Below are 245,055 nucleotides of genomic sequence, written 5' to 3' on the forward strand. Positions count from 1 at the left end.
TAGCTCCAAAACCCCGGGGGGGTGGGCAGGAAGGGCGTCAGGAGCTTCTTCCATGGCTACCCAGTTATATTTTCTTGACTTGGCACCTTCTCATCAAACGCAGCCCTTCACCTCTCCCCTGCAGCTCAGAGGGAACATACATCTTTAAATTTCCTGCTGCCTTTGTTCGGGGTGGTTTAGTACAGTGTATGTACTGAGAGCCAGGTCTAGGAATCCAAAGCAGCTAATCAAAAGTAGTGATCAGCAATCAGCCCACAGACACACCCCTTCCCACTCTGGATCTTGGGGGAAGTGGGTTTTTATGGACATTTCTGGTACCTGAAAGCTATGCCAACAGCCAGACACCACTGCTGCCTGCCACAAGAGTGAGAGATGGGAACCAGTAAAGCTGTGTGAAGAAAGCAAATTGCAGGTCTTTACGGTAATTTACCAGCCTCCTCTTCCCACTCTTCCCCAGACACTGTACAGTATTCTGCTGAGTTTTGAAATAGTTGCTTGAGACAGTTCCTGCATTTTTAATACTTGTTCTGGTGGAGGGACTGATTCCTGGAGATTCCTACCCCACCATCTTCAAGTAATTTGCTCAATATTAAGGTTTATTGGAAAAAGTACACAAAACTCACCTCTGTATACAACCACAGGTAAATATAACAAGAAAATCTCCTTGCACCTTCTTTTGTAATACAAATACTGACTTTGGAGAAATTCCTTGTCCACTCCAACAGTATTATTTTCCAGTTAACTTGGTTCCTTTTCCTCCAGGCTCAAAATAAAATCAAACTCTTCTACAAAAAAGGGGGAAAAGGACGGGAAGCATTAGGTGTTGTGTCTTCTCTAGGCAGGGAAGTTTATGGCAGGCACTGGTAAGTATTTATAAGGTCACTCTCATAGTAACTCAGGCAGGCAGTCATTCATTCCAAAAACATTTTACAGAGTACCTTACAATGTGCCAAACCCTGCTGGGTACTGGAAATGTAGTAATAGGTAACTCAGGATACATTCCTTCCCTCGTGGATATTACAGGTAAGGACTCCCCGAGAGATTAAACACCCTGCCCCAGTTTAATCAGCTAGCAAATGGACAATTTTGGGGGTGTGTGCACGATAAGGGAGAGGGCCTCCTCTTACCTTGGGTCAGGAGCTGAATTGAGAGTCTCTGGCGAGTGAAGAGAGCCATATTTTTTAAGGGGCCACCAGTGGCTTTGTGTGCTTGGTAATGGGTTTTGAGCTCCGCCAGGGGAATGAAACGCTTCATCATTCGAATGAACTGCACATCCACCTATGAGGCAGAAGTGCATGGAACAGAAAGATGTGTTTAGCCAAATTCTGCCATTTGTGGAACGTGCAGGAGGCCCCTGCAGACAGAACTGCTGGCGTTCTGCACTTGCCTTGCCTCCACAGTCAGCATCTCCTCATCAGAGTAAGGCTGGACTGTGTCCCAGGATCTAAAGCCACCCCCAGGCCACTCATGAAGCAGGAAGACTAGTTTTTACCATGGACCATTTGGGGTTGTCCTTTTTGCTGGATGGGTCATAATGGGGGTTGTTTTTCTCAAACTGTGTGTGGTCCGGGTAGGCTTCCTTCACAATCTGAAACCAAACCAAAGTCCCCAGTTATCTGCCTGTACAGTCAGCTCTTGGTAACTCTATGGAGATTACTGTTGGCCAACTTCTACTCCAACCTGGAGAAGATACCATCAGGCCTGTTTTTCAGAGATGCTAAAGCTTAGAGATGGAGAAATCTGTGCTAGTGGGACCTGAAAGGCAGGCCTGTGCTGTTTTGGTCCTTATCACATAGAAAGGGCCAGGGATGCTTCCATATTCCTGTAACGGGAAGGATGGGGGAAGGATACTTCTTTTTGGTGATATCTTGAAGGTTTATGTCTTTATAACTAATTGTGTAACTCTCCCTGGAGGAAGGGATTCATACCAAAACTGTCCCACTCACCTTCATAATTCCTGCAATGCCTGGCTCTTTGCAGTTGCTGTGATAGAAGAAGGCTTCTTCCTCTAACTTCATGGCTCTTAGGAAGTTCCGAGCCTGTCCCAGGGGAGAAGAAATAAGAACTGTCCTCCCCACCCGCTGAAAAACACTAGCTTTTAACAGAAATCAAGTGTGTTTTTATTAGAGGAGTTTTTCTCTTCTGAAACTTCCCCCAGTTCAGTCTCCTTTCAAAAAGACACCCAGACTTGTGGCTGGAACACAGGCCATTTGCAAATTACATGCTGTGGTCAGAGTAAGTAAGGTATTTTTTAATGCATTTCAGCTTGGAGTTCTGGGCAAAAGTGACCTCAACCAAGAGGTTCTGCTACTGAGTAAGTCCTGAGGATGAGGCCAGCATTTAACACGCCCTGGGTCTCAGGTGTCCTGCTCATTACTCCCTTACCTGGTAGTTGCGGACACCATCCCAGCATGCTGTCTGCTTGGGTTGTGCTTTGAGATCCTCAATGCCGAACTAACCAACAGGAGATAAAAGTCATTCACTAGATAATCCTAAGTCAACTGGTAAGACTGTATGAAAGCAGATCATTCCCTCCCCTAAACTGAGAGGTGCTATTGGCTACAGTGGAAGTTCGTCATTTACTGGCAAGTAGCTCCACACAGCTGCTTATATACAAATATAATAAAGTCCTATTTACTGGCATACATTAATTCCCTGATTGTATATGAAATGTGGGCAGGGAGACACCTGAGGGCATTGCAGGTGGCAAGAGAAAGGCCGAAATGTTCGTTCCCTAGATCAGAGTTGGGCAAACTACAGCTTCAGGCCAAATCCAGAGCAGTGCCTGAGCAAATGGTTTTACTGAAACACAGCTGTGCCCATTTCTTTATGCACTGTCTGTGGCCACTTTCTTGCTACAATGGCAGAGGTGAGTAGTTGCAACAGAGACTGTTAAGACATACAAGCTTAAAATATTTACACTCTGGCCCTTCACAGACAAAATTCTGACAAATCCTGCCCTAGACAGAGGATTCACAAAACAGACAGCTGATGGTAATGGATTCTGCTTTTACTCATTCTTATTCCCTCATCCCCTTCAAAGATAAGAGGCTGGTATTCTATACCTGTGGTCTTCCATATTCACTTCTCATTTAGAAAAATAACTTGAAGAGATTAGACGCAAGCACAGGCTCACCTTCACATCTACACCTTTCTCCAGTCGGCTTTCCGGTTCAGACTTCATCAGCCAGTGGTTGCTTGGAGTCTCCCCACAGTTGTTAGAGGCTGCAGTCTTCTGAGAGCCAGAGAGCTCCACTGTAGCTGAGAGCTCACCGGGGTTCTCAGATTTGGGACGTTTTCCTGATGGGCCCTTCTTGTCTGCAACAGGAGAAATGAAAAGACCTGTCAGGCATGCAGAGATGTGATGCTCCACTGTGGAAAAAGCATAAGCTTTGGAGTCAGACCTGGACTCAAATCCAGAATCTGTTAATTACTAACTGTAGCACTTTAATCACCAAACTTCATTTCTTACCTATAAAAATGGGATAAGAATACCCACCTTATAGGGTGGGTATTAAGGATTAAATAAAGATCCTAGCAGAGTACCTAACATATATTAAGTAGCTGGAAAAAAACATCATTCGGGACCTTGTCAAGCTGGTAAAAACTGGATTTTATCCTAGGAATTATAAAAAACATGCTTGAAACATGGTAGGCATTCAATAGCTAACATCTGCTTTTTTTGTTTTTTAGCATTTATTTTTTATTGTATTTTTTTGAAGATACATAGATCACAAAAAAATGTTACATTAAAAAATAAGAGGTTGCCACATACTCCGCACCCCACCCACCCCCACCCCGACTTCTCCCACATCAACAACCTCTTTCAACATTCAGGCACATTCACTGCATTTGGTGAATATATTTTGGAGCAATTCTGTACCGTTTGGATTATGGTTCACATTGTAGTTTACACTCTCCCCTAGTCCATTCAGTGGGTTATGGTGGGATATATAATGTCCAGCATCTGTCCCTGCAATTTCATTTAGGGCAATTCCAAGTCCCAAAAATGCCCCCACATCACATCTCTTCTTCCCTCTCCCTGCCCTCAGCAACTACTGTGGCCATTTTCTCCACATCAATGCTACTGTTTCTTCCATTGCTAGTTACAATAGTTCTATAGTAAAATAGCAGTAAGTCCACTCTAATCCATATTTGATTCCTCCCTCCTGTGGACCCTGGAATGCTGATGTCCACTCCACCTCTAAATCGAGAGGGGGCTTAGATTCCACATGGTTGATGGATACGATTCTCCTGCTTGCAGTTGTAGGCACTCTCAGTTTCCAGGTGTGGTGGTTGACCATCTTCACCTCCCTGTTAGCTGACCTGGTAAGTCCAACGAACCAGAGGGTAGGAGTTTCAACTCTGCTGAGGCTCAGGGCCCAGCTGGCTCATGGACAGTTCAGAGATTCAAGTCTCCTGGGTATACACCAACCCCAGCGCCAAACACAGATTCAGTAAAAGTGACAAGAGGCATGTGTAGCAAGGTCACATCTGAGTTCAACCCCATCACACTCAGGAACACAAATTCCAAAGTAGGGCCCAATGACAATGCACTGAACTCCACAGCCATCTGCCATGACCAGAGAACCTGCACATCTCCATAGCCCTGAGGAGCACGAGTACCTGGGGTTGTATCTACTTTGGCTGTCTCTGGGATCCTGCTGAGGCATGCGTTAAATGCAACCCCTCTGATGGCCTCCTCATTTCTGAAGACTCTTAGCCATATAAACTCATTTGTCTTTACAATTTCCCCCTTTTATTCAAGGTCTCTTTCTAGTTGCACCACCAGTTAGCAATTGGTAGTAAGCCCTCGGTGCCAGGGAGGCTAATCCATGGGAGTCATGGGGGGAAGGTAATGCATTTACATGCTGAGTTTGGCTTAGAGTGGCCACATTTGAGCAACATGGAAGTTCTCAGGAGGTAACTTGGGCACCCTACAGCTCTAGGTCTAGTTGAAATTTCAGGCACAGAGGCTCATAAGCATAATCAGTATCAAGGGCTGATCATTGGACCATCCTTCTTCACTGGTCTTTGCCCTTGCATTTGGGGGATTTTTGCTGTTCCATTGGGAATTGTGAGAGCTCCCCTGGCTAGGAACTCAGCACTCCCTCAGTTTTCATTTGTAACTGTAACTACTATGAAAATACCCAACGAATATCTGAACATTTTTATACACCCTAAATACATGTCCTGGAGAAATCTTCCCACCTGTGCACTCCCCATCAATGACACCCCACACCAGTGCTCCTCCCCTGCCACAGTTGAAACCCTCTGTGGTCCAAAACTTCTTAAAAAACGAAGCCTATTATATTGCCAAATTCAATTAATAGGAAAATGATAGGTTTAAAAATTAGAGTACATACTAATTTATAAAAACTAAAAGTAAAAATAAATGGGGTATTAAAAAATGACATTTTGTTTTTGGCATTTTGCCTTTCATCACTATAATAGGTGTTGCCCTGTATATGTACAGTGGCAAGGCAATTTCTTTCATTTCTTCCTCAGTGACTACATCCCTTTTTTTTCTTCTAATTTTTAATTTTGTCTTCAAAAAAGTTTTAGATCACAGTAAAGTCACATATACAATACAGGGGACTCCCATATATCCAACATCAAACACTTTTCTGCTTTCCCCAGCAATGATCTTTTTACATGTTTGTTATATTTGTCACAGCTGATGTACAGATATTGAAACATAGCTACCAAGCATGGTTCCATTTTGGTTTACATTATGGTTTATATTTTAAACTGTACAATTTTCTAAATTTTCACCTACATTATTGTTTACATTTTAGCCTATACACATTTACACATTTTTGGTGAAATTTAACATGTCCTATATCTGTCACTGCACCATCTTGTGGACCGCTTCCATTGCTTCCATTGCTTCCATTGCTCCCAGTTACCCGTCCTTCCATCTATTCTATTCCTCTCTCCCCCTCCCCTCAAGGCCCACAGTGACAACCAAGCTATACTGCCTGAAGGACCAGATTCACAGATAGTTGCAACAATGCTGAGGGCTTGAACATACTAGACTGTCCTCCCCCATTGGGAGCCACCAATTCTTTTGAGACACAATTCCCTCTGTTTGAGAACATCAGGCCCCCCCAGGATGTGGGTGCACCTTCCCACTCATTGTATGGGTCTCCACCCAGTGACATAACACACTATGAAAAGATGAGCACTCACACACTCCTTGGAAGCCTGCCCTGTGTCAGATGCCCATCCTTAAGCACCTTGAACAGGTAATCCTTCCTTATTTTGTTTTCTAAAGAATTTTCTTAACATTATAGTTTTAACCACAAACCTGACAATTCCCCATGTTCAACTGTTCCCCCTAATTTCTTGCACCTGAGGATCTGACCCATCCTTCCAACCCTAGCCCCTCTCAAGACTGCAAAGCCACAACCAATAGAATACCTATTCCATCTTATTCCTTTCCTGTACAAATACTTAACTCCACTTTATCATAGATTTCACCCATTATGTGTCAGCTCAAAACCTTCTTTCCCCACCCCCCATTTTCCTGTAAGCCTATCATCCAGTCTCAGCTCTCTGAGACACCTTGATTTGCTTATTTCATATCAGAGAAGTCATGTAGTATTTGTCCTTCAATGCCTGGCTTGCTTCACTCAACATAAGGTCCTCAAGATTCATCCATGTTATCCCATGTTAGTACTGTATTTCTTCTTATAGCTGAGTAGTATTCCACTGTATACCACATTTTGTTCATCCATTCATCTGTTGATGGGCATTTGGGTTAATTCCAACTTCTGGCAATAGTGAATAATGTTACTATGAACACTGGTGTGCATATATTGGTTTGTGTTGTTTTCAGTTCTTCTAGGTATACACCCAGAAGTGGAATTGCTGAGTCATATGGCAAATCTATAGCTAGTTTTTTGAGAAACTGCCAAACTGTCCTCCAGAATGGCTGCATCCCTCTGCATTTCCACCAGCAGTGGATGAGCATTCCCATTCCTCCACATCCTCTCCAACACTTGTAGTTTTGTTTTTTTGATAGCTGCCAGTCTTTTGGGAGTAAGATGGTAAGCTAGTGATTTCAAGCATCTTTTCATATGCTTTTTAGCCATCTGTATTCCTTCTTTGCAAAAGCATCTGTTTTGTCTTTTTCTTTCCCGAGATATAGGAATTCTTTATATATGCAGGATATTAGTCTCCTATCAGATATATGGTTACCAAATATTTTCTCCCCTTGGGTAGGCTCTCTTTTCACTTTCTTGACAAATTCCTTTGAGGTGAAAAAGGCTTTAATTATGAGGAGGTCCCATTTACTATTTGTTCTTTTGCTGCTTGTGCTTTGGGTGTGAAGTTCATGAAGCCATTTCTTATTACAAGGTCCTGTAGATGTTTCCCTACATTGTTTTCCAAGGCCTTTATGGTCATGGCTCTTATATTTAGGTCTTTGATCCATCTTAAGTTGATTTTGTATAAGGTTTGAGATGGTAATCCTCTTTCATTCTTTTGCATATGGATATCCAGCCCTCTATCATTTGTTGAAGAGTCCATTCTCTCCCAGTTGAGTGGGCTTGGTGGCCTTGTCAAATATCAGATGACTGTATATAAGACAATCTATATCAGAACTCTCAATTCAGTTCCATTGGTCAGTATGTCTACCCTTGTGCCAATGCCATGGCATTTTCACAACTGTAGCTTTGCAGTATGTTTTGAAGTCAGGTAGTGTGATTCCTCCAATTTCATTTTTCTTTTTCAATATGTCCTTGGCTATTCAGGGCCTCTTTCCTTTCCAAATAAATTTCATAGTTTTTCCAGTTCATTAAAAAAGCTGTGTTGATTTTTATTGGGGTTGCATTGAATCTGTAGATCAGTTTGGGTAGCATAGATATCTTAATGCTATTTAATCTTCCTACCCATGAACAGGGAATATTCTTCCATTTATTTAGGTCTTCTTTGATTTCCTCGAACAGTGTTGTGTAGTTTTCGGTGTGTAAGTATTTGCATTTAAAAAAATTTATTCCTAGGTTTTTTTTATTTACAATTGTAAATGGTATTTCTTTCTTGATTTCCTCCTCAGATTGTTCATTTTTGGTGTACATAATGCTGATGTTTTGTGCATTGATCTTATAACCTGTGACTTTACTGAACTCATAAGTTCTAGAAGCTTTGTGGTAGACTTCCCAGAGCTTCCTATGCATAGGGTCATGTTGTCTGCAGATAGTGAAATTTTGACTTCTTCCTTTCCAATCTTGGTCCTTTTTATATCTGGTTCTTGTCTCAGTGCTCGAGCAAGTACTTCTAACACAATGTTAAATAGGAGGGGTAATAGTGGGCATCCTGCCTTGCTCCTGATCTTAGAGGGCAAGATTTTAGAATTTTTTAGCTGTGGGTTTTTCATATACATCCTTTATCATGCTCAAAAAGTTCCCTTCTATTCCTAACTTCTGCAGTGTTTTTATCAAGAAAGGATATTGTAATTCGTCAAATGCTTTTTCTGCATCTATCGATATGATCATGTAATTTTTTCCTTCTGTTTATGTGGTGTGGTACATTATTTTCTTATGTTGAACTATCCCTGCATACCAGGAACGAAACCCACTTGGTCATAGTATATAATTCATTTAACGTGTTGTTGAATATGATTAGCAAGTATTTTGTTGAGGATTTTTGCATCTAGGTTCATTAGAGAGATGGGTCTGTAATTTTCCTTTCTTGTGGTGTCTTTGTTTGACTTTGGTATTAGGGTAATGTTGGCATCATAGAATGAGTCTGGCAATGTTCCTTTTATTTCGATTTTTTAGAAGAGTTTAAGCAAGACTGGTGTTAGTTCTTTCTAGAATGTTCCATAGAATTCACCTATAAAGCTGTCAGACCCAGGGCTCTTCTTGTTGGCATTTAGTTTTTCAAAGTATCCTCTCATGATAGTTCTTTATTTCTGTGGGGCCAGTGGTGATATTCCCTTTCTCATTTTTTGTGTATTTGCATCTTCTCTCTCTTTTTCTTTGTTAGTCTAGTGAAGGCTTTGTTAATTTTATTGATCTTTTCTAAGAACCAGCTTTTTGTTTTGTTAATTTTTTCATGTGCTTTCTTATTTTCTATTTCATTTAGTTCTGCTCTGATCTTTCTTATTTCTTTCTTCCTGTTAGTTTTTTTTTTTCTTTTACTAATTCCTCCAAAGTGTTCATCCCATAAGTTTTGATGTTATCATTTTCATTATTTTCAAGGTAGTTACTGATTTTTTTTTTTTTGAGATTTCCTCCTTGACCCACTGTTTGTCCTACTGTCCTCCTCCCTTAGATGTGCTAAAGAGAACTAGTTAATTTTCTGACTCCACCTTCTCTCAGACCAAGTTTCCCTATCCAGGGCTTTTAGGTAAATCCAGCTCTTTCACCTCTCCTCTCTTCCCAGGCCCTTCTCAAGCCAGCCGGTATACTCCTCCAAGCTCAAAAAAAAATGGGGGGGGGGGGGGGGGACCAGAAAATTGAACCTCCAGTCCTCAGTCCTCTGCTCAGGATTCACCGCTCCAGCCTGAGTCCACACTTAATGACTGCTGTACTACACTGCCTTTGAATCCCTCCATGTTCCTACATCATTCGTCATTAAATATCATTCATGGATGTCTAATGCTCTGAACCCAGCACACCTTTCTAGCCTTATTTCCTTGTGGTCCCTTAGGAGTTAATAGGCACATTGTAAACACCACAAGTGTTAATATCCACAATCAGTTGCAATCTGCAACCCTAGCCTTCCCCAAAGAGGTGGTTTTTTCTGTCTTCATGAATATATAACTGGCATCCATTTTCTGAATACCCAAACTTGGCCCGTGTAAAGCCTTCCCATTCTTTACAGCTGAACTCATAATTTCTTTTCATGTTCCCAACACTCCAATTTCCTGGCCCCTTTCCTTACATGTTTGTGTCTGAGTTGGCACTGTATATTCTTTACCCCAGTACATACCACCCTCCATTGCGTCCTTTTCAGTGCTCAACAAGTGCTGCTGCAAGAATGAACAAAGGAGCAAAAGGGGCGGGGATGGGGAGTGGGGGTGGGTAGAGGCTTGCTTGGAGGAGAAAAGGAGAAAACGGAGGGCGATTAGGGAGGACGGAATGAAAGATAATGCAGACAGTTCTCCCTACAAACAGGGAGAAGGTGTACAACAGTCAGCGGGCCCTAGGGAAACGTTCTTTATTACGCTCACCTGGCCCAGCAGGCCCAGCCAGCCTCTTCCGGGGCCTCGGCATGATCTCCCTGCAGGGGGCTGAAGGACGGGGGAGTCTGGAATCCACCGAGTGGTAGAAGAGACTATTCCACTGCTCCAGAAACCTGCGCAGGGCAAAATAAAGACAACGAGGGCAAGTCTCTAGGGTGGATCTTCTGCGAAGAACAGGGACAAGTGGTGCTCGGACCCCTCAATCCCGCCCCGGGCCCATGTCCATCTCGCATCACCTGCCCCTAAACGCTCCTCAGTTCTTTCCCTGGCCCTTTTTCCTTCTTTCACCGTCCTGCCACAGCACGACCCACCGCTTCGCAGGAACGCCTGTGCTCGGCACCCGCGCGCCGCACACGGCCGGCGCCGTCACCGCGTCGCTCCGCGGTCGCGTCACCCCGGGGCGGCGCGGGGGATGCCGGGAGTTGTAGTCCCGGCTCCTCCAGGGCGGCGCCCGAGGCCAGTGCGCGGGCGAGGCGGGACTACACCTCCCAGCGCGTAGCGGGGCCGGCCCGAGGTCTAGGGCGCTGTCTGCTCGCAGGGCTGCGTCGCCGCCATGCTGAGGAGCGCTTGCCGGGGCCTTGGGGCCCCGCTGGCCCGCCTGCGCGCGGCCCTGCGCGCTCCGGTCGAGAAGGGCCGCCGGGGCCTGAGCTCCTGCATCGACCGTAAGGCTCGCTCGGGCAGTGTGGGGCTGTGGGTCTGGCGTCCGCGGGGCCGCAGCCTCCACCCCCGTCCCTCGCCAGGGCGCTCGCCGTTCGCTCCCCGGCCAGGGTCCGCCGCCCGCGGAGCGCGCCCTTGGCGCCCTGGGTCCCCCGCCCGCGGAGCGCGCCCTTGGCGCCCTGGGTCCCCCGCCCGCCGAGCGCGCCCTTGGCGCCCTGGGTCCCCCGCCCGCCGAGCGCGCCCTTGGCGCCTACTGCGTCTTGCTGAGCGTTACCCGGCCTGTTCTCCTGCCCGCAGAGCGCTCCCTTTACGCCCTCTGCGTCTCCCCAGATGGTCACCCGGCCCAGCCCCGTGCCATGCCCCCGGAGCACCCCCTTGCTGGCCGCCGGCCCTCGCCCCTGCTCGTTCCGAGCGTCGGGTCTCTCTGCGCTCCTCTCCCATCCCACCCCACTAACAGCTTGGGGAAGGCGTCTTCTGAAAAGTGTATCTGAACCCCCGCATTCATCGGAGCCCCGCAGTCCCACTGCGCCCTTCCAAAGGAACCTGCGCGTTGCTCTTGGGAAACGACCACCTGCCCGCCTTGAAGGGGCCTTCTGAGGATGGAAAGATGCAACACTACCTTGATGCCGTAGAGATCCATACTTGTTCCTGATGCTGTTCCTTAATTGCTTAACTCTTCCTTAAATTTAGTTTACCTTATGAACCTCTTGGAACACCATGCTTCATAAGTTTACTTAAGAGTAAAATAACTGCTTTCCATTTCACCTTCTAATCTATGTTACGATTCCCATGTTTCAGGTAAGGAAATGGATGCTTGGGGAAGTGAAGGAGCTTGTAGCTTTGGCTTTTTAAAATCACAATAGGTCATAAAAGTAATCTGTAATTTTTGTATATGGTGGTGATAAATGAGCAAAAGCTAGAGATAAAAGATTTGTTCACAAATATAGATTTTATAACTTTACAACTGTAGCTATAAAACAGCTTCACTGTTGGAATTCCTCAAGGAAAAATAACTGTTATTGCAAATGGAAAACTACCAGACATTACAGGAAAGTATCTTAAGGGTCCTGGGCAGATTGGAAAATAGCCCACCAGCCAGTTTTTGACTTCTCTGTCAAGTACCTAGCCACTTCAGTTTTTCTCAGTTTTTAACTTATTTTAGATAAATGACAATTCTTTTTAAAGCAGAATAGTCTATGAATACCTCCATTTGACAATCACCTCTATAAACTACCCTAAGGAATAGGATAGTGTTTTCAAGTCCCAAAACTCCTTCAACAGGCCTTGTCCTGTTCTAACGTTTACAGTTGGCACAGCAAGGTCACTCTGGTCCAAACAAAGCAGCCAAGGAATTGTTCTAGCAACAGCTAAGTTAAATATGAGTATTTCTGGTAGCTAGAGGTGTAACTTCAGCCATAGAGACCATCTTTCACCTTTTAAAGAGAACATCTCTTTTATTTAATCAAATGAAAAGAAATTGTCTAAATGGATATTATTGTATCAAATCAACAGATATGGACAACAAATATTTCTCATTGTTTCACTGCATTTAATTATAGTTTAATATAGAGACTAACAACAAGATAAGTATGGAAATAAGATTTGTTAATATTCCTGTCTTGGTAACTTTTTTCTTTGATTGAAAACATTAACAGTCTATAAATTGTTCGGGGTTTTTTTGGTCACATTTTGTTTTGGTCAATCTTTCCCTAAGTTTTTAAAGAACTTTTTGAGATTTTTATAGAGATATTATTGGGATCAATAACTTTATAGCAGCACTATCCAACAGAAATGAAATGTAAACCACATATATAATTTTAATTTGGTAACCATATTTTTTTTTTAATTTTTATTTTTTTATTGACTTTGTAATAATACTACATTAAAAATATATATGTGAGGTCCCATTCAACCCCACCCCCCCCACCCCCCCTTTCCCCCTCTCAACAACACTCGTTCCCATCATCATGACACATCCATTGGATTTGGTAAGTACATCTTTGGGCACCTCTGCACCTCATAGACAATGGTTCACATCATGGCCCATACTCTCCTCCATTCCATCCAGTGGGCCCTGTGAGGATTTACAATGTCCGGTAATTACCTCTGAAGCACCATCCAGGGCAGCTCCATGTCCCAAAGACGCCTCCACCTCTCATCTCTTCCTGCTTTTCCCCATACCCATCGTCCACCATGTCCACTTTTCCCAATCCAATGCCACCTCTTCTATGTGGACATTGGATTGGTTGTGTCCATTGCACCTCTATGTCAAGAGGAGGCTCAGATTCCACATGGATGCTGGATGCAATCCTCCCATTTTCAGTTGTAATCACTCTAGGCTCCATGGTGTGGTGGTTGTCCTTCTTCAACTCCATCTTAGCTGAGTGTGGTAAGTCCAATAGATCAGATTGTAGGTGCTGGAGTCTGTTGAGGCTCAGGACCTGGCTATCACATTGTCAGTCCAGAGATTCAAATCCCCTAAATATATCTTAAACCCCAACATTAACTGCACCTCCAGCACATTAGCATGAAAGTCTTATGAAGGGAGATCCCATCTGAGTCCAGATTCATCACACATAAACACCATTTCCAAAGAGGGGCCATCTGCCCTGGTAGTTAACCTCATCGGCCATGACCATAACTCCCATGGGTCTCTTTAGCCCTCAAAGGAACCAATATCTGGGGGTTGTATCTGCTTTATCTGTCTCTCTGACTCTGCTCAGTTGTGAATGAGGGCAATCCTTCTGCCAGCCTCCAGACTCTTTTTTAGAAACTCGTAGCCATATAAACTCATTTCTCCTTTCCATTTCCCCCTTACTTTAGGTCAAACAGCATTTTAAAGTCATGGTATTTTATGTAGACATGGATATTCTGCTGATCCGCATTGAACCTTCCGTATAAGGTCATTTTCCAGTTGCATCATCAGTTGGTAGTTGATAGTGGTCCCTCGTTGCCAGGGAGGCTCATCCCCGGGTGTCATGTCCCCCGCTGGGGGGAAGGCATTGCATTTACATGCTGAGTTTGGCTTCGAGACTGGCCACATTTGAGTAACATGAAGGCTGACAGGAGGAAATTCCCAGGCACAATGTTGCTCTAGGCCTTGTTCTTATTTTAGGTTTATCAGCTCACAAGCATAGTCATTAGCATCAGGGGCTCACTGTTGAACCCTCACTCCCTCCCGGTCCCCGCCACTGTACCTGGGAGACTGTCGCTGCTCCCCTAGGGACCACGACAGAGCACCACTGGCCAGGAACCCAGTACCCCCCCCTACTGTGGTTTTTAATTGTTGCCACTATAAGTATATCCAAACATTACCATGCACCCTGGACATATGTTCTGTACAGCTCCCTGTCAGCCATATATCACCTGTCATTGGTATCCCATACCAGTATCCCTCCATTGCCATTGTTGAAACACTCTGTGATCCAGAACTCCCCGAAATTTGAAGCCCAATATAATGTCATGGTCCCTTACTAGGGAATGGCATATAGCGATGGGTTTAAAGGATAGATAAAGAACTTAGATAAAGAATGTTGACTTGAAAAAATTCCACATCCTATCTTTTTCTTTTTTCTTTCCCCCCCCCCCCCCAATTATTCAGCTTTTCTTCACAGGAGTCCTAGACCACAGCAATGTATATATATAATATACAGCACTCCCACACATCCACCAGAAAACCTTTTCCCTTCCACAGTGATACTCTTACGCCCTATTCATATCATATTTACTTAAAGTGATGTACAGAGTCTGAGACATTAGCTTTCTAACAAGGTGACATCTGTGCTTACATTATGGTGCATACTTTAGGATACACAGTTCTTTACATTTTTAGTTACCCTATGTTTTACATTATGGTTTACATTATCAGTCTGTCATCTCCTATATGTTATGGTGTAATATTACATGTTTTATATCCATCCTTGTGTACTCTCAAGAAACTCCTCTCTTACCCCCCATTTACTTTGGTTCCACACATTTAACGTCCATTTTCCCTTCCACCTTGGTGCCCACAGTGACAGCCAACCTCCGTTTCCTGAGGAGCCACTTCCAGAGATAGATGGAATAGTGTTCAGGGCCTAACTTGCTCAACTGCCCCAATGCCCTGGGAGCCACCCTTTCTCTCGAGGGATACAGTTCCCTCTATTTGATGGCATTAGTCCTCCCCAGGATGTGGGTCCACCCCCACTCTCACTACTTGGGTTTCTACCCCATGGTGTCACCCACTCTGGCAGAATGAGCATTTAGACATTCCCCAGGAGCCCGTCCTGCATCAGACCCTCCCCTCTGAGCATTCTAAACAGGTAACCCTCTTTATTATATTTTGATATGATTTTCTCGGCATTTTACTCTCCACCAACACCTGACCCTCTCCTGTGTTCGTATGCTACCCCTCCCTCCCCCCACTTTTGGGCAACGTTACCCATCCGTCCCTCCCCAGCCACCCTCAAACCCGCAAAGCCCCAACCAAAGGCAACCCCTTGCCCCCCTTTTATCTCTTCTTTGTGTTCATACTTACCACCATCTCGTCTTAAATTCCACCCCTGCAGACATCGGCTCATATCCTTCCTCCACCCTCCGATTTCCTGTAAGCCTATCATTCAGTCACTTGCTATCTAGGGCAGCTTGTTTATTTCATATCATTGAGGTCATGTTGTATTTGTCCTTCAATGTCTGGGTTGCTTCACTCAACATAAGGTTCTCAAGATTCATCCATGTTATCACATGTGCTTGTAGTGTGTTTGTTCTTACAGCGAGTAGTATTCCATTGTGTGTATATACCACATTTTATTGATCCACTCATCTGTTGATGGGCATTTGGGTTGATTCCAACTTTTGGCAATAGTGAACAATGCTGCTATGAACATTGGTGTACATATATCGGTTTGTGTCCTTGTTTTCAGTTCTGCTGGGTATATACCCAGCAGTGGTATTGCTGGGTCATATGGCAAATCTATGGCTAGTTTTTTGAGAAACCGCCATACTGTCCTCCAGAATGGTTGGATCCTTCTGCATTCCCACCAGCAGTGGATGAGTGTTCCCCTTCCTTCACATCCTCTCCAGCACTTGTATTCTTCTGTTTTTTTCATAGCTGCCAATCTTATGGGTGTAAGATGGTATCTCATTGTAGTTTTTGATTTGCATTTCCCTGATAGCTAGAGATTTGGAACATTTTTTCATGTGCTTTCTTGCCATTTGTATTTCTTCTTCGGAGAAGTGTCTGTTTAAGTCTTTTTCCCAATTTTTAAATGGGTTGTTTATCTTTTTATTTTCAAGATATAGGAGTTCTTTATATATGCAAGTTATAAGTTTCTTATCAGATATATGATTGCCAAATATTTTCTCCCACTGTGTGGGCTCCCTTTTTACTTTCTTGACAAACTCCTTTGAGGTGCAGAAGGCTTTAATTTTGAGGAAGTCCCATTTATCTATTAGTTCTTTTGCTGCTCGTGCTTTTGGTGAGATATTCATAAATCCATTTCCTATTACAAGGTCCTGTAGATGTTTCCCTACACTGCTTTCTAAGGTTTTTATGGTCTTGGCTCTTATATTTAGGTCTTTGATCCATCTTGAGTTGATCTTTGTATAAGGTGTGAGATGGTAATCCTCTTTCATTCTTCTACATATGGCTATCCAGTTCTCCAGGCACCATTTGTTGAATAGGCCACTCTCTCCCAGTTGAGAGGGTTTGGTGGCTTTATCGAATATTATGTGGTTGTATATGTGAGGTTCTATATCAGAGCTTTCAATTCGATTCCATTGGTGTATGTGTCTCTCCTTATGCCAATACCATGCTGTTTTCACCACCGTAGCTTTATAGTATGTTTTGAAGTCAGGTAGTGTGATTCCTCCATTTTCGTTTTTCTTTTTCAGTATGTCTTTGGCTATTCGGGGTCTCTTTCCTTTCCAAATAAATTTCATAGTTAGTTTTTCTAGTTCCTTAAAGAAGGCTGCATTGATTTTTATTGGGATTGCATTGAATGTGTAGATCAGTTTTGGTAGGATAGACATCTTAATAATGTTCAGTCTTCCTATCCATGAACAAGGAATAGTCTTCCATTTATTTAGGTCTTCTTTGATTTCCTTGAACAATCTTGTATAGTTCTCGGTGTATAAGTTCTTTACCTCTTTAGTTAAATTTATTCCTAAGTATTTGATTTTTTTGTTTACTATTGTGAATGGTATTTGTTTCTTGATTTCCTCCTGATCTTGCTTATTATTGGTGTACAGAAATGCTACTGATTTTTGCGCATTGATCTTATAACCTGCGACTTTACTAAACTCATTTATGAGTTCTAGAATCTTCGTTGTAGATCTCTCAGGGTTTTCTATGTATAGGATCATGTCATCTGCAAATAATGAAATTTTGACTTCTTCCTTTCCAATTTGAATGCCTTTTATTTCTGGTTCTTGCCTCAGTGCTCAAGCAAGTACTTCTAAGACAATGTTAAATAGGAGCGGAGACAGTGGGCATCCTTGTCTTGTTCCTGAGTTTAGAGGGAAGGAGTCTAGGATTTCTCCATTGTAAACAATATTGGCTTTAGGTTTTTCATATATACTCTTTATCATGTTCAAAAAATTCCCTTGTATTCCAATCTTTTGGAGTGTTTTTATCAAGAAAGGGTGCTGTATTTTGTCAAATGCTTTTTCTGCATCAATAGATATAATCATGTGATTTTTTTCCTTCAATCTGTTTATATGGTGTATTACGTTGATTGATTTTCTTATGTTGAACCATCCTTGCATACCTGGGATGAATCCCACTTGGTCGTGGTGTATAATACGTTTAATGTGTTGTTGAATACGATTAGCAAGTATTTTGTTAAGTATTTTTGCGTCTAGGTTCATTAGAGAAATTGGTCTGTAATTTTCCTTTCTTGTGATGTCTTTGTTTGGCTTTGGTACTAGGGTAATGTTGGCATCATAGAAGGAGTTGGGTAATGTTCTTTCTGTTTCGATGTTTTGGAATAGTTTCAGCAGGATTGGTGTCAGTTCTTTCCGGAATGTTTTGTAGAATTCACCTGTGAAGCCATCTGGCCCTGGGCTCTTCTTAGTTGGGAGATTTTTAATAACTGATTCTATCTCTCTGCTTGTGATTGGTTTGTTAAGATCATCAATTTCTTCTTTTGTCAATATGGGCTGCTTATGTGTTTCTAGGAATTTGTCCATTTCCTCTAGATTGTCATTTTTGTTGGAATATAGTTTTTCAAAATATCCTTTTATGATAGTCTTTATTTCTGTGGGGTCAGTGGTGATATCGCCTTTCTCATTTCTTATTTTGTGTATTTGCATCTTCTCTCTTTTTTTCTTTGTTAGTGTTGCTAAAGGTTTGTCAATTTTGTTAATCTTCTCAAAAAACCAGCTCTTGGTCTTGTTTATCTGTTCAAGTGCTTTCTTATTTTCTATTTCATTTAGTTCTGCTCTTATCTTTGTTATTTCCTTCCTTCTTCTTCCTGTTGGGTTACTTTGTTGTTGTTTTTCTAATTCCTTCAAATGTGCAGTTAGTTCTTCAATTTTTGCTCTTTCTTCTTTTTTGATATATGAATTTATGGCTATAAACTTCCCTCTCAGTACTGCTCTTGCTGCATCCCATAAATTTTGGTATGTTGTGTTATCATTATCATTTGTTTCAAGATAGTCATTGATTTCTTTTGAGATTTCCTCTTTGACCCACTGTTTTTCTAAGAGTGTGCTGTTTAATTTCCAAATCGTGGTGTGAAATCTGGGCTTCTGTCCCTTGCAAATCTCCAGCTTGACTCCACTGTGGTCAGAGGTAATGTTTTGTATGATTTCAATCTTTCTGAATTCGTTCAGCCTTTCTTTGTGGCCTAGCATATGATCTATCTTGGAGAATGATCCTTGTGCGCTTGAGAAAAATGTATATCCTGCTGTGTTTGGGTGTAGCGATCTATATATGTCTATTAGATCAAGCTCCTCTAATATACTATTCAGATGTTTTGTTTCTTTGGTGATTCTCTTTTGAGATGTTCTGTCCAGAGTTGATAGTGGTGTATTAAAATCCCCCACTATAACTGTAGATGTATCTATTCTTTCACTTAGTTTTTCCAGCGTTTGCCTGATGTATTTAGAGGCACCCTTGTTAGGGGCATAGATATTTATGATTGTTCGATCTTCTTGAGAGATTTTCCCTTTGACTAAAATGTAGTATCCTTCTTTGTCTCTCACAATTGTTTCACATTTAAAGTCTATTTTGTCTGATATTAATATAGCTACTCCTGCCTTTTTTTGGTTATTGTTAGCTTGTATGATTGTTTTCCAGCCATTCACTTTCAATCTCCATGCGTCTCTGGGTCTAAGATGTGTCTCTTGTAGACAGCATATGGATGGGTCATATTTCCTTATCCAATGTCCCAGTCTGAATCTTTTGATAGGTGAGTTTAATCCGTTGACATTCAGTGTTATTACTATCAAGGAATTATTTGTGTTAGCCATATTTTGATTGGATTTGTGTTTGTCATATTTTGTATATATTTTTTTTGTCTTTTTTGTTGTTGTTGTTGGTCTTATACTCTCCTCCAACTTTGCCTTTCCTGTTTTTTCCTTTCTTCCTGCAGAACTCCCTTTAGAATTTCTTGAAGGGGAGGTTTCTTGTTGGTATACTCTTTCAGTTTCTGTTTGTCTGCGAATATTTTAAACTCTCCATCATGTTTGAATGCTAGTTTAGCTGGATAGAGTATTCTTGGTTGGAAAATTTTTTTCCTTTAGTACCTTGACTATATCATACCACTGTCTTCTTGCCTCCATGGTTTCAGAAGAGAAATCAGCACTTAATCTAATTGAGCTTCCCTTGTATGTGATGGTTTTCTTTTCTCTTGCTGCTTTTAGAATTTTCTCTTTGTCTTGAGCATTGGATAATTTGACAAGTATATGTCTTGGGGTGGGCCTGTTGGGGTTTATGACTTGTGGAGTGCGCTGTGCTTCTTGGATATGTACATCTGTCTCTTTCAGTAGATTTGGGAAGTTTTCAGCCATTATTTCCTGCAACACTCCTTCTGACCCCTTTCCCTTCTCTTCACCTTCTGGAATGCCTATAATACGTATGTTTGAGCGTTTTGCATTGTCATTCAGGTCCCTAAATCCTAATTGGATTTTTTCTATCTTCTTATTGACCCCTTCTACTATCTGTTTGATTTCTGATGTACTGTCTTCCACATCACTAATTCTCTGCTCTGTCTCTTCTAGTCTGCTGATATTTGCTGCAAGTGTATTTTTGATTTCTTGAACTGTGGTGTTCATTCCCATCATATCTGTTATGTTTTTGCGTATGTCTGCAATTTCCCCTCCAAGTGATGTCTTCATGTTGTTAACCTCTTTCATTACTGCATCAAATTTGTCGGTGATAAATGTTCTGAGATCTTTCATTGCTTGTGCCAAGTTTTGCTCCCCTTCGTGATTATTGGTTTGTTGATTGGATTCAGCCATGTTTTCCTGATTATTGGTTTGGTTTGTAGATTTTTGTTGCTTTCTGGTCATCTCTTTATTTTGACGAATTTAATCAGTTCCTTAGCTTCTTTGTCTGCTCTTGGAGGTTAATTAGTTGTTATTTTTGCATAGGTGTGATATCTTCTCTTTGTCACTTTTTTCTTCTTATTCTAGTTACTTGTTGGTTAAGTTCACTTTAGAGGAAAGTATTAGTGTTGGGGAAAGGCAATTGTGTAAGCAAGGGAAAAGTGTAAAGTAGAATTGGTGATGTATGTTAACAAAGCAAGAATATGAGATCTGGGAGGATGGAGGTTAGATTCATGTAGATTGTATAGAGTTATAGCTGTAGGTAGAGTACCTTTTATGAAGTAGATGACTGAATATGGGAGGAATATGATATGAGCTACAAAGCTATTGTTTTCATGAGAGAGGGAAAAAGAAAAGAAAGGTAATAGTTTCAAGAGTGGATAACAGAAAACAGAACAAAGGTATTAGAAATTAAGAGTTAGACACTTTGTGGATCAAAGAACGGGAGGTGGGGGGTGGAATATAGGAGAGACAGTAGATGATAGTGGATATCAAGATGCAGGGGAAGGGGGATAGTGTAGGTAGCCTAAATCAGTTCACACAGAAATGAGGCAGTGGAGGATGGGAAAACCCAGCAAATGTGAGGTGTTCCCTGTAGCACCTATTATATACTTGAATTAAAATAAAATAAGTGGAAGATGAGGGACAAGAGGGAAAGAGAAAACCGAAAAAAAAAAACCTAATTATAATAAAAAAAGAAAGACAAGAGGAAAGGAAGAAAGAAAAAGAGGATGGGCAAACGGTGGGGAACGGATAGGGGGAAGAGAGATACAGGTATACACGTGTCACAATTGCAACACTATCTAAAACAACAACTTCCCCCCGCTTTGCCCTAAAACCCCCTGTCTGTCTGCCCAAATGGGTCTGCAAGCACCTCCCTTCCCACAAACCCCCAATAGGCCGCCCAGGGCCCACAAACTCCCCAGTACTGCAGATGCTCCAAAAAAAAAAAAAATTAAGTAAAATAAATTAAAAGAAAAACAAAAAAAACAAAGAACAGAAACCCCTCCGCAGGCCCGGCTCTGCCCGCTGCTGCCCGCCACGGAGGCCTGGACCGGCTCTGCCCGGCTCCTTACGCCGCCGCGGCCTGGCCTGGCTCTGCCCGGCTCCGCTCGCTACAGCGGCCCAGCCGGCTCCCGCGTCCACCTCCCGCCGCCGCGGCCTGGACCGGCCCCGCCCGGCTCCGTACGCCGCCGCAGCCCGGCCCGGCTACGCCCGGCTACGCTTGCTACAGCGGCCCAGGCCCGGCTCCGGCGTCCGCCGCCCGCCGCCGCGGCCTGACGGCCTGAACCGGCCCCGCCCGGCTCCGCACGCCGCCGCGGCCCGGCTCGGCCCAGCTCGGCCCCGCCCGGCCCCGCTCGCCGCCGGCGCAGCCCGGCCCGGCTCCGGCGTCCGCCGCTGTGGCCCGGCCTGGCTCAGCCCCACCGAGCGGGGCTAGATGCCTCGTCTCCGCCTACCCAAGGAGGGAATCCTCTACAGGTAGGTGGGATCTCCGTGTATATTTCACAGACGGATCCTCTCTGTTACCTTCCCTCCAAATCGATGTCCAGACACCTCCGGACCAGCAAAAATCCCGAAACAATCCGGTCCCAAAGAGTCTCCAACGCTGCCCAGCCGATTCCCTGCAGAAGACCCTAACAGGGATGTTCACTCAGCCGCCATCTTGCCCCCTCCCCTGGTAACCATATTTTTAACCATGGAAAACTCTAGTGCATAGCGCAGCTTTATGGTTGCTGTGTTGATTAGATCTGTAATATCCTGGTTGTCCACTGCTCTTTGCCTTAATGTTTTTCACCTTCAGAATTTACCTGAATTATTTCTGTGATGTCATCTTTAAATAAGAGGAATGAAAAATTCATTGAACACCCCAAACTCCTTTTCATAGTACTTTCTACATGGAAGGCAGCTTACAGGTCTTTTAATCTAATTTCCTCATTTTATAGATGAGGAAATTTGCTCAATATCTGATGCAGCCCCCTTTTTTAGAGTTGACTTACTGAAAGTCATACAGGTAATCATTTCAGAACCAGAGCTCAAAAGCCAGTTTGCTCATCTGTTGCTCTTTTACAACAATTTGCTGTTGCTCCTCAAGCATTCCTTTAACACTAAAATTCTCATATGAACAGTTGATTCTAGGTCTACCTTGGATGCATTTAAAGAACCTTACATTGTACAGAGTTATTTTTTTTCCCCCTAAGTTGCTCTGTCATGAAGACACCTAATCTCACTAACCTCATTTGGGCCCCTTTTCTATTTATCTTTACCTTTTTAGTGTGTGCCTTGGCTTCTTATATTCTGCCAGTAATTATGGCAAAGTTCACAAGACCTGGTTTTTGTTTGTTTTGTATTTATAGTACATTGTTTCTGAGAATTTAGGTATTTTTATTTAGTCATTATGCTTTCTTGTATATGATTTACCTTTAACTTTGTCTTTTCCAGTTTTTTTTCTCCAGGTAATAACCTTGGGTGTTGTTTTTTTAATTCCCTTTTCTAAAAGTGATAACGGTGTTATTATCACACACAAAAAGTAATTGAATCATGTGCTTATGCGTGACTTGTCTAAAACGCTTCTCTGTTGTTTACTTAGAATGGAATTCAAATCTATTTCTTAAATTGGTTCCTTAAGCTACTTGCTATTAGGAAATAGCCATGATCATTTATTCTGTCAAATAATAATAATTGTTACTATTTATTGAGCTCTTGCTAGGACTGAAATTTTGTAGCATTTTTTTTTCCTGTAATATAGCAGTATTACCTCTCATGTCATCCTTTTGTGAATGGATCTTATTCTCTTTTGTGACCCCAGCCCTGGGACATAGTAGAACCTGAATAAATACTCTTTTTTGCTGTCATCTGCAGCAGTACTTGTGCACGATTGTTTGAATAAGTGGCCTAATTCCTGGTCAGGGAGCTGCAAATTGTTTGTCCCTCACCATATTCCTGAGAGTCATACATAGGTATCTGCTGTGGGATTCTCAAGGTAGCCTACTCTTTAATGTTCACAAGTCTTTATTTCTGTGAGTTCCCATTTTTAGGAGTCCCAGTCACAGAGGGAATTACCTTCTTGACTCACACAACCAGCAGTTGCTGATGCCCGAACTGTGCATGGCTGTTATACTAAGCGTGGAAGCAAATGATGGCTCCACAGGCTTCCTTTTCCAGTTGCTCATGCTGCCCCACAGTGATCAGTTTCAGCACTGAAGGATGATGCTTTGGGGGTGATACGGGGCACCTGCATTTCATTGCTTCCCCTGAACATTTTCACATCCACCACTGTCACCTCGGGGTTTCACTGTTCCTCCAAGGATAGGTAAACTCTCCCAAGACAGAAAAAGATGAGTGTCTTTACCCTCCGGGTTCCACTGTGTGCTCTTTGATCCTTTCTGCGTCCCACTTCTGCTTCATTTCTTGCTACTGAGGCCTCTACCTGTCTGGGGCTACAACTTTTTAATTAAGTAGCTGGGATGAAATGTGTGGAAAGATCACATGCTGGTCTCTGTGGATGTGGATGTGTTGCTACAGTTGTCACCTCTCCATCAGAGAAACTGGTGCTGGGTAATGCCATTCTCTGACTGGGAAAAGCTTCCCTGTTCATTTGGGGTGGGGGGGTGGTGCTACAATAGGTCTGTCCCAGCCCCATGGAGCTTCTTGTCAGTGCTCTTCTTCCTTGGTCAGTGCCCTGGAACTGAGTGTGTGCAATCCTACCCACAGCTTCCATAGGACTAAATGAAGAGCAGAAGGAATTTCAGAAAGTGGCCTTTGACTTTGCTGCCCGAGAGATGGCTCCACACATGGCCGAATGGGACCACGAGGTAGGAGCAGTGCTTTTGGCAAGATGTTCCACCAAGTGCCTTTCCTTTGTCTTTACCTAATTTGTTCAGTGTCTGTTCTCTGTATATCAGCTCTTCCTGCAAGTGAAATGCTGGGTCTGGGGTTACTCTAATACAAAGCTCCCTTATCATCTCATAGATATCTTTTTTTTTTTGTCTTTATTCATTGTTTTAATATTACATTCAAAAAATATGAGGTCCCCATATACCCCCCACCACCCTCACCCCAGTCCTTCCCCATAGCAACATTCTCCTCCATCATCATGAGATATTCATTGCACTTGGTGAATACATCTCTGAGCATCGTTGCACCTCATGGTCAATGGTCCACATCATAGCCCACACTCTCCCACGTTCCACCCAGTGGGTCATGGGAGGACATACAATGTCCGGTAATTGTCCCTGCAGCACCACCCAGAACAGCTCCAAGCCCTGAAACTGCCTCCACATCTCATCTCTTCCTCCCATTCCCACACCCAGCAGACACCATGGCCACTTTCTCCACACCAATGCCACATTTTCTTCGATTACTAATCACAATAGTTCATGAATGGAATATCAGTAAGTCCACTCTAATCCTTACTGTATTCCTCCATCCTGTGGACCTTGGATTGGTTGTGTCCACTCCACATCTATATCAAGAGGGGGCTTAGATTCCACATGGATGCTGGATGCAATTCTCTTGCTTTCAGTTGTAGGCACTCTTGGCTCCATGGTGTGGTGGTTGACCTTCTTCAACTCCATGTTAGCTGAGTGGGGTAAGTTCAGTAAACCAGACTGTAGGAGTTGAAGTCTGTTAAGGCTCAGGGCCTGGCTATCATATGGTCAGTCCAGAGATTCAGATCCCCTAGGTATATATTAAACCCCAGCACCAACTACAATTCTGGTGAAGTAACAAGAAAGGCTTGTGAAAAAAGATCACATCTGAGCCCAGCTCCATCACGCAGAAACACCAACTCCAAAGAAGGGCCAACTGACATGGCACTGAACTCCATCTGCCATGATCATAAAACCTGTGGGTCTCTGTAGCCCTCAGAAGAACCAATACCTGGGGTTGTATCTACTTTATCTGTCTCTGGGAGTCTGCTGAGGTGTTAGATATCTTTTTTAATTGAGCAAAGATTTGGACATACTTAAAAATCAAAGGCAGCTCTATACTTAATAATAATAAAAAAGAAGCTAATCCAAAAAACCAGTCCTGCAGCACACATTTTTAAAATTAATTTTTTAATTTACGAACATTCTATACCCATCAAACAAAAAAACTCCCCCCATCTTTGACCCATCCCGTGATAACCTCTAATCTCCTTTTGTCTCTGAATTTGATATTTCTAGATATCTCATATAAATGACATCATACAATATTTCATCATGTGTGCCTTACTTACTTCACCCAGCATCGTGTGTGCAAAATTCATCCCTGTTGCAGCATGTCTCGTAGCTTCATTCCCTCTTGTGGCTGAATACTACTCCAGTGTATGGTTATAACACATTTTGGTTATCGTTCTTCTGCTGGTGAACACTGATGTTGTTGCCACCTTTTGGCTATTGTGAATAATGTTACCAACATTGGAGAACAAGTATCAGTTTGAGACCATTTTCGCTTTCTTTGGGTATATACCTAGGAGTGGAATTGCCAGGTCATAGGGTAGTTCTTTATTTAACTTTTGAGAAATCTCCATATAGCTTTCCACAGTGCCTGCCCCATTTCACATTCCCATCAAAAATGCACCGGAGTTCCAGTTCTTCTGGATCGTCTCCAAACACTTATTATTTTCCATTAAAAAATAATAATAATAACCTTGTGGGTGTGAAGTGGTTATCTCATTATAGTTTTGATTTATGTTTTCGCAATGACTAATGATGAGCATCTTTTCATATGCGTATTGGCCTTTTGTATATTCTTTTTGGAAAAATGTTCAAGTCCTTTGCCCATTTTTAAATTGGGTTGTCTTTTTGTTGTTGCATCATAAAGGTCCTTATACATTCTGGTTATTAAGCCCTTATCAGATATATGGTTTGCAACTGTTTTCTTCCATTTTGTCCATTTTCTTAGATTGCTTTTTTTTTTTTATTTGAAAAGTTGTGAGCTAACAAAACAATCATGTGAACTTCTTAGATTGCATTTTAACTGACATCACTGTAGGATGACAAATTGGCCTATTGAGAGAATCCCTACACTCTGCCAAATATAAACCTCCATTTCCTGTCCTGGTACTCCCTCTAGAGAGGCTCGTCTGTGTGTCAGTAACTGACGACCCCGCTCTCCTTTGTGCGCAGGAGCTCTTCCCTGTAGATGTGATGCGGAAGGCAGCCCAGCTTGGCTTTGGAGGAGTCTACATACGGACAGATGTGGGTGGGGCCGGGCTGTCCCGGCTTGACTCTTCCATCATCTTTGAAGCCTTGGCGACAGGCTGCACCAGCACCACAGCCTATATAAGCATCCACAAGTGAGTCTTCTGGCTTGGAAAGCACAATGAAGCACTCGTGAGTTTTTTGGGAAGTTCCAGATATGTAGGGGAAAGATTTCTCCCCAACTTGCTGCCCTTGAAGAAGTAGACTGTTAAAAGTCCACACGAGGTCTGTTGCTGCCTGTTGGACTTGAGAACGTCTTCCTATATGTTGCCTAGAGAATCAGGTCTGCCAGCTTTCTCCCAAATCCTAAATCAAGCTGGTATTGTAAGACTTCTCCAGTAGAATGCTTGTGGCCCAACCCAAAGACGAAACCACCAGTAATCTTGGGAAATAATAAAAAGTACACATAATTCTCTGGTTTTTAGGTAGCTCCTTTAACTAAAAGCATCAACATCCAGATGAGAAATTCCTTGGCCCCAGTTATCTCTGGATGGTACATGTTCCAGGAATATTTAAAGTCTAACCATCTTATCTGTGGCTGTTTCCCTTCCCACTCTATTCTGCTTTACTCTCTTTGGCCTTTATTTCTGGTAAACTTTCATCTGAACGCTTTGCCTACAAGCATGTGTGCCTGGATGATTGACACCTTCGGAAATGAGGAGCAGAGGCACAAATTTTGCCCACCTCTCTGTACCATGGAGAAGTTTGCTTCCTACTGCCTCACTGAGCCAGGTGGGTTGCCTTCTGGCATGCGTGCTGCAGCAGGTGTGACTCGTGAGGTCACCAGGAACTCCTCCTCAGCACGTTGGTCGCTGCTGCCCGGGAAGCCCCCCCAGCCTGATGTGAGGGGCCTTGGGGCCTGTAGGTCCAGGTCCCCCCAAGCTGAAGAACAGACTCTCCTGGCAGCAAGCTCACCCCTAGCTAGTATGTTGGGAAATGGAAAAGGGTCTAACTGGCATTAGCGGTTTTCACCAAGTACAGTGTGGATTTTAAAGTCTCAGACTCGGAACCGTCTTTCTGTTGGGAAGGTTTCCTAGGAAATGGGGCTCCCCTGCCCTCATTGACTTCTCTCCCCCTGCCCTCTCTGCCCTCTTTGTTTTGCCCTCAGGAAGCGGAAGCGATGCTGCCTCCCTGTTGACGTCAGCTAAACGACAAGGAGACCGGTACATCCTTAACGGCTCTAAGGTGCTAGTGCACGCCCCTCCCGTCTTCCCTGTAATATCCCTGTCCCTTAGCCTCTGTGAGTCAACACTCTGGAGAATTTTTACAGGCCTCCAAATAAAGACCAACCTTATTCACCTTTACTTTTTCTGTCTCTTGTGATCTGATTCTAGGTCATTTCTTTCGTTTCTTTGTATCCTTTTTATATGCTCAACTAAATCTCTAATTCCCCAGCGTTGGTGCAGCTATTCTTTTTATCCCTCCTTACTGTCTGTGCCATTAGATACCTTAAGTGTCCAATGGTTGGAACAATCCCCTGGTTTTCCCAGACTTTATGCTCCTAGAACTCTGGTGATCCCTGATGCCTGTGCACCCCACCTCTACCCTGCACCCCAGGCCTTCATCAGCGGAGGGGGCGAATCAGACATCTATGTGGTCATGTGCCGAACTGGGGAAGCAGGCCCAAAAGGCATCTCTTGCATAGTTGTGGAGAAGGGGACACCAGGCCTCAGCTTTGGCAAGAAGGAGAAAAAGGTGAGTGGCTTTGGACAGGAAGCAAGTCGAGCTGTGAGACTCAGCCACCCTCCAGATCCACCCCTGCCTTTTCCAGGAGGCCGGTTTGCACAGATCCCAGGGCTTCCCTATTTCCCTGTATCATCCTTCCCCGTCCTTTGTAACTGCCAAGGAGTTTTGAGGCTTGTGCCCCCTTCTCATTTTAGCACAGCAGCTATTTACTGTGGATCTACTTTGGGCCAGGCCTTATGCTTGCTCTTGGGCATCAAAAACCATCAGAATCACACCTGGCCTTGTTGGGGATTACAGAACATAGGTCGTCTCGTGGAGTGTGTGTAGGGTTATAAGGCAGGTAACTGGGTGACATCGTCTGGCTCATAATTTTTTCAAATTTAATCTTGAAATAACTTCAAACTTACAAGACACTTGCAAAAATAATGTAAAACCCATAGAGAAAGCTCCAACATCCAGATACCCACATCCACCAATTTTAACATTTATCATGTATTCCACATTTATTTTGATAATAATCCTTCTATTTGTCCACCTGTCTCTTTTGTAAACATTTGAGTGTAGGTTATATACGTTGTGCATCTTGAATACATGAAACTTCCATACACATTTCCTAGTTACGAACATTTACTTACGTAACCACCTTGAGTTCATTTATCGAGTACAAGAACTTTAAAGTTGATATAAAGCTTATAGTCTCTTAATTTTTTCATCTCCTTCAATAACATCCTTTTGGGCCTTTTCTCATCCAGGGTCATGTATTAACGTTTAAGTGTCATTGTCTCTTTAGTAGCTCTATTTTTTTTTTTAATTATGGAAACATATACAACATAAGCTTTCCCATCTCAACCACTCCCAAGTACAATGTTGTGCTAACCTCGCAACCATCCCTTACCAGAATCCATCTAATTCTTACATTGTCTGTCTTTTTATAAAAGAGGATACTTACAGTGGCTCCAAAAATGAGGCCAGCCCCACCCTGATCCTAGGAAATTGTGAGGTCTGTTTTGGGGAATGGTTACCCCACACAGTTGACATTGAAAGCATATTCTCTTAATACGTTAAAAAAATTTTTTTTTAGCTGAAAGAAAAATCTTGGTGAGCATTGACAAGTCTTCAAATATGATCTTTGTTTTTCCTCATTTTAAGTTCTCTTGGGTCTAAGTCTCAGGGTAACAGAAACTGCACTTCACAAGCTTTCTGCATCGGAGAGCGCTGTCCTGTGAGATGGGTTGTCGGGCAGCCACACAGTCCCCGAATTTTGCCAGGTGGGATGGAACTCCCAGCCAACCCGAGCAGTGATCTTTGAGGACTGCGTCGTCCCTGTCACCAACAGGATTGGAGACGAGGGGCAGGGCTTCCTGATCGCCATGAACGGACTCAACGGAGGGCGGATCAACGTCGGTGAGAAGGCCAGGGGCTGGCGTGGTAAGGGTCCAGCCAGCGGCACTTGCCTGATTCCGGCCCTCTTCTTTCACAGCTTCCTGCTCTCTGGGGGCTGCCCATGCTTCAGTGGTCCTCGCCCGAGACCACCTTAACATGCGGAAGCAGTTTGGAAAGCCTCTGGCCAGTAACCAGGTGCCTCCCCAGGGGCCCCTGCCTTTGCTTTCCGGCACCGCAGCCCCCCAGGCCTCCGGGAGAGTGAGGCCATGAAGTCTGCAGTGCAGTCCTCCCAGTTTAGCCAGACCTGTGCTTCTGTCTATTGGTGATCTTTTTAAAGAGAGAACGTTGAAGCCCAGGGTGAGCAGAATGGCCATAGAATTTATAAAGCAGTGGCCTCTCTCCTCTCTGTAGACTGAGGCTTTGCACTGCTTGGAAAAGACCCTTTATTCGAGATTATGCAGGCCCCGGACCAGATGCTGGCTGGACCGAGCCCCCTCTCCTGCCTGACCTTTCTCTCCTCTTGCTGCAGTACCTGCAGTTCAAGCTGGCTGACATGGCGACCAGGCTGGTGGCCTCCCGGCTGATGGTCCGCAGTGCCGCGGTGGCCCTGCAGAAGCAGCGGGGCGATGCCGTGGCCCTGTGCTCCATGGCCAAGCTCTTCGCCACAGACGAATGCTTCGCTGTGAGTGGCAATGCCCTCAGGATCTCCTGGGCTGGCTAGGGAGCAGCTGCTAGGTCTGGGGTGGCTGAGAGGTGCCAGGCAGCTTGGGAACCCAGTCCTAGGTATGCTGCAGGAAGCACCTTGGGGCAAAAGGATAGAAAGGAGCTCACGACAGGTCTGCTGCTCCATGCGTGAGACCCTACCTCTGGGAGGCTCAGCTTGGCCCCTTGCTCAAAATCACCACCGTGCCACGTTACAAATGGCAGGGAGAGAGCCGTTTCCACCCCAGGCTGCTTGGCCACCAGGTGGCAGCCGAGCAGCACGTCCTGGCAGGGTGGTGTGGGCCACAGGGAGGGAAGCCCTTGACCCATCATACCCTGGTCCCTGCCTCCCTGCAGATCTGCAACCAGGCCTTGCAGATGCATGGAGGCTATGGCTACCTCAAAGATTACGCCGTCCAGCAGTATGTGCGGGACTCCAGGGTGCACCAGATTCTGGAAGGTAAAATGGCCAGAGACCACGCTCCTGCTTTCGCGGTGCTTCTGGTCCGCACCTTCTCCAGCCTCTGTCTCCTGCTGTCTGGGGCTTAGGGTTCCTCCAGGCCCCGTCCGGCTTCCTGCTTCCGCTCCTCTCTTTCCCTGTCCTACGCTGGAAGCAGGCATAGAACGAGCACGGGCGTCGGGAGGCCTGGGCTGGAACCTGGGCTCTGCTCTGCCACCCTGGGGAATCGCTCACTGTATCTGCTTCTCCTTCCTTATAAATATGAAAGAAGGATCAAATTGGGATGACACATGAGAAGCATTCTGAAAACTACTGGAATGACTGTCTCTTACTGTAACAATGTGCCCAGTCCTCAGGGAGCCCAGAACGCCCACCCCGTCCCTTACAGGGCAAGTGTGAGCCAGCGTCATCGCCGGCAGCTCGGCAAGTCGCCTATCTGCCACGTGGTTAAAAAGGTGATGGTATCGCTGCCGGTGGGCTTTTCAGTAGAATAAATCATCCATATGCAGGCGTCTCGGCAGCCAGGGACGTCCGGCCTGGGAAGCGTGAGCCGTGGAAGTCCAGCGCGGAGCGAGGCCTCCCCCTCCTCTAGAGCCTTGTTCTGGGCAGTGGGAAAGGCAGCTGGGCAGAGCTGCTCTCAGTGATTTTCAGTGCGGTAGGGCTGCTTTCAGGGGTATACAGAGGAAGGAGAAGCCTGTTCGCACCAGCCTCCCCATTCCTGCTCGTGCTTTAACCTGCCTCAGAATCTCTTGGAGGGCCTGTCAAAATACTGACTGTTGTGCCCACTACCCACTCTGGGGTAGGGGCTTGAGAATTTGCATGTCAAGCAAGTTTTCAAGTGAGGCTTCTTCTCTGCGCATCACTCTGAGCCCCGCTCCTCTTGTGTCCTGCCCTGGCCATGGGCCGCAGAAGTTTAGCCTGCTGGTATCTGCCACAGATCTCATCCCCAGAGTACGTTGATGAGCTCAGTCCCTTGTGCTCCAATTAAATTCCCCTTCATCTTTTTCTTCTTTTGCTCCTAGTATTACTTTCTCACCCACACTTTGTGAGTGTAGGAATCTAACTCTGTCTTTTAGCCCTGCTATAACATTTGGGAAAAGCTAAATATGTTTTGCTTCAGGCCATACCATTATTTACGTTGAAAAATTTGAGCATTGGCCACTTTACATTTTGTCTCATCTTGGACTTTGCTGTTGGACATATCTGCAATTTTAGAATGTGATTTTATTTGAGAGTCCATGATTACTCATTTTGCTAGGGGGTTCATATTTCTCTTTCCATTAAAGGCCACTATTAAAAAGAAAACAGTTGAGCCCCTCCTTTTAAGGAAATGCTTCTGTTTGTTATTTAAAATTATATTACCCAAGAACTCTCTGTTTATTATAAAAAACATAAAATATAGGAAAAATAGAAAAACAATCATTCATGCTTCCATCATCCAGAACTAATATTTTAATCTATATCCTTTTTGACTTTGTGTGTTTTTTTTCGTTAGGGAATTTTTTTTTTTTTAATTAAAATCATGCCATGTACACAGTTTAGTTGCCTGCCTTTTTTTACTTATGATATCATAAACCTTTTTCCCCTATCAGGAAAGGTTTTTTTTTTTAAAGTAAATATGAGTCCTTCTTGACATTGTACTTTGGAGAGAAATCTATGATAATCCCATTCATTGCAATGATTAAAACAACAGTTCTGGTTTAAACCCATGACTAGACTCAGCTTGGAGCACCTGGCCAGAGCTTTGGAGGGCCCTCAGATTTTCCTTTCTCCCTTTTGCAGGTAGCAATGAAGTGATGAGGATGCTTATCTCTCGAAACCTGCTCCAAGAGTAGCACGTGGAGTCGGTACACTGGCCTGATGCTAAGTGTGCAGTCTGATTCAGTATGGATTGGCTGCATTTGGGCTGTTCTGTGATGAATGGATCCTGAAGGGAAGCTGGGCAACTCTGAACGAGACCTTGACCTTGGTGTGTAGACAGCAGCTTCAGCTCTAGGATCAGCGCAGAGTTGACAGGGACCAGCAGAACCGAAGGAGCAGCCCTGATCAGAAACCTCACAGTCAAGAAGACCTAGGGCATTGTTATCCTCATGCCTTCAGCGTGCATCCTGTGAAGTGCACATCAGGCCAAAGGCATGTCTTGGAAGCCATTGTCTTGATTGGTCTACGTTTCACTGGGAACCTGGGTACCTCTATTGAGGGCTTTTGTGGGAAGAAGATATCCTCCTCTCCTTTTTGGTCTCTGTACCTCAGCTGCAGATGTAGGTTTCCATGGGCAACACGTCCTTGGTAGCTCTCCTCTGAGTGGAAATCATGCATGATACAGTGAGTATTTGGGACATTCTACCCTGTGATTGGGTGTGTCTCTACTTCTGAACTACCAGAGTATCAAGGAGCTGAGATTATTTGGAACTTTGAATGGCAGTATTTTTGTTTGTTTTTTTCTCTTTTTAAAAGCACGTGGTGTAGGAATGGTATTCAGGGCTTCTATAACTTCCTGTTAAGTACTTTGAATATATATTTTCCTATCTGAGTTTTCTCTTTTTTTGCATTTGCTCCTCTTTTTGAATACTTGTAACTATTACATTAATAAATAAAATCTACCTGTCTGTAGTCTCTCTGATTCTTCTAAAGTTGACTTTTATTTTAGCCTTTTAAGTAAGCCTTTGCAACTGTACATTTTATTGCTGTATTCAGTTAAATACTTGACTAGATTTTAGATTGATAGTAAACCTCTCCTTGACCAATTTGTCTTGTAAAAATTAGGCGCCTTAAATTAGTAATAGCTGTGCAAACTTATTCATCATTTATGAAAGTAGATTTAAAGTAATATCTAAAGATGGGGTCTTTTTGAAGAACACTGTTATAGATGATCTTTATATTATACCATCCCCTCATTTGTATAGAGAAAATATGCAAGATTTTCTGTTAACCAAGTCAATATTTCTTGAGACCAAAATTAGGCTTGTCTAGCTACAACAAAGATTTTCTTTTTGAAATGCATGCTCTAGCAATTGTTTTGGGCACTGCAGGGGGACAGGGCATGCATGTTCTATAAACTCAAATACATTTCTGCTATCAAAGAGTTTTTTCTAATAGGGAATTAAGACATAGCTACAGTGCAAGGTTCCCACATGCCTGCATAAGAGACTGAGAAAGCTGGCGGGAGGGCTGAGGTAGGAAGGGATTCATGTGGAAGGTCGAAATTTAAGCATCTATGCATCTACCAAAATGTATAATGTCTAAAGGGAATCAGAAGTCAGGAAAGAGGAGCAGGCAAAGCTCAGGAGTTGTGGGAGATGTTTGTACTTCTATTGTAATTTGGAATTGGGGTGGGATAGAAAGAAAATATAAGTTGAGTCTGGATGGAGCATTACGAAGGCCAAGGTGGGTTTGTTTGGTAAGGAGAGGAGGTTTTTTTTTATTTAATGAGACTAATGCTTTCATAAGGACATTCTGGAATACATATATGGGGTGACTGTGAGTGGGGAGAAATAAAAGGTAAGGCATACTCGGCAGGTTCTTGAGTAGCCAAGATGAGAGCTTCGAGCCTGAGCTTGGAAGGTAAAGTCGATTTGAGCACACTGTGTGCTTGCGTGTTCACCGAGGGACATGAAGATCTTAGTAATCAGCTTGCTTCCTGGCACTCCAGGAAGCAAAAGAATGGAGTACAGAAATAGCCTGTGGACTTCAAACAGGGCCAGTGTCAATAGTACTGTTTGTCCTTGCCAGATTTTGATGAAATGATAGCAAAAATGTATTTCTCATTGTTACCACCAGTTATTCAGAGTTGAGAGTTTGCTTTAGTAACCTGGCAAGGGATTTGACATCTGAAGCAAAAACTGGCTTCAAGATAGACGACCAAACACAACTTGACGAAGCCTGTGGGCTGGGAGGGCTGATATTCTGTTGCAGCAAGAAAGGTGTGGGCACATGTAGGCACAAGACGTCTTGGGTTCATCAGAGGATGACCTGGTAAGAAGTAGATTTACAAGTTGTCTTAACAAGTCAGTACATCTTCAAGCTACTTCCCATTGTAGTACTATTATAAATGAGTGAGAGGAAATCAAACTGCTTTAATTGCATATATATATTTTAAACAGGAGAATGTATAAGCTACCTGGGATGTTAAGCTCATGTGTCAACTTGGCCAGGTGATGGTATCCAGTTGTTTGGTCAAGCATACACTGGTGTGATTGTTACCATGAGGTTATTTTATGGACCTAAATCTCAGTATGTTGATTGTACCTACGTCTGGTTACAGGAGATTGCCTTCAGCAAGGAGAGACATCTCGTCCAATTGATTGAAGGCCTTAAAGGGAGCAGTGATGATTTCAGTGGTTTGAAGGAAGGCTGTCTGTCTCTTCAGCCTTCAGGCCTCACCTGGGGTATTCACTGAAAACCTTTGTTGGATTTCCCGGCTTGCAGCCTGGCCTGTGGAAACTGGGCTTGCCCGTCCCCACAGTTGCATGTTTCTCTAGAGAACCTTAAAATTTTCTCTTATAGATTTGATAAGTTAGAAATACTTTATTACTACTTACCTAGGTATACTTTTCTTTAAAAACACTATAGAGTTTCTCCAAAGCACTTCGCTGTAAATTACTTCACATTTTCCTTTCGATTTTCACAAGCAGCCTTCACACAGAGCAGGCACTGGAGATCCTTGTCAAGCTGTGTTGAACTGAATTGAATTGCAACCCTTTTCCAAATAGCAATGCCCGACCTGCTGTTCTGTGAAGAGATTTGGCTTAGGATTCAGATTCCTTTATCTGGACCTGATGGCCCACTCTGCTCTTTGCCTAGTTGTGTGACTTTAAACAAAACTCCCTTTGCTTGTTTCCTCCTCTGTAAACTGGATATAATAGAAGTTCTGATGTCATAGGAATAACTGGTGAATTGAGAGAAAGAATCCAGACGAAGGGCTAAGAAAAGAGTATATCAAGCACTCCCAATAAATAGTAGTCGCTCTTACCAGCTTCATTTTATGGAGGAACAAGGTGAAGTGAGGGTGACCAGCTCAAGCTAACGCGGTTGGCAGGCTGAGGTTGTAGAGCACCGCTCTTCTGAGAGCCTGTAAAATATCCAAGATTGTGACTGTGAGAGTCAATCTACTGAAAACCAAATATTTCTAGTTTGCCTCTCTTTGGGTAAGTGGCAGGATTGCATTTCCCTGTTGCTAGTTTCACACAAGCAGGACACATGGACCCATGAGTAAAGTTTCTCCTGGAGTGGCAGAAAGAGGCCCACACAAGTCAGGCCCAGAGACTGAGCTGCTGTCCCTTCACTGCAGAGCTCCCTTTGTCCACAGTCTTCGCTTTGACATTTACAGATACATTCTTGTCTCACAAAATCTGTTTTCTCTGGGCATCCAGAAAGGCTGATTGGTCCTAGTTTGGGATCCACTGTGTGAGTGGGCACTCTCCTGGGCCTGTGTGTGGGGCTGGAGCTGCCTGGCCACAGCAGCAAGGTAACAAAGAGATTTTGGAACAGAATAGGTCACTTGTTCCAAGAGTTCTGGATCAGTGCCGGTTCTTCCTGCCGGTACGGGAAGAGAGGATCGAGGGGGCCAGAGAGTAGGAGACCCAGTGAACCAGGCTTTCCAACAGAAAATCAGGTCCTAAATGCTTGGCAACCTGTAGCAGGTCATGGATGAGAAGGAACAAAAGGACAAGCCAGGATGGACAAGATGTTCTTTCATCACTTAGAACAGTGTAAAGTCATCGTGACTACCCAGCCGTGGAAAGGGAGGGGGCCCCCGGCACTCGTCCCTGCTCTAGCTGAGGGCGTTCCTGCCGCCCCCCCACCACTTGCAAGTGGGTGCGGGCTGTGCTGCCGTGCACCTGGGTCCTGCACCGTCCACCCGGCTTCTTGTCCCTCCCACCGGTCTCTGGACCCACGGCCCAGCTCATGCAGAACGCTCTCCTCCTGCCACCAGCAGGAAGGGATGGCACTGCGCATGTCAGGACCCCCACGGAACATTCCTCTCTTCACCCCAGCATAGGCGCAGGGGTCCTGCAATTTACTTCTGGCTCTTTCTCCACCTTTACAGTCTCCTCAATTTTTTAATAAAGAGCTCTATAGGGAATACTCCAAGCAGCCCTCAGCCAGGGAAGGCCCTGAGCCCCTCACCTTCAGCACTTCTACAAGTGCCAGGAGTTGGCATTTTGTCTGCAAACAGTCTAGACTGACTTCGAGGCGGTCAGAATCTGAGACCATCTCTGGTTCATCCTTCGTGCTTTCCTGGCACATAGGGAACGACTCGACCTTTATTAAGCAAATAGAGAAAGACTGGAAAAGACCATCAGCACCAATGAATGCTAATTGCAGCTGCTGGCACACCCCATATAGAAGTCTGCAAGACATATCATCAAATGTCAACTAACTGGACATACAACTTGGCTGGAACCTGAGGGTGTTAGGCTAGATGAAAAAAAAGGCAAACTCGAAAGGTTATGTACCAGAGAATCCCATTTATATGACACTTCAGATAGCATAAGTATAGAGATGGAGAACAGATGAGGGGTTGCAGTGGTTGGGGGTCCTGTGGTGACAGCACAAATGCTTCCTGGACTGTGATGGTGGTTACACAAAGCTGCACGCATGATAGACTTGCACACACACAAGTGTGTGTATAACTGGTGAGATCAGAATAAGGGCAACGTCAGTGTCGTGGTACTGGTATTACACTCCATTTATGCAAAGATGCTATTGCTGGGGAGGAGGGCACAGGTGGTGTGGGACTTCCCTGTACTTTTTGTGTACAACTTCCTATAATTATTTCAAAAGAGAGAGTTGGGAACAGATGTGGCCCAAGCCGTTGAGCACTCACCTTCCACATGGGAGGTCCCTTGGGTTCCTGGTGCCTCCTAAAGAAAAAAAAAAACAAAAACTAAAAAGAAGGTCATCTGGGCAAGGAGACCCTCCCCAGACCTCACCTTCCCGTGGCCCCGCTATGCTCTGACAACCCTTTGCTGCAGTTTTCCGAGCTTAGCCTAGATGAGAATACAGCTGGCTTAGGGTCTGGGCCACAGAACAATGGAGGACTGGGGGCAGGTCAGTGGTCCAGCAGGCGGTTTGGGCCAGACTTCAATTTTCAAACCTCCTGTGGGATCTAGGAAATAAAGGAATTTGGTGCAGCTGCCTTGCCATTTGCTGTTCTTTGAAAGCGAGGCCGACAGCAGGCCCAGGTGAGTACCTGTAGTAGGAGTTGTGGTGGTGAAGGGAGAATGCCACGCTGGAGGCATTGGCCCAGGGAGGACAGTGGGTGGCTTTCCTTTCTACAAGATCCGCTCTCCCCCCTTCTCCGTGAACTGCATCATTCAGCTTCTTTGCCAGCTGTTTCCTGGTTGGGTCTAAGGGTCCCTAATAATTGAGCCTGGTATTTAATTAAAGAACTACCTGTAAGCCACTGATGGTCCCTGGCTTTAAGTGTGTGCTTTACCTGGTGTGGGGTGTAGGCTGTGAGAGGTTGCCCCCAGGTTAATTTGGGGGTTTGTTCAATTACAGGGCAGTTGCCCCGCTGCTCTCAGGCCAGGTGGCCAGCCTTGCACTGTGTTATCCAGGGGTTTGGAGAAACAAGCTACTGGTGGAGGAATCTCACCCAGTTTCTAGACTAACACTCCTGGAGCCACTCCCTACTTCTCAGTTACATACAGAAAGAAAGGTTTGTGAGGTTAGGAAATCCTAGGGCTGGGGCTAACTAAGCCCTGTGTTAAGGCATGGGAGGCAGTTTCTTGGCCCGTTCCCAATTCTAAGGGTTGGTTACTAGCCCCTGCAATCGCATTGTAATGTGGCCGGGCTATTTCTCCAAGCCTGGGTATCCATGGTCTACAGTCTACCAGAGAGGGGTTTAGCAAACAGCCTAGACCTTGATTTTCCTTCAGTTCCCACTACAGGGCAAGGCTGAGATGAAAGAAGTCCAGAGTGGGAGGTCAGGACTGGGCAGGTGGCTCCCATATCAATTAAGAAATTAGTAATCTTACCTGCCATATCAAGGGTCACCCGAGGCTCCTCCTGGCTGATGGTTCAGTGTTGTCCAGGGAGCCAGTCCTCCTCGGTTATGGTAAGCAGGGCTCCTTGGGGAGCCCCAGTCCTTCTGTGGGGAGCAGTGCACTCCTGGGCCCAGTGCCCATCCTTTCTGCACCTGGGGCAAGGCCCTGGTGGGTGCCAGGGGTGAGGTGGCTTGAGGCAGCCACATTTCCAGGGCCAGCCTTTCCACCCCGAGCAGGTTCCTGCTGACGTGCAGCCTGAACTTGGGTGGCCCTGAGATGACAAGGTGCCTTTAACAGTGACTGCTACAAGGTGAGCCTGTCTCCAACCCCCTGCCTGCTGCTCCTTACCTTCTCCCTCTTGGCGGTGTTTGCTGAGGGCTGGGAAGGTTGTTTCTAAAAGAGCGTTCATGGAAGTCTGGGGGCCCATGGAAAGCTTTTGCATCTTCTTATGAATATCTGGGGCAGACTAGCTGATGAAGTAAGTCGCTCTGAGGGTCTGTCCCTCCTTAGAGTTAGGATCTACTGGAGTCTATTTCTTTATTACCTCCACCAGCCTTCCTTGAAATAAGGCTGGGTTTTCCTCTTGCTCCTGAGCAATTTCCCTGAACTTACTGTAATTGGCCAGTTTGGTAACGTACTTCCTCGTCCCTTCAAGGAGGCACACGGCCATGTGATCCCCAGCCTTCAGAACTGCCTGTCCCCTTTGATAGTTCCACCCAGGGTCTGTGTTAGGAGCTGCTGCTGCACCCACCACATACCGATTAGGCTCTTGGGGGGGTCAAGTCTATCAGTGTGCCCTCGTGCCTCAGTCCTGGTGCTGTGCTTTTCCTCTAGGGTGCAGCAAGTTGAAAGAAGAATGTGCATGTCTCCCACGTTAGTTGAAAGATCATTGTGAGGTGCTGGAACCCCTCAGGAAATTTGGTGGGGTCCTCGGAAAACCAACCTAACTTCTCTTTGCATTGTGCCAGCTCAGCCATAGAGCAGGGGCCATGCACTGTAATGGCTCCTGCGTCCCCATTAGCCACTTCTCTTATAGGGTAGAGACCCTCGGACTTCCTACCTGGGTGGAGTGAGGCTCCACTCCTGTACATGTGCCAGACTAGACCCAAGGCACATGGGGCGGTGCTGAAGCCCCTGCTGGAGATGAACTTAAAGGGGCTTCTGGGACTGGAGCTGGGTCATAAAGAGGTGGGCTACGAAGAAGGGGGTCATCCTTCTCAAGATGGGGCTTACTCTGCGTTCCAGGGTTTCCATCTGCATAGCATTCTGACAAGAACCCCTTGAGCTCTTATTCTGATACAAAGCTATAAAAAGCTAGACACAGAGGAATTCTACCCATTTTCGCTCCCTTCTACACAGCAGGGCTAGCTGGAGTATAGGGTTGAAATTGAGGGTCCCATTTAGCAACCACTCTTGGTCATCCTCTAACTTGTGCTGCAGCCACGTGGTATTGCAGAGAGAGATTAGCTGCTTTTTAGATCATCAGTGGGCAGGTTGTTCCAGTTTCTGAGAAGGCACCCCAATGGGGAGTCTGCTGGAATGCTGGAAGAGACGCATTCTCCCAGGATACATGCATTCATCAGTCTTGGAGTCCCACTGCTAGATCTGCCTGAAGAGACTGCCAGCTGCCCCAGAATCCTGGAGGTCGGGAGCTGTATGAGAGCTCCTTTTATGGCCACTGCCAGGGACCAAGATCTGCATGGTAATGTTTGGATATACTCATAGTGGAAACAATTAAAAACAACAGCTGGGGGGGTACTGGGTTCCTGGCCGGGGGATGCTCTGTCGTGGTCCCTAGGGGAGCAGCAGCAGTCCCCCAGGTGCAACGGTAAGGACCAGGAAGGAATGAGGGTCCAACAGTGAGCCCCTGATACTAATGACTATGCTTGTGAGCCTATATGCCTGAAATAAGAACAAGGCCTAGAGCAGCACTGTGCCTGGGAGTTTCCTCCTGACAGCCTTCATGTTACTCAAATGTGGCCAGTCTCCGAAGCCAAACTCAGCATGTAAATGCAATACATTCCCCCCCAGCGTGGGACATGACACCCGGGGATGAGCCTCCCTGGCACCAAGGAATCACTATCAAATACCAGCTGATGATGAAACTAGAAAATGACCTTGAATTAAAGGTTCAATGCAGACCAGCAGAATATCCCTGTCTACATATAATAACAGGAGTTTAAAATGCTGTTTGACCTAATGTAAGGGGGAAATGGAAAGGAGAAATGAGTTTATATGGCTATGAGTCTCTAAAAAAGGGTCTGGAGGTTGTCAGAAGGATTGCCCCTATGCACACCTGAGCAGAGTCTCAGAGACAGATAAAGTAGATACAACCCCAGGTATTGGTTCTTTTGAGGGCTAAAGACACCCAGGGGTTCTATGGTCATGGCAGATGGGGTTCACTGCCATGTAAGTTGGCCCTTCTTTGGAGCTGGTGTTTCTGCGTGATGGAACTGGACTCAGATGGGATCTCTTTTCACAAGACTTTCATGCTACTTTACTGGAATTGTAGTTGGTTGCTGGGGTTTAAGATATATCTAGGGGATTTGAATCTCTGGACTGACAATATGATAGCCAGGCCCTGAGCCTCAACAGACTTCAACTCCTACACTCTGATTTATTGGACTTACCCCACTCAGCTAACATGGAGCTGAAGAAGGTCAACCACCACACCATGGAGCCTAGAGTGCCTACAACTGAAAGCAGGAGGATTGCATCCAGTATCCATGTGGAATCTAAGCCCCCACTTGACGTAGATGTGCAATGGACACAACCAATCCAAGGTCCACAGAGAAAATGTGGCATTGGTGTGGGAAAAGTGGCCATGGTGGCTGCTGGGTGTGGGGAATGGGAGGAAGAGATGAGATGTGGAGGTGTTTTCGGGACTTGGAGTTGTCCTGGGTGGTGCTTCACGGACAATTACGGGACATTGTAGATCCCCCCAGGGCCCACTGGATGGAACGTGGGAGAGTATGGGCTATGATGTGGACCATTGACCATGATGTGCAGTGATGCCCAGAGATGTACTTACCAAATGCAATGGATGTGTCATGATGATGGGAGAGAGTGTTGCTGTGGGGGGAGTGGGGAGTGGGGGTGGTGGGGTTGAATGGGACCTCATATTTTTTTAATGTAATATTTTTTAAAAAATGAATTAAAAAAAAAAAAAGAATGTCAACCACCACACCATGGAGCCAAGAGTGCCTACAACTGAAAGCAGAAGGATTGCATCCAGCATCCATGTGGAATCTAAGCCCCCTCTTGACATAGACGTGGAATGGACACAACCAATCCAAGATCCACAGGACGGAGGAATACAGTAAGGATTAGAGTGGACTTACTGATATTCTATTCATGAACTATTGTGGTTAGTAATCGAAGAAAATTTGGCATTGGTGTGGAAAAAGTGGTCATGGTGGCTGCTGGGTGCAGGGAATGGGAGGAAGAGATGAGATGTGGAGGCATTTTCGGGACTTGGAGTTGTCCTGGATGGTGCTGTAGGGACATTTACCGGGCATTGTATGTCCTCCCATGGCCCACTGGCTGGAGCGTGGGAGAGTGTGGGCTGTGATGTGGATCATTGACCATGAGGTGCAGTGATGCCCAGAGATGTATTCACCAAATGCAATGGATGTGTCATGATGATGAGGGAGAGTGTTGCTGTGGGGGGAGTGGTGGGTGAACTATCAAAATGATTGTTAGATTTCAGAGTTAGACAATTGGGTATTGGAGAACAGCAATTGCAGGCAAGGATTTATTGAGAAAATCCAACAGGAAGAGGTCTAAAGATAGAAACTTCAGCCTGCCACTGGCAGAGGCAGTCATGAATTTATATAGTACATCTATAGGCGGGAACACACTTAGTTAGTGCGAGCAGGTTGGGGCTTGGGTAAGAACCGAGGGTCTATAGGGATGGCTGGGGGTGGTGGGCTGCAGCAGTGAATTCTAGAGGTATGGGATGGGTTGGTGGGGTCGTGTGGGATCTTTGTTATTCTTGTGAGGAAATGAACTGTATCTGGACCAGTAGGCTCTGGATGGGGGGCTTTTCTATGTCAGGGGATGTGGCTCCTTCTGAGTATATGGTTGGTTGCACATTCACAATGGGGCAGGTTAATAATAAACTTGCAACTTGTGCAAGTTGTGGCTATTGTTTGGGTCAGGGACTAAGGATATGGCCTAGTCCTATCAATGATCAATGCAATACCAATCAAAATCTCAGAAGATGTGATAGTGTGAAGCTATATGGACTCCAGAAAAAATATGTTCTTAAAGTTAATCCATTCCTGTGGGTATAAACCTATTGTAAGCTGTCCTTTCGATTAGGTTACTTCAGATAAGGCATGGCCCAGGGTGGGTCTTAATCCTCTTACTGGAGTACTTTATAAGCAAGATGAATACAGGGTGGGGGGAAGAGAGAGCAAGAGAAGCAAGAAACTGAGAGAAAGTCATGGGAACCAGAAGCTGAAAGCAACAAGACCATGAAGAGAAGAGAGAGACCAGTAGATGCCGTTACGTATCTTGCCATGTGACAGACAAACCAAGGATTACTGGCAGCTGGTTTTCAGGGAGAAGCATTGCCTGAAGATGTCTTGATTTGACATTTTTCTAGCCTTAGAAACTATAAGTTTATAGGCTAATAAATCCCGATCGTAAAAGCCAACCCATTTCTGCTATATTGCTTTCATTAGCCTAGCAGACTAAAATAGAAGACTTCTTTTTTTTTGGTGGAGTTTGACAAGTTGATTCTCAAGAGTGTATGGAGCAGGGACAGTTACAGAAATTGTATGTCCTCCCATGGCCCGCTGGGTGGAATATGGGAGAGTGTGGGCTATGATGTGGACCATTGACCATGAGGTGCAGCGGTGTTCACCAAATGCAATGAATGTCTCATGATGATGGAGGAGATTGTTGTTAAGGGGGGAGGAGTTTAAAGAGGGAGGTGGGGGGTATTTGGGGACCTCATATCTTTTTAATGTAATATTAAAAAAATAAAGACAAAAAAAAGAACAAAGTTGAAGACAAACAAACAAAAAAACAAACAAACAAAAAGTGTATGGAAATACAAATCAACTAGGATGGTTGACATAAAAAAGCCTGCCAATACCAAACAGTGGCAAGGATATGAAACAACTAGAATTGTCATATATTGATGGTAGGAGGACAAAGTAGTATAATCACTTTGGAAAACTGGGTCTTTTGTTGTTGTTATTGTTGTCTCAAAAATAAGTATTTCTAAGATCTGTTCACTTAAAAGGCTTAATAGCAATAAAAACCCAATAGCAACGAGAATAACTACGACACAGATTTTGTTCTCTAAATGCTAAAAGGAACCAGGGTTCCTTGGAGGAATGACTGAGTCTAACTCTGGGACAGGAAATACAGATGAGCTGGAGAATTTTGTGTGTGTCAGAAAGCAAGGTAGGCGGTGGACTTGGCCCAGTGGTTAGGGTGTCTGTCTACCACATGGGAGGTCTGCGGTTCAAACCCTGGGCCTCCTTGACCTGTGTGGGGCTGGCCCACGTGCAGTGTTGATGTGCTCAAGGAGAGAAATAATAAATAAATCTTTAAAAAAAAAAAAAGAAAGCAAGGTAGCTATCAATAGGACACACAATTGTGATGTATATATCTTCAAAAAATACAATTTATAAAAGTGATGTGGTAGGGAATGGGGAGTGGGTTATATGGGAACCTCTTATGTTTTTTGTTTTTTATGTTTTTTAATGTAACATTCCTTGTGATCTATTAATTTAAAATTAAAAAAAAAAAAACAGAAAAGGGACACACAAGCCAGTGAGAGGAGCTTTTATTGGCCAAAGAAGGAACTTCAAACATGCTGAATATATAAGAGTCCACTAGTCTATAAAGACACTAAAAAGCAAAGAAAATATATACAAAAGTGAGCAAATAGATAAAAACAAGGCAAAACAAAAATATGAACAACTCATTGAGCCCCAATGGCCATCAACACTTTACTCAGAAACTTGGCAGTTTCAGAACTGAACCAGAATGAATCCTTCCCTTTCTTGAACAAATTGTATTTCAGTGTAATCAGTTAATATTCATAATACAATGATGATTCAAATTTCATTTTGGACTTTTAGAAAATCCAGTAAGAAATAGTTTAAGTAAGATGCCATCAATTATAAGATACACTATAATTTTATAACTATAAACTTATAATTTTATAATTTTATAAAAAAGACAGAAAATGCTGATAATTAAACCATGACTCCAACCTAAGATGTCATCAACTCTAAGAGGCAGTCCAATATCAGGGATATTAAAATATGAAAAACATTTTAGTTTTAGAATTGAGAAAATAATATATCTAGTTAATGCTCACAAAGGTAAAATATTTTTCTCTATATAGTTTGTGTTGAAATCTAAGCCTTTAAATAAATACAGCTTTTTCATACCTTTGTATGTATTAGTCTAATCTTGCTAATGTTTCCAATATTTCCAAATGTAAATATTGGAAATATTGTAATGTTGTTAATGTTTCCAATGTTTCCAAATGTAGTAATGTTAATATAATAATAATAACATGAACTTACTGATATTTATTAGAGAAACACTCTATCTTTAAATTTCACTCAAAATATTAAAGTAGAACAATCTTATAGGTCTATGTAATTTTACAGTATTGCCTAGGGTTTTCTAAGAACGAATTTATAAAGACATAAAAGCATGTCTATTTCCATGTCTCCATTAGAATTAACTGCTTTTAAGTACCTATTCATATAATGATCATTTATATTTTATATTAAGCAAACTCAAAAAAATGTAATAACATTAGCTTTAGTATAGGGTCTAACTTTGTTTTGCTCAGATAAAAAGATGTCATTCCTGTATTTTCATTTTTATAACATATATCGAGCTCATTATTATCACAGAAATAGTCGTTTTAAAATGATTAATGGATTTTAAAAGCTGATTTACTGAGAGACATTTCTGTTTAATTTAATTAGCAGCATTAGGCAATGAGTTTTTTAAACTGCTTTATTGAACTGTAATTCACAAACCATAAAATCCACCCATCTGAAGTATACAATTCAATGGCTTTAGTTGATTCATAGAGGTTATGCAATCATCACCACAGTCATTTAGTCATCACCATCAGTCTCTCTTTCCACCCCTCTCCCACCCAAGTGCCAGCACTAGCCAAACCCTAATTTATTTTGTGACACTATAGATTTGCCTATTCTGGGATTTTCATCTAAATGGAATCATACGGTGTGATTTATGTCTGGCTTCTTTCATTTAGCACAATGTTTTCAAGGTGCATCCATGTTATATAGTACGTTGTTCGTTTATGGATGAATAATAATCCACTTCATTATTGTATTATTATTGTACAGTTATAATTGTATTGGACTTCTAAATCATCAGTATTTCCATAGCAAAACCTTATCACTGTGGCTTTCACTACCCTTTTCCAACCTGATCTGAATTTCTAGTCCTTCTCTAAATTCAAAGTATCTGTCCCAAGCTAAGATAATGCCTCATCTTCATCACAGATTCCCTCAGCCTCCTTTGTTGTTGACCTGGAAATTTCTTAACTGAGCCCAATGTAATTTCCATTATGATCTGGCTAAAGCATACCTGTGTCTTCAGCCTAAGGGAAGATGAATCATCTCACAGAGATCAAACTGTATTTTTCTGAGTAATTGCTCTTTTTGAACCATCAAAGGGAGTCTGTAGCTGTTACGCTTACTGATCTCTGCACGGTGTGTCCTCTTTCTCCAATATTCCTGAAGATTTCCTTATCTTGATCACTAACCATGTTGTTTCTCTTGTTTTAGGGGACTCTACGTTCATTAAATGGCTTCCTAAATTATATATCCACTCAACAAATACTTATTAAGAGTTTTTAATTGGCTAGGTGCTATACTAGCTGACCGTCTCTGCTGTTATGAGACGGATATAAAAAAGAGTGAATAAGACAGTTATTTACATTTTGATGAGTACTCTGAAGGAAATAAAACAAGGAATGGGAACAAGAAAGTGTGTGTGTGGAAAGCTAGTCAAGAAAGGAATAGTTCAGGATTGAGACAGGGCTGGTGCTTGATATGGGAAGGAGCCATCCATCTAACAGGAGTGAGGAAGGACATTCCATATGGCGTGGACAGCATCTATAAAGCCTCTGAGTCAGAAAAGAGACTCATGGGTGTGAAGAAGGGAAAACAGACTTGAAGCGCAGGAAGGGAGAGATTGGCAAGGGTTGAGAACCAACAGAGAGCAACGTCTATACACATTATTGGGGTCTAGTTGTCCAGATGGCAGCCGAAGCTCAACTATGCTAACTATCAAAATGAATCAGTCAGATTAAAAAAAAACAAAACAAAACCTGGGTCCATATCTATTCTTGGTGTTCCTAGAATTGGCAGAGCTCTGAAAATTTTGGGCAAAGTAAGGAGTTTAGATTTTATTCTCAGGGCTCTAAGAAATTGTCAAATGAGTTTAAGGAGAGGAAGGAGTGAGATGATTTGGTCAATGTTTTAAGATCATTCTTGCTGTTCCATAAAGAATGGGCTGGAGGACGGCGGGAGTAGAGGTAAAGAAGAATAAAAGTCGTCTAAATTGCTCTCTGTTTTGGTATTTCACTTCTTGAAGGAAATTTGCTTCTCCCACTTTGTGTTTTAGATAAGAAGAAGAGGGAGAAACAGAGAAAATGTCCTCCCTTTTCTCCCTCCCTCCCTCCCTTCCTTCCATTACCTCCTTTATTTAGGAGGAGCTACAGAGCACATTTCTCATGTTTCCCCACTTCCTACGAAGCATTCCACTGAATATTAAACCTAAGTAAATATTTAGGAAACTTTCTTCCTAAATTGTGCTTAGGCTGTGAATTATCCAGATATTTAGAAGGTGAGATTTTGTTTGCACATTGAGTAAGTTATATTAGTATTTTTTTTTTATGGAGGCATGAGGCCAGGAAGCATTGAGGGACCCAGGTTCTAAGCCCTTCCCAAGGATATTTCCAGAATTCCATTCCTTATCTAAGGTGTTTTTTTAGTTTTTTATTATTTTCAGATAAATATAAGTACTATATCATTGAATAAAGTTTACTTTGGATGCTAACCTGGTTCCACAAGTTGGATTTTATTTTATTATTTTATTTTATTTTATTAATTTTTTTGGGTATTGGGGCTAGGGATTGAACCTGGGACCTTGTATGTGGGAAGCCAGCCCTCAACCACTGAGCCACATCAGCTCCCCTGGTTGTTTTTTTCATTTGTTTGCTTGTTGCTTGTTTGTATTTTTAGGAGGCACCGGGGACAGAACCTGGGACCTCTCATGTAGGAAGCAGGTGCTCAATGGCTTGAGCTACATCCACTCCCAGTTGGTATTTAACTTTCAAAAAAACTTAATTTTTGTTTATGTGTGTTTATTTTTCCATTAGATTCGACTAGGCATTTGGCTAATCCTGGAAACACCATTTTAAAGAAATCTTCCTCTAAGAAATGAGGCTCTAAATAAAGGCCTCTTCCTTATTAAGAATTTGGCAAATTCAGTAACTTAGGAAATCAATTTACAGTGTTTTTGAAAAGCAAGCATTTTTATAGAGATCCCCTATGACCCAAGTTATTACACTCGCACATATCTTCCCGGTGTGCAGGGAGAACTCAATATTTTCTATTACATACAAACTGGTACTGAGAGACTAACACTTAACCTTTTCAATTGCAACTAATACTTGTTTATTTGTTGAATGCCTGCTGTGTAGGAAGAGAAATGTTTAAAATATGCTTCCTGCTGTCGAAGAACTTATCACACCTACTGCCCAAGGTTAAGGTTATCTTCTCTGGCTTGGGTCAGGGTCCTAGGGTTGCAGAATCGGCCTCTCTCGGGATCAGCCTCCCTCTCCAGTAGAGGGAAAGTGCTGCACCAGCCCGCGGCCACGACAGGTGCCAGCACCTCCTGCCCACAGAGGCGGCTCTGGGGGCTCAAGCTGGAAACCTTCCCACGGCTGCACAACTCCAGTTCTCTTCCTCCCTCTCTAACCTGTCCTGGGGTCCTGCCCTTCTCTGAATTGCAGCTAACTGTCTCAAGCAGATCCGCCCCATCCTCACCCCCGCTACACACATCGCTACTCAGAATCTTTTTCTCTGCTGTTGAACAAGATTTCTGTCTCCTCCAATGAGGACAGGTCATTATCTCAACCGTGAAGACAGCTGGGGCTTTTCCCCCATAATAACTGATGCAAGTTGTTTGTAATTCATCTATGGAAATGCCAAGCCCTCACATAGCCATTTCTTTTCCAATGCCATCAACTTTTTGATGGATTCCTTAGCACTGCATCTAAACTTGTCTTAAACCCCATTTGTGGAGACAGCTTTAGGTATCAGGTTCTGTAATTGCTGGGATGCAGGGTCCAATAAGCCTGATCTTCAGAAGACACCAGAAAAAGGCTGCTCTATCCTTCCACAGAGCCCCAGTCCACCACACCTTTCAGGGCCCCTGGCTGAGACAATGGGAGCATGCAGTGTTCTTTCGTCGGGTAGCTACCTTTGTTTCCCCTTAGGGAAAAATGGAGGAGGAGTTGTTCTTAATATCAGTGTTCCAATGAAGCAAGATGATACGACATGGTTTAGAACTGCCTTTGGCAATTTGTTTTCTATTTTTTAATAGTTTTAATTATGTAAATAATTTTAAAAGTCAAGTAGTTTCATAAAGATTTTAATGAAAAACAATAGCTCTCATTTCCATCTTTATTTATTGTAGGTAAAATTATTTGTATCTTGATATAGAAGATGAGAATTTATGGCTCCTACACCCCTTCCACACACCCACATAGTCTTTCTCTCTACTTTTCCTACCAGTATAGTTACATCAAGAATTTTGGTTAACTCAATATTTATATTTAGTGTTTACATTAATATGTATTGTTTATAGCTGGGCCACATAGTGTTTTATGATGTTCTTTCTTGTATGTCTTATTTTTGGAAATTTTGAATCTTTTACCATTAGACAATCAAGATATCAGTTGTCATAATTAATACTTTTCTATAGTCTAGATTTCGAAAATAATATATTTTCATCCCACAATGCACTCATAATGTTAATATAAAAATAATACTGGGAAGCGGATGTGGCTCAACTGATAGAGCGTCCACTTATGGGAGGTTCAGGGTTCTAACCCAGGGCCTCCTGGCCTGTGTGGTGAGCTGGCCTACATGCAGTGCTGCCACAGGCAAGGAGTGCCGTGCCACGAAGGGATGTCCCCCATGTAGGGGTGCCCCATGCGAAGAAGTGTGCTTCTCAAGGAGAGCCGCCCCACACGATAAAAGCACAGCCCACCCAGGAATGGTGCCACACACATGGAGAGCTGATGCAGCAAGATGATGCAACAAAAATAGACACAGATTCCTGGTGCCGCCGAGAATGCAAGGACACAGAAGAATACATAGCGAATGAACACAGAGTGCAGACAACGGGGGGGGGGGGGAAGGAGAGAGAAATAAAATAAATCTTAAAAAAAAAATACTGACATAAATATGTATAAATAATAATATTATATTATTACTAATATAATAATTAGTAATAATGCTAATTGTTATTAAGACTACTAATATAAAAATAAATACTAGGAGAGAGGCATTGCAAAATGCAAACCCTAGAATATCTAGTGTTTATCTAGATATCTCTTCTAGATATCTAGAATATCTAGCTGGGTTTCTATCCTGGGGAGAAACAGTCAAAGTAAGGTTGACTGGTTACTTTCAATTTGCAGAAAGTGGAGAAAGAAAAGGATGAATGCTGGGCTTCAAATTCCCAGCTCTAGTGCCACATAAATGATCTCAAATTTTTGTGTGCCTTAAATACACCATTATCTCCTATAATCACAGAATTTAGATTTCTGAAAACTGAACCCAGAGTTTGATCCTGCAATTGCAAGTACAAGGGAAACTGAATCTCCAGTTTTGCAGGGTATCTGCTCTTATCAATTAGAAGGAATAGTACTCTGAAAATTGGAATTGGTACATACTGGCAGATCTTGAAGAAGATGAGTCATTGAGTATCTAAATTTTCCTGGGTCTTCTTTGTCAACAGAAGCAGACTTCCAATCCATCTGAGGAGGTTAATCCTGCTTTGTTTATGGGCCTGTAATGGCTTGAGGTAGCTGACTTCAAGACACTGCTGATTTTTCTCAGGACCCACCTTACCACCCTTCTTTGCTTCTGGACCTGTAACCAGTCTGAAGTTCCAGAAAGCTCTGAAAAGTGAGATAAAAAGTGTGATATATGAGGATGAGAACAGCGTGAGTTCTCCAAGTTATATGGAGAGAAATCTGGGGAATATGTGTGAGAATGATTATTAAGGGTGTGGGATAATGGTGGAAGGAACATAAAGTTGGACCAAGCTGAAATTTTGATAGGGGCACATTTAACAAAGATTCTGGATTCAAAGTTTTAGTTCAGAACTTTACAAGAGCCCCAACAGTTTGACTGACTGAAACATAGATCAAAAGTTAGCTGTTTTACTTTCCTAGCTGCTATGACAAATACCACGTAATGGATTGCCTTAATAACAGGAATTTATTGGCTGACGTTTTCAGAGGCCAGAGAGCTGATCCTCCTGGGGTTGGCAGTGTTGTGGCTGGAGCAATCCTTGGCAAATGGCAAGGTCCTCTCCTTTCTCTTCCAGTTTTGTTGATGCCCAGCTTCTGCTCCTCCAAGCGGTGGCTTTCTCTTAATAAAGCCTGCAGTAATAGGACTAAGGCCTCACTTGGTCGACACACCTTAACTAAAAATAGCATCTTCAAGAGACCTCTTGAAGGTCTATTTCTAAATAGACCTTCTAAATAAAGATTTCTGAATCTATTTACAGTGGATTTAGACCCACAGGAATGGATTAAGATTCCACATGGATGATGGATACATTTCTCCTGATTGCAGTTGTAGGCACTCTTGGCTCCCTGTTGTGGTGGTTGATCTTCTTCACCTCCCTGTTAGCTGGCCGGGGTAAGTCCAATAAACCAGAGGGTAGGAATTGCAACTCGGTTGAGGCTCAGAACCTTTCTATCACATGGACAGTCCAGAGATTCAGGTCTCCTCAGTGCACGCAAACCCCAGCACCAACCACAGGTCTGGTAAAAGTAACAGAAGAGGCATGTGTAGAAAGATCGCATCTGAATCCAACTCCATCACACTCAGGAACATAAACTCCAAAGTAGGGCCAATTGACATGGCAATGAACTCCAGAGCCATTTGCCATGACCATAGAACTTGTGGGTCTCTGTAGTCCTCAGAAGAACCAATACCTGGGCTTGTATCTACTTTGGCAATTTCTGGGACCCTGGTGAGGTGTGCATAGCACGACTCCTCTGATGACCTCCAGACTCTTTTCTAGGGACTCATAGCCATATAATCTCATTTGTCCTTTTCATTTCTCCCTTTTATTCAAGGTCAAAAAGCAGTTTTTAACACCTGCTGTTACATGAAGGCTGAGATATTCTGCTGGTCTGAGTTGACCCTTTTATTCAAGGTCTTTTTCTAATTACACCATCAGCTGGTGCTTGGTAGTTTGATACCTTTTAGAAAGACCCTCAGAAGCAGTTTGCTTTCAACTGGCAGGTCCAGCAATACACCTTCACAGTCCTAGTTCAGGGGTATATCAACTCCCTATCCCTGTGTCAAACTGAACCTTGAACACCTTTCTCTTCCACAAGACATGACACTGATCAATCATATTGATGGCATTATGCTGGTTAGACCTACTGAGCAGGAAGTAACTACTCTCGTTGTTACTTGGTAAACTCTTATCGGTAAGGCATTTGTGTGTCAGGGAATGGGAAATAAATCTAACAAAAATTCAGAGGCATTCAATCTCAGTGAAATTTCTAGACTTCTGTGGTGAGGCATTTCAAGATATCTCTTCTACAGTGAAAGATAAATTGTTGCTTCTGGCCCCTCTGACAACCAAAAAGGAGGTATAATGCTTCATTGGCTTCTTTGGATTTTAGAGGCAACATATTCCTCATTTGGGTGTGCTACTCTGTCCTATTTCCTGAGTCACCCAAAAAGCTGCTAGTTATGAGTAGGGTCTAGAACATGGGAAGGTTCCACGACAGGTCCAGGCTATTGTGCAAGCTGCTCTCGCTCTGCTACTGGGGCCGTATGATCCAGCAGAAGTTTCAGTGGCAAACAGAGATGCTGTCTGAACCTTTGGAAGGCCCTTATAGGAGAATTATAACACAGACCCTGAAGATTTTGGAGCAAAGCCCTGCCATCCTCTGTGGTAACTATTATCCTTTTGAGAAAGAGCTTTTGCCTTGCTAGTGGACCTTAGTAGAGACTGAGGTAGAGAAAAACTACATAAATTCTATAAGAAATCTTTGGCTTTATGTAGTACAGATTTACTGACAATTATTACAGGATTACTGACTAATAAAGGGCTTAGATCTTAAAAAGCAATAAGATGGAATACTATGTACAATTAATATCATTTGTATAAATAATTAATATAGCCATACAAACAGCAACATGTTTTGCAGGAATGAATATGAATCAATGGAATGATTGACTAAGGAAATTGTAGGAAAATGGAAGTGTGGAGGGGAGATAATGAAAATCACCTATTAAAATTAAAAGGAAAAGCAAATTACAAATAGTAAGTATTAAAATCATTCCAAAAACCACTGATATTTTAGTTAATTTTGAAATATTGACTTAAATTTTGGTAAATATTTTTTAATACACTTAATTTTTAAAAAAGATACTGAGATTACATAAATGTTACATAAAAAATATAGGAGATTCCCATATGCCCTACCTCAACCCCTCCCATATTTTCCCACATTAACAACATCCTTCATTAGTGTGGTACACTTATTACAGTTGATGAATACATTTTGGAGCACTGCCACTAAGCACGGATTATAGTTTACATGGTCATTTACATTCTCTCTGCACAATTTTGTAAGTTATGACAAGGTATATAATGGCTTGTATCTGTCATTGCAATGTCATTCAGGACAATTCCGAAGTCCAGAAAATGCCCCCATGTTACACCTGTTTTCCCCTCTCCCTGCCCTCAGAACCTCCAGTGGCCACTGTCTCCACATCACAGATAGAAGTTCTTTCATTGCTAGAATCGCAATTCCAGGAAGTCCACTCTAGTCCATCGTTCATGCTCCAGTCCTGAGGATTCTGGAATGGTGATGCCCACTCCGCCTCTAATTGAGAGAGAGATTTCTTAAAATGCAATGGTTATTGTGGCATTCAGTGTCTACACAGAGGAGAGTTTAATTTCCCTTGGATTGCATGGCTCCAGCTGTGGGAATTTTAAGTGGAGCTCTCCCACCCCAGCAGGCTGTAAGAAGGACCATCCCAACTGCAAGGGTGCAGTTAGCCTTGGATTCACCCAGCTCTTCCCTCCCCTAACCTGTAAGGCCCTGCTGCAGAGAATGCACAAGGAAAGCTCCCCGACAGGTAGCTGGCTAACTTTAGTGTGCAGAACCTTCCGGAGGGTTTGTAACACCCTGGAGTGACACTGAGAAAGCTGCCTTCTGGGTAAGCCCCTCAGCTGCCTTCTGGCGGGCCTGCCTCAGTGAAGCAGGACGGGGCAGTCAGGCCCCTGTTAGCTTCCCACTGGGCGCTCGCGTCTCCAGGGCAAGGGGTTACTCCTTATCTTATTAATCTGCATCTCAGCACCTAGCACAGGCGAACGCTGGACTGTGAACAACTGGTGAACCTTTCCTCCCGACTCTAGCCCGGACTTCCAGGAGGCGCACTCTCCTAGGGTCAGCGGTTGTGCGGGAAGTCTTTCCGAGTAGGGCTCAAAGCGCGCTGGTAATTAGCACACGGCCTTCCATAGGCCGCCTTTCCCGGACAGACCCCAGGCACCCCGGGCTCTCTGGACACCCAGGGCTCTGCGAGTCCTAGTTACGACACTGCGTAACTGGCAAAGGTCAGAGCCTGCCTCGGGGACCCGTGGGCGGTGAAGCCGCCCCACCCTGCAAGCCGCTGGAACACTCAGCGTTGGTGTCGGCGCGGTGGCTCCTACTGCTGATCTCGGGCCGCGGGGGCGGGTCCCAGGAGAATGGGTCTGCCGGGGAGGGGAGGTTGTGCCTGAGAGGGAGGTGGGTTCTGCCTTGTAAGGGGTGTGCGTCCCGGAGGTGCGTCTGTCAGGATGGGGGGCGGTCTGCACGGCGGGGGGGGGCTGCCGGAAAGCGGGAGTTTGGATGGGAGGGGAGGGCGAGGGGAGGGCAAGGGGCGGGCGCGCGGAGGGACGGGACAGATGCGGCAGGTGCCATGCCCACCCCCAACTCCGCAGACGCGCGCGCGAGCCGGAGCGCGGGGACCCTGCGCAGGTCCGGGCGGCGGCTGCAGAGAGCCGAGCGGAGGCGTCTGGCTGCCAGATCGGCCCGGGCTGAGTAAGGGGACCCTGTGCCACCTGGACATCCCCACACGAGGGCCCTGGGACGCCCCAAGGCTCCCCCCGCCCTTGGGCCTGCGCCGGCCAGGCCCCTCGGTTGCCAGGGCGCTCCTCCTGCGCTCTCTCGTGCAGGGTCCCCGGACCCCGGGCTCGATGCCTGCTGGTTTCTCCCCAGGGGGTCCCCGCTCCGGCGGCCTCGCGCTCATTCTGCTTCGCTCTGCTCTCCTCAGAAGCCGAGGCCGCGGTGAGGAGCGGGGGGCGCCTGGGCACCCGCGCCCGCAGTCCTGCCCCGACGGCGGCTCCGCGCCGACCCAGCCTTCCTCCCCGCATTGCCCGGACTCCCGCTGGACGCTTGGCCCCGAGGCGCCGTCTTCATGCCAGGGAGCGGCGAGACCGCGTGGCAGCTCCTCTGGAGTTCCGCCTCACGCGTGGGGACCGCCTCCGCCCTCTCGGGCCCCCCGCGCCGTGTCCTCCGGCCCCCGCGCGCCCTCCCCTCCTTCCCAGTTCTCCCTGACTCTCCTGTATCCGTGTGTTTAGCATGGGGGCGTTCCAGGCGAGACTGGCGTGCGTTCTGTGTCTGTCTTCAGCCTCGTGGATGGCGGCCGCGCTCCCAGGACGCAACCCGTTCAGGTGTGTGGGCACAGGCACGGGTGGAGAGGCGCCTCGTTCTGCGGGAAGTGTGTCTGGCCCGAAGAAAGGCCTTTCCCATCCGCTCATGTTGCATAACTCTTTTCTTTTTTTTTTTGTCTTAAAAAATTTTTTTTAATGTTACATTAAAAAAAATGTGAGGTCCCCATGTACCCCCCACCCCACTCTTGGGCAGTCCTCTAGCACTTCGTGCCCTTCCTTCGTCCTTGCAGGATCGATCAAAGTCACCTGACCCCGTCCCACCGGCAGACGCGCGGGATGGGGCTGAAGGTCACCGGCTCCAACTTCACCCTGGACGGGTTCCGGTTCCTGATCGTCGCGGGCACGATGCACTACTTCCGGGTGCCGCGCGAGTACTGGCTGGACCGCCTGCGGAAGATGAGGGCCTGCGGCTTCAACACCGTGGTCACGTGAGTGCGGCCCCGCGGCGCCTGCGCCGGCGCGGCGCCTGCGCTGACCCGCCCACGAAGCCCTCGCCCCAGACCCCAGGAGACCAGGGGCAGGGGTGGCGGCCTGTCTCCTGGGGGTTCGCAGGCTGCCTGGATCGCCGGGGTTGATACCCAGGTGGTGCAGCCTGGCCCAGCCCCTCCAAAAGTCTTCTTCTGGGGGCAGGACTGTGACTTGCATGGGCAGTGACCCAGGTGGTGGCTAAGGCTGAAGAGTTCTGGGCCTCTTCCCGGAGTGCCCCCCTTGGAGAGACAGCGAGTCCTCGCAGTGACGACTCCCAGGATACAACACTGATCCAGGAAATCTTGTCTTTTGGAGATGGTTTTCATTGGGAGACAGGCCTGGCAGATAATATAACCACCTTCATTCCAGAAGCTGAAACTTTAAAAAATACACAATTCCTTTCTTTTCTTCAAAGCTTAGCAAGTGCTTACCTACTGTTTTCACAGTCAGTTTTAACTGTTTTATCTTTTCCAATGATTTGATTTTTTAAAACATAGGTTTAGAAGAAACCTGTCTGGAATATAATTTGGTGAATGATAGTGAGGTGTTGTTTTAAAGAATCTCCCCCCCCCCAATTGTCTTAATACTCTTTAAAGTTGCATATTCTAGTTATTTTATATAAATCTAATTATACAATTCCTGTCCTTTTTATCTGACTTTTTTCACTCAAGATGATGTCTTCATGGTTCATCTATGTTGCAGCACTTGTCAGAACTTCATTCACTTTTATGGCCAAATAATATTCCATTGTATATATGTACCATATTTTGTTTATACATTCATCATCTATTGATGGACATTTGGGTTGCTTCCACCTTTTGGCCATTGTGAATAATGCTGCTATGAGCACTGGTGTGCAATTATCTACCTGCCTCTCTGCTTTCAATTCTTTGAATATATATGTGAAGTGCAATTGCTAGGTCACATGGTAATTCTATGTTTAACTTTTTGAGGACCTGCCATGTCCATAATGGCTCATGATATTCAGTACCTATTCATGTGCTTAGTGGCCATTTGTATACCTTCTCTAGAGAAATTCCTGTTCAAGTCCGTTGCCCATTTTAAAATTGGGTTGTTGGCCTTTTTGTTGTTGAGTTTCTGGAGTTCTTTGTATTTTCTGGATATTAAATCCTGTCATATATATGATTACCTATATTTTTTCCCATTCTGTTGGTTGTCTTTTCATCTTCTTGATAATGCCCTTTGATACGTAAATGTTTTAAATTTTGTACACTCCAGTTTACCTTAGTCTTTAGGTGTAAAGTCTAAGAATCTATTGCCTAGTAACAAGATTCTGAAGATATTTCCCTATGCCTTCTTCTAAGATTCTATGATTTTATTAATTAGATCATTTATCCAGGTTGAGTTAATTTTTGTCTGTGTTGTGAGATAACATAGTATAAAAGAATGTTTTCATTCTTTTTCATGTGGATACCCAGTTTTCCCAGCACCATTTATTAAAGAGACTATTCTTTCCCCATTGAGTGGTCTTGGCAGCCTTGTCAGAAATTGATTACCCATAGATGTGTGTGCTGATTTCTGAACTTTCAGTTCTATTCCATTGATTCATATGTCTGTCATTGTTTACTGTAATAGTCTGAGGCTTTTATGGACCTCAGGAAATCATGTCTTTAGAGCTAATCCATTACTGTGGTTATAAACATTGTAGGTGGGACATTTTGATTAATTTACTTCAGTAGGACATGACCCAGGGTGGTTCTTAATCCTCTTATTGGAGTCCTTCATAAATGCGATGAATACCGAGAGAATCCCACAGAAGATAGAGGAAAAAGCCACAAGAGCAAGGAGCCTAAATCAATGTACTGTTAGAAAGGAAACCAGAAGCTGATGCAACAAAACCCCCAGAAGAGGCCACCATGTGCCAGTCTTCTGGTAGAAAGCATTGCCTGATGATGCCTTGATTTGGAAATTTTCAGGGTCTCAGAACCTGCAGACCTAATAAATCATCATTGCAAAAGCCAGCCCATTTCTGGTATATTAACTTTGGCAGCTTTTAGCAATCTAAAACATTTATTGTCTTGATTACTGTAGCTTTGTAATAAGTTTTTTTTTTTTTTTTTAATTTTTTTATTTTTTATTGACTTTGTAATAATATTACATTAAAAATATATATGTGAGGTCCCATTCAACCCCACCCCCCCACCCCCCCTCTCCCCCCCCCAACAACACTCGTTCCCATCATCATGACACATCCATTGGATTTGGTAAGTACATCTTTGGGCACCTCTGCACCTCATATACATTGGTTCACATCATGGCCCATACTCTCCTCTATTCCATCAAGTGGGCCCTGTGAGGATTTACAATGTCCGGTGATTACCTCTGAAGCACCATCCAGGGCAGCTCCATGTCCCGAAGACGCCTCCACCTCTCATCTCTTCCTGCCTTTCCCCATACCCTTTGTCCATTATGTCCACTTTTCCCAATCCAATGCCATCTCTTCTATGTGGACATTGGATTGGTTGTGTCCATTGCACCTCTATGTCAAGAGGAGGGTCAGATTCCACCTGGATGCTGGATGCAATCCTCCCATTTTCAGTTGTAATCACTCTAGGCTCCATGGTGTAGTGGTTGTCCTTCTTCAACTCCATCTTAGCTGAGTGTGGTAAGTCCAATAAATCAGATGTAATAAGTTTTGAAATTGAGAAGTGTGAGTCTTCCCACTTTGTTCTTTTTCAAGATGTTTTTGGCTATTCAGGTTATGATTAGTTTTTCCATTTTTGAAAAGAAGGCTGTTGGAATTTTGATTAAGAATGTGTTGAATCTGTAAATCTCTTTGGATAGCATTGACATCTTAATCATATTAAGTTTTCCAATCTGTGAACATGGGATAGCTTTCCATTTACTTAGGTCATTAATTCTTTCAGTAATGATTTGTAGTCTTCCATGTACAAATCTTTTACATCATTGATTTAATTTATTCTTGGGTGTTTTATTCTTTTAGTTGCTATTGTAAATGGAATTTTCTTGATTTCCTTTTTGGATTTTTCATTGCTGGTGTATACAAGTTCATTGACTTTTTTAAAAAAGATTTAATTAATTAATTAATTAATTTCTCTCCCCTCCCTCCACCCCAGTTGTCTGTTCTCTGTGTCTATTTGCTGCATATTCTTTGTCTGCTTCTGTTGTTGTCAGTGGCACAGGAATCTGTGTTTCTTTTTGTTCTATCACCTTGCTGTGTTAGTTCTCTGTGTGCAGTGCCATTCCTGGGCAGGCTGAACTTTCTTTCGTGCTGGGCTCTCCTTACAGGGTGCACTCCTTATGTGTGGGGTACACCCCTGCGTGGCAGGGCACTCCTTGCGTTCATCAGCATTGCGCATGGGCCAGCTCCACACAGGTCAAGGAGGCCCGGGGTTTGAACCGCAGACCTCCCATGTGGTAGACAGATGCCCTAACCACTGGGCCAAGTCTGCTTCCCTCATTGACTTTTATGTGTTGTCCTTGTACCCTGTCACTTTTAGAATTTCTTTATAAGCTTTAATAGCTTTCTTGTAAATTCTTCATGCTTTTCTATATATAGAATCATGTCATCTGCAAATAAGGATAGTTTTACTTCTTCCTTTCACTGTTGAGTATGTTAGCTGTGGGGTTTTTCTTATGTGCCCTTTATCATGTTAACATTTTAATAGTTCATGAAATCTCAATGTCTGAATCACTGTTATATGAAAGAAACAAAATAATGAGAAAAAGGATGAAAATAATCTGTAAAAATAGATATCCTAATTTTCTTTGTGATTTCCTCTTTGACCCATTGGCTGTTTGATTTCCACATGTTTTTGAATTTTCTAGTTCTTCCTCTGTTATTGATTTCTAGCTTTATTGCATTGTAGTCAGAGAGAATACTTGGCATGATTGCAGTCTTTTAAAATTAATTGAAACTTGCTTTGTGACCTAGCATATGGTCTACTCTAGAGAATGATCCATGTGCACTTGAGAAAAATGTACACTGTTGTTAGATGATGTGGTCTATTTATTTCTGTTACGTCTATTTGATTTATAATATTGTTCAAGTTCTCTGTTTCCTTATTGATCTTATGTCTGAATATTCTATCCATTATTGAAAGTGAATACTAATGTCTAGTACTATTGATATAGAACGATCTACTTCTCCTGTAAAATATGTCAGTATTTGCTTCATAGATTTTAGGGCTCTGTTGTTAGGTACACATATGTTTGAAACCATTATATCTTTTTGATGATTTGATGTTTTTATAAATGTATAGTGCCCTTCCTTGTACTTTTTTTTTCTTTTCTATCTGGTTGGGTTATTACCTTTTCGGTGCATCGCTTCACCATACAGGGGCACACAGGGTGCACATGGGGGGAGGCTTGTGCCTCCCCATGCTGGGCGGGGCCCTTGTGCCTCTGTGCAGGTCTGGGACACCTCTTTTCTCTTCTTTTTCTTTTTCTTTTCTTCTTCTTCTTTTTTTTAATCAGGAGGTCCCAGGGATTGAACCCAGGTCCTCCATATGGTAAATGGTAGCTCAATTGCTTGAGCCACAGCCACTTCCCCTTGTACTTTTTTTAAAATTAATAGTTTTTGGCTTAAAGTCCATTTTGTTTGATATTTCTATAGCTATACCCACGCTCTTTTGAGTGCTATTTGTATGGAATATTTTTTCCAACCTTTCACTTTTAACCTACTTGTGTCTTTGAATTTAATACGAGTCTCTTGTAAATAGCATATATTTGGGTCATTTCAAAATCCATTCTGACAATCTCTTAGTTTTGATTGGAGAGTTTACATTTGAAGTAACTACTAACAATTAGGACTTTCTTTTACCATTTTACTGTTGGGTTTTTGAAAGTCTTATTCTTGAAGAACTCCCTTTAGCATTTCTTGTAGGGCCAATCTAGCAGTGATGAACTCCCTCTATTTTTGTTTATCTGGAATAGCTCAGTCTCTCCCACATTTCTAAAAGACAGTTTTGCCAGATGTAGGATTCTTGCTTGGCTTTTTTTTCCCGTTTGTTTCCAGCACTTTAAATATTTCATCACACTGTTTTCTTGTGTCCATAGTTTACAATGAGAAATTAGCACTTAATATTATTGAGGTTTCCTTGTACATGGCACATTGCTTCTCTGTGACTTTCAGGATTATCTCATCTTTGGCATTTGATAGTGTGATTACTTTATGTCTCGGTGAGTGTCTGTTTAGGTTTATTCTATTTGGACTTTGTTGAGCTTCTTGATGTTTATATTTATGACTTACATTAAATTTGGATAGTTTTTAGCAATTATTTATTTGAATATTCTTTCTGCCCCTTTCTTTATTCTCCTTCTGGGACTGTCACAATGTGTATATTAGTATACTTAATGGTGTCCCACAGATATCTCAGGCTCTTTTCTCCATCATTTTTCTCTTTCTCAGACTGAGTAATTTCAATTATCTTATCAGATTCACTATTTCTTCTATCAGCTTGAATCTGCTATTGAACCTTGCTGGGGAATTTTTTAAATTTTCTGTTACTGTGGTCTTCAGCTCTGTTTGGCTTCCTTTTATGATTTCTACCCCTTTATTTGTAACTCTTTTTGCTTCCCTATCATTTTTTAATTACCTTTAGTTCTTTATCCATGTTTTCTTTTAGCTTTCTGAGCATATTTAGGAAAAGTTTTTAAAGTCTTTGTCTGGTACATCCCAGGCCTGGCTTGTTGATGGATTCTAATGCTTTATCTTGCTCCTTTATATGGGGTTTCAGTCCCTGTTTCTTTGTACCCCTTGAAATCTTTTGCTGAACACTTGGCATTTTGTTCTTTTAATGTATTATCTCTAGATTAGTCACTAAGGCATCTGTTCCTTAAGCTTGTATCCAGCTAGTGTTATGACAGATTTCCTTGAATGTCAGGAACTAACAACAAAAAAAAAGAGAGAGGAAAAAGAAAGAAAGAAAATACCTTTCCAGTCTTTGCATAATGACCTATGCAAATGCTCTTCAGAGCTTGGCTTGCTAACAGGGAGTTTAAATAACAGCCTGAGTCAAAGTCATTAGGGCCCTTCCCAGTCTTATATGAGAATGCATCTTTTCTTAATTTGCCAGGGCTGCTATGACAAATACCACATGATGGGTGGCTTAACAACAATAATTTATTGGTTCAGAGTTTGAGAGACTAGAAGTAAAAAATGCTTTCTTCCTGAAGTCTGTAGCATTTTGATGCTGAACGGCCACAATCTGCGGTATTCCATGGCTTGCCTCTCTACCTTCCATTACATGGTGATCTCTCTCTCCTTATAGCTGATCTCGTTTCTACTGACTTCTGACTTCCCCTTGTGGCTTTCTCTGACTTCTGGCTTTGCCATCTCCTGACTTACTTTTATAAGGCTTCCAGTAATATGAATTAAGGCCCACCCTGATTCAGTTGACCACAGCTAAATAGAATCTTCAAAGGTCCTTTTCACTAATAAACCTACACCCTGACTTACTGTAACATAGTCAAGCATACTATTTACAAACGATACAAATGGGCTCACACCTATAGCAATCGGGACTAAGTCTTGAATTCATCTTTTATAGGGTACGTGATTCAATCCCCAGCCTATGCTGTTCTGGGCATGCATGCAAGGCCCCAAGAATTCTTCCATTTACGTGGATCTGAATGTCTCTTTTCTCCTAGGAAATACTATTTCCTCCTGGTCTAGTTATTGCACTGTATGTCCTATAGTTGGCAATCCTTTACCCCAGGCAGCTGTGATTTGAATAGTCTCTTACAGTTTTCTAGATGCCCTGTGAGCCACTTCCATGCACTGTGCATGTTCTGGGATAACAGGCCTGTGATGAGTGTCCTGGTTCAGTTCTTCAGGCATCCATCACACAGCCTGGCACAGATATACACGCACCCTGGTGTGTGCACAAGGGCTACTCTGCTCCCTCTAGACCAGGGGTGAGGGACCCGCGCCAGGAGCACAGATAGACCACCTCCACACTAAGCCAGGAGGCAGTGGGAGAAGGGCCCTAATGTGTACCATGAGGTTTGCCTACCATTTTTAAATTGCCTTTTTCTTGATTTGGCACTCACCCTGTTACTGAAACCCTTTAACTGTTTTCCAAAGCTCTGAGAAAGATGGTTCTGCCAGTTTGGGGTTATTGCTTAAAGCTTCTGTGGAGGGAAAGAATTCTGGAGCATCTCACTCTAACATTACTTCTCTGGACAGGTTTTTTTGCCTTTTTTTCTGGACAAGTTTTTTTTTGTTATTTTTTGGGACAAGTTTTTTATTGCCTTTTTTTTTTTTTTTTGAGATATATCGATCACAAAAAATGTTACGTTAAAAAATATGAGAGGGAAACGGACTTGGCCCAGTGGTTAGGGCATCCGTCTACCACATGGGAGGTCCGCGGTTCAAACCCCGGGCCTCCTTGACCTGTGTGGAGCTGGCCCATGCGCAGTGCTGATGCGCACAGGGAGTGCCGTGCCACGCAGGGGTGTCCCCCGCGTAGGGGAGCCCCACGAGCAAGGAGCGTGCCCCATGGTGAGAGCCACCCAGCGCGAAAGAAAGTGCAGCCTGCCCAGGAATGGCGCCACCCACACTTCCTGTGCCGCTGACGACAACAGAAGCGGACAAAGAAACAAGACGCAGCAAATAGACACAGAGAACAGACAACCGGGGGAGGGGGGGAATTAAATAAATAAATAAAATAAATCTTTAAAAAAAAAATATGAGAGGTTCCCATATACCCCCCACTCCTCCCACATCAACAACCTCTTTCAACATTGTGGCACATTCATGCCTTTGATGAACACATTTTGGAGCACTGCTGCACCACATGGATTATAGTTTACATTGTAGTTTACACTCTCCCCCAATCCATTCAGTGGGTTATGGCAGAATATATAATATTCCAGCATCTGTCCCTGCAATATCATTTAGGACAACTTCAAGTCCTGAAAATGCCCCCACATCACATCTCTTCTTCCCTCTCTCTGCCCTCAGCAACTACTGTGACCACGGTCTCCACATCAATGATACACTTTCTTCCAATGCTACAGTCACAATAGTTCTATAGTAGAATACCAGTAAGTCCACTCTAATCTATATTTTATTCCTCCATCCTGTAGGCCTTGGGATGGTGATGTCCACTCCATCTCTAAATCGAGAGGGGGACTTAGATCTCACATGGCTGATGGATGCAATTCTCCTGCTTGCAGTTGTAGGCACTCTCAGTTCCCTGGTGTAGTGGTTAACCATCCTCACCTCCTTGTTAGCTGACCTGGATAAGTCTAACGAATGGGAGAGTAGGTGTTGCAACTCTGCTGAGGCTCAGGGCCCAGCTCACACATGGCCAGTCCAGAGATTCAAGCCTCCTGAGTATACACCAACTGCAGCACCAACCACAGGTTTAGTAAAAGTGACAGAAGAGACATGTGTAGAAAGATCGCATCTGAATCCAACTCCATCACACTCAGGAGCACAAATTCCAAAGGAGGACCCGCTGACAAGGCACTGAACTCCAGAGCCATCTGCTGTGACCATAGAACCTGGGTGTCTCTGTAGCCCTCAGGAGCACCACTACCTGGGGTTGTAGCTACTCTGGCTGTCTCTGGGATCCTGCTGAGACGTGCGTAAGTGCGACCCCTCTGATGACCGTCAAACTTATTTTGAAGTCTCTTAGCCATATAAACTCATTTGTTTGGAACAAGTTTTTAATCATTAAAAGTTTTCAGGAGCCGATGTGGCTCAGTGGTTGAGCAGCTGATTCCCACATACGAAGTCCCAGGTTCATCCCTGGCCCTGGTACCTCAAAAAAAAAATCTTTTTTTCAGTATCAATTCATAAAAACTTCGCTTCAGAGACAGTAGGTCTTGACTACACTTTGTGAACACATGATGGGGTTTGTTTCTAGGCCATTATAAAGTGCTTATTTTATCTATTCACCCTTGTGACATCACTTCACTTTTAATTATTCTATCTGTATGTTTTATTTATGTTTGTTATACCTTTTGCCAAATAGGATTCTTACTTTCTGGTTTTATACTGTTTAAATATCTGATAGACAAGTCTCCTTTCCCAATCTTTTATTGCCTTATTTTTTTTCTTTGCTATTTTAAAAAATACTGCCTTCTTTTAAATGGTGGAGTGTGTTTTATCATTCAATTACCTTTCCTCTATTAGCTTGAGAGGCATGTACTTTTTAAATTAGACCCAAAAGTTTGCTTAGAAAAATAAAATAACCCATCATATTATGAATTAAGACATTCTAATGCCCAAAAAAGAGCATCATCTCAAAATAAACCAACATACATCCTTGACTTATCAACAACGAATGACCCCTTTTCTTTTATCCACCTTCAGATAATGCAGACTTTAGAACACTTTATCTCTATTACTTCCATCCTGACATATATATGCTATTGTTGTGTATGTTCATTCTGCCTGAAAAACTTTCCTTTAGTATAAATTTGCTTGTGATGAAATTCTAAGTTTTTTTTTTGTCTGAAAATTACTTCATTTCCTGTTCATTTCTCAGGGATGTTTTCAGTTGGTGTAGGTTGCCAGCCATTTTCTTTCAGCACTTTGAAAATATGCCACTGCCTTCTGGCTTTTATTGTTTCTGATGCGAATTTGGCTGTTGATCTCTTTTATACTCCTTTTTAAAATAATTTTTTATTTTTATTTTTAAAGAAGCTTTAGATTGCATAAATGTTACATAAAAAATATAAGGGATTCCAATATACCCCACTCCCTCCCCCTCCCATACTTTCTCACATTCACAACATCCTTCATTAGTGTGGTACATTGGTTACAATTGATGAACACATATTAAAGCATTGCTACTAACCTTGCACTACAGTTTACATTATAGTTTACACTTTTTCCTGCAAAATTTTGTAAGTTGTGGCAAAATATACAATGGCCTGTATATGTCACTGCAATCCTGTGAGCTTAACTTTCTCTCTAGTTGCTTTGAAGACATGAACAATTTCTTTTGGTGTTTGATTTTCAGCAGTTTTCTTATGCTGTGCTGGGTTATGTTTTTCTTTTTCTTTTATTTTGTTTTGGATTCACAGGGCTTCTTGGATTTATGGCTTGAAAAATTATTAGTTTTTGAAAAATATTCATCTTTTCTCTCTTTAAGTATTGTTCCTGACCTATTCTTTCTTCTTCTGGAGTTCCCCATGTCTCTTACCCTCTCTTCTGCCTTTTTCATCTTTTTTTCCCTATATATATTTTCAATATTCTATATTTCCAGTCCATTAGTTTTTTAACTGTGTACATTCTGCTGCTAAACACATCCAGTGAGTTAATAAATTTCACTTAATGAATTTTTTTTCAGAATTAAAAAAAATTTTTAAATAGTTTTAAGATCTTTGAAAGAATAATCAGTCTTTATCTCTTTGAAAATATAAAAAGAATTGTATTTTAAAGTTTGCATCTGATAACTATATTATCTGGAACACTTTCAGTCGTTTCAATTATTTGTTGCTTCATTCATGTTGTCATTTCTCCTTGTGTGACTTTATTTTTTAATTCCCCGCCCTTGCGGCTTTTGCATGCTGTCTGTTCTCTGTGTCCATTCGCTGTGCGTTCTTCTGTGTGTCGGTATTTTATTTTTATTCATTTCCCTTCCTCCTTGCAGCTTGCTTGTTGTTTTTTGCTCTATTTGCTGCGTGCTCTTGTGTTTTTTACTTGTCTCCCTTTTGTTGCGCCACCTTGCTGAGTGGGCTCTCTGCGGTGCTCGCGGGCTGGTGGCTCTCCACGGCGTGTGGGTGAGCCTGCTTTCATAAGGAGGCCCTGGGACGCGAACTCACGGCCTCCCATATGGTAGATGGGAGCCCAACTGATTGAGCCACAGCCGCTTCCCTCCTTTTTAAAAAACTGGGCGGTAGAACTTGTATTTAAAAACTTGTCAAGGGAATTGGATTTGGCTCACCTGTTAGAGTGTCCGCCTACCACATGGGAGGTACAGGGTTCAAATCCAGGGCCTCTTGGCCCATGTGACCCATACAGTGCTGACGCGCAAGGAGTGCCATGCCACGCAGCGGTGTCCCCTGTGTAGGGGAGCTCCATGCACAAGGAATGTGCCCCACAAGGAGAGTCGCCCAGTGTGAAAAAAGTGCAGCCTGTCCAGGAGTGGCACCGCACACATGGAGAGCTCACACAGCAAGATGATGCAACAAAAAAAAGAGACACAGATTCCAGGTGCCGCTGACACAGAATACAAGTGGACACAGAACACACAGCAAATGGACACAGAGCACCGACAGTGGGGGCGGGGGGCAGGGAAAGGGAGAGAAATAAATAAAATAATTCTTTAAAAAACTTGTCAAAATAACTTGAGGCTAGGATAATTTTATTTTCATTCAAAGAATATTAAGGTTCCCTTCTGGCTGACAGTGAGTGGTATTAAGACATCAGTATTACCTTAATTTGATTCAGGGACTATTATTATTTGAAGCTGGAGTTCAGCTCTATCAAAGGTTAGTTGTTTCTTGTTTGCCCTTCTAGAGAATTGTCCTTCAGGGTTTCAATCCAGAGTGCATTTGTGTGTGGTGTGGGGGCGGGGGGGGGGGGGGGAGGTTATCAGGCATAGTTTCCTTTTGCAGCCCTAGATTTAATTTTGCTCTCCTAGCCCCAGGAGGCTCACAAAAATTCTCCTGACCCTCTCAGCTATCTCTTCCAGAACTAGAAAAAAGTAGCCCCAGTTGGAATCATTTTCTGGGTGTCTGTCTTCTTTCTGATCTTGGTTCCATAACTCTTCATTGCCTTTTTAAGCTTTCTGATGCCTTTTAAAATATATATATGTATTATTCATTAGAGAAGTTGTGAGCTTAAAAAATCATGCAGAATTCCCATACATAACCCCTCCACTAACACCTTACATTGCTGTGGAACATTTGTTACAGATTATAAAGGAACTATTACCGCTAACTGTGGTCCGTAGCTTTCATCTGGAAAAATTTCCACACACCTCCCTAATTACTGACACTATGTATTAGTATTGTAAATTTGTTCTAGTTTCATGAGAGAAAATGCTCATATTTGTGCTGTTAACCACAGTTCATCATCCACATGGTTCACTGTGTTATCCATTCCCACGTCCTGTACAATCTGTCCAAAGAGTACTCAGTGGCTCTCACACTAATCACAGAGTTGTGCAGTCATCGCCTCAGGCAATTTTAGAATGTTTTCATTATTTCAAAAGGCAAAATCCTATACCCCCTTTTACCTCCCATTGTTGATCCTTAGAACTGAAATTTCTTCTTTGCATTGCTGCAAAATATTAAAATATTACTGTTAACTGTTGTCCATAAATTACATTAGTTGTAATTTTTCCCTTGTTTCACCATATTCTTAACACTTTGTAAAAGAAGAGCATTCCTATATTTATACTATTAACCACGATCCTTGCCCTCCACTGAAATCACATGCTATGCATTCCCTAGATTATCCTCTAATTTCCTTTCCATGGAAATTTATGCCCACAGACTACCCCTTTCAGCCACAATCACATTTATACACCAGCAGTGTTAAGTTATAGTCACTATAATGTGCTACTATCAATGCTATTCATTTTTTCTGATGCCTTTTTGCAGTTAAGAAATTATTTGTTCATTTTTTCTAGTTTTCCTCATTAAGAAGTTTGGTCCAAAATTACATAGTACCCTCTTGTTGGAATGGAAGTTCTCAGTTATTTCCCCCCATTATTCTTTGTTTTCATTTTATTTTAAAAATAATAATTTATTGAAATTCATGAGCATACTTCTGTAGCCAGAACCTAGGCCAAGAGCTTGTAATATACCAGCATCTCAGGACCTCTCTTGTGTCCCCTTCCAGTCATGACCCCTCTGAGAGGAAGCTACTGTACATTCTTCTAATGCGTAAATTACTTTTACTTGTTTCTGAACTTTATGAAAATGGAATCATATGATATATATAAACTTTTTTGTATCTGAATCTTTTGCTCAAGACTATTTTAGTGAGATTCATTCATGTTGTCTCATTATATTTGTTCATTCTCATAACTGTATTGAATTCATTGATAGTTTTACCAATATTTACTATTATGAATTAATATTTGGATTATTTCAGTTTTTAGCTATTATAAGTGCTGCCCCGAATGATCTTGTATTTGTCTCCTGATGAGTATATATAAGCATTTCTGTCGGATATATACCTAGGACTGTTTATTAGTGACGGGGTATGTGCAGGTTCAGCTTTAGTAAATAATGCCGAGCAATTTTCCAAAGTTGTTTTAATAATTTACAATTCTACCAGCAGTATGACTTCCATAGCTTAATCAGTGCTTTATATTGACTAATTATTTTTGCCATTGTGGGGGTTTATGGTGATATCTCCCTGTGGTTTTAATTTGCATTTTTAGGTGACTAATAATGTTAAGTACCTTTGCATATGTTCATTGGCTATTTTGATATCTTCTGATTTGAAGTACCTGTTTAAGACTTCTTCCTATTTTTCTTTTTCTTTTCTTTTCTTTTTTAATTTCTTTAAAAATTTTTTTATTTAATTGCCTTTTAAAAAAAGATATATAGATCACAAAAAATATTACATTAAAAAAATATAAGAGGTTTCCTTATACCCCACACCCCACCCGACCCCACTCCTCCCACATCAACCTCTTTCATCATTGTGGCACATTCATTGCGTTTGGCGAATACATTTTCGAGCACTGCTGCACTGCATGGATCATGGTTTACATTGTAGTTTACACTCTCCCCCAGTACATTCAGTGGGTCATCGCAGGATACATAATGTCCAGCGTCTGTCCCTGCAAAATCATTTAGGACAGCTCCAAGTCCCCAAAATGCCACCACATCACATCTCTTCTTCCCTCTCCCTACCCATAGCAACTACCATCGCCACTGTCTCCACATCAATGATACACTTTCTTCCATTGCTAGAGTCACAATAGTTTCATAATAGAATACCAGTAAGTCCACTCTAATCCAAATTTTATTCCTCCATCCTGTGGAGCCTGTGATGGTGATGTTCACTCCACCTCTAAATCGAGAAGGGACTTAGATCCCACATGGTGATGGATGTGATTCTCCTGCTTGCAGGTTGTAGGTACTCTTGTTTCCCTGGTTTTCTGTTGAGTTGTTTACCCCTACCCCTCACTTGATTTGTTGGAGTTCCTCATATGCTTCTTTGTTATTCATACTTCTTTAATTTACATACTTCGTTAGAAATAGTTTTACAAATATCATTCCCCACTTTATGGACTTTAATTTTCAATGTCTTAATGTTGCCTTTTGATAAAAGGAAGCTTTTGTCTTGAAAAAATTGTCCTTTAATTTTCAGATAATTGAAAATGATTGATTAATTTTTCCCTAATGGGAGCTGTAGTCTAACTTTCCGTTTTATTACTTCAGTCCACAAATATTTATTGAGCACTGAGATAAAATGGTGGACAAGATAAAATTGATTACTGCCTTCATGGAGATTATAGTATGGTAGGTAAATATTGACGCAAATAATAATTTATATATACTGCTTCAATGTTTATTATTTTATTCCTACTTTATGTCTTATTGCAGAGTACTCTAATAATTTTAATTATTTCATTTCATTTTAACTAAAATATCTTCATTGTGGTATTAGCTATCGCTTTTTAATAGCTACTATTTTTTATTTAAAGAAAAATAATCTCATTTCCTGTGTAAGATTTTATCTAGCAAGGGTTATATGTTAAGTTTTAACAATATTTTGCCATTTATTGGAATGCTCATGTAGTTTTATGGAGTATTTGACTAACATATTTCTCAAAGTTGAATTATCTTTACATTATTTTTGACTGATTTGGTTGTTGAATAGTCTTTTTTAATTTATTCACTATATATTCTTTAAAATTTATATATCTATATTTTGTTTCCTGTTTCCTTTTCCCTGTTGACAGAATGTAAGCTTCTGAATGCAGAAGATTTTTATTTTTTGGTCTTTGCTGTTTATGGTAATATCCCTGGTGATTAGAACAGTATCTGGCATACAGTAAATGCTCAAAAATATTTCTGAATAAAATCTCGTCTATTCTTTCCAGTTTTATATTAATTGTATTAAATGAATTTATTTTAATTTGTTATGTGTTGCATAGCATGGGACCTTGGAATTTTTCCCTTTTATTAGTTGTTTTTTAGAAAAGTTGTATGTTTACAGAAAAAGCATTCAGAAAAAACAATGTTCCCATAAACTCCCCCTATTATAAAACCTTGCATTAATGTGGCACATTCATTAGCATAAGTGAGACCTTGGAATTTGATTCCTACTATTAAAAAAAATTTATTAGTAAAATTAATGGAGTTGGTACGCAGGGTTTTATGTGTAGGATAATTGTAATTTTCTTCCACACTTTCTCATTTAATCAGATCTTTTGTTTCTAAAAAAAATAAGTAATTTCTATTTTTTAAAAAGAAACAATCTTCCATTTACTAGAGATGTCCCAACTCCTTTGTACACAATTTTGCATAATATTCTGAGTTTCTTTAATATCTTTACCATCTTTTTTATTTCCAATTTCTCATGTCTTTTTCCTCAGTTTACATAGATATTTATTGTTTTTAAGTTTTCAGGATTTTTATCCAAAGCGCTTATGTAAAGTTATATAAATTTTTTAAAAAAATTTCCCCTTCCCGCTCCTTCCCCAGTTGTATGCTCTCTGTGCCCATTCGCTGTGTGTTCTTCTGTGACCGCCCCCATCCTTATCAGCGGCACCGGGAATCTGTGTCTCTTTTTGTTGCATCATCCTGCTGAGTCAGCTCTCCGTGTGGGTGGCGCCATTCCTGGGCAGGCTGCACTTTTTTCGTGCTGGGCGGCTCTCCTTACGGGGCGCACTCCTTGCGCGTGGGCTCCCCTACACGGGGGACACCTCTGTGTGGCAGGGCACTCCTTGCGTGCATCAGCACTGCGCACGGGCCAGCTCCACACGGGTCAAGGAGGCCCAGGGTTTGAACCGCGGACCTCCCATGTGGTAGACGGACGCCCTAACCACTGGGCCAAGTCCACTTCCCTCTATAAATTCTTAATTCATTCTTTTTAAATAACAGTGTAACTATCACTATAGAACCTCACAACAGTATACTTTCATTTCACTTCTCCCATCCTTTGTTCTATGCTGTATCATACGCTTTAATTCCATAAGCTACAAAACTCATAATACAGTGTTATTATTTTTAAAAAATATTCAATTATTATTATTATTACTTTCTGAGGTACCTGGGGCTGGGGATTGAACCCAGGACCTCATATGTGGGAAGCCAGCACTCAATCACTGAGCCACATTGGCTCCCCTGAGTTGTTTTTTTTTTTTGCTTGTTGTTCATTGTTTTTTTTTCTAGGAGGCACCAGGAACCAAATCTGGGACTTCCCATGTGGGAAGCAGGCACACAACTGCTTTAGCCACATCCACTTCCCTCAATTATGTTTTAAAGAAATTTGAAAGTGAGAAGAATATCTTTTTTTTTTTTTTAAAGATTTATTTATTTTATTTAATTCCCCCCGCCTCCCCCAGTTGTCTATTCTTGGTGTCTATTTGCTGCGTCTTGTTTCTTTGTCTGCTTCTGTTGTCATCAGTGGCACGGGACGTGTGGGCGGCGCCATTCCTGGGCAGGCTGCACTTTCTTTCGCGCTGGGCGGCTCGCCTTAGGGGGCGCACTCCTTGTGCGTGGGGCTCCCCTACGCGGGGGACACCCCTGCGTGGCAGGGCACTCCTTGCGCGCATCAGCACTGCGCATGGGCCAGCTCCACACGGGTCAAGGGGACGCCCTAACCACTGGGCCAAGTCCGTTTCCCAAGAATATCTTTTTTTAAATCCATATATTTAATATTTGTGGTGCTCTTCTTCCTTTCAGTTTTCCATCTAGAATCACTTAACTCCTGCCTGAAGAATCTGCTTTAACATTTTTCATAATGAAAATCTGCAGTTAAGAATTCTCTTTAGTTTTTGTTTGTTTCAAAAATCTTTCTTTCATCTTCAATATTCGGTATTTTCTTCTTTTTTTTTTTTAAATCTGGTGTGTCATATTGTCACCTTTATGTAGGTCTGGGATGCCTTTTTTCTTTTTCTATCAAGAAGTCCTAGGGATTAAACCTGGGTCCTCTATATGGTAAACAGGAGCTGAATTGCTTGAGCCACAGCTGCTTCCCGATATTCAGTATTTTCAATGAGTAAAGAATCTAGGTGGACAGGTTTTTTGTTTTTTTCTTCAAATTTTGGTATTTTAAAGATATCTCCCTATTGTCTTCTATCTTGCAGATCTGACAGGAAATCTCCTGCACATATTTTTGTTTTTCTATAAATGATTTGTAAACTGTTTCCTTTGGCTTCTTTTAAGATGCTTCTCTTTTTCATTGATCTTCAATAATTTGATATGATGTACTATGATGTAGTTTTTCTTCTTGTCTATTTTATTTGAGGTTCATTGAAATTCTTGGCTATATAGGTTTATAGTTTTCATAAAATTTGGAAAAAATTTGACACATTTCTTCAAATATTTTTGCTCTCTCCCCCTTTTTCTGAGACTCCAGAAAAGATCTCATGTCACAGATGCTCTGCTAATTTTTTTTTCTGTTTTCCATTTTTGGGTAGTTTCTTTAGCTATATCTTAAAGTTCACTGGCCTTTCCTTCTGCCATCTATTCTGCTTTTAATTCCACTCCATGTATTCCTCATTTCTTAATGTTACTAGAATTCAGAATATTTTTCATTTTAGATATTGCATTCTCACATATAGAAGTTCCAGTTGGGTCCTTCTGTATCTTCTATTTTTTCCCTCATTATGATAATTTTTTTCTCTAATTAATAAAGATATAAAGTGTATTTGTGATAGACTTTTTAAAAGATTTTATTTATTTATTTATTTCCCCCCCTTGTTGTTTGAGCTCACTATCTGCTCTGTCTATTCGTTGTGTACTTTTTTTTTTTTAGGAGGCACTGAGAACTGAACCTGGGACCTCCCATGTGGGAGGGAGGTGCCCAATGGCTTGAGCCATCTCTGCTCCCTAGATTTTTAGTGTTTTCTGCTAGTTTCATCATCATCGTATGTGTTATTTCTGGGTTTGTTTCTATTGATTGTTTTCCCTGGTTATGGGTCATAATTTCCTGCTTCTTGTTATGCATATTAATTTTCTAATGGGTACTGGGCATTATGAATCTACTGTGTTAGCTGCTGGGTTTTATTTTATTCATTTAACGAATGTATAAACTGGCTTTATAAACTTTTGGTTTCTGCTTTGTGATATTTTTCTGTTGTTGCCATTCTGGGTATGGAGCTAAATATTTTATATGTTTTCATGGACATTTAAAAAGAGAAATGTGTGGTTGTGTGACTTAGGACAATTATGCATACATGTATCTATCTAACCTGATTCTCAAGTCCAGAATCATGGAAAAGTATTGTCTACTTGGATCTTTTCTGGGCATTAAAAGGGAAAAATTTCAAGGTAATACACAGTGTACACATAGGGGTTTGGCTATTGGAATCTTTGACCTTCTTCATAGTAGAGGTAACCTAGATCCTAAATTAAAATTGGAGGATCCAATATGTAATCAGATGGAGCCAAGTGAAAGATTCTTAATTTCTCTTATTTTTCATTGCAGGCATATTCCCTGGAACCTCCATGAGCCAAAGAGAGGTCAATTTATTTTCACTGGAAACCTGGATGTGATGTATGTGTAATGATTAAATTGCCCAAGTCTGTGGCTCCTCAGGGGCTTGACTCTGTGGAGATCAGGTGAAGGAGAAGGACACCTTACTTTCTGCTTTTGCAGCCCTCAGAAAGCTCTGCAGTTTTGTTACCAGGCCTACTTACATGGAGCCTAGCCTTTCATGTTTGTGAGGCATTACTACTTACTGTGTGGCTTGGAAATTGTGCTTCTAGAGTTCTACATTTTTTATCCATCATGAGAAACCTACTCTTTCAGCTAAAATAGAAAATTTCTGTGCAAAAGCTTACAGGGTCTCTAAGGCATGACAGAAGTAGAGTAACTGTTTATTAAAAATATATATGCTAAGCATCATCAACTATAGCTCAAACATTGTCTTTGGTACTGGAGATGGAAGGACAATATGCTTTAGGTTTTCAAGAATAAGGAGTCTTTGTAGAGAAGGAGGCAAATAGCAACATATTTGGGTAGTCCAAATTAGGGGAAGGAATCAGGGAAAATAACAGTGAAGTTACAGCTGAGGTTAATTTGAACATTGAACAGACATTAACTAGAAGGGATTGAATGATATTTTAGGCAAAAGATCTAGCAAGGGTTAAGTATGGGATGTGATGTTAGCTGCTGTAACATATAGCCCCCAAAGTCTTCATTGTTTAACACAATACAGATTTATTTTCATTCAAGTAAAATCTAAAACAGGTATTCCTGGTGAGCTTGTTTCTCTTCCAAGCAGTAATAGAGGGACTCAAGCTCTTTTTAACTTATGGCACTACCGTTGTCAGCACATAGCTTCCAAACCACCATGCTTGACTGTATCAAGCTAGCAAATGGATGACAGAACATTGAGAATCTTCTATGGGAGTTGGGACACATTGATTCTGTTCATATTCTCTTGGCTAGAAGCCTGACACATGGACAAATCTAAATGTATGGGAGGCTGGAAAATGTAGATGAGCTTCATGCCTAGGAAGAAAAGGGAATGCGTTTGATAATTAACTTTCTGCCATACCTTGTGTTGTCTGGAACTGCAAGTAATGCTCTCTGGCTCCAGTATAAGAATTAAATGGAGGAACAGTCAAGAAATAAATCTAAGTAGATAGACAGGGGCAGATCCTGGCCTTATATACCATCTTACGGAATTTATAATCTATTCTGAAGCAATGGAGAATCAATTGAAGAATTTTAATTTGGGAAGTTCACATTTGCAATTTATAAAGATAATTCTGGCAGTATTTTAAAGAGGCAGAATACCATAGCGATGAAGATTGCATTTTTGGAAGCTCTCTGCCTGAATTCTAATTTTATTTAATTTTTAAAATTTTATTTATTTTTTATCTTATTTAAAAAAATTTTTGGAGGTACTGGTAATTGAACCCGGGACCTTGTACATGGGAAGCAGGCACTCAGCCACTGAGCTACACCTGCTTACTATGAGTTCTTATTTTAGCTCTTCCATTCATTAAAAATGTGACCTTGAGAAAGCTCTGACCCCTTTCAGCCTCCATTTTTATCTGTAAAAAGAGAAGATGTTGATAACTGTCTCCTAGAATTGTCAAATGAAATGATGCATTTGAAAATTTTAGATATAGTGCCTGATATAAATTCTTAATTTTAGCTCTTATTGGTGTTATTGCTATTATTAGCAGTAATTGGAGAAGCCTTGGAAGAAGGTAAAAATGAAGAAAATAAATCAGTCAGAAGATCATTCTAATAACTCAGAGGAGTTCTAGAGTCAGCATGGTAGCAGCAGGAGTGCAGAGGAATTCCACACTTGAAAACATTAAGTAGGAGAAGTAACATGGTCTGGTGCTTGCCAGAAAGCTGGGGTTGAGGAAACAAGAGGAGCCAAGAGTGATGGTGAGGTCCTGCCTTGGAGCTTCTGGACGGTGGCTTTCCACAGAGACAGGAGACGGGGAGGGTAGATATGGAAGAGAGGGTTGGAGGCTGGTTTTGGATTTCTGGGCCTTCACTTTAATGTCCTTCTTTCTAATGCCTCAACTGAACCCATTTCTTACTGGGCATGGGGTCCCCTGTCCTCTGGAGGTTGGTCATGGCTCCTACTGGGACTTTAGGCTGGGCTGGGAGTCCTACCTATCAGCCTCAGAAGAAAGCAAGAGCAGAAATAGAGCAGTGATTCCAGCCCTCCAATTCTGATGTGAAATTATCATTATTGTTTTGCTTCTTAGGGCTTTTCTGTTCTTGGCTTCAGAGGTGGGACTGTGGGCCATTTTGTGTCCAGGTCCCTACATTGGAAGTGACCTAGATCTTGGAGGCTTGCCCAGGTAAGTAGTTCTCCAAGGGTCACTGGCCAGTCTCTTAGGGGATAAATCACATTCAAACGCAAGTTAGAGCTGAGTTTTGCTTTGTTTTCCATGTACATTTTCTATCTGTATTATTTTTTTTCCATTTTATGACATATAAAATGAATTTTACAATATTGGGGATTATGTAGTATTTATTTCTTATAAACCTTCATCTCTGCATTGCGAATGACGTAGAGTACATCTTGATCATTTAAATAAAAACTAATGGTTACCACTTACACCAATAACTTGAGTGTAATAAGTTTTTATGGTGGCAGTTCAAATAGCAAGAAATTGGATCAATAACATTCTTTTGAAAAGTGTTTCCGCCCCCCTGCAACCTCAATAGTTCTAGGCAAGAGGCCAGCAAACTTTTTTTTTTTTTAATAAAGGTCCAGATAATAAATATTTTAGGCTTTGCAGGCCACACAGTCTCCCTTGCAACTCCTCAACCCTGCTGCTTTAGCACAAAAGCAGCCATTACAATGCGTAAACAGATGGGCATGACTTTGTTCTGGTCACACTTTATTTACAAAAGTAGGCAGTAGGTTTGTTTGGCCCATGGGCTGCTGTTTGATCACCCTGCTCTAGATCAGTTCAGCATTATTCATCCCCCTTTCCACTGTGCTGAAAGAAGTGAGGTAGAAGTGCTGAACTATTTGTGGCTGGGACACAGACTACTTTTACTCAACGTTGGATGGAAACCTCCACCGTCAAATTTGAGCTGTCTGTACCCTTCCAGCCTCACAGGCTTGACCATTTCTTATTGCTGTTTTCCATCCCAAGTCTGAGCCTTGCCTTCTTTAATCCTAGCTGGTTACTCCAGGATTCGAAAATGAAGCTGAGAACGACATACAGGGGCTTCACTAAAGCAGTGGATCATTATTTTGATGAGCTGATTTCCAGGATAGCACCACTCCAGGTAAAACCTAATTCTCCATCTATTTGCTCCAGTGAGGTAATTGCCTAAATTGATTTCCTAGATAGGCCTAGCATTCCTCCTATAAAATAAGAAGGAAGCATAGCAACAATTAATTACAGCTTCTTACCTAAAGCACACCAGGATTTAGTTGTCCTGCTTTTGTGCCTTTTTATTCCATCTATGGGCCCTGGACAAAACTCATGTGCTCTGATCTGCCTTTTTTCCCTGACAGTACAACTTGGAGCTACACTCTGCACCGTTTTGTTTTGCTTTGGCCTTTATTTATTTGCTCTATATAGCACCATTAATGGTATATTAATGGCTATCATCAAAATGACTTAATTTGGCTGCTAATGATAGTTATAGGTCTGTTCTTCATAAGTAATAGCTAATATAGATGACCTTAGGTCAATGATTTTGTAGAAGTTGCAGTTTACTTGATTTTTAATATACCGCTTTTGCAATAAAACCTGGTGTTGAATATACTTGTTTAAGTAGAAATAGTCTGCCATTACTTATCTAAAATGGTTGGAAAATTTAAAAAGTCTATATAGTAGGTAGAAAATGAGCAGCGGGCTGGTGTCTAGTCTAGAAAACATGTAGACAAACATCTACTAGGTGACAAGTTTTGTGCAGCTAACATTTCCCTAGCATATTTCATTCTCACTAACAATTTGAAATAGAAATTACCATGGATTGAATGGAGGTGATGACAATATGGCTAGGTTAAGGTTGACAAGGTATAACTTTACTGGGGAGAGGTTTTTCCTAACATTATGTGTATCCCAGGATTAATCAGATTTAGGGAAACAATTAAAACTTCTAAGTGACTGAAGTGTTTGAGTCAATTGGAGAATCACAGAGAGTTCTTCTCAGTGACTGGATTGGTGCTTTCCAATATGTAGCTGTTGCCAAATGTGGCTGATTGAATTAAAATTATTTAGAATTAAAGAAAATTAGACATGCAGTCCTCAGTCGCACCATCCGCATTACGGGTGCTCAGTAGCCACGTGTTAGTAATTGGTACCATGTTGGGAAACACAGATAAAGAACATTTTCATTGCTGAGGAAAATCCTACTGGGCAGTGCTGCAACAGAGTGTTCACACCACCCAAAATTCATAACTTTTCAGTCTTGAATCTCCTGGAAAGCTAAATTAGTAGACAGAAGTTTGCTTAGTGAGCTTGGAAACAGGGCCCCCAAAAAGGTTGAGAGGTCTTGAAAGCTATTTAATCAAGGCCTCCTGAATAAGCACTTCCTTTCAACTGAGTACCCTTCTTTTAGGACTTCCAATTGTATTTATCAGATCCAGGACCTCTTGCTTTGTAGAATTCCAGGTATTGTGATCTTTTCTTCTTCTTTTTCTATTATCATCTCATGGATGGGAAGGGGGAAGGGGAGAAACATGTTCTGACATTTATTTTCAGTGTTTGTCAGGAGGGGATATGAGTTTTAAGGTTTTGAGAAACAGTGCTTTAGGCTTTGTGTTCTCCTTTTCTTTTCTATCAGCCTACAGTACAGTGAACTCTATTCCTTGCTTGCTAAATATTCTCCTGTATTAGTCAGGGAAACAGAATCAACAGGAGACATCTGTCAATAGTATGCGATTTTATAAGAGTCTCTCACGTGACCGTGGAGATGCGCAAGTCCAGGTTCCACAGGCAGGCTGCAAGCGGGGGCTCCGATCAAAGTCCAGTGAAAGTCCACAGTGAGTTTCTGGGAGACGTTGGCTGTCCAGACTGAGCTGGGACATTCTCTCTGAATGCTGAAATCACTTCCCCTTTTAAGGCATTCTGCTGATTGGGTAAATCCTCACTCATTGCCGACGGCAATCTCTCTGATCGATGTAGATATGATCAGCTATCTATGCAGTAAAGTCACTGGTGACTAAAGTCCATAAATACCCTTGTATTACAATTAGCCCAGTGCTTACTCGACCAAACAACTGGGCACAACTACCTGACCAAGTTGACACATTAGCCTGACCACCACACCTCCCATTTTAACTTTTTCAACTCTAAGTCACCATGATCACAGTTTTTGGTGAATAAATGATTCAGTCACTCTTATACAATGATTCTTCTTAGGTTGCTACTTACATTATTAGGATGGAGTCTAAGTTTTAGAAGTCAACAGTATTTCTCTTATTTCTATATGCTTAGAGATATACCTCATGGTTACTCCAGGTATCACTAAGAGCAAACTGAAGATTACAAAAATGCACACAGTGAAATCTGGCTAGAATGTGTGTGTATGGGGGGTGGGCAAAATATGGAGAGAAAATATACTAGCTGGACAGGGACCATGGATTGGGAGAGAGCTTTGAAGTTAGGAGATCCTCCATGAGCAAGATTTCATATTGACAGAAAGGAACAATTTAATAGGGAGGATTTGAAGATATTTACAAAAGGACACAATTAAAAGAGGAACTCCCACAAGAGGACAAAAGGAGATGGCATCCGGCACAGAGTTGGGATAATAGAGAACCATGAGAGATATCAACATTTAAGGGATGGATAGAGCAAGAGGAACTCACCAAAAGAGGCTGAGAAGGAGTAACCAGAGAGGCAGGTCAAATACGAGGGGAGAACATTACAAAAAATATAGATAGAGGAAAGGATATCAGGAAGGAGAGACTGACCACAAGTGTCAGATGCTGCTGAGGAAATGATTACAACATTACATCTGTGTTGTTTGAATTAAGGAAAAAGGAGTCCAAAGTTGTTAATTTACTGGAAATGAAAAGGATGGAAGTAAGGCTAAGAGAGTAAAGGAATGAATGAGAGGAGAAGTAAAGAGTGAGTGTAGACAATGTTCCATAAAGCTTGGCCATGAAGGTGAAGAGGGCGAGAGGATGGTCACTGGTGGGGAAAATGGTCCAGGAAAGTTAATCTTCACATCGTGCCTTTAATCAAGTCAATTTAAATGATTATGGGAAGGGGTCTCTAAAGAGGAAGATGGAGATAGTGAAGAGAGAGGGGATATTCCAAGAGAAAAGTTTCTGAGAAGTGTTCACACTTCTGCTAGAGGATGAGCTCTAGCACGTAGGAAGAGAGATGGCCCTTATGTGGGATGGGGATCACCGTATTCACTGAGGAGGAAATGAAGGATGTGGATGTTTGTGGCTTTCTGCTTCATGTATTGAATGAATGAAAAAATAATGAGTTAATTATCTAGGGAGTACTTGGAAAGGCAGGATTCCAGGAGCATTTGACTTCCCAGAGGGACTGCTGACTGTGAGGTGAGAGAAGTCGCCAGAAATGTAGTGTAATTTGGGGTTGGGATTAGCGTTGTTATTTTTTATGAAGCTCCAAATGTGTGTATGGCAGTAAATTTTAGAAACGATAGCATTTTCCCACTATCTCACTCTCCAATTCTATCTCTTTAACTCTTAGTACCAGTATGAAGGCCCCGTCATTGCTGTGCAGATGGAAAATGAATATGGTTCATATCACCTGGATAAAAATTACATGTCATTTGTTAAAAGGGTAAGTGTTTATTTAATTTTCTCCATATTGACATACTTCTTTTCTTACTCTTTTTATAGAGTAAATATCTCCTAAGTGCCTGGGACACTGGGAACTACTTGCAGAACTCAATTTGAGTCAAAGAGTGATGATAAAATCTTGTCCTTTCTATGAATATCACAGTTCTCTTCTTGTTGGGGGTTGCATGACACATATTTTTCCATCCTTTTACTTTCAACCTTTCTGTATACATATATTTAAGGTATATCTTGTAAGCAGCATATAATTGGAATTTGTTTTTTGTTAATCAATGTGAGAATTAATTGAAATGTTTGGTTTGCTTACTTTTAATGTAATTACTGATACAATTGCATTTTAATCAATTTTATTAAAGCATTCATAAATCACACAATCCATTTAATGCATACAATCAATGGCATTTGGTATAATCATAGAATTGTGCATTCATCACTGTGATCAATTTTAGAACATTTTCATTACTCCAAAAAGAAAAATTCAATCCCTCTATCCTTTCCTACCATACGTCTGTTAATCTATTCCATTTTGTAGCAGTTTGATATTGTTTATGAATTCCAAAAATAGATATTGGCTCACATTTGTAAACTGGTCTGTCTGATGATTCACTTTTACTTAATTAAATTATGATTAGGGCTTTGATTGGGCTATGTCAGAAGGGCATTGGGACTCCAAGGGGTGGGACTCACAGATAAAGGACATGGCAAAGAACTGAGTTGGGGTTTTTGAGCTGGAACTTGGGAAGTAAGCACACAGAGGAGTAGAGCAGCTGAGTCTAGAGAGAATCGAGCCCTGGGGAGAGAGACAGAGCTGGTAGCCTTATAGTCTATAGCTGACCTTGTGGAGAAAACAGAGCAACTGAGCCTGGATAGAAATGAGCCCTGGGACGAGAGGAACCCAGGAAACCTGAACCCTGGCAGACATCGGCAGCCATCTTGCTCCAACACAGGCAAAAGACTTTGGCGAGGGAAATAATTTATGGTTTATGGCCTGGTAACTGTAAGCTTCCACCCCAAATAAATACCCTTTATAAAAACCAACCAATTTCTGATATTTTGTATCTGCACACCTTTGGCTGACTAATACACATCTCTATAAATTTATTTGTATTAACATTTTGTAAAGATGAAGTCAAACAATATGCAGTACTTTGTGTCTACTTTCTTTTACTTAGCATACTTCCTTTTTTACCATTTATGGAAATATATTAATTTATTACTATACCCTACAATCCATAGTTGCTTTGATTGTATTTTACCCAAATATCATCCTATTATTAACATCTTGTAACATCAGCAATTATTTGTTCTGTTTCAGAGAAAAACATTCTTATATATGTACTATTAACCAGATTTGTTTTCCACAAGAAAGTTTGCTATGCTTATACAGTCCCATGTTTCATTTTTTAGCTTTCCTTCTAATGATAGACATGACTTTAGACTTTCCCATTCAACCACTATTGTACCAAAATATTAGCACTGCTAATTACAAGCACTGTAATGTGCTTTTGATATTTCTATCCATTTCCAAACATGTTCAAACAACCTTTTTACCAATTTTGCAAAGATTAAGCCTCAGCTTTCCATTCTCTATCTTCACTCTATCTTTTGGTGACCTATTCTAGGTATTAACTCCATGAATTTGCTCGTTGTATTAGTTTATAATAGCAAAATCATATATTTGTCTTTTTGTATCTGGCTTGCTTCACTCAACATAACATCCTCCAGGTTCATCCATGTTGTCATATACTTCATTCACCACTTCATTTCTTCTTACAGCAGAATAATATTCCCTCACATGTATATACCACAGTTTGTTTATCCTTCCTCAGTTGATGGACACCTGGTAGTTTCCATCTTTTGGCAATTGTGAATAATGCCTATTCGTGTCCCTGCTCTCAGTTCATCTGGGTATATACCTAGTACTGGTATGGCCAGGTCACATAGCAGATCTATATTTAACTTCCCTAGTAATCATTATTCTCACCAACAGTGAATAAGCATTCTTATTTCTCCACATCCTCTCCAACTATTGTTGTTTTCTGTTTTATTTAATAGTGGCCATTCTAACAGGTGTGAAATGACACCCATTGTAGTTTTGATTTGCATTTCCCTAATAGCTTGTAATGTTGAACGTCTTTTCACGTGTTTTTCACCACTCATATTTCCTTTTTGGAGAAATGTCTATTCAAGTCATTTGCCCATTTTTTAATTTGGTCATTTGACTTTTTATTTCTTGAGTTGTAGGATCTCTTTATATACCATGGATATTAGTCCCTTGTCTTTTATGTGATATACAAATATTTTCTCCCATTAAGTAGGCTGCCTTTTCACCCTCTTGACAAGGTCCTTTGAGGTGCAAAGCTGTTTAATTTTGAGGAGGTCCCATTTGTTTATTTTTTTCTTTCATTTTTCATGCTTTGGGTATCAGGTCTAAGAACCCACTTCCTACCATCAAATCTTGAAGCTGTTTTCCTACATTACCTTCTAAGAGTTTTATGGTCCTTGTTTTTATGTTTAGGTCTGTGATCCATTTTGAGTTTGATTCTTGTATAGGAGTAAGATCGGGGTTCTCCTTCATTCTTCTGGTTATGGATATGCAGTTCTCCCAGCACCATTTGTTGAAGAGAATATTCTCACCCAGTAAAGTGGATTTGGTAGACTTGTCAAAAATCAGTTGACTATAGAGGTAAAGGCCTATTTCAGATTTCTCAATTCGATTTCATTAATCAATATGTCTTTCTTTATGCCAATGCCATGCTATTTTGATCACTATAGCTTTGTAACATGCTTTAAGATCAGGAATTCTGAGTCCTCCTGCCTCACTCTTCATTTATAGAATGCTTTTGGCTATTTGGGACCCCTTTCCCTTCCAAGTAGATTTGCTAATTGACTTTTCTAATTCTGTAAAATAGGCTGTTGGAATTTTGATTGGGATTGCATTGAATCTGTGAATTAATTTGGCCAGAATTGATATCTTAATATTATTTAGTCTTCCAGTCCATCAACACAGAATGTCCTTCCATTTGTTTAGGTATTCTCTGATTTTTTTAGCACCATTTTGTAGTTTTCTGAGTGTAGTTCCTTTATAACCCCAGTTAAATTAATTCCTAGATATTTGGGCTTGTTTTTTTTTTTTTAGTTGATGTTGTAAATGTAATGATGTTGTAAATATCTTGATTTCCTCCTCAGATTGTTCATTACTAGTATATGAAAACACTATTGATTATTCAATGTTGATCTTGTACCCTTTCACTTTGCTGGACTCATTTATTAGCTTTAGTAGCTTTGTTGTAGATATTTGGAATTTTCTAAATATAAGAACATGTCATCTGCAAATAGTGAGAGTTCTACTTCTTTTTTAAAAAAAATAATTTGGATGACTTTTATTTCTTTTTCTTGCCTAATTGTTCTAGCTAGAACTTCTTGCACAATGTTGAATAACAGTGGTGACAGTGTCCCTCCTTGTCTTGTTCCTGATCTTAGCGGGAAAGTTTTCTACCTTTCCCCATTGGGTATGATGTTGGCTGCGGGTTTTTCATATATGCTCTGTATCATGTTAAAGGATTTTCCTTCTATTCTTATCTATCAAAGTATTTTTATCAAAAAAAGGTAGTAGATTTTGTCAAGTGCCTTTTCTGCATCATTTGAGATGATTGTGTTTTTTTTTTCTTTTGATTTGTTAGACATTTGCATTTAAATCTACATATTGTTATTTTGTATTTGTCCCACCAAATTCTATGGTCCTTTTTCTCTCCCTTGCCTTCTTTTGGCTTGCCTATATCTTACTATCCCACTATCTCCTCTACTATATTTTATACATATTTCACTATTCCGTTAATACATGCCAACTAGATTACAGCATACATCCTTGACTTGCGAATCTCAAATGTAAATTAATATGGTTGCTAGTTCCAGGGCAATGCAAGCACCTTAGAACAGTCTAAATACATTTTCCTCCATCCTACTTTGGTGCTATTTTAATATTTCTTTTAATGATATATGTATTTTAGACCATACAAGATATTGTTCTCATTATTAATGTCATATAGAATTAATGTTAAGCTAGATTTATCCATACAATCCACTTTTTTTCTTCTACGTCTTTGAATTTAATTTCTCTTAATATTTTCTTTGACTAACACCTTTTAGTATTTTCCTTGTTGTAGGTTTGCTGGTGACCAGTTCTTTCACTTTTCATTTGGCTCAAAATGTCTCTAGTTTGCCTTAATTCTTGAAGCATATTTTTTGTTTTATATAGAAGTCTAGGCTGGCAGTTATTTTCTTTCAGATTCTTTTGGTTTTCATTGTTACTGCCAAGAAGTCAGAAATCAATAAAATTATTGTTTCTTTGAAAGTAATGTGTATTTTTTCTTCTGGTTACTTTTAAGGTTTTTTCTTTGGTTTTCAGGGGTTTTCACCAAGATTTGCCTAGAGAGTATTTCTTTCTATTTGTTCTGTTTCATCCTCTACAGTTTTGGAGACGTCTCAGCAGTTATCTGCTCCACTGCCTCCCACCTCTGCTCTGGGACTTTGGTTAAATAAATGGTAGATGTTTTCATCATATTCCACAAATTATTATGCTGTTTTATGGATAATTTCTTCGAAGCTATCTTTTTTTCTTTATTAGAGGGGTTGTGTGTTGACAGAACAGCCATGCATAAAATACAGGATTCCCATATTGGTGTGAAACATTTGTTACAATTGAGGATAACACATTCTTAAAATTGTGCTATTAACTATAGACCATGCTTTAACCTAGGGTTCACTGTCTGTGTAGTGCAGTTTCATGAATTTTAAAAAATTATTCTATTACCATATATACAAAATAATTTCCTCTATTAATGACATTGAAATATTTATTTCAGTGCTGTTAATTATGTTCACCATACTCTATTACCATCACCACCACCCATTACCAAATCAATTCCATCATTGCCAAAAGGAACCCTGAGCACTTTAGGCCTTAACATTCCGTTCTCTACCCCCACCCTGTCCTCTGGTAACCTATAATCTAGATTCTGACTCTACGACTTTGCTTATTCTGATTATTTCAAAGTAGTGAGATCATACAAAATTTGTCCTTTTGCATTTGGCTTATTTCACTTAACATGATGCCTTCAGGGTTCATCCATGTTATCACATGAATCAGGACTCCATGCCTTTTTATGGCTAAATAATATCCCCCATTTTATTTTATTTATTCATTGATTGATTGATGGACACTTGGTGGCTTCCATCTTTTGGAAATTGTGACAAATGCATTGATGAACATCAGTGTGCAAATCTCTATTTGGGTCCCTTTTGGGTATATACCAAGTAGTAGGAGTGCCAGGTCATATGGAAGTTGTATATTTAGCTTTCTGAGGAACTGCCAAACTATCTTCCACAGTAACTGCACCATTTTACATTGCCACCAGTGATGAATGAATGTTCCTATTTTTCTGCATCCTCTCCAATGCTTATTTTCTGTTTTTTTTTTTTTTAATAATAGCCATTCTAATGGCTTTAAAATAGTATCTCATTGTGGTTTTGATTTGTATTTCCCTGATGGCTAATGATGTGGAACATCTTTTCATGGACGTCTTTCGGGCCATTTGTGTATCTTCTTTGGATAGATGTCTATTCAAATGTTTTCCCATTTTCAAATTGCGTTGTTGGCCTTTTTGTTGTTTAGTTGAAGGATTTCTTGATATATTCTGATATTAATCCTTTATTGGATATGTGGTTTCTGTACGTTTTCTCCCATTGTGTAGGTTGTCATTTTACTTTCATGATAAAATCCTTTGAGGAACAAGTTTTAATTTTGATGAGGTCCCATTTATCAAATTTTTCTTTTTTGCTTGTGCTTAGGTGTTAAGTCTAAGAAATCATTGCCTAACACAAGGTCCTGACATGATTCCCTATGTTTTCTAGGAGTTTTATGGTCCTAGTTCTTACATTTAGGTTTTTGATCAATTTTTTTTAGTAGTGACAATCATTTATTGAGCACTTATTATGTTCCAGGCATAGATCTAAATACTTACATGTATCTTCTCTCATTTAATTTTTTTAAACTTTTTTTTATTGAAGTATATCATTCATACATGAACACACATAAACAATAAGTATATAGTAAAGATTGCAAACTTACAAAATAAATGTACATAACATCACACAGGGGTCTCATACATCATCCCTCCACCAACTCTTTGCATTGGTGTGAAACATTTGTTACAAACTATGCAAGAGCATTGTCAAAATATTATTACCAACGATATTCCTTATCTTACATTTGGTGTATTTTTCCCCCAACCCATAGTATTTTTTTTAAAGATTTATTTATTTATTTATTTATTTCTCTCCCCTTCTCCTCCACCCCAGTTGTCTGTTCTCTGTGTCCATTCGCTGCGTGTTCTTCTCTGTCCACCTCTGTTGTTGTCAGTGGCACGGGAATCTGTGTTTCCCTTTGTTGCAGTCATCTTGCTGTGTCAGCTCTCTGTGTGTGGGGCCATCCTTGGGCAGGCTGAAACTTCTTTCGCGCTGGGTGGCTCTCCTTACAGGGTGCACTCCTTGCGCGTGGCACTCCCCTACGTGGGGGACACCCTGCATGGCAGAGCACCCCTTGCGCGCATCAGCACTGCATGTGGGCCAGCTGCACACGGGTCAGGGAGGCCCAGGGTTTGAACCGCGGACCTCCCATGTGGTAGACGGATGTCCTAACCACCGGGCCAAGTCCGCTTTCCCCCCAACCCATAGGGTTTTTTAATGTATTTTTGTTACAGATATTGTGAACTTGCAAAGCAATTATACAGATGTGTAGATTTCCCATACAACTCTGTACCCTGGTGGAACATATGTTACAGATTATGAGATAATATCATCAGACTATTACCACCAATCATGGTCCATAGCATACACTTGGCACACTTTTTCCATACACCTCCATTATCAGCACAGTATAGGTTGGCATTAATGCAAGAATATTATGGTATTGCTGTTAACCACAGTCTATAGTCACACCAATTGTAGTTTCCCCATGTTTCTCCATATTCACATCACCCTGCAGTAGTGATGTACATCTGCTCTAGCTAACAGAAGGACTCTCTTGCATTTGTACCCTTAACTACAATTCTCAACCACCTCTGGGTTCACTGTGTTTATTCAGTCCCTAGATTATTCTTTAGCTTTCTTTCTATTGACATTTACTTCCCCAGACTACCTTTTTCAGTTACAATTCCATTTATAAACCAGTTGCTGTGGGAGTTGGTGACCCGAGGGTATCTGGAATGAAAGAAAGGAAGAAAAAAGAAAGAGAGAGCTGGGATCAGGGGATCTGCGAGTAGAGACTCATTAGACAACTTTATTGATTACAAGGGGCTCTTTATATACCACAGTGTACGTGTCTACAAGCAGGCCCACAGCAGCCTACGTGCCATTAAGCATAAACATTAGCATTAACATTAGTGTACGTGACATTAAGGAGCAACAGTATTAACCATCAGCATTACCTATAGTCTAAAGAATTTTCTTTTAAAAAATCTTATCTCAAGGTGCAAAGTCTAAGTGTTCCATACATTACAAAAGGTATGAGCTCATCTTTCCTTCAGCCTTTAACAGCCTCCGTCCATTTGTCGGGAACTCCCAGCCCATTTGCCGGGAATTCCCAATCGCTGCATTCCTTAGGTTGCAAGCGTAGTCATGGAGACAGCATGAGCATGGAGGCAGCACCTCTCTCCTTGAGAGGCCATTGTGCCTCAGTTTCCAACAGTTGCTACTCACTATAATGTGTTACTATCGACTCTATCCATCTCCACACTTTTACAGTCAAGTTAATTAAAATTTCTATGTACATTAAGCATCCATAGTTCTTCTCAACCCTCCTCTTATCTCCTTATAACCTATACTCTAGGTTTTAATTCCATGTGTTTATTATTTATATTTAGTTCATATTAATGAGACCATGCAATATTTGTCCTTTTGTGTCTGACTTACTTTGCTCGGTATAATGTCTTCAAGACTCATCCATGTTATCACAAATGTTCCAATTTCATTTCTTCTTATTGCAGCATAGTATTCCATTGTACGTATATACCACATTTTGTTTATCCATTCATGAGTGGATGGACACTTGGGTTTCCATCTTTTGGCAATTGTGAACAATGCTGCTATGAACATTGGTGTGCAGGAGTCTGCTCATGTCATAGTTTTTAGTTCTTCTGGATATATTCCTAGTAGAGGAATTGCTGGATCATATGGCAGTTCTATATTTAGCTTCCTGAGGAACCGCCAAACTGTCTTCCACAGAGGCTGCACCATTTTACACTCCCACCAACAGTGAAGGAGTGTTCCTATTTCTCTACATCTCTCCAGCACTTACTATTGTCTGATTTTTAAATAATGGCCATTCTATGCAGTGTTAGATGATCTCTCATTGTTGTTTTAATTTGAATTTCCTTAATAGCTAGTGATATAGAACATTTTTTCATGTGCTTTTTGGCCATTTGTATTTCCTCTTTGGAGAAATGTCTACTTAAATCTTTTGCCTATTTTTAAATTGGATTGCTTGCTCTTTTATTGTTGAGTTGTGTGATCTCTTTATATAGAATGGAAATCAAACCCTTATCGGATAAGTGATTTCCAAATATTTTCTCCCATCGACTGGGCTGACTTTTCACCTTCTTGGTGAAGTCCTTTGAATCACAGAAATGTTTAGGTTTGAGGCGGTCCCATTTATCCATGTTTTCTTTTGTTGCTCGTGCTTTTGGTGTAAGGTTTAAGAATCCACCACCAAGTCTTGAAGATGTTTCCCTCCATTTTTTTCTAGGAGCTTTTTTGTACTTCTTTTTATATTTAGTCTTTGATTGATTTTGAGTTAATTTTTGTATAAGGTGTGAGGTAGGGGTCTTCTTTCTTTCTTTTGGCTATGATAATATCCAGTTCTCCCAACACTATTTGTTGAATAAACTGTTCTGCCCCAACTGGGAGGACTTGACAGGCTTGTCAAAAATCACTTGGCCATAGATATGAGGGTCTGTTTCTGAGCCATCAGTTCAGTTCCACTGGTCTATGTGTCTATCTTTATGCCAATACCATGCTGTTTTTACCACTGTAGCTAGGTAATATGATTTAAAGTCTGGAAGTGAGAATCCTCCAACTTCCCTTTTCCTTTTTAAGATGTTTCTGGCTATTCAGGGCCTCTTACCCTTCAAGATAAATTTGATAATTGTGTTTTCCATTTTCTTAAAAAATGCTGGTGGAATTTTTTGAGGGGATTGCATTGAATCTGTATATCAATTTGGGTAGAATTGGCATCTTAATGATATTTTAGTCTTCCAATCCATGAGCATGAAATGTTCTTCCAATTATTTAGGTCTTTTTTGATTTCTTTTGGCAATGCATTATAGTTTTCTGAATACAAGTGCTTTGTATCCTTGGTTGTTTATTCCTAAATATTTGGTTCTTTTAATTGCTATTGTAAATGGATTTTTCCCCTGACTTCCTCCTCAGATTGTGCATTATTAGTGTATAGAAGCACCACTGATTTTTGCGTATTGATCTTGTATCCTGACACTGTACTGAAATCATTTATTAGCTCTAGCAGCTTTGTTGTAAATTATTCAGGATTTTCTAGATATTAATCATATCATCTGTGAATAGTGAAAGTTTTAATTCTTCCTTTCCAATTTGGATGCCTTTACCTCTTTTTCTTGCCTGATTGCTCTAGCTAGAACTTCTAGCACTATATTGAACACCAGTAGTGACAGTGGGCATCCTTGTCTTGTTCCTGATCTCAACGGGAAAGCTTTTAGTTTTTCACCATTGAGTACAATGCTAGCTGTGGGTTTTTAATATATGGCCTTTATCATGTTGAGAAAATGTCCTTCAATTCCTATTTTTGGTAGTATTTTTATCAAGAAAGGAGATGCTGTATTTTTTCAAATGCCTTTTCTGCATCAATCAATAAGATCATGAGATTTTTCTTCTTTGATTTATTAATGTGGTGTATTATGCTGATTGATTTTCTTGTGTTGAACCAGCCTTGCATGCCTGGTATAAAACCCACTTGTCTCCAACTATTATTGTAGAGATGTCTATTTGCCCCTTCAGTTTTGTCAGTGTTTGCCTCATGTATCTTGTGGCATCCTAGTTAGGTGAATATATATTATGATATTTCTTCCTGGTGAATCATCCCTTTTATTAATATGTAATGTCCTTCCTTGTCTCTAATAACAGTTTTACTTTTAAAGTCTGTATCATCTGATATAAGTATAGCTACCCCAGCTTGTTTTTGGTTACTGAATGCATGGAATATCTTTTCCCAACCTTTCACTTTCAATTTATTGGTATCCTTGGGTCTAAGGTGAGTCTCTTACAGACATCATATAGATAGCTTATATTCTCTTATCCATTCTGCCAGTCTGTGTCTTTTGATTGGGGAGTTTAATCCATTAACATTCAATATTATTATTGTAAAGGCAGTTCTTATTTCATCCATTTTGATCTTTGCATTTTGTCTGTGATTTTATATTTGACAATTTTAGTTACTGTTACTGATACAGTTGTCATTTCTAGACTCTTTTCCTGGCCTCTCTCTCTTGTGTTTCCTTTTCAGGCTGTAACACTCCCTGTAGTATTTCTTGCAAATCTGGTCTTTTTGTTATAAACTCTTTCAGTTTTTGTTCATCTGTAAATATCCTAATCTCACCCTCATTTTTAAAAGATAATCTTACTGGGTATAAAATCCTTGGCTGGCAGTTTTTCTTCTGCAATATCTTAAATATATCATACCACTGCCTTCTTGCCTCCATGGTTTCTGATGAGAAATTGGCATTTAATCTTATTAGGTATACCTTATGTGTCATGAGTTGCTTTTCTCTTGCTGGTCTCAGAATTCTTTGTCTCTGGAATTTGACATTCTGATTAGTATGTGTCTTGGAGTTTGTGTATTTGCATTTATTCAGATGGGAGTATGTTGTGCTTCTCGAACATGGATATCTATGTCTTTCAATAGGGTTGGGAATTTTTCTACCATTATTTCTTCACATATTCTTTCTGCTCCTTTTCCCTTCTTTTCTCCTTCTGGGACACCTATGACATGTATGTTTGAATGTCTCTTGCTGTCATTTAGTTCCCTGTTCAATTTTTTCCCATTCTTTTCTTCATCTGTTCTTTTGTTTGTTCACTTTCAGAGGCTATGTCTTCAAGCTCACCAATCCTTTCTTCTGCTTCCTCAAATCTGCTGTTATATGCCTCCAGTGTATTTTTAATTTCATTTATTGCACCTTTCTTTCCCATAAGGTCTGCTATTTTTCTATGTATGCTTTCAAATTCTTCTTTGTGCTTATCCAAAGTCTTCTTAATATCCTTAATCTCTTTAGCCATCTCACTGAATTTATTAAGGAGATTTGTTTGAACATTTAAGATTAGTTGTCTCAGTTCCTTTATGTCATCTGCAGGCTTATCTTGTTCCTTTAATTGGGCCATCTCTTCCTGTTTCTTGTTATGGATTGTAATTTTTGTTGGTGTTTCCACATTTGGCTTGATATATTTCTTCTGGGTGCAGTTTCTCCTTTTAGTTTAGGGATTTCTTATCTTTTCTCCCTTGCTAGTTGTGTAGTAGGAGCCAGGGATGTAGTTGGTGCTGTAAGCTATGGAGGCTGAAGATGTCCCCATTGCCCCAGGAATTGACGAAGTTTCTCCCACCTTTCTCCTCTGTCAGGGTTAGGGACATAGATGTAGCCATGTATAATGATCCCAGTTTGGCACAAGACTATCTGTAGTCACCCGGAGATACTGATGAAGCTTCACACCCCTTCCTCCCCTACCTTAGGCAGGGATGGAGCTATCATTTTGGTCAGCAATCTATGCTGTGTGGGTCCAAAAATGACCACAGTTGCTGAGGTAAACTGATGTATCACTAGACCCACTCCTAGTAGGGAGTACTGGCCCTTCTGCCCTTTAGGGGGGTGAGAACAGAACCACAATGCTCAACAGTTCAGTCCTGTAAGCTGAAAGTACCCACCACTGCCCAGAGAGCCTGAGGAAGCATCAGCTTCCTCCTATCCTATTGGGTGGTGGGGATGGTTCTATGTTCACTCAACAGTTCAGTCCCTTTAGGCCAAGAATACCTGCCATTGCCTGGAGAGGTTGAGGAAACACCAGCTCCCTTATGTCTTCTTAAGGTATGGGGTTGGATCCACAGGCATCTGACAGTTCAGTCCCTGTTGGCTGAAAGTGCCCACCACTATCCAGAGAGGCTGTGGAGACACCAAAACCCTCCTATCTTATTGGGGGTGGGGGTGGATTCATTGGCATCCAATAGTCCAGTCCATGCAGGCTGAAGGTCTGCTGTTGCCCAAAAAAGCTGTGGAAAGACCAGTCTCCTTCTTTCCTATCGGGGGGTGAGAGTGCATCCATAAGTACCCACCAGACCAGGCTGTGTGGGCCAAATGCACCTGCAGTTACCCAAAGAGGCTGGGCAAACACAGTCTGTCTCTTGTCCTATTTGGGATGGAGGTGGAGCCACAGGTGTCCAAAAGTCAGACTTGTGCAGCCCCAAACTGTTGCCCTGGGAGTTTGAGGCAACACTAGCCCCCTCCTATCCTATGGGGGGACAGGAAGAGATGGGCTCAAAGGCACTCAAGGAATCTGTGTGGGTTGAAAACCCTTGCCATTGCCCAGGAAGGCTGAGGATAGCCAGCTCCTCTCCTATTCTCTTGGGGTGCAGGGATGCAGCCCCAGCTGTCCAACTATTCAGCCTGTGCCAGTGGAGAGCACGTGCAGTTGCCTGGAAAGCCTGGTGCAGGTCCCGCCAGCTACATCTCTGCTGGAGGTGGGGCCGGATCCTAGGCTAGGGTTGCAGTCTGATCTTGGTGGAAAGAAGCCCATCCCTAACTTCACTGGATTTCAGTCAGCCAGGCTTCCCCTCATGCCAGGGGTGGAGTCAAGATGGCGGCTACTGGACTCTTTCTCACTTGGACAGGCTCAGACTCTAGCTGGCTCTAGGATTATACTTTAGCCAACAGAGTCCACTAATCAATAGCTGAAGTCAGTGGACATCTGTCTCTTCCTCCACCATTTATGGGAAATGGAGCTTTTAACTCCAGCCATGGACTAGCTCCTGAGGTGGCTTGTGTCCCTAAAGTAGGATGGGTGCCGGCCTCTGCAGCATGGCCTGCAGCTTCCCAGAGAGGTGGTGCAATCCCCCCAGCTTCCTCCCTACCAGAGGTGGGACTAGGGTTTAGGCTAGACCTGCAATCCAACCTGGGTGGAAAGAAGTTGGTCCTTACAAGCACTATGATTTTCAGTCCGTGCTGCTTCCCCTCTTGCCTGGGGTGGAATCAAAATGGTGGCCACGGCTTCCCTTTGACCTGGACAGGCTCAAAGTTTAGTTGTCCCTAGGATTCCACTTCAGCCTTCCAAATACACTAATCAGTAGCTGAAGTTGGTGCCACACCACTTTTTTCCTCCCACTTTTATTGGGGGAAATGGAACGTCAACTCCAACCTCGGAACTGCTCCAGATGTGGCTTGCACGCCACGGGCACTGACCTCTGCAGTGTGGAGGGCTCTACTCACAATTCCTCCGTGCAGACAGTCTCCTCCTTCCACACTGTCGAGGATGTTGCAGGATACTCATCTGGTCTCCTGGGTCTTCCAAAAGGTGCTTTAGGTAGCTCTGGGTGACCACCAACTGCCCTGTTTTTGGAGATGACTCCAGGAGCTCCTTACTCTGATGCCATCTTGGCTCCGCCTCCATTTTTAAAATCAGTTTTTAGTTGAATTTCGTATTATTTAGTGTGAGGGAGAGGATCCTCCTCCATTTTTGTCTGTAAATAGAGACCCAATTTTCCCAGAACATTTTGTTGAAAAGACTATTCTTTTCCAATTGAGTGGTCTTTGTTCTCTTATCAAAAATCAATTGGTCATAAATAATTTCTTAGCAATTTACTTGATTCCATTGGTCTAGATGTCTGTCATTGTGCCAGTTCTATGCTGTTTTGATTACTGTGGCTTTGTAATGTATTTTAAGATTGGGAAATGTGAGTCCTCCAAAATTCATTATTCTTTTTCAAGTTGGCTTTAGCTATTCAGGGCCCCTTACCTTTCAATGTAAATTTGATGATTGGCTTTTCCACTTCTGCAAAAAAGGTTGCTGGAATTTTTATTGGAATTGTGTTGAATATATAACGTGCCTTATGTAGGATTGGCATCTTAATGATAGTCTTCCAATCCATGAACATGGAATGTACTTCCATCTTTTTAGGTCTTCTTTGATTTCTTTTACCAATGTTTTGTAGTTTTCTGCTGCACAAGTCCTTTACATCCTTGGTTAGATTTATTCCTATATATTTGATTCTTTTAGTTGCTATTGTGAATAGAATATTTTTCTTCTTGATTTCTTCTTATTATTGTTCATTGTTTGTGTATATGAACATTACTGGTTTGGGGTATTGATTTTGTACCCCACCACTATGCTGAATTCATTTATTAGCTCTAGGAGCTTTGTTATGGATTTTTTCTTCCTTAATATAGGATAATGTCATTTGGAAATAGGTAAGTTTTACTTCTTTCTTCTCAATTTGGATACCTTATTTCTTTTTCTTGCTTAATTACTCTGGCAAGAACTTGCAGTACAATGTTGAAAAACAGTGGTGACTGTGGGTGTGCTTGTCTTGTTCTTGATCTTAGAGGAAAACTTTCAGTCTTCACCAGTAGGTAGGATGTTAGCTGTGGGCTCTTTATGTATGACTTTTGTCATGTTTAGGGACTTTCATTCTATTTCTAGTGGTCAATGTTTCCTTGTTTTTTTTTTTTTTTTAAATCAAGAAGGCGTGCTCCATTTAGTCAAATGCCTTTTCTGCATCAATCAAGATGATCATGGGTTTTTTTTTCTTTATTGTATTAATGTGGTGTATTGTATTAATTGATTTTCTTATTTTGAATCAAGCTTGCACACAAGGGATAAATCCAATTTGGTCATGGCTTAGATTTCCTTTAATATACTCTTGGATTTGGTTTGCTAGTATTTTGTTGAGAATTTTTGCATCTATGTTCATAAAAGATATTGGTTTAGAGTTTTCTTTTCTTGGGGTATCTTTAGCTGGCTTTGGCATGAAGGTTATGTTGGCTTTGTATGAATTAGGGAGTGTTCCTTCCTTTTCAAATTTTTGGAATAGTTTGAGCCAAATTGGAGTTAAGTCTTCTAATGTTTGGTAGAATTCCCCTGTGAAGCCACCTGGTCCTGGCTTTCCTTTGTTGTCAGTTTTTCATTACTGATTCAATCTCTTTACTAGTAATTGGTTTGTTGAGATCTTTTACTTCTCTCTTTTGTTTTTTGTTTTCTACTTTATTTATCTCCAATCTAATCTTTGTTATTTCTTTCCTTCTTCTGGAATTGGGTTTAGTTTACTCTTCTTTTTCTAGTTCTTCCAGTTTTGTGTTTAGGTCTCTGATTTGAAGTCTTTCTTCCTTTTTAATATAAGCATTTAAAATTATAAATTTCCATCTCAGCACTGCCTCCACTGCTTCCCATAAATTTTGATTCCTCTACTCCTCTGTCTCCTTCCATTCTTTGTACTTGTTACCACTTATATCTTTGGACATTGTATATCCAAAAACCTAGATTTATTATTATCTTTTTTGCATTTACATTTTAGCAACTGTAGGAAGAAGTAGAGTTACATAGCAAACAACTTAATAATACTGGCATTTATAATTATCCACAGGTCTTTATTTTTTTTATGCTGCTTTGAACCACTGTCTAGTGTTCTTTCATTTCAGTCTGAAGAACTTCTTGTGGGGCAGGTCTTGAGGTGATGAACTCACTCAGCTTTTATTTACCAGAGAATGTCTTAATCTCTACCTCGTTTTTGAAAGAGAGTCTCACAGGATATAAAACTCTTGTCTGGCAGTTGTTTTCCATCAGCGCTTTAGGTATTTCAATATACTGACTTCTTGCCTCCCTAGTTTCTGATGAGAAATTATTGCTCAGTCTAATTGGGACTCCCTTGTATGTAACACATTGGTTTTCTCTTGCAGCTTTTAGTGCTCCCTCCTTGTGCTTTGGATTTGATAGTGTAATCAGTATATGATGTAGTGCATTTTTTCTTCATATTTATCCTCTGTGGTGTTCTCTGAGCTTCTTTGATGTGCATATTCACATAGCTTGATAAGTTTGGAAAGTTCTCTGTCACTATTTCTTTAACTATTCCTTCTGCCCCTTTCCCTCTTCTACTGGGACCCTCAAAATGCTGTATTTGTGCACTATCATTGTGGTTTGAGTTGCTTTTCCCTAATGCCTAATGATGTTGAGGGTCTTTTCATGTGAGTATTGTCTATTCATGTATCTTCTTTGGTAAACTATTTGCTCAAGTGTTCAGCTTGTTTTAAAATTGGGTTGTTTTTCTTTTTTTGTGTTAAAGTTGTAGGGTTTCTTTACATATTCTGGAAAGTAAACCCTTATCAGATTGTGGCTTCCAAATATTTTCTCCCATTATGTCGGTTGTCTTTTTCACTTTCATAATGAAGTCTGATGCAAAAAGTTTTTAAATTTTGATGAAATTATATATTTTTTCTTTTGTTGCTTGTGCTTCTGGTGTAAAGTCAAGAAATCATTGTTTAACACAAGGTCCTGAAGATGATTCCCTACATTTTCTTCTAGGAGTTTTGTATACCTGGTTGTTATATTTATATTTTTTATCCATTTTGAGTTAATTTTTGTATCTGGTAAAGGTCAACCTTCATTTTTTGCATGTGGATATTCAGTATTCCTAGCACCATTTGTTGAAAAGACTATTCTTTCTCCATTGAGTAAATTTACCACCCTTGTCAAAAGTCAATTGGCCATAGATGTGAGGGTTATTTCTGAACTGAACTCACAGTTTGATTCCACTGGTCTAATGTTGATCTTTGTGCCAATACCATGATGTTTGGATTACTGTAGCTTTGTAATATATCTTAAAATTGAAAACTATGATCTCCAGCTTCATTCATCCTTTTTCAAGATGGTTTTGGTTATTCAAGGCTCCTTATCCTTCCATATAAATTTGATGATTGGCATTTCCATATCTGCAAAGAAGGTTATTAGAATTTTGATTGAGATTGCATTGAATCTATGAATTGCCTTGGGTAGAATTGACATCTTAACAATATTTAGTCTTCCAATACATGAGCATGGAGTATCCTTATACTCATTTAAGTCTTCTTTTTAAGAATTCTTTTAGCATTGTTTTGTAGGTTTCCATGTACAATTCTTTCATATCCTTGCTTAAATTTATTCCAGAATATTTAATTCTTTTAATTGCTACTGTAAATGTAATTTGTTGATATTGTACCTGCCATTTTGCTGAATTTGTTTCTTAAGTCTAGTAGCTTTGTTGTGGATCTTTCAAAATATTCTATATAAAGAATTGAGTCATCTGCAAATAGGGAGTGCTTTATTTCTCCCTTTCCAGTTTGGATCCTTTTCTTTTTCTTGCCTTATTTCTCTGGCTAGAACTTACAGTACAATGTTGAATAATAGTGGTGACAGTGGGCATTCTTGTCTTGTTCCTGATCTTACAAAGGCAAAGTTTGCAGACTTTCACAATTGAGTATGATGCTGACTGTGGGCTTTTCATATATAAGCATTTATCATGTTGATGTAATTCCCTTCTATTTCTAGTTTTCTGAATGTTTGTATCAAGAAAAAAAGGATGCTGGATAGTGTCAAATACCTTTTCTGCATCAATTGAGATGATCATGTGTTTTTTTCTTTCCTTCATTCTATTAGTGTGGCAAATTACCATAACTGATTTTTTAAAATGTTGATCCATCCTTGCATACCTGGAATAAATCCCACTTGATCAGGGTGTATAGTTGTTTTAATGTACTGTTGGTTTCCATTTGCCAGTATTGAGGATATTTGTATCTTTATTCATAAGGGATATTGTTCATATCATTGGTCCAGTGTTTTCTTTTCTTGTGGTATCTTTATCTTTCTTTGGTATTAGATGGATGCTGGCCTCATGGAATAAATATAGATATGTTCTTTCTTCTTCAATTTTTAAAAGAATTTTGAGCAAGATTCTCAGAATTTTGTTACAATTCACCTGTGAAACCATCTGGTCCTGAGCTTTTCTTTTTTTGAATGGTTTTTGACTAGGGATTCAATCTTTATGTATTATTGATCTGTTGAGCTCCATTTCTTCTTGATTCAGTGAAAGTAGTTTTTGTGTTTCTAGGTATTTTTTCCATTTAATCTAGTTTATCTAATCTTTCGGCCTACAATTTTTCATAGTATCCTCTTATAGTCCTTATTATTTCTGTGGGGTCAGTAATAATGTGTCCCTTTTCATTTCTGACTTTGTGTCCTTTCACTTTTTTTCCTTATCATTCTAGCTAAAGATTTGTCTATTTTATCCATCTTTTCAATGAACCAACTGTTAATTTTGTTGATTTTCTCTGTTTTTTTAATTCTGTATTTCATTTATCTCCACTCTGATATTTGTTATTTCCTTCCTTCTGTTTGTTTAGAGTTTAGTTTGTTCTTCTTTCCTTCTTTTTTAAAGTATGCATTTAAAATGATCAATTGTGGACTTAGAACTGCCTTTGCTGCATCCCATAAGTTTTCATTTTCAATTTCATAGGCCTCATGGTATTTCCTAATTTCCTTTGTGATTTCTTCTTGACCCATTAGATTTTTAAGAGTGTGTAGCATAGTGGGGCAGATGTAGCTCAGTGGTTGAGTGCCAGCTTTGCAAGTGTGAGGCCCCAGGTTCAGTCCCTGGTACCTCATAAAAAGAAAAAGAAAAAAAATAGAGTGCGTAGTATAATAAAAAAATCATATTTGTGAATGTTCCAATTCTCCCTCTAGTAATGAATCCTAGTTTTATTCTGTTGTGGTCAGAGAATATACACTATATGATACACCATATGATTTCAGTATTTTAAAGTTAATTTGAACCTTTGTCAGTCTACCTAAAGAGTTGCAATTTATTGATCTTCTCAAGGAACCAACGTTTGGTTTTGTTGCTTCTAGCTCTTGTTTTTTCTTTTCTCTGTTTCATTTATCTCTGCTCTAATCTTTATTATTTCCTCCCTTCAGCTCACTTTGGATTTAGTTTAGCTTTCTTTTTCTAGTACTTCTAGATGCAAGATTAGATTACTGATGAGATCTTTTTTAAAAGGTACACATTTATGGCTATAAATTTCCCACTGAACACTGCCTTCCCTGCATCTCATATGTTTTTTTCCTTCCCCTCCCACTCCTCCACCCTGCTGTTTTTGCTGTCTGTGTCCATTTGCCATGTGTTCTTCTATATCTCTTTCTCTTTTTGTCTTCTCTTCTTAACTTTCTTCTCTAGGATCCACTGGGATTTGATCCTGGGTACCTCTGATGTGGAGAGAAGTTCTCTGTCAATTGTGCCACCTCAGTTCCTGGTCTCTGCTGTGTTTCACCTTGACTCTCCCCTTCATCTCTCTTTTGTTGCATCATCATCTTGCTGAATGGTTCACTTGCATGGACATTGGCTCATTGCGTGGGCACTTGGCTTGCTGCGCAGGCCCTTGGCTCACCATGTGGGCACTGGTTTGCCATGCAGGCACTGGCTCACCATGCAGGCACTCACATGGGCACTCGGCTCACCATATGGGCACTCAAGCAGGCACTCAGCTCACCACGCAGGCACTGGCTCGCCACGCAGGCACTGGCTCGCCACGCAGGCACTGGCTCGCCACGCAGGCACTGGCTCACCATGCAGGCACTCACATGGGCACTCGGCTCACCATATGGGCACTCAAGCAGGCACTGGCTCGCCACGCAGGCACTGGCTCGCCACACAGGCACTGGCTCGCCACGCAGGCACTGGCTCGCCACGCAGTCACTGGCTCGCCACGCAGGCACTGGCTCGCCACGCAGGCACTGGCTCGCCACACAGGCACTGGCTCACCATGCAGGTACTCATGTGGGCACTTGGCTTGCCACATGGGCACCATGGTATTTGGCTCTCCATGTGAGCACTTGGCTCACTGCATGGGCACTTGGTTCACTGAGTGGGCACTTGGTCACCACTCAAGCACTGGCTTGCCATGTAGGCATTCTCTCTTTTCTTCTTTTTCACCAGAAGGCCCCAGGGATTGAACCCAGGTCCTCCAATATGGTAGGTGGAGGCCTAATCACTTGAGCCACATCTGCTTCCCCCCATACATTTTTATGTTATTTTAATTTTTTATCCATCTCAAGATATTTCCTTATTTTCCTTTTGGTTTCTTCTTTGACTCATTGGTTGTTTAAGAGAGTGTTTTGTAATTTCTACATATTTGTGAATTTTCCAGCTCTCACTCAGTTTTTGATATCTAGCCTTATTCCGTTGTGGCTAGAGAGGATACATTGTATTATTTTAATCTTACAAATTTATTGAGACTTGTTTTGTGACCTAACATGCGGCCTACCATACACAATGATACCTGTGCAATCAAAAAGCATATGTATTCTGCTGTTGGTGAAGCATCCTATAAATATTTCTTAGGTCTAGTTAGATTATGGTATTGTTCAAGTTCTCTATTTCTTTACTGATATTATGTCTAGATTTTTCTATCTAATATTGAAAGTGGCATATTGAAGTCTCCTACTATTAATGTAGAACCATCTGTTTTCCCCCCTCAAATTTGTTAATGTTGCTTCATATATATTTTGGGGCTCTGCTGTTGAGTTCATATATGGTTATAATTGTTGTATCTTCTTTATGAACTTAACATTGTGTCAATATGCAATGCCTTTCTTTGTCACTTTTGATAGTTTTGACTTAAAGTCTATTTTGTCTAATATTAGTATAGCCACCCCATCTCTCTTTTGGTTACTATTTGTGTGGAATATTTTTTCCCCATCCTTTCATTCTCAATCTATTTGTCTCTCTGAATTTAAGGTGTATCCAACATGTAGTTGGATAATGATTTTTTAAAAACTCCATTCTGCCTACCTCTGCCTTTTAACTGGAGAATTTAGTTCATTTACATTGAAAGTAACTACTTATAATGCGGGACCTACTTTTGCCATTTTGCACTTTAGTTTTTGTAGGTCTTACACCTTTTTGGTTCCTCTATTCTTCCACTAGTGTTTATTTTTATATTTACTTGATTTTTATAGTTATCCCTTTGGAATCTCTTTCATATCTTTCTGCACATATTTTTCCAATATTTTCTTTATGGTTACAATGGGGCTTAAATTTAACATCCTAAATCCCTAACAGTCATTTATGATTTGAAACCAATGTACCTTCAGTAGCATAGACAAAGTATGTTGCTCTACAACTTTGTCACCTTTATATTGTTTTAGTTACAATTTACATCTTTACACATTGTTTTTCCAAAACTATAGATTTATTATTACGTTTTATGCATTTTCTTTTAAAATCCTGTAGTAAGTAATGAGTGGACTTACAAACCAAAAATAGAATAATAGTATTGGTATTTAAAATTGCCCATGTGTTTACCTTTAGTGGAGATCTTATTTCTTTACACATAGTCACTCTGTTATCTAGTGTCCTTTCTTTCAATCTGAAGAACTATTTTTACATGGCATGTGGGGCAGGTTTTAACATGACATGTAGAGCAGGTATAATAGTGATGAATTTCCTCAGCTTTTGTGTATCTTGGAATGTTTTAATACCTCTTTCTCATTTTTGAAGACTGTCTAGCCAGATATAAAATTCCTGGTTGGCAAATGTTTTCTTTCAGCCCTTTAAATATTCCATCCCTCTACCTTCTTGCCTCCATGGTTTTTGGTGAGAAATCAAGAATCTTATTGGGGTTCCCTTCTGCGTAACATATTGCTATTCTCTTGCAACTTTCAGAACTTTCTCCTTGTCCTTGGCATTCAGTGGTTTGACCACTATGTGATTGAGCATCGTTCTCTTCAAATGTATCCTGTTTGGAGTTCATTGTGATTCTTTGATATGTATATTCATGATTTCACAAAGGTCGAGATGTTTGCAACCATTATTTCTTCAAATATCCTTTATTCTCCTTCTCTCTATCTTCTCTGGAACTCTGGCAATGCATACAAGGGTATACTTGATGGTGTCCCATAGGTCTCTTAAGATATGTTCACTTTTACTCATTCTTTTTCCTGTCTCTTTCTCAGACTGAATATTTTCAATTCTCTTATCTTCAAGTTCAGTGATTATTTCTTAAGTAAGCTTGAATTTGCTATTGAATCTCCTAGGGAATTTTTAATATCAATTGTTGTGGTCTTCAGCTCTAGTATTTCCATCTGGTTCCTTTCTGTGATTTCAATCTCCTTATTAAAATTATTATTTTGTTCACTTATCATATTCTTAATATCCCTTAGTTGTTTTTCTTTGTTTTCCTCTAGCTATTTCAGCATATTTATGACTATTTTTAAAAAGTCTTTGGGGGGTATGTCCAACATCTAGACTTCTCCCTTGGTGGTTTTTGGTTATTTATAATGCTCCTTTGGATGGACCCTTGTTTCCTGTTTCTTTGTGTGTCTTGTAATCTTTTTTTGCACACTAGGTATTTTGATATTTTAATGTATTAACTCTGGAATTTACTACTTGGTGTGTTTTTTCTGTATGTTTGTTTCCAGCTAATGTTATAGCCGACATTTCCTTGAATGTCAGGACCTAACAAAACAAAACAATAAAAACCAAACAAACACCATTCCCAGTCTTTGAAAAGTGCCTCTTTGTTGTTTGGTACTTTCTCTCAGAGTTTAACTATTCCAGTAATGAACCTGAAGGACCCCTGAATTGAAAGCATAGAGTCCTTTCTTGTCTTTTCTGAGAATGTGTCTTGTCTTGGGTATGTACTTGTGGACTTAAGAATTTCCCTGTTTACATGATGTGAATGCCTCCTCTCTCCCTGTGAAACAGTCTTTCCTCATGGTCCTGGGTGATCTATTGTGTGTTTTAAATGTCATAATCCGCCCCCACCCCAGGCCACTGTGATTTATTCATTTCTTACAACTTATTTTTCTGTCCTGTGAGCCAATTCTGGGATAGTGAGCCAGAGAAGAATGTCCAGTTCAATCCTTCAGGCTCCCACCAGAAAGCTTGGTACAGATATATAGGCACACGAGATGCACGTAAGGGTTACTCTGCTTTTTCTGGAATGGGACCAGGGACCTGCATTGAGAGTTCAGGCTAGCTCCAGCGGGGGGAAGGGAGGGTTGGGGGAAGGACCAGCAAGGTGAAATTATTTCTTCCTACAATTTTTATTTTTAAGTTGCCTTTTTCTTGATTTGTTGCTTACCTAATTACTGCAACATTTGTTTTCTAGAGCTTTAAGGAAGATGGATCAGTGTGTGCTTGTTCAAAAATTCTAGGCACTAGAGTATCTCAATCACCATCTTGGGACATCATCTCCATTTTAGTATTTTATTTTTTTTAGCTTCATTTTTTTTTTCCCAGAGGGAAGCAGTAGGAAGGGACCAAGGACAGTACACTTTATCCTATTTTGTTTTTCCACAGGCCCTGATGAGAAGAGGGATCAAAGTACTTCTCATGACTGCAGATAATGGAAAAGATGTGATAAATGGTCACTCAAAAAATGGTAAGTGTTTGGGTTTTCACCATTTATCCCATTTGTCAGATCTGAAAAGGACCATGAGTCCTTCTGATGCCTCATCTCTCCCATTTCCCATTCAACTACCTTATAGTCATTGGATGAAAGCAATGGGAAGCCAAGAGGCAATGAGCCAACCTCTCATCTCTGATGTCCACATGGCTCGTTATCCTGGAGCATCAACAGTGCAGGTCACTCACCCACTATTCTCCATGCCATCCTCCTCACCTATCCTCCTTGAAAACCTCCTCACCCATTCTCTTCACCTATCCTTCTCAATCCATCCTCATCACCCCAAATCCTTCACTGATCCTCCTTCATGCATCCTCTTCATCATCCTTCTCTCTGCATCCTTCTCACCCATCCTCCTACCCATCCTCCCTATCCAATTTTCGTCATCCATTCTCCTTACCCAACCTCCTCAGTCATCCTCTTTTCTGCATATTTCTCACCCATCATTTTACCTAATCTCCTTTTTCCATTTTTCTCACTCATCCTCTACACCCTTCCTCCATGGTCACCCTCCTCTCCCATTTCTTCACACAATCTCCTCATGGCATCCTCCTCAACTATATCCTCACCCCTTGTCCATACCCATTTTCCTTACTTCATCCTCCACACCCATCCTCCATTCCCATCCTCCTCACATATCCTCCTGAACCATCTTCATCATCCAACCTCTTTACTTACTCTGCTTACCCACACTCCTCAAGTATTCTCTGCACTGCATCCCCCTCACCTACCTTCCTCACCCACTCACCTCCATGTATCCTCCTCACTCTCCTCCTTCTTGCATCCTCCTCATCCAGCCTCCTCCCCCACTCTCCTCAGCTATGCTCCTTATTGGATCGCTTCACTGATCCTCCTCACCCACACACCTTACCCAGCCTCCTCAGGCATCTTTACTACATCCTCCTCACCAATCCTCCTCACTCACATACTCCTTGCCCATTCTCTTCCCTGCATCCTTTTCCCTGCATCCTCCCTGCATCCTCTTCACCCATCCTTCTCATGACATTCTTCTCACCCATCTTCCTCACCCACCTTCCTCACCCATTCCCCCACTCACCCTACTCATTGCATCTTCCTCACTCATTCTCACTCATCCTCCTCACCTATCTTATTGACCCATCCTATTTCTTCCTGAAATATCTTCCTCACCAACTCTCTTCATCCACCCTATTTATTGCATCCTCCTCACCCATCCCCCTCACAAATTCTGCTCCATGCATCTTTTTCACTCCTCATTGCATCCTTCTCACCCATCCTCTTCAGTCTGCCTTGGCCCAGAGCAAGGTCCTGAGTTTTACCAGAGTAAAAGTCCATCTCCATCACTGCCAAATGACCATTGCTGAGTAACAGGAAGAGGATGTTGTTTCAGAGAAATGGTGCTCTTACAGACCCAGATCAAAGAAGTCATTATCTGACATGAGGGCATAATCTCAGGAATAAAAGTAGGAGAGAGAAGTGGAATAGAATTAAAAGGTAGAAACATGTATTTAAATGCTGTTAAATGAACAAAGGGCATGAATACACAGGTGGAGCTGGAGAAAATCCTTTTTGGAATTTGTCAGTTGTTTTAACAGTAGTCTTCTTTATCCCAGGCTTTTTGGTAACTGTTCCTTATCTTGAGGTTGGATAGACAGAATATTTTCCTGGATTTTAAATCAGGAGACCTGTAGCCAAATATGTTAGTTTGCTAAAGGTTCCCAAGGCAATATACTAGAAGTAGGTTGGCTTTTACAATGGGGATTTATTAACATATACGCTTATAGTCCTGAAGCTGTGAAAGTATCCAAATCTAGGCATTATCTGGTGATACTTTCTCCCTGAAGACTGGCATATGGAGACATCCATTGGTCTCTCCCTTCTCTTCTGGGTTTTGTTGCTTCAGCTTCTGGCATCTTCTTTCCTGGCTTCCACTGATTTCAGCTCCTTGCTCTTGTGACTTTCTCTCTCTGCTTCTGTGGCTTTTTCTCTGTGTTGATGTTTTCCCCTGATTTCAGCATCTGACTTCTAAGACCTTCTTTCTCAGCCTCTGGGTTTTTCTCTCTGTGTCTTTTCATATTCACCCTGTCTACAAAGGACCCCAGTAAGAGGATTAAGACCCACCCTGACTCACACCCCACTGAAAAACTCCAATCAAAAGATCCCCCAAATGAAGTGGCCCAATCAAAAGACCCCACCTACAACAGGTTCACACTCACAGGTATGGATCACCTTTAATTAAACCATCACACCAAGTTTTGGAACTTAGGCTCATTGTCACCTCTCAACCTCAGTGTATTCATTGGCATAATGTGGTTTCTTGAACTGTCCTTCTTCTCTGGCTCATTCATTTTAAGTCCTGAATGAAAAGCTGTATTCAAAAGCCTTTTGTGATTTCATGACTGGATACAAATACAGAATCCTTTCTTTTTTATTAGTCACAAGCCATAAAGCGTTCAATAGGAAGTGTCCATTAGGTGTTATGCAGGTGTTCTGGCCTGGCACTTACCTCCATCTAGGAGTCAGTCTCCTCCCTCCTGGCGTGGTCACACGGTACATCATGCAGAGTATCTCCTTTCCCTCCACAGTGCTTGCTACTCTCCATTTGAAGAATATACGTAAAGAAACGTACACAAAGCTCTCTTCAATTCAGGTAAGGATATTCCAGAACAGAAGGCTCTGTGACTCTTGTTCATGCCAGGACCTTTTCATTCTTTTATAGAGGAAATCCTCCACACTTTTCAGTTCAGTTATAACATGAATCTGTGGTTCTCTTGCAGTGTCTACTCTAGGAGGTTTTAGTTCAAGTAAATCAAACTCACATGTCCACCATGGACCATCCTGGTCCATACCTGGCCATAAAGGACAGGGGACAGCATACTAGGCAATTTTCACCAAAAGAAACTTTGTTGTTAACCCTTTACTCACAGCCCCATTCACCTTTAACTACTTATGGTCCAATGAGAAAGACAAAGACATGTAAATACATAACACAAGATTGCCAGGTAGAAATATAGATAAGGAAATATAGATAAAGATGAGGATGAATTCATTGGCAGGTTTCATGGCTTTGAGCATCTAGCAGTTTCAGCATTAGTGTAGGTGTTGCTGATGCTGGCAGGAAGTTACCAGAGCTGGAGATTGTGACAGGTTTGAGGGAAGAAACTCAAAGGGCTGATGAATTTTACAGTGCTATAAAGAGCAAAATTGAAAGGGCTAACTATATAGTCAAGCCTGCAGAGAATCTAGAAAATTCCAATGAATTGCAAAAACAGGAACCAGAGGGCACAGTAATGGACAGGGAAGGGTGGGAGCTCAGAGGTAGATGGGAAAACTGGGTTTCCCAAATTCTCATTTATGGAGTCAACCTTTTGGTACTCATTTGTAAAATATTTTTAGTGCTTCCTTTGTGTGAGTTCTTTATTGGACTTCTACTCCGTAGGAATGAAGAGCTCCTTTATAGTTCTAGAAAGAGAAATGTTGAAATGGCAGTTAGTGAATGCTTATCCTGGGCCAGAAGGCCAGTGAAACCAGCAGAGGACCAACTTGACCAGGAAATGTGGAAGAGTATGAGTTTGTGAGGGGGTGCAGGGTGATCAGAGTTGCAAAGGAGGTTGTGAGACCTGAATTTTACAATTTCCTTCTAAGGAATTGGAGCTTCAGAATTACACCAAGCTCTTCCAAACTGACATTTCCTTTTTCTTAGGGTCAAAGCCCCATAATGATGATGCTATATACAACTAGTTCTTTTGACATGTGGGGCGTTGCTCGCCACTTCCAGGATTCAAATGGTGAGTGTGCCTTAGCTGTTTCTCAGGGGAAGGAATGGTATAGGTGGCACTGACCCATTTTTTTCCTGCTGATTAGTGTGCTTGAGATTTAGGAGACAAGACGCCTAGATGTCATGGTTTTATAAGTATCAGTGTAATTAAATAGATACCTTACAATATGTGTGCAGTAAAATGACAGTACCAAATGGATATTCCAGAGGCTATTTCAGTTGAGATAGAAATTTTAGCAGAATTTTCATTCTAATTTAATTTTGTTGAGGATATTGAAGTAGTTTCAGAGAATTATTCTGGCATATAGAGAAATTCAATGAACTTGTGTTAGATGGGAGTAGAAAGTTATCTGGTCCCAGATTATCCATCTAGCTCTCTTTGAAGAATTGACCATGATCACTACACAGGGTTTGAAGATAATTATTCTTGGTGCCACTACTTCAGATAAGAACCTGTCAGAGGCAGGGCAGGATGGCGTCCGAGTGAGTGCACCTTACAGTCTCTCCTGTGAAGAGGCGGCCGAGTGGGTTGGAATCTTGCCGGAGCTGGCTGTCTTGGGGGCTTGCAGGGCATAGGGTGTGTGGGCATCGATTTGGAGAGAGAGTCGCGGAGGTGGTGCTTGCTAAAGGTAGAATTACGGCTTACAAGTGCAGAGGTTGGAAGCTGTGGTCTGGAGGGACCCTTCCCCCTAGGGCTGGCGGCTGCGGTGTTTCCTGAGAACTGTCATTTGTGTGGTGGCATTCCTGGGCTCCGTGGTCCCTGGATGCATGGTCCTCAGGTCAGCGCCCCCTGAGACCCATAGCCCATGTTCCACAGACCTACGTGCCCTGGGTCTGCAGAGTCCCAGACTTCCCTTTCCCAAGTCCAGCGCTCCTGGAGGTCCGGGATTGCCCTACCCCTCCGGTTTTGAGTGGGAGGGATTCAGTGGGGGGTGCAGTAGGGGGGACCTGGCTAGTGTGGGTTCGATTTTCTGGTGTTCCCCCCCCCCCCCCACCTTTTTCTTTTCTTTTTTTCTTTTCTTGTGCCTGGAGGAGTATACCGGCTGGCTTGGGGAGAGTCTGGGAAGAGAGGAATGGCGAATCTGCTGAGAAAGCCCAATTCACCAAATACCCTGGGATAGGAAACTTGGCCTGGGAGAAGGTGGAGTCAGAAAATCAACAAGCCCTCTCATAGCACACGTAAAGGAGAGGGACTGTAGGAGGTGTTTTTCCAAGCCTCCGATAGCATTCTTGGGGTTCCTGGTGAGGTGTGGGTGCTCTCTCTCTGGAAATTAAGAGTCACTGTTTTCTGTGCAGAGCTGATTCAACAAGGACCCACTTGAATCTCCTACCGGACCTCTCAGGCAGCTTTCCTGCTGCCTGGGAGAGAGGGAAGTGAGGAAGGGAGCAAAGGGGGAATGTCGGATCCCTAAGCAGTTTTATTTAACTACAAACAGGAATCCTTACTTGAAACTTTCTTTAGTGTTTGGTTGGTTTTCCTTGTTTTTCTTTCCTCTTTATCCCCACAAGGCCCTTTTTTCTTTCTTTCTCTTTTTCTTTTTCCTGCTTACTTCCCCACTCCCTTTTGTCCCTTTTTTTTTCTCTTTCTTTCTTTGTCTGCTTTCTTATTCTTCTTACATTAGGTGCTGCAGGGAGAGCTTCACATTTGCTGTATTTCCTCATCCTCCATTTTCTCTTTTCTGGGTGTATTGATTTTGGCCACCAACACTGTTCTCTTTCCTCTACATCTTTCTATCCTCCATCATTGATTGTTTTTCTTACATTACACCTCTCTTTGTTTGCCCACTATTTTTTTTTTGACTTTTTATTACTAATACCTTTGTTCTGTTTTCTGCCTTATATTCACTCTTTATATTATTGTCCTCTCTTTTCTCTTTCCCCCTCTCCTGAACACACAGGCCTTTTAATTCACACTGTATTCCTCCCCATAGTAGATTTTTACATACTCTACTTTTCTTACTGTTATAACTCTACACACCTTACATGAGTCTAATATCCATTCTCCTATAGCTCATATGATTCCTCTGTTAATATTTACTATTAATACTACAATTATTCTTTTTTTTAAGACTTATTATTTTTTAAATTTATTTCTCTCCCCTTACCTCCTCTCCCCATTTGTCTGTTCTCTGTGTCCATTTGCTGTACGTTCTTCTGTGACCACTTCTATCCTTATCAGCGGCACCAGGAATCTGTGCTTCTTTTTGTTGCATCATCTTATGTGTCAGCTCTCTGTGTGTGTGGTGCCATTCTTAGGCAGGCTGAACTTTCTTTTGGGTTGGGGAGCTCTCCTTATGGGGCGCACTCCTTGTGCATGGGGCTCCCCTATGTGGGGGACACCTCTGCGTGGCATGGCACTCTTTGCGTGCATCAGGACTGTGCATGGGCCAGCTCCACATGGGTCAAGAAGGCCCGGGGTTTGAACCATGGACCTCCCATGTGGTACGCAGATGCCCTATCCATTGGGCCAAGTCTGCTTCCCTTATTTTCTTTTATTACTCCTTTTGCTTTCTCTGGCCCTAATATTTTCCTTCAAGTGAACTTAGCCAACAACAAGGAAATGGAATAAGAAGAACAAAGTGACAAAGAGAAGACTTAACACGCACACAAAAACAACAACTAATTAAACTCCAAACTAGACAAAGAAGCTAAGGAACTGACTAAACATGTCAAGATAAAATGATGACCAGACAGCAACAAAAAACTACAAACCAAACCAATAATCAGGAAAACATGCCCCAATCCAACGAACAAACTAAAAACCAGGAAGAGGAGGAGAACATTTTACAAGTAATTAAAGATCTCAAAACATATATTGGGGACCAATTTGATGAGGTGAAGGAAGAGATTAAGAATATGAAGAAAACAACTGAAGAGAACACAGAAGAAATTGCAATCATACACAAAAATATAACAGATATGATGGTGATGAACAGTACAATTCAAGATATACACTCTCAGCAAATAACAGCAGACTCGAAGAGGCAGAGGAGAGATGAAGTGATGTGGAAGACAGTACATCTGAAATCAAACAGGTAGTAGAACTGGTCAATAAAAAGACAGGAAAAATCCAGCAGGGGTTTAGGGACCTGAATGACAATGCAAAACATGCAAACATACGTATTATAGGCATCCCAGAAGAAGAGAAGGGAAAGGGGACAGAGGGGTTTTGGAGGAAATAATAGCTGAAAACTTCCCAAACCTATTGAGGGAGATGGATGTATATGTCCCGAAAGCACAACGCACCCCAAACAGCATAAATCCCAACAGGCCTACCCCAAGACATATACATGTCAAGTTATCCAATACTCAAGACAAAGAGAAAATACTAAAAGCAGCAAGATAAAAGAGAACCATCACATACAAAGGAGGCTCCATAAGATTAAGTGCTAATTTCTCATCTGAAACCATGGAGGCAAGAAGACAGTGGTATGACATAGTCAAGGTACTAAAAGAAAAATATTTCCAGCCAAGAATACTCTATCCAGCAAAGTTAGCATTCAAAAATGATGGAGGGTTCAAAATATTCACAGATAAACAGAAACTAAAGAGAGTATGCCAACAAGAATCCTGCCCTTCAAGAAATACTAAAGGGAGAAATACTAAAGGAGACAGAGTTGGAAGAGAGTGTGAGAGCAACTAAAAAGACAAAAACAGAAAAAGTAAATAAAACAGAATATAAAAAACACAAATCCAAAGAAAATATGGTTAATATAAGTAATTCCTTGAAAGTAATAACAATGAATGTCAATGGATTAAACTCACCTGTCAAGAGACTCAGACTGGAAGATTGGATAAGGAAATATGACCCATCTATATGCTGTCTGCAAGAAACACATCTTAGACCCAGGGATTCAAGGAGGTTGAAAGTGAATGGCTGGAAAACAATCTTACAAGCAAACAATAACCAAAAAAAGGACAGGAGTAGCTATATTAATATCAGACAAAATAGACTTTAAATGCAAAACAATTGTGAGAGACAAAGATGGACACTACATATTAGTGAAAGGGATAATCTTTCAAGAAGAAAGAACAATCATAAACATTTATGCTCAACACAAGGGTCCCTCCAAATATGTGAGGGAAACACTGGAAAAACTAAGTGAAGGAATAGATGCCTCTACAATTATATTTGGGGACTTTAATACACCACTATCAACTTTGGACAGAACATCTCAAAAGAGAATCAATAACGAATCAAAGACTTTGAACAATGTATTAGAGGAACTGGATCTAATAGACATATGCAGAACATTACACCCAAATACAGCAGGATATACATTCTTCTCAAGTGCACATGGATCATTCTCTAAGATAGACCACATGCTAGGCCACAAAGAAAGTCTCAGTGAATTCAGAAAGATAGAAATCATACAAAATAATTTCTCTGACCACAGTGGAATGAAGCTGGAAATTTGCAAGGACCAGAGACACAGATCTGGCACCAAGATTTGGAAGTTAAACAACACACTCTTAGAAAAACAGTGGGTCAAGGAGGAAATCTCAAAAGAAATTAATAACTACCTTGAAACTAATGAAAATGATAACATACCGAAACTTTTGGGATGCAGCAAAAGCAGTACTGAGAGGGAAATTTATAGCCATAAATTCATACACTAAAAAAGAAGAAAGAGGGAAACGGACTTTGGCCCAGTGGTTAGGGCGTCCGTCTACCATATGGGAGGTCCGCGGTTCAAACCCCGGACATCCTTGACCCTTGTGGAGCTGGCCATGCACAGTGCTGATGCGCGCAAGGAGTGCCGTGCCACGCAAGGGTGTCCCCCGCGTGGGGGAGCCCCACGCGCAAGGAGTGCGCCCGTGAGGAGGGCCGCCTAGCGTGAAAAGAAAGAGCAGCCTGCCCAGGAATGGCGCTGCCCACACTTTCCGTGCCGCTGACGACAACAGAAGCGGACAAAGAGACAAGACGCAGCAAATAGACACCAAGAACAGACAACCAGGGGAGGGAGGGAAATTAAATAAATAAATAAATCTTTAAAAAAAAAAAAAAAGAAGAAAGAGCTAAAGTTGAAGAACAAAATGCACACTTGGAGGAATTAGTTAAAAAACAACAAACTAACCCCAAAGGAAGAAGAAAGAAATAACAAACATCAGAGCAGAACTAAATGAAATAGAAAATAAGAAAGCACTTGAAATAATAACCAAAACCAAGAGCTGGTTCTTTGAGAAAATCAATATAAAATTGACAAACCCTTAGCTAGTTTAACAAAGAAAAAAAGAGAGAAGATGCAAATACACAAAATAAGAAATGAGAAAGGAGATATCACCACTGATCCCACAGAAATAAAGACTTTTATAAGAGGATACTTTGAAAAACTATATGCCAACAAGAAGGACAATTTAGAAGAAATGGACAACTTCCTAGGAACACATAAGCAGCCTACATTGACAAAAGAAGAAGTTGACGATCTCAACAAACCAATCACAAGTAAAGAGATAGAATCAGTCATTAAAAACCTCTCAGCTGTCTGGGCCAGACAGCTTTACAGGTGAATTCTACAAAACATTCCAGAAAGAACTAACACCATTCTTGCTTAAACTCTCCCAAAAAATTGAAACAGAAGGAACATTGCCTAACTCATTCTATGATGCCAACATTACTCTAGTACCAAAGCCAAACAAAGACACCACAGGAAAGGAAAGTTACAGACCAATTTCTCTAATGAACCTAGACGCAAAAATACTTAACAAAATACTTGCTAATCGTATTCAACAACACATTAATCAAATTATACACCATGACCAAGTGGGTTTCATTCCTGGTATGCAAGGATGGCTCAACATAAGAAGATCAATTAGTGTAATACACCACATAAACTGATTGAAAGGAAAAAATCACATGATCATATCTACAGATGCAGAAAAAATATTTGACAAAATGCAGCACCCTTTCTTGATAAAAACACTGCAAAAGATCAGAATAGAAGGAAACTTTCTGAACATGATAAAGAGTATATATGAAAAACCCACAGCTAACATCATTTACAATGATGAAATCCTAAAATCTTCCCCTCTAAGATCAGGAAAAGACAAGGATGCCCATTCTCACCCCTTCTATTTAACACTGTCTTAGAAGTACTCGCTTGAGCACTGAGGCAAGACCAGACATAAAAGGCATCCAAATTGGAAAGGAAGAAGTCAAAATTTCACTATTTGCAGATGATATGATACTATACATAGAAAACCCTGAGAAGTCTACAACAAAGCTTCTAGAACTTATAAATGAATTCAGTAAAGTCACAGGTTACAAGAAAAATGCACAAATATCATTAGCATTTCTGTACACCAACAATGAACAATCTGAGGAGGAAATCAGGAATCAAATACCATTCACAATAGTAAATAAAAAAATCAAATACCTAGAAATAAATTTAACTAAAGAGATAAAAGACTTATGCACGGGAAAGTACACAATACTGTTCAAGGAAATCAAAGAAGATCTAAATAAATGGAAGAATATTCCCTGTTCATGGATAGGAAGACTAAATATTATTAAGATGTCTATCCTACCAAAACTGATCTACACATTCAATGCAATCCCAATAAAAATCAACACAACATTCTTTAATGAACTAGAGAAACTAACTATGAAATTTATTTGGAAAGGAAAGAGGCCCCAAGTAGCCAAAGACATATTGAAAAAGAAAAGTGAAATTGGAGGAATCACACTACCTGACTTCAAAACATACTACAAAGCTACAGTAGTGAAAACTGCATGGTATTGGCACAAGGACAGACACACTGACCAATGGAACCGAATTGAGAGTTCTGATATAGATCCTCATATATACAGCCATATGGTATTTGACAAGGCCACCAAACCCTCTCAACTTGGAGAGAATGGCCTCTTCAATAAATGGTGCCTGGAGAACTGGATATCCATATGTAAAAGAATGAAAGAGGATTACCGACTTACACCTTATAGAAAAATCAGCTCAAGATGGATCAAAGACCTAAATATAAGACCCAAGACCATAAAGACCTTGGAAAGCAAAGTAGGGAAGCATCTACAGGACCTCATAATAGGAAACTGCTTCATGAACTTCACACCAAAAGCACGAGCAGCAAAAGAACAAATAGATAAATGGGACTTCCTCAAAATTAAAGCCTTCTGCACCTCAAAGGAATTTGTCAAGGCAGTGAAAAGAGAGCCTACATGATGGGAGAAAATATGTGGTAACATATATCTGATAGGAGACATATCTTGCATATATAAAGAACTCATATTCCTTGAAAATAAAAAGACAAACAGCCCATTTTAAAAATGGGAAAAAGATTTGAACAGACACTTCTCCAAAGATGATATACAAATGACTAAAAAACACATGAAAAAATGCTCCAAATCCCTAGCCATTAGGAAAATGCAAATCAAAACAACAATGAGATACCATCTTACTCCTATAAGACTGGCAGCTATCAAAAAATCAGAAGACTATAAATGCTGGAGAGGATATGGAGGAATGGGAACACTCATCCACTGCTGGTAGGAATGCAGAAGGATTCAGCCATTCTGGAGTACAGTTTGGCGGTTTCTCAAAAAACTAGCTATAGATTTGCCATATGACCCAGCAATTCCACTGCTGGGTATATACCCAGAAGATCTGAAAACAAGGACACAAACTGATCTATGCACACCAATGTTCATAGCAGCACTGTTCACTATTGCCAAAAGTTGGAATCAACCCAAATGCCCATCAACAGATGAATGGATAAATGAAATGTGGTATATACATACAATGGAATACTACTCAGCTTTAAGAACGAATGCACTACAAACACATGTGATAACATGGATGAATCTTGAGAATCTTATGTTGAGTGAAGCAACCCAGGCATTGAAGGACAAATACTACATGACCTCTCTGATATGAAATAAGTAAACCAAGCTGTCTCAGAGAGCTAGAGACTGGATGATAAACTTTAATGTAATTGGAAGGTAGAGGAAGGTTGTGAACTGACAGCTACTTGAATGAAATCTATGATAAACTGGACGTAAGTATTTATACAGGGAAGGGATAAAATGGGGCATAGGGATAACGTTGGGTGGGGCTGTGTGGGCTTTAGGGGCACTAGGGATGGGAGGATGGGTCAGATTTCCCAAGAAATTGGTAGAGAGTTAGGGGAACATTTGATCATGGAGATTGTCTGCTATGTGGTTGAAATTGTTGTGCAGAGAAAACTCTTTAGCAAATGTAGTATGGAAGGTTGCCTCTTTGGGATGCTTAAGGGGGGGACATCTGACACAGGGCAAGCTTCTGGGGAGTGTGTGAGACCTCATTTTGTCATAGTGGATTATATCATTAGGTGGAGACCCATACAATGAGAGTGAAGGTATACCCACATCCTGGGGAGGACTGATGTTCTCAGAGGGAATTGTATCTCTTGAGAGAATCAGTGGTTCCCAATGGGTTAGGGCAGTCAAGTACGTCAAGCCCTCAACATTTTTGCAAGTATCTCTGAATATGGCCCCTCAAGTAATGAAGATTGATTGTCATGGTGGGCCCTGAAGGGAGGGGAAAAGAGGTGTTGAATACATGGAATCAGGGTAACTGTGAGGCAATGGAAGTGTTCCACAAGATCATGCCATGATGGATATAGGTCCTGTTAAATTACACCAAAAATGTATAAAAGTCTATAGGCTAAAACTATAATGTAAAACATAAGATAACTAAAAATTTAGAAAATCGTATAGTCTAAAATATAAACCATAATGTAAACTCAAATGGAACCATGTTTGAAAGCTATCGTTTCAATATCTGTACATTATCTGCAGCAGATATAATATGAACATGTAAAACGATCACTGTTGGGGAAGGGACAAAGGGTTTGATGTTGGATATGTGGGAGTACCATATATTGTATACGTGAATTACTGTGACCTTAAACTTATGTCAAGAGTAACTTCATAATCAGAAAAAAAAAAAAAGAAAGAAAGAAAGGAGGTAGACACTGAGGAAGAGATGGAAGAGATTGCCTTGCCACTGTATATACAGGGCAACACCTGTAGCATTGGTGAAAGGCAAAATGTCAGAAACAAAGCTTTTTCATTTTTTCATTTCTTCGATACCCCAATTTATTTTTCCTTTATTTAATTTTTCTAAATTTCTATGTATTCTATATCTAACCTTTAAACCCATCACTATATTCCAATTTTCTATTAACGGAACCTGGCAGTGTATTGGGCTTCCTTTTTGAAGAAGTGTTGGACTACAGAGAGGTTCAACTATGGTGGGGGAGGATCACTTGTGTGGGATGTCATTAGTGGGGGGCACATGGTTGGGAGGGAGTTCTCCAGGGCATGTATACAGGGTAATAGAGAGGTTTGGATATTTTCATAGTGGTTTCGGTTGGAAACGACAGATGAGAGAGTGCTGAATTCCTGACCAGGGGAGCTCTATCACATTCCCCAATGGAACAACAACAATCCCCCAAGTGCAATGGCAAAGACCAATAAAGATGGATGGTCCAACGATGAGCCCTTGATACTGATGGCTCTGATTATGAGCCTGTGTGCCTGAAATATGAACTAGGCCTATAGCTGTGGGATGCCTAAGAGTTACCTCCTGAAAGCCTCCATGTTGATCAAATGTGGCCACTCTCTAAGCCAAACTCAGCATGTAGATGCATTGCCTTCCCCCCTGCATGGGACATGACTCCCAGGGATGAGCCTCCATGGCACCAAGTGATTACTACCAAGCACCTGCTGATGATGTAACTATAAAAACACCATGAACAAAGAGGTCAACTCAGACCGGCAGAATATCTCAGCCTACATGTAATATCAGGTGTTAAAACTGTTTTTAGACTTTGGATAAAAAGGGGGAAATGGAAAAGACAAGTCAGTTAATATGGCTAAAAGTCCCCAAAAAAGAGTCGGGAGGTCATTAGGGGGTGATACTTATGCATGCCTCTGCAGGGTACCAGGGACAGCCAAGGTAGATGGGAACCCAGGTGCTGATTCTCCTGAGGGCTGCAGTGACTCACAGGTTCTATGGTCAAGGCAGATGGCTCTGGAGTTCAGGGCCATATCAGTTGACCCTACCTTGGTGTTTGTGTTCCTGAGTGTGATGGAGCTGGACTCAGATATAACCTTTCCACACATGCCTTTTCTGTTACTTTCACCAGACCTGTCGTTGGGGTTTGGGTTGGTGTGTACTCAGGAGACCTGAATCTCTGAACTGTCCATGTGACGGCCAGGCCCTGGGCCTCAGCAGACTTGCATCTCCTACCCTCTGTTTTCTTGGGCTTACCTTGGCCAGCAGACAGGGAGGTGAAGAGGGCCAACTGCCCCACCAGAGAGCCAAGAGTGCCTACAGCTGCAAGCAGGAGAATTGCATCCATCTTCCATGTGGAATCTAAACCCCCTCTTGATGTAGAGGGGGACTGGACATAGCCATCCCAGGTCCACAAGATGGAGAAATAGAGTATGGATTAGAGTGGACTTACTGGAGTTCTGCTGGGGAAATATTATGATTAGTAAGGGAAGAAATTGTAGTGGTGATGTGAAGAGGGTGGCCATGGTGGCTACTGATGGGAGAGAGAAAAAGAGATATGGTGTGGGTGCATTTTCAGGATTTGAACTTGTCCTAGGTGGTGCTGCAGGGATGGATGCTGGACGGTGTGTGTCCTGTCATGGCCCACTGGGTGGACTGGAGGAGAGCGTGGACTACAATGTGGACCACTGTCCATGTGCAGCAGTGGTTCTCCAGAATGTATTCGCTGGGTGCAGTTGATGTGCCACAATGATGGAAGAGTTTGTTGATGTGGGAGGGGTGGTGTGGGTGGGGTGGGGTGCATATGGGGACCTCATATTTTTTGAATGTAACATTTAAAAGAAAATAAGGAAAAAAAAACTACGAAAAAAACCACACAATATAATGGAAAAAAAAAAACCTGTCAAAAGTTACTAATATGGGCATAATGCACAAGCAAGTATTTAATACTTGCATTTTGTTTGATAGAAAACAATCTTTCAAATGTGAAACTGAGGAGAAGAAAACAATAAATTTCCAGTCAATTCTGTATAATCCCATTCATCTTCTGGGTATGAGGTCTTGGTTGATGTTCAAGGACAGAACAATCAAATTTGATTTATATGAGATCTAGATTATTTGAAGATACCGTGAGGGACTGTTAACCTTTCTCAAACTCTAATTTTCCTTTTCTTCCTACCTATACGCAGTGATGATGGAAAATGTGCGTGATATGTTCAAATTGAGGTTCTCCCTCAACTTCTATATGTTCCATGGTGGCACCAACTTTGGCTTTATGGGAGGAGCTACAGATTTGAATGGCTATCACCCCATGGTCACCAGTTATGGCAAGTAATTGTCCCCCAGAGTTTGTTTCAACCTATGTCAGTCCTCCATTTAAGACTGGAACTTTCAAATAGAAGCTTCACAACAACCAGAACAATATGCTTTACCTTCATGCATGTGAGGACTGAGGGTGTGGTATTTGTTCCTCTTGTCAGTACTAGAATTTATACACAACTAGATTAGGCTTTTGGGGACTTTGCAAGCAGAGAAGCCAGTAGTTTAATTTGTCCATCTGTTGTGCAGAACCTGGTTCTTAGAGAACAGATTACTCTGGATCTCTTTAGAGCATCAGTGTATGGATTATTGTGTTTTCCTAAGTCTACAGCTCTACTAAGTAGACAAGTGAGAAGTTGGGAATCAAAGAAAGGAAGTAGTCAAGTGAGAAATTGAATAGGAAGGATTCATTGGATAGGAGTAGCTTCAGGTTCTAGCCAGGGGTTTATTATATGTCCTATGGAAGCCCTGGAAGGTATAGCAAGTATCTTCTGGTTTGGAGCAATGGGGACACATACAGAGGTTTCAAGAAGATGGTCACTTGGCATTTTCTTGTCTAATGCCAAAAGTTTTCTCTCCCCAAAGCAACAATATTAAGCATCCTTTTGCTCAGTGCTAGGTTCTTATCTCTTCCTGTGGTGACAAGGGAAAGTGACAAATTTCCTTATATTTTTCAGACTATACAGCACTACTGACAGAGGATGGTGAATACACATCTGAGTACATCATGTATGAAGAGTTTTTTAGCCAAGTTATAGGTACCTAGCCACGAACTCAATCCAAACGCTATCTCAGTCCCACAAGGGTGCTGTCCTGCAAAGAGGGCAGTGAGGGAATGGATAGAGATCTTTTGGGGAGATAGTCAATTTGATCTGGTGTATTTTTTCACTGATTCAAATATGCACAAGATAGAATGCCTGCCCTTTAGGCACTCAACATCTAGGGCCATGTTCCTGAGTTGTGGCTGTGCATCAGAATCCTCCATGGAACTTCTAAAAACCAAAGGTGCCCAGACCTTTTGCAGAGCTATTAGATTAGGATATCCTGGTTGAGATGGGGAGGAAAGGGTGGATTCTGGCAGTTGTATTTTCCCACTGGGCTTTAGGAGATTCTGATGCTCAGTCAGGTGGAGAACTACTGGCCCAGCAGGGCACCCTGCTTCATGGGCAGATATGATAGAAATTTCAGTCAATTATGGCCAGTCTCATGACTCTCACTGGAATTGGGAAGTCATGTCTCATGACTTGGTCCTTCATTCTTGGTGGCTTTGGGATAGCAGAACAGGCCGTACCTTAGAACGGTGAAGGAAAGATCCTGAAATGGCTCAACTGCCTATTTTTCATTGCAGAGGTGCCCGAGTCTGTCAAACCAGAACGTATACCCAAGACTGCATATGAATCAATAACACCAACACATTTCCTATCACTGTGGGATGTGCTGCCCTACTTGGATGAGGTGAGCATGTCCTGGGCATAGAAATGTGGAATAGCCTTTGGACCAAAGAAAGGGGAGGGAAGGTCTTAGTTCACAGAACAGGGTGTGAGTTATTGAGGAACAAATAGCAATCATGAGCAGTTTTAGTTCCTTCTCCCAACTTTATAATTTAGAATAATGAACCCAGATAAAGATTTCAGAGTAAGAAATTTGAATTTGAAGAAGCAGTATACACGCTGCAGTTTACCAAGAATATTCTGTTTAACAGTCCTGCCAGGAAGAGGATCTATTGTCTTCTGAAGACAATTGGAAGGAAGGCATTCTGTACCTGTGGTGATGCTTGTCAAATTTTTGTGTCAGTAGAGGGGCTATTTCTTCAAACTTACTTTGACATTAAATCCATAAAACAGATAAAAGTCAGACTGTGCTGGTTAAAACAGAGGTGGTAGCTGTGTAGCTCTGTACTTTCACTCTCCCTGAGGATCAGCAGCCACTGCTCTAGGATGGTCTATGTGCCACTTCTGAGTTACCCCTACGGTTCTGAGTTACTCCCTGGTCCAGAGCAGAAGCTGCATGCTTATTTATACAGTGCTTCCTGAACATTAATGATTTTTAGAACTATGTTGTCAAGGTGTCATCTCAGAGAACTTCAAATCTAATGGGTAAGAAAGGGGAGTAGGCTAGAGATTAGAGGATTCTGGATTCCATGGTAAAGGAATGAAGCTGGCACAGCACTGTTGAGGGGACAGTGTTGCACTAAAGAGCACCTGCTCTGGAGCCAGACTGTTCAGTTTTGAATCCTTGCTCCCATATTTACCAGTTAGGAGCCTCAGGGAGGTCATTCATCCTCACTCTGCCGAAGAAGCCTCATTATTAAATGAGGATAATAATAATGCCTATCTCATAAAGTTATTGTATGGATTAAACAGTTAATATCTGTACCTGGCACATGATAAGTACTGAATATGTATTAGCAGTTATTATTTTTATAAAGCTATTGTCAGAATGTTGGACAATCAGATTAAATCACAAGATGGCATTGCAGTCAAGGTGATTTTGTGACCTGAGGGATGAATAGAAGCTAATGAGAAGACAGCAGGGTGGAGAGCAAGGAGTTTGAGGCACTGTGGACCCTATTTGTAAAGACATGGAGGAAACTGCCTGTTTGGGCAAATGCAATTGGGATTAAAGTGAAAAGTCTTTGTGGGAGGGTGGTGGAAAGGGACACAGACACCAAAGGAGGGAGCCACTTTATGGCCTTGCTGTTATTCCATAACTTTTTCTTATGGAATTTCAAAAACAAACAAAAGTAGAGAAAACACTAGTGAACTCCCATGTGCTCAACACCCAGCTTCATCTTTATCAATATATAGCTTGTCTTCTTTTATCTATACCATTACTCATTCTCTTCCACCCTCCACAGGATTATTTCTAAGCACATATAATATCATATAATTTTAGCTATAAATAGTTCAGTATCTTTCTCAAAAGATCAAGACTTTTATTTTTAAAAAAACCTACAAAATCATTATCACCCTTAACAATAATTATTATTATTTCTTAAAATAATTGGTGTGCTAGGAAATATTTAGCAGTTGGCTCTCTGGAAGGAAAAGCTATGATTAGTAATGTTTGCTGATGTCTGTGGTTCAATACTCCTACCATGGCTGATTCCAAGCTGTCGAGATGATATCAGTGAATACAGACTGGGGAGCGAAGTGCACAGTGGGCTCTCACGACCTGGTACAACTCAGCTTCAGCACCCCACTGCTTAAAATCATAAAAAATCCAATGTTCAAATTTTCTCAGTTATCTCATAAAATTTTTTAGCATTGATTTGTTAAGATTCAGATCCAAATGAGGTCCATCACACTTTTGCATTGAGTTGATATGTTTTACATATCTTTAAAAAATTATTTTTTATTTTTTAATTTGTTGAAGTATATCACTCATACATAAACATACATAAACAATAAGTGTATAATAATAGTTGTGAACTTACAAAACAAACATATGTAATATCATACAGGACTCTTATAACTCACCCTACCACCAATAGCTTGCATTGTTGTTAAACCTTTTTAACTAATGATTAAAGAGCATTGTCAAAATATTACTGCTAACCAAAGTATTTTCCACAACCAATCCTATTATTATTATCTTCATATCATTTATATATGAACATACATAAACAATTAAGTGTATAGTAAAAGTTGTGAACTTACAAAGCAAACATGCATAACATTATACAGGGGTCCCATACATCAACCCTCCATCAACACCTTGCATTGTCGTGAGATGTTTGTTACAAATTATGAAAGAATATTGTCAAAATCTTACTATTAATCATAGTCCTTCTCTTACATTTGGTGTGTCTTTCCCCCAACCCACCCTATTATTATTTTTTAAATATATTTTTTAAGACAGAAGTTGTAAACTTATAAAACAATCATGCACATGTGCAGAATTCCCAAACAACACTCTTCCATCAACACACCATACTGTGGTGGAACATTTGCTACAGATAAGATAATATCATCTGATTGTTACCATGTCCATAGTGTTCATTTGGCTGACATTTTCCATACTGCCTCATTATCAACACAGTACATCTTTTGCATAGATGCAAGAATATTATATTATTACTGCTAACCACAGTCCATAGTTCACTCCGGCTGTATTATTCCCATGCTACTCCACATTCCCAACATCCTGCAGTAGTGATGTACATTTGCTCTAGTTCACAAAGGACACCCTTGCATCTGTGCCATCCACTACAATTCTCATCCACCTCTTGGTTTACTGTGCTATTCCGTTCCTAGATTATTCTCTAGCATTCTGTCAATTGGCATTTACATACCTAGACTACCATTTTCAGCCACAACCCCATTTATAAACTAACTGTTACTCACTATGTGTTACCATCCCCTCTATACATTTCGACACTTTTACAGTAAAGCTGACTGAAATGTCTACATACATTAAACATCAGTAGTCCATCCAGTCCTCCTCTTATCTCCTTTAAGGATCCACCACCCACTACCAGGTCTTGAAGATATTTTCCTACAATTTCTTCTAGAAGTTTTATGGTTCTTGCTTTCATTTGTAGGTTTTTGATCAATTTTGAGTTAATTTTTGGATAAGATGTGAGAAAGGGGTCCTCTTTCCTTCTTTTGGCTATGGGTATCCAATTCTTTCAGCACCATTTTTTGAATGGACTGTTCTGCCCAAGCTGTGTGGGTTTGACAGGCTAGTCAAATATCACTTCACCATACATGTGAGGGTGTGTTTCTAAGCCATAAATTTGGTTCCATTGGTCTATGTGTCTGTCTTTATGCCATATTGTTTTTACCACTATAGCTAGGTAATATGATTTAAAGTCTGGAGATGAGGATTCACTTTTACTTTTTATGGTGTTTCTGGCTATTCAAGAACACGTACCCTTCCAAACAAATTTGATGATTGTGTTTTCAATTTTTTTTAATGCTGGTGGAATTTTTATCAGGATTGCATTGAATCTGTATATCAATTTGAATAGAATTGACATCTTAATAATATTTAGTCTTCCAATCCATGAACATGGAATGTTCTTCCAGTTACTTAGGTCTTTTTTGATTTCTTTTAACATTGAGTTGCAGTTTTATGAATATAAGTGCTTTACATCATTGGTTAAGTTTATTCCTGGCTATTTGAGTTTTATCTGTCATATTTTATTTTTACCACTCTTTTGACACTTTTAGTTACTTTTAGTGATATAATCTTCATTTCTAGACTCTCTTCCATGCCTCTCTCTCCTGTCTTTTCTTTTCAGTCTCTAACATACCCTTTAGTATTTCCTGAAAATTTGGTCTCTTGCTTAGAAATTCTCTTAGTTTCTGTTTATCTATGCATATTCTAATCTCGCCCTCATTTTTTTTAGATTTATTTTTTCATTTCTTTCTCTCCCCTTCCCCCATCCCCCGGTTGTCTGCTCCCTGTGTCCATTTGCTGTGTGTTCTTCTGTGTCCACTTGTATTCTTGTCAGTGGCACCAGGAATCTGTGCCTCTTTTTGTTGTGTCATCTTGCTGTGTCAGCTCTGTGTGTGTGTGGCATCATTCCTGAGCAGGCTGCACTTTTTTCATGCAGGGCAGCTCTCCTTATGGGGTGCACTCCTTGAGCATGGGACTCCTCTACCCAGGGCACACTCCTATGTGGTGTGGCACTTCTTGCGTGCATCAGCACTGCACTTGGGCCAGCTCACTACATGGGTCAGGAGGCCCATGGGTTTGAACCCTGGACCTCCCATGTGGTAGGTGGACGCTCTATCAGTTGAGCCAAATCCACTTCCCTTGCCCTCATTTTTGAAAGACAGTCTTGCTGGATATAAGATTCTTGGCTGGAAGTTTTTCTCTTGTAGTATCTTAAATATATCAGACCACTGTCTTTTTGCCTCCATGGTTTCTGGTGAGAAATCAGCACTTAATCTTTTTGGGTATCCCTTGTATGTTATGCATTGCTTTTCTCTTGCTGTCCTCAGAATTCTCTCTTTGTCTTTGGCATCTGACATTCTGATGAGTATGTGTCTCAGAGCTGATCTATTCAGAATTTTTTTTAAGATGGGAGTATGTTGTGTTTCTCGGACATGGATATCTATGTCCTTCAGTAGTGTTGGGAAATTTTCTACCATTATTTCTTCAATTATTCCTTCTGCCTCTTTTCCCTTCTCTTCTCCTTCTTGGATACTCATGACATGTATGTTTACATGCCTTTTGCTGTCATTTAGCTCCCTGGGACCTTGTTCAATTTTTCTCATTCATTTCTTCATCTGTTCTTTTGTATGCTCACTTTAAGAGGCCGTTTCTTCAAACACACCAATCCTTTCTTCTCCTCAAATCTACTATTATATAATTCTAATGTTTTTTAAATTTCATTTATTGTACCTTTTATTCCCATAAGACCTATTTTTCTATGTATGCTTTCAAATTCTTCTTTGTGCTCATTCAATGTCTTCTTAATATCCTTAATCTCTTTAGCCATCTCATTGCATTTATTAAGGTGATTTGTTTAAACATCTATGATTAGTTGTCTCAAGTCCTTTATGTCATCTGGAGGCTTATCTTGTTCCTTTAACTGGGGCATAGCTTCCTGTTTTTGGTGTGGATTGTAATTTTTTGTTGGTGTATTGGCATCTGGCTTACTAGAGTATTTATTCTGGGTGCAGTTTTTCTCTTTATTTTAGGGCTTCCTGCCCTTTCTCCCTTGCTGGTTGTGCAGTAGGAGCCAAGGTTGCAATCGGTGCTATAGGCTGTGGAGACTCAAGCTGCCCTCATTGTACCAGGGACCAATGAAGCTTCTCCCAGTTTTCTTCTTTGCCAGGGGTAGGGACAGAGTCACAGCTGTGTGGAATAATCCAAGTTATATAGGCCTAGACTGTAGTTGCACAGAGAGACTGATGAAGCTTCATGCTGCTTTCTCCCCTGCCTGAGGTGGGGATGGAGCTGCAGGTGTGGGCAGCAGTCTATGCAGTGTGGGTTCAAGATGACTGCCGTACCGAGGGACCACTATCAACTACCAACTGATGATGCAACTGGAAAAGGACCTTATACGGAAGGTTCAATGTGGATCAGCAGAATATCCCTGTCTACATAAAATAACATGAATTTAAAATGCTGTTTGACCTAAAGTAAGGGGGAAATGGAAAAGAGAAATGAGTTTATATGGCTACGAGTTTCTAAAAAAGAGTCTGGAGGCTGGCAGAAGGATTGCCCTCATGCACAACTGAGCAGAGTCAGAGAGACAGATAAAGCAGATACAACCCCCAGATATCGGTTCCTTCGAGGGCTAAAGAGACCCATGGGAGTTATGATCATGGCCGATGGGGTTAACTACCAGGTCAGATGGCCCCTTTTTGGAACTGGTGTTTATGTGTGATGAATCTGGACTCAGATGGGATCTTCCTTCATAAGACTTTCATGCTAAGGTGATGGAGGTGCAGTTAATGTTGGGGTTTAAGATATATTTAGCGGATTTGAATCTCTGGACTGACAATGTGATAGCCAGGTCCTGAGCCTCAACAGACTCCAGCACCTACAATATGATTTATTGTACTTATCACACTCAGCTAAGATGGAGTTGAAGAAGGACAACCACCACACCATGGAGCCTAGAGTGATTACAACTGAAAGTGGGAGGATTGCATCCAACATCCATGTGGAATCTGAGCCTCCTCTTGTCATAGAGGTGCAATGGACACAACCAATCCAATGTCCACATAGAAGAGGTGGCATTGGATTGGGAAAAGTGGACATGGTGGATGATGGGTATGGGGAAAGGCAGGAAGAGATGAGAGGTGGACGCGTCTTTGGGACATGGAGCTGCCCTGGATGGTGCTTCAGAGGCAATCACCGGACATTGTAAATCCTCACAGGGCCCACTGGATGGAATGGAGGAGAGTATGGGCCATGATGTGGACCATTGACTATGAGGTGCAGAGGTGACCAAAGATGTACTTACCAAATCCAATGGATGTGTCATGATGATGGGAACGAGTGTTGCTGGGGGGAGGGGGAGAGGTGGGGTGGGGGGGTGGGATTGAATGGGACCTCACATATATATTTTAATGTAATATTATTACAAAATCAATAAAAAAAAATTAAAAAAATAAAAAAAAAAAGATGACTGCCGTTGCCCTGATAGACTTCTAATTATTCAGTCTGTGGCAGCCAAAGGTACCCACAGTTACCTGGATAGGCTGGTGTAGGGCCTGCCAGCCTTCTCCCTGCCAGAGGCAGGGCTGAAGCCTAGACTAGGGCAGGCCCATCTAGGTGAAAGAAATTGGTTCCTAGTGTCACTGTGATTTTCGGTCAGCCCGGCTTCCCCTCAGGCTGGGGGCGGAGTCAAAATGGCAGCCACTGGCTTCTTTCTGACTTGAGCAGATTCACACCCCAGCTGTTCCCAGGGTTGTATCTTAGCCAGTCAATCTACCAATCAGTAGCCAAAGTCAGCAGCCAATCATCTCCTCCCCTGTTTTTGAGAAATGGAGGTTCCAGTTTTAGCCAAAGAATAGCTCATGGGTGGCTCGAGCCACCAGAGTAGGATAATCACCAGCCTCCGCGGCTTGGCCGATAGTTTCCAAGAGAAGCTGGTGTATGTCCCCACAGCTTCCTCCCTGATGGAGGTGGCACTGAGGCCTGGGCTAGAGCTGCAATCTCACCTGGATGGAAAGAAGCCGGTCCCCCCCAGCACTTGGATTCTCAGTCTGCCCCATTTCCACTCGTGCCAGGTGTGGAGTTAAGATGGCACCTCCCAGCCTCTTTTTAACTTGGACAGGCTCAGACTTTAGCTGTTTTCAGGATTGTACTTTAGCCCACCAAATTTACTCATCGGTAGATGAAGTTGGTGCCCAACCATCTCTTCCTCCCCTGTTTTTGGGACAGGAAGCTTTCTGTTCAGGCCACAGAACAGCTCCCGAGGTGGCTTGTGCCTCTAGTGGATGGGCACCAGCCTCCGGGTCATGGAGGCTTCTCTGCAGATGGGCAGTCTCCTCTTTCCATTCCTTCAAGGATGTGGCAGGATGCTCTTCTGGTCCCCAAATAGGTGCTTCACCTAGCTCCAGATAGCTCTGGGTATTTAATAGCTGCTCTTTAACAGGAGCTGACTCTAGGAGCACCTTTTTCATTCCACTGCCATCTTGCTGGTTCTCTGTTTTACATCTCTTTTACCTAAAATATTTTTTCTTCTTATTCCATTTATTTGTTCAAGAATCTGCATTATTTGTACTATAGAATTCCCTACGTTCTGTTTTTTTTTTTCTAATTAGATCCCCACTGTGTCAAGTAATATGTTCCTGTACTCTCTGCATTTTTAGCAAGGTGATAGATCTTGATAGATTCAGTTTAAGTTTTTCCTTTGTTGTTTTCCAAGTGTACTTTGTACGTAGTGCTATGTACTTTCTATGCATCCTGTTCCAAGAACATAATGTCTGGTTGTTTCTGTTTTCATAATTCATCAATGGGGTCCAGGTGGAATTATCCTGAACCCCCAAATATCACTTTTCCCTTCAGCCTTTTACCTAATGGTTTTAGTAGCCATAACGATTATTGCCTGTATCTAGTATTTCATTAGGGTTTTCAAAATGGTATTATTCTAATTCTATCATTTCTTTTTCATTTACTCCCCTGAATTATTCTACAGAAAGCAATTTTCCTTCAATTGTTTTTGCTACCTTAAAGTACAGTTTATACAGAAAAGTCAGAACAAAGCTCATAATTTTCTTTTATCAAAATAACAAATGGCTGTCCTCTGAAGGTAGCCAGTGAGTTGTTTTGTTAATATGGCTCTTCATATGATTATAAACTCAGAAATTTTAAAACACACAGTATATTTTGATCCTACCATAGTGGTTCTTTTAGATGCTCATATTGTCCCATTTTTGACTACTGGAATGCCCTTCAAATTGGCTCCTTTTTTAAAAAAAGATTTATTTATTTATTTATTTATTTCCCCTTCTTCTCCCCACCCCAGTTGTCTATTCTCTGTGTCTATTTGCTGCGTGTTCTTTGTCCGCTTCTATTGTCAGCGGCACGGGAATCTGTGTTTCTTTTTGTTGCATCATCTTGTTGTGTCAGCTCTCCATGTATGCGGTGCCATTCTTGGGTAGGCTGAACTTTTCTTTTGCGCTGGGTGGCTCTCCTTACAGGGCGCATTCCTTGCACGTGGGACTCCCCTGCACAGGGAACACCCCTGCATGGCACAGCACTCCTTGCGCGCATCAGCACTGCGCATGGGTCAGGTCCACATGAGTCAAGGAGGCCCGGGGTTTGAACCGCGGACCTCCCATGTGGTAGACGGACGCCCTAACCACTGGGCCAAGTCCGCTTTCCCAAATTGGCTCTTGCATCTTGTCCTCTTGCTATGACTTATTGAATTTATGGAGATCTTTGCTTTTTGGTCACAAGGATGTATCAAGCTCTTTTGTTGCACGTCCTGCCACAGAGCTTATTTTCCACAAGGAGCTCTGAAGGGCCATTTTTTGTACTTATAAATTTGATTTTTCCCCTAAAAGTTATGGAAAACCATTTTATTGCACGGGTGGGAGTCAAATGATCACTTGGCAGGATTTTTAGGTAGCTACATGGGGTATGGATTTGAGTGAGGCCATGGCAGAGCATTAAAAGCAAATAGAAGTGTCCTGCCATAATCCAAGAGAAAAGTAAAGAGTGCTTGAGCTTAGATGATAGGAATTAAGGAGGATCAGTCAAACAACTGTTTTGAGTAAGACTCTTTGGGTTGATGTGGGCTGTTAAAGGAGGTGTCAAGGATATTGTCCATGCTTTTTACCTCTTCTGAAAGGAAAAAAGAGTAGGATAAGGAAGTGTGGTAAATACAGTTTGGGTTATACTGAGTTAGAAATATCTATGGATCTCCAGATGGAGAAGTTCAGTAAATATGAGGGTAAGCAGATAAAGAATGCTTTAGGTCAGTGCTAGATAAACAGATTCATAAACCATTTTGGTCAACTAGACCATGAGTTAGAATTAGGTCTCTCAGATAGTATGAAAAGGAAACAGATGAGATGGCCAGTGTTAGAATCTGGCACACGTCGTTTGGGATTACTGACCATAGGAATCTAGTTCAAACTCCATCATGAGTTGATGAGTGACTCTTCCACAAATCATTCCCTTTTCTTGAAGTCAGCTTTTCCATCTAAAAAATAACAATGCCTTCCCTGGTATATACAGAGAAACATGAGGCTGCTTCGGAAAACAAAAAGGGCAATTTATATGCAGTGCTTAAGCATGACGATCACTACGTTTTTCTTTTTTATGCTTCTGTCCCCAGGCTCTCGGGACCATTCCTCTGGCGACTTGGGCTTTGGGTAGAGGTTTCTGAGTTTATTCTCTCTAACCTGAACTGTCATCCTGTTTTTGCTCTTGTCTCTGCCAGAAAATCAAGTCATTCAAGCCAATCAACATGGAGCGTCTGTCTGTGAATCAAGGTAATGGACAATCCTTTGGGTACACAGTTTATGAGACTTCCATCACCAGGGGAGGCTACCTCTACTCGGGGAACCATGTTCGAGACCGCGGTCAGGTAGGGGACAATGGACTGGTCCCAGGGCCACTTCTCTGTGTTTATAACTCAACTACTGCTGAGAAGCATGTTTAAACAATGATGAACTCTTTTTATGACCTTCAAAAATTATCACTCTTTCTTTAACCTCTGTCCCTTCCATGAAATATTTTGCTTGTATGCTACTGCTACTGTATGTCTAAGGTGTGAGGGAGCTCTGGGGGGGGAGGGTGCCCACTGAACTCCTATGGGAACTGATGGAGTTTTTTTGAGGTGACTTGAGAAAAACTTTAGTAGCCCCTCTGCCTATTGTGCATCAATCCTTATCATTTAAATGCTACATTCTGCAGTTGGCTCTTTTCATTTAATCTCATGACACCCATCTGAGATACTTATTATAGAAGAGGAATCCTCAGAGAAATTAAGTGACTTTTAAAGGCTGTTTATACTAAAAGTGGCAGTGCCAAGGCTGACTCTAACTGAAGAGCCATTTCACTAGGTGTTGGGAATTTTTTTTAAACTTTATTTTGTACACTTAATAATTGAAAATATAAACAATTAAAAACTAAAAAAAACACAGTTAAATTAAAAACATAAATTTCTCAATTAAATGTACTGGATACCTTTAACATTTTTTTAATCATACAATATGTTGCACAATATATTTGGTTCACAGTAATGCAATCGTACAGTATTTGTCCTTTTGTGTCTGGCTTGCTTCGCTCAACATCATGTCCTCCAGGTTCATCCATGTTGCCATGTGCTTTATGACTTCATTCTCCTTACAGCTGCATCATAGTCCATTGTGTGAAGAGACCACAGCTTGTTTATCCATTTTTCTGTTGATGGACACCTGGGTTGTTTCCAACTTTTGGCAATTGTGAATAATCTCACTATGAACATCGGTGTGCAGATGTCTGTTTGTGTCACTGCTCTCAATTCTTCTGGGTGTATACCCAATAGTGGTATTGCAAGATTATGTGGCAACTCTGTGTTCAACTTTGGGAACTGCTAAACAGTACTCCACAGTGGTTGTGCCATTCTGCATTTCCACCAACAGTGAATACATATTCCTGTCTCTCCACATCCTCTCCAACACTTGTAGTTCTCTGTCTTTTTAATAATGGCCATTCTGATAGGTATGAAATGATATCTCATTGTAGTTTTGATTTGCATTTCCCTCATCGTTAGCCATGTTGATCATTTCTTCATGTGTTTTTTTGACATTTGTATTTCTTCTTTGGACAAATGTCTATTCATCTTTTGTTCATTTTTTAATTGGGTCGTTTGTCTTTTTATTGTTGAGTTGTAACATCTCCTTATATATCCTGGATATTAAATCCTTATCAGATGCGTGATTTCCAATTATTTTCTCCCATTGAGTTGGCTGCCTTTTCACCCTTTTTTTTTTTAAAGATTTATTTAATTCCCCCCCTCCCCTGGTTGTCTGTTCTCTGTGTCCATTTGCTGCGTCTTGTTTCTTTGTCTGCTTCTGTTGTCATCAGTGGCACGGGAAGTGTGGGCGGCACCATTCCTGGGCAGGCTGCACTTTCTTTCGCGCTGGGCGGCTCTCCTTACGGGGTGCACTCCTTGCGCGTGGGGCTCCCCTACGCGGGGGACACCCCTGCGTGGCATGGCACTCCTTGCGCGCACCAGCACTGTGCATGGGCCAGCTCCACACGGGTCAAGGAGGCCCAGGGTTTGAACCCTAACCACTGGGCCAAGTCCGTTTCCCCCTTTTCACCCTTTTGACAAAGTCCTGTGAGGTGCAAAAGTGTTTAATTTTGAGATCTCATTTACCCATTTTTTCTTTTATTGTGTGTGTCTGTGGGTGTAAAGTCCAAGAAACCTCCACCTACTAGAAGATGCCTACATTTTTTTTTATGGTCCTGGCTTTTATATTTAGGTCTTTGATCCATTTTGAGTTGATTCTTATAAAGAGAGTGAGATAGGGGTCCTCTTTCATTCTTTCGGTTATAGATCTCCAGGTATCCCAGCGCCATTTGTGGAAGAAACTGTTTAGTCCTGTTAACTTTAACTTGGTAGGTTTGTAAAAAACCAGTTGACTGTATGGGTGAGGGTTTATTCTGGATTCCCAGTTCTATTCCATGGATTGATGTGTCTATCTTTATGCCAGTACCATGCTGTTTTGACCACTGTAGCTTTGTAATATGTTTCAAGGTGTGAAAATCCTCCTACATTGCTCTTCTTTTTGAGAATGCTTTTGGTTATTCAGGTGCACTTTCCCTTCCAAATGAATTTGGTAATTGCCTTCTCAAATTCTGTAAAGTAAGTTGTTGGGATTTTAATTGGTATTGCACTGAATCTATAAATCAGTTTGGGTAAGATTGACATCTTCACAATATTTATTCTTCCAATCCATGAACACGGAATGTCTTTCCATTTATTTAGGTCTTTTAAATTTTCTTTTAGCATTGTTTTGTAGTTTTCTGCATATAGGTCCTGTACTTCTTTGGTTAATTTGAGTATTTTTGTTGCTTTCGAAAATGGAATTTTCTCCCTGATTTCCTCCTCAGACTGTTCAGTGTACTGTACAAAAACATTACTGATTTTTGAGTGGCGATCTTGTATCCTGCCACTTTACCGAACTCATTTATTAGCTCAAGTAGCTTTGCGGTGGATACTTCAGGATTTTCTAAGTACAGGATTATATCATCCACAAACAGTGAGAATTTTACTTCTCTTTCTGTTTGGATGCTTTAATTTTTTTTCTTGTCTAGTTGCCCTAGCTAGAACTTCTAGTACAATATTCAATAACAGCAGTGACAGTGGGCATCCTTGTCTTGTTCCTGATCTTAGAAGGAAAGTTTTCAATCTTTCCCCATTGAGTATGATGTTGGCTGTGAATTTTTTATATATGCCTTTTTATCAGATTGAGGGATTTTCTCTCTATTCCTATCTTTTGAATTGTTTTTATCAATAAAGGATGCTGGCTTTTGTTGAATGCCTTTTCTGCATCGATTGAGATGATAATGTGTTTTTTCCTTCAATTTGTTAATGTGCTGTATGATGTTGATTGATCTTCTTATGTTGAACCAGCCTTGCATACCAGGAATAAATCCCACCTGGTCGTGATGTGTAAATCTTTTGATATGCTGTTGAATTCGATTTGCAAGTATTTTGTTGAGAATTTTTGCATCTATGTTCATTAGAGAGATTTGTCTGTAATTTTCTTCCCTTGTAGTATCTTTATTTGGCTTTGGTATTAGGGTGATGTTGACTCATAAAATATGTTGGTAATTTTCCCTCCTCTTCAAATTTTTGGAAGAGTTTAAACAGGATTGGTGTTAATTCTTTTTGAACTGCTTGGTATAATTCACCTGTGAAGCCATCTGGACCTGGACTTTTCTTTCCTGGGAGATTTTTTAAAAATGACAGACCCAATCTCTTTAAATATGATTGGCTTGTTAAGTTCTTGTATTTTTTGTAGTGTCAGTGTAGATTGGTTGTGCATTTTTAGGAATCTGTCCATTTCATCTAGGTTGTCTAGTTTGTTGGCATATAGTTTCTTATAATATCCTCTTATGATTCTTTTTATTTCTGTGGGGCCAATGTAACCTCTCCCCTTTCATTTATGATTGTATTTACTTGCATCTTCTCTCTTTTTTTCTTTGTTAGTCTAGCTAGGGGTTTGTCAATTTTATTGATCTTCTCAAAGAATCAGGTTTTGGTTTTGTTGATTTTCTCTATTTTTTTTTTTTTGTTCTCAATTTCGTTTATTTCTGCTCTAATCTTTATTATTTATTTCCTTCTGCTTGCATTGAGATTGGTTTTCTGTTCTTTTTCTATTTTCTCTGGTTGTTCAGTTAAATGTTTGAGTTTAGCTCTTTCTTCTTTTTAAATATAGGCATTTAGGGCTATAAACTTCCCTCTCAAGACTGCCTTTGCTGTATCCCATAAGTTTTGATATGCTGTGTTCTTGCTTTCATTTGTCTCAATATATTTATTAATTTCACTTGCAATTTCTTCTTTGACCCACTGATTGTTTAGGAGTGTGTTGTTCTGCCTCCATACATTTGTGAATTTACTTTTTTCCTGTCTATTTTTCACTTCCAGTTTCATTCCATTATGGTTTGAGAAGGTGCTTTGTAAAATTTCAATCTTTTATATTTATTGAGAGCTGCATTATGCCTTAACATATGGTCTATCCTGGAGAAAGATCCATGGGCACTTGAGAAGAATGTATAACCTACTGAGTTTGGATGCAATGTTCTGTATATGTCTATTAGTCTAACTCATTAATCATATTGTTTAAGTTCTCTGTTTCCTTGTTGATCTTCTATCTAGTTGTTCTATCTAATGATGTGGGTGGGGTATTGAAGTCTCCAATAATTATTATAGAGATGTCTATTTCTCCCATCAGTTTTCCCTGAGTTTTTCCCATGTATTTTGGGGCACCCTGGTTAGGGGCATAGATATTTATGACTTATATTTTCCTGGTGTATTGTCCCTTTTAAAAATATATATAATGGCCTTCTGTATCTCTCACAACTTTTTTGCATTTAAAGTCTGTTTTGTCTGATATTAGTATAGCTACCCGTGTTCTTTTCTGATGACTTATTCACATGCATTATCTTTTTCTAACCTTTCATTTTCAGCCAGTTTGTATTGCTGGGTCTAAGGTGAGTTTCTTTTAGGCAGCATATGGATGGCTCATGTTTTTTTAACCATTCTGTCAGCCTGTATCTTTTGATTGAGGAGTTTGATCTATTCACATTCAATGATATTACTGTAAATACACTATTTAATTCTCCATTTTATTCTTTGGTTTTCATATGTCATATCTTATTTTTGTCTATCTTTTTACTCTTTTGGTTATCCTTTCTGCTATTCTTTCTTCTATACTTTCCTCCAAGCCTGTCTCTCCTGTCTTATTCTTTCAGGTTCTAAGGCTTCCTTAATATTCCTTGGAAAGGTGGATTCTTTTTTGCAAACTTGCTTAGTTTTTGTTTGTTTGTAAATATTTTATACCCACCTTCATATTTGAAGGACAAATTTGCTAGATAAAGAATTCTCAGCTGGCAGTTTTTCTCTTTCAGTATGTGAATTTTATCATACCACTGTCTTCTCACTTCCATGGTTTCTGAAGAGAAATCTGCATTAAGTCTTACTGGACATCCCTTGTACATGATGGTTTGCTTCTCCCTTGCTGCTCTGAGAATTTTCTCTTTATCTTTGACATTTGACATCCTGAGTAGTATGTGCCTTGGAGTAGGTCTTTTTGGATTTATTCTGATTGGGTGAGCTTCCTGGACACGTAAGTTCATTTCTTTCATGAGAGTTGGGAAATTTTCAGCTATGAGTTCCTCAAATACTCTTTCTGCCCCTTTTCCCGTCTCTTCTTCTGGAACTCCCATGACATGTATGTTGTTGCATTTTGTGTTGTCATTCAACTCTCTGAGCCTCTGCTCAATTTGTTCCATTCTTTTCTCTCTCTGTTCTTATCTATCTCCAATTTTAGCTGTTCTGTCTTCAGTATCACTTATTCTTTCTTCTGTTGTTTCAAGTCTGGTGTTGTATGCCTCAAATGTGTTTTTGATCTCATCTATTGTGTCTTTCATTCCCATGAGCTCTATTACTTTTCTGTTTAGCATTTCAAATTCTTCTTTGCACTCAATGACTGCTTGATATCATTTATCTCTTTGATAACATTGTCTTTCAACTCATTAATTTGATTTTGGAAGTTTATGTGCATCATGCTTATTCTCTCAAATTCTGATATATTCCTTTTCTTGGGTCATGTCTTATATTTTCTTAGTATGGCTTGTAATTTTTTGCTGATATCTAGGCATCTGATTAGGATGTAGTTTATGCAGATGCTCAATTTCTTTCTCTTTTGTAGGGATTTAGTGGAAGGAGGCTGTGTATTACCACTGCACTTTGATTCTTGGCTTGACCTGGATTTTTTGGATTGTCCTGCTGGTTGCTCAAATCTGGGCACTGGACCCAGTAATTAGTTGTAGACTCACTTCCTAGGGCCTTGGGGAAGGAGGCTATAGAGACCAGAAAAAAACTCTCCTAATTATTTTTAACTTTCTTGTGTGCACTTCCTTGGTCTGCCAGCAGATGGCACTCTTTGGCAGCTCTCAGTTCAATGCCTGGTCGGAGTGTATTTGTTGCAACGTAGACTGGATCAATGTAATAGAGCTTCCTGTCTGGAGGCTAAGAGCCTCATAATTCGAACTTTCTCTGAGAGTTCTCCAGCCTTCTCTGGCAGCCCCCCACTCCACTCCCCTCTGAGTCCTTGACAATCAGTCCCTATTAGTAGAGGAGGAGATTGGGAGGGTTGTATGACTTTAACTGGCTCTAAGGCAAACAATGGCACTGCCCCAGCTGGCCTAGAAGGGCTCTTGGGACACAGCAGACCAAATTTGTGAGTCAAAAGCTGAGTCAGCCTTAGGTTATGTCTCTCTCTCTCCCCTTTCCTGGGGCGTCCTCAACAATTAGTCCCAGCTAGAAGAGAGGAAGGTTTCGAGGTTTGAATTCCTCCATTCCTTCCCTGGCTACCAGAGCAAACCACTGTGTGGTCCCACCTGACACAGCAGAGAAAATTTGTGGGTCAGAAGCTGAGTCAGCCTTAGTTGTGTCCCCCTCTCTCCCCTTTGCTGGGGTAGTAGATCCCTTTGTCTGTAGTCACAGGCCCAGAGGTCCGAGAACTCTAAAGTGTCTTTAGTGTTGGGGATGGTGCTGGCAGTAGCAGCTGTTGGTTTCAACTCACAGTTCTGTCATTGCAATTCCCCTCCTTTGTCCCTTTTTCCTCTGGTGGTGTCCAACCTTTGCCTTGTGTCCTAAACCCTAGGAGATCTGTTTCTTGGTTATTTCAGTCTGTCCTCTAGGTACTTTTTGGGAAATTTTCTTGTGCTTCACATTTTTCTTCCAAGGCTTCAAGTATTTCATTGTTTACAACTCCAGTCCTCCCCTCCTCCTCAGCTGCAGACCCATATTTATTGCTGTAGACTGGGCATTTATCTTTATATGTCCATAGGCTGCTCAAACCCATGTTCAAAATCAAACTCATTAGCTCCTAAAGAAACCTCATTCCTTACATTTTTTCATGGGTTCTCAGCCTCTCAATCTAAAAATGCTGCTGCCATCCTCTTCTTTTCCTTCACACCTTACTTTCAATTAATCTCCTGTATGGTTTGATATAACCCAATTTTTCTTCTTTGAAAATCCATACAGTCATTGTCTTAATCTAGTTTTTGTATCTTTCTTCTGCTGTTGATAGGCCCTCAAAACTAATGTTCCTTCTTCAGATCTCTTACCTTTATTCTCCACCCCCCTCTCCTCTTTACTAAATCCCTCTATCTGACTGCCATCAGAGCTTCCTTCTAAGGTAAAAATCTCATCATGTTACATCTCTACTTATGGTCTCCACTGGTTCCCCTGACCACCATCACCATGTCTAGATTTGTTCTCCCTCTATGCTTCCAGAGTCAGAGTAGTTTGACTATTTTTAATTAGTCAATTATTTATTCTGATTATTTCTGCACATTATCTCCTGATCTGAGTTCATCAGTGGCAGACTTGTATGACCCTTCCCCAAGGAAATATTCAACCCTGGTGTAGGTACTTAGTAAATGACTGTAGAATATATGAACATTGTAATAACTCTAGGAAGTTCAAAATGTGAATTCTCTGTTCTGTGTATTAACCTTTTCTGCATTTTTAATGTGTGGGTTTTATCCTTACCATTTCTTAGTTAAATTTCATTTGAAAAATTGTAATTTAACTCAGTCTGAGGGGCAAATTAGTTGTTGTTCCTTTTCCTAGCCTAGATGGTGAAGGCGGTGAACCTTCTGAGGTGGCCTAATCTAGGGCTGAAGCAACATTGTAGGGAATAGAGGAAAATGGATTTAGATTCAGATCATGCTTACAAACCAGATATAGAAGAGATAGCAGGTTTTCAGATAAAAATCTGGGAAAGCCTGTCAGAATTGGATCCATTACACTGATTTTATGAATTCTTGGTCAGGTTATAGAGTTCTGGGAGACAAGACTTGTCCCTCTCTTTGCTTTTTGAGTCCTTCTTCCTCCTTTCTTTATAAGGATCAAATAGTGCTTTCTTCTCTTTGGCAGGTGTTTTTGGATAAGCAGTATATAGGAGTCCTGGATCATTCCACTGATAATCTGGCTGTCCCCCAAAACCAGGTATGTAATTCAATTGTCAATCAACCAAGAGTTCCATTGGCTGCTTAGCCCTGGGCTCAGCTGTCCACACACCTGGCCTGTGATGGTCCATTATGCCTCCCACTGTCCTTTTGAATGGGTCCTTGCAGAGGGAGGACTGTGAGTCTCTAGGTACAGTGGACATGCCGAGGGTGAGCAGAATTTTACCTTGGATATTTGTAATTCAAGAAACTCTGGGTTGGTCATCAGCATTAGAAGAGTCGCTAGTAAAATGCTCAAATGACTGTTTCCTGGAAAGGACTGGCCCAGCAGTGTGGCAGGGGTGGAGGGGATGCGATGAGTAGAAGGGGCAAGAACACAAGAAGGTTTGCAGCCTTCTCATGTCGATCACTCTGCTTATATCCCATCTTAGTTTCAGGGGAGATCTAGAAGGCCTGTAGATGATGCCTGAGTAATACCAATTCTGCTGGTCTTTCTTGGACAGGACAAAAAGAAAGCCAAGAACCTGACAATCCTGGTGGAGAATCAAGGTCGACTCGCTTATGGGCAGAATATCAATAAGGAGAGAAAAGGTGGGTTCTAGAATGAAGAAGCTTGTGACCAAATTCCTGATGCTCTCACCTCAGGCAGAGGACAGTTACACAGTTTGAAAGAGAGCAAGATCTCTCAGCCAACAAGACATCATGATGAAGTCTTATTTGCCGGGAAATGATGTGGAGCAAACCACCTTGCTCCTAGGTTCCCCAAGTGTGTTCAGTAAAACCAAGTCAGCATCAGTGCACTGCTCATCTTCTTGGGAGAAGAGGCTTTTCAAAGTTGCTTCTTTGGAAGAAAGCTGCAAAATACCTCTGGAGAACAAATGGTTAGGGTCCCTTCCCAGGAAGTGTTTTCTTCTCTGGAGCCCATGCCTGCTGCTGTCCTCTCCCAGCCTCCAGTGCTCACTGGGCACAGAGTCATACACACCTTCCTTCTCCTACCTCAGTGCTTCCATCTGCTTAAGGATTAGAGCTAACTTCAAGCAGACCTGACTAGCATTGCAGTGACTCCTGTGTTGTCACTATGGAAGATTTAGTCTTACCTAAGAGGTGTGCACTCATATTTTGCAGAAACTTCCATCTTCCTTCAGCGTAGCCCTGGCGCAGCCAATGCACATCTGCATCTCTTTCACCTTCTCAGGCTCCCTTTCTTCCTCCATGCCAGGTATAACGGGGGATATCTATCTGGACCATTCTCCATTAAGAAGATTTACAATATCCTGCCTGGATATGACAACTAACTTCATAGAGAGGTGGGTGCCTGGCCATTGACTCAAGGCAATTGATTGAAGATGGGAAGCATTTAGAAATGGGATGAACCTCAGAGATCACCAAGACTAACCTTTGGGTTTACAGAGAAGGGAGATCAAGACCCAGAACATTGAAGGAAATGACCTCAAGTGTCATAGTTATCTGGGGGCAGAACAGTGACCTTAATCTCATTCACCCACTTTCTGTTCTCGTGTTTTATTAACTATGCCCTGCGAGGCACATGCCTATGCTAGAGCTTTAGAGGGCCCACTGGGCTCTGGCAGGGAGAGATTTACCTCAAAGATCACCATGACACATACATAGTAAAGATAGGCACTGCTTTTCCACTTGCTGCTTGACTTCTCTCATAGGAACCTTCCTAACCATTGGAAATCAATCACCCCTAAAACGAGGGGCCCTGCCTTCTTCCTTGGTTACTTGAAAATTGATGAAACTCCCAACGACACCTTCATAAACCTGGAGGTGAGTGATTGGTCTTCTCAAGCCCATCTCCCTCCCATCCCAGAAGGACCTTTGAGAAAAACCTCCTCGTTGCACGAGTCCTGCCCTGTGTAAGGGATCTAAGCTCTAAAGCATCTGTGATGCTTCTCCCTTCCCCAGTATTAATTAGGGTAAGATGGAAACTAAACCAGAAATGCAAGCTAGACATGAGTAGTGTGTCCTACTGGGGACAGCTATAGTACCCACTGCACAGGAAGCCTGATGAGAAGGGCCCACAAGATCCCAGATCTAATTCAAGAGCTGAGACCCTTAATGAACTCATTGTCCATTCTCGAGAAGATATTGTAGGGGAGATTCCAACACATTTATTGCCACATCTCAAGTTGTACAATTCTAGCTATGTTTTGGGCCCAGAATGTTTTCAGGATATAGCCCTTCCCCTGGCTTGGACAGACACAGGAGTTGAGTAGAAATCAGTGCCCTCCTTCTTGAGGCTGCAGAGTCAACTCCACACCAGGGTGAGTAGTAAAGAATGCTCTGAGTCACCTCCCATCCAGGGCTAGTTGTCATTCCTTGTGTCTTTAAATCCAGAACTTCAGATCTTGAATCTTCCATTCCAATCTTTTCTAGGGCTGGAATAAAGGGGTAATATTCATCAATGGAAAAAACCTAGGGCGCTACTGGAAAATAGGTCCCCAGAAAGCTCTTTACCTTCCAGGACCCTGGCTTCAATTAGGAAGAAATGAGGTGAGCCCCTCCCCTGGCCCCCTGGTCCATGATTCTTGGACTCGGCCTACCCTCAGAGACAGGGCACGTTTTCATGACCTCCTTATCTTCTTTTTGACAGATCATTGTATTTGAGGAATATAAGCCTGGCCTAAAAATCCAGTTCACAAACACGCCTGATCTAGGTATGGCATTCTCAAGGGGTAATTTGCAGCATCAGTGGCCAGTCATTTTGGATCTTTCTGGTTGATGTAGACATAAAGAAGGCGGACAGCACACCATCTCCCGGGACCTGGAAGCTCTTGCACAATAGAAAGATTTTCTCTTAGGCCTGTCACAGCTCCACTCATCATCTCCCATTTTAAGATGATACAACTCAACCCACCCCTCAAGCCCAACCCCCTCAGCCTTCCATCCTTCCAGACATTTCCACTGTGATTTCTGAACCTCCTGTTTCATTGTGAACAAAGTTTCCAATATCTTAAACTTTTTGCGTTTTCTGAAATTTACCATGTTTCCTACTGCTCTTTCCCATGCTTCCCTGTTAGATAATTCCAAGGTACCTTTTCTGGTACTTTCCCTTGGGTTTCCCTAGGCAAGGAATGGATGTGCCATTTGCATCCTGTGAAACTTTTGCTGATTTTATGTGCCTTCCTATAGTAGATGTCAGTTTGTGTAGTTGTATGTCCAGCTCCCTGACCTCTTTTGCTGGTAGCAGGCTCCAGATTTCCATCCGGAGAAGAGTATTTGTAGAGTATTTGAGTAGACTATTTCAGTATTTGAGGGGCTATTAATCAAGCCCTTCTTGTTCACTCACAACTGTCCCTCCCTCCTGGGGGTGGGGGAGGGAATGTGACCTATGATATGCCAATCAAACTTTCTTTTCCAGGATATTGAACGTTCAGGGGAGGGACATAGAGTTGGAAATTGAGCTAATGGCTTCGACAGTGGTGCCAGGATGAAGTCGTCTGTTGGTCCTACACCTGGGTCCCTGGACTGCCTGGCGACTCTGTCCACACCAGAGCTTGCTCAGCATCTACCATCCACCTCCTACCCTGCCCATACATTCCTCTTTTGGGTGAAGTTAGCTAATCTGCTTCTGATGCTTGCAGCCAAATAAATCTACTCCATGCACAATGGATACCACGTACATGATTGCTACAATAAAGATGCTTGATGAAATAAAACATTGAAAAATGTGAAGATGCTCATAGACCCAACAAATGTAAATCTGAAACAGTAATGATCTTTCCAACAAATCAAATAAAACAAAAAAGTTGATTCAAGAAATGACAGGTGGTTCATAAATGCTAAGTATATTTGCTGCAAATAAAGGTGTTTTCCTTTTACTTCCCAGTACTCTTTCCATCCTCAAGTGAAACTGCACTTCTTTGAGATTTATGCCAACCAACCATCGCATTCTCTGCCTCTCCTTACCATCATATAGCCACTTCTTGGTCACCCACTTTTGGCAGCTGACTTTCAGCCCTTGTTGAGTTCCTGCTCCTCCTATGGGCTGCTCGACCCTTCTAATCAGTAAAGGGCAGTGAGAGCTAAGTAGCAGGCTGCCACAATTGCTCCAATCCAGTTTGATGCCTCAGGTTCCTTGTTTCCTTGTGTAAGTGCTCATTAAAGCAGTGATGGCGAGGGCAGAACAGGTGAGAATGTTGAGAAATGGAATACTTGTGGTAGTTTGTATACTGACCAGAGGATTTGGTAGAGAAAATGGCAGCTATGGACAGTGTCCTGTAGATCACTTGGCACTAACATTTCATTTACCCTTTCACACAAAGCTCAAATACTTCCTCATATCATCTCTCCTTTTCTGCTGCATAAACCTTCTTCACAGTTCTCAGATGTTCTTCTAATCTGAAGCCAGCTGGGATATTTTTGCTCCATCACCAACTGCTTTTGTTACATCTGCCCCTGTTTTTTTCTCATCCTACTGTTTACTATGAGATGGTGCCTGTTGCAGAGCAAGCACAGAAGAGCAGAGCTGTTCAATCACAGCTGAATTTTCAGCTCTGTGTGGTCATTTTAATGTAATAATTCTTCTGTCTTCTTTTCCTAACTTTGCTGCTCCACAAGTTCATTGCAACTTGTTCGTTTTATCTGTATTTACTAATTTAATTCATTTTAATCTGACCATTTTAATACATTTCCTTCTCCCAATACATTTACTTCATACTGGTGATGTCCACTCCCTGCTCTTCCTGTGCTTGCGACCATTTTAGAAGACTCTTTCATTCCTGGCTTGCTGTGTTCTTGACTTCCTCAAGGCCAGTGACTGCAACTTCTACCTTATTTCAGCTTTCTATGCGCCACAGACTCCCTGGTTTTTGTCATCCAGGACAACCACACTTCCAATGTGTAACTAAATGCACATATCCATCCCATTCTGTTCTTCCAGCTCTCTAATTCTTGGAAGCTACCCCTATTGTAATACTACTTTTTATATTCAACCTCCCCGCCCCCCCCAAATTCCCTCCCTTGTCCTTACCCTCTACTGTGATCCATCACCTCAATCAGTATGGTCCAGCCCTCTGGGAACCTCCATTTGTCTTTCCATCATGCCCATAGTCAGCCTCCAGAGTGAGCTCAGGGCTCATCCTCTTTGCGCCCTCTTCAGCATTCCATCTGGGAGCCATTCATTCCTTGAGTAAAAGGTAAGTTCTTGTCTGTGGGTTTATATCCTGTGTCTTCTTTTCATGTGGTTAAAATGCATCCCTGGTGTGTGTCTCTCTCTATCTCTTCATCCTTTAATTTTCACATGCCAGCCAAGACTACATTGATTACATTCTTTCTTTTTCTCTTTCTACTTTTCCACAGCGCTGGCATAAGAGTCTTTTTTTTCTTCTTCTCATCATCAGAATGAGATAAGACTCAGGTATGAGATTAGGGGAAAAATAGAATAGGCTCATCACTTAGTTAAGCTAACTTATGGAAAAAGAGTTTTTCAAAGGATTAAGACTAGTTTGAGTTCCACATTGAGGTGGGGTCAAATCCTAGGGCAAGAAAATATTACTTCATCAGTCATTATCCTGTGTATATATTTCTGTAAGATACCTCTTGACTCATATGGTCCTTGTTGGGATTTGGGCATTCCAATATCCCTGGCTAAATTCAATGAAAATACTGCCAATCTCTCATCTCAACCCTAAACACAACCCAGGAAAACCCAAGTTTGTACCAATCTACCTGTTTGCCTTCTCTTCATTCTTTACAGTAGCTAGTGGTGGCAAAAATTCATAAATGAGTAACTTTTCTCATGGGCCTTCATGCTTAAGTGAGTAGGGCAGATATTTAATGAAAGAGTACAGATGAGTCTTTAATTACAAATAGTGGTTACTACATTTAAAAAAAGCGGTAGGACATATGAGAGAATTTAGATTTGGGTGGTAAGGGAAGATCTGCCTGAGAAGGTGACACTTAAAATGAGCCTGATGAGGAATGGGTAGTAGCAAGTGACAGATGGAAGGAGGCCATGTAGGGGAAACAATACCTTGATGTGTTGTAGAGTAGAAAAAGATCCATAAGCCTGGAGTATAATTAAGTGATCCAGAGAACAGTCAAGGTTTTATAAGAGAGGTAGGTCGTGGTCAGCTCACTTAGGGCCTCCCAGGCCAGGAAAAGGATTTTGACCTTTATCTTCAGAATAATGGGAAGCCATGGAAGAGCTCAGCAGGGGGAACACATGATCAGACTTGCATTATTATTATTTTTAAGTGATTCAGTGTGCATGGAAAAGGGGTTGAAGTGGGACAAAAGTGAGAGCTGAAAGATCAAAGACAAAATTTAACTTTAGGTGAAAATGCTCAGCTGGTCCATGCTGTCTCTGCACTGCCTGGAATGCTAAGGGATCCTGACAATGGAGGCCTAACACAGTCATAAGCTGTGTCTTTTATACATGTAATCACCTTGTATCATGTTCATTTGCTTATGAACATAAAAGTAGTGCTATTTGTTAACCAGTGTAATGTGATTTTCTCTACAGCCTCCCTCATACATGACCTTACCCCAATTCATTCTAGACATCTATTTATCTGTGGGAATATTAGAGTTTGTTGAAAAGCAGTGCAAAAGAAAAGACACAAGTAACAAGCTGTTTCTGTCAGTCAGAAGATGATGCAGAAGAAAAATAGCATCACAGATTGACTATTGTCTTGAGAGGAGATTTCCAGAATTCCTTCATTTCTGCCTTTTGTGTATTTACGGTCAATTTAAGAGTACCACACTGTAGGGTTGAAAAGCCTTACTTCTGACACGGAGGTAGGCTCCATGGCAGGGGAGCCCACTCGAGGCAAATCTGGCTCCCAGGGTACGTGTGGTGAAGTCTGGAGGCAGTTTTGATGATCCCAACGGGAGACGGTGCTCTGGACACCTGCTAGGTAGAGGCCAGGGACGCTGCTCAGCATTCTGCAGTACACGGGATGGCCCCACAACAAGAAACGATCCAGCCCAAAAGTCAGCAGGGCAGGGCTTGAGAAACTGTGCTCCAGGGCTAGGGTTCCAGTCTTTCAGGAATGCGAATCCTCAGGCCCCACCCTGGACCCACTGAATCAGGAATTTGGAGGTGGAGCCCGGTGCTCCTCCAGGTGATCCTGATGCCCACGGAGGCGACTGCACTGAGGAAGTAAGAAGAGGAGGCACGCGCTTTGCCTGGTTGTCTGCTGACGGGGGCATGGTGGGAGGAGAAGCACCAGAGAGCGGAGGGAGCCATGCTGCCCCAGGTCCTCCTTCTCCCCTCTGGGCTTCCAAGTGAAGGAGGCACCTGGGCAGGAGCTCTTGGCCCACTACCTATTTGGACAGTGGGGCAAAAATCACCTGGGGCAAATCAGTTTAACGGCACAGCCTGGCAGGCAGAAGAAGACCTATGGAGTTTGGCTTTCTCAAGCCACTACAAATTCCAGGTCCTGGGGTCAGCTGGCAGGCCTCTGGGGCACTTGGAAGAGTGGGTCCCAGAAGAGGTGAGCAGGCTGCATTAGGGCTACAGAGGAGACTGGAAGGAGGCACAGCTGGACTTCAGAGGTGCCATGAGCACCATGGATGCCCGAGTAGGCTAGCTGCACAGGGGCTGCCAGACCCCATCACCTGAGAGAGTCAGGTCAGGTGCCACCCACATCTGCATCTGGCAGGCCTCTGTGGCCAGGGACCTCTCCCTGGAGACCCAAGGAGACAGGGCAGCATGCCTGAGATTACTGACCCTTCCTTGCTGCAGTGAGTCTGTGGGAGCCATGTCTCCTTCCCTGGTGGGAAGGGCAGCAAGGTGAGAGGCCATCCTAGAGAACAAGAAACTGACCATACCCACAGAGGCCGTTTCAGTGATCAGACTGGACAGATGCATTACAGATAGATTATAGGAGTTACAATTCTCTGCACAAGTGAGTGGTGTGCACGTTTGTCATTCTGAAATTGTTGTATTTTTAGGGTCTATCACAGTTTTAAGTATAATAAATTTAGTAGAATTGAATATTTCCACCTAGATTCTGCTAAAAATCTCAGCACGGGTACTAAATGTCCATTATATCGGAAGTGAGTTTTGATTCTGTTTTCCAGGGGCAGGTTGAGGAAGACTGAGGAACTTGGGGACTATCAGAGAGCTCTCTCCTTTTCTTCTCTGTCATACAGAGGTCCCTGCATAGTAGGAAATATTTCAGTCAATGGCTCTCCCTTCTAACCATAGGAACAGAAATCCATATGGGAAGGGGGTAGGAAACCTGAGATGATTTGTAACCTGGTAAGAGCTTAGGTGGTTTCTAGGAGCTCTTCTTTCTCCTTTTGAACCTAAATTTAAACAGAAAATGCAAGTTGTCCTCAATTTTGAAAAATGTATGGAAGGAGAGGAAGTGAATCAGCACAAAGACATGGAAGGTCTTCAGGTTTGTAATCCCCCTGTAGACTTGCTGTCCTGTAGGTAACACCTTAATCTCTCCTCCCAAGCCTAGTGTGGCACCATCAAGGGCACAAGAGGCAACAGCCAATTCCAGAACCTCTCTGCCTTGTGAAGTCCAGCTAGTAGATCAGTCACCACTTCAAATGCTTAGGTGAGCAACCGCCTTACTTGCTGACTGGTTAGGAGAAATCTTGAGTGGAGGCCCTTCAATTCTAAAGAGACTACAAAACTTGGCTCAACAAAGAATTCTGAATTCTAGAGAGAGGAACCATCCAAGCAGCAGCACCTGAAGTCATTTTAGGAGCCCTTAACCACAGACATGGTGATAAGGCCACCCAGCATTGCCCAAAGAAGGCCCCTTGAAGAATGGGATATGCTGTGGTACCCTCTGAAGCTGGGGTCCATCTCTGCTCTGTGCAGGTGATACATGTCTGGTAGGGAGGGTCCTTTCAGCTAAAAGCTGAAAGCTACCTTGCTTGCTACCTGTTTCAGATTGTTATTTTTGCTTTAATAAAACTCATGAAGAGGAAAAGTGAAACCTGGTCTTCAGGAAAGAAGAGATTAGATCAAATAATGTGCACAGGAGCTAATACTCAGAGTTAAGGGCCCAGTGCTACTGACTTATGTAAGGCAGTACTTCCTCATATTTAGTTGTCATATTAGAATCACCTATAAGCCATCAAGAAGTATAGATGTCCAGCTTATTGAAGTAGCATGGGCCTTGATCTCTGTATTTTTACAAAGTTCTCCAAAGTGATGCTGATAAGCACCCCAATTTGGGGACCACTGTTCTGGGATGCTGGTTCTAAAAGCTGGTTGGTCGTTGGAATAATCTAGGAGTTTTGTTAAACTACTGGTGTTTGGGTCCCACCCCCAGAAGGTCTAATGTGATTGGTATGGAGTATAACCAGCATAGTAAGATTTTCTTATTTTAAATATTAATTTATTAAAAAAAAAAATAATAAATGCATATGTTTTATGGAAAATAACTATGTTTTCCCAAACAAAAGAATTTAGTGAGAAGAACAGCATTTTATATTTTTACAGATCTCTTTAATCTGGTTTAACAGAAAACAGCTAGATTCTCATATCTGCCTCTACATTCCATGTGTTGTGATATGCTGTTTCTTAGTTTCTTCAGGTTGCTATAACAAATTACCACAAACTGGGTGGCTTAAGGCAACTGGAATTTATTTTCTGACAGTTCTGGAGACTGCAAGTCTGAAATCAAGATATCCACAGGGCTACATTCTTCCCAAGGCTCTAAGGGAAGAATCCTTCCGTACCTTTTCCAGCTTCTGGTGGCCTCAGGTGACTTCTGGTGGCAAAACCTCGATATTTACCTCCATCTTCCCCATGTGTCTGTGTCTTGCCTTCTCTTCTTAGGAGGACCCCAGTCATATTGGATTAAGGGCCCACCCTAATCCAGCATGACCTCATCTTAACTAATTCTACCTACAATGACCCCCTTCCAAAATAAGGTCACATTCTGGTGGTCAGCACATCAACATATCCTTAGGGTGGGATGGGGTGGAAATTCAACCCAAAGCACATGTTATGTTGTTTTGGTTGAAGTATATGAAGAAAATATAGCTTCACACATATATGTAATTCAAACAAGGGGAATTTGAATAGCCTTCTTAGATAATTATTATGGCTATTCTTCTTTGGTAGCACACCAGACCTTGATATGAAGTAGTTTCCTAATGGTTAGTTGAAATGTGGAATCTAAAATAACATTCACTTCTTGAGCCTGGTCACATTAAAATACATTGGTATATCTTGCACTTTGAGTGGATCTTTAACACAATCATGATTTTGTAACATCATGCGTCGGTTCACTGAATTATATAGACCTTCAAAATATTGATATATTTCAACATATATTTTAAAAAATCACAGTCATCAATATCGCCATCATTCTCATTGGAAAATCTTTAAGCATTGAGAAGCTGCCAAGTTTTCCAAAATTCAAAATTTTAATTGAAAGCTTGAATTTTTCTCATTGACCAAAAATGCTGTCAATTGTTTTCCTTGAAGTGACAGGCTCACTTTGTTCATTTCTTTGTATGTTTTGTTTTTTGGGGAGGTACCAGGGATTGAACGTGGAGCTTTGTACATGCAAAGCAGGCACTCAACCACTGAGCTAACCTGTTCCCCATTTTTTTAAATGATGACTTTGTTGAGATATAATTTACATAACATAAAATTCATCTCATCCTATTAAAATGTGTTATACAGTGGTTTTTAGTAATTTCACAGAGTTGTGGAAACATTATTTTAGAACATTTTCTTCACCCTCAAAAGAGTCTCTGTGCCCTTAGCAGTCACTCCTCTGTTCTCCACCCCTAGTAACCACTAATCTCCTTTCTGTGGCTATGAATTTGCCTATTCTGGAATTACCATAAAATGGAATCATATTAACACAATATGTGGTCTTTTGTGACTGGTTTTTTACACTTAGCATAATGTTTTCAAAGTTCATCTTTGAACTTTGAACTTTGTTCTCTCTATGGAGGCATATTCACTGTGTGAGTATACCACATTTTGAGTATCCATTCACCAGTTGATGGACATTTGGGTCATTTTCTCTTTTTGGCTGTTAAAAAGTGCTGCTATAAATATTTGTGTGCACGTTTTTGCGTAGACATATGTTTTTATTTCTGTTGGGTGTATACCTAGGAGTGGAATTGCTGGGTCATGTGGTAACCCTATGTTTAACTCTTTGAGGAACTGCAGTTACTATTTCCCAAAGTAGCTGCACCATTTTACAATCCCACCTGCAATGCATGAGGGTTCCCGTTTCTCCACATCTTGCCACCTCTATTGCCTGTTTTATACTTTAGTCATCCTAGTTAATATTTGTTGTATCTCATTGTAGTTTTGATTTACATTTCCTTAATGACTAATAATGTTGAGCATCTGCTTATGGGACATTTGTATATTTTCTTTGGAGAAATGTCTATTCAAATCCTTTGGTCATTTTAATTTGTGATATTTATCTTTATTTTTGAGCTGTAAGAGTTCTCAACATATTCTAGATTTAAGCCCCTTATCAGAGATATTATTTACAAATATTTCCTGTCATTCTATGAGTTTTCTTTTTCACTTCCTTGTTGGTATCATATGAAGTAAAAATATTTTTCATTTTGATAAAGTCCAAAGTCCAATTTATCTTTTTTCTTTTGTTACTTGATCTTTTGGGGTCATACCTAAGAATTCATTGCATAATGCTGGTCAAAAGATTTACCCCAACACTTTTTTTATAAGAACTTCATAATTTCAGCTCTTACATTTATGTTAAGGATCCATTTTTGAGTTAATTTTTATTTATAGTATGAGGTCAGGATCCAACTTTAATCTTTTGCATGTGGCTATCCAGTTCTCTCAGCGCCATGTGTTAAAATGAGTATTCTTTCCCCATTTAATTGTCTTCGTATCCTTGTCAAAAATCAATTGACCATAAACGTATGGGATTATTTCTGGTCTCTTAAATTCTATTCCATTCATCTCTATGTTTATCCTTCTGCTAGTACCACACTGCCTTCATTACCGTACATTGTAGTAAGTTTTGAAATCAGGAAGTGTAAGTCTTCCAACTTCGTTTTTTTTCAAAATTGTTTTGACTATTTTGGTGGACACTGAAATTTTTAAGAGCCCCCAAGTAGTTCCATTTTTCAGCTAAGTTTGAGAAGCACTGCTTCAAGGGGCCACAAATTTTTTGGGTTCACAAGAGGATCCACTGTGGATGGCCAAGCAGAAAGATAAAGAGCCTGGGACCTTGGTGGTATCACAGAGCCGAGTCACCAAACCTGCCAGCATCAACGAGTATTGTAGACCTCCAGGCTTTCCCCCATGCGAGGCAATTAAACACTGTTTAAATCACTGTAGAGTGTTATTTGCAGCCAAATGCATCCTAAATGATGGAATTAGACATTTCAGAACTATGTCAAATTATGCTGGTGTGGCCTATTATGAAGAAATAATTGATTTTGAATGGTAAGTAATTTGTTATTAATAATAGAAAAAATTCTTAATCTGTAAATGGTACACTAAAAAATAAAATTTTTTACCTCTTACTATTGCACTTGCACATATTCTAGTATGCTTTTGTTTATATATGTGAAAGAGATAGCAGTAGTCCCCCAGCAAATGCCCGGGCATAACCTTATTTTCTCCATGTTGCCAATAGGGTGAGAAAACTGAGTCTATGGGAATGTAACAGATATGACTAGTTTATCTGGGCAGTAAAAAGCAGAGAACGGCTACCTTATACCATTGTATTTTAAGGCAGGAATTCAGCTATCTGTTGAAGTGCCATGGTAAAGGAAGAGCTCCAGGCATATGTTCTTAGCCAAGTCTTCCATTTTATTGCCTGTACACTTCAATGTCTCTTTGGCAGCTCTACTTGGATGCCCTGCTTTGTCCCTTCGGCTTGTTCTTCTCCCAGTCTTCACCAACTTGGCAAATGGGCAGACGCAGTAAGCCATGTTTGATTTCCTCCTGTCCCTTGTCCCCAACCTTCAAGCCATCAGCATGAACATTTACTTCTATCCTCTAAAACAGTCTTCCCTGCTACCACTCCAAGCCCTCAATCCCTTCCAACCTGAAGAGTGACAATTCTTCCCCTCCAAATTTTTCTTCCCCATTTTAGTCTTTCTCTTTTCTGCCCATTCTTCAGGGAGCAGCTGGAGTGACTTTCTAAAAGTGGAATCCTGATCAAGGCATCTCCCTTTTAAAAACCTTTCTGTTGTGTTTCAGATACAACTCCAACTTCTTCCTGTTGCTTCCTGCACTCTGCTTGATTTGGCCTTGTCAACCTCCTCCAGCTCCCATTGGTATAACTCTCCCCCTCTCTCACTACATTCTGGCCCCATCTGACTCCTTTCATTTTGGTTCCTCCAACACAGTCAACACTCTCCCTGGGGCCTCGGTTCTGGCTGAGCTGGCCTCTCCCAGGAAGACTGTCTCCACCTTCACAGTGCCGTCCCTTCTTGGGCTACAGGTCTCAGGTCCCAACCACCTGTCTCAATCCCTGTCTACCTGTTATCACACAGTCCTGCTTATTTCCCACATAGGACTTGTCATGGCGCTTCATGATTCTCTTCACTTTTTCTGGCACGTTTCTCTCACTAGACTGGAAGCTGCTTGAGCCAGGAAACCTCATTGTTCTTGATCACCGTTGTCACCACAGTTTTTGCTCACAGTTCCTGTAAGGCAGGATAGTTTCCTAAGGTCCAGAGTTTAACAGAAAACCTATCTTTATTCCCACTCCCTCAACCACTTCTGCACTCAACAGGCCTGGATTAAAGAGACTCGATTACTTTACCTTATTGGCCTCTACCTGTGCCTTTTCTTTTCTCTCTGAGTATGTTTTCAGAGGAAAAGTCATCTGAAGAATGTCAGCAATTTGGTTGGGGAGAAGGGCCGATCAGGGCTCAGGCTGTCCCCGGGGAGAGAGAAGCGTGTGTCTGAGCCTGCTCTCATCAGTTTTGCATGATAATCCTGATTCTGGTTCCTTAATTTTTCAGTAGTGTTTGTTCCAGCTTTGTAAGCTTTTAAGATATGTTTGAGCATCTTTATGCTCAAGTTTCTTAGAACAAAAAGGAGGCATTTCCATTTAAAGACCAAAGTAAGGAGAGCTCAGCTCTAAAAACCTGGACAATTAAAAAAGCATTCCTTTATTATTTCCTTTCCTTTCTGCCCTCCCAGTCATGCTGGAGTTCCTCAATGTCCTACAGAGCTTTACAGAAACAGACGCACAGGAAGTTTCACTCCAAATGGAATATAAGCGAAGTGACAAATCTCTTGTGTTTGTGGGTACAGATTTCAGTTTTGTCAATATTTGATATCTGTAGCAGTTTGATAATATTTATGAATTCCAAAAAAAGATATTGATTATGTTTGCAAACTGGTCTGTTCCTCTAGGCGTGATACTCTTCGAATGTATTAATTTCAAAGGTTTTCCATGTACTTGATTGTGGGAAGCTGCCTCTGGCACTGGTATTGTATCCGCCATTTTGTTACCAAACGCCATCTCAGATACTAACCCGGTTAAGTTTCTATTTCCCCATGCTCGCTGAAGTAAGTTAAGTTTCTGTTTCTCCTTATGCCACTCCCCCGGGCTCCGATTGGGCACTCCCTAAAGCACGTGAAAGTTTTTCCGCAGACGTTGCCAAACAACCATCTGCGCAAGCATGTGGCGCGAAAACCGAAAATCTAGTTACCCAATCATTTACCAACACATGCGCTGTCGTCAGTACGTACTACCTTCTTCCTTCCTAGTTATAAATACCCCTGACCGACCCTCAATAAACGAGACTTGATCAGAATCCTGTCTTGTCTCCATTCTTTGTGTCTCTTGTCCCTGTCTTTGAGTCATTTGCTTTGTTCTAGATTCCCCCCGTGTTGGCCCGGGCTGCGGGTGGTCCGGGTCACTTGATTAAATCAAGATTAGGGCTTTGATTTGACCACGTCAGTAAGGCGTGACTCAGGGTGAGTCTCTGCCCTTTGGTGGGCTGATAGAAACAGACACTCACTCAAGAAGACCCACAGAAGAGAGAGAGAACTTCGTCAGTTTTGATCCTGGGGCCCGGAGAGAGATGAGCCATTCGCCTGTTAGCTTGCCGCTGAAGAGACCAGAGCCCTGAGCAGCTGAGAAGGCCTGGAAAGAAACGAGCCCTCCAGCCTACAGCTGAGGTGGGAAGAAGCTGGGCCCACAGAGCCTTAAGAAGGAGAGAAAGGCTGAACCTTCACAGAGATTGGCAACTATCTTGCTTCAACAACAGATTTTGGTGAGGAAATACCTCTTATGGTATCTTGAGATGGACTCTTTAGGACCTTGTAACTATAAGCTTTTACCCCAATAAATACCCTTTATAAAAGTCAACAGATTTCTGGTATTTTGCCTCGGCACCTCTTTGGCTGACTAATACAATATCCCTCTAGGATCCTTGGTAAATAGAGTATCTCTTCCGCGTAATGAAAGATTAAAGCTCTAGTCTGAGCTTTGCTGCCATCAGCTTGTCCGTAAGTTGCTCATTTCTAGCCTTTCTCCAGGGGTCTTTCATGTTATGTCTTGGACAGCAGTGTGAAAGATGAAACGTTCATTAATCATTACTTTGGAATTCTAACAACCCTGTGCTCTTCTTTCTTCTCTTAATATTTTATTTCTCATGCTTGCATACAGAGTCTCATTACAATGTATTTTGCATATTCATTTTGCTTTGAAATGTAAACTCCATTCTCTGCACATCTTGTTCCTTTCTGACTTTAAAAATTAATGAAAAACAAAACAAAAACGAAACAGGATGCCATGACAGTTCTTGCCTTCTAGTTCCTGACAAGAAGATGTATTGGCAGGTGCACCTGACTTGCTCCCCCCAACCCAGACATGCCACCGAAGCTGTAACCAACCACGTGAAAACCCGAGATGACAAAATCAGCTCACCTGATGTGTGAGGGACAGAAAGGCTTTGGATCAGAGATGGGGAGAGCTCTTGGGCAAGATTTTTTTCTCCCCTACTGCTCTCATGAGCTTATAGCGCCCTCTGTGAAGCACATGGAGAGCTCTAGAGTTAAAATAATGCAGTCAGATTTCCCGAGTGTTTGTTTTAGAGAAGAACTTCAACTCTAGCGTTTTACAGCCATCTGGGGCCATCTAGATCAGCCAAGTAATGTTTCAACAGACTCAGCTGAGTGGGTGAGAAACAGGCAAGGAAAGATACAGGCAGGACAGTGAAATTTGAAAAATATAATGATTTTTAGAAGATTCCAGAAAGAATGAGCATATAAGAGCCCCCCTCTAAAAACAAACAAACAAACAAAAAGTGAATTAAATTGAAAGCAGACAATAGCTCTGGAGTTAAAATAATGGAGTCACATTTCCAGAGTGTTTATTTAAGGAAAATAACTCATATATAGATTTTTTACATCTAAAGGTGGGGTCCCAACTAAAATCTCATGCATTCAAGGCCACACACAGGCTGACTTTAAAATAAATACATCCAGGGAAGTGGACTTGGCCCAATGGATAGGGCGTCCACCTGCCACACGGCAGGTCCGTGGCTCAAACCCCGGGCCTCCTTGACCCGTGTGGAGCTGGCCCACATGCAGTGCTGATGCGAGCAAGGAGTGCCGTGCCACGCAGGGATGTCCCCAGGTAGGGGAGCCCCACACGCAAGGAGTGCGCCCCATAAGGAGAGTCGCCCAGCGCGAAAGAAAGTGCAGCCTGCCCAAGAATGGCACCGCACACACGGAGAGCTGACACAGCAAGATGATGCAATAAAAAACACAGATTCCCATGCCGCTGACAACAGAAGCGGACAAAGAAGAACATGCAGCAAAATGGACACAGAGAACAGGCAATGTGGGGGGGGGGGGCGGTTAGAGGGAGGAAGGGGAGAGAAATTTAAAAATAAATAAATAAATAAATAAATACATCCAGGAGGACACTGTAGGAAATGTGATGGTGGGAGTTATTAATATAAATAACTCTGTAGAATATGCATATCGATAAAAGAAGAGGCAAGGCAAAAATAAAAAGATAACTGTAAACATTGAGAATGGATGTCTGGACACACCACCGTGGAAGTGGGAGAGGGTGGGAATTACCGACAGTATCCCAACCCGTGGCTTGGAGGGAGGCCCAGGACAAGAGGCTGGGTGGGACGCAGGTACCGGTACCCCCCCAGGGCCTCCAGGGGCCGCCTCCCACCTGCCGCTGGGGCCTGGTGCTGGGGCCTGCCGGTGGGCGGCACCGTCTCGTGGGCTGATGCAAGGGCTGAAGGCACAGCCCAGAGGCAGCTGGCCCAGGCGTCCGTGGCTCTGCGTGTCTGTGCTCCCTGATTTGTACAAGGTTTAAGACACACTGTGGACATGGACATGCTGTCTAGCCCCTATCTTACAAAGGTACACGTTTTGAAAACGGAAGATACGGGCCATGGTTTGCAGTTGCGTTTTGACGATGCTCTTCCATATTTCGTCGCCAATGTTTTTCACAATAATGCAAGGTGTTGGTGGTACGGTGCTCGTCTGATGATATGTACGTTCGTTTTGTAAGTTCACAACTTTTACTATACAATTATTGCTTGTGTATGTTCATGTATGAGTGCTATACCTTAATACAATTGTATTTTTAAAAATTCTTTTCTTGATGGTATTTACTTTTTCTGTATTGTTTATAAAATTCTTTTCTTTCTTGAGATGAGAAGATATTCTATGTTTGTTATAATATCTTATAAGCCTTTTATTCACATTGTGTTCAGGTGTGATGTGAAGTAGAGAGCAAATTATATTTTTTCCTATATGGAGAGGAAAATGTCTGAACACATTTATTAAGCCCTTCATACACCAAGTTTCCACAGATGCATGTGTCTGAATCAGGGCCCATTATTCCTTCCCAACTAATACATACTTCAATTTCTGCACTAAAAACCACGCAGTAATTACTCTAACTTGGTGATAATGCCTGAAAAGGCTGCAGTGTGACCTTGGGCAAGTTACTTGACCTCTGTGTGCCTCCATTTCAGTGTAAGATGAAAACAATAATAATCTACTTCACAGGGTTTTTATGAAGGACAAATGTATTAGAAAATATGAAGCTCTTCAAACAGTGCCTGGCATATAATAAGCAATGCACAGTCTTTGCGATTATTGGTATGTCTTTCATATATACCAGGGTGAATCTTGCTTCCTTGTTGGACCACATGAATTTTAAAATTACTTTGACAAGTGCCATGAATTATTGGGATTTTGATTGGAAACACTTTTAAAATATAGATGCATTAACATTTTTACAATGTTGAGTTTTCCTATCCACAAACATATTGTCATGTATTGAAACTTGTGCCCCCAAAAGGATACATTCAAGTACTAAGTCCTCAATCCTGTGGCATGTGACCCCACTGGAAAGGGGAAGTTTGCACTTGTTATTAGTTAAGATGAGGCCAAACTGGATTAGGGTGTGTCTTACCTAATCCAACGGGATAGATTTTCTTAGAAGGAGAGGACATTTGGACGTGGTCCATAGGAGAGAGAGAGAGATGGCCACATGGTGGAGACAGAGGGAGAGCTAGATCATGTATTCAGTCAGCCACCGCCAGACCCCGCAGACCTCTGAGGAAGCCCAGCCCTGCCTTGATTGGAGACAGCCTCCAGGCATGGCAGTAAACCCTGTTTTAGGTGATCCAGTTTGTGGTGCTTTGTGGTGGCAGCCCTAGGGAACTAAGACATGTAGTGTATCTTTTCATTTATTGGAGTCCTCTTTTATGTAGTTCAATTAAATTTCGTATTTTTCTCCATGACTGTCTTGCACATTTTTGTAAGTCTTATTCCCAGAAAGTTTGTTATTGTGAAAAATACCCTTTTGCTACCACATTTTATAATTGGTGCTTGCTGGTATGTGGGCACTCTTAATTTTTTTATGTCAACCTTGGATCCAGTCACTTACTGATTTCTAGTAGGTTGTCAGTTGAGTCTCCTGATTTCTCCAGGTGATCATGTTGTCTACAATAACAAATTTGCATCTTACATCTTGGTTCTTTCCCCCCCCCCCCACAATTTTTGTTGTTGTTGTTGCTATTGTGTAGTGGATTGTGTTACTTCAGGATTTAATGTGACTTTCACATGAGAAAGTTTAGGGAGTTCATTTAAACTTTCACCTTTAAGATATTTGGTAGGGAGTTTGGCAGAGGATATCGATTGCCTACCCAATGATAGACAAGTTGGATGGCCCTGGGGGTTCGTCTCCTCCCTGGGGTGGCTTAGCACAGAACTGGCCCAGCAGGTCTCACCTCAACTGAGGGACAACTGAGAGCGTTCAGTGGGATCCTGTGGTTTCCCCTTCCCCACGGCAAGATTCCTTGCCATATGGAATAGTCATAGGAATGCTCTATCTCCCTGAGTCTCCCCAAGTGTAGAGTGTTTCCGGAGCAGCCACTCCCCTACAACATCGCTCATGCAACATGGACCACTGGCGCCCAGACTGAAGGCTGGGAGCAGATGCACACACATGCTTCTGCCTCTGTTCTTGTTTTCCCCCAAGACCCTGTTCTCTAGTTACCCCATAGGGTGCTGGTAGTGTGTGTAGAGTCCTTTGCACAAAAGTGGGGAGAAGAGAGATGAGGAGGAGGTCTGGCACCCAGGACCCTCTGCCTCCTACATGGCTTGCATGGCTGCTGTTTTGATTTGTCTGGACTACATCTGCTTTCATACTTTATCTGTACAATTGATATGGATATTAACAGTAATGGAGAACATGGACACACAGATCGGTTACACACATCCTGACACCCGGCTTTTGTATGTATAAGAGTTAATAGAACATAAGGTCAGGAATGACATGGGAATCTTGCCAAAAATGAAGCAATGTCTCAGGCAAGAGAAGAAAAGGTACTTGGTCTTTTCACACAAGATTTAAGGCAGGCAGGGATGTCTCCAAGTTCAACTGCCTGTTCTGGCCAGTGGAAGCCACTGCTGCTTGGAGTTTTTGTGTGGCCACCACTGCTCCTGCTGTGCTGGTGCTGTCACAGCAATGAATGGGCAGCCACAGCTGGCACTTGGCACACAGCCTTGGGTATTGCTAACGCTCCTCTTACATTACCCAGATAGAAAATCAAAATCACTTTGCAGCAACCTGGAATGGCAAACCAGCAACACATCATCAGAGAACTGGGCAACCCTAGTGTAGTATGAACTGTTGAAGATCGTTAGGTTCAGAGGTTCTGTTACAATGATGACTTTTTGATAATGGCCTCTACTGAGAAAAGGAATTACACTGTATTACACACCACCCAAGCACAGCTGATTAAGAGATGATGGGCGCTGAATGAGCGCAAAAATCCCAGATCAACTTCCAAGTACCTGTCTTTGGATATCTCTGGGCCATAGACTAAAGAAACATTCTATGACCCATTAAAGATAAATTCCTGGCCCATGAGCCACCAACTACAAGGAAAAAGGCTTAGCAATTGATTGGCCTCTTTGACAGTTTTACATCTGGGACTTTGGCTACAGCTACTTTCCTGGGAAGCATTTGTATAACAGAAAATCAGTCCCTGGAGTGCCCTGTCTGCTCGCATGAAGTAGAATTATGAGTATTTGTATGCGGCCTCAGAGCTGATTGGAACCTTTGGCAACAAGGCTCACTGGCATTGTTTGCCTCCGTGTATTTGGACTTGAGGATGTCCCCATCATGGGCCTTAAGGAGATTGGCTTAAGGAGAAAAAAGCCACAGCCGCCTAACCCAACTTTCTCACTTTGAGGTTTATCCTCTCAGAACTAAATTCTCATCTCACATTCCCACTTGTGATATGGAAATGATGAGCCACACCTGGTTCCCAAGATCATAGTCACTTCATATACAGGGGTCCATCCCTCCACCCCAAGACACCTTTGCCCAATATGTTACTGGATTGGGGTGTTAACTATGAGATTGCACTTGAAAGGGCAGCCTGTTCTACAGGTGAAACAACTTGCCTCTGAGTAGAAGTATCCAATAGTATGCTGCAGCCATCTGTGGTAGTGATGAGTTGCCAGCAGTCCCCAGCCCTGGGCTGAGCTTCGAGTGGTTCATGCTATGACTGCACCACTCCTAGACAGCTCCTAGATAGACAGCCCAGTGGACCCACGTGAATGGCTTAACTGCAGTCCCAGAAAGGCTTCTAAAGGCCTCTCCTTGGAAACAGATGCAACTCACCAGGTACTCAATCTTTATATTACATGTGCCTATGGCATATAAGCAGCTCCATCTAAAGAAAGGACTCTGCACTGATAGCCAATGAAGCACGTGCAGCCGTCATTTCCATTATAGGCTGTCACCCTCACTGTATGGAGAAGGAGGTAATGAAACCACTGGAAAGGACTGGGATACCCAATGGACAGATCTTTAGACACATTGGAAGCTACTCACAAAACCTGTTCTACTTTTCAACTATACCATATTCCCCAACAACCACCATGGAATCAGCTCATGTGTCTATTTTCAATTATTTACATATTGTACACAGCCATACACCTCTATCCTTGGCTGATCTCCTAGGTACTGAGACTTGGCGGTTTAGGAACAGGGAGAATTTGAGGTAGATCAGAACATTCCTTTCCTTTTTGTCAAAGAGGAACAGCACAGTAACCCCCTCTCCTTTTTTATTTTTATTGTTGCTGTTTCTATTATAGGAAGATATAGTTAATTTTATCATTCACATATACAGTTCACATAGTTCATATGTGCTCGCTTTGGCCTCTGTGGACAACTGGACATTTCAAATTGGTCAGAACCAAGATATCTGGAAAGACTTGACCTTGGACACTGACTTTGACATGGGTGGTCTTGTGGCCACCCTCCTGGGCCCCAGAAGTCCACTATACTGACAGCGTGGTGATGACACTGGTCATCACTCTGGGAAAACTATGGACAGATTTCAATTGGTTGGACATACACAAGTCAGAACTTGGAAGGTGGCAGGGGCAAAAAGGGTGAAAAACTCTCCCTTTGTCCTATTGCAGAGATAAATGAAGAGCCCCAACAGCCCAATACCTCTTTGGGTAGTGACTCATGAGAATTCTGCAGGCTGGGTATGTCACTTTCATCTGCCCTGGGGACTGATAATTCACTCCTCGATGGCACTGTGGAAACCCTAGGCATCAATCAGAACTGGAGGTGATTACATCTAATGAGTCCTCCAGAGCACCTGGAGATGGACTGGTGGGAAATAAATCTGGATGGCCCTGCATTTTTCTCCTTGTACTTCTAGTTAACTCAACAGAAGGCTGGCCAAGCAAATCTGTATTACTTCAAGAGAAGGTTCACTGTGTTTCCTGCCCATCTGACCTGTAAATAAGTAAAGCATCATAATTGCATTGGAATTGGTCATGGTGCATACCCAGCCCCTGGTCTTAGCAGAAGGATGATAGGGAATTGGGGCACTGTAAATTCTACAACTTCTTTGCTTGTAAGTTTCTGTCCAGTGATGCTTGCTGCATCTCTGCAGCCATGACACTGGTGATGTGTGCTCAGGAGCCCCTTTGTGCAATGCTAGCGAATAACCATCCTGCCTCTCCTCCTTGGTCTGTTGAGGTATTGACTTCTAAGTGCTTTCCAGAACTGAATTCTCATTGGCCTAAGCCAATCACTGTGATCCTGTTTTCGTTAGTCTGTGATTGGTTTGGGCTGGGCTTATGACCCAGTGTTGAACAATGAGGCATAAGTAAGTCTGCTGTGTCTTTAAAAAGAGACACAAGGATTAAACAGTATATAGCCTTTTCAGACTAGCTTCTTTCACTTAGCAATATGCATTTAAGTTTCTTCCATATCTTTTCATGGCTTGTAGCATATTTCTTTTTATGGGTGAATAGTATTTCTATTGGATATACTACAGTTTGTATATTCACCTATTGAAGGACATCTTGATTCCTTCCAGTTTTGAGTGATCATGAATAAAACTGCCATAAATATTTCTATGCAAGTTTTTGTGTAGACGTAAGTTTTCCAATTGGTTGGGTAAATACTTAGGTGTGTACTTGCTGGATTGTATGGGAAGACTATGTTCAAATTTGCAAGAAACTGCCAATTGTCTTCCAAAGTGACTGCATCATTTTGCATTCCCACAAGCAAAGAATGAGAGTTCCTATTGCTCCACGTCCTTGCCAGCATTCTGAGAAAGGCAAAACTGCAGAGGCAGTGGTGGCTGGGATTACAGAGAGAGGAAGGGAGTAACTGGTGGAGCACAGAGCATTTTTAGGTCAGTGAAACTATTCTGTATGATATGGTAGCCATGAATACAAGGCACTATCTAGGTGTTATACTCAATACCACTGATTGTACAATTTGGATGGATTTAAGCTTTATTAATACATATCAATAAAATTGATTTGTTAAAAAAAACCTGCTGTGAATTGACATGAGACTTTTAATCATTTTTATTTATCTTTCTTTACATGAATATTAAAATATTTCAACTGCAGAATTATTAATGTATTGAGTACAGGATACTGCCCCAGACTCTGCTGAGAATGTTATATTGTATACAGTATATGCATAGTTATGAATTCTGAAAATTTCTGAATTTCAAAACTCATCTGGCCCTATGAAGACTGTAGGCGAGGTTATGTGTGTGTGTGTATGTGTTAATTTTACGATATGTTTGTAAATTATTTGACATTCCTCCCTTCAAAAGTCAGAGCCCAGTTCCCCTCCTCTTGTTACTGTCGGCATGGCTACTTCCAATAAAAAGGCCCACCCGATCCCGTGCCACAGAAGAGAAACGTGTCTCTCAGTGAGAAGGTGATTTATTGTGAGCATACAAGCAAGGAGCTGGGAGAATCTTCCCAAAACCAGTTCAAAGTGAGATTGGGAGCTAGAGCTTTTATTGGCAAAGGAGAGGGGTAGAGAAGAAAAAAAACAAGTTATAAAAAAAAAAACAAGTGATGCCAGGGGTCTTGAAAGAAGGGTACGTGCAGTTTCTCAGTCCTGTGTTGTTTCAAGCATGCCAAACCTGTCCTTGGTTTCAGCAGCTAATCAGCCACAGTTTAGCAAGGTCTTCCTGGTTCTTTTCTCAGCCTACTGCTCGAAGACATCAAACTTTTTCAGTCTCTGAGGACAGTTACAGATTTACTGGGTCATAAGGTGTCCCTGACACCATTCTGTCTTGTTTTGCTTTGAGGATGTTATCTTATTTCTGTCAGCACAACAGAGAAGGTCTGGTTAATTTCCTCCAGGGAAATAAGTGCAAAAAGTAAACTTCTAAAATTTGGATGAATCGAAAACCTGCTCAATTAGTGCATTAGAACTTCCAAAGCTGCTTAAGTGAAGGAATTTTAATAAGCAGAGTTTCCAGCTCTCACCCTTGAATCTTGGTCAGACTCCAGGATTCACTTCTAGTAGATAGAAGGTGGCAGAAGTGACCGTGTGACTTTTGAGTCAGGTCATAAAAGGGTAGATTCTGCCTCTCTCTCTCTCTCTTACTCTGATTGCTCGATCTGGAAGAAGTCAGCCAACACTCAAGTATCCCTGGGGGACCCCATGAGGAGAGGCAATGGAGGCTCCCTGAACAGCCAGCTCTGCCGCACCTGCCTGTGGGAGTGGCCCCTGCAGCCCAGATGACCTGCAGAGGTCAGCCGCGGCTGTCAGCTCGACTGCAGCCTCCTGGGAGACCTCGAACCAGAGCGGCCCACTTAGGTTGCTCCCAGGTTCCTAACCCAGGAAGACAGTGGGAGGTAATGCTTACTGTTGTTTGAAGCCAGTAAGTCTTGGAGTGATGTCTTACACAGCAATCGATAGCTAATACCGTGTGTGTGTATATGTTGTATGTGTACATACATTTCATTTTAAGTTTAATTTTTTTTTTTCAAATTTCTATACCAATCCCAGGAGGTGCTAGGGCATCACTTGTTTCATGACCACGACACAAATTTGTTAGATCATGGATAGTTATGAAAAATATTTTCACTGGAGTATTTTTTTTTAAATTTAAATATTGAACTTGTGTAATTCTTCCAGGCCTTTCCTTCCTGCCTTTTTTGGGGGGAACTTCATGCTCATTTGGGCACCTCTCTTTTCCTATGCCTTCATTCACATACTGCTCGTGACTTCTTCCCCCTTTTCCCCAGTTTGACTCCTTTACCAATTCATTCCCATGTATTTGTTCATGTGCTTCCTCTACTTTCTCATACGTCCGTAGAACATTGCTCCCAAACTTTTGCCTTTCTTGAAGTCCTTCTTACTTTCGTGTACTAACATCCCATAGTTGATGAGCAAAGGCATTGGCCCCTGTCTCAGTTTTCTCACGGACTTTGGAATCAGAGATCAAGACTGGAAACTGGCTTTCTTAGGGGTCCTTACATGAATCATATTTGCCTCTCTTCTTTGTATTTTTCGCCTTTTATTCTGTGTCCTATCAGCTTGTGGAAAGCTGATTGGAAAATTATTACAAGATGATATCTCTAGGTCTCAGGACCGTTTGGGGGATTTCCCTAAGGTTCACCCAGACCATCTCCCTATCTCCAGCAATTGTGGGGGAAAGCATGGTTCTGGCCAGGTGTGCCAGCAGCTGGCATGCGGGATGGGGTGTCCCTGCTGCCACCCTTGTACTCAAGTGCTCATCAGTCTTCAGCCTGGTGCAAGCTGCCTCTCCTGCCTCCTGCTAGGGGGATGCTTGGGGGCAGGGCTGGAGGGGGCTGATCTGATTGTGGTTTCTCTGCCTTGGCTTGGGGGGTGGCTCAGGCTCAGTCCTGCTCCTCTCACCCTCTGCCCTGAGGTCTGAAAATGCCTGGAACCACTTCCACATTTTTACAGCATTCCTCCCATATGAGTTTTGGGCTAGGTTTTCCTATATCCAAAGAGATTCCATATCCTTTATAATCTTGCAGGCATTTCTCAAGATGTCTAGTTTTCCAATGTAGGTCTTGCATATTTTCCAGAATTGTTATGGCTTAATTCTATTAAACTCTCCTTTCCTATGGTTTCAGTGCATGTGGGTGGAGAAGTTGAGCCTATGTACCTGGGTATTATATGGACCCACTTCCTGGCTTTTCCACTTACTTTGGGTAAGTAGTTTAGCCAAATCTTGGTTCTTCAGACATAAAATGGGGGTGATATTAACACCTACATCTGTTTGTTATTGTGAGGCCAAACTGGGGTTACAATGCCTGAAACCTGATGAGTTCTCACTTTTCTTATTCATCATAATTGAGCCACTTACAACAACATACATTAAAGGGACTCTACCGAACCTGCTTTTATGAAATTGCTTTTAAATTTGACAATATTTGGTAAATATGTTTCCATGTCACTAATTTGATTTTTTTGGTTTAAAGGCTTCAGAGTATATTCTGCCTTTAAAGCAGACCACTAAAATGTGGTCAGGAGAGCTCGCTGAAATACAAATTTGAACGTGCATCTCCCTGGTTCCAAACCTTCGGGTGTCTCTTTTCTTAAAGGTTCACATGTTATTGGCACTCCAGGATGGCCACGGTCTGAGCACTCTCCCCATCTCCAGCCTTAGCTGCCAAACTCATCCCTTTTATGTTCTGCTTTAGGAATATTAAGGTACCGGTATTTCCTTACTTCTAGGAAATTCCTTATCTTGTCATTGTATTTTTGCACAGTTTTGCTTTTGAGACCTAAATGCCCCTCCACATTTATACACGTGGTGAATTTCTGCAAATGGATCCACTTCCTGTTGAAGTCAATGAACCCATTCCCGGCCGAGTGAACGAGTCTTCTCTTCCCTAACCCCTCTCTCCCTATGAAAAGTTCTGCCTATTGTGGCACTTAATATATTACATTAGGATTTGAGCATCTCCTTATATGATAGTCACCCCCATGAGGTCAAAAGAGAGAGAGGAAACACATCCAATTGGTCTTTGAATCTCCAGAATCTAGCACACTGACTCACCCAGTAGATACTCTGTCTTAATGTGTGTCAGCTGCTATGACAAATACCATCTAATGGGTTGGCTTAAACACAAATGTTTATCTGCTCACCATTTCTGAGGCCAGAAGTCCAACATCAAGCTGTCAGCAAAGCTTGCTTTCAATCCAAAGACTGTAGCCTTCCAGATCCTTGGGGTTCCTTGGATTTCCTATCACCTGGCAGTATGCTCTCCCTTCCCTTCTTGCCTCTTGATTCTGGCTTTTTATAGGGCCTCTAGCATTCTTAATTTTTTTTTTTAAGATTTATTTATTTCTATCCCATTCCCCCGCCGGCCCCATTTGTCTGTTCTCTGTGTCTATTTGTTGTGAGTTCTTTGTCTGCTTCTGTTGTTGTCAGCGGCACAGGAATCTGCGTTTCTTTTTGTTGCATCATCTTGTTGTGTCAGCTCTTCGTGTGTGCGGCGCCATTCCTGGGCAGGCTAAACTTTCTTTCATGCTGGGCGGCTCTCCTTACGGGGTGCACTCCTTGCACGTGGGGCTCCCCTACGCGGGGGACACCCTGCGTGGCACGGCACTCCTTGCGTGCATCAGCACTGCGCATGGCCAGCTCCACACGGGTCAAGGAGGCCCGGGGTTTGAACCGCGGACCTCCCATGTGGTAGACGGACGCCCTAACCACTGGGCTAAGTCTGCTTCCCTAGTATTCTTAATTAAGGACCAACCTCATTCAGCTGGGCCTCTCCTTAGCTAAAAAATAACATCTTCAAGAGATTCTATTAACAATTGGTTTCACACCCTTAGGAAACAAGGATTAAAATTAAGAACATGTCTAAATTAGGGCACATAGTTCAATCTACCACATACACAAATTTTTTTTTTTATTAGAGAAGTGGGTTTATAGAAAAATCATGTATAAAATACAAGGTTCCCTTATACCACCCTATTTTTAACACCGTGCTTTAATGTGGCATATCTGTTTTAATTGATAAAAGCACAGTTTTATAATTGTACTGCTAACTATAGTCCATGGTTTACTTTAGAGTTCACTGTTCATGTTGAACAGGCCCATGGATTTTTTAAAAAAAACTTGTTATGGTAAGATATATATAACCTAAATTGTCCCCTCTTGCCCACATTCAATTGTATAATTAATGGTGTTAATGACATTGTGTAACCATCACCCCCATTCATTAACAAAAGTTTTCCATCACCCCAAATAGATTTTGGGATAAATTATATCATAGATTCTGACTCTGAGTTTGCATATTCTAATTATTTCATATTATACAAGGTTTATTTTTTTGTATCTGGCTTATTTCACTCAACATGTCTTTAAGGACCATCCATATTGTCACACGCATCAGTACTTCATTCCTTTTTATGGTTAAATAATATATCGTTGTGTGCATGTACCATATTTTGTTTATCCACTCATCGGTTGATGAACACTTGGGTTGATGCCACTTTTTAGCAATTGTGAATGATGCCACCATGAATAGTGGTGTACAAATATCTGTTTGAGTCCCTACTTTCGGTTATTTTGGGTACATACCTAGAAGTGATATGACAGAGTCATTTGCTAATTCTATACTTAAATTTCTGAGGAACTGCCAAAATATCCTCCATAGCAGTTACACCATTTTACACTCCTATCAACAATAAAAGAGTGTACCTTTTTCTCCACATCCTCTCCTAAACTTGTACATTTCCATTTTTTAATAATAGCAATTATAATGGATATGAAATGGTATCTCATTGTGGTTTTGATTTGCGTTCCCCTAATGGCTAACAAAGTAGAGCATCTTTTCATTGCTTTTGTGACCATTTGTATATCTTCTTTGTAGGAATGTCTATACAAGTCCTTTGCCCATTTTTAATTGTGTTTTTATCTTTTTGTTTTTGAGTTGAAGGATTTATTTATATATTCTTGATGTTAAACACTTATTGGACATGTGATTTCCAAATATTTTCTCCCATTGAGTAGGTTGTCTTCTTACTTTCATGAAAAAGGCCTTTGATGCACAAAATTTTTAACTTTGATGAGGTTCCATTTATCTATTTTTACCTTTGTTGCTTGTGCTTTGGGGGTAACGTCTAAGAAACCATTGTCTAACACAAGGTCTTGAAGATGCTTCCTTATGCTTTCCTCTAGGTGTTTTACTCTTTTGGCTCTTATACTGAGGTCTATAGTGCCTTTTTAATTGGTTTATGTATGCAGTGTGAGTTAAGGGTTCACCAAACTCCTATGCATATGGAGATCCAGTTTTCCCTGCATTACTTATTGAAGAGACTGTTCTTTCCTAATCCAGCAGTCTTCACCCCCATTTCAAAAGTTAGTTGGCCATAAACTAGTTTCACAAAGAGCAATAACTTGCTTTCATTTTTTTATCTCAAGGGATGGCACTACCCAGACCATTCTACTTTTTGGTAGCAAGGCTGGGTGACTCATTTCCTAAGACTCCTGAGGTCTTACTCTGAGCACTGTACTTTATCTCTCTGGCCACCATTGCCCCATAGCAGAGAACCACCTGCAGCTGCCTATATAATTTACATAGTCAAGAAGTTCTTATCAAGACCCATTTTATCCAAAGTGAACTAGACATTCATAGTCCCTACCCTCATAGAATTTAGATTTGTGGGAACTGAATATTATAAGGTCCAAACACTTTGGTTTAGTCTTGTTCAAAAAGTATAGTTGAGGGGAAGTGGATTTGGCCCAATGGTTAGGGCATCCACCTACCTCATGGGAGGTCCAAGGTTCAAACCCAGGGCCTCCTGATCTGTGTGATGAGCTGGCCCATGAGCAGTGCCGATGCGTGCAAGAAGTACTTCCCATAAGAAGAGCCGCCCAGTGCGAAAAAAGTGCAGCTTGCCCAAGAATGGCGCTGCACACACAGAGAGCTGATGCAGCAAGATGACACAACAAAGAAAATGAGACACAGATTCTGGGTGCTGCTGACAAGAATACAAGTGGACACAGAAGAACACACAGTGAATGGACACAGAGAGCAGACAACGGGGGGGGGGGGGATGGGGAAGGGGAGAGAAATTTTTAAAAAATTAAAAAAAAAAAGGCTAATTGAAGTTGAGGTCACAATTCACAATAGTATTTGGAGGAAAGGATGCTTCTTATCTATGTGCTTCTGAGAATGTTAAGCACCAGACTAGTCATTTTTCTTTGTTGTAAAGATAAAGGAGAAGGCTGGGGAAAAGTTATGTGTCAGGTCTCACCAAGGCACACAGCTTAAAGGGCACAAGCCACATGGGGACAATGGTACTGCTAAAGTTAATTATGGCATGCTTTGTATCTTGTCACCTCAAAATTTATTTTCTGGCTTATTTATTTACTGAGGAGAGCAAGAATATCTCTTGGGCTATGTTACTTTTAATTTCAAAGACTGTTTTTATCCTCCTCTGGACATATAATCTTTAAATTCTCAAACTGGAAACCTCATTTTACTTGATTATTGTGGGAAATTGCCCTCCCACTATGTTTGTTATGGAAGATTGTATTGAGTACATTCATTGTGGAAGTTGAAGTAGGTCATCTAAATGTTACTGTGCCCATCAGCTCTAGGAGGGTAGTTATGTCATAGTTCATGACCGTCCCAATTATATTCTGAAACACCACCATTCGAAAAGTGATGACTTCACACTTACCAGTCACGAAGCAGTAAGGTCCTTTGTTTTGGCTTTCTTCCCTGGGACTGATTAAGAAAAAATAATGTGTTTTTAACCAATTAACTTCCTGATGCAATGAGGAGCTTATTTACCCACCATAGTGGGGGAACAGACTGAAACAACAATAATAGAAGTGAGCAGACAAGTAAATAAAATGATTAAACCTTCTGATACGGGCTATAATAAACAAAAGATGGGTCATGGAAGAAAGTAATTGGCAGTGTCCTTTTCCTCTAGAATAGGAGAGTCAGAGGAGGCCATCCTGAGGAGCAGACATGGAAAGTGTTACTTTGAGGGTGAAAAGAGACCTCAGGACAAGAGGGGGCATCTTTCCCACGTTGGGAACAGCGTCTGTGAAGGCTCCTAGACTGGAGGGAACTTGGCAGCTTGAGGAACGGGACGAAGACCAGAGGGACTGGAGGTCGTGAGGGCCAGAGTGGAGTTTCGAAGTTCCCAAGCAGCACAGGGAGGAAATTCAGCTTTATTTCCATTGACTTAGGAAACCATGTGCTGGGGACTTATACGATATTTGTTTTAAGACAGTCCCTCTGGCTATTCTGTGGAGGAATGATAGGGAAAAAAGAGTGGACATGGGAGGGAGTCATTAGGAGACTGTGGCAGAGGGTGGGCAAGAGAAGGTAAGGAAAACTGCACAGATTCAAAATATACTTAGGAAGTAGAACCGACAAAATTTACTGATGGGTTGTGTATTAGGTATTTATTGCTGTGTAACAAAGTGCCCCAAATCGTAGTCACTTAAAGTGACATGTTTATTATCTCAGTTTCTGTGGGTTGAATCTGAGCGTGGCTTAGCTGGGTCTCTCACCAGGCTGCAGCAAGGCGCCAGGGCTGTGTGTCATCCTAAGGCTCGACCGGGGAGTGAGATCTTCTCAGCTGCAGCAGTGGCTTGTGGTAGGGTTCAGTTCCTTACTGGCTGTTGGCCAGAGGTCACCATCATTTCCTTGTCAGATGGCCTTCTCCATCAGGGCAAGCATGGAAGAAGGGCAAGAGAGATACTATTGATAGGAGGGAAGCCACCATCCTTAAAACCTAATTCCAAAAGTGACATGCTCTCACTTTCGTTGAGTTCTTTCCATTAGAAGTCAGTCATTAGGGCCCACCCACATTCAAGGGGAAGGGATTTTAAAAAACTGTGAATTCCAGGGAGTGGGAATTATTAGAAGGGGTGTTAGAAGCTGCCAACCGCAGGTTGGATATGGGAGGGAGAGAAAGGAAAAGCAAAGAGCGAGTCTCAAATTCCTGGGTACAGAAATGGGGCCATCAGTGGTACTAACGCTGAAATAAAAAAGAGACATGAAGGGGGCAAGATGGTGGCTGAGTGAGCTTACCTGACGGTCTCTCCTGCAAAGAAGTGGATGGGCAGCGTTGGAGGTTCTCTGGGACCAGGCTGTTTTGGGATTTTTGCAGGGCAGGAAGTGTCTGGACATCGATTTGGTGGGAAGGTAACGGAGAGGATTAGTCTATAAGATATAATTGAAACTCTATTGCACGGAAGTGAGAGCTGCGCGCAGGACGTTCCCTCCTTGGGGGGGTGGAGCTGCGGAACCGGCACTGTGGTCACGCTTTTTGGAGGCTCTGCAGTACTGGGGAATTTGCGAGCCCTGGGTGGGCTTTTAGGGGGTTGACAGGACGGGACGCCTTTGCAGACCGATTTGGGGAGACAAAAGGGTTTTGTTGCGAAGCAGGGAATTTTTGATTGCAGACACAAGTAATAGCGCTTCTGCCTGGAGCCCCGCCCCGACAAGCCCGGCTGCCGATCTACAGCGGACTTAGATTGCTGGCAATAAAGGGACGTAATTGGGAGGCTGTTACAGGGTGCGGCAAGGGGGGGGACACGTCTGGAAGCCGATTGGGGATTATTTTGCGAAGCTTGGGAATTCCGGTTTTGGACTCTGTTGTCGGGGTTTCCGGCTGGAGCCCCACCCCCGGGCCTGGCTTCTGATCTGCATCATTAAATTGGCTGCAGTGTAGAGGCGCCCTCAGGTGGCCGTTCTGGGGGCTTACAGGGTGGGAGCTGTCCTGAAACCGAATTGATGATACATCCACAGAATAGACCCCAGTGAGTGGGTGAATTGCGGGGTTCAGACATAAGATAGAGTTTGCGGATCTGACTTCCCCCATAGGGCTGGCACCCAGCTGCGGGGATCCCTGAAGGCTGTGTTACACTGCGGTGCTCCCAGGCGCCCTGCTGACCAGATTTGAGGTTGCCAGGTCTGAGTCCCCTAAACTCTGGTGGCCCACACCCCAGAGACTCACACCTCTTGAGTCTTCAATATCTCAGATTTCCCATCCCTGAATCCATCACACCCTGAGGTCCATCTGAGGTCCTTGAATGCCCTAGCCCTCAACGTTTGCATTTTTTCTTTTTCTTTTTTGTTTTGTTTTCTTTTATTTTCATTTTATCTTATTTTTTACTTTTGTTAATGTCCTGATTGCTAACATTGCATTATCCCCTAGTCTTTTCTCCCAGCATATACCCCAAAGTCTTTTTTCAGTTATTTAGGGTTTTTTTTTTTTTTTTTGGTGGTGTAATTGTGGTTGGTGTATATCTTTTTTTTCTTTCCCCTACCTGTTCCCCACCCTTTACCCACCCTTTTTTCTTTCTTCCTTTCTTCTCTTTTTTTTTCTTTTTTTCTGTTTTTTCTCTCTCTCTTGTCCCTCATTTTCTTCTTATTTTATTTTAACTTAATTATACAATAGGTGCTGCAGGGAACACCTCACATTTGCTGGGTTTTCTCATCCTCCACTACCTCATTTCTGTGTGAATTGATTTTGGCTACCTACACTACCCCCTTTCCCCTACATCTTGATATCCTCCATCATCTACTGTCTCTCCTATATTCCACCTCCCTTTCTTTGATCCACAAAGTGTCTAACTCTTAATTTCTAATACCTTTGTTTTGTTTTCTGTCTGTTATCCACTCTTGAAACTACTACCTTTCTTTTCTCTTTCCCTCTCTCACGAAAACAATAGCTTTTTAATTCATACCATATTCCTCCCATATTCAGTCGACTACCTCATTATAGGTACTATACCTACTGCTATAACTCTAGACAACTTACATGAATCTAATATCCATCCTCCCAGATCTCATATTGTTGCTCTGTTAACATTTATCACCAGTACTACTTTACACTTTTTCCTTGCTTACACAATTGCCTTTCCCCGGCCCTAATACTTTCCTTTAAAGTGAACTCAGCCAGCAATAAGAAATTAGAATAAGGAGAACAAAGTGACAAAGAGAAGATATAACACTTACGCAAAAACAACAGCTAATTAATCCCCAAGACTAGACAAAGAAGCTAAGGAACTGATTAAACCCGTCAAGATAAAATGATGACCAGACAGCAACAAAAATCTACAAACCAAACCAGTAATCAGGAAAACATGGCTGAATCCAATGAACAAATTAAAAATCAGGAAGGGGAGCAGAACTTCGCACAAGTAATTAATGATTTCAGAACATTTATTACCGACAAATTTAATGACGTAAAGGAAGAGGTTAACAACATGAAGACAACACTTGGAGAGGAAATTGCAGACATATGCAAAAAAGATAACAGATATGATGGGAATGAACACCACAGTTCAAGAAATCAAAAATACACTTGCAGCAAATATCAGCAGACTAGAAGAGGCAGAGCAGAGAATTAGTGATGTGGAAGACAGTACATCGGAAAACAAACAGATAGTAGAATTGGTTGATAAAAAGATAGAAAAAATCCAGCTAGGACTTAGGGACCTGAATGACAATGCAAAACACTCAAACATACGTATTATAGGCATCCCAGAAGGAGAAGAGAAGGGAAAGGGGTCAGAAGGAGTGTTGCAGGAAATAATGACTGAAAACTCCCCAAATCTACTGAAAGAGACAGATGTACATATCCAAGAAGCACAGCGCACCCCAATAGTCATAAACCCCAACAGGCCCACCCCAAGACATATACTTGTCAAATTATCCAACGCTCAAGACAAAGAGAAAATTCTAAAAGCAGCAAGAGAAAAGAAAACCATCACATACAAGGGAAGCTCCATAAGAATAAGTGCTGATTTCTCATCTGAAACCATGGAGGCAAGAAGGCAGTGGTATGATATACCTTTAGTCAAGGTACTAAAAGAAAAAAAAATTCCAACCAAGAATACTCTATCCAGCTAAACTAGCATTCAAAAATGATGGAGAGTTCAAAATATTCGCAGATAAACAGAAACTGAAAGAGTATGCCAACAAGAAACCTCCCCTTCAAGAAATTCTAAAGGGAGTTCTGCAGGAAGAAAGGAAAAAACAGGAGAGGCAGAGTTGGAGGACAGTGTGAGAGCAACAAAAAAGACAAAAAGAGAAAGAGAAAAAAAAAGCAAACAAAATATGACAAACACAACTCCAATCAAAATATGGCTAACACAAATAATTCCTTGAAAGTAATAACACTGAATGTCAACGGATTAAACTCACCTATAAAAAGATTCAAACTGAGACATTGGATAAGGAAATATGACCCATCTATATGCTGTCTACAAGAGACACATCTTAGACCCAGAGACTCATGGAGGTTGAAAGTGAATGGCTGGAAAACAATCATACAAGCAAACAATAACCAAAAAAAGGCAGGAGTAGCTATATTAATAGCAGACAAAATAGACTTTAAATGCGAAACAATTGTGAGAGACAAAGAAGGATACTACATTTTAGTAAAAGGGACAATCTGTCAAGAAGATCGAACAATCATAAATATTTATGCTCCTAACCAGGGCGCCTCTAAATATGTGAGGCAAACGCTGGAAAAACTAAGTGAAAGAATAGATGCATCTACGATTATAGTGGGAGATTTAAATACACCACTATCAACTCTGGACAGAACATCTCAAAAGAGAATCACTAAAGAAACAAAACATTTGAACAGTATATTAGAGGAGCTGGATCTAATAGACATATATAGATCATTACATCCAAACACAGCAGGATATACATTTTTCTCAAGCGCACATGGATCATTCTCCAAGATAGACCATATGCTAGGCCACAAAGAAAGGCTTAATGAATTCAGAAAGATCGAAATCATACAAAATAATATCTCTGACCACAGTAGAGTGAAGCTGGAAATTTGCAAGGGTCAGAGGCCCAGATTTCACACCATGATTTGGAAATTAAACAGCACACTCTTAGAAAAACAGTGGGTCAAAGAGGGAATCTCAAAAGAAATCAATGACTACCTTGAAACAAATGATAATGATAATACAACATACCAAAATTTATGGGATGCAGCAAAAGCAGTACTGAGAGGGAAATTTACACCCATAAATTCACATATCAAAAAAGAAGAAAGAGCAAAAATTGAAGAACTAACTGCACATTTGGAGGAATTAGAAAAACAACAACAAAGTAATCCAACAGGAAGAGGAAAGAAGGAAATAACAAAGATAAGAGCAGAACTAAATGAAATAGAAAATGAGAAAGCACTTGAAAAGATAAACAAGACCAAGAGCTGGTTTTTTGAGAAGATCAACAAAATTGACAAACCTTTAGCGAGACTAACAAAGAAAAACAGAGAGAAGATGCAAATACACAAAATAAGAAATGAGAAAGGAGATATCACCACTGACCCCACAGAAATAAAGACTATCATAAGAGGATACTTTGAAAAACTATATTCCAACAAAAATGACAATTCAGAGGAAATGGACAAATTCCTAGAAACACATAAGCAGCCCATATTGACGAAAGAAGAAATTGATGATCTCAACAAACCAATCACAAATAAAGAGATAGAATCAGTCATTAAAAACCTCCCAACTAAGAAGAGCCCAGGGCCAGAAGGCTTCACAGGTGAATTCTACAAAACATTTCGGAAAGAACTAACACCAATCCTGCTGAAACTATCCCAAAAAATCGAAACAGAAGGAACATTGCCTATCTCCTTCTATGATGCCAACATTACCTTAGTACCAAAGCCAAACAAAGACACCACAAGAAAGGAAAATTACAGACCAATTTCTCTAATGAACCTAGATGCAAAAATACTTAACAAAATACTTGCTAATCGTATTCAACAACACATTAAACGAATTATACACCACGACCAAGTGGGATTCATTCCAGGCATGCAAGGATGGTTCAACATAAGAAAATCAATCAATGTAATACACCATATAAACAGATTGAAGGAAAAAAATCACATGATTATATCTATAGATGCAGAAAAAGCATTTGACAAAATACAGCACCCTTTCTTGATAAAAACACTCCAAAAGATCAGAATAAGGAAATTTTTTGAACATGATAAAAAGTATATATGAAAAACCTACAGCCAACATTGTTTACAATGGAGAAATCCTAAAATCCTTCCCTCTAAACTCAGGAACAAGACAAGGATGCCCATTGTCTCCCCTTCTATTTAACATTGTCTTAGAAGTACTTGCTCAAGCACTGAGGCAAGAACCAGATATAAAAGGCATTCAAATTGGAAAGGAAGAAGTCAAAATTTCATTATTTGCAGATGACATGATCCTATACATAGAAAACCCTGAGAGATCTACAACAAAGCTTCTAGAACTCATAAATGAGTTTAGTAAAGTCGCAGGTTATAAGATCAATGCGCAAAAATCAGTAGCATTTTTGTACACCAATAATGAGCAAGATCAGGAGGAAATCAAGAAACAAATACCATTTACAATAGTAAATTAAAAAATCAAATACTTAGGAATAAATTTAACTAAAGTTGTAAAAAACTTATACACTGAGAATTATACAAGACTGTTCAAGGAAATCAAAGAAGACCTAAATAAATGGAAGAATATTCCTTGTTCATGGATAGGAAGACTAAATATTATTAAGATGTCTATCCTACCAAAACTGATCTACACATTCAATGCAATCCCAATAAAAATCAACACAGCCTTCTTTAAGGAACTAGAAAAACTAACTATGAAATTTATTTGGAAAGGAAAGAGGCCCCGAATAGCCAAAGACATATTGAAAAAGAAAAACAAAATTGGAGGAATCACACTACCTGACTTCAAAACATACTACAAAGCTACAGTAGTGAAAACAGCATGGTATTGGCATAAGGAGAGACACACAGACCAATGGAATCAAATGAAATTTCTGATATAGAACCTCATATATATAGCCATATAATATTCAATAAAGCCACCAAGGCGTCTTTGGGACATGGAGCTGCCCTGGATGGTGCTTCAGAGGTAATCACCGGACATTGTAAATCCTCACAGGGCCCACTGGATGGAATGGAGGAGAGTATGGGCCATGATGTGAACCATTGTCTATGAGTGCAGAGGTGCCCAAAGATGTACTTACCAAATCCAATGGATGTGTCAGGATGATGGGAACGAGTGTTGTTGGGGGGGGGAGAGGGGGGGTGGGGGGGTGGGGTTGAATGGGACCTCACATATATATTTTTAATGTAATATTATTACAAAGTCAATAAAAAAAAAAAAGAAAAAAAATTAGAAAAAAATAAATAAATAAATAAAGCCACCAAACCCTCTCAACTGGGAGAGAATGGCCTATTCAACAAATGGTGCCTGGAGAACTGGATAGCCATATGTAGAAGAATGAAAGAGGATTACCATCTCACACCTTATACAAAGATCAACTCAAGATAGATCAAAGACCTAAATGTAAGAGCCAAGACCATAAAGACCTTGGAAAGCAGTGTAGGGAAACATCTACAGGACCTTGTAATAGGAAATGGCTTCATGAGTATCACACCAAAAGTACGAGGAGCAAAAGATCTAATAGGAAATGGGACTTCCTCAAAATTAAAGCCTTCTGCACTTCAAAGGTGTTTGTCAAGAAAGTAAAAAGGGAACCCACACAATGGGAGAAAATATTTGGCAACCATATATCTGATAAGAGACTTATAACTTGCATATATAAAGAATTCATATATCTTGAAAATAAAAAGATAAACAACCCATTTAAAAAATGGGAAAAAGATTTAGACAGACACTTCTCCAAAGAAGAAATACAAATGGCTAAAAAGCACATGAAAAAATGCTCCAAATCTCTAGCTATCAGGGAAATGCAAATCAAAACTACAATGAGATATCATCTTACTTCCATAAGTTTGGCAGCTATGAAAAAAACAGAAGAATACAAATGCTGGAGAGGATGTGAAGAAAGGGGAACACTCATCCACTGCTGGTGGGAATGCAGAAGGATCCAACCATTCTGGAGGACAGTTTGGTGGTTTCTCAAAAAACTAACCATAGATTTGCCATATGACCCAGCAATACCACTGCTGGGTATATACCCAGCAGAACTGAAAACAAGGACACAAACCGATATATGTACACCAATGTTCATAGCAGCATTGTTCACTATCGCCAAAAGTTGGAATCAACCCAAATGCCCATCAACAGATGAGTGGATCAATAAAATGTGGTATATACATACAATGGAATACTACTCAGCTGTAAGAACAAATATACTACAAACACACGTGATAACATGGATGAATCTTGAGAACCTTATGTTGAGTGAAGCAACCCAGGCATTGAAGGACAAATACTACATGACCTCAATGGTATGAAATAAGCAAGTTGCCTCAGAAAGCTAGAGACTGGAAGATAGGCTTACAGGAAATCAGGGGGTGGAGGAAGGATGTGAGCCAAAGTCTGCAGGGGTGGAATCTATGATGAGCTGGCGGTAAGTATGAGCACAAAGAAGAGATAAAATGGGGGCAAGGGGTTGCCTTTGGGTGGGGCTTTGCGGGTTTGAGGGGGGCTGGGGATGGGCGGATGGGTAATATTGCCCAAAATTGGGGGGAGGGAGGGGCAACATATGAACATAGGAGAGTATCAGGTGTTGGTTGAGAGTAAAATGCTGAGAAAATCATATCAAAATATAATTAGGAGGGTTACCTGTTTAGGATGCTTGGAGCGGATGGTCTGATGCGGGACGGACTCCTGAAGAATGTCTGAATGCTCATTTTGCCAGGGTGGGTTGTACCATTGGGTAGAGACCCAAGTAGTGAGAGTGGGGGTGGACTCACATCCTGGGGAGGACTAATGCCATCAAATAGAGGGAACTGTATCTCTTGAGAGAAAGGGTGGCTCCCAGGGCATTAGGGCAGTTGAGCAAGTCAGGCTCTGAACACTGTTGCAAGTATCTCTGGATGTGGCTCCTCGGGAAATGGAGATTGGCTGTCACTGTGGGCCCCAAGGGGAGGGGAAAATGGATGTTGAATGGATGGAACCGAGGTAAATGTGGCGTAAGAGAGGAGTTTCGCGAGAGTACACAAGGATGGATATAAAACATGTAATATTACACCATAAACATATAGGGGATGACAGACTAATAATGTAAACCATAATGTAAAACATAGGATAACTAAAAATTTAGAAAACTGTTTATCCTAAAGTATGGACCACAATGTAAGCACAGATGTCACCTTGTTTGAAAGCTATTGTCTCAGAGTCTGTACTTCAGTGTAAGTAAATATGATATGAATAAGTTATAAGAATATCGCTGTAGAAGGGAAAAGGTTTTATGGTGGATGAGTGGGAGTACTGTATATTGCATATATGAATTACTGTCATCTAGGGCTCTTGTGAAGAGAAGCTCAATAATTAGGAAAAAAGAAAAGAAAAAGATAGGATGCAGAATTTTTCCAAATCAATACGTATTCTATATCTAACCTTTAAACCCATCGCTATATTCCATTTTACTAGTAAGGGATCCTGACATTATATTGGGCTTCACTTTTCAGGAAGTTTTGGATCACAGAGTGGTTCAACAATGGCAGCGGAGGAATACTGGTATAGGATGTTATTGACAGGTGATATATGGTTGACAGGGAGTTATACAGGGCATATGTCCAGGGTGCATGGTAATGTTTGGATATACTCATAGTGGCAACAATTAAAAACAACAGCTGGGGGGGTACTGGGTTCCTGGCCATGGTCCCTAGGGGAGCAGTGGCAGTCCCCCAGGTGCAACGGTAAGGACCAGGAAGGAATGACGGTCCAACAGTGAGAGCATGATACTAATGACTATGCTTGTGAGCCTATATGTCTGAAATAAGAACCAGGCCTAGAGCAGCACTGTGCCTAGGAGTTTCCTCCTGACAGCCTCCATGTTACTCAAATGTGGGCAGTCTCGAAGCCAAACTCAGCATGTAAATGCATTCCCCCCAGCGTGGGACGTGACACCTGGGGATGAGCCTCCCTGGCACCGAGGGATCACTACCAAGTACCAGCTGATGATGCAACTAGAAAATGACCTTGAATTAAAGGTTCAATGTGGACCAGCAGAATATTCCTGTCTACATATAATAACAGAAGTTTAAAATGCTATTGGTTCCTTTGAGGGCTAAAGAGACCCACAGGTTCTATGGTCATGGCAGATGGGGTTCACTGCCATGTCAGTTGGCCCTTCTTTGGAGCTGGTGTTTCTGCGTGATGGAGCTGGACACAGATGGGATCTCTTTTCACAAGGCTTTCATGCTACTTTACTGGAATTGTAGTTGGTGCTGGGGTTTAAGATATATCTAGGGGACTTGAATCTCTGGACTGACAATATGATAGCCAGGCCCTGAGCCTCAACAGACTTCAACTCCTACACTCTGATTTATTGGACTTACCCCACTCAGCTAACATGGAGTCGAAGAAGGTCAACCACCACACCATGGAGCCTAGAGTGCCTACAACTGAAAGTAGGAGGATTGCATCCAGTATCCATGTGGAATCTAAGCTTCCTCTTGACATAGATGTGCAATGGACACAACCAATCCAAGGTCCACAGAGAAAATGTGGCATTGGTGTGGGAAAAGTGGCCATGGTGGCTGCTGGGTGTGGGGAATGGGAGGAAGAGATGAGATGTGGAGGTGTTTTCAGGCCTTGGAGTTTTCCTGGGTGGTGCTTCAGGGACAATTACCAGACATTGTAGATCCTCCCAGGGCCCACTGGATGGAACGTGGGAGAGTATGGGCTATGATGTGGACCATTGACCATGAGGTGCAGCGATGCCCAGAGATGTACTCACCAAATGCAATGGATGTGTCATGATGATGGGAGAGAGTGTTGCTGTGGGGGGAGTGGTGGGGTGGGGGTGGTGGGGTTGAATGGGACCTCATATTTTTTTAATGTAATATTTTTACAAAATGAATAAAAAAATTAAAAAAAAAAAAAGAGAGAGACATGAAGGTGAGCAGGGGTAAGTCGAGTCCCGGGGGACGTCCTTGTCAATATTAATGTGAGTTGCTTTCGTCCATGCATGTGGACTAGGAGAGCTTAGCTGGGCCCCTGGGCTTGCTGGCTGGTGAAAAGTCAGACTTGGGTGAATCGCTAACCAGGAGTAAAGGGACGATGGCATGTCCAGAAGCTGGCATTCAAGCCCTGTGGGCTTTTCCCATGGAAGGAGTGGTTCTAAGGCAGGTGTTTGCTTCTTAGAGATTGACTTACTCTCTTTATCTTTTAGGGGGAAAATCTACCAGAAGAATCCCCTTTTAAATAGTAAAAGTTTGTCTGGTTGTATTTTCTACCAGGTTGAACCTTGTCAGTGGTGCTTTAGTTCGTGGCCTGGAGCACAGGCTCCAGAGACAGATCACCTGGGTAATCTCAGCCCTTACTTGTGAGGCTTAGGACAAGTTATTTAACATTGCTTTGGGAAGCGGACTTGGCCCAGTGGTTAGGGCGTCCATCTACCACATGGGAGGTCCACGGTTCAAACCCCGGGCCTCCTTGACCCGTGTGGAGCTGGCCCATGTGCAGTGGTGATGCGCGCAAGGAGTGCCCTGCCATGCAGGGGTGTCCCTCGTGTAGGGGAGTCCCACCTGCAATGAGTGCACCCCGTAAAGAGAGCTGCCCAGGGCAAAAGAAAGTTCAACCTGCCCAGGAGTGGTGCCGCCCACATGGAGAGTTGACGCAACAAAAAGAAACACAGATTCCTGTGCCGCTGACAACAACAGAAGCGGACAAAGAAGAACGCGCAGCAAATGGACTCAGAGAACAGACAACTGGGGACGGGGGTTGGGAAGGGGAGAGAAATAAATAAAATAAATCTTTAAAAAAAAACCAAACATTGCTTTGCCTCAGTTTCCTCATCTGTAAAATGAGGATAATAATGGTTCGCACCCCGTAGGGTTGTTAAATGGTTATAATGAGGTATTAATAACTCACGTAAGGTATTTAGAATAGTGCTTAGAATTGACTGAGCACTCAGTAATGTTGCTATTACTGTACTCAGACATTCACAACAAATATTTACTGAGCAACTCCCCACCAGGCAGGGAGCAGGGGCAGGGCGGGAGAGCAGAGGGGGTGACTGGGGAGGCTGCTCGCTTTTTCAGCTTGTCATGGTCTGGGTTGAGCATGGGGAAGAAAATTTAAAACTTTCAGGCAAGTTGAGTTTGAATTTAGAGGGTTATAAATCCCAAGTAGAATTTTATTTGATAAGCAAAACATCCTTTTCATTAGAGCCAGTGAGATGGTGAAAGTGATCCACGTAAGAGAGAATTTGAAGAACAACTGTGAACGGGGAGCCGCCACTGCTGAGACACTCAGGAGCAATGACTGTGGCCAAAGCATGTACTGACTTGAACCAGAGCTTGAGGTGCGGCAAGAGAGGGGTGATGCAGGAGAGGGAAAGGCCTGTTCTTGAAACGCCCTGCCGTCGGGCTGCTGCGGGAATCGCTACGCCGAGAGGCTCTGACACAGTCTAACACGGAAGGAAGGGCCACCTCTGAGAGGGACAGTCATCTCCCCCTGACTTCTGGCCCACTGAAGAATACTTGATGAAATGGCAGCGCTACTGAAAGGACATTTCTCACGAACACCCTGGTGTTTTTCAGAGAAATTCCCCAAATGGGGTCAACAGCTAGGCAAGGATTGGATGCTTTTAGCAGAACGTCAGAAGGCTTTGAGTTATTCTCAGTCGCTTTTTCAGTTATATATATCAAAACAATGTGCAACGAACAAAAAATGAAATGCTGATCAACGAACATTTATTTAAGAGCTGCATCTTCTACGTGTGCTGGGAGACACCCAGATGACCAGAACACAAACCGCAGCCTTGCTCACGGCTCTGTGAGGGTGGGCAGCACAAAACCAGCAAGTCCCTCACAGGGTGGCAGAGAGGCAGGCGTGCACAGAGCTTTGGCCATCACTAGGAGACTTTCAATAACCACCTATCGACTGATTGGCTCATTTTTCTAGATTTTAACATTTCTCCAGATAGCACCGCTTCAAACTGCAGTCTAGTCTAGTTGGACTAAACTGAGAAGGCTGAATGCTTCAAAAATGAAGAAAATGGGAATTTTCAGGCCTTCTGAAAAGGTTTTCCACCTGTACTTAATTTATTTTGCCCATCTGCTAATTTAGAAGCATTTTATACCTCTTTTATTAGTCACATAGTTACACTTTTATTTTAAATGCATTCACGCGTTTTTCCCAAAGTGAGCTGTTTTCCCCTTGGTTTGTACAGGTGTGGTGCACGGGGCTGGGATGATCGACAGCGGCTGAAATGAGTCCAGGTGGTCTGAGGTGAACACAGACTCGGCTTTACGACGGAAGGCCATTCAAATCCCAGCTCCGACAAGAACTAGCTGTGCGGCTTGACCCAAGTTGCTGGGACGTCTGTGCCCCAATTTCCTCACTTATAAACTAGGGTGATGGTAGCACTGCCTTCATGGGCTGTGAGAGCTGAGATGCAAAATAAATGTTAAACACTCAGCAGTGCCCGGTACATAAGTGCTCGGTAAATATTAGCTATTAACTACAACAACAAAAAGCCCGATGAAATGAGTCACTTCCGGGCAAGGTTTTTCATATTCTTACAATCCCCACCCAACTCTTACCTCAAAGGATCAGGTTATTTGCAAAGACAGCAGTCTGCTTGGCTAACGGATACCCCAGCAGATGAGGGAGGCAGTAAGTCTCCCTTCTCTCTTTACACTGTGTAAAAGGTTGGCACTTGCTCTGAATCAGAACCTGCACTCAAGCAGAGAGTGTTCTTTCCACTGCAACCTGATCAGACTGATTAATTTCAGTTCAAGGGAAAAACTCTTGCCAACACACTTTAACCTTGGATTCTTACCTAGAGCTTTTGCATGATTTTCTATTTCCTTAATGACTGCATCTAGCGGATTTGGGGTGGGGGGGGTAGCAAAAAGACGCATTTGAGTTATTTAAAACTAGAGTTAGAGGTCCCTGCATTTTGAGTATTATCACACGGTGGCTCAGGAGCTGAAGTGGTTTGCTTCCTTGCCCTCTATGCTGTATATCCATTTTGTTTATATTTGAATCTGGTGGAAATTATTAATTATTAATTCACTTTCAGTTTGGAAGTCTATAAAGAAAAAAATTAATTATGGATCTTAAGGTTTCTGACTAGCAGGAATATATGTCTATCATTTACTTCTCTCTCTATGTGTCAACTGTATGTAATCATGGATTAAACTAGAGACCACGGAGTCCGCTCTTCAGCTCAAATAAGCATTTTCCATTTCCTATAATAAACATTTTGTAACTTAAGTAAACAAATATTTACTTAAGCTATAACACAGTATAGTAAACAACCATGGTTTATCAGTAAAAGTGGCTAAATGTTTACTTTTACAAATTTTGCTGCTTTCATTAGATATTAGTAAACTTATGAAAATTATCTTACAATAGTTAAAAGAATTTGCATTCTTTAATCTTAAAAATACCTTTCCCTCAGTTGGCTCTTTGCCCACAGTTATTCTCTGATATCTGGAATATCAATAGTTGTTGATCTTTCATTTTACTTTTTCACTCAGAATGTTAATTTCTAGCTCAGATTTTGGATTTCACAAAATTTCTTATTAAATACAATTATCAAAAAAATAAATACAGTTGTCATGTACATTTCTTTCACAAAGTCAGCCTAAGAGAAATCAATACTTTTTATTTCTGATTCATATAGAAATTCTACAGGGTAGTTCTCTAAAGCAATGGAACATGCTGCCGTTCTCTTTTTGGAAACGACTGCTATTGCAATAGAGGACGTTAGAGTAGAATGTAGATTCATGACATATAATTTATTTCCATAATACACATTGGCATTGCTGGTGATCAAATGGATAGCTGTGATAGTAAGTGTTCAGTGTATGTGGAAGCCAAATTTATCACTCTTGTCTAAGGAAGATGTGGAAATGGACAAGAGATAGTGTAGTTGTTTTTTTTTGGCTTTGCTTGTGCAAAAATATTTATTTCACAAAATTTAAACACCATACAAAAGCATAAGAGCAAAAGTATAATTAACCATTCACTGAAAATATTGGTAAATGTTCTTCTATGCATATTTATAGCAATATGTACTTATACAGAGAGATATGAATATTTGCATTCCATTTACATATTTGGACTTTTCCTCTGTATCTATTCTGCAAAGCTTTATTTTCACAGAAGAATGTAAGGTTGAAAAGTATTCATGTCAATCAATATAGCAAACAATATAGGACGACAGTAGTTTTTAACATTTGTATAGTGGTTTATTATATGCATAGTCTTAACCACTTTTACACCAATGATCATTTGGATCATCTCCAAAGTTATGTAAAAAATACTTTGATTATTATCCTGGGGTTTGATGTTTTTAACATTTGTGTGATTAACATTTTAAAGTGAATTCCTGTAAGTAGGATGGATCAAAAATTGTATGTGAGAGTGACAATTTACTCACATCTTCAAAAAACTGATGCTTGTCAGTGTTTTAAAACATTTCCCAATCCAATAGACAAGGATAGTTCATTTATATTTATTTCATTATTGGTGAGGCTCAACCCTTCCTCACATATTTAGACCACTTGTATTTTTATTTTTGTGGATTTAGTGTTTATATCATCTTTTGATTTTTATTGTCTTTCTTCCCTACAGTATTTGGGTGGTTTGATTTTTTTACTCATTGATCGCTTATACACATAACACTTAGGATATTTTAAGGAATGGCATAGGGCTCAAGTTTTATTTTATTTATTTTTTGGAATTGTTAGATACTACCTTAGTACCATTTCTCAAATAGTGCACCTTTTCACCACATTGTCCATGAAGTAGAGAGTCAAGTTTAATGTTTAAGAGCATGGACTTTGTTGTTAGACTCGCTTGGCTTTGTGATTTGGGGCAAATTATTTACCTTTTCTGAGTTTCAGTTTCTTCATATGCAAAATTGGCACAGTACTAACAGCTCTGATCTCAAATAGTTGTTGTGGGGTTGAAGTAAGAAAATTCATATACATTGCTTAGCAAAATGTCCAATAATCAATGATCAATAGTATTCATTTACTGTTAAGAGCTATTATTAACATTAGTGTCTTGTTGTAACTGTTTTGTGATTTATTAGATTCCAATTATAGTTAGGTCTTTCATGTACTGATAAGAGCATGGACTCTAGAAACACACTGCTGGGTTCAAGAGTCTGTTTCCAGTGCAGAGCCAGGCAGAAACCACGGAGATATGAAGCAGGGGTGCAGCAGAGCTGTGAAATGGTATCCCAGTTATGACCCCCTGGAAATCCTAGGAGACCTGCCAAATTTCTGGGAGTAGGCAGGAGCCAAGACCTGGATAACCAAACACACTTCTAGGGTCATCACAGTGGACAGAAAGCAGCCATCTGAGTGCATTACAATTCCTTTGCTTCTAGATACGGTATCCATTGATTTGCTTTCTATTTCTACAGTTTTGCATCTACTAGAATTTATTTACATGGAATCATACAGGATTTGGATTCTTTAACTTAGCATGATGCTTTGAGATATATCTATAATGTTCCGTGCACTGTACTTCATTTTTTATTGCTACATATTTTATTGCTATAGTACTATTATATGGAAATATATAAATTTGTATATTCATTTATCTGCTTATAGATATTTGATGTTTCCAGGTAGGGGCTATTATATATAAAGCTGTTGTGAACATATGAGCACCAATCTTTTTCACTGGTTTTAGACAATCTAGTCTTGATGAGCTATGGTGTAGTTTTATTTATGATTATCTGGCTTATGGATTATTAAACACCTTGGTTCTGAGAGCTTATAATTTGAAAATTTTTTTCTTATTTTTTAATTGGAGAAACTGTGAACTTACAAAACAATTATGCATAATGTACAGAATTCCCATACATCACCTCTCTACCAATACCTTACATGCTGTAGAACATTTGTTACAGATTATGAGAGAACATGATCAGACTATTACCACTAACTATGGTCCATAGCGTACACTTGGAATACTTTTTCCATACATCTCCTATTACTAGCATTATGTATTAATATTGTACATTTGTTAAACTTCATAAGAGAGCACTCCATCTTCTACCACATGGTTCACCATGTTATATAGTCCCATGCATTATACATTCCATTCAAAGTATACACTCTAGTGGCTTTCACATCCATCACAGAGTTGTGCAGTCATTGCCCCAGTAAACCTTTGACACATGGGAAAAATACAATTGATATAATTTATGGACTATAGTTAACAGCAATATTGTAATATTCTTGCCTCAGTGTCAAAGAAGGTACTACATCAATGCTAAAGGTCAATAATAGGGGAGTACAGGATTTTTTTCTCGCTTGTTTTTTATTTTTATTAGCAAATTTTTTATTGTCTTTTTTAAAAAAGATACATAGATCACATAAGTGTTTTTTTTTATTGACTTTGTAATAATATTACATTGAAAATATATATGTGAGGTCCCATTCAACCCCACCCCCCCACCCCCCCTCTCCCCCCCCCAACAACACTCGTTCCCATCATCATGACACATCCATTGGATTTGGTTAGTACATCTTTGGGCACCTCTGCACCTCATAGACAATGGTTCACATCATGGCCCATACTCTCCTCCATTCCATCCAGTGGGCCCTGTGAGGATTTACAATGTCCGGTGATTACCTCTGAAGCACCATCCAGGGCAGCTCCATGTCCCAAAGACGCCTCCACCTCTCATCTCTTCCTGCCTTTCCCCATACCCATCGTCCACCATGTCCACTTTTCCCAATCCAATGCCACCTCTTCTATGTGGACATTGGATTGGTTGTGTCCATTGCACCTCTATGTCAAGAGGAGGCTCAGATTCCACATGGATGCTGGATGCAATCCTCCCATTTTCAGTTGTAATCACTCTAGGCTCCATGGTGTGGTGGTTGTCCTTCTTCAACTCCATCTTAGCTGAGTGTGGTAAGTCCAATAGATCAGATTGTAGGTGCTGGAGTCTGTTGAGGCTCAGGACCTGGCTATCACATTGTCAGTCCAGAGATTCAAATCCCCTAAATATATCTTAAACCCCAATATTAACTGCACCTCCAGCACATTAGCATGAAAGTCTTATGAAGGGAGATCCCATCTGAGTCCAGATTCATCACACATAAACACCATTTCCAAAGAGGGGCCATCTGCCCTGGTAGTTAACCCCATCGGCCATGACCATAACTCCCATGGGTCTCTTTAGCCCTCAAAGGAACCAAAATCTGGGGGTTGTATCTGCTTTATCTGTCTCTCTGACTCTGCTCAGTTGTGCATGAGGGCAATCCTTCTGCCAGCCTCCAGACTCTTTTTTAGAAACTCGTAGCCATATAAACTCATTTCTCCTTTCCATTTCCCCCTTACTTTAGGTCAAACAGCATTTTAAAGTCATGGTATTTTATGTAGACATGGATATTCTGCTGATCCGCATTGAACCTTCTGTATAAGGTCATTTTCCAGTTGCATCATCAGTTGGTAGTTGATAGTGGTCCCTCGTTGCCAGGGAGGCTCATCCCCGGGTGTCATGTCCCACGCTGGGGGGAAGGCATTGCATTTACATGCTGAGTATGGCTTCGAGAGTGGCCACATTTGAGTAACATGAAGGCTGACAGGAGGAAATTCCCAGGCACAATGTTGCTCTAGGCCTTGTTCTTATTTTAGGTTTATCAGCTCACAGGCATAGTCATTAGCATCAGGGGCTCACTGTTGAACCCTCACTCCCTCCCGGTCCCCGCCACTGTACCTGGGAGATTGTTGCTGCTCCCCTAGGGACCACGACAGAGCACCACTGGCCAGGAACCCAGTACCCCCCCTACTGTGGTTTTTAATTGTTGCCACTATGAGTATATCCAAACATTACCATGCACCCTGGACATATGTTCTGTACAGCTCCCTGTCAGCCATATATCACCTGTCATTGGCATCCCTTACCAGTATCCCTCCATTGCCATTGTTGAAACACTCTGTGATCCAGAACTCCCCGAAATTTGAAGCCCAATATAATGTCATGGTCCCTTACTAGGGAATGGCATATAGCGATGGGTTTAAAGGATAGATAAAGAATTTGGATAAAGTTAGATAAAGAACTTAGATAAAGAATGTTGACTTGAAAAAATTCCACATCCTATCTTTTTTTTTTTTTTTTTTTTCCCCCCCCTAATTATTCAGCTTTTCTTCACAGGAGTCCTAGACCACAGCAATGTATATATATAATATACAGCACTCCCACACATCCACCAGAAAACCTTTTCCCTTCCACAGTGATACTCTTACGCCCTATTCATATCATATTTACTTAAAGTGATGTACAGAGTCTGAGACATTAGCTTTCTAACAAGGTGACATCTGTGCTTACATTATGGTGCATACTTTAGGATACACAGTTCTTTACATTTTTAGTTATCCTATGTTTTACATTATGGTTTACATTATCAGTCTGTCATCTCCTATATGTTATGGTGTAATATTACATGTTTTATATCCATCCTTGTGTACTCTCAAGAAACTCCTCTCTTACCCCCTATTTACTTTGGTTCCACACATTTAACGTCCATTTTCCCTTCCACCTTGGTGCCCACAGTGACAGCCAACCTCCGTTTCCTGAGGAGCCACTTCCAGAGATAGATGGAATAGTGTTCAGGGCCTAACTTGCTCAACTGCCCCAATGCCCTGGGAGCCACCCTTTCTCTCGAGGGATACAGTTCCCTCTATTTGATGGCATTAGTCATCCCCAGGATGTGGGTCCACCCCCACTCTCACTGCTTGGGTTTCTACCCCATGGTGTCACCCACTCTGGCAGAATGAGCATTTAGACATTCCCCAGGAGCCCGTCCTGCATCAGACCCTCCCCTCCGAGCATTCTAAACAGGTAACCCTCTTTATTATATTTTGATATGATTTTCTCGGCATTTTACTCTCCACCAACACCTGACCCTCTCCTGTGTTCATATGCTACCCCTCCCTCCCCCCACTTTTGGGCAACGTTACCCATCCGTCCCTCCCCAGCCACCCTCAAACCCGCAAAGCCCCAACCAAAGGCAACCCCTTGCCCCCCTTTTATCTCTTCTTTGTGTTCATACTTACCACCATCTCGTCTTAAATTCCACCCCTGCAGACATCGGCTCATATCCTTCCTCCACCCTCCGATTTCCTGTAAGCCTATCGTTCAGTCTCTTGCTATCTAGGGCAGCTTGTTTATTTCATATCATTGAGGTCATGTAGTATTTGTCCTTCAATGTCTGGGTTGCTTCACTCAACATAAGGTTCTCAAGATTCATCCATGTTATCACATGTGTTTGTAGTGTGTTTGTTCTTACAGCCGAGTAGTATTCCATTGTGTGTATATACCACATTTTATTGATCCACTCATCTGTTGATGGGCATTTGGGTTGATTCCAACTTTTGGCAATAGTGAACAATGCTGCTATGAACATTGGTGTACATATATCGGTTTGTGTCCTTGTTTTCAGTTCTGCTGGGTATATACCCAGCAGTGGTATTGCTGGGTCATATGGCAAATCTATGGCTAGTTTTTTGAGAAACCGCCATACTGTCCTCCAGAATGGTTGGATCCTTCTGCATTCCCACCAGCAGTGGATGAGTGTTCCCCTTCCTTCACATCCTCTCCAGCACTTGTATTCTTCTGTTTTTTTCATAGCTGCCAATCTTATGGGTGTAAGATGGTATCTCATTGTAGTTTTGATTTGCATTTCCCTGATAGCTAGAGATTTGGAACATTTTTTCATGTGCTTTCTTGCCATTTGTATTTCTTCTTCAGAGAAGTGTCTGTTTAAGTCTTTTTCCCATTTTTTAAATGGGTTGTTTATCTTTTTATTTTCAAGATATAGGAGTTCTTTATATATGCAAGTTATAAGTTTCTTATCAGATATATGATTGCCAAATATTTTCTCCCACTGTGTGGGCTCCCTTTTTACTTTCTTGACAAACTCCTTTGAGGTGCAGAAGGCTTTAATTTTTAGGAAGTCCCATTTATCTATTAGTTCTTTTGCTGCTTGTGCTTCTGGTGAGATATTCATAAATCCATTTCCTATTACAAGGTCCTGTAGATGTTTCCCTACACTGCTTTCTAAGGTTTTTATGGTCTTGGCTCTTATATTTAGGTCTTTGATCCATCTTGAGTTGATCTTTGTATAAGGTGTGAGATGGTAATCCTCTTTCATTCTTCTACATATGGCTATCCAGTTCTCCAGACACCATTTGTTGAATAGGCCACTCTCTCCCAGTTGAGAGGGTTTGGTGACTTTATCGAATATTATGTGGTTGTATATGTGAGGTTCTATATCAGAGCTTTCAATTCGATTCCATTGGTCTATGTGTCTCTCCTTATGCCAATACCATGCTGTTTTCACCACCGTAGCTTTATAGTATGTTTTGAAGTCAGGTAGTGTGATTCCTCCAATTTCGTTTTTCTTTTTCAGTATGTCTTTGGCTATTCGGGGTCTCTTTCCTTTCCAAATAAATTTCATAGTTAGTTTTTCTAGTTCCCTAAAGAAGGCTGCATTGATTTTTATTGGGATTGCATTGAATGTGTAGATCAGTTTTGGTAGGATAGACATCTTAATAATGTTCAGTCTTCCTATCCATGAACAAGGAATAGTCTTCCATTTATTTAGGTCTTCTTTGATTTCCTTGAACAATCTTGTATAGTTCTCAGTGTATAAGTTCTTTACCTCTTTAGTTAAATTTATTCCTAAGTATTTGATTTTTTTATTTACTATTGTGAATGGTATTTGTTTCTTGATTTCCTCCTGATCTTGCTCATTATTGGTGTACAGAAATGCTACTGATTTTTGCGCATTGATCTTATAACCTGCGACTTTACTAAACTCATTTATGAGTTCTAGAATCTTCGTTGTAGATCTCTCAGGGTTTTCTATGTATAGGATCATGTCATCTGCAAATAATGAAATTTTGACTTCTTCCTTTCCAATTTGAATGCCTTTTATTTCTGGTTCTTGCCTCAGTGCTCGAGCAAGTACTTCTAAGACAATGTTAAATAGGAGCGGAGACAGTGGGCATCCTTGTCTTGTTCCTGAGTTTAGAGGGAAGGAGTCTAGGATTTCTCCATTGTAAACAATATTGGCTTTAGGTTTTTCATATATACTCTTTATCATGTTCAAACAATTCCCTTGTATTCCAATCTTTTGGAGTGTTTTTATCAAGAAAGGGTGCTGTATTTTGTCAAATGCTTTTTCTGCATCAATAGATATAATCATGTGATTTTTTTCCTTCAATCTGTTTATATGGTGTATTACGTTGATTGATTTTCTTATGTTGAACCATCCTTGCATACCTGGGATGAATCCCACTTGGTCGTGGTGTATAATACGTTTAATGTGTTGTTGAATACGATTAGGAAGTATTTTGTTAAGTATTTTTGCGTCTAGCTTCATTAGAGAAATTGGTCTGTAATTTTCCTTTCTTGTGGTGTCTTTGTTTGGCTTTGGTACTAAGGTAATGTTGGCATCATAGAAGGAGATAGGCAATGTTCCTTCTGTTTCGATTTTTTGGAATAGTTTCAGCAGGATTGGTGTTAGTTCTTTCCGAAATGTTTTGTAGAATTCACCTGTGAAGCCTTCTGGCCCTGGGCTCTTCTTAGTTGGGAGGTTTTTAATGACTGATTCTATCTCTTTATTTGTGATTGGTTTGTTGAGATCATCAATTTCTTCTTTCGTCAATATGGGCTGCTTATGTGTTTCTAGGAATTTGTCCATTTCCTCTGAATTGTCATTTTTGTTGGAATATAGTTTTTCAAAATATCCTCTTATGATAGTCTTTATTTCTGTGGGGTCAGTGGTGATATCGCCTTTCTCATTTCTTATTTTGTGTATTTGCATCTTCTCTCTTTTTTTCTTTGTTAGTGTTGCTAAAGGTTTGTCAATTTTGTTAATCTTCTCAAAAAACCAGCTCTTGGTCTTGTTTATCTGTTCAAGTGCTTTCTTATTTTCTATTTCATTTAGTTCTGCTCTTATCTTTGTTATTTCCTTCCTTCTTCTTCCTGTTGGGTTACTTTGTTGTTGTTTTTCTAATTCCTTCAAATGTGCAGTTAGTTCTTCAATTTTTGCTCTTTCTTCTTTTTTGATATATGAATTTATGGCTATAAACTTCCCTCTCAGTACTGCTTTTGCTGCATCCCATAAATTTTGGTATGTTGTGTTATCATTATCATTTGTTTCAAGGTAGTCATTGATTTCTTTTGAGATTTCCTCTTTGACCCACTGTTTTTCTAAGAGTGTGCTGTTTAATTTCCAAATCGTGGTGTGAAATCTGGGCTTCTGTCCCTTGCAAATCTCCAGCTTGACTCCACTGTGGTCAGAGATAATGTTTTGTATGATTTCAATCTTTCTGAATTCGTTCAGCCTTTCTTTGTGGTCTAGCATATGATCTATCTTGGAGAATGATCCATGTGCGCTTGAGAAAAATGTATATCCTGCTGTGTTTGGGTGTAGTGATCTATATATGTCTATTAGATCGAGCTCCTCTAATATACTATTCAGATGTTTTGTTTCTTTGGTGATTCTCTTTTGAGATGTTCTGTCCAGAGTTGATAGTGGTGTATTAAAATCCCCCACTATAATTGTAGATGTATCTATTCTTTCACTTAGTTTTTCCAGCATTTGCCTGACGTATTTAGAGGCACCCTTGTTAGGGGCATAGATATTTATGATTGTTCGATCTTCTTGACAGATTTTCCCTTTGACTAAAATGTAGTATCCTTCTTTGTCTCTCACAATTGTTTCACATTTAAAGTCTATTTAGTCTGATATTAATATAGCTACTCCTGCCTTTTTTTGGTTATTGTTAGCTTGTATGATTGTTTTCCAGCCATTCACTTTCAATCTCCATGCGTCTCTGGGTCTAAGATGTGTCTCTTGTAGACAGCATATGGATGGGTCATATTTCCTTATCCAATGTCCCAGTCTGAATCTTTTGATAGGTGAGTTTAATCCGTTGACATTCAGTGTTATTACTATCAAGGAATTATTTGTGTTAGCCATATTTTGATTGGATTTGTGTTTGTCATATTTTGTTTGTATATATTTTTTTTGTCTTTTTTGTTGTTGTTGTTGGTCTTATACTCTCCTCCAACTTTGCCTTTCCTGTTTTTTCCTTTCTTCCTGCAGAACTCCCTTTAGAATTTCTTGAAGGGGAGGTTTCTTGTTGGTATACTCTTTCAGTTTCTGTTTGTCTGCGAATATTTTAAACTCTCCATCATGTTTGAATGCTAGTTTAGCTGGATAGAGTATTCTTGGTTGGAAAATTTTTTTCCTTTAGTACCTTGACTATATCATACCACTGTCTTCTTGCCTCCATGGTTTCAGAAGAGAAATCAGCACTTAATCTAATTGAGCTTCCCTTGTATGTGATGGTTTTCTTTTCTCTTGCTGCTTTTAGGATTTTCTCTTTGTCTTGAGCATTGGATAATTTGACAAGTATATGTCTTGGGGTGGGCCTGTTGGGGTTTATGACTTGTGGAGTGCGCTGTGCTTCTTGGATATGTACATCTGTCTCTTTCAGTAGATTTGGGAAGTTTTCAGCCATTATTTCCTGCAACACTCCTTCTGACCCCTTTCCCTTCTCTTCACCTTCTGGAATGCCTATAATACGTATGTTTGAGCGTTTTGCATTGTCATTCAGGTCCCTAAATCCTAATTGGATTTTTTCTATCTTCTTATTGACCCCTTCTACTATCTGTTTGATTTCTGATGTACTGTCTTCCACATCACTAATTCTCTGCTCTGTCTCTTCTAGTCTGCTGATATTTTCTGTAAGTGTATTTTTGATTTCTTGAACTGTGGTGTTCATTCCCATCATATCTGTTATGTTTTTGCGTATGTCTGCAATTTCCCCTCCAAGTGATGTCTTCATGTTGTTAACCTCTTTCATTACTGCATCAAATTTGTCGGTGATAAATATTCTGAGATCTTTCATTGCTTGTGCCAAGTTTTGCTCCCCTTCGTGATTATTGGTTTGTTGATTGGATTCAGCCATGTTTTCCTGATTATTGGTTTGGTTTGTAGATTTTTGTTGCTTTCTGGTCATCTCTTTATTTTGACGAATTTAATCAGTTCCTTAGCTTCTCTGTCTGCTCTTGGAGGTTAATTAGTTGTTATTTTTGCATAGGTGTTATATCTTCTCTTTGTCACTTTTTTCTTCTTATTCTAGTTACTTGTTGTTGGTTAAGTTCACTTTAGAGGAAAGTATTAGTGTTGGGGAAAGGCAATTGTGTAAGCAAGGGAAAAGTGTAAAGTAGTATTGGTGATGTATGTTAACAAAGCAAGAATATGAGATCTGGGAGGATGGAGGTTAGATTCATGTAGATTGTATAGAGTTATAGCTGTAGGTAGAGTACCTTTTATGAAGTAGATGACTGAATATGGGAGGAATATGGTATGAACTACAAAGCTATTGTTTTCGTGAGAGAGGGAAAAAGAAAAGAAAGGTAATAGTTTCAAGAGTGGATAACAGACAGAAAACAGAACAAAGGTATTAGAAATTAAGAGTTAGACACTTTGTGGATCAAAGAACGGGAGGTGGGGGGTGGAATATAGGAGAGACAGTAGATGATAGTGGATATCAAGATGCAGGGGAAGGGGGATAGTGTAGGTAGCCTAAATCAGTTCACACAGAAATGAGGCAGTGGAGGATGGGAAAACCCAGCAAATGTGAGGTGTTCCCTGTAGCACCTATTGTATACTTGAATTAAAATAAAATAAGTGGAAGATGAGGGACAAGAGGGAAAGAGAAAACCGATAAAAAAAACTAATTATAATAAAGAAAAAAAGAAAGACAAGAAGAAAGGAAGAAAGAAAAAGCGGATGGGCAAACGGTGGGGAACGGATAGGGGGAAGAGAGATACAGGTATACACGTGTCACAATTGCAACACTATCTAAAACAACAACTTCCCCCCGCTTTGCCCTAAAACCCCCCGTCTGTCTGCCCAAATGGGTCTGCAAGCACCTCCCTTCCCACAAACCCCCAATAGGCCGCCCAGGGCCCACGAACTCCCCAGTACTGCAGATGCTCCAAAAAAAAAAAAAAAATTTAGTAAAATTAAAAAAAAACAAAAAAAAAAACAAAGAACAGAAACCCCTCCGCAGGCCCGGCTCCGCCTGCCGCTGCCCGCCGCGGAGGCCTGGACCGGCTCTGCCCGGCTCCTTACGCCGCCGCGGCCTGGCCTGGCTCTGCCCAGCTCCGCTCGCTACAGCGGCCCAGCCGGCTCCCGCGTCCACCTCCCGCCGCCGCGGCCTGGACCGGCCCCGCCCGGCTCCGTACGGTGCCGCGGCCCGACCCGGCTCCGCCTGGCTCCGCTCGCTACAGCGGCCCGGCCCAGCTCCGGCGTCCGCCTCTCGCCGCCGCGGCCTGCACCGGCCCCGCCCGGCTCCGTACGCCGCCGCGGCCCGGCCCGGCTACGCCCGGCTCCCCTCGCTACAGCGGCCCGGCCCGGCTCCGGCGTCCGCCTGTCGCCGCTGCGTCCTGGACCGGCCTCGCCCGGCTCCGTACGCCGCCGCGGCCCGGCCCGGCTACGCCCAGCTCGGCTCGCTACAGCGGCCCAGGCCCGGCTCCGGCGTCCGCCGCCCGCCGCCGCGGCCTGAACCGGCCCCGCCCGGCTCCGCACGCCGCCGCGGCCCGGCTCGGCCCGGCCCGGCCCCGCCCGGCCCCGCTCGCCGCCGGCGCAGCCCGGCCCGGCTCCGGCGTCCGCCGCTGCGGCCCGGCCTGGCTCAGCCCCACCGAGTGGGGCTAGATGCCTCGTCTCCGCCTACCCAAGGAGGGAATCCTCTACAGGTAGCTGGGATCTCCGTGTATATTTCACAGACGGATCCTCTCTATTACCTTCCCTCCAAATCGATGTCCAGACACCTCTGGACCAGCAAAAATCCCGAAACAATCCGGTCCCAAAGAGTCTCCAACGCCGCCCAGCCGATTCCCTGCAGAAGACCCTAACAGGGATGTTCACTCAGCCGCCATCTTGCCCTATCCCTCACATAAGTGTTACATTAAAAAATATAAGATGTTCCCATATACCCCACTCCTCCCCCCCCCCCACTCCTCCCACATCAACAACCTCTTTCATCAGTGTGGCACATTCATTGCATTTGGTGAATACATTCTGGAGCACTGCTGCACTGCATGGATTATAGTTTACATTGTAGTTTATACTCTCCCCCAGTCCATTCAGTGAGTTATGGCAGGATATATTATAATGTCCTGCATCTGTCCCTGCATTATCATTCAGGACAACTCCAAGTCCTCAAAATGCCCCCATATCACACCTCTTTTGCCCTCTCCCTGCCTTCAGCAACTCCCGTGATCACTGTCTCCACATCAATGATATAATTTCTTCCATTGCCAGAGTCACAACAGTTCTATAGTAGAATACCAGTAAGTCCACTTTAATCCATATTTTATTCCTCCAGCCTGTGGACCCTGGGATGGCGATGTCAACTCCACCTCTAAATTGAGAGGGGGCTTGGATTCCACATGGCCGATGAATGTGATTCTCTTACTTGCAGTTGTAGACTCACTCAGTTCCCTGGTGTGGTGATTGACCATCTTCATCTCCCTGTTAGCGGACCTGGGTAAGTCCCATGAACCAGAGAGTAGGTGGCAACTCTGCTGAGGCTCAGGGCCCAGCTGGCATATGGGCAGTCCAGAAATTCAAGTCTCCTGAGCATACACCAACCCCAGCACCAACCAAGGTTCAGTAAAAGTGACAGAAGAGAAATGTGTAGAGAGCTCACATCTGAGTTCAACTCCATCACACTCAGGAGCACAAATTCCAAAGTAGGGCCCACTGGCAAGGCACTGAACTCCAGAGCCATCTGCCATGACCATAGAAACTGTGTGTCTCTGTAGCCCTCAGGAGCACCAGCACCTGAGGTTGTATCTACTTTGGCTGTCTCTAGCCCACTGGGACGTGCATAAGCGCGACCCCTCTGATGACCTCCAGACTCATTTTGAAGTCTCTTAGCCATATAAACTTATTTGTCTTTACAATTTCCCCCTTTTATTTGAGATCTTTTTCTAGTTGCATCACCAGCTGGTGATTGGTAGTAATCCCTCAGCACCAGGGAGGGTCATCCCCTGGAGCCATGTCCCACACTAGGGGGAAGGTAATACATTTACATGCTGAGTTTGGCTTAGAGAGTAGCCACATTTGAGCAACATGGAGGCTCTCAGGAGATAACTCTTAGGCACCCTGCCAATCTAGGCCTAGTTGAAATTTCAAGCACACAGGCTCATTAAGCATAGAAATTTGAAAATTTTTGACCATTACTTCTTCAAACACTTTCTGTTCTTTATCTGGGACTCTAATTATGTATGTGCTGGACCATTTAATATTCTTCCAAAGGACACTGATGCTCTATTTGTTTTTTCTATCTGTCCTGAATTTTGGATAATTTCCATTACTATGTCTTCCAGTTTCTTTTTCTTCTGTAGTGTCTAATCTGCTGTTAATCCATCTAGTTATTTTTCTTTTCTTTTTTCTTTTTCCAATTAATTAATTAATTTTTTTACATTTAAAAAAAAAAAAGTTCCCATATACCCCACTCCCCATACCCCCCACTCCTCCAACATCAACAACTTCTTTTATTAGTGTGGTACATTCATTACAATTGATGAATACATTTTGAAGCATTGCTACACAGCATGGATTATAGTTTATGTTGTAGTTTACACTCTCTTCAGCCCATTCAGTGGGTTATAGCAGGAAATATAATGTCCTGCATCTATCCCTGCAATATCATTCAGGACAACTCCAAGTCCTCAAAATGCTACCATATCACACCTCTTTCTCCCTCTCCCTGCCTTCAGCAGCTCCCACAGCCACTGTCTCCACATCAATGATATAATTTCTTCCATTGCTAGAGTCACAATAATTCTATAGTAGAATACCAGGAAGTCCACTCGAATCCATATTTTATTCCTCCATCCTGAGGACCCTGGGATGGCGATGCCCACTCCACCTCTAAACCGAGAGGGGGCTTAGATCCTACATGGCTGATGGATGGGATTCTCCTGCTTGCAGTTGTAGGCATTCTTGGTTCCCTGGTGCAGTGGTTGACCATCCTCACCTCCCTGTCAGCTGACCTGGGTAAGTCCAACAAACTGAAGATTAGGTGTTGCAACTCTGCTGAGGCTCAGGGCCCAGCTGGCACAGGGACAGTCCAGAGATTCAAGTCTCCTGAGCATACACCAATCCCAGCACCAACCACAGGTTCAGTAAAAGTGATAGAAGAGGCATGTACAGGGAAGTCACATCTGAGTTCAACTTCATCACACTGAGGAGCATAAATTCCAAAGTAGGGACCACTGGCAAGGCACCAAACTCCAGACTCATGTGCCATGAGTGTAGGACCTGGGTGTCTCTGTAACCCTCAGGAGCACCACTATTTCATACAGTTATTTTTCATTTCATATATTGTAGTTTTGATCAATGGAAGTTCAATTTGAGTCTCTTAAAATCTTTCAGTTTTTCTCTCTATCATGCTCCTGGTTTCTTTGACTTTTCTTTTTTTTTTTTAAAGATTTATTTTATTGATTTATCTTCCCTCCCCCGCCCCCAGTTGTCTGTTCTCTGTGTCTATTTGCTGCATGTTCTTTGTCCATTTCTGTTGTTGTCTGCGGCATGGGAATCTGTGTTTCTTTTTGTTGCGTCATCTTGCTATGTCAACTCTCCGTGTGTGCAGTGCCATTCTCGGGCAGGCTGCACTTATTTTCACGCTGGGTGGCTCTCCTTACAGGGTGCACTCCTTGTGCATGGGACTCCCCTATGCCGTGGCATGGCATGGCACTCCTTGCACGCATCAGCACTGCCCATGGGCCAGCTCTACACGGGTCAAGGATGCCCGGGGTTTGAACCGCGGACCTCCCATGTGGTAGACAGATGCCCTATCCACTCGGCCAAGTCCGCTTCCCTCTTTGACTTTCTTGAACACATGGAACATAATTAGAATAGCTGGTTCCTTAATCGATGTTTTGTGTTGGTATGTTTCTATTGATCTATTTTTCTCAAGGTTATAACTCATATTTTACTTCTTCTTTGCATGGTAATTTTTACTGACTGTTGGACCTTGTGAATTTTACATTGTTTGCTGGATTTTTCTATATTCCCTTAAATATCTTTGGACTTTGCTATGGGATGCTGCTAAGTAACTGGGAAGTAGCTTTATCCTTTCAAGGATTGCTTATCATAAGCTTTGTTAGAGTGGGTCTAGAAGACAATACCCTTCTTAGAACTCAACTTCCCAAATATTAGGAAATCTTTTCATGCTGGCCAATAGACATCAACTATTCCCAGCCCTGTGCAAATCTCAAGAATTTTTCTGCCTACTCCTTTTTCAGCACTTTTTTCTTTGGCTTGGTGGTTTCCTCATAAGCATGTACAGTTCTGTATTTAGCCTTGAAGAGACTTCTCTGCAGATTTCTGGAACTCTCTGTATAGCTTTTACCTCTGTGATACTTTGCTCATAGAATCTAGCTGCTTTGGTCTCCCTGAACTCTGATCTCTGTTCCCTTAACTTAGCGAGAATGACAAGTTCCACTTGTGTTCCCCTCCCTGGGCTAGACTCTGGAAACGACTTTGGGCAAAAAGCTCAGGTAATCGTGGGACTCGTCTTCTTTGTTTCCCTTCTGTCAGTGTTCGCAGACCTGTGCTTCCTGGTATCCAACGTCTGAAAATCGAAAACCATTATCTTAAATATTTTTACATGGTCTGGTTTTCTGTTTGTTTAAGGCGAGAGAGTGAATCTGTTCCATAGTATTCCATCTTTATCTAAATTTTAAGATTATGGAATCTATTCTTATTTTCATTTTGTTTAGAGACCTAAGTTTGTTAAAGAAGTATAAGGAACTGGATGATATACAGAGACAATTAATTAATTGATTAATAAGATTTCTAGATTAATTTCCAAGGAATTATCAGATTATTAAAACAAACATATAAATATGAGATTCAGATAAGAAGCCTCAATTTTCTTTAGAATCTTAGGTAATAACTGTTAAATGAAAAGAGTTTTATGACCATTTAATTTCCTAGTTATGGTTTTGATGTTTTAGGTGGTAATATGATTTCTCCCACAAATATTAAGACCATCATCCTTATTGTATTTTTTTTTTCTTTTTCTTGAAGGTCAACAGAATGAAAATGAGGGAAACTGTGTACTGGTCTCGAATACTATTTTGCCCTAATTTTTTTTTTAATCCACTATACATGGGCATCTAGAATATATTTTTATTCCAGATTATTTTCATTTCTTACTTCTTAAGATCATTTAACATTTTATTCCTTCACAATGTAACAACTTTTCCTCCTGATTACAATTAGAATATGTGAGAGATCTACTTTCTTTTCCACAACCAAATATGTGACTCTCCAAGCTTTTAGACCACACCAGATGTGATAACTTTCTCTAGATGTTATGAATTTATATGTTTTCTCGGTTCTTACTTACACCTTAGTGTGATTACTTTCTAATTTCTGTGTGCAGGACTGTTCTGCAAAATTTAATAGGGTGTCAGATTGTGCACACATTTCTTTTAGGATCAGATTACATAACTAATATGGAAATTAAAACACTCCATTGTCATTTAGAATATGGACTCTGCTCTCCCACCTAGAGACACCAAGGCAGGCAGGCAAAACTGGGGGAAAAGTTCCGGAAACAGCAAGCATCCTGGTTCAGGAAGGTTTTTTGTTTTCCTGGCAGGCCTGAGAATCTCCTCTCTGCGCAAAGACACTGGGGAGTGCAGGCAAAGCCAGAAAAAAGGAACCCAGTCATAGCCAGCAGCCTGGGCAGAGGAAAGAATCTGTAACCCGAGGACAAAATAAACAAATTCAGCCAATCTGAATAGCAAAGAGAAAATAGACCAAAAAAGAAAAAAGAAAGAAAGAAAGAACAAAGCAAGAAAAAAATCAACAGCAACCCAGAAACCCAGGGTGTTGTGTGAAAATAAGCAAAGTATTCTTTCTCTCAGTCACTGGGACATCGACTCCCTCAAACCTGGGTTCATTATTCTCCACCCTTGCTTTCTGTGTCTTATAAATGTCACTACCATTCTATGTGTCACCTATGCCTGAATCACACAGCCACCTGGGGCTCCCCTCTCTGTAGCCCCTGCCATCCAATCAGTTATCAAGAGCTATGGCTTGGGAAGCGGACTTGGCCCAATGGATAAAGCATCGCCTACCACATGGGAGGTCCAAGGTTCAAACCTTGACCCATGTGGAGTTGGCCCATGCGCAGTGCTGATGCGCGCAAGGAGTGCGTGCCACACAGGGGTGTCTCCTGCATAGGGGAGCCCCACGCGCAAGGAGTGCGCCCGGTAAGGAGAGCCGCCCAGCGCGAAAGAAACTGCAGCCTGCCCAGGAATGGCGCGGCACACATAGAGAGCTGACACAGCAAGATGAGGCAACAAAGAGAGACACGACAGATTCCGGGTGCCACTGATAAGGATAGAAGTAGTCACACCCTCCTGTCCTGATGAGGCACTTCAGGCCCTCACCCTCCACCAGCAGGGCTGGGATGGCTCCTTGGCTTCCCAGCTGGCCACTACCTTGCAGCCTGGCAGGTCCATAAACTAAAATCTTACTTAGTTTCTGCCCCGGACCCATGCTCTGGGGAGAGGGACTGAGCTAGTCAGCATTGCACCCAGCGCCCTGGAGATCTGGCTGCTACCCCACCTCTCCCTCCCACCCACTGCTTTATACCCAAAGGGCGCAAGTCCGTGATTTCTGCAAATACTAGGTAGCTACTTTCAAGCTGTTCCCACTGATGGGAACAACAAGCCCGCTTTTCTTTGCTTTGATAATTCACATTATTTGCAACAATCGCCCGGGGGGTGGGGCTGGTCCCCCTTCTATACCTGAATCTTATCTACGGGAGTCTTTATCTCAGCGCTCACAGCCTCGTGGGAAACCAGCTACTCAGGCTCGGGTCAGGTCCTGTCTACCCGACCTTGAGAGCAGAGCACGTGCGCCTTTCGCAGCTTCCGCCCCAGCACTGCCCTGGAGCGGGAACACGCCGGGCTGAGCGAGCGAGCAGAGGCGGCCCTTCCCCCGGGCCGGCGTGGGATGCGCGGCCCTCCCTCTTCCTTCGCGGGTTCCGCGGGGTCGTCCCCGCCGGCTGCTGACCTCCAGCTTCGGGGATTCAAGGTCAGGGCGCTAAGCCCAGATCCTCCCGTTCCGGCCGCTCGCCGAGCGGGGTCTGTGCCGAGGCGGGTGGCTCCAGCCTCAGCGCGCGACGCACCGCCCCCGGCGTCTGCTCTTCCCGCCCCCGGAGGCCTCGGCTCCCGCTCGCCCGGCCGGACCCTGCCGTCCCGGGACCCCCGACGACCTTGCGCCTCGGAGGCCCGCGCGCGCCGCCTCGCCGGCACCCGGGACCTCAGAAGCCAGCGCGCGGGGCGCGCCATCGCCGGGGACTCCGGGAGCCAGCAGCAGGGACCTCGGGGGCCAGCGCCGGGACTGCTTCTGCGCCCCTCCGTCCGGGTGCCCCCTGCCCGGCCCCCGCGTCTCATCTCTCCCACGCAGACCCCGGGCGGAGCAGCCTACCAGGCTACAGGGACAGTGGAACGGGAGCCCGCGCTCCCATCCTCGGGGCCATGAGCGCCCCGCGCCGGCTCAGGTGACGGACTGTGGCCTCTCCAGGGTCTGGCCCTTCCCGGCGCGGAGCGGCTCCTCTCCCCCCGGTCCCGTCCTTCGTCAGCGGGTCGGGCGCGGGGCCCTGGGGACGGCACCTGAGCCCGAGGGCGGGGCCCCCGGACGGCGACACCTCCCTGGGCCTCGCGGGGGCCAGGCTCTCCTTCTCAACTCCCCTTTCAAGTCTCACCTCTCCCTGCGCTGCCCGTTCCTGAATTACCCCCTCCGCCCTGGAGAGTAGCACTCCTACAGTTGTCACGGCGACCCCTGCCCTCCCGGGGTCCTGGGACCCACCAGCCTGCCTGTTTCTGCGCGCGCCGGTCTTTTAGGATGGGGAGTCAGTCGGCAGCTCAGGCGCCCCATTCTCAGGCCCACCGGGGCGGCGAGGGGGGTGGGGACGCGTCCATGGTGAGGGGACCCCAGGGTAAGCCGCGGAGAACACCTGCCTCCACGAGGGCTTCTCTGCGCCTTCCCATCCGCTCATCTCCTGCCAGCCCCTGGGGGCCAGCGCCCCGGCCCCGACCCCCTAAGCAGCTGCCCTTTCTCCTCGCAGCCCGCGACTCTCCACGAAGAGGCTCCTGTGCCTCTGGTTCCTGCCATTTACCTTGCCCGGTTTTGTTCCTCGGGTGCAACACGACGCCGAGAGTGAGCCCCAGGAGCGGCGCAGCGTGCGCAGGTGGGAAGGGAGCGGACGCAGCTCCTCCTGGAGCAGGCGCGCGGGAAGGGGCCCCCGGCGGCCCCTGCCTCCTCCAGGGCTGCGGCAGGCGCTCTCTCTCTGTCCAGGTTTGACTGGCTGCATCTGACCCCTTCCAACCTGAAGGACCGGCACGTGGGCCTGGAGGTGAAAACCGCAGCCCAGGGGAACCCGCCCTTCACGCTGGAAGGCCGCGACTTCCTGGTCCTGGGGGGCTCCATCCACTATTTCCGGGTGCCGCGGGAGTACTGGCGGGACCGCCTGCGGAAGCTGCGGGCCTGCGGCTTGAACACCGTCACCACGTGAGTGCGGCCCGGCCGCGCGGGCTCCGCACGGCGGCCCGAGAGCCCGAGAGCCCGCCCGCCTGGGCGCCCGGCCCGGGGTTGGCTGCGCTTTCCAGCGCGCGCGCTCGAGGCACACGCTCCCCGGGGCCTTACCGTCTCCCTTTAGTTTACCCTCGTCGAAGCCTTGAACAGGCATTAAGGAGAGGAAAATAAGGGGGTGTGTGATTTCCTCAGCAGTCTCTCTAAGGGGGGAGGCCCTGGGTCTCTTAGGAGCTCTAGATTAGTGACTTACATTCAAGGTATACTTAGAGGCGCTTTAAAAACAATTTTAATTTTGTGTATTAAATTGCACAAACATGTAGCAGAAATAGCAATATAAAAATGACATACATGGGCTGCAGTCTATTCTTCAGACCCCCTTCGTTGGCAGAGCTTCTCAATAAACTTTCTGCTTGCAAAAAACAAAAAACAAAACCCAGACTTACAGTCAAGGTGTACTTAGAGATCATGACAGGGCGTTTAAAAACAATTTTAATTTTGTGTATTAAACTGTACAAATGCATAGAGGAAATAGCAACATAAAAAATGGAGCCTGTGAGGAACTGGCAGTATCAATAAAGGGACATTTTAATGACATAAAGGGAAAGGACATAGCAGTGTATTGACTAAGTGGATGGGATTTGGAATCGCACAGACCTGGTCTTCCGTCCCAGGGCCCCAGTGTCCTCATCCAATAAATGGTAAGAATAACATTTCCCTCTGGAGGTTGTTTTGATGCTCGAATAAGGTAAAACCTTTCAACATTATGGCTGGTACATGACGTATGTTCAGTAAACAGAGGCACAAAGAAATACTAACGCTTTAGTCCACCAGAAGGCTCTGAATGGAAGTGAGCGTGGTATAACCTGATACTGTGTGTTGTGACATAAGGGGACTGGCTTCGGGCTTTCGGACAGGCATGCTGGAAGCATTTCCACGGAGGCGCTCAATCCTCACAACTGTCCGATGAGATGAATGGACCCTGGGGCACAGAGGGTTGACGAGCTTGCTCAAGATGGCACTAGAGGCCACCCCTGGGGTCCAGCTGCAGAGCCCCCAGTCCTAGCCTCCAGGCCATGGTGCCCTTCCCTGCTCTCTAGGCGTGGCTGGGGGCTGTGAAGGGGGTGACCCCAGGAGTTACACAAGAAAGGAGCCATCAAATAAAATCCGTGTTCAAAGCAAAGGTCGATTTGAATGAGGGATAGCAGACCATTTCCATGTGTGGGTAACTTCACGGAAATAGCGATCCTACAAGTTAGGGGGTGAGCAGGGAAGACCCTTATTATAAAGTTTCCGTCATTGCCAGAAGACGGAGCCATTAGTTTGAATGTGTCTACCACTCTAAGCAAACACATTTTATTCAATAGACTTTCATATAGTATTTACTGTGTGCCAGGTGAGTGCTAAACCCTGGGCAAGATTAATTCTCTCAATCCCCAGAGCCACACCATGCGGTGAGTGTAATTTATTAGCCCCATTTAGCAGGTGAGGAAAATGAGACGTGGAGAGGTTAAATTAGTTTTCCAAAGCCACAAGTTATTAATAATGGAGCTGCACTTAGGATCCATCAGGTGCCAGGGTCCAGCGGCTAAACAATTCAGCTGCCTCTCATAATTACAGACTTTATTTAAAGATTGAGGATTATGTCCAGAGGATTTTGCAACAACTTGTAAGGTCTAAGTGTCCTTTGCAGGGACATTTTATGATGCAGAGTGTATTTCTGGTCCTTGATTCAATTTTTGTCACTGGCAATTAGAGAGGCCTGTTGTTTCACGGTCAAATAATGGAATTCTATTAGTTAATATCTGGAAAAAATTAAGACAGCTCAAAATGTACAATATGGAAAGAGAGGAGAAAAGTATTAGCAAAACATTATGGGGCAGGGAAGTGGATGTGACTCAAAAGATTAAGCTCCTGCCTACCACATGGGAGGTCTCTGGTTGGGTGTCTACTAAAAAAGACAGTGATGTGCAGGTGCAGCAAGCTGATGCAACGTGATCATGCAACAAGAGGCACAAGAAGAAAAACATAATGAGAGACACAACAAAGCAGGGAACAGGGGTGGCTCAAGCGATTAGGTGCCTCCCTCCCACACTGGAGGTCCCAGGTTCATTTCCTGATGCCTCCTAAAAGACAAACAGACACACAGCAAGTGAGAACAAGGGGGTGGGGAGAAATCAATCAATCTTTTAAAAAACCTACACACACTATGGGACATTTAATGCAAAGTTTTACATCTATAATTTTATTAATTTCCAAGTATTTAAGTTCCTTTGCCTTTCTGGGCTAATTTACATTGGTTGTAATGGATACCGATAATGTATTGAATTTTTAAAAGAGAAAACACCACCAGCAGGTCTCCGTGAACTTACCTGCTCAGCAACGCACAGCAGGAGCACAGAAATGCAAAAATGGCTCATCAGCATGAGAAAGAGAAGCCCCCTGCCTCTTAAATGTCCTTCCACCGCCCTCTACTGGCAAAACTTAGCAATTTACTCACTGGAAAGGAGAAAATGTTTAAAGGGTAGACTCCGGGATTGCAGAGCAATTACTGGAAGGGTGAATTTGAAGCGGACAGGAAAAGATTGATAATTCACCCACCTATCAGACAGAGTATAATCACCAATAACTTTGAATTTTATTGAAAGCTATTTTCTGCATCTATTGAGGGAATCATATGGATTTTCTCCACCCTTGTTGAAATGAAATTACTTGACTTTTTTTTTTGACATTCAACCTGATTTCCATTGTTGTTTCTTCTCTGACCTATTGGTTCTTTGAGTATGTTGTTTAATTTCTATATATTTGTCAATTTCCTGCTTTTTCTTGTTATTTATTTCTAGCTGGGTAGAGAAGATACACGGAGTAACTTCATTTTTTTTTTTTTTTAAAGATTTATTTTTATTTATTTAATTCCCCTCCCCTCCCTCGGTTGTCTGTTTTCTGTGTCTTTTTGCTGCGTCTTGTTTCTTTGTCCGCTTCTGTTGTCGTCAGCGGCACGGGAAGTGTGGGCGGCGCCATTCCTCGGCAGGCTGCTCCCTCCTTCGCGCTGGGCGGCTCTCCCTATGGGTGCACTCCTTGCGCGTGGGGCTGCCCCACGCGGGGGACACCCCTGTGTAGCATGGCACTCCTTGCGCGCATCAGCACTGCGCATGGGCCAGCTCCACACGGGTCAAGGAGGCCCAGGCCCGGGGCTTGAACCGCGGACCTCCCATGTGGTAGAGGGACACCCCAACCACTGGGCCAAAGTCCGTTTCCCAGCTTCATTATTTTTAAATTTATTGAGACTTGTTTTGTTACTGGCATAACGTGCATCCTTAGTCATGATCCATGTGCACTAGAGAAGAATGTATATTCTATTGTTGGGTAAAGTGTTCTATATATGTTCAAAAGTTCTGCTTGGTGTATAGTGTCATTCAAGTCTTCCATTTCCTTATTGATCTTCTGTCTAGATGCTCTATCCAATATTGCAAATGGTATACTGAAGTCTCCAACTTGTAATATAGGACCATTTATTTCTTCCCTTTGAATCTGTCAATATTGTCTTCATACATTTTAGGGCTCTACGATTAGGTGCATACATATAATTGTTATGAGTTCAGTTGAATTGACATTTTATCTGTATATAGTATCCTTGTTTGTCCCTTGAAACAGTTTTTGACATAAAGTCTATTTTATCTGATACTAATATAGCTACCCTAGTTCTCTTTTTGGCTACTATTTTCACGGAATGTTTTCCATCCTTTCACTTTCAACCTACTTTTGTCTTTGTATTTAAGGTCTCTTGCAAATAGCATATAGTTGTATCATGCTTTCTTTTTTTTAAATCCATTCTGCCAATCCTTGTCTTTTGACTGGAGAGTTTAATCCATGTACATTTGAAGTGTTACTGATAACACAGGAGTTTCTCTGCCTTTGCTATTTGGTCTTTTTAAGTCATACCTTGTTTGGCTCTCTCAATTCTTCTGTTAATGCCTATTCTTATGTTTATTTGACTTTTTAAAAATCATTTTTACTTACTTCTCATGCCCTTTTGTATGTATGTCTGAGATATTTTCCTTGTGGTTACCATATGGCTTAAATTTAACAATGTAAATCTGTAACTATCATATTTGACTTGATAGCAATTTAACTTAAGTAACATACATAGACACTGTTCCTGTAACCTTCTCTCAACCCACCTTTTTGTTTTATTTATTATAAACTGTACCTTTATACATTGTATGTCTAAAACCATAGCTTTAACATTACTTTTTATGCATTGTATTTAGAACCATAAGAAGTAAAAAGTGAATTTATTTACATACAAAAAATGCAATAGTATTGGTGTTTAGAATTTCCCATATGTTGACCTTTTCTGTAGATTTGTGTATCTCCGTGTCACTTCAGTCCACTGTCTAGTGTCCTTTCCTTTCCGTCTGAAGAACCCCCGTTAGCACTGCTTGCAGGGTAAATCAGTGGCGATGAACTCCCTCAGTGTTCATTTGGGAATGTCTTAATCTCGTTCTCATTTTTGAAGGTCAGTATGGCTGGATATAAATTCTTGATTGGCAATTATTTATTTTAGTACTTTAAATATTTTGTCTCACTGCCTTCCTGCCTCCATGGTTTCTGAAAAGCAATTGGCATTTAATCTTACGGGGACTCCCTTGTATATAACATGTATTTTTTCTCCTACAGCTTTCAGAACTCTCTCCTTTTCCTTGACATTTGACAGTTTAACAACGATATTTGTAGTTGTGGCTCTCTTCAAGTTTATCATGTTTGTGGTTTCCTGGGCTTCTTGAATGTGTATATTTATGTCTTTAATTAAATTTGAGAAGTTTTCTGCTTTTTTTTTTTTAATATTCTTTCTGCCTTCCTTCTCTTTCTTCTCCTTCCAGGATTCCCAAAATGCATATATTGGTGTGCTTGATGGTGTCATGCAGGTCTCTTAGTCTGTTTCCTTTTTCATTCTTTTTCCTTTCTGTGCCTCAGCCTGAATTATTTAAATTGTCCTATGTTCTAGTTCACTGATTCTTTCTCTGCTAGCTCTAATCTGCTGTTGAAACCCTCTAGAGAATATTTTTTTTAGGTACTGGGACAGGGGATTGACAGGGGCCTTGTATGTGGGAGGCGAGCACTCAACCACTGAGCCACATAGGCTCCCCTGAGTTGGCTGCCTTGTCTGCTTGCTCATTGTTTGCTTGTTGTTTTTGCTCATTGTTTTGCTTATTGTTTGCTTGTTATTTTGCTCTTTGATTTGCTTGTTGTCTGCTCATTGTTTTGCTGTTTGTTTTCTTTAGGAGGCACCAGGAACCAAACCTGGGACACCCCCCGTGTGGGAGGCAGGTGTTCAACTGCTTGAGCCACATCCACTCCCTAGGGAATTTTTAATTTCAGTGGTTCTGGCCTTCAACTCCAGTATGTCTGTTTGGTTCCTCTTCATTGAAATTCTCATATTGTTCATTATTCTTTTGATATTCTTTAGTTCTTTCTACATAATTTTATCTCTTTAGCATGTTGAAGATCACTTTTTAAAAATCTTTGTCTAGTATGTCCAAAGTCTGGTATTCTTTTTTGATGGTTGCTGAGATTTATCTTGTTTTTGGATGGGCCATATTTTCCCTTTTCTTCGTTTGTCTTGTAATCTGCTGGTGCACACAGCACATTTTCATATTTAAATGTTCTATCAGAGGTTAGTCTGTGAATTGTCTATTCCTTAAGCTCGCATGCAGCTTGTGATGTGACAGAGTTCACTTGAGTATCAGGAGTTAACAAAGGAAACCAATGCAAAGAACACCATTCAGATTGGCTCAGATCTGGCTCTCCATTCAGAATTTAGCCCTTCTGTCAGAATGATCAGCCTGAGGAGAATTGCGGCGTCTTCTCCGTTTTCTTATGAGGCTGCGTCTTGTCCTGGGCCTGTGCTCCTGGCCTTAGGAAGCACCCACTTGTCAGGATCCAGATGCCTCCTGCACGCTGTGAAAGGGACTCGCCTGCCCCCACTTTATGTCTTGAAGTTGGCAGTCCTTGGCGTCAGGCCGCTTTGATGCAGTTGTTTCTTAATCTGCTTTCGCTGTCCTCAGGCTGCTCCTCCCTGCAGGGCACGTTCTGGGGGTGAACCAGAGATGGGTGTCCTGGTTCAGGCTTCCAGGCCGCCACCCTGTAGATTGGCACCCACATGGAGGCACCCCCGTGGGCAGATGGTGTTTCCCTCTGAACAGAGCCAGGGACCCACAGTGGGCGCACAGGCTGGCGCCCCCCCCATGCTGGGGGGCGAGGGGGGCAGCGAGGGAATCATGCGCTTCTCCTTCTGGTTTAAGCTTGTTTCCTTGGTTTGATACCTGCCCAGTCCCTGCAGGTTTTTAACTCTTATCTGGGGTTTTGAGGAAAGTGGCTTTGCCAGATTTTGCTAGTTTCAAAGATTCTGTGAGGGGACAGAACCCTGGAGCATCTTATGCTGCCATCTTGGTCACTCAGCCAGTCTTTGAAAGAAAATATTCAAAATTTCCAATTTAGTCAAGTAAAGATGTTTATAGCATTGTCTTATACATTTTAATTTCTAGTTGTAGTTTTATCTTTTGTCCTGTTCCTATCATTCTTTACTTGTGCCTTTTTATGTTAATGATTTATGTATTTATTGCTTATTTTAAATAACTAACTTAGGAGCAAAATACAGTTGGGGGTACAATATCAAACAACTTCATCTGGCTTTGGTTGAGTCGGATCTAGGAATTTGGAGGAAAGAAATAAGAAGGTGCTTATCCCATTTCTCTCTTTTCTTTCCCAGCTATGTTCCCTGGAACCTCCACGAGCCAGAAAGAGGCAAATTCGACTTCTCTGGGAACCTGGACCTGGAGTAGGTGCTGATGTTGTTTCTGTGCCTGAGGTGGGAAGCAAAGGGTGGCTCCTGGGGCTGGTCAGGAACCACAGACGTCCTAACGCTTTGCTCCCAGGACCCTCTGGAAGGCTTTCCTCGCAGCCCTGGGTGCCCCCCAGCCGCGAGCCTGTCCTCTAGGGGCCTGGGCCTGCGGCCTCTGCGCCCAGGCTTCTCCAGGGCAGCCCAAGAGGCGCGAAGGCCCAGGGGGCCAGCCCGCCTGGAGCGGGGTCCAGCTCACTCTCGGTTGGCAGAGCATTCGGGGTCAGGCTCCTGCTGGGGTGCCTCGTGTGCTCTCCCCTGGGAGTCTGCGTGGACTGTCCTGAGCTGGGAGCCCGTGGAAACCCGGCTCGCAGGCCTCTCTGGCCTCTGGGTTCCCTGCCCACGGGAAGGAGGGGCTGCAGCCTCACTGCCCCCACTCTAGTCTCCTGGTCGAGTGGGGAGGGTGGAGGGAGGAGCCAGGTGCCTTCTCCACTGTGGATGCTGGCTCCCCCACCCTCCCCTGGCTCAGCCCCCCCTGGCCTGTGCTGGCTCCCCCACCCTCCCCCGGCTCAGCCCCCCTGGCCTGTGCTGGGTGCTGGCCCCCCCTCCCCTGGCTCAGCCCCCCTGGCCTGTGCTGGGTGCTGGCTCCCCCACCCTCCCCCCGGCTCAGCCCCCCTGGCCTGTGCTGGGTGCTGGCTCCCGCACCCTCCCCTGGCTCAGCCCCCCTGGCCTGTGCTGGGTGCTGGCTCCCGCACCCTCCCCTGGCTCAGCCCCCCTGGCCTGTGCTGGCTCCCCCACCCTCCCCTGGCTCAGCCCCCCTGGCCTGTGCTGGGTGCTGGCTCCCCCACCCTCCCCTGGCTCAGCCCCCCTGGCCTGTGCTGGGTGCTGGCTCCCCCACCCTCCCCTGGCTCAGCCCCCCTGGCCTGTGCTGGGTGCTGGCTCCCCCACCCTCCCCTGGCTCAGCCCCCCTGGCCTGTGCTGGGTGCTGGCTCCCCCACCCTCCCCTGGCTCAGCCCCCCTGGGCTGTGCTGGCTCCCCCACCCTCCTCTGGCTCAGCCCCCCTGGCCTGTGCTGGCTCCCCCACCCTCCTCTGGCTCAGCCCCCCTGGCCTGTGCTGGGTGCTGGCTCCCCCTCCCCCTCCCCTGGCTCAGCCCCCCTGGCCTGTGCTGGATACTGGCCACCCCCCTCCCCTGGCTCAGACCCCTGGCCTGTGCTGGGTGCTGGACCCCCCTCCCCTGGCTCAGCCCCCCTGGCCTCGGCCCTGGGCTGTCCTGAGCCTTCAAGGCCCTTGCTCGCCCCTAGGGCCTTCATCCTGCTGGCGGCCGAGCTCGGGCTGTGGGTGATCCTGCGTCCAGGCCCCTACATCTGCGCCGAGGTCGACCTGGGGGGCCTGCCCAGGTAAGCAGGTGGCCGAGAGTCCAGAGTTGTGGTTGTAATAAAGCATGCTGCTTTAGTTTAAGTAACATTTTCTTCTAGTAGTAGTAAAAGCAGCCTTCCTATCTTGAGCGCCTGTCTTGTGTCTTGCTCCACACTGTGGATGTTCGTCTCGTGGAGTGCTCATGCGAACGTCGTGAGGACGGTATTGACGCAGTCCCGCCTTCCAGGCCAGGAGCTTGAGAGGGGGACAGAAGAGCCATGGGGGCGTCAGATCTCCTTTCTCCAGAGGGGGCTGTGCTCACCCAGTTCTCAAGCGTGGGAAGGAAGGGATGGGAGGGCTTGGAGATGGAAGGGCGCGGCTGGAAGTCTGCTCAGTACGTTTTCCTCCTTATTTTTAACGGAGGGCCCCGTGCTCCCGTGCCCTGAGCGCCCTCAGTGCCCCTCCCTTCCTTCTCATCTTCCTTGCCTTGTTCTCTGGTCTGCAATGCTGGCCCTCAGCCCAGACAGTCGAGCTTCAGGTGAGCATCCGTGAATCTGCTCCTGTGGCCTTTCCAAGCTAAGAAGACCTCAGTTTACCCAGAGTCAGACCCGGGGCTTTGCTTTCCTCCAAGATGAGCTTGTCCTCCCATCCAGCTCAGGAGGAGAGCAAGTCCTCCCGGAGGGAGAAGCAGCTACTCCTGTTGGCTTGGAGGCCTCACTGTGCGCCCTCCTCTTGGAGGACACATGGTGCAGCACCCGAGATACAGAGGCTGCGCTCCGAGAAGATGCCTCTAACGAGCTGATGGGAGCAGAGCGTCTGATGGGAGCCCCCGCGGACGCAGGCCTGCACTGGAGCAGAGTGGAGGGGAAAGCACTGCAGTCCTCTTAAGGGCCCCAGGGATGTGAGGTCCTGCGTTTCTTCCACGTCTCACCAGTCTGCTGGAAAGCTCCAGAAAGCTCACACAGTCAGACCGCGCAGGAACCTCGAGGGATCCAGGGTCCTGGGCACGAGATCAAAAGAAGTCGATCTCTGCGGGAGGGAGCTCCGCTAAGGGGCTGCTGTTGGCCACCCTCTCGCCGCCTCCCAGCCTCTAACTCTGCACCCGCCACCTTTTGTCCCCAGCTGGTTGCTGCGGAACCCTAACTTGAAGCTGAGGACGGCACACGGGGGCTTCGTTGAAGCAGTTGATGATTATTTTGATCATCTGATTCCCAAGGTGGTCCCCCTCCAGGTACAGCCAAATTACCTGTGCTTCTCTCTTGCCCTTCGTGGTAGTGAGCGCTTTGTTCCGGCTCCGTCGTGGCGCAGGACGCCCGTCTCCGTTAGAATAGAGGCCGCCAGCTGTGCCCCTTTGAGTTCTAACCCGGGCTTAGTAGAGGCTCCTCTTGTCCCGTCTTCGGGTCTTGTCTGTGCTCCCTGCTTGGGGCTTGACTTTCGTTCTTCTGGATGTGCTTGACACGCACTGAACTAGCTGATAGTTGTGCTGTTTTTTTCTATTCTTAAATTGTCTTTGTTGTTTTAAACACTTAGTGCATGTCTTGGTAAAGTGCTCGAAATGTACAACAGAGTTCGTGGTGACATGGAAGTCCCCCCTCCATCCTGTCCCAAAGCCATTATTTGCCTTCTTAGGAGGCAACCCCTTTTACCAGATTTTTGGCTGTCTTTCCAGAGATTTTCTACACATATGGAAGCAAGTTCTATCATATATATACTACCACTAATACAGAGGTAGAAGGAGAATAACATTTTGAAGAAGTGACTAGAGCAAGGAGAACTCACTAAAGGATATGAAAAGGAGATCTGTAAGAGGAAACCTGGGGGAGAGATGTCACTGAAAATGAAGAGAGGATTCAAGAAGGAGAGAACATGTATCTTTAAAAAAAAGATAATAAAAAATACAAAATAATAAAAGGAGGAGGAACAGATGAGTGTGGAAAGATACTAGAAAGAGTAAACTAAGAACTGAAAAGTGTGTGTTTTTTTACTTTAGTATAACTAAAGTAGGTGGTGTGATAGGGTGGCAGCTTTATCACAGTGGGTTGAAAAGTGAGTTAGAAGTGAGAAAGCAGAGCCTTGAGTGTAGACGTTGATAACTCTTTCAAGAAGTTTACTCTTAAAGAGGCGCCAGCAAAAGACCTGTGGCTGGAGGGCGACCTGCTCCATTGTCTTCTTTTCTCTGTGTGCCTCTGCCTGTCTCTCTCTCTCTGATGGGACGGTTTTGGACAAGTTTACACGATGATGGAAATCAGTCCGTCAGGGAGCAGAGGTGGAGGGTGGGGAAGAGAGGGCACAGAGAAGAGCCAGGGGGTGGTAGGCAGTGGGGTGCCCACGCAAATGGTACCGTTCCCCGGAGTCAGAGGAGAGACGCCCTTCCCCTTGTCAAGTAGGCGGGTGGATGGGATGGGCGTGGAAGCAGGTGGGGTTGTCGTTTGCCAGCACAGGTTTAAGTGGCTAACTAGTCTGAGAAGTAAAGGAAACCTGTGGGACGTGCCTGCCTGTGCAGTCCTGGGCAAGGTGGGCCCCTGCCGCAGTTGAAGGGCCCCTGCCCGGAGGACCGTGACATGGGAGAGAGTTCCAGAACTGTGAGGCGACCACACCAGGTGTGTCACCGTAGCCGCAGATCCAGCCACTCCTGGCTTTTGCCACCAGCAGACCACTCTCAAATCCTCTTCTCCCGTCTGCCAGTACCTCCAGGGAGGTCCCGTCATCGCGGTGCAGGTGGAGAATGAATACGGTTCATACAATATGGATAAAACCTACATGCCATATGTCCACCAGGTAAGGAGCCCTGGATTTACAGCCTCCCTCCTCCTTTGGTCTCTTTCCAGCCCACGTCTTCTGAGTCCCTGCTCCTCTTTTTTTTTTTTTTTTTCAAATTCTACTCAATTTATTCATTTTTAAAAAAATATTACATTCAAAAAATTTGAGGTCTCCATTCACCCCCACTGCCCCCACCCCACCCCACCACTCCCCTCATAGTAACACTCTCCCCCATCATCATGACACATCCATTGCGTCTGGTGAGTACATCTCTGGGCATCGCTGCACTCCATGGCCTGTGGTCCACATCATAGCCCACACTCTCCCACGTTCCACCCAGTGGGCCATGGGAGGACATACAATGTCCGGCAATTGTCCCTGCAGCACCACCCTGCTCCTCTTTGGACCCTGTGCTAGTCACTGTGGAAAAGGAGAATTATGTAATATTGAGCTCCATTTCTCCATGCCTTCACAATAGAGCTAGGGAGATTGAGACGGACTTGACCTCACTATGAGAAACACAGAGCTTCGAGAGAGCCCTCCTGTGGGCTGCTCTCCCGGTGGCCCACAGTGCCCATTGCCCAGCGGTGGGTGAGGCTGCCTCCTTAGTAGATGATGCCTCAGGAGTGTGCTAGTGGCGACAGGCTCCTCTGTGCCTCCTGCTCCCCTGCGGGCCAGGGAATGCTGTGGTCCTGGCTGGTGTCCTGGGGGGGGGGGGGGCAGGCCCCTCCCTGTCCCTGAGTCCCCACGTTCGGGAATCCTTCCCCAGGTGGCTGAGCAGGATGCAAGGGCCGTGGTCTGGCCTGGCCCATCGTGGCCTCCAGCCTGTCCAGCAGAGGTACTGGTAGGCCGGTCAGCTGGGCCAGGAAGCGAGAGCGGCCCAATGAGAAGAGATAGGGCACATCTGTGCTCGGTCAACGTGGCCGGCTCCTGCCCTGCGGCCGTGGCTCCTGGAGTGGAACAAGATTCATGGGTGCTCAGTTTTCTCAAGAACTGATGTGACTCCTTCCAATCAATCTTCACCTAGTCTGACTTTTAGCTCCAGGGTAGGTACTGCTGTGCTCTGCCCACAGACTCAGATATGGGTGAGGAGGATGGTCCGTGAACATGGAAGACACAGACAGGACGCTCTCTTGCATCTGACCAGCTGTCTGCTACCTACGCCCCTCCCAGATGCTCTTTTCAAAGTAGAGATTTCTCGACTGACCCTGCAGCTGAGATATACCTCCTTGTTTCCTTTGACAGTATCCAGCTTTGACCCAAGTTTCGTGGATTTCGTCTCTGGCCTATTTGTCTTCTTACCATGAGTGATCACTTCTTTCTCGCAGTTCCTACTTCACTGTGCCAGCAGGAAGGACAGCTGCAGTCATGCCCACCTCTAACTCGTCTCCTGTCCCATCACCAGCACCTAGAGTGTGCGGCTGCGGTGTCCCGGTCCTGACGTCATTTAGTCGTCTTACTCCTGGCTTCTACTACATCTCCGTCCATTTATCCTCCTCTGGCCACTGGGATAGTACTTGGGTTCTGTTCTCTTCTTCCTGTTCAAAGAGTTGAACACCTTCTTTCCAGGGCTTGCCTGTTCCCCTTTGCCCAAGGTAAATGAGCTCATTCTACACACACAGCTCTCAGGGCCACTTTGTACAGGACGTGAACCTGGGAATGGGTGGAAATGCGCTTTTTAGAAAAAGCGACAGCTATTTCTTTGTTCTTTCTTATCGCACAGCCTTAGTCTCTCCCTTACAAGCCCAATGTGTCCTCCAAGTCCTCTTCCTCTGTCAGGTGTGCTTTCCCTGGAGGCTGTGGCCACAGGTGTCTAAGCCCCCACCCCACCCAGCTGCATCTGCTGTCCACTCTGGGGAAAGCACAGAGGCAGGGGTGCCTCCAGTGTACTAAGCAACAGATGGTCAGATTCGGGATATAACCTTTCCCTCTAGCCCATCTGAACCCAGGTGTATTTTTTTCCTAATTTCTTTGTATTTCATTTTCCCACTGGGATCAAGGGAAGCAGGTTCATTTTGTTCGGCTTTCTCAACAGGCTCTGCTGAAAAGAGGGATCCAGGAACTGCTGCTGACCTCGGATAATGAGGAAAGTGTGCTCAAAGGCCACATAAATGGAGGTACAAATTAAGAATGATTTTAAGGGAGAGCTGAGACTCTCAGCCCGACCATTTAAAACTTGAACAAGCCTCAGGGAGAACCAAGCATGCCTCTGATGCCTGTCTCTCCCATGTACTTTGAAATGGATTGCAAAGATTTGACATTAGAATAGAGGAGGACCCAGAGTCAAGGCCAAGAGTTCTCTAGTCAACTCCATGACCTTTCCCTGCTTCCCCTTCTCTTTTAAAATGGCTGTCACACCCGAGCAGTAACAGAACTATTCTATCCTTGGTCCTCCGCGCCCCCTCCCCTAATTTCCCTGTACTCAGGATCCAGGTGGGTGCTGGGCCTGGCTTAGAGTGAGGACCCTCTCTCCTGCACTGGAGAACCACATGGAGAAGCAGAGACAGCTGTGTTGTGTAAGCAATCTGGCTTCGGCCGAGTCCCAGTCCTGAGATTCAAAGGGGATGTGGAGAAGAGGCTGGAGAATAGAGTAGCAGAGCAACTCAGAACAGGGTCACAGAGTGATGACGTTGAGGGAAATGACCAAGGTCATGAGCGAGGGATGAGCCCAAGGTCACCTTTCAGAGCTTCTTCTCTAGCCTGCTCTGCCCTCCTTCTCGGTGGCTTTGCCCGCATTGCTATGGCACCGTAGAAAGTGAGCTAAGTGTGGGGTGAAGAAGCCTGTGAGTTCCCGGGTCTGCTCCAGCTGTGTGAACTTGGATTGTTCTACTTCTCTGGGAAAATGGTGGCTAATTTTTACTTTCCTTTCTCCATGGTGTCCTCGCAACTGTCAAATGGTAGGGTGACAGCCCTATGGATACTACAAAGTAGGGTACAAGTAGCATCTCCTTATTTTACTATTAAGCATACCTCCCTGCTGCGTGGGGGCGTGGGCCTCCATCCCTTGCCAGCAAAGATTGTAGTGATGCTTCATGTGGCATCTCTCCCTTCCCTCCGCAGTGTTCGCCACTGTCAACATGAAGGAACTTAAAAGTGATGTTTTCAGTCAGCTCAAGTTGCTGCAGGTAAGGGCATCTTAGGGGTAGAGAGTTTCTGCCCCTTTGCCTGCCAAGACCTCCTTGGCTGGTATGTGGTGTCCAGTGAAGACAAAGGGTTTTGAGAGGAAGACAGCTACTTCCTCAATGGGGCTTCAGCTGGGCTCTCAGGCGATTTTGGGTTGTCTTTCAGTACAGGAAACCAGAGGGAGGAATTCCTGCTTCTGTCACCTCACAGAGATGGCTGCCTCCCCTGCCTTGGGTTTGCCTAATGAAGGGTGGGGTTAAAGATTTTGCTAACCTTAGCATGTATCCCTCAGAGAATGTGGAGTCAAAATTCTATGTGCTAAGTTTGCTTTGAATAATTTCTTTGTTTCATATAGGTATTTTATCAACTTGATATAGTGATAGGTTCATTCATTGAACTGAAGTTTTGTTTCACTTCTTAGGTATTGTTCTTATTTTATTTTTGTGTTTATGCCCTACCAATGAAGTTTTTTTTTTAAGGTTTATTTTATTTATTTCTCTCCCCTTCCCCCCCGCCCCAGTTGTCTGTTCTCTGTGTCTATTTTGCTGCATGTTCTTCTTTGTCTGCTTCTATTGTTGTCAGCGGCACGGGAATCTGTGTTTCTTTTTGTTGCGTCACCTCTCCGTGTGTGGGCACCATTCTTGGGCAGGCTGCACTTTCTTTCGCGCTGGGCTGGGTGGCTCTCCTTACGGGGCGCGCTCCTTGCGTGTGGAGCTCCCCTACGCGGGACACCCCTGCATGGCAGGGCACTCCTTGCACGCATCAGCACTGCGCGTGGGCCAGCTCCACACGGGTCAAGGAGGCCCAGGGTTTGAACCGTGGACCTCCCATGTGGTAGACGGATTCCCTATCCACTGGACCAAGTCTGCTTCCCCCAATGAAGTTTTGTAAAGGTCTTATGTGTCTATTAGGAATGTACTTTCCATGGTTGCTGTATTCTCTAAGTTTTTTATGTTGATTTTGTGTTGTTCTAATTTTTTATTTCTTGTTTTGTTTTTTTTTTGCCTATTCTAGCAATCACTAAGAGAGATGTCTTCTGTCAGACTAACTGTTTCTCCTTTGAAGATTTTTTTTGCTGTGTTGTCTGCTATTAAGAACTTTTGTCTTTGGTTTTCTCCATCTGGACTATGACTCGTCTATGTGTGCTTATTTTTTAATTTATTATTCTTGGACATTGTTGGGCTCTTGAAGCTGTGTATTCTCAGCTTTTCTCTTCAAATATTGCTTCTGCCCTCTTGTCTCAGTCCTCTCATTCTGGGATTCCAATTAAAGTTATGTTCGATTTTCTTACATACACTTTATTTATTTTTAAGATTTATTTTATTTATTTATCCCCCTCCCGTTGTTTGAGCTTGCTGTCTGCTCTCTGTGTCTGTTTGTTGTGTGCTTTCTGTGTCTGCTCATCTTCTTTTTAGGAGGCGCTGGGAACTGAACCTGGGACCTCCCATGTGGGAGGGAGGTGCCCAGTTGCTTGAGCCACCTCCACTCCCTGCTTGTTGTATCTCTCATTGTGTCTCCTTGTTGTGTCTTCTTGTTGTGTCATCTCATTTGTGTCAGCTCACCGTGCCAGCTCACAGTCTTGCTTGTCTTCTTTAGGAAGCACTGGGAACTGACCCCGGGTCCTCCCATGTGGTAGGCGGGTGCTCATATGTGCTTTATGTCTCTTTAATTAGTTTCTGTATGTTTGTCTCCTTGGGCTATCTTTTGCATACTTTCTCCTGATCTACCTTTACATTCACTGATTCTCTTTTCAACTATATCTAAGATGATATTCGTGTATACATCTCTTTTGCTTGTCTTTAGTTAGCGGGTTGGTCCAAATAACATAGTTCATCATTATTGGAAATTTTAAGTCTTCTATTATTTCTTTAGGTTTTTGTTGTTGTTATTGTTATTTGGTCTGTTGTCTTCAGGGACACAAGTTATGTGTAATGAGAAATTCTTCTGTCTTTCACATTTTGTTCATCCCATTTTCTCTCTAATCTGTTCTACTCTATGTTCATTTCCATTTAATTTGGTTCACTTTTCACTACTTTACTCTCCATATCCTTCATGGTATTTATTTTCCCTTTAGCTGTTTCTAGTTTTAACTTAATTAGTTGAGATGGTTGTATGTTTACTACTTATTTTAGAAATTCTTCCAGGTTATGTTTTAGCTTCTTAGGGCACTTTTAGTTGTGTTTGTTTTTTTAATATACTTTTTAATTTTTTAAAAAAGTAACAGATTACATGAAAAAATATAGGGGATTCCCATATGCCCCACTCCCTAGCCCTCCCACATTTTCCCACATCAACAACATCCTGCATTATTGTGATAAATTTGCCACAATTGATGAACACATCTTGAATCATTGCCACTAAGGGTAGATTATAGTTTACATTGTAGTTTACACTCTCTCCTGCACATTTTTGTAAGTTATTACAAGATATACAGTGGGTCATCCAGAACAATTCCCAAGTTCTGAAAATGCCCCCAGATACACTTATTTTTCTCTCTCCCTCCCCTCAGAACCTCCTGTGGCTACTGCCTCCACATTAATGAAAAAAGTTCTTCCTTTGCTAGGATAACAATGAGTCTATAGTAGAATAACAATAATCTTCTCTAGTGCATCGCTCATTCCCCAATCCTGAGGATTCTGGGATGGTGATGCTCACTCTGCCTCTAATTGAGAGGGGGTTTAGATCCCATGGGGCAGATGGATGAGACTATCTTCTTGCAGTTGCAAACTCTCTGTTCCTTGAGATGGTTATTGCCCATCATCATCTCCTTTTTAGTTGTCCTGGGTGAGTCCAAAGATTTAGTTGTGTTTTATGCTCTTGACTTATAGAGGTGATTATTTCATTGAGATTTTTAACTTTATAACAATAATTTAGGCAACAATTTTGACCTGTTCCAATGAAAGTATTTGGGGGTGTTTCTCCTCTGTAATTTCTTTTCCTGTTTATTTTTCTCCATTTTTTTCTTATAAATATATTTTACAGACTCTGTTCTTGCTCCTTTTTTTGGTTATTACTCATCTTTGACTAAGATGAGTGCTTCTTGGCCCAGGTACTTAAGAGAACCTCACATGAGAGAGAGCACATGTTGATGCAGAGATCAGTTCTGATTTTCTTTGCTCACCTCTGTCCTCTTCTGATGATGCCTCCTCCTGGGCTAGTTGACATTGACAGGAGTTTGAAATGCCTCACAAGCAGACTTCTTCCTATGGACAGTTCTTATATGTGATTCTTTAGTATCACTTCCTTCCAAGTTTTTGTTATATTGAATTATGCAGAATGCATTCCTTTTTCCAACCTGTGCATCTCATTCTTTAATTACAGATTAGAAGTTGTTGGTAATACACTATAGAGTATGCTTCTTACTTGAAAGAAATTTGTGCTTCTGGCCTTTCCTACCATCTTCAACATGGAGCATCCTCTCTCTGCATTTTTCTATTCCCCTAACAGACCTCAGTGCTTTTCGTACTCCTTTCTCTTCCTTTATATCTAGAAGTTTCATATGTCTTAGATATATGATAGATGGTGCTTGTGTTTCCATTTATCATTCCTCATTTTGATTTTGAGCATGTCTAAGAGGAGAACATCAGGGACACTGATAGTATAGTATCATTTATAGACCTGAAGTCTGCCTTCCTTCTTAACTATAAGCAGGAAATCCAGGATCAGCATTCATCTAATAAAAGACACTAATGAGAAAATAATTAAACTACAAATAAAGAAGAGAAAGGAAACCAGGGAATATAGAGTTAATTCAGGAAACAGAACATAATATACATAATATAAAAAATTCTCCTTAATATGCGTAGAGAGACATGTTAAGATTGTTTACCCATGAGACAAGAGCAGGGTGTTAAGATAAACATAAAACCAAAAAAGAACTATTTGAATTTAAAATCTGGTTTTGAGATTAAAAATTAAATATGAATTGGAGGTAAAGTTGATGAAATCTCCTAGAAATAGTACACAAAGCCAACAAGATATAAAATATGAGACAAGGTAAGTGTCTTAGAGGATCAATTCAGGAGGCCCAACCTCTTACTATTATTATTTACAAAAAGAGTAGACAAACAACACAGAAAAAAGAAAATTACAAATAGGTAGCCTAAGAAAATTTGCTATAACTGCAGAATATCTCTCTAGAATGATCAAAAAGACCCACATTGTACAGTTAACAACTTACTTAGAGAAAATATGATAGGCTCACATAACAAGGCATGGGAACCAGAAAAGTATAGGATTTTTTATATCAGCCCTGGATGATAGCAAACAGTGGAATGTGCCTTTAAATTCCTGAGGATAGATGAATCTCAGCTTAGAACTTAATACCCAGTTAGAATATTAATCAAATGTACAGGTAGAAGAAAGACATTTTCAGACATGTAAGAAAGGAGAAAATTTATTTCTCATTCACCCTTTCTATGGAAGCACTTGGAGGATGCAGGAAACAGGGAATACACTAAGGCAGAGGGAGATGTCAGATTCAGGGGACATTGTATCCAACCTCTGGGATCAGCTAGGGAGAGTCCTGGGGCTTAGGGCACATGTGCGATACTTTGTATCACGGCAGGGTGCTAGGGACTCCAGCAGTGGAGGTGAGAATGCTCAACAAATGCACACTGTGAGTGGCTGAAATATGGCCCCGAGAAGCCCACTGTGATCTTCTGTTCTAATATACACAGCAAAGGACAGCTAGACCAGCTGGGGAGATGTCACCTTTGTCAGCAGCCTTGAAAATGCCTGTCTCGACGTGGGATGCAGGCACCAGGCTGAAAGCTTGGGGCATTGACCATTTGGGCTTCTACAATATGAATTTTTTAAAAAAGGCCTAGGATTTTAGGCAAGCATGGGTTCAGGGATTTTGGGAAATGTATTGCTTTGGTATGTGTTCTTTTAGGTTTAGATAATAAACCCTTTAGAAAATAAGAAACAATATAGCATGATGGTTAAGAGTAGGGATTCTGGAGCTTGGCTGCCAGGTTGCAAAGCCCAACTCTGACTTTTCCTAGCTATGTGGCCTTAGCCAAGTTTACTTAAGTTCAGTCTGTTCACTTGTAAGATGGAGACCGATAGTACCTACCGTGCAGGTTTGTTACACAGAGAAGATTAAATAAAGTACTTAAACACTGCCCAGCTGTTCTGACCAGGCGTTCAATAAGCATTAGTCAAGTCTAATGTTGTAGAAGTTATCTGATACAAATAAAAGGTCTAATCCATAAAGACATATGATTTATGAATTATTGACAAAAATAAACAAGGGAAGAACTGTTAGAAATAAAAAAGAAATTGATAGAAACACAACTGCAGTGGAGACACCAATATATATATGAGGTAGAATAAAATGAAATAAAGAAAAAGAGAAAATGAACTAAATACTTAATAAACATCAAAACCTAGTAGCTCCTAGGTTAGGCTCGGCCCTGGATTTCAGTCACGGCTCTGCCTCTCCAGTGGTATCTCTGAGCCTCAGTTCCTCTAGAAAGAATTGCAGTGAGGTCTTTGAACTTCCAAACCCAGTTCTTTTAACCTTGAAATACAGTAGTGCTATCCAGGCGTACAAGTGTGCCTGTGAGGCTTGAAGGAGACTGGAAGCCAAGGATGGTTAGGAGAGGTGGGGGGACCAAAGATACGGAGCTCGGTGCGGTGTAGTGGGGGGAGGGGAGTAAGGGATTTGGGGTAAAAAAGGGCAAGTGCTATATTGGGAAAGAGGTGGAAAGCCCATGTTCCTCAAATTCTTGTTAGTTGGGTTCAGTTTTCCTGATCTACCTTTTTGTTTCTCACCTGACCTACCAGATTTAGTACTGAATTTGTTTTGTTTCTAGAGGAATAAGACTATCATGGTTATGGAATTCTGGGTCGGTTGGTTCGACACGTGGGGACATAAGCACCAGCCTAGAAATGCGAAGGGTAAGAGTTTTGCAGTTTTTGACCCCGAGTCAAGATAGACCTGATTCTTGGCTGATTCACACATGTATCTAATAATTACCCCTGGGAAAACTAACTAAACAAAACTCCTTGTTGACCAGACTTGATATTCTAGTGTAGTTCTGGTCCCTTGCACCCCTTTCTGGTTAGAATCTTAGTGGAGGTTGAATGGAAAACAACACAACACAAAACAATTAAGTCAGTTATGGAGAGGGGTTGGGAGTGCCTGCTCTTAATTCCTAATTTTCTCCATGTTCTCATCTTCTCCCTTCACAGAGATTGAAAGGACTGTGTCTGCCTTTATCAAAGCTGGTATCTCCTTCAACATATATATGTTCCATGGTGGGACCAACTTCGGTTTCATGAACGGGGCCACAAATTTTGACATGCATAGAGCTGTTGTCACCAGCTATGGCAAGTGCTTGCTGACAGTCAGCTCCCCACACGGGTGGCATGGCGCTTTGCAGAGGGGGTTCTGGCAGCATGTTCTGGTGTCATTGGGTTCTTGACCTGTGCTGCATGCGGGGGTTTTGAGGATTTTTGTATTGGCTTTCCATTCTTCTATGAATTTAACAGTCCCCAGTAGTCTGCCATTTACAATAAATGGGGTTTGCAATAAATGGGGTTGCCTAGGACATTACTGGTTCTGCTTTCCTCCTCTGGTATCCAGCCTCTATTCATTTCTAGTGGAGACAGGATTCTGCTGTGATTGTGTATGGGCAAGATTGGCACAGCCGGGCAATCCAGATGGGGGAAGGAAATGAGTGTAATTAGACAGTGAAATGGAAGGATGAACCTGGTCTCATAACAGCTTCAGATCCCATTAAGGGTTGTAAGAAATATTCCCAGAAGGGCATTCCAGCCTGGGAGAGAGAAGTTCTGGAAGGCAGGGAAGAGGTGACTCCTTCCAGCCCATCCTGTGCCAGGAATGCTCGTCTCCCAAGCTGTGGGGTGGTTTCCCACTGCCCAGTTCCACAACCTCACGAGGCTGTCTGCCGAGGCAGGGACTGCTGTGGAGGATCGGGGACAGGGTGGAGGGGTCGGGGGCGGGGGGCTGCCGGAAGAGGCAGTAACAGGTCCCGGGTATCTTGCAGACTACGGTGGTGTGCTGACGGAGGCTGGGGATTACACAGAAAAATACTACAAGCTTCGAAAACGCCTCAGATCCTTCTTAGGTACTCAGCTGCCATGCGCCTTGGAGGGACGGCCCTCCTTGGAGGGTCTATGGCCCACGCAAGGGTGAGGAAGAAGAAGATTTCCCTTACAGCAGGCAGTGTTATACAGTGCTTTAGAGCACAGGCACGCTTGCGTTCAAGTACTGCTTTCTCCCCTGAAATGCTGTGTGGTTTTGCATAAGTGACGTTAAGCCCTTTCAGCCTCAGTTTCTTCCATGAGACACAAAGACAATAATATGTATCTCCTATGGTGATGTGGAAGAATAAGTTACTGTCTGCAAAATTTGAGGTATATTGTAAGCTCACACAATAGTAAATATCATCCTGTTGAATTTTATTTATTCAGATAACATTGATTCACCACATACTATGTGCTAGAAACTGGGTAAGCAGAGACATTGCCAGAAAGGCGTAGTTCTTACTTGCTGTGAGGCATCTTCTATAAGTCGAACAGACATAACCCCTTAGCGTTCTCTGCAAATTTCAGATATCTGTGGATACAAAAGTCTTCACCTCAGTTACTGCTTCTTGGAGAGGGACCCCCATGTCCCAGGACAGGCATCTTTCTCCTGTCAGCTCTGGGATACAAGAGTTCACGGGCAGGGCAGGGAGGCTTAGAAGAGACAGTGATTGTGTCAGACGCTTCTCGCCTGTGCCCCTTGTTGTTGCAGGATTCCCCTTGCCCTCGTTGCCTCCCTCTGTAGCCAAGGCTGTGTACCCTTCGGTGACACCATCGCTCTACTTGCCACTGTGGGATGTCCTACAGTACGTAGGTGAAGTGAGTACCACCTGGCTTAGGGGCGGCCATTGGAGAGATGGGGGAGAAGGCCTTAGGCCAAGGTGTGGGAGTCCCTCAAGGAGCTCTTTACTGGGGAGTATACAAACTACTCCTCTGCATTTTGTCCCTATTTAGAACTGTGGTGCGAGAGCCACGAGTTCTTTTGGGTGGACTGTGAAGGGAATGGAACTTAAAGAGCAGGTGGGATGTAGAAGGGCATTAGAGGATCCCCTTGCCCAGCTCAGATGGACTTAAGCTTCACGAGCTGGTGAAGGTTGCTGTGTGGGACTGCATGGTCCATAAGGGAAAGGCGGCTGAGCTTGGAGCCCATGACACTGAGTTCTGAATTCATTGCACCATCAACTAGGCCAAATCGCTGGACTTCTGTGGTCCCTTGTTTCCCCCTTAAAATTAGAGTACCTGGCCTATTTTGAAGGAAAGGTGAAGATTGTTTGAAAAATGTAAGTCTTGGCATTCACATTGGTTTCACCTCCTTTATCACTGCTTTAGATAAAAAAGTGACTGCCACACTATAGATGCTAAAGAAATGTTTGCCTAGTGAATTGAATAACCCATCACTAGACTCCAGGTAGCTTAGAATATCATTTATTAACTTTGTTAATCAAGTCTCATTGCAGCAGTTGTTCCCCTTCCCTATCCCCTCTCCACCTACTTAGTCTCCTTGTTAGCTGAGACATGAAATGCAAGAGCACTGTCACAGCATTTTGTTTTATTATTTCCCATCCAAAGAACCCTTGGGGACCGTTAAGTGGCACAACAGAAAGTGACAAGGATCTTGGAATGGAAGCTTTTGGACTTCTCATCTTTCTGTCTTCTGTTCCTGCCTTGTCTCCCTTCCAGACGGTCCAATCTAGGGACCCAATCAACATGGAGAATCTTCCTATAAATAATGGAAACGGCCAGTCCTATGGATTCATACTTTATGAGACTTCCATCTGCTCCGGAGGTTATCTCAATGTCTGTGTTCACGATGTGGCGCAGGTAGGGGTCAGCAGGCTGTCGGTGGTAGGCAGAATTTTAGCTTCACTCTGTTAATGCAGAGGGTTTTTAGTAACTGGCCAACTTTATTATTTGATTGTCTTTTTAAGCACCAAGAATGTGCTAGACATTGAGAATACAAATAAGCCACGTAGATTGCTTTGCTTTGATCACCTCCTAAGTCTGATGGAAAGTCTCTGTCAGTATCGGCACTGCCAGTGTTGTATGTCAAAAGTGGGAAGGGCCGGTGACTGGGGGCTCTCAGGTGAGTGCCTAACCCAGCTGGGGGGGCGGGTATCAGGACAGGTAGCCGGCATGGACACTTGATAATAAGCCAGAGTTAGAGAAGTGAAAAGAGCCAGGGAGAATATTCCCAACCCGGTGGACAGGGTGAAGACCTTCGTGAGAAAGAGTACAGCTGGTTCTCGGGCCTGAAAGAAGCAGGTGATCATTGGTGCTTGGAAGGCAGAAGGAAGAGGAAAGCTGGTTGAGGCTCCGTGGCTGTTAGCACCCCAACACCGGTGAAGCTAGTCACCAGTTGAGGGGACCTCTGCTCATGGTGTGGCAGGCAGATCCACCCATCTGCTCACGTTGCCCACTGAAATGGCAGGAGCAGCAAGATGTAGCCTCCACCTGGCTTTTTTTTTATGATTATTTTTTATTTTTAAAAAGCTTTTGATTATATAAATGTTACATCAAAAATACAGGGGATTCCCAAATGTCCTACCCTCTCCCCCTCCCACAGTTTCCCACATTAACATCTTTCATTAGTGTGGTACACTTGTTACAATTGATGAGCACATATTGAAGCATTGCTACTAAACATGGACTATAGTTTACATTATAGTTTACACTTCGCACTGCACAATATTATAGGCTCTGACAAAATGTATCATGGCCTGTTACCATCATTGCAATGTCATACAGGACAATTCCAGTGTCCTGAAAATGCCCCTATATGACACATATTCTCCCCTCTCCCTCCCCTCAGAGCCTCTGGTGGCCACTACCGTTATATCAAGTTCTTTCACTGCTAGAATAAATCATAAGTCTGTAATAGACCAACAATAAGTCTAGTTTAGTCCATTTTCATTCCTCAATCTTGCAGATTTTGTGATGGTGATGCCTACTCTGCTTCTAATTGAAAGGGGGCTTAGATCCCATGGAGCAGATGATGGGACTATCTTGCAGTTGCAGATACTCTGTCCCTTGGGATGGTCATTGTCCATCATCATCTCCTTGTTAATTGTCCCTCTGCCCAACTTTTGCCACTGAAATTCCCCAGTTGTGCACGTGATGACATACGTGAAATCTGTAAAGTCTAAGGTAGTTATCAGCACTCTGGTCTCTGCAGCATGTGGGGCATAGGGTCCATCCATTCCATTCGTGTCACATCTTGCAGGGGGTAGCTGTCATTGCCACATCCTTCCCTACCTGGGCTGACCTTTTATTCTTCTTTCTTTTCGTCTTGTCTTGAGGGCTGCCCCTTTCCCCCTCCCCCATTGAACTTGAGACACTTATCTCAGTTCCTGACCAGACTGAGTGTAATGGGAAGTCAACCCAGGGTCCCATCTTTGTGCTCACTTTCATGAGATTCCTTCATTGTGGTCTCCTAGTCAGCTGTTAGCCACCTGCGAGTGTCACTCCCTTCTACCTATCCAGAGGCTCCCTCCTCCCTTGTCTTTGGGGGCAGAAGGGGTGGAGGGGCTATCAATCTTATTTTGACTCTTTTTTTTTTGCAGGTCTTTTTGAATGAGACAATTATAGGTGTCCTGAATGGTAATAGTAAGACCTTGAAAATTCCCAAATTCAAGGTACGTAATTCAAGAGTCGGGTGCTGCCCTTGACTGTCTGCTCAAATGTGCATGCACTAGGCCCTGAGATGGACTATCTCTTTTTCTCAAGCACTACCCTTTTGTGTGGCTCCTCATTTAGAGTCCCAGCAGGGAGTGTGTAGGGTTATAAATATACTTGCATTCTCCCAGCCTGGGTGTATCCAGAGCTTTAGAGTAAGTGGAACTTCCCCGTTGGATGTTCTTTTCTTTCAACCACCAGCCCAAGTTCTGGTCTCTGATAAAATTCTCTTTGCCTTTCCTAATAGGACAAGTAGGGGAGAGGAGGCAAACAGGAACACAGCCAAGTCCTTAAGAAAGCTCGAGGACTGCCATGTTCTGAGCCCTCCTCACCTCTGCTTACTCATCTTGCGTCTTGGGATGCAGAGGAAAGAATGGGTTCTATAGGTGTCTTAGTTTTCCCAGCTGCTATGACAAATACGACAGTATAGGTTGGTTTAACAAAAGGAATTTATTGACTCATGGTTTTGGAGGTTACAGGTCTAGAATGAAGGTGTCGGCAGGGAAATGTCTTCTGCCCACTGTCTGCAGTGCTCTGGTTGGCTGCAATCCTTGGGGCCCCATGTCTTGCCTCTGCCTCCTGTCCCATGGTGATTTCTCACTCCTTGTGTCTGCTCTTCTGGTTTTGCTGACTTCCAGCTTTTGGCTCCTCCCTCTGACTTTCTCTGACTCCTGGCTTCCTGTTTCTTCTCTTTACAAGACCTCCAATAATCTGTATTAAGACCCACTCTCATTCAGTTAGGGCACATCTAAACTGAAAATAACATCTTCAAGAGCTCCTTTATGCATTGGGCTCACACCCACAGTAATGCTGATTAAGAACACGTCCAAATTGGGGTCCATAATTCAGTTTACCACCATAGTAAAAGCCCTAAGTGTCCCTAACTGGTTTGTCCCAAGCAGGGCTGCCAACTTCTGAGGATCCTGGTAGAGAACCAAGGACGGGTCAATTTTTCATGGAAAATTCAGAAGCAGCAGAAAGGTGGGCTCTGGGCCTAAGAAGCAGGCTGTAATTTCTCTTCATAGTCACTGGGCCCTTGGGGCTGCTGGGCCTATGTTGGGGTTGGGAGGAAAAAATGGGGTCCCTCAAACAGTGGGTACCTGTGTCCAGGACTAAACATGCCAACCCTTTGCGTACCCCTGTCCTGCCTCCTCTACAGGAAAGTGGAACATGTATGCTGGGTGCTACTCTCTCAAATAAACCTCGTTCTGGAATTTCTTATCCAATAAAGTCATAGTGAAAAAACTAGCTTTCCTTTTCTTAGAGGAATTTGTAGCTGTATCTTTGGGATAAGAAAGAATGGAAGGCTCAACGCCAGGAGTATTTTTCTCTGTCTGTAACTTCCCACTGGTTCCTGTGCCCTGTGCCTCCGTCCTGCTTTTCATGATGCTACAGGAGATTTTCCCTCATGGGTACTCTCCCCTCCCCTTCCCTTTGCCCCCTCCCAGGGCTTGGGCCTCCTTGCAAAAAGGAGCCTCCTTATACTTTTCTGCTGCCTTGTCAGGAGCAGCGCCCAGTCTCCTTTTGGGAATTTCAGGGCAAGTTCTCATACTAAATGCGGGAACTATCTTGGTAATATGTACTCAGAGGAGACGTGCAATGGGAACCCTTGGGTCACAGCAGCCCAGAGAAGCAATTGCCTTGGTGGTGCGCCCTTGTCATGCACATTTCTTTATCCCAGACAACAGAGACTATCCAGGCCCAGCTCTCGCTCCCTTTCCCGCCCTCCCCCTGCAGGAGTAATCAGCTCTGTTGTCCTCAGTAACATCGCCTTGAAGAATTTCACTATCTACCCTCTGGAGATGAAAATGAGCTTCTTGGAGAGGTGTGTTGCCACCTACCCCCAGCAGACACTTAGAGTGACCAGGGAACTCCTAAATTGTTGATTTCAAACTCTTCACTTGGCCTATTACGAATCCAAGATTCCAAAAGCCTAACTGTAGCCCCGACCCTAACCCTGGCCCTCACCCTCACCCTCACCGCTTGGATCATTTCCAGGCTCCGCTCTGCTACCTGGAGGCCAGTCCCAGAGAGCTATAAGGGTCCTGCCTTCTACCGAGGTACCTTGCGGGCTGGTCCTTCTCCCAAGGACACCTTTCTCAGACTACAGGTAAGTGAGCTGCTGTGCAGCTCCATCATTTCCTCTTGAGTAGACCCTTCGTGTTCTGTCCGGGGCAATCACTCCTGCTCACCTTCCATTTTTCCTGCTCCCCACTTCAACCAACCCTTCCAACTTTTCTCAATCTTCCTAATTTGTTGTTATTGAAAAATAACCAATCAAAACACAGTTGGAAAAATTCAAACAATAAGATGTAGAGAGTAAACAGTGGAAGCTCTCCTTCCAACCCCCTGGCACTCCAATCCTTTTCTGCTTCTTAGAGTTAAACATTGCCAACAGTTTGTGTGTTTTCATATATTAACTTTGCCTGCGTGTTTCTAAACAGACACAATTATTTTTTATACCAATACCATAAATTCTATTCTGCGATTTGCTTTTTTTTTGGGGGGGGTGGGGAGGGAAGGGTTAGTTTATAAATAGTATATCTTTTTACATATAAACACAGAGAAAACAAATGCACAAAATATGAAATTACGGATCAATAAAATACCACCACCTGAACACCATATAATTAGCACCGAGAGAACAGAAATAGAATAGTCAGCTCTTCTCCTAATCACTTTCCCCTTTTCCCCAAAGGTAACCCCATCTTGACTTCTAACAATGTTCTCCATTTTGACTTCAAGTAAATCAAATTATACATCATGCATTCTTTTTTTTAAACATGACTTCTTTGATTCACAATGTTTGTGAGGTTCATTCATTTATGAAGGTTGCTGTGAATAGAATTCCAGTTTATGAATATACCGTAATTTATCCAGCCATTCTACTGTTGGACATTTGGATTATTTCTAGTGTTTGGCTATTATAAGAATTAAATTATAGGGGTTTTTTTTTCTTTGTACTTCTGCTCCTGACTGAGATATGTTTGTAAGGTTTTGGTACCAAAGTCTAAAACATTCAAAAAATGATTTGGAAGGTAATGTTTGTATGAGATTGCTATTGTTTTTTCCTTATATATTTGGTAGCTTTCATTAGTGAAGACTTCATGGGCTGGGTTGTTTTTGGGGAATGTTTTGTAAATATGGAGTCAAGTGCTTCAAAATTAAAGAACTTTTCAGATTTTCAGGTTCCTGAAAAGTTAGTTTTGCAAATATATTCTGAAAAGTGTCTCATTTTATCTCAAGTTTCAAATATATTGCCTTTAACTTGTTCATCTTTAATGTCTCAATCATCAGTAGTGTGTTACCTTCTTCATTTCTGCTATAGATTATTTATACATTCTCTCTTTTTTGCCCATACATTTGGATATTTTATAGTTATTTTTTTGCTGTCAATTTCTTATTCAATTGCACCATGGTCTGAGAACTTTAAAATATGTTAAAACTTGTTTATAGTCCCAACATAGGGGCAAATCTGTGATTGTTCTGGTGTATACCTGAGAAAAAAATGTGTTTTCAGCAGATTTTAGATCAATGACCTATATATGTCAATTAGTTCAATTGTGTTAATCATCTTGTTTCAACTGTCTTATATCTGTATTGTTTTCTTTTTGCTTTGTCTATCAGTAATTGAGAAGGTTGTATGAAAATTTTCCACTGTGGGAATTTGTTTATTTCTCCTTGGTAATCTGTCAATTTACTTTATATATTTTATATCTATATTTATACCTTCCACAAATTGAAATATTCTGTATATTTTTTCATGGTAATTCATATTTGTGAATTTTATCATCTTGAGTAATCTCTTTTGTAATGCTTCTTGCCTAAAGTCAACTTTTTTTGTGATAATAATAGTGTTAGAGCAACTTCCTTTCGGTTAGGGTTTCCATTTTATATCTTTGTCCATTCTTTTTCTTTCATTTTTTTCAATTATTTTAGATGTTTCTCTTATACAAAGAAAAAAAAACACCTGCTTTAAAAATCCAGTCTAGCAATCTTTGTCTTTTAATTAGAATATTTCAAAGACTCCAATTTTATATGTTAGACTATCTAGCTGTACTCATTTTGTCTCATATTGTCTTCTGTATTTCCTGTTCTTTTATTTCTTTGATTCTGTTTTGGAAATTTGCTTCTTACTTAGTACACGAATTCTCTATTTAGCTATGTCTAAGTTACGCTATTCAAAACATCCATTAAATTCTTAATTTCGGTAATGGCATTTTTTAGTTCTAGAATTTTCATTTCATAACTTTGGTCCTTTTTACAGTTTCTATTGCACTGTCAAAATTCTTGGTCTTTTTATCTCTTTGAACATATTAATTTATTCAGCATAGGTATTTTAAAGCCTGTATCTAGTAAATCCATTGTCTGGATTATCTGTGAATCTATTTCTCTTGTCTATTATTCCTCCTGGTTTTTAACCCCATTATCTTTTTTTTTTTTTTTCCTATCTGCCTGGTTTTTATTTTGGAGTGCCAGACATTACCTAGGAAACATACTGGAACTAATTCAAGGCCTGTGGTGATGGTACCTTCCTCTAGAGAGGAATTGTATCTGCTTTTGGAGGTGAATGGGGACACCTGCCATCCCACGTCACTTTAGTCCAACGAGAAGGGTGGAATGATTCGAAGTGAGTCTTCTGTCCTCACGAGGACTTGACTCCTGATGGTTCACTCTTCTAGGGTACACCCCCTCAGTGTCTACCCAGAGGGCATAGCAGGTAACAAGGCTCCCTGCTACAGTTTTTGTCCTGATAAACTTGTAAGGCTCTGCCAACTTCTGCTCAGTTTCTCATCCCCCTGCTCCTGAATAAGCAGATGCCTCTCATGGGAGAACTGCCCTGACATCTCCTTGTCCGGGTTTTCTTTGCTTAGATATGGGTCCTGTAATTCTTCCCTATATTGCAAGCAGATTTTAAAAAATTGTGTAGCTTTTCTAGCTGTTGTCAGCAAAGTTCGCTTCTATTACCCAGGATTTAATTCTGGAAGCAGAAGAGCTGCTTTTAAAAAATAGGACATTATTTCTCGCAGGGTAGGAGCAGCCGTAGCCCTCCCGTTCATGAGTTGATTCCACTGCTGTTTTTTCCCTCACTCCTAGGTCAGGTGCCGTAGGATGGAACTTCTAGAACATACTCCATTCTAAACTCACTTTCCGTTTCAGGGCCATAGTCACAGTCTCGCTCCCCAAGTGCCTTAGTTGTACCTTGCCAGTGTGAATCTGTCCCTGTGCCTCAAACCCCCATCCCTTCCAGGGCTGGAGTTACGGAGTTGTGTTCATCAATGGGCGTAACCTCGGGCGATATTGGTATATTGGACCTCAGGAAACACTGTACCTCCCTGGTGTTTGGCTTCATCCAGAAGACAATGAGGTGAGCCATCCCCGCTCTGCCTTGATGCCTCATAAGCCTTCAGCTCTGCCTTCATCCTCAGGGCGTAAATTTCAGTGTTTTTTTCTCATCCTGTACTGAAAAGGCTTACCTTTTCTTACTGTCAACCTTTCTTTTCTTCCCAGATCATTCTGTTTGAAATAATGAAGAGTGGCTTAGACATCCAATCCGTGGACAAACCCAAGCTGTAGGGCCCTATGTTAACACATTTCTTAAATTGTTGGAGTCCATCTATGGCTGGATTTTTAAGAAGATTTACGTCAAGTAGATCAAACACAGTGCTACCTGCAATTGCAAAAATGTGAAAATGACATAAAAAATCAACAGGAGACTTCTTATACAAATTATGGTCTACCTATATGATGACTATTTTTAAGAAGAGCTTTAAAAAGTCTTCAAAATCTTTAAGGACTTTATTTTTATCCAGTAAAAAGGCTTATTTCTTAGCAGCTTCTTATTCTCTAATCAAATGTGCTTTTAGGCAGATATGAATAAAACAAAATCAAAATTTATTTCTGTCTTACCATACTCAGCTGAGAAGAAGGGAATGGTTTCCAGGTTAGAGGAGAGTAAGGCATACTGTTCTCTGCATCCCAGAGTGAGTATTGCAAGCTCCTGGTATGTTTGTGTGTGTGTGTGTGTGTGTGTGTCTGTGTGTGTGTGTGTCTGTCTGTCTAGGGAGGGGATGATGGAGGGGCAACAAAATGGGTCTCCAGGCACTGCTCCTTACCTGTGGGCCAGAGCCAAACAAAGGAGGAAGAGCAGTTTTGTTGTTTGGTTTCATCATGTGTGATAGCAAAGTCTGGCCTGGAGTACATGCTCTCCCATGCCTTATTACTCCTTGGCTATCTGGGTGTAGTAGAGGCTTTTACTGATAGTGGACAGGGATTAGTGACTAACCAACAAATCTCTCAAATGACACCATTGGAAACCAGCCACATTCAGATAATTAAAGCATATCCCCTGGCCTAAACACAGATCATTGCACTATAACAAAATCTCATCACCTTGTAAAATACAGTGCCTAGGTCTTTAAGTAATTTAGGGAATAAATGTGTCCACAGTGAGGAAGGAAACTGCCTGTTTGGGATGAGAACAAAGGAGTCAGATTATCTTCTCTACTAATTTGAGTGACTGTTTGGTTGAAGGAGGATTCTATCACCTACGTACATTTCCTACATAAAACTCCATTTTCTGAGGCCCTCGTTGCAAATCCGTGAACTCTATGACCTCTATGGAACTGTAGAGTTAGGGAGGAGAGCAGAATAATCATCACGATAATATGTATTAGATTTCAGATATAACACACACGGTTTCTAAAGTTAACAACAACCAGGCAACATAGCCATTGTATGAATGTGGAAGACCAAGGCTCAAAGAAGTATTTGCATATATGTCTCTGATATGTGCCTCCTCTTTTGCTATTATACCGCAGCTCCATATCCCTGTCAGTCTTTTTCAAAGAATTCAACAAGGCTATTCACACATATAATACTTTCAGTGGGCTTAGAGAAAAAAGCTCACAGCTTAGAATTCCTTATCCAGCAAAGTGCTGTTTCAAGAAAAGCAAAACTCAGGAAAATGAAATTCAGAACTTGTAGACAAAAGTCAAGAGAGTATATCCTCAAAAGATCCATGCTAAAGGAAATTCTAAAGCAGCCTTTTCAACGGGGGTTCCCTAAGAAAATTAAACCCTCCAGAAATTGTTTTCAATGACTTATCTCTTATTGTGCCATTCTACATGTGTATCTGAGAAGCTAGCTCATTATTAATTAATCATGGATGCCTTAGGGCATCGTGGTTTAGCTCTCTTGGAGAACTCTAGTTGAGAAGAGAGAGCCTAAAGAATGTATTGCAAGCAGAAAGAAAATGATCCCAGATGGAAGGGCTGAGATTCAAGAAGAGATGTGGAGCCAAAGAAGGTGCTGAAACATGAAAATGTAAACAAACATTAACACAATAAAAATAGTACTGTCTAATTTGAAAGTAAAATCAGTATTGAATTGTAAGACAAATGTGTATGCTAGGTGTAATTTAAAGTTCCCATAGTGCTCAGATATAAACTTTAGACTTAGTTAAATATGCATGTTAATAAACTTAGCATAACTGTTAAAAGAATATGGGTTTCATGTCGGCAAATTTGCCTACTTTATTAATTTTAACTTTACAACCCCCAAATTCATATTCTCGGCACTTCTCTGGTCATTTGTGCACATGCATAGAGGGGCAAAACATTCGACTTGTCTGAAACACAGGCCAAAGCCATGCTCTGCTGTTTCGTTTTAGCTCTCATGCTGTAAACAAGTCCTTTTCATGGTGTATTTGATGCCATGCTTCTCACATTTTTGTGCGTTCTGTTGGTGATTTTGCTGTTTAAAATCTCCCCCAAGCATAGTGAAGGGCAGTCTTGTGTTCCTGAGCACAAGAAGGCTTGTGGGGAAGAGTGCGTGCAACGCGCTTCCTGCAGGCATTTTGTGGTGTTCAATTATAACAAATCAATGATATACATTAAGAAACGTGTCTTTAAACAGAAACATACATAAAACAAGTTTATATATTTATTGGATGGCAAAATATTGTGTCCAGGGGCTCATAGTAACCTAACCCTGTATTTCCTCAAGGAGCAGAGTGTTAGTATCCACAGTTATAGTGTTTGTCTTCACTGACTCAGTGGTCATGGCAATTCTGTAAAACATAACTACCGCGGATAAAACAAGTGACTGCACAGCACTCACAACTTTCAAAATCTATTCAAAAACAGAATGAGGAAGCGGCTGTGGCTCAATCAGTTGGGCTCCCGTCTACGACACAGGAGGTCCTGGGTTCACGTCCCAGGGCCTCCTTGTGAAGGCAAAAGCTGGCCTGTGCGCCGCAGAGAGCTGGTGCAGCAAGATGATGCAACAAAGGGAGACAAGCAGATACTGAAAAAACGCGCAGCAAATGGACACAGAAAAGAGACTGCAAAGAAAGGAACAAGCCACAAAGGGGGGGCGGGGGGAAGGAGGGGATGAATGAATGATCTTAAAAAAAAAACCCAGAATGATAATAAATAACAAAACTCTAGCCACTAAAAGGCAAAAAGGGAGAAGACAGAAGTTAAAAAATCAGCACAAGTAGAAAGCACATATTGAAATTGTAGAAATAAATGTAAAATATACCAGCAAAGTCATACATTTAAGTGGACTAAGCCCTCTAATTAAAAGGTAAAGCTTTTGTCAGGCTAGATTTAAAAAAAAAAATACAACTAAATATATGAGTATTACAAAAGAGACATCCTTAACATAAGGACAAAAAATGATTGAAAGGATAAAAAAAATGCCATGTAAATTCTTACCAAAGAATGCAGGAGTAGCTATATTAATTTCAGGCAAATAGAATTAAAGGCAAAAGGTGTTGTATACATACAGCTACTAATAGTGATAAAAATTTCAATTCACAAGAAAGATATGTTCTTAACAATTCAGCCCCAAAATATATAGGAAATTATTTCCAGATCTATAACTAGAAATAGACAAATAGAAGTACTTTATATTTACAAATTTTTTTCTACTTTAAAAACTGAGATATAATTCATATATTATCAAATTCACTATTTTAAAGTTTACAGCTCATTGGGTTTTAGTATATTCATAAGATTATTTTTTTAAAGATTTATTTTTTAAATTTATTTCTCTTCCCCGCCCCCCGCCCCCGCAGTTGTCTGCTCTCTGTGTCTGTTCACTATGTGTTCTTCTGTGTCTGCTTATATTCTTGTCAGCGGCACTGGAAATCTGTGTCTCTTTTTGTTGCATCATCTTGCTGCGTCAGCTCTCCGTGTGTGTGGCGTCACTCCTGGGTAGGCTGCACTTTTTTTGCTCTAGGTGGCTCTCCTTAAGGGGTGCACTCCTTGTGCATGGGGCTCCCCTATGTGGGGAACACTCCTGTGTAGTACGGCATTCCTTGAGCGCATCAGCACTGCGTGTGGGCCAGCTCCACATGGGTCAGGAGGCCCTGGGTTTGAACCCTGGACTTCCCATGTGGTAGGCAGTCACTCTATCCATTGAGCCAAATCTGCTTCTCTATCCATAAGCTTATGCAACCATCGCCACTGTTTAATTCCAGAATATTTAATGACTCTCTAAAGAAACTCTGTACACATTAGCAGGCACACTCCATTCTCTTCTCCCTTCAGCCCCTGGAAAACACTCACCTACTTTCTGTCTTTATGAATTCACCTATTCTGGACATTTCAAATCAGTGGAATCCACAGACTGTGCCTTCCCTCAGCCTACCCCAGTTCCAAGGAGAGTCCAACCCAAACCCCCTCCCCCTCACAGGCCAGCACCACCCAGCCCAACCACATCACTGCACACTGTCGTGCCCATCCACTGCCCAAACACCTTTCCATCTTGTCATAGATTCTGCCTATATGAGCATCGGCTCACCGCCCTCTTCTCCCTTTCTGTCTCCTGTTAACCTATCTTCCAGGCTTAGAATCTGCTCAATTTGCTTAATTCATATCAGTGAGGTGATGTAATATTTGTCCTTCAGTGACTGGCTTACCTAACGCAACATAAGATCTTTAGGATTCATCCATGTTATCCCATGTCAATACTGCATTCCTGCTTAGAACAGAGCAATCATACAATATGTGGCTTCTTTCATTTAGGCTGTTTTCAAAGTTCACCCACCATGTTAAAGTTTATATCAATACTTCATTCCATTTTACGGCTGAGTAATACTCTATTGTATGGGTATGCCATATTTTATTTATCTATTCATCAGTTGATGGATATGTGGGTTGTTTCCACTTTTTGGCTATTATGAATAATGTTGCTATGAACATTTATGCACAAGTTTTAATATGGACATATGTTTTTATTTCTCTTGGGTATGTACCTAGGAGTGGGATCGTTGGGTCATATGGTGGTAATTCTACATTTAACTTTTTGAGGAATCACCAAACTTTTCCAGAGAAGCTGCACCATTTTACATTCCCAATAGCAGTGTGTGGGGGGTAGGGGCTCCAATTTTTCCACATTCTCACCAGCACTTATTGTTATCTGTCTTTTTTATTATAGCCATCATAGGGGTATAAAACGCTATCTCTTGGTTTTCATTTGCATTTTCTTACAAATTTGTTCTCCCAAATACTGAATCTAGAAATGCAGCTATAGAACAATGTAATTGGATTTCAGGATAACAAAAATCATCTCTGAATTTCCATCTGCATGTCAGCTGTCATTGGGTACAGAGTAGGAGAACAGTTTCTTTCAGCAAGGACCATATAAGAATAACTTTTCCTCTTGAGGCATGTCTATGTGTTTGCTTCTCCATTAAATTCAAACAAATAAACCTCCTGTGTTGCTATTTTTATCTGCAAAGTATGGTATTAGGCTTTCTTTTGCTCAAATGTTTTTTAAATCATGGACTAGCTACCATTCAACCTTTCTGAATATCTTGCATAAAGTATATAGACAAAAGAGTTTCAAAATATCTTTCATGTCATGGAATTTGTTTTTGGTAGAAGAATGCTTATCAACTTGGCTGAAATTATTTTCTAAACCCAGAGCTGAAGATTGTGAAAGAAACATCATGCATTTGTAGAATTCCTAAATCATTCATAGCCTTAGCCATGTTTGTTCTTTGCCTGTAATAACTGTATCACAGTTTTATATATATTTTATATATATTTATATTTATTTTTATATATATTTTATATATTTCTTAGTTTGCTATGCAAAACTCAGCAATTATGGCAACAAAGTAAAGAAGAAGCATAGTTACGTTCATCAGTAATCTATCATATGTTCAAATTTTTAAAAAGATTTCTATTTATTTTTATATGCCCAAGTATGTAAATTAGATGGTTAAGAAACGGAAATAGCCCATTTAATAGAGATTACTGGGAATCGGACTTGGCTCAATGGTTAGAACTTCTGCCTACCACATGGGAGTCCACGGTTCAAATCCAGGGCCTCCCTGACCTGTGTGGAGCTGGCCCACATGCAGTGCTGATATGTGTAAGGAGTGCTGTGCCACACAGGGGTGGCCCCCACGTAGGGGAGTCCCAAGAGCAAGGAGTGCGCCCCATAAGGAGAGCCGCCCAGCGCAAAAGAAAGTTCAGTCTGCCCAGGAATGGCGCCGCACACACGGAGAGCTGACACAGCAAGATGACTCAACAAAATGAGACACAGATTCCCGGTGCTGCTGACAAGAATAGAAGCAGACACAGAAGAAGCAGACACAGTGAATGGACACAGAGAGCAGACAATTGGGGGGGTGGGGGGGTCGGGAATGGGAGAGAAATAAATAAAATTAAATAAATCTTTAAAAAAAAAAAGACCACTAATCATTTGGTGCAACAAAATATAATTCAGAAAAAAGGGTTTTAGTAACATGTTTTACAGGAGGAAATTTTCACCTTGGATTCAAACTTGGGCAGATTTTTTAAATCCTTAGGAGCTGAAAAAGTATGAAAAAGAGTTAGCAGGATATAACAATCATTTTGGCAGTCTTTTTATTTAGCCATCATAGACTCAAAGCTGTACAAAATTGACTTCTTAAAACTATAAAGTCTGTCCTTTTGAAGTTTGATTGGTGAGAACAAAACGTGCCTAATTTTTCCTTAATGCATTCATCTTTTGTTCATACATTTTAAAAATTCTTTATTTTACCTGATTGAAAATTTATCATAAGTGTTGAAAATAATTTTGGAGATTTTCTTCCTCATGAAATTTTAAGGTAGCAAAAATTCCCAAATAGGACTTTTTTTTCAAAGAGTCATGGCATGAATGAAATTAAATTCAGTTAAGGTATGATGCTTAATAGTATGAATGGTATACATCAAACAATCCTAAAAAGATTAAAATTGTGATATAACATAATCTTTGTAATTATTCTTCAATTATGTGTATTTTAAATGCGTGTTATATAAATATATAAAGTTTATATATTCATGTAATATACATATCTAAATATTTTATATCTTAAAAAATATATATTTTATATATATATATGTTGGCTCAAAAAGGATATATTCTTCCTAAAGTTATATAGCTAATGTGCTCTTAATAATCATATTAACTATCAATCTATTGATAGTTTTCACAACAATTTTTAAATCATTGCTTTATTTAATTTAATTTACTGATAAAATGACAACATTTCACTTCATGTTACATCTCCATTGCAAATCTAGGCTGGAAAGCGAATATTCGGATATTAAACAATAAATTCAAATGACATGCCTGGCTCCCATTTCTGATATTGTTACATGGCTTATAGTTGAAATTAACCTAAGAGATCTCACAATCCCTAAGCATGCAGAAATTCAGCAATGCCTTAGATGGCTACATATGCTCTTGCCTTCCCAACTGCCTCACCTTCTCAAGGATATTGCTCCAGAAACTCTCCATGGTCTCTCCTACTTACTTTCCACTCTCTATGAACCACTATCAGCATGCAAACATGCTTGGGCTCTCCATCTAGAATCAAAATCAAAATACCACTCTTGACTCGACTCCCTCTTCTGCCACCAGCTCCTGTCCCATTGATTCTGCGACCCCCTTTCCCACAAGTCTTGATTAAGTTATCAGTATTTACTGTCTTTATTCCAGCCGGGGTTCCCCAGCCCCCCACCTCCTCCCAAACTGCCTGTGTCAAGTTCACTGATGACCTCTATATTACTAAATCCACCGGGCACTGCTCGATCTCTCTTTAACGTTGACCTGGCTGGACCTTTTAACACAGCTGATCACCCCCGTCCTCCTTGGGAACTCTTCTCTGTTTTGTGTTCAGAACACCACACTTCGTTAGTTTTCCTCCCAACTCACATGCTGCTCATTCCTAAATTGTTTCTGTCTGTTCCATCTCTTTTCTCCCCTCAGTCTCTTAATGTTGGACACTGCAGGGCTTATTGTCCTCTTTCTTTGCCCACGCTTCACTGGTGATCTCACCCGGCTTCCTGGCTAGAAATGCCAATCTGTCCACTCCTAAATGTACATCTCCATCCCAAACCTCTCTCCTGAAGTCCAGGCTGGTAGATCAAAGCCTCCAAGACGTCTCCAGCTGGAAGTCTCAGAGACAGCTCAGATCCAACAAGCCCCCCCAAGCTGCCCCACAAAGTCATTCCTCTCACAGCCACCTCCATCTCAGGAAATGGAAACTTCCAGCTTCTTATGCCCAAAATGTTGGAGTTGTCCTTGACTCCTCTTTACCTCTCTCATCCCACAAACAATCCAAGAGTCCCAACAACCCTCTTGACTCTGCCTTCAAAATATTTCCAGGAATCCAACATTTCTCACCACCTCCTTTGCTACGGTCTTTGCATGAACCAGCATCATCTCTGCCACCAGTTACCTCAATGGCCTTCTATCTGCTCTCCTTCCACCCACTCTTGCCCACCCCCTGCTATTCTCAACACCACAGCCAGAGTGATCTTTCTAAAGTGTAATTGACATGTTAAAAGCCTGCAAAGCCTCCCCATTTCATTCAGAGTAAAAGCCCTGCCCCTAAAGCCCCTGCCCCATCTTACTGCATGGCCTGAGGTTCTTGCCCTCCCCCCTCTCCTACCAGCTACCCTTGCCATTCTAGTTCTGGAACACCCCAATGATGTTCCTGCCTCAAGACCTTCACCAGCTGATCTCTCTGCTCTGATGGCTCTTCCTCTGGGTATCTTCATTCCTGGCCAGCTCGCTCCCCAGTTCCAGGGCTTTGCTCAGTTCACATCTTCTCCCTGACATTTTTCTCTGCAACCTTCCCCCAGCCACCCACCACACTTCCAACCCTCCTGTGGCAGTTTGATATTATTTATGAATTCCAAAAAAGAGATATAAATGATGTTTGTAAACTGGTCTGTTCCTCTAGGTGTGATACTCTTTGTATTAAAAGCAAAGGCCTTACATTTTTGATTATGTTAAGATCAGGGCTTTGATTGGACCATGTCATTAGGGCATGCAGGGTTGAGTCCTCACCCCTTGGTGGGCTACAAAAATGGACACTCAGTCAAGGAGACAGAAAAAAGAATACAGAGGAAGAGAGACAGCTCCATTAACACAGCAGAGCCCTGGAGAGAGATGAGCCATTACCCTGATAACTTGCAGCTAAAGAGACCGGAGGGACCTGAGCAGCTAAGAAGGCCCAGAAAGAGATGAACCCTCCCACCTACAGCTGAGACCGGAAGAAGCTGGAACCTTAAGAGAGGAAGGCTGAACCCTAGCAGACATCGCAGGCCACCTTGTTCCAACACGTGACAACAGACTTTGGTGAGGAAGTACCATTTATGGTACCTTGAGTTGGGCTCTTTTAGGGCCTTGAAACTGTAAGCTTTTACCTCAAATGAATACTCTTTATAAAAGCCAACAGATTTCTGATACTTTGCATCAGTACTCCTTTGGCTGACGAATACACCTCCTTACCTTAGCTACTTATTTTTGCTATGGGCTTTGTTACCTTTGAACTTACTCTACAATTAATATATTCATTGTGCTGATTTGCATTGATTGTCTTCCACAGCTAGAATATAAATTTTAGAGAATATAAGCTTGTCTGTTTTGTCCAAGCACTTTGAATGTATCCTAAGCATCTAGAACAGTGTGTGGCAAATAATGGATGATCATTAAAAATTTGTTGGCTATTTTTGAG

The 245,055-nt window shown here is 42.2% G+C and overlaps 4 protein-coding genes across 9 annotated transcripts; 3 read left to right on the plus strand and 1 right to left on the minus strand.

Moving 5' to 3' along the window:
* Nucleotides 1-575: 575 nt before the first annotated feature.
* Nucleotides 576-10,583, minus strand: THYN1 (thymocyte nuclear protein 1). 3 transcript variants are annotated; one of them, XM_058289293.2, is made up of 8 exons: nt 10,504-10,583; nt 10,181-10,305; nt 3,137-3,318; nt 2,386-2,454; nt 1,947-2,039; nt 1,493-1,588; nt 1,128-1,278; nt 576-785 (listed from the first exon to the last, which is right to left on the minus strand). In XM_058289293.2, exons 2-8 carry the CDS (start codon nt 10,221-10,223, stop codon nt 739-741), a joined length of 681 nt encoding a protein of 226 aa, XP_058145276.1. In that variant the 5' UTR covers nt 10,224-10,305; nt 10,504-10,583; the 3' UTR covers nt 576-738. The 3 variants fall into 3 exon arrangements, with proteins under 3 accessions (XP_058145276.1, XP_004467737.2, XP_058145277.1); XM_004467680.5 differs by having other exon boundaries at nt 10,429-10,575; XM_058289294.2 differs by lacking the exon at nt 1,493-1,588 and having other exon boundaries at nt 10,429-10,575.
* A 79-nt stretch (nt 10,584-10,662) lies between these two features.
* ACAD8 (acyl-CoA dehydrogenase family member 8) lies at nt 10,663-33,406 on the plus strand. Of its 4 annotated transcripts, none has more exons than XM_071212437.1 (12): nt 10,719-10,854; nt 11,307-11,647; nt 24,089-24,189; nt 26,488-26,657; nt 27,185-27,294; nt 27,671-27,747; nt 28,120-28,257; nt 29,517-29,652; nt 29,729-29,826; nt 30,161-30,313; nt 30,691-30,793; nt 32,576-33,406. In XM_071212437.1, exons 3-12 carry the CDS (start codon nt 24,157-24,159, stop codon nt 32,626-32,628), a joined length of 1,071 nt encoding a protein of 356 aa, XP_071068538.1. In that variant the 5' UTR covers nt 10,719-10,854; nt 11,307-11,647; nt 24,089-24,156; the 3' UTR covers nt 32,629-33,406. The 4 variants fall into 4 exon arrangements, with proteins under 4 accessions (XP_058145279.1, XP_071068538.1, XP_071068540.1 ...); XM_071212439.1 differs by lacking the exon at nt 11,307-11,647 and adding an exon at nt 24,900-24,965 and having other exon boundaries at nt 10,725-10,854; XM_058289296.2 differs by lacking the exon at nt 11,307-11,647 and having other exon boundaries at nt 10,663-10,854.
* A 21,636-nt stretch (nt 33,407-55,042) lies between these two features.
* On the plus strand, nt 55,043-143,721 carry LOC101423221 (beta-galactosidase-1-like protein 2). Its single transcript, XM_004467678.5, has 21 exons — nt 55,043-55,159; nt 55,699-55,791; nt 56,022-56,219; nt 74,825-74,893; nt 77,077-77,172; nt 78,007-78,115; nt 81,511-81,603; nt 105,070-105,151; nt 107,740-107,804; nt 108,858-108,942; nt 120,133-120,270; nt 120,940-121,020; nt 121,611-121,717; nt 131,622-131,768; nt 139,848-139,919; nt 140,383-140,470; nt 141,099-141,186; nt 141,556-141,667; nt 142,277-142,393; nt 142,494-142,557; nt 143,262-143,721. The coding sequence occupies exons 2-21, from the start codon at nt 55,700-55,702 to the stop codon at nt 143,267-143,269; spliced, it is 1,911 nt and encodes a 636-aa protein (XP_004467735.1). The 5' UTR covers nt 55,043-55,159; nt 55,699; the 3' UTR covers nt 143,270-143,721.
* A 60,229-nt stretch (nt 143,722-203,950) lies between these two features.
* Nucleotides 203,951-235,943, plus strand: LOC101425282 (beta-galactosidase-1-like protein 3). The gene is made up of 20 exons (XM_004467683.3): nt 203,951-204,205; nt 204,773-204,895; nt 205,003-205,215; nt 212,009-212,077; nt 213,380-213,475; nt 214,557-214,665; nt 216,120-216,212; nt 218,230-218,311; nt 219,255-219,319; nt 225,137-225,221; nt 225,516-225,653; nt 226,334-226,414; nt 227,086-227,192; nt 228,054-228,194; nt 229,934-230,005; nt 230,948-231,026; nt 231,783-231,870; nt 232,044-232,155; nt 235,297-235,413; nt 235,557-235,943. Exons 1-20 carry the CDS (start codon nt 204,183-204,185, stop codon nt 235,620-235,622), a joined length of 1,959 nt encoding a protein of 652 aa, XP_004467740.2. The 5' UTR covers nt 203,951-204,182; the 3' UTR covers nt 235,623-235,943.
* Nucleotides 235,944-245,055: the final 9,112 nt, after the last annotated feature.

Source organism: Dasypus novemcinctus, chromosome 27, assembly GCF_030445035.2.
Source record: "Dasypus novemcinctus isolate mDasNov1 chromosome 27, mDasNov1.1.hap2, whole genome shotgun sequence".
NCBI classification, from domain to species: Eukaryota; Metazoa; Chordata; class Mammalia; order Cingulata; family Dasypodidae; genus Dasypus; species Dasypus novemcinctus.

Bases quoted from the DNA above. Each gene is read 5' to 3' on its own strand.
- LOC101425282 (XM_004467683.3), top strand. From the start codon at position 204,183: ATGAGCGCCCCGCGCCGGCTCAG. The intron at 231,871-232,043 runs GTGTGTTGCCAC...GATCATTTCCAG, and splicing joins AAAATGAGCTTCTTGGAGAG to GCTCCGCTCTGCTACCTGGA. The intron at 232,156-235,296 runs GTAAGTGAGCTG...CATCCCTTCCAG, and splicing joins ACACCTTTCTCAGACTACAG to GGCTGGAGTTACGGAGTTGT.
- LOC101423221 (XM_004467678.5), top strand. From the start codon at position 55,700: ATGGGGGCGTTCCAGGCGAGACTGGCGTGCGTTCTGTGTCTGTCTTCA. The intron at 120,271-120,939 runs GCAAGTAATTGT...TATATTTTTCAG, and splicing joins CCCCATGGTCACCAGTTATG to ACTATACAGCACTACTGACA. The intron at 121,718-131,621 runs GTGAGCATGTCC...TGTCTCTGCCAG, and splicing joins TGCTGCCCTACTTGGATGAG to AAAATCAAGTCATTCAAGCC.
- THYN1 (XM_058289293.2), bottom strand. From the start codon at position 10,223: ATGCCGAGGCCCCGGAAGAGGCTGGCTGGGCCTGCTGGGCCAG. The intron at 2,040-2,385 runs GTAAGGGAGTAA...CCCCTGGGACAG, and splicing joins ATGGTGTCCGCAACTACCAG to GCTCGGAACTTCCTAAGAGC. The intron at 1,279-1,492 runs GTAAAAACTAGT...TCTGCCTCATAG, and splicing joins ACAACCCCAAATGGTCCATG to GTGGATGTGCAGTTCATTCG.
- ACAD8 (XM_058289296.2), top strand. From the start codon at position 10,746: ATGCTGAGGAGCGCTTGCCGGGGCCTTGGGGCCCCGCTGGCCCGCCTG. The intron at 30,314-30,690 runs GTGAGTGGCAAT...GCCTCCCTGCAG, and splicing joins CCACAGACGAATGCTTCGCT to ATCTGCAACCAGGCCTTGCA. The intron at 30,794-32,575 runs GTAAAATGGCCA...TCCCTTTTGCAG, and splicing joins GGTGCACCAGATTCTGGAAG to GTAGCAATGAAGTGATGAGG.